We start from the raw sequence: 288358 nt of genomic DNA on the forward strand, positions 1-288358 counted from the left end.
GGGGGGGGGAGTTTTTTGTGGACAGGTGCCTGCCTATGGGCTGTTCCCTGTCCTGCGCGTATTTTGAGGCGTTTAGCTCATTTTTGGAATGGGCGGTGGCGGACTCGGCGGGGTGTGAATCCATCATTCATTACCTAGATGATTTCCTATGTATTGGTCCGTCGGGTTCTAGGGTGTGCGCTTTATTGTTGCATACTTTAGAGTCGTTGTTTGGGGTCTTTGGGGTCCCGTTGGCTACGGATAAGACGGTAGGGCCGGTTACAGAGTTGAGTTTTTTAGGGATAGTGATTGACTCGGGTAGGATGGAATGTAGGTTGCCCCTAGATAAGTTGGAGGATTTGAGGGGAGAGGTGGCAAGGGCGTCTCGTTTAAAGAAATTGCAGTTGCGGGAACTGCAGTCGCTGCTCGGGAAACTCAATTTTGCTTGCCGGATCATGCCTATGGGGAGGGTGTTCTGTAGGAGGTTGGCTATGGCAATGGGGGGGGTGATTTCGCCACATCATTATGTGCGTTTAGGTAAGGAATTGCGAGCGGACTTGAGGGTGTGGAGTTCCTTTCTGGAGCGTTATAACGGTCGCTCGTTGTTTATGGGTGATGTGGTGAATTCTTTCGATTTCGAGTTGTTTTCGGATGCAGCGGGTAGCAAGGGCTTTGGGGTTTATTGCCGGGGGCAGTGGTGTGCGGGTCAATGGCCTGACAGTTGGGTGGAGCGAGGTTGGGTGAAGAATGTGGCTTTGTTGGAGTTGTTTCCTATTGTAGTGGCGGTGGTTTTGTGGGGTGACAAGTTCCAAGATAGGAAGGTTCGGTTCCACTGTGATAACCTAGGGGTGGTGCAGGCGATTAATGGGTTGTCGGCTTCGTCGGAGTTGGTGGTGAGGTTGTTGCAACGGTTGGTGTTGGAGTGTCTGTTGATCAATGCCTGGGTGGTGGCGGTTCATGTGCCGGGAGTGGATAACGGGGTTGCTGACGCTCTTTCTCGTTCACAGTGGGACCGTTTCCGGCAGTTGGCTCCAGAGGCGGAAGAGTTTGGGAGGGAATGCCCGAGTTGTCTATGGGAGGTACTGGACGAACGGTAGCAAAGCTTATTCAGGCATCGCTGGCACCAAGGACGTGGGAGTTATATCGGAAATCTTGGCAGTACTGGGAGGATTGGTGCAGTAAGTTGGATGTGGGGGATGGGGAGTTAGAGGTCCCAATGTTGTTGTTTGTGGGGCACTGTAGGGAAGAGGGGTGGTCGGTGTCTAGGATGAATAATTGCATGGCCGGTTTGGCATTCGGTTTTAAGTGTAGGCAGCGGCCGGATGTAACTAAGTCATTTTTGGTAATGCGGGCGATGAAAGGGTGGCGAAGGGCGAGTACGGGAGGGGATAACAGGAGACCGGTGTCCTTCGGGTTATTGTTGAAGTTGGGGGAGCAGCTGGGGGGGGTGTGTTTTTCCGCCTCAGAGGTTCGGTTGTTCCGGTTGGCATTTTCCTTGGCGTTCTTTGGGGCGTTAAGGGTGGGGGAGTTGGTGAGTCCGTCAGTGCGTAAGGCTGGGGGGTTACAGATGGCGGATGTGGAGTTGTTCCATGACAGATTGGAATTCGTTATTCGCCGGTCCAAGACGGATGCGGAAGGTCGAGGTCGGAGAGTGGTATTGTTTGGGGTCCCGGATTGCACCATGTGCCCAGTGAGGAGTTTACGGGATTACTGGGGGGACAGGAGGAGTGGGATGTCGCCACTGTTGGTGCATGAGGATAATTCTTTTTTGTCGCGTTTTCAGTTTGCGGCGGTTTTTTCAAAATGCCTGGTTCGTTTGGGCTTGGGGCCGGAGGGGTACTCGAGTCATTCTTTTAGGATAGGGGCGGCAACGGAGGCAGCGAGGTGGGGGTTGGGCGACGAAATTATAAAAAGGATTGGTCGTTGGGAGTCTGTGCGGTTTAGATCATACATTAGATTGCATAGTCTGTGAGGGAGCGGCCGGGGGGGGGTCAGGGTAGGATAGGTGGATGGTGTTTTGCAATGTCATTATTGTTTGTTCTTGGGTTTGTTTCTCGTTGCAGATGCAGTGACGGCCCTAGTTTGGATCCTCGGGCATTCGTATGTCTTTTGGGGGGCCGTCCGGGCAGCGGTTCGGCCGGACGGTCAGCAACTAGGGTTCTCGAGGTCCGTGGCGGTGGTGAGGTGGATAGGGCGACGAGGTATGGTTTGGGCTGGGGTGTTGCCGGAGGTTCACAGGTTTGCAAGGCAAGACAGGGCACCCGAGGTTTTAGTTCTGCACGTGGGAGGTAACGACCTGGTGGCGCGGCCGTTCCGGGAGTTGTTGCAAGGGATAAAATTTGACTTGCTGCGGTTGTGGGTATTGTTCCCGCGGATGGTGACGGTATGGTCCGATATTGTCCCTAGGAAGGTGTGGAGGGATGCTCGTTCAGTGGTAGGTGTTAATAGGGCGCGGGTTAAGGTGAACCGGGCGATGGGACGGTTCATGGCCAGGAATGGTGCTGTGGCAGTGAGGCATTTGGAGCTTGAGAAGGGTGTAGGGGGGTTTTGGCGGGCGGACGGGGTGCATTTGAATGCGGTTGGCTTGGACATGTGGAGCCTTGCAATCCAGGAGGGGATTGAAGTGGCCTTGCGGTTGTGGAGGAACGCGCAGACTTAAGGCGGTCAAGTCTGTGCGTCGGTGGCGGGGGGAGGTCCTTGAAGTTGGTCATATTCACAGAGGAGGATGCTGGGAGGGCTCCATGGTTGGGGCTGGACTCCCAGTGGTGACGGATTTTAAAGGGGCCATTCAGTGGTGCTTCTGAGCTGGAGGACAACGGCTGGAAGCAAGATGGCTAACCCACTGGGGTATTTGCGGTTGTTTGGGGGCTTCAAGGACTTCCCCTCGGGGGGGTGGAGAATTGTTATTTATTATATGTTATGTTATATGTTAATAAAAGACGGCTGCTGTGGCCGATTTATTCCAACCAAGGTGTCCGTGTGTCATTTTGGGGGGCATGTTGGGATGTGATAGATGTGAGGGTTGGTGATGGGGTTTGGAGTGAATAGAGGGGAGAATGGTTAGGGGTCGAACGGTGGATAACCAATACCACCGTCAAGTCATGGCCGGACTGGGGGCGCAGCCTTAGGGGAGGGCAGCATGACGGGGGTTTGGTTTAGGGAGACCCCAGTGTGTAGGTTAGGTGGAGTTAGTGGGGATGGGAGGAGGATCGTTGGAAATGGGGGGATTGGGTGGTTTAAGCTTAGGGGTGTGGCTATAGGGTTAAATAGGGTAGCTGAGGTGAGACCGGGGGCCATTTTGTCAGGATCCAAAAGAGCTCCCGCCCACCCTCCCTTGTTTTATGGGGGTGCGGTGGTGGTAAAAAAGGGGGAATGGGGCAGGTTATGGTAGTTTTGGTGTCACGGTGGCTGTGGCGGGGGGAGGTCCTTGAAGTTGGTCATATTCACAGAGGAGGATGCTGGGAGGGCTCCATGGTTGGGGCTGGACTCCCAGTGGTGACGGATTTTAAAGGGGCCATTCAGTGGTGCTTCTGAGCTGGAGGACAACGGCTGGAAGCAAGATGGCTAACCCACTGGGGTATTTGCGGTTGTTTGGGGGCTTCAAGGACTTCCCCTCGGGGGGGTGGAGAATTGTTATTTATTATATGTTATGTTATATGTTAATAAAAGACGGCTGCTGTGGCCGATTTATTCCAACCAAGGTGTCCGTGTGTCATTTTGGGGGGCATGTTGGGATGTGATAGATGTGAGGGTTGGTGATGGGGTTTGGAGTGAATAGAGGGGAGAATGGTTAGGGGTCGAACGGTGGATAACCAATACCACCGTCATGTTTAACTCTATTTGATAATAATGCTGTTTCCATACAGCATTAAAATGTTTTGGCTCCGTGGAGCAAAAGATTTTTTCGTCCAAGTTGCACCAGACTTTGGTGAATTCCTATTGTATTTATCTATTCTAAGCATAGGCCATCAATATCAGATCAGCGGGGGTCTGACTCCTGGCACCTCCGCAATCAGCTGTTTGAAGAGAAGGCAGCGTTCATACGAGCACTGCTTTCTCTGCTCTGTTTACCTGCTTGATGCATTATGTGCAGTGGTGAACAGTGTAATTACAATTATGTCCTCCCCATTTACTTCTATGAGACAGCTCTATCTGTTCAAGTGAATACTACAGAGCCATCCCATAGAAGTGAATGGGGAGGACATAATTGTAATTACACCTGCCTCCACTGTAATTACTATGGCGAGCAGGCAAAGAGAGTAGAGATGTCAGTGCTCATATTAGCGCTGCATTCTCTTCAAACAGCTGATCGGCCGGGGTGCTGGAAGTTGGACTCCCACTGATCTGCTATTGATGACCTATCATGAGGACAGGTAATTAGTGATGGACGAACATCTGCCCGGACAGTTCGCGAACACGTTCAAATGTTCTCGAACAGCAAGTTCGCGGCGGGTCCCATTAATTTTAATGGCAGGCGAACCTGAAAAACTTTCAGCTCATATTTGCAGCTAAGAAATAATTACTAGAAGTGCACAAATAGTCCCACAACATGGACAGTGACATACCAGATGTATTATTCGAATTTGCAATCTCCAATTAATTATTTTTTTCAATGTGAAATATCGGCAATATAATTTTTGCGTATGCGCAAATGCACTATAAAGAAAGTATATTGGTATATAACACTCTGCTTCAATCAGTTTTTTTGGGGGACGACTGGTATATCACACCAGTAGAAATTATTTGTTCCAATAACGTTTGTCCCTCTATATACCTGCGGTATCGCAGCAGAACCGCACACAACTGCCGCACAATACAAATGCACTATAATATACTTTCTAACATAGAAAGTATATTATAACATTGTACAAGGAAGGCAATCCATTAGAATATACATGAAGATAAAACGTAACCTTTAATAACGTTACTATGAGGGTCCATTCACACGTCCATAAGTGTTTTGCGCCATAAGTGTTTTGCGGAAACGCAAAACACGGACACCGGCAATGTGCATTCCGCAATTAGCGGACCGCACATCGCCGACACTATAATAGAAAATGCCTAATCTTGTCTGCAATTGCGGACAAGAATAGGACATGTTCTATTTTTTGGCGGAAACGGAAGCACAGATGCGGAAGTGTGGACAGCACATTCCGGCCTCATTGAAAATAAATGGGTCTGCACCCGTTCCGCAAAATTGCGGAACCGATGCGGACCCATTTTACGGAGGTGTGAATGGAAAAGATATCCCTCAAAATGAAAATAAATTTAATTATTAAAGTTAAGCAAAAAGCATAGATGTGGTAGGCAATAACAAGTGCTCGGCGGCACTAAATCAGAGACCATATGTCCTACCACAATCCAGGGGGTTCCAGATGATGATGTGGTATTGAAGGACAGGGTGGGCAAAGAACTGTCCCTGATATTGCCCTACAGGGGGTGCTATTCTGGCCCTGATAGCCTAACCACAGACCACCCGTCCTGATAAGAGCGACTCCATCCGGAACCTTACCCTATATAAAAATGGCCCTAGTAAGCCCCTAGCCCCTAGGCCCCTGACTTCCAGGTGATCACTATATAGATCTATGTGTTTTTGACTCATTATAAAAGTATATTATAAGTATATCGCGACCCTCTGTGTATCACACCTATCGATAGCACACCTATACTAGTGCTTAAAAAGACTTTTGTGGCCTTATTAGCTAGCGTTTGGTGTCCCTAACAGTCTGTCCCTGCCCCACACAGCAACCTCTCCCTACACTGGCAAAACACTTAATGTAAAATGGCGGCCAGATCGGGTCTATTTATAAGGTAGGGGGTATGTCCATGTGCTGAAATGTCTCAATTGGCTGTCCTGTACCACCTGATGGATGTGTCATGGGTCAAAGTTCTTCACAGTGTAAAAGAATATGGCGGGAGCGAATATCTCCATATGTTTGCATGTTCGGCGAATACGCAAAGTTCGCCGCAAAACGACCGCCAGGCGAACTTCAAGGCCATCTCTACAGGTCATCAATAGTAAAAAGCAGACAACCCCTTTAACGTGCAGCCTGATGGATGAGCAGAGACCAATCTGTGCCTACAGTCATCCAGTACTGGGAGCCGCTATAGGCACTATACCTGCACCATAAGGGAGCACTTTTAACCTCTAATAACTATGTTGCCAAATGTATTCCTATACCGTAAGTCAATGTTTTCTCTCCAGTTGTTGTGAAACCGCCACTCCCAGCATTCCCTGACAGCTTTCAGTCAGAGCTACAGGCTGGAAAACACTACTATAGGTAAAAAGTATTAGGCTACTTTCACACCTGCGTTCAGAGCGGGTCCGTCTGGTATCTGCACAGACGGATCCGCTCCTATAATGCAGACGTTTAGATCCGTTCAGAACGGATCCGTTTGCATTACCATGAACAAAAAAAAAAAAAAAAAAAAAAATATATATATATATATATATATATAATATATATTTTGTTCATGATAATGCAAATTGATCCGTTTTGACTTTACATTGAAAGTCAATGTGGGACGGATCCGTTTGAAAATTGAGCCATATAGTGTCATCTTCAAACGGATCCGTCCCCATTGACTTACATTGTAAGTCTGGAAGGATCCGTTTGCCTCCGCACGGCCAGGCGGACACCCGAACGCTGCAAGCTGCGTTCAGGTGTCCGCCTGCTGAGCGGAGCGGAGGACAAACGCTGCCAGACCGAGGCATTCTGAGCGGATCCGCATCCACTTAGAATGCATTAGGGCTGGACGGATGCGTTCGGGGCCGCTTGTGAGATCCTTCAAACGGAGCTCACAAGCGGAGCCCCGAACGCTAGTGTGAAAGTAGCCTAAGGCCTCATGCACACAACCGTTGTGTGCATCCGTGGCCGTTGTGCCATTTTCAGGTTTTTTTTTCGCGGACCCATTAACTTTCAATGGATCCGTGGAAAAATCGGAAAATGCACCGTTTGGCAGCCGCATCCGTGAGCCGTGTTTCCTGGCCGTTAAAAAAAATATGACCTGTCCTATTTTTTTCACGGCCAACGGTTCACGGACCCATTCAAGTCAATGGGTCCGTGAAAGAACACGGATGCACACAAGATTGGCATCCGTGTCCGTGATCCGTGGCCGTAGGTTAGTTTTTATACAGACGGATCCGAAGATCCGTCTGCATAAAAGCTTTTTCAGAGATGAGTTTTCACTTCGTGAAAACTCAAATCCGACAGTATATTCTAACACAAAGGCGTTCCCATGGTGATGGGGACGCTTCAGGTTAGAATATACTAACAGAACTGTGTACATGACTGCCCCCTGCTGCCTGGCAGGTGCTGCCAGGCAGCAGGGGGCAGCCCCTCCCCTGTAGTTAACTCATTGGTGGCCAGTGCGGCAGGCCCCCCCCTCCCCTGTAGTTAACTCATTGGTGGCCAGTGCGGCCCCTCCCCTCCCCTGTAGTTAACTCATTGGTGGCCAGTGGCCCCCCCCTGTAGTTAACTCATTGGTGGCCAGTGCGGCCGTCCCCCTCCCTCCCCTGTAGTTAACTCGTTGGTGGGCAGTGGGCCCCCCCCTCCCTTCCCATGTAGTTAACTCGTTGGTGGCCAGTGGGCCTTCTCCCCTCCCTCCCCCTCCTAATTAAAATCTCCCCCCTATCATTGGTGGCAGCGGAGTGTACCGATCGGAGTCCCAGTTTAATCGCTGGGGCTCCGATCGGTAACCATGGCAACCAGGACGCTACTGCAGTCCCGGTTGCCATGGTTACTTAGCAATTTGTAGAACCATTATACTTACCTGCGAGCTGCGATCTCTGCGTCCGGCCGGGAGCTCCTCCTACTGGTAAGTGACAGGTCTGTGCGGGAGCTCCTCCTACTGGTAAGTGACAGGTCATGTCACTTACCAGTAGGAGGAGCTCCCGGCCGGACGCAGAGGTCGCAGCTCGCAGGTAAGTATAATGGTTCCATAATTGCTAAGTAACCATGGCAACCGGGACTGCAGTAGCGTCCTGGTTGCCATGGTTACCGATCGGAGCCCCAGCGATTAAACTGGGACTCCGATCGGTACACTCCGCTGCCACCAATGATAGGGGGGAGATTTTAATTAGGAGGGGGAGGGAGGGGAGAAGGCCCACTGGCCACCAATGAGTTAACTACAGGGGAGGGAGGGGGGGGCCCACTGGCCACCAATGTGTTAACTACAGGGGAGGGGGGGGGCCACTGGCCACCAATGTGTTAACTACAGGGGGGGGGGGTGCTGCCAGGCAGCAGGGGGCAGTCATGTACACAGTTCTTTTAGTATATTCTAACCTGAAGCGTCCCCATCACCATGGGAACGCCTCTGTGTTAGAATATACTGTCGGATTTGAGTTTCACGATGTAACTCAAATCCGACAGTATATTCTAACATAGAGGCGTTCCCATGGTGATGGGGACGCTTCAAGTTAAAATATACCATCGGATTGGAGAAAACTCTGATCCGATGGTATATTAACTCCTGACTTTACATTGAAAGTCAATGGGGGACGGATCCGTTTGAAATTGCACCATATTGTGTCAACGTCAAACGGATCCGTCCCCATTGACTTGCATTGTAATTCAGGACGGATCCGTTTGGCTCCGCACGGCCAGGTGGACACCAAAGCGACTTTTTTTTCATGTCCGTGGATCCTCCACGAAAAAACGGTCACGGAAAAACGGAACCCTGTTTTGCGGACCGCAAAAAAATACGGTCGTGTGCATGAGGCCTAAAACACAAAAATATATTTTAAAATGGTCTAATATAAAAAAAAAGGTAATAAATGACAAGAAAAGCGCTGTGTCTTTTGCAAAATGTACTATTGATGCCAGGAGATGCAACAACTCAAAGGGTGGCCTGGGTGCCAAGGCAAGCGCATGATGAATAAAGCCATTCCTGTCTGTGGTACAGTGCAGCTGTGATATAGTAGTTCCTGCAGCACATAGGAGGCGGAGGTCCGTGGGGTGAGTCTGGTAGGTGTAGAGCAGATTGAGTTATACAAATGATCACAGGTAAAAGGTGAGCCGTGAATGTCTTCTAGAGGAAAGGTGACATGAGATATCGATCAGTAGAGGAGAGGTGAAGCATGCATGCTTTATTTACATGGAAAGTATATAGATGTTTCCACTGGTCATAATACTGATGACAATGCTTAACAGTCTTATATTTAAAGGAACACTCCACTGATAGACTGTAATGCCTAGTGCAGGGGGAGTATGATGCCTCGTCCACATTTCCGAGTCAGTGCCATGTCCGTGAAAAAAGCCGTACACGTTTCTTCCGTGAAGATGTCCGTGATGGATCCGTGTTTGGTCCGTGTGTCCGTTTTTTGCTGAAAATGTATTTCCAAAAAATGTCCTATCAGTCTTTAGTGAAAAACGGACGCACCATGGATGTCTGTGATTTTCATGGACCCATGGACTTCTATAGGAGTGCTGGGTCCACATCATGGATCAAAGTAGTGCATGTCTCCCTGATTTTTTTTTTTACTGACCCACGTTCAGTAAAAAAATACTGAAATGTGAACAGACACATTTAAATCAATGGGCACGTGTGCTGTCCGTGGAAAATGCGGACAGCACACGTCAGTGAAAAATGGAAATGTGGACGAGGTCTGACTACAATCTCTAACCTTTTGTGAATCCCTGTGCCATATTATGCTCCCTAAAGTTTTGCACTAAACATAAGGGCTACTTCATGCAACCATTTTCTTCTTTCAAGTGCTGTCAACTTTAAAACAAAAAGCACATGAACCCATACAACTCAATGGGGCTAGTCATAAAAAATATCAATTTTTTCACACATTCATGTGTCTGATCTGAGAAACTCAGTGCTTGTGCTATTCTTGTCTGTTTTTGTGGCTCGCACTAGCCAGTTCAAGTCTGTGGGAGTGAGAAAAAAATGGATGGAAACTAGCGATGAGCTTTGGATGCTACATCCGAAGTTGCTTCACTCAAAACCTTAGATTAATGCTGTACGGATATCCGTCTCCGTACAGCATTAAAATGTTCAGGCTCCGATGAGCCGAAGTCAGTTATTCATAAAGTTGCGCAAGACTTTGAGTGAATGGCGATTGGGACTCGCCGGTCTCATCTGGGACCGAGGGAGATGATAATACTGGTCGCAGACATGCAGCCTTACACAGGGCTCAACACCCCTCTGCACCTGGAGGGAAGGGCGGCCAGACCTCCACTCCCATAGGGGACCAGGACTCAGCATTAGCTAGCCCGCAGAAGCAGTGACAGCATATGCACGCTGCAGACCAGGGTATTGCCTCATCGCTAGGGATTATCGACTCGACTTCGGATGAAACATCCCATGTCGATTTGCATAAAACTTCATTCTAATACTGTACGGAGCAGGAGCGCAGTTAAGTATTAGAATGTATAGGCTCTGATGAGCCTCGTGAGACTTCGCGCAATAACTTCATAATTTAATTTGTACTGTAAAAAAGACTTTGCGAAGCAATAACTTCGGCTAATCGGAGCCAATGCATTCTAATACTGTACGGAGCTCCTGCTACGTACAGTATTAGAACAAAGTTTTATGCGAATTGACTTTGGATGTTCCATCCGAAGTCGATTCGCTCATCCCTACTCTTCACTCCCTATTACCCCTACAGAAGATACTGATATTTTCTCCTCTAAGTTCTAAACCTAAGATACCGTAACCACTGAAACAACATTAAATTCAGCAACATCCCAGAGACAATTCCAGGCTTGGAACTTCGGGCATACCTACAAAAGTTTACTACTCCCGACTTGTGCTGACTATGAACTCAGCATAGTTAAGGAGAAGCTTATGGAAATTGCACTTAAACGATGGCCCCTACCTGAGCCCTATGTCTCCTTTATTTATCGGCTGCTACCTTGCAGGCCCACAGACGCCTTACTCCACTCACAACTATACTGAGACAACACACTATACCATACTGTTGGGGATTCCCCTCAAAAATCCTCATCAACAGGAAAGGAACTTTCCATGCAGCTGCCTGGGTGGAAGAAAGCAAGGCCCTCCTGACCAAATGGCGCATCCCTATAGAAGAAAACCCTCCAACGACCAAGAGATCCTCCCCTGCAAGAATGGATGTGGAATGGCATGTGGTGCCCATACCCTGAACTAAGTCTTTTTCTTCCCAAATTATTTTTTTTTACCTTTTTTCTGCCGTTTTATGTTTTGGGCGAGGGAGACGGCGGAATCAATCTTGAAATAACTTTGTATGCTTTCTGTTTTCAACCCCAGTTTGACAGGTACCTATGGACCTATACGTAAGTTCACGGTCTGAGTACCGCTATTGTTTTACAGTGGATTGCTCCACGTTTATTTTCTTTGTTTTACCTTTGCTGCTATTTATGTAGATACGTGTCCAAGTGAGTGTCCTTACCATTCCATACCTGTTGATGTAGCTAGACAGCCCCCTCACACTGTGAGAACTTGTGCCAGCTCATATCTCTCTTTTTAACTAAAGATGATACTTAAGTGTCTCTTTAAATGTGAGGGGACTGAATAGCCCTGTAATGTGGCAGGAACTGAAATCTCAAAACTGTGATGTTGATTGTTTGCAGGAGACATATCTCATCCTCCAACCCACCCAAGCTCTACCATAGGGACTATACTCTCATCATTCACTCATCCTTCCCTAAGATAAAGAGAGGAGTGCTTATCGCCTTCAAAACGTCAGTGGCAGTCCAGATATACCAAAATTTGATTGATCCACATAGCAGATACATAATTGTACATTGTCTTATCAATAATACTGAATATACCCTAGTAAATGTCTACGCGCCCAACTCACACACGGAACGCTTCCCTCGGCGCCTGCTGTGTAAACTGCAAAAAGTGCAGAAGGGCAACGTGGTGATCTGTGGTGACTTTAATGTTATCTGTAACACCTCCCTATATTCTACTGCAGGCCCTTCGTCCCACAGGATCTTGGTGGCGAAATTGGCGTGGGCCTATGGTCTGTATGACATATGGCGTCTCCTGCATGTGAATGAAAAGGATTACACCTTCTACTCTGGGGTCCATAAAACCTACTCTCGCATAGACATGTTTTGGGTGAGTAGATCCCTTATAGACAGGACCTCTGCTGTGGAAATTGGTTCTATCCAGTGGTCAGACCATGTTCCAATAGTGTTGACATTATCTGAATCCCCCTCTAGAATTTTGGATTATGTATGGAGGCCCAATACTTACCTCCTATCCATGCCGTCTGTCAGCGGGGAAGTGGAGACTTCCATTAAGGAATTTTTTACTATGATTAACACCCCAGAGGTTCAGCACTTTACTTTATGAAACTGTCATAAGGCATACATGTGGGCAGTTCTTATTAAACAGAGTAGTATATGGCACAGGCAAAGGGATAAAGATATCCAGAACATTATGCAAACAGTCCAAAAGCTTGAGTCATTGAACAAACAGACCCTCTCTGAGGCTCACTTGACAGAGCTCTCTAGAGCAAGGTTGCATTTGAGAAACCTTCTCATGTATGCACAAGATAACAAATCTGGAGTGCTTTTAGCGGAATGGCTCAAGTCCCTAACATTAGAATCGAGGATCCAATGTCTCCATCACCCCACAACAGGGAGCCCAGTTTCTGCCCCTAGAGATATGCCAACACTTTTCAAGGCTACTATTCCCGCCTATACAATTTAGTTGAGGATCGGAATACTGCCCAGCCCACTAAACCGGATATAAACTCCTTCCTGAATAAGATTAACCTCCCCTGGCTGCTTCCAGATCAGTTGGAAGCCCTAAACAAGCCAATATCCCCTGAGGAAATAGTGCCCTAGATCCGCTAGCTCCCTCTTAATAAGGCTCTGGGTCCTGAAGGATTTTCTTCCCCATACTACAAAAAGTATATCCCTCTTCTAATTAACCATTAGAGAGAGCCTTGTGGTTCGCCCGGTGGTCATTTCGCTGTGAACTTTGCTCATGTGCGATTTGCCTAATATGCGAACATATGGCGATATTCGCACGTGCCATATTTTTTTGCATTGCGCCAAACTTTGACCCATGACACATCCATCAGGTGGGACATTTCAGCACATGGACATACCCCCTACCCTATAAATAAACCCAATCTAGGAGCCAGTTTACATTCTGTTTTTTTGCCACTGTAGGGAGAGGTTGCTGTGTGGAGCAGGGACAGACTGTTAGGGACACCAAACGCTAGCTAATAGGGCCACAAAAGTACTTTTAAGGACGGGTATAGGTCTGCTATCGATAGATGTGACATACAGAGTAATATACCTATAATATACCTTCTAACATAGAAAGTATATTATAGTCCATTTGTATTGTGCAGCAGTTGTGTGCGGTTCTGCTGAGATACCTCAGCTAGATAGAGGGACAAATGCTATTGGAATAACTAATTGCAACTGGCGTGATATACCTGTTGCCCCTGCAAAAAAACTGATTGAGGGGTGTGATATACCTATTATATACCTTTTAACATAGAAAGTATATTATAGTCCATTTGTATTGTGCAGCAGTTGTGTGCCGTTCTGCTGAGATACCGCAGCTATATAGAGGGGCAAAGGCTATTGGAATAAGTAATTGCAACAGGTGTGATATACCTGTTTCCCCAAAAAAAAATGATAGAGGGGTGTGACATACCTATACTATAACTGTAAACATATAAAGTATATTATAGTACATTTGTATTTTTCAGCAGTTGTGTGCGGTTTTGCTGAGTTACCTCAGCTAGATAGAGGAACAAACGCTATTGTAATAAGTAATTGCAACAGGTGTGATATACCTGTTGCCCCCCAAAAAACTGATAGAGGGGTGTGATATACTTATACTATACCTTCAAACATAGAAAGTATATTATAGTACATTTGTATTTTTCAGTAGTTGTGGGCGGTTATGCTAAGATATAGAGGGACAAATGCTTTTGGAATAACTAATTGCAACTGGTGTGATATAACTGTTGCCGCCCCCCCCCAAAACAAAGATTGAGGGGTGTGATATACCTATGATATACCTTTTAACATAGAAAGTATATTATAGTGCATTTGTATAGTGCAGCAGTTGTGTGCGGTTCTGCTGACATACCGCAGCTAGATAAAGGGACAAACGCTATTGGAATAAGTAATTGTAACAGTTGTGATATACCTGTTGCCCCCCCCAAAAAAAACGATAGAGGAGTGTGATTTATTTATAATATACCTTCTAACATAGAAAGTATATTATAGTGCATTTGTATTGTGCAGCAGTTGTGTGCGGTTCTGCTGATATACCGCAGCTATATAGAGGGACAAAGGCTATTCGAATAACTAATTGCAACTGGTGTGATATATCTGTTGCCCCCAAAAAAACTGATTAAGGTGTGCAATATACCTGCTTCCACAAAATACTGATTGAGGGGTGTGATACAACAGCTTCCAACAAATATAGATTGATAGATTGAGGCCTGCGATACACCAGCTTCCATCAAATATTGATTAAGGGGTTTGATATACCAGCTTCCAGCAAATACTCAGTATTGCGTTCTATATATCTGTTTCCACAAAATACTGATAGAGGGGATTGATATACCATCTTCCAGCAAATATTGATTGAGGCCTGCAATACACCGACTTCCACCAAATATTGATTAAGGGGTTTGATTTACCAGCTTCCAGCAAGTACTCATTAAGGGGTTCTATATACCTGTTTCCACAAAATACTGATAGAGTGGAATGATATACCAGCTTCCACAACATATTAATTGAGGCCTGCGATACACCAGCTTCCACCAATTATTGATTAAGGAGTTTGATTTACCAGCTTCCAGCAAGTACTCATTATTTGGTTCTATATACCTGTTTCCACAAAATACTGATAGAGGATATTGATATACCGGCTTCCACCAAATAATGATTGAGGCCTGCGATACACCGGCTTCCACCAAATATTGATTAAGGGGTTTGATTTACTAGCTTCCAGCAAATACTCATTATTAGGTTCTATATACCTGTTCCCAGAAAATACTGATAGAGGGTATTGATATACCGTCTTCCACCAAATATTGATTGAGGCCTTTGATACACCAGCTTCCACCAAATATTGATTAAGGGTACTTTCACACTAGCGTTTTTCTTTTCCGGCATAGAGTTCCGTCACAGGTGCTCTATACCAGAAAAGAACTGATCAGGCATATCCCCATGCATTCTGAATGGAGAGTAATCCGTTCAGTTTGCATCATGATGTCTTCAGTTCAGTCGTTTTGACTGATCAGGCAAAAGATTAAACGGTAGCATGCTACGGTTTTATCTCCGGCGGAAAAAACTGAAGACATGCCTGAATGCCGGATCCGGCATTTTTTACCATAGGAATGTATTCCGACGACGGAAATGCCCGCTGGATCACACTGCCGCAAGTGTGAAAGTAGCCTAAGGGGTTTTATTTACCAGCTTCCAGCAAATACTCATTATTGGGTTCTATATACCTGTTTCCAAGAAATACTGATAGAGTGGATTGATATCCTGACTTCCACAAAATATTGATTGAGGCCTGCGATATACCTGCTTCCACAAATGCTGCTTTTCTATAGGGACTTTGTCACAGGGTCATTTTGAAAAGGACAGGCAGAGGAAAAGGCAGGCCATTCCGCAGGGGTGGTAGGGGTCAGGCAGGTGCACCAAGCCGGAGCCTAAGTGGTAAGTTGGAGAAGGTGCGTGCGATTACGTCAAAAGACACACCAGAGTTGGTTGAGTGGCTCACGCAGCCTTCCGCTTCTGCACCCTCCGAATCCTCTGTATCAGCACCCTCCTCACTCTCTGCCATGTGCACCCCCAAAAATACCACCACCACCACCACCATAGCCCCTCCAATCGATTCAGAGGAATGATTTTCCATTCCATTCACAGGCCTTACTGATGCAAAGCCATTCTTGGCATCGGATGAGGAAGAGGAGGTAGCAACGGCTGCCACCCAGTGGTCTGACGACAGAACCCAGATCAGCCCAAGGTGGGTGGTCCCCACTGTTGTGGCCTACTCCGAGATCTCTTATGTCAGTGGTAGTGAAGGTGACGATGATGACGTGTCGATGGACATCACGTGGGTGCCCACAAGAGAGGAAGAGGAGGGGAGTTCAGAGGGAGAGATGGAGCAGCAGATAGGGAGGAGAAGGAGGAGAAGCAGGCAGAACCTGCAGTGCACAGGAGGCAAAAATCTGACTGCAAATGTATCTGGAGCGAGCCATTCACCATTCACGGTCACATCTGGCGCTCCCAGGATGCCGGCACATGGCTCCGCGGTGTGGGCTTTTTTTAATGTGTCTGCTGCTGACAATAGTGTTGCCATCTGCAGTCTGTGCTGTCAACGCATAAATCGCGGTAAGCCCAACACTCACCTAAGGACACCCACCTTAAGAAGGTGCCTGGCCTCCCATTACCGAGCCCAGTTGGAGCAGCACCATCAGAACCCACAAAGCCACACTCCTGTGCTCCACGTCCTGCCTCTTCTCCTTCTCCGCTCGCCTCCCATTTGTGTCCTCCACTCCACCTTCTGGCAAAAGGCAGGCTTCCGTGGCCCAAATGTTTGAACGTAAAAAGTTGATGACGCCGCATAACCCTCTTGCCCAAAGGCTTACCGCCGGCTTGTCTGAACTGCTAGCCCGCCAACTACTGCCATATAAACTGGTGGACTCGAAGGCCTTTATAAAATTTGTGGCCATTGGCACACCACAATGGAAGGTCCCCGGAAGGAAATATTTCTCCCAGAAGGGCATCCCAGAGCTATATGGCAATGTTCAGCGGCAAGTGAATGTATCTCTGTCACACAGTGTCAGTGCCAAGATACATCTGACCACAGACACGTGGTCTAGAAAACACGGGCAGGTAAGGTACATATTGTTTACTGCCCACTGGGTGAACCTTCTGACGGCTGTCAAGCATGCAACCAGTGGCACCCGTGCGGATTTGGTGTTACCGCCATGGATTGCATGCAGGCCTGTCTCTTCTTCTCCTCCTCCTACTCTATCCTCTGTCTCCTTCTCGGCTGACTCCTCCTTTTCCACTGCTACCGCCTCTTCCGCTGGACCCCCCCCCCCCCAGCTCCCCAGAACTTATTTCACGTGCCAGGTGAGACGTTGCCATGCTGTGCTGTGGCTGTTGTGCCTGGAAGCCAAGAACCACACCGGTCCTGCACTCCTTTCAGTTCTGCGTCACAGGCCGATCAGTGGCTAATCCCGCTAAATTTGACAGTTGGTAAAGTGGTGTGCAACAACGGTGCCAATCTGATGAGCACGCTGAAACAGGGCAAAATGACACACGTGCCGTGCATGGCACAAGTCCTGAACTTAGTCATGCAGCGATTCGTTGCCAAATACCCCGGGGTCCAGGATGTCTTGCGGCAGGCCAGGAAAATGTCTTCCCATTTTAGAAGAACTTAAACGGTCATGGCTAGCCATGCTGATGTTCAGCAGCGACACCACTTGCCCATCAGATGTCTGATTTGTGACTGATGACGCTCTGGAACTCCACCTAACATATGCCTAATAGGCTGCTCCAGCAGAAACGTGCCATTAATGACCGTACGAACTCTATGGCAGGACATGTTCTGGGGAGCTTGTTTTTTTTTTCACCATGCCAGTGGCTGCTCATGCGCGACACATGCAGACTTCTGCGGCCATTTGATGAGATCACCAAACTGGTCAGTCACAGCCAGGGCGCCATCAGTGACTTCGTACCTTACGCCTTCTTTCTGGAGCGTGCATTGTATCGTGTCATTGATCAAGTCATCGAGGAACAGGAACTGGAAGATGAGGAAGTCGCAATGCTGAATGAATTCCCAGAGGGGCTACTCCATCTGGGACAAGTCAACAGGAGTCTGAAGAGAAGTCAGAGGAGGAAGGTGCCTGGGGGGAGGAATAGGAGGAGGAGCAAGAAGACCAGGCTTTAAACTTTTCTGGGATCCCTGGTGCTGTCCGTGGATGGGGGAGGAGACCGAGGACAACATTCTCCTGGGCGATAAGCAGGAGCCAGGCTGCTCCAGCGCTTCCAATTTGGTGCAAATGAGGGCCTTCATGCTCCAGTGTTTGAAGAGGGACCTCCATATAAAAAGCATAAAGGGCAAGAACCAGTACTGGGTGGCAAAGTACTTAGACCCCCGGTACAAACACAAAATTGCAGAGGGCTGTCAGAATGCAGCATTTCCAGGCCTTGCTTCGAGAGATGCTGTATTCTGCTGTTGCAGGCACTGGCAGAGGAATTTTCACCCACAGAGAAACAGTTGCGGGTACCAATCCTTCAGCACATGCAAGAAGAGGGCGGTTTGAAGATGTGTTGGTCACTTCAGATATGAGATCATTCTTGCAGCCAACCCATCGATAGCCGCCCTCCGGATCCAGTCTCAGGGAACGCCTAGACCAACAGGTGTGGACGCTCTGAAAAGCTAGGAACCCCTTGACTACTGGGTGTGCAGGCTTGACCTGTGGCCAGAGCTGTCAAAATTTTCCATGGAACTCTTGGCTTGCCCCTCGTCGAGTGTCCTGTCCGAAAGGACATTCAGCGCAGCAGGGGGGATCTTGACCGATAAGCGCACTCGCCTAGCTCACATTTATAAAAATTAATGAGGTATGGATCTCAGAGGAATTCAACACCTGTGATGACCACGTTTAATTGAATTTCCTCATGCCAGCCCAAACATATCCGCCACCACCCAGAACAAATAATGGTCCCTGTCTTCTGTAAATACAGCGGTATAAAAGGTCTTTTCTTTCCGGTGAATGCCTAATGTTTGGGGCCTCAGAGGAATTTAACACCTGTGATGATCACGTGTTATCGAATTTCAACTATTATCATTTGGGGCTTTTTCAAGAGGGGGGATTTCGTTAGCCATGTTTTTAATCCAATTTTATATTTTTAGCTCTTTTAAACATATGTATTTGACATGTATTTGTACTGGCCTGCAGTAAAATTGATATCCAATGACCGTCTAATATAGCTCCAGCCACATATTCACTTGTTCTTTTCTGTACGGTGAATTAATAATTTTTGGGGCCTGTAGTCCACTGGCCTGCAGTAGAATTGATATCCATTGACCGTCTAATATGCCTCCAGCCACATAATCACTTGATCTTTTCTGTACGGTGAATGCCTAATTGTTGGGGCCTCGGAGGAATTCAACACCTGTGACGACCACGTGTTATCGAATTTTACCTATTATCATTTGGGGTTTATTCAAGAGGGGGGATTTCTTTAGCCATGTTTTTAATCTAATTTATATTTTTAGTTCTTTTAAACATATGTATTTGACATATATTTGTACTGGCCTGCAGTAAAATTGATATAAAATGACCGTCTAATATACCTTCAGCCACATAATTACTTGTTCTTTTCTGTAAGTTGAATAAAAATAATTTGGGGCCTGTACTCCACTGGCCTGAAGAAAAATTGATATAAAATGACCATCTAATATACCTCCAGCCACATAATCACTTGATCTTTTCTGTACAGTGAATGCCTAATGTTTGGGGCCTGTACTCCCGTGGCCTAAAATACAATTTTTCTAGGCTCCAGCAGGGCACATTTTTGACAGTTTCCCTTTAAGACGCAGAAAAAAATGGCCCCTGATTAAAATACATATTTTTTGTGGCAATTTTTGCCATTTATCCCCCTCTGGTATGTCACTGTCCATGTTGTGGGATGATTTGTGCACTTCTAGTAAGTATTTGGTGGCTGCAAATATGACCTGAAAAACCTGCCATTGAAGTGAATGGCGCCCGCCGCAAGCTTGCGGTTCGCAAACATTTGATCGCGTTCTCGCAATCGCGTTTGAAAATCGTCCCGGCCGATGTTCGTCCATCACTATTAACCATCTCCTTTCTGTATACTTTACAGCAATGGAATCAGGCTCCTTTCCGCCGGAAATGCTGGAAGCACTCATAGTGACTATCCCAAAGCCAGGTAAATCGCCCTTACAGACTACCAGCTACCAGCAATCTCACTGCTAAATTGTGATGTCAAGATCTATGCAAAGATTCTAGCGAGCAGGCTCCTGTCAATCATCCCCTCATTGATTTCGATAGATCAGACTGGTTTTGTATAGGGAAGACAGACTCCGGATAACACTTCACTTCTGAAACTTGCAGAAACTTTAAGTACCGACTACATTCCTGGAGCTGGACGCCGCAAAGGCGTTTGATTGAATTAACTCGCCCTATGCCTTCTCGGTGTTGCATAAATTTGGGTTCTCTGGCCCGATTTACTTGGCCATTTCTGCACTATATTCTAACCCCTGTGCTTTTACCAATGGAGCTCTATCTAGTGCCTTTCCCCTGACAAATGGCACCATACAAGGGTGCCCGCTGTCTCCCTTGTTCTTCGTGCTGTCTATTGAACCCCTGGCAGAATTAATCCGTCGGGAACCGGATATATAGGGCATCACAGTGGGATCTAAAGAGCACAAGCTTTCGCTCTTTGCGGATGACATTATTGTCATCTGTACCAACCCTAGGACCTCCTTTCAAAGAGTATTTAGCCTATTAGACACTTTTGGCCGAATCTCCTACTACAAACTGAATTTAGATAAGTCCCAAAGCCTACCGGTAAATATTCCCTCTGATCAGCTGTTGCAGCTCAAAGACCTGTTGCCTCTAGATTGGCAACGGAAGAGTATATAATACTTGGGAATCCAGCTATCCTACCCCACGTCACGGACGTTCCACACCAATTCCCCCCCCCCCCCCTCCCCTACTCAAGGGACTGCAGAAAGACATCAGAGACCTGAAGTCCTGTCTGGTCTTGTGGTTTGGCAGGGTGGCAGCATATAAAATGCTGCTCCTGCCCAAGCTCCTCTACCTTTTCAGAACCCTCCCTATCCAAGTCCAAGAATCTCTTTCTTTGGGAAAGACAGAAGACAAATGAAGGATTTTATTTGGGACTCTAAAAAACCTAGAGTGGCATACTCGACTCTAACCATGCATAAATCTAGGGGAGGACTGGGGGTACTGAACCTGAAACATTACTATACAGCCTGTCTACTAGACCAACTAGTCCACTGGTGGCAATACTCTGGAGACAAACACTGGATCTTGATAGAGAAGACCTTGCTTATCCTCTCTACCTTTCGCTCCTTGATGATAGGGGTGACCTGGGGGTTAGGTCTACATACGTCCCCTCTGTCCGCGGTACAGGTATCTGTAACAGCCTGTAAAAACTATTTAGATGTGTCAACTGACAAGAGAACCATAGCTGCCTCCACCATATCTACAGCTTGCTTGACAGACCATGTCCTGGGGCTAGATCTCCAGATCTGGACTACCTAGGGCATTAAAACAGTCCAGGATATGATGGGTCCAGACAATATGTTCTTCTCCTACATACATGAGACCTACCAGATTCCCCATAGGGAATTTTATAATTTCCTGCAGATTAGATCCTTGCTTAGAACCTCACTACACATCCCTAAAGTAGCCTGAGGGATTTCCAAGGAGGAGGTGTATCTCTCTCTCTTCTACAATCTCCTCGTCCAGGGAAAATAATGGGACAAGTCGTCTCTTTTGGTGAAGTGGGAAACCGACCTGCAAAAGACTTTCTCATTTGACCAATGGCATACTGCCTTTCGTACTATTACCACTGCTTTCCGCTGTGTAGTACACTAGTCTAAGATGGTACTACACACCCCCCAGACTCCATATAATGTTTCCTACCTTTCCCCCTGACTGCTGGAGGGGATGTAGCGGTAGGGGATCTCTCCTTCACATACTGTGGTCCTGCCCTAATATTTCCCCGCTGTGGAACCTTACTAATGCTCTGATAGCTGAATTTACCTCCCAAAGACTAGAAATAACACCAGAGATGGCACTTCTCTTCATCTATATCGACAGCACAGTTCGTCCTTATAGAATAGTGACAACTCCTATACTTATGGCAACTAAATTGGTCATCACCCGACATTGGAAGAGCCCCCAAACTCCCATGTTAACCGAGGTGGTTACTCTGGTGAATTCCACCTGTATGTATGAGAAAATATTTTCCACACAGCAATCCTCCATTTTAAAATTTCACTCTATATGGATTGCATGGATGTCAAGTCGCTGGTATGTGACCTAGCTAATCCATCACTAGTGGGAATACTCTAATTGTAACTGCTATATTGAAAAACAATTAAAAAATTGAAATTAAAACATATAAACAGTTATAAAGTAAGAAAGTAAAAGCTAAGCAAGAGTAAACAAATTTTTGAAATGTAACTTTATCCATTTTTCCCCTTTTTTTTTATTTAACTGCATTTAAAAAAATAAAATAAAGTTTAACACTAACATTAAAATTGGACCATGAAAAAGACATATCCCGCAACTCCTGCTATATCTATATCAGCGGGAAAACTAAAAATGATAACTGCCAGAATGCGAAGAAGCAAAAACAAAAAGGGTAAACCTATATAATAAAGGTCAAATATTACTGTAAATTCCCAACACATTTCTTTGTGTGTTTTGTGGAGTTTATTGTGGGGCGGAGGAGGTTCTCCACAAGTTAAGTATCTACTCATGTTGTAATCCTATGGTTTAAATATTGTCCAAGAGCTTAAAAGTCAAGGATTCAACCCCGAATGACAGAAGATTAGAGACTCCACCAGAGGATTGATCTTCTGAGCTGCACAGAGTAAGAGACAAAGTAGGAGATTTATCATCAGGGGAATTTTTTAAGTCAGGCTTGCATGGGTCTCCTTTGCTGTAATTAGGGTCAGATAAATCAAATTTACAGAATGTTTGATAAATTTGGTGCATGCAACGAGGGGCCTGCGACGCAGCCTGCGTCCTTATCTCCATGGCGGCTGCTCTCGTCTCCATGGCAGCAGGCGAGCAGCAGGAGAGCTGAACGCCGATAATGATGATCGGTGCTCGGCTGTGTTGGGCTGTGTATTGTGAGTCACGTGACGCTGGCCACGTCATGTGACTCACCAGCCAGGGCTATTTAAACAGGCAGCCTGATGCCACAGGTTGCCTGTGATTGGTCTTCCTTCCTTCACTAGCGTATTCTGTATTGTGAGCTTGTGTGTTTTGACCTCGGCTTTGCTTTCTGACCTCGACTTTGAATCCTCCCTGGTATTGACGTTACCTCCTGGCTTCTGACCTCGGCTTTGTTTGTGACCTCGACCTTGCGTCCTCCTTTTGTATTTATGTGACCACCTGGCTACTGACCTCGGCTCGTATTTACCTTGTTGTATTTTTTACCCCCCTGTGCCTGCCTGTCACTTTGTTTGTTGTTTTCTCCCGTATTGTATTATTACGTTTAAGGCCCTGCACGTACTCAGTTTAGGGACCGCCGTCTAGTTGTACCCCGTCGCCTAGGGCGGAATGTGCTAGTTGTCAGGGACAGAGGTGTGGGTGGAGCTTAGGGCTGCACACACTCCATCCCGCCGTGACAGTGCATCTTTAAAGGGGTTGTTCCCCTTTGTGGACCTTTTCTACAGAACACACAGCTTGGCTGGACCCGTGATGGTGACCATACATACCTGATCCCTGCTGCTGGGTTGCGGCTCTATCACTGCCTCCTTGGCTCTGCAGGTTCCAGGTATCATAGTCAAAATCTGGTTTGACATGTCATGTGACTGCTGCATTTAGTGAATGGCCGCAGAGGTGACATATCACCCATGTGTCATCACTGAGTCACATGATGCATGAGTGACACATGAGTGTTGTGGCCAGTCATTGGCTAAACATGTCCAGTGTCAAACTGGATGTTGATGCTGAGCCAGCGGAACAGCAATGGGGTCGGAACCCAGCAGCAGGAATGAGGTAAGTATGACTACCACTGTGGGGTCTGTAGAAAACATCCACAAAGTTAAACGACCCTATTAAGTCTAACACTTATACCTTGAGATGTTATTCCATTTTGTTTGCTTACTGGAGCAAGATTGCAACAATTTTTTGGGAGTTTTTTTTTTAAAGTTATAGTTGGTAAATCTGGCATAAATCAGTTTGACAGGCTAACCACATCCATTTTACCACCCACTTTTCAAAACTGGACTGAGAAAAGTAAATATGCTATATGTTTGAGCAAGTAAGCCCAAAACACATCAAAGTCCTATCTCGAGGTTTTTTTTAAAGCCTGACTTCTGGACTGCAGGACTTGATAAGTTTCCTCCAAATTCTTAGACTTAAAAATCAAACTTTGCTTTCATTGACTACATGATGTAGTAAAATACCAAATGTGCAGATGCACAGGGGCCCAGTAGGTAAGGGGCCCACTACAACCATGAAAGCGACTATAAACTTATTATCAAAATACACGGGTAGTGGTGAGCTAATGATTTACCTCCCAATTACAGGGGAATTTCTGGACCTATGAGGGTACTATATAATGAGCTACAATGTTTTTGCACAGGGGCCCTTTAATGTCTGTGTCTAGTATAATATTACAATACTTTAATAGAATTCAAGGCAGGGCACTACGTATAGGGAGTGCATCTGCAAAAAAAGGGGGTTAGTCAGCACCTCCCAGTGCGCAGGTGCACGCTGCCATGGCAAAGACCTAGAGGGAAAAAAAGACAATACAGCAACACTCTGCAAATCAGACAAAGTACAACAATGCCATAGTCACAAAAATAATGATTCCAAAAATGATGGTGCTAATGCTATGCTTATTTATAAAGTGAGATGCTTGTCCAATGCATTTTGTACAAAACCATTTAAGCCCGTCTGTCGAACGTCAAGGCAATCTCTGTTAGACGGGTCCTAACACTAAATACTACCTGTTATGCGCCATAATGGCCGCCATAAAATTCAGGGAGTGCTGGATCCACATGCATGTTGGATCCACTCTGCCTTTTTCCATTTTTTGTGTCATAATGGCCTCCATTACAAGGGATGCAGGTACCAACATGCATGCCGAGCCCACTCTATACCTTTCCTGGTGCTAGACAGCTTCCAATGAATGTAGTGAGAGCAGGCTACAGCTTTATACTGAAACTAATTAAAATCTGCCTATGGGGCAGACAGGCTAATCAGGAGTGCACGACTCGCTGGAGTGCCACATCTCCAGCATTGTAAATCTGCAAAAAAAGGGGGTTAGTCAGCACCTCCCAGAGTGCTGCTGCATTGTCTCTTTTTTTCCTCTAGGTCTTTGCCATGGCGGCGTGCACCTGCGCACTGGGAGGTGCTGACTAACCCTCTTTTTTTGCAGATTTACAATGCTGGAGATGTGGCACTCCAGCGAGTCGTGCACTCCTGATTAGCCAGTCTGCCCCATAGGCTGATTTTAATTACTTTCAGTATAAAGCTGTAGCCTGCTCTTACTACATTGATTGGAAGCTGTATGGCACTAAAAATTGAAAAAGGCAGAGTGGATCCAACATGCATGTGGATCCAACACTACCTGAATTTTATGGGGCCATTATGGCGCATAACAGGTAGTATTTAGTGTTAGGACCCGTCTAACAGAGATCGCCTTGTCGTCTGGCAGACGGGCTCAGATGGTTTTGTACAAAATGCATTGGCCAAGCATCTCACTTTATAAATAAGCGTAGCATTAGCACCATAATTTTTGTAATCATTATTTTGTGACTATGGCATTGTTGTACTTTATATGATTTGCAGAGTGCTGCTGCATTGTCTCTTTTTTTCCTATAGGGAGTGCAGACATAGCATTCCCACCCTGTTCTTGATGTCTGAAGGGGCCAATAGGTTCTTCTACCACTTAAAGGGGTTGTGCAGCCTATTAATATTGATAACCTATCATCAGGATTAGAGATGAGCGAATCGAAGCAGACATGCATTTGCAGCCAATCAGCAGCCAGCCCCTGTGATGTCACAGCCTTATAAATAGCCTCAGCCATCTTGGATTCTGCCATTTTCCAGTGTACTTAGTGCAGGGAAGAGATGTCAGCAGGCTCTAGCGAAAGCGCTAGGAAAGACTTGAAAACTTATATTTTGCTGAATAGAAATTCAGGGAAAGAGCTTTAGAAGTGTAGGGAAAGGATAGGGAAAGGATAGTGAGAAATTATTCCACAGTATTGAAGCAGAACAGGGTTCATTAGGGGTGTTTACAGCCTGGGTAATAGGAACAATCTTATTAAACCTTGACTGCGGATCCAAATTGCCATTATACTGCTGCTCATTTCAGGTTTGCAATAGATGATACCTCTGTAATTCCAGCAAACCGTTCTTGTTCTTGGGGTCTTATTAGCCCTTGTGTGGTGCAGTTATATATATATATATATATATATATATATGTTCTAAATCCTTTTTTTGTTGTGTATTAGTGGGGGGGAGGGGCTTATTAGCCGTTGTGTGGTGAAGTGAGAAAATTACAGCCCTTTTTGGCGTGTATTAGTGGCAAAAAAAATTATTTGCTGTTCACAGCCGCAGTTATATGTTCTAAAGCCTTTTTTGTTGTGTATTAGTGGGGGGGGGGGGGGGGTTGGAAGGGGCTTATTAGGAGTTGTGTGGTGAAGTGAGAAAATGACAGCCTTTTTTTTCGCGTGTAGTGATGAGGAGAGTGGCGTGGGAGCTGGTGTTACGAGCGGTCAGGCTCCTGGCTCAGAGACCATTGAGGAGGACATCAGCGATGTGCAGACAGTACTCGATGATGATGTAGCTGATCGCAATTGGGAGCCGGGTGATGAAGGGGCTTCATCATCATCGGGAGAAGAGGGTGGCAGTTTGTGCGTGATGCAGCGGCGGAGCCAGCAAGTCGGTAGCATGGACGGGAGTCAGCAGGGTGACAGCAGTGTGAGGTCAGGAGCCAAATGTGCCCGGGGTAGACCATCCACTTCCAAGGAGCCTACTGGCCCGGAAAATATTGGTGCAGGGGTTCACGGAGGCAGTGGCGGTAGCAGTCAGTCTGTGCAGAGTGTTAGGGGAAAATCACCTACTCGGCGGTGTAGCAGTTTTTTGTTAAGCGGCCGGGGGAGGTGAACATAGACATTTGTCGAATCTGTGGGCAGAAGGTGAAGCATGGCCAGGGTGACAATGTTAGCACCATGGCCCTGCGTCAACATGTGCAGCGCCACCATAAAATGATCTGGGAGAACCGTGGCTCCAATGTGGTGGTCCAGCCTGCCGCAGCAACTGCTGCATCACCCAGTGGCACGCACCCGATTTCAGGCAGTCAAGACTCCACCACCTCAGCTGATGGAAGCTGTCTGTCCTTCCCATCATCTGCTGGTCGTGATGCTCCTGCTCCTCCTTCTCCTAGTCAGTCATTCTGTCAGCAATCGATCACCGAAGCGATTGCCAAGAGACAAGAGTATGCGTGCACTCATCCAACGGTGCAGAAGCTGAATGTGCTCCTGGCCAAGTTGCTGGTACTGCAGTCCCTCCCTTTCCAAGTGGTGGACTCTGCACCTTTCAGAGAACTGATGGCTTGTGCCGAGCCGAGGTGGAGAGTCCCAAGCCGTCATTTCTTTGCCAAATGGGCAGTACCAGCCCTGCACACATATGTAGAACAGAAGGTGGGCCAGTCCTTGAGCCTGTCGGTGTCTTCCAAAGTGCACGGCAGCGCTGACGTGTGGAGCTGTAACTATGGTCCAGGACAATATATTTCCTTTACGCCCCACTGGGTGAATGTGGTTCCTGCCCAGCCAAACCAGCAACTTGGCCAGGTGACGCCACTTCCGCCTCCTTGTTCTCACACCGTTGGTCCTGAGACAATGTCCGCCTCTGCCTCCTCATCCTTCACCTTGTCTTCAGCCTCCACTGCAGGGACAATTCACAGTGCCCCTCCAGCATACCACATGTGCAGGGCAGTGTCACTTTGTTCTCCACCTAGTTTGCCTGGGCAAACGGAGTCACACAGGGGAGGAACTGTTCCGCGTCCTTCATCAAGAAATCGAATCCTGGCTTTCTCCTTGACAACTCAAAATTGGATTCATGGTGACTGACAACGGGAAGAACATGGTGTCGGCGCTGTGTCAAGGAGGGCTGAGCCATGTGCCCTGCATGGCGCACATGTTAAATCTGGTTGGAAAGCGGTTCCTGAAGTCTTCAACCCATCTGCAAGACATCCGAAAAATGGCCAGTAAACTTTGCATGCACTTCAGCCACTCGTACACTGCCAATCACACCCTCTTTGAGCTACAGTGGCAGAACGGTGTCCCCCAACATAGGCTGATATGCAACGTTTCCACCCATTGGAATTCCACCCTCCATATGTTGGACCGACTGTATGAACAGAGAAAGGCCATACACAATTTATTGATGATACAGGCAGATAGGAGTACTCTCCTATGTAACTTTGATGTTAGCCAGTGGCAGCTCATGCATGACACCTGCTGTTTCCTCGTGCCCTTTAAGGAGGCCACTTTATTTGTCAGCCGTCAGGACTACTGGATGAACAACGTCATTCCACTGATTTATATCCTGGAAAAGATGCTGGTAAATCTGGCTGGTCAGGGGACTGGACATGTGGCGCCTACATCTCATGGCCACATGAGCCCTCTGGGGGCTGATCTAGTGGAGGAGGAGGACATTGGAGCACAAGCATTGTGTAGCGAAATAGGTGGTTTTTCTACACAGGTGACAAAGGAGGAGCAGAAGCAGCCGGAGGAGCAAGAGGCAGGTGAGGAAGATGAAGCAGATGACCCAGACACACCATGGCAGTATGCAGTGGAGATGGAGGCAGGGAGTCCCTCCGAGTCGCTTGTGCAAATGGCCTAATGCATGCTCAAGGTACAAGAAATCATCGTGGATGATAGGTACGTGTCACCGAGGTTCCTGGCCTTGGTGGAGTAAGAGACGTTTTTTATGTGTCAGCAGCAGTTGCTGTTTGACATCTTAAAACTTAGTATGGCTGTAATAGCTGATCCGGAATGGCTCTTACTGGGAGTAGTCAAAGTGCTGGGTGGGTGACTATTCCCCATGTTCCAGGCTGGGTTTTGCCAGCCATAAAAAACAGTCAGCACTGCCAGGTGTAGAGGATTACCTCTGTCTGACAGTGGAGCTCATGAGGTCTGGATCTTAGGGCCGTGTTGGGATCCACGGCTTGAGCCGTGATGGATGGCTCAGACCCCTGTGAGAATGAACAGGCCGCCTAACGCCTGCCTATGGACTTGACAAAGCAGAACTTCCAACAGGGTGTGAAGTAACACCCAAGAGAAAAGTTGACTGTTTTGTATATGAACTTTTCATGTGTGTGAACGATCACCAAGCAACTTGCGTTTTTGCCTCTGTGCGGCACCTGCTAATCCTAACTACCAGAGCGAATCCCCACATTTGATGGAGGATGTGGACAAGTGCATTGAGGCTAGCGTGAACGCCAATATATATTTTTGGTTTGCATTTTTGGGCACGGTTGTATGTCGTGCATCAATCCAGCGGTATTACAACCCGTACCCCACGACAAAACGGATGCTGTTGTGAAGGCCCTCGGGGAAGCTAATCTACAGCAGCGACCAACCTGCACCAATGGGAGGATAATAAACAACAGCAGGAGACCAACCAGTTGCTGCTACAACATGTGATGGCTTTGCAGACAGCAGGAGCAACCCCAAGCATCCACGATGCCCGGAAAGCAGTCTGTGCAGCGATCCCTAAGATGACACCCGAGGACGACATCGAAACCTACCTGGCGATGTACGGTACAAGAAAGTGGCCACCAGGGAAAAGCTGCCCCAAGACCAGTGGGCTGAGGTCATCGCTCCTTTCCTGGCATCAGAGTCCCAGAGTGTATATTTAGACTTGCCGGATGATCAAGCGGCCAACTACCCGAAGAAAAAAGGTGAGATTTTGGCAAGACTGGGGGTAAATGTGTTGGTCTGGGCCCAGCGGGTACATCAGTGGGGGTTTTAGCTGGGTGAGCCTGCAAGACCCCAGTATTGTGACTTACTCCACGTTTTGCAAAAGTGGCTACAGCCTGATGTGCTGAGTCCCACGGCTATGCTGGATAGACTATTGGCTGACATATTTTGGAGGGCGCTGCCACCCCCTCTCAAGCTCTGGATCGGCCAGGTCTCTTCTGGAAATGCCCTGGAAATGGTGGACCTGGTGGAATGCTATGAGACCACTAGGAATCTTAAGGGGCGTTCTTTTGGGAGGGAGGCAGGTAAACCCCAGAACTCCCAGGCCCAACGGTATGAGCTGGTGAAACCCACCTGGGAGGTTCCCAATATGGGCCGGACCCAGGTAATCTGCTGGCAGTGTCAGTAACCTGGCCATATAAGGGCTGAGTGTCCCCATCAGGTTGAGCCCATGGTCACTAATTGTGGTTACCGTCAGTCACTGTATGCTATGAAACTGTGTGCCACAGGTAGCCCGGAGGCTCTACACCACTTGTGCCAAGTGGAAGTGGGAAACACTCAAGCTGAGGCGCTGCTGGACTCGGGGAGCTTGGAGACCCTAGTAAGGGCTACCCTAGTATACTGGCCGGAAAGTTGGGGTGATGTGCATTCACGGAGACTTAAATGACTACCCCACAGTGCTGGTGACTCTAACCACGGTAGCCGGCAGGTGGACCCACAAAGTTTCAGTCGTCGAAAACTTGCACTACGAACTCATAATAGGGAGAGACTTTCTGGGTTTCCCGGCCCTATGGCCGGTTGTGAGAGTGACTAGTACCCCTGAGTCAGGGGTGAGCACAGGAGATTAGCCTTGCTCAGGTGGACGGCCAGAACCCTGGGAACCTGAGGCCGAAGGGCCCAAAGCCGAGAATGTGGGAGAATGTGGTAATAGTTGATGGGGTACCCCAACAACCTGGGGCCGAGTCGATGTTTCACCGTTTTGTGGTCAATCAGAATATGCTATATTGGGTAAACAGCTACGGGGTGAACCCATTGAACAGTTGGTGGTGCCCCGGGCTTATCGAAAACTTGTGTGAGAGTTAGCCCACCAACATGTTCTCGGGGGTAATCTGGGACTGCAGAAGACACAGGACCGGATACTACAACGGTTTTACTGGCCCAGTGTGTTTAGAGAGGTGGATGCCTTTTGTAAGTCTTGCCTGACCTGCCAAACAACTAGCCCCCAGCACCTGTTCCGCAGTCCCTTAGTGCCTCTCCCGATTATCGAGACTGCATTTGAAAGAACCGCTATGGATCTCGTAGGCCCAGTACCGAAGTCCGCTAAAGGGCACCAACATATCTTGGTAGTCCTAGACTACGCGACTTGGTACTCGGATGCAGTGCCACTATGACATACATCGGCCAAACTCATAGCAAAGGAGTTAATGGAGATGTTCTCCAGAGTGGGGATACCTAAAGAGGTTCTGACTGACCAGGGGACCCCTTTTATTTCCAAGGTCATGCGGGAACTCTGTAAGTTGCTGAACATCAAGCAGATACGGACGTCCGTCTATCACCTAGAAACTGACGGCCTAGAAGAAAGATTTAATAAAACGTTAAAAACCATGTTAAAACGAGTAATGTCTAAGGATGGGAAGGACTGGAACCTACTTCTGCCCTATCTTATGTTTGCAGTGCGAGAAGTAGAGATGTCCCGAACTATTCGCCGGCGAACAGTTCCTGGCGAACATCGATTGTTCGCATTCGCCGCGGCGGGCGAACATATGCGATGTTCGGTCCGCCCCCTATACGTCATCATTGAGCAAACTTTGACCCTGTACCTCACAGTCAGCAGACACATTCCAGCCAATCAGAATACCCTCCCTCTCAGACCCTCCCACCTCCTATCAAAAAGCAAGGACAGAATCCATCTTAGATTCATTCTGAGGCTGCAGTGTTAGTGAGAGCAGGGAGAGTGCTGCTGCTGCTGAATTAATAGGGAAATCGTTAGCTAGGCCAGTGTTATGTGTCCACTCCAGTCCTCAAAGACTTATCTGATCTGCTGTAAGGACAGCGTTCTGACAGCACCCCAAAAAGCCCTTTTTAGGGCTAGTACATCAGTCTGCTTTTTTTCCCCTCTGTAATATAATTGCAGTTGCGTGCCAGTGTGTGTCAGGCCCACAGAGTGTACTGTGCCCACTGCCAGTGCCCACCACTCATATCTGGTGGCACAGTAGCTTGCAGATAAAAAAGGAATACAATTTTTTCTCTGTAATATAATTGCAGTTGCCTGGCAGTGTGTGTCAGGCCCACAGAGTGTACTGTGCCCACTGCCAGTGCCCACCACTCATGTTTGGTGGCACAGTAGCTTGCAGATAAAAAAAGAACACAATTTTTTCTCTGTAATATAATTGCAGTTGCCTGCCAGAGTGTGTCAGGCCCGCAGAGTGTACTGTGCCCACTGCCAGTGCCCACCACTCATATCTGGTGGCACAGTAGCTTGCAGATAAAAAAGGAATACAATTTTTTCTCTGTAATATAATTGCAGTTGCCTGCCAGTGTGTGTCAGGCCCGCAGAGTGTACTGTGCCCACTACTCATATCTGGTGGCACAGTAGCTTGCAGATAAAAAAGGAATACAATTTTTTTCTCTGTAATATAATTGCAGTTGCCTGCCAGTGTGTGTCAGGCCCACAGAGTGTACTGTGCCCACTTCCCACCACTAATATCGGGTGGCACAGTACCTTGCACGCATAGTAGCACTAATCTAAAAAAAATGACAGGCAAAGGCAGGCCAACCCGCAGGGGCCGTCGTGGTTGTGGTGCTGTGATTTCCTTTGGCCCTAGAATGCCGCCCAGTGTTCAGAGGCCACGTACCCTGAACTCGAAAAGTTCTGAGGACATAGTTGACTGGCTAACACAGGACACCCAATTATCTACAGCTTCCGCTCGGAACCTTGACGCACCATCCTCCTCCAGCTCAGCTTCGGGCACCTCTCAAGTTACCACTCGCCCACCTGCCGCCACCACCAACACTAGCACCACAGCCGCTTCACTTGATCTGTCAGAGGAGTTATTTACACATCAGTTGGAAGAAATGAGTGATGTGCAACCATTATTGCCAGAGGATGTAGATAACAGGGATATGTCTCAGTCAGGCAGCATTACACACATGGACGTACGGTGAGATGATGATGATGTTGTACCCGCTGCTGCTCCCTTTGCTGAGTTGTCAGATACAAGTGAAGCGGTTGATGATGACGATGTGTCCGTGGATGTCACGTGGGTGCCCGCTCGAAGATAATAAGAACAGGGGGAAAGTTCAGATGGGGAGACAGAGAGGAGGAGGAGACGAGTTGGAAGCAGGGGGAGGTCGTCGCAAGGAGCTAGTGGCACAGTCAAACAGCATTTATCGGCACCCGGGGTCAGCCAGACAGCACGCCAATCAACGCATGCTGTTGCCACCACCAGAATGCCGTCATTGCAAAGCTCAGCAGTGTGGCTTTTTTTTTTTGTGTGTCTGCCTCTGATAACAGCGATGCCATTTGCAACCTGTGCCAAAAGAAACTGAGTCGTGGGAAGTCCAACACCCACCTAGGTACAACTGCTTTGCAAAGGCACATGATCGCACATCACAGACGCCTATGGGATCAACACATGATGAGCACAAGCAGCACACAAACTCAAAGCCACCATCCTCCCCCTGGTCCAGCATCTTCAGCCACGTCAACCACTGCTGTCCTCCTTGCCCCCTCTCAACCACCCGCCACTCCGCCTCTCACCTTCAGCAGTTCCTGCCCATCTGCCCACAGTCAGGTGTCCTTCAAGCAAATGTTTGAGTGTAAGAAGCCAATGTCACAGAGTCACCCCCTTGCCCGGCGTCTCACAGCTGGCTTGTCGGAACTCTTAGCCTGCCAGCTTTTACCATACAAGCTGGTAAAGTCTGAGGCCTTCAAAAAATTTGTAGCTATTGGAACACCGCAGTGGAAGGTATCGGGCCAAATTTTTTTTTTCACAAAAGGCAATCCCCAACCTGTACTCTATTGTGGAAAAGGAAGTCATGGCATGTCTGGCACACAGTGTTGGGGCAAGGGTCCATCTGACCACTGATACCTGGTCTGCAAAGCACGGTCAGGGCAGGTATATCACGTACACTGCGCATTGGGTAAACCTGCTGAGGGCTGCCAAGCATGGAATGTGTGGCTCTGCAGAGGAGTTGGTAACACCGCCACGACTTGCAGGCAGGCCTGCTGCCACCTCCTCTACTCCTCCTACTCCATCCTCTTCGCTAACCTCCTCGGCTGAGTCCTCTTCTGCTGCTGCGTCTTGCTCCACATCAACTGCACCCCCTCAGGTCCCCAGGGGCTATTCCACATCCCGGATACGACAGTGTCACGCCGTCTTGGGGTTGACTTGCCTGAAAGCAGAGAGTCACACCGGACCAGCACTCCTGTCCGCCCTGAACGCATAGGTTGATGAGTGGCTGACCCCGCACCAATGGAGATCGGGCAAAGTGGAGTGTGACAACGGATGCAATTTGTTGGCGGCATTGAATTTGGGCAAGTTGACACGTGTGCTGTGCATGGCACATGTGTTGAATCTGATCATACTTGTGTTTTACATTGGTCATAGGACCATTGGTTGCCTGCTCTTGACGTGCACTTATTTATTTTTGTGTGTAATCTTAATTGTAGTAAAAATTAACTTTTATTTCGTTATATTTAATATTAACAACTAATAACTAGCCTACTTAAATAGTTAATTTAAAACTATCACTAGTGGGCCCTGACGGTGCTGCACTATATATATTTTAATCTGCTAACAGCCGTTTGGCAATTGGTAACTGTGGCTTTGTTCAGCTGGCTATTTGCCTCTTGGTATGCTGAAATGATTGCCAGTGTCCACTATTGCAACAGTTGTAACTCATTGCCAGCAGGCTTTGCAGTATTGGTGCTGTAGTGCACTGTATTGTGACATGGATAGCGATACAAGTGCTGCTGTAGCTGCCTGCTGCCTATCCTGTTACTGAAAACGGTTCAGTGGCGTTCTGATTACAGCACAATCACTCTTTGTGCTGTCCGGGCGGCGCAGTCACTTGATATGCTATATTCTGCTATTTCGTAGCTAGCACCTTCATAGTCGGCCCTACTGTGGTCTAAAATCTAAATGCTGCCTCCCGACATGTTTCGCCACAGATATGGCGTCCTCAGGGGATCGGGCAGTGTGTGAGGAGAGTGGCGTTCCCGGGTACATTTTCAAATGTACCCGGGAACGCCACTCTCCTCACACACTGCCCGATCCCCTGAGGACGCCATATCTGTGGCGAAACATGTCGGGAGGCAGCATTTAGATTTAGACCACAGTAGGGCCGACTATGAAGGTGCTAGCTACGAAATAGCAGAATATAGCATATCAAGTGACTGCGCCGCCCGGACAGCACAAAGAGTGATTGTGCTGTAATCAGAACGCCACTGAACCGTTTTCAGTAACAGGATAGGCAGCAGGCAGCTACAGCAGCACTTGTATCGCTATCCATGTCACAATACAGTGCACTACAGCACCAATACTGCAAAGCCTGCTGGCAATGAGTTACAACTGTTGCAAATAGTGGACACTGGCAATCATTTCAGCATACCAAGAGGCAAATAGCCAGCTGAACAAAGCCACAGTTACCAATGCCAAACGGCTGTTAGCAGATTAAAATATATATAGTGCAGCACCGTCAGGCCCACTAGTGATAGTTTTAAATTAACTATTTAAGTAGGCTAGTTATTAGTTGTTAATATTAAATATAACGAAATAAAAGTTAATTTTTACTACAATTAAGATTACACACAAAAATAAATAAGTGCACGTCAAGAGCAGGCAACCAATGGTCCTATGACCAAATGTAAAACACAATTATAAATGCCTCTACGTGCACTGGGTATACACCAATGTAAAATAGAATCTGATCATACAACGCTTTGTGCATAAGTACCCAGGCTTACAGGACGCCCTCAAGCAGGCCAGGAAGGTGTGTGGCCATTTTTTAGGCGTTCCTACAAGGCTATGGCGCACTTTTCCGATATTCAGCAGCGAAACAACATACCAGTGAGACGCTTGATTTGCGACAGCCCGACACGTTGGAATTCAACACTCCTAATGTTTGACCGCCTGCTCCAACAAGAAAAAGCCGTCAACGAGTATTTGTATGACCGGGGTGCTAGGACAGCCTTTGCGGAGCTGGGTATTTTTTTGCCACGTTACTGGACGCTCATGCGCAATGCCTGTAGGCTCATGCGTCCTTTTGAGGAAGTGACAAACCTAGTCAGTCGCACCGAAGGCACCATCAGCGACATCATCCCATTTGTTTTCTTCCTGGAGCGTGCCCTGCGAAGAGTGCTGGATCAGGCCGTAGATGAACGTAAAGAGGAAAAGTTGTGGTCACCATCACCACCAGAAACAGCCTTATCAGCAATGCTTGCTGGACCTGCGGCAACGCTGGAAGAGGAGTCTGAGGAAGAGGAGTCAAAGGAGGAATGTGGCTTTGAGGAGGAGGAAGACCAACCACAGCAGGCATCCCAGGGTGCTCGTTGTCACCTATCTGGTACCCGTGGTGTTGTACGTGGCTAGGTGGAAGAACAGACCTTCAAGGAGATCAGTGAGGATGAGGAACGGGACATGATTAGCTCGGCATCCAACTTTGTGCAAATGGGGTCTTTCGTGCTGTCATGCCTGTTGAGGGACCCTCGTATAAAAAGGCTGAAGGAGAATGACCTGTACTGGGTGGCCACGCTACTAGACCCCCGGGATAAGCAGAAAGTGGCTGAAATTTTACTGAATTACCGGAAGTCGGAAAGGATGCAGCAGTTCCAAAACAAGTTAAAAAATATGCTTTACACAGCGTATAAGGGTGATGTCACAGCACAATGGGAATCTAACAGGGGAAGAGGTGAAAGTAATCCTCCTCCTACCACGACCACGCCGGCAAGAGCTTTTTAAGTCCTACGCATCGCCACAGCCCTTCGGGGTCCACCCTCAGAGAACGACTCGACCGACAGGTAGCAGACTACCTCGCCTTAACTGCAGATATCGACACTCTGAGGAGCGATGAACCCCTTGACTACTGGGTGTGCAGGCTTGACCTGTGGCCTGAGCTATCCCAATTTGCGATAGAACTTCTGGCCTGCCCCGCTTCATGTGTCCTGTCAGAAAGGACCTTCAGCGCAGCAGGCAGTGGCGTACCTCTAATATAGGCAGACCACGCAGCTACTACGGGGCCCGTGGAAGGAGGGGGCCCGGAGAAGATGTAAAGCCCTGCCCCCTGATTATACTACAATAACAATAGAAACTGCTTGAGTCCCTATCTGGGGCTCTGGTGGGCCCTGCTTCCCCTGATCCAGACATCCCAACCTGCAAAACCTCATTTCAGGGAGGTGTACTTCTCATTTCAGGGAGGTTTTCTTTTTTTTTCTTTCACAAACTTTTTATTACATTTTCCAGACATATGCAGTATCTGCACACTTTGCTCTATGGTGTGGAGGACTGGGCTCATTACCCTGCCACAAATTATCCTATTTATGTATATGATTAAAGGGATTCTGTCACCACCTATAAGCCCTGTGAGCTAAACATCTGCTCATGTCCAGGGTAGCATTCTGATTTCTAAGGTGGCCTTATGAAAGCCATTTGTGGCTTTATTCTGTGGAAAAACAGGTTTTACTAACCTGTCAATCACTGAATTAAGGTGCCCAAGCAGGGGAGGTCTGTGGATTCATGGTGCCCAGCCGCACGCATCGCCGTTCGTGCCCAGCGCCGCCTTCTACTCCTCAGTGCCGCCTCTCCCTCCCTCCCCCTCCTCCCGCTTTGAGATCCCGCGCGTGCGCACAGGCTCAGCCTGATGCGCCGTTGCGGACTGCTGGCATCGGCTTCTTCTTGCACTGTGCGCACGCACCGAGAAGGGGACACTGCTACAGGTTGCCGGAAAGGTTTACTGCGAGTAAACTAGAGATGGGAAGTTCGGATCTTTTACATGAATCGGTTCATTCGCTGAGCCGACAAGAAGCAAGTGAACAGAAGCTTAGGTTGCGCAATGCGCATGCGCGGATGCTTCGATTCACTCGCTGAGTCGCTGAGTCGGCTCTTGGTCTGAGTCAGGAAGTTTATTCTTTAAAACCCTGTGTGTAATTATCTACCCCAGTGTAGGAAAAAAACAAGCATCCAGGAGGGTGTGAATTTAACACTGGGGTAAATAATATAATTAAAATGGAGGGTTAAATGTGTAAATGTATTTTAAAAAAATACATCTCTCTCAATAGTTCTATAGCTACTGAATGAGACAGAAGAAGGGATGCCTTTAACATATATATCTCCTTGAGAAGCCAATTTGACCCTAAAGGGTTAATTCAACCTGTAATGTAAACTCTGTGTCCTGTCACTTCTCTTATCTCTCTGCTCTGCTATCAGTGAACCTTTCCGGGATATATTGTTTCACATGCGGGTGTCAGGGAGCCGCTGTCTAATAGCGGGAGACTCCCTGAACCTCCGGGAGACTTGAGATCCCTGCCTGATCCCAGGGCCCCTACCCCCTTACAAACTTTGTGTATGTTTCTGTGGCTGCCGTAGATACAAACTGTCCCCGCTGTAAGCTGAGCTCTCTCTCTCTTCTGTCAGCCGACAGATACAGAAACAAGAGAGAGTGAGGACTGCTGCTCCCATGTGAGACACCACGCTGGCCCTGCCTATCTCAGTGAAGACTGACTGCCGGACAGGACCCTGTGAGTGACAAGAAGTTCGTGACCTGGTTGTTGGAGGGGGGCAGTGATTCTGCCTTCCTAAGCAGCAGAGACCAGAGTTGCTTGTTTTTTTGGGAGGGAAACACTTCTCTATATAAGCATCAGTAGCAGAGTTCATGGCAGGGGTCAACCCCTTGAAACTCTGCTTGCGGCTGTTTATATACAGTACATTGTGCCCTAGACAGAATCCCCCTCCCATGTACTCTGCCTGGTGCACACTAAGCATCACAAGCAAGCAGAGTTAATGGCTTAAAATATAAGGATTTGTGTGTTGTTTTTAAATATTTATAATTTAAGAATAGGGATGACCGAACTTCTGTTTTCAAGTTTGGTGTACAAGGTTCGGATTATCTAAGAATTCTGTTATGGATTCCGCTAACACAGACCATTAGTTATGGTAGCGGAATCCATGACGGAATTCTTAGATAACCCGAACCTTGTACACCAAACTTGAAGACACAAGTAGTTCACTCATCCCTATTTAGGAATTCATTGTAACCAGTTGGGAATAAAAAAAGAATATGCATATATACACATATATACACACACACTAGTTGAACCTGAACAATATACACGCACACACTGTCCTCAATATACAGTAATTATAATATATATATATGTATAGCGCCAATACAGAGAGGGGCATTATATGTACTGCACTGGGGGCCATTGTGTGTGTGTATGTATATATATATATATGTATATATATATATATATATATATATATATATATATATATATATACTTCAGGGGGCATTATATATATTATAGAAGGGGCACTGCAACAGGGTTTTATAAAATACTGGGGCCACTAGGGGCTTTAAAGGGGAGCCTTCTTACTGCTGGGGGCACTATAGGGGGGTATTATTATTAAGTACAGTTAGAGATGAGTGAATTTCCGCTTATGAAATTCGTTCACACTTTGTTTTGTGGTGAAAGGTGAATTGCATTATCGATTCCATTACCACGGACCATAACGCAATTCTATGACGGAATGCATAACGGAATGCCTTTAGAGGCATTCCATTATTCATTCCATCATAATAGAAGTCTATGGGCTGCAAAACGGATCCGTCCCGATTCCGTTATGCAGGAGAGGACTCTACCTCCACACTCTGTCATTGTGCCACTCTGTGGCCTCCTGATGCTGCTGCCACTTCCACTCATAATGGAAACGGAACGGATCCATTTTGCAGCCCATAGACTTCTATTATGATGGAATGAATAACGGAATGCCTCTAAAGGCTCCGTTATGCATTCCGTCATAGAATTGTGTTATGGTCCGTGGTAATGGAATCCATAATGCAATTCACCTTTCACCACAAAACAAAGTGTGAACGAATTTCATAAGCGGAAATTCGCTCATCTCTAAGCACAATATAGAGGACATTACAAATAAAGTGGTTGTTTTGTGTGGTACTGTAGGGCCACTATTAATATTCAGGGCAATCTAAGAGCACTATTATAATGGGGGGACTATCTTTATGGCAGTGTAATTTGTATAGTATTTGGGGACACTGGGGAGCACATAGTCCACAATATTGGGGATAGCAGCAGGATGACAATGTTCGGGCACAAGCAGGGGAAGGATGATAAGAAAAGTGAGGAACCTAAGATGTCTGTGTGCTGAACTCTGCAGAGACAGCAAGAACCATTATATATATATAAATATATATATATGTATATTTTACATAAATTGTTCTTTATATTTGTGGAGGGAGAGAGGGGCCCAATGCCAAGTTTTGCTATGGGGCCCCATGATTTCAATGTACGCCTCTGGCAGCAGGAGGTATTGTCACTGAGAAGAGAAGTCGCCTAGGTCAAAAAAGTCTATATTACCTCACCTTTATTAAGATGAATGAGGCATGGATCCCGAAGGGACTGACAGTGGGGGATGCATTTGACTAAAAAAGGCCTGATGAGATGCCTTGGGCTAAAAATGGTCCACACGCTGCTGTATTTAATCTCTGCATGCCGGATGACTTGCGTGACTTCTCCGCCACCAACTACAGTAGGGTTCAAGCCGCAATGTTTTAGTGCACTTTCTGCCTGGAAAACATCAATTTTTCTGGCCGCTGATACAGCAGCGGCTACAACAATACCTAATTTTACAGGCATGTGTACATGCCTAATTTTTCTGGCCTCTGGTGCTGCACTGTGGCTGAAAAAACAAAACAAAAAAAAAAGGCACATACATGTGTCAATTCCCCTTCGTGATCGTTACCTTGTTGTGGTGAAGGGGCTTGCGTATCACAATGAAGCGACCACCTCTATGAGTGTGTTGGCAATGGCAATGTTGGCACACCCCAGAAGATAAGGTCGTTGCTTCATTGTGAACAGACCAAAAGCGATCGGCTGGATAATTTTGCATAGAAAAAACATTAATTTTCTTTGTGATCATCTAAGGTGATCATTAAAACCTACTAGGCCAACAATGGGCCCACACTGCAGAATCATTGTTTTCTGGGTCACTTAACTGTCACTGAACGACCTCAGCACGACCATAGGCTTTGAAAAACCGCCATCGCCTGCAATCTCCCAAACGTGCGCACGAGCACAGTCATCACTACACCAAAATTTATGTCATGAGTGTGTCAACTATTGACAACTCTTTGCGGTTGTCTAAAATCTATTCCATACACGTCCCCTGATAGGGGACGTAACAGGGATTAAACTGATAAGAATAGTACTACTTAACACACCACTCATATAGGGTGGCATAGTACATTGCACGGCGTTCGCGCAGTGCCCCAAATTGTAAGTAAGAGGACCAACCAAGCATCTTTTTCCATGTCCCGGTTCCTAAAATCTATTCCATACACTGGCCCCTGATAGGGGACGTAACAGGGATTAAACTGATAGGAATAGTACTACTTAACAAACCACTCATATAGGGTGGCACAGTATATTCCACGGCGCACGCGCAGTGCCCCAAATTGGAAGTAAGAGGACCGACCAACCATCTTTTTCCATCTCCCGGTTCCTAAAATCTATTCCATACACCGGCCCCTGATAGGGGACAAAACAGAGATTAAACTGGTAAGAACAGATTTTTTTAATTTAAAAAAAAGAGGACAGCCTCTGCGGAGCTGGGTATTTTTTGTCCGCGTTACTGAACGCTCATGCACAATGGCTGTAGGCTCATGCGTCCTTTTGTGGAGGTGACAAACCTGGTCAGTCAAACCCAAGGCAACATCATCAACCTCATCCCATATGCGTTTTTTCTGGAGCGTGCCCTGCGAAGAGTGCTGGATCAGGCTGTAGATGAGCATGAAGAGGAAGAGTTGTGGTCACCATCACCACCAGAAGCAGCCTTGTCGTCATCGATTGCTGGACCTGCGGCAACGCAGAGAGAGGAGTCTGAAGAAGAGGAGTAAGAGGAGGAAGGTGGCTTTGAGGGGGTGGAAGACCAACCACAGCAGGTGTCCCAGGGGGCTTGTTGTCACCTTTCGGGGACCCTTGGTGTTGTACGTGGCTGGGTGGAGGAAGAGACCTTCAATGACGTCAGTGAGGACAAGGAACGGGACATGGCTAGCTTGGTATCCAACCTTGTGCAAATGGGGAGTTTGCGGTTGTGCAAATGGACTGTTTGCGGTTGTTTGCGGTGCGTTAAACGGGGAGTTTGGTCTGTCAGAGTTTGGTCTGTCACTGTGAAGCGGGCGTAACCCTTACACTACCTGATCGATACAACATCATACCTGATCGTATACACACACTGGATGTTTTAAAGCACGATATTCCAAACAATTTAGGAATGTTAGGTGATTTATGCCCTTTATGGATTAAAACCCGACTCTGCGTCAACTACGTAATTTTCCATGGGAGTTTTGCCATGGATCCCCCTCCGGCATGCCACAGTCCAGGTGTTAGTCCCCTTGAAACAACTTTTCCATCACTATTGTGGCCAGAAAGAGTCCCTGTGGGTTTTAAAATTCGCCTGCCTATTGAAGTCTATGGCGGTTTGCCTGGTTTGCCCGTTTGCAAACATTTGTGGAAATTCGCGTTCACCCGTTCGCGAACGGAAAATTTTATGTTTGCGACATCTCTAGCGAGAAGTGCCCCAGGCCTCTACTGGGTTCTCGCCCTTCGAACTTCTATATGGCAGACATCCACGTGGTCTGTTGGATATAGCCAAAGAGGCGTGGGAGCAACAACCCACACCATATAAATGCCTTATTGAATATGTTACCCAGATGCAGGAATGTATGGAAACCATGTTGCCGCTGGTAAAGAAACATATGGAGGCAGCTCAGTGAGCTCAAAGTCGGGTGTATAATCGGCAGGCTCAGGTCTGGATATTTAACCCGGGAGATCGGGTTTTGGTTCTGGTACCGACGGTGGACAGTAGGTTACTGGCTAGGTGGCAGTGACCCTACGAGGTACTCGAAAAGTTTGGAGAAGTAAACTACAAGGTACACCAGCCAGGGCGGCGGAAGCCAGAGCAGGTGTACTATGTGAATTTTCTCAAACGTTGGAAAGATAGGGAGACCAGTACTGACGATAGCCCGCGGCCGAGTTTTCTAGGAGGAGAGGTTCCAGTCCCTCAGTCTGATGTAAAGGAAGCGGTTGCAACAGTGAATATTCTGAAAGCCTCTCCTCCAAACAGACTCAGGAGGCCATGGAGTACGTCAGCAGGAACACAGACGTGTTCTCAAGCCTCCCTGGACGCACTTCCATAATCCAGCATGACATTGTCACTGAGCCTCAGGCCAAAATCCGGTTGAAACCATACCGGGTACCTGAGGCTCAGTGAAAAGCCATCTCAGAGGCAGTGCAGCTAATGCTGCAACTAGACGTCATTGAGGAGTCCATAAGTGAGTGGGCCAGTCCGATAGTCTTAATACCAAAGCCGGATGGGTCGTTACGATTCTGTAACGTTGTCCGGAAACTAAACAAAATCTCTGAGTTCGATGCGTATCCCATGCCCCGGGTAGACGAGCTGATTGAGAGGCTAGAACAAGCCCGGTATTTTTCTGTTTTGGACATCACCAAAGGGTACTGGCAGGTACCCTTAATAACGGAGGCTGCCAAAGAGAAAAGGGCCTTCATTACACCGGAGGGGCTATACCAGTATAATTTGTTACCCTTTGGTATGCATGGCGCCCGCCACTTTCCAAAGGCTAATGGACATTGTGCTGCGACCACATCGTCGGTACGCTTCGGCTTCCCTGGACGATATTGTCATCCACAGCACCGACTGGGAAAGTCACCTGGCCAAAGTGCAGGCTGTAGTAGACTACCTTCAAAAAGCTGGACTAACCGCTAACCCAAAAAATGCACGATAGGGTTAGAGGAAACTAAATACCTGGGGCATGTCATTGGGCGTAGAGTGATCAAACGCCAAGTAAACAAAATAGAGGCAATAATAAATTGTCCCCAACCTGTGACCACTAAACAAGTAAAGTCATTCCTAGGAATGATAGGCTATTGCTTTAAATTTATTCCCCACTTTGCTACTGTAGACGCGCCATTGACAGGGTTATTAAAGGGACGCAAGTCAGTGACGGTTCACTGGAATGACCGGGCGGTAGAGGCTTTCTCCTCTTTGAAGTCGGCCCTTTGTGGGTCCCCGGTTTTGGTGACGCCCGACTTCAAGCAGGAATTCATAGTACAGACAGACGCCTCCGAAGTAGGCCTTGGTGCTGTACGGTCTCAGGAAGTCAATGTGGAGGAGCATTCCTTTGTCTTCCTAAGTCGCAAGCTCACCCCAGCCGTGACCAGGCACAATATAGTGAAGAGGGTGCCTGGCTATCAAGTGGGCACTCGAGTTTCTCCGCTATTATTTGTTGGGGAGAACATTCCGCCTGGTGACTGACCACTCCTCTCTCAAGTGGATGAGCCAGGCCAAAGAGAGAAATGCTCGAATCACCAGGTGGTTCCTGTCCTTACAAAACTTTAAGTTCCCTGTAGAACACAGGACAGGCCGGTTGCTGGGAAACACAGATGCCCTGTCCCGAGAATACTGTATGGCATGTGTTCACCCCCTCAGGGTTTAACAAAGGGGGAGGTATGTAAGAAGGTACAAGGAATCATTGTGGATGATAGGTAAGTGTCACCGAGGTTCCTGGCCTCGTTGGAGTAAGAGCCGTTTTTTATGTGTCAGCAGCAGTAGCTGTTTGACACCTTGATACTTAGTATGGCTGTAATAGCTGATCCAGGACGGCTCTTACTGGGAGTAGTCAAATTGCTGGGTGGATGACTACTCCCCATGTTCCAGGCCGGGTTTTGCCAGGCATAAAAAACAGCCAGCACTGCCAGGTGGAGAGGATTATCTCCGTCTGACAGTGGAGCTCATAAGGTCTGTGTGTTGTGATCTGAGGGCTGTGTCGGGATCCGCGGCTTGAACCGGGCTGGAGGGCTCAGACCCCTGTGAGGGTGAACAGGCCACCTAGCGCCTGCATGTGGACTTGACAAAGCAGAACTTCCAACAGGGTGTGAAGTAACACCTAGGAGAAAAGGTGACTGTTTTGTATATGAAATTTTCATGTGTGTAAACGATCACCAAGCAACTTGCGTTTTTGTTTTTGCTTTTACGTGTGAATAAACACTGATGTTTTCAACAAGAACTTGTACTTTGTCTCTGTGCTGCACCCGCTAATCCTAACTACCAAAGCGAATCCCCACAGTACTGACAGCCTAATTGTCACTATTTGGCAGAGGGATGACTACTGGCTCACCACCATGTTAGACCCTCGCTACCGTTCCAAAATGGGGGCCTTTTTTACACCTGCTGAGAGGAAGGACAAACTGAACTACTATAGAGACATCCTATGTAGTCAGTTGGCCGCTGCCTATCTGCGCCATCATCCATCCTCTCGCACGTCTGACCTCTGACCGGGGTGGCTCTCTGCACTCACGTTCCACTGCCATGGCTGCTGAGGGAGGGGGGTTGGCAGGAGCAGTACCAGTTCCATCAGCAGCAGCCTGAGTCTAGAGTCGCTGATGGGCAGCTTTCTTCACTCACATAGTAAAGAAACTACTCACCAGCAGCTAGACATAGAGCAGAACCTGAACCAGCAGGTGGTGGCACACTTGGAGTGTACAGTACACTGCCAGCCATCATTGAAGATCTGCTGGACTACTGGGCAGCTAAACTGGATTTGTGGCTGCAACTGGCCAAGTTTGCCCTGGAAAAGCTGTTCTGTCTGGCCAGTAGTGTGGCATCAGAGTGGGTGTTTAGTGCGGCGGGGGCCATAGTTACCTCAAGGAGAACTCACCTGAACACCTAAAATGTGAAGAGACTGACCTTTGTCAAGATGAATCAGGCGTGGATCAGCCAGGATTTCCACCCACCATTGCCTGATGCATCAGATTAGATTATTCATGCTGCCTTACCCAAACCTACACAAAAGAGAACGGTTTCTTCTGACTACCTGCCTCAGCTACTATTCTAATGCTGCCACCCGCCTGATGCCACACATCTGATGCCAAGTGCTCCTTCTTACACCCACCATTGTCAGCAGGTACTGTTAGAGCCACCCAACACCCCATCCTGTCAGCGGGTTACTCTGTGGTCTCCTCATGCTACAGCTGCTGCCACCTCCTCACTATGTCACCTTGTCACTCTGTGTTCTCCTCATGCTGCAGCCACCTCCACACTATGTCACCTTGCCACTCTGTGGCCTCCTCATGCTGCTGCTACCACCTCACCACTATGTCACTGGGCCACTCTGTGGTCTCCTCAGGGCCGGCGCCACCTGTAAGGCGAAATAAGCAGCCGCCTAGGGCGAAATTTAGCAGGGGGCGCCGGCCCCGTGCGGTTTTAAAAAAAGGCGTTGGTTAAGTGGCGGTCCTGCCGCAAGTTTTTTTTTAAAGTACGGCGGCGGGCTCTCCCCGCACCGGGCGGCTGCCGCACTGCCCGGGCTGGCGTGTCTATGATTGTGCACTGCCTGGGCGCAGCCTGAAGAGAGGGACTGACAGGAGGGAAGCGCCTCTAATGTAGCGTGGCCGAGCTCTGTTTGGTCCGCGGTACAGGAGCTTTTGTTTCCTGTACCCGGCCGGACTGACAGGAAGTGCTCACTTAGTGTGCACTTCCTTTCAGTCCGGCCAGGTACAGGAAACAAATGCTCCTGTACCGCGGACCGAACAGAGCTCGGCCACGCTACACTAGAGGTGGGGGGGAATGAGAGTGACAAGGGAGGGGGGAAATGAGAGTGACAAGGGAGTGGGGGGAGGAAATGAGAGTGACAAGGGAGTGGGGGGTGAAATGAGAGTGACAAGGGAGGGGGGAAATGACAGTGACAAGGGAGGGGGGGAATGGGAGTGACAAGGAAGGGGGGGAAATGAGAGTGACAAGGGAGGGGGGAATGAGAGTGACAAGGGAGGGGGGAAATGAGAGTGACAAGGGAGGGGGGGGAATGAGAGTGACAAGGGAGGGGGGAATGAGAGTGACAAAAAGGGGAATGAGAGTGACAAAAAGGGGAATGAGAGTGACAAGGGGGGGGTGAGAGTGACAAGGGAGGGGGGGAAGAGAGTGACAAGGGAGGGGGGGAAAGAGAGTGACAAGGGAGGGGGGATAAGAGTGACAAGGGAGGGGGGAGAAGAGAGTGACAAGGGAGGGGGGAGAAGAGAGTGACAAGGGAGGGGGGAGAAGAGAGTGACAAGGGAGGGGGGAGAGAGTGACAAAGGAGGGAGGGGGGGGAGAGTGACAAAGGAGGGAGGGGGGACAAAGGAGGGAAGGGGGACAAAGGAGGGAGGGGGGGACAAGGGAGGGAGGGGGGAAGAGAGTGACAAGGGAGGGGGGGAGAAGAGAGTGACAAGGAGGGGGGGGGGGGAGAAGAGAGTGACAAGGGAGGGGGGAGAAGAGAGTGACAAGGGAGGGAGGGGGGAGAAGAGAGTGACAAGGGAGGGAGGGGGGAGAAGAGAGTGACAAGGGAGGGAGGGGGGAGAAGAGAGTGACAAGGGAGGGAGGGGGGAGAAGAGAGTGACAAGGGAAGGAGGGGGGGAGAAGAGAGTGACAAGGGAGGGAGGGGGAGAAGAGAGTGACAAGGGAGGGAGGGGGAGAAGAGAGTGACAAGGGAGGGAGGGGGGAGAAGAGAGTGACAAGGGAGGGAGGGGGGAGAAGAGAGTGACGAGGGAGGGGGGGGAGAAGAGAGTGACAAGGGAGTCCCCAGAGCCAGACCAAGAGCCAGACTTCAGCCAGAGACCAGATCATCTTATTGTGCTGGTGGTAAGTAGAAAATGCAATATGTTTATTATTTAATTGTTTAGTTATTAATACTACATTGGAAACTAATTTACCTCACATTAAAAGGACACTATAATCCCAGAACCAGTACAGTTTAATGTAGTGGTACTGGTGTCTATAGCCTGTTCCTGCAGAGAAAAGACACTGTGCAGTACTGGTGTTAAAGGAGCACTATAGTGCCAGGAAAAAAAACTCTTTTTCCTGGCACTATATAGTTATTAGGAGTGGGGCACCCTCGTGTCCCCCTCCCACTGGGCTGAAGGGGTTAAAACCCCTTCAGCCACTTACCTTTCTCCAGCGCCGTCACTGGGAACTCTTCTCCCCGATCCTCCTCTCAGCTGCGAATGCGCATGTGCATTCAAAACTATGTTCCGCGTCTTCCCACTGTAATTTTCACAGTTAGAATCGCGGAAGCACCTCTAGCGACTGTCAGGGAGACAGCTACAAGAAGCTTGGTTAACCCTAAGGGAAACATAGCAGTTCTTTTAATTGAAATGCTGAGAAAGGGGTGGAACATATGTGATGTCATGATATGAGCAGATCATCTGATAAGGGGGGGGAGGGGGGCAGCAATATTTATCTTGCCTAGGGCGGCAAAAATCCTTGCCCCGGCCCTGGGTCTCCTTATGCTGTTCTCCCACCCTCCCCACTCCATAGCTGGGTCACTATTTTGCCTTTTTAGCCTGGATGACATCACCATTTATTTGACCCTTCTTCTGATCTGTCAGAAGGAAGGAAAAATGAGACGCACAGTGGATCCTCTCTGTGTAGCAGCTGTAAGGCCTGTATGGTCCCCTCAGAATTGGACAGGATCAGGATCCATTTTTTGGGGGTTATTGTTCTGACAGATCAGAGGAAGGGCAAAATAATCAGTGATGTCAACACAAACTTACAAACTTACTGCTGACATCCTCTCCACTCTGTCGGGGGGGGGGGGGGGGTTCTCTACTTGTATAAGCAATAGAACAGGTTCTGACATCTATGTAGAATCAGCTGACGACAGTGTAAAAGGCGTGCGCTTCTTCTTGGCGCTAACATCGACCTGTAAGGCTGAGTTCATACTTGAGTTATTTGGTCAGTTTTGGCCCTGTGACTGCCCAAATAAGTGATGTGTGCAGTGATTCTAAGAGTGACACCTGTCATCTGCATGTCATACTGACTCACAGTATTGTTTCACTACCACAGCAGACTCCCTATGCGTGTTACTGCAAGGCACAGTGTTCTTCACCAGTATACAGGCTCTCTGCAGTCACGAAATAGTCGTTTTTAACGCAAATCGCCGCAAATAAATTTGCATCGAATCAAATAGTTTCGGAAAATTTGGCGAAACAGCCGAATGAAATTTTTCAAAAATTCGCTCATCTCTAATCAGGATAGGTCATCGATATCTGATCAGCGGTGGTCTGGCACCCCCACCGATCAGCTGTTTGAAGAAGAGGCGGAGCTCCATGCACGTGCTGCTTCCTGCTCATTACACTGCCCATCATCTCGGACGTTGCAGCATTGCAGTGTAATGACAACTACTCGCTCCGTTCACTTCAATGGAGCGAGTACTTGTAATTACACTACACCGTGACTCCACAGGAGACAATGAGTAGTGTAGTGAAGAGGAAGCAGTGCTCGCATGGAGCTCCACTTCCTCTTCAAATAGCTGATCAGCAGGGTGCCAGGTGTCGAACCCCGGTTGATCTGATATCGATTACCTATAGTGAGGATAGGTCATCAATAGTAAACAATGGACAACCCCAGTAATGTGCAGCCTGATGGATGAGCAGAAACCAGTCTGTGTCCTGAGGATAGGTCATCAACATTATTATTGCAAGATATCTAAAAACCTTTTGTCCTGTCTTTTTTTTTTTCTAGGATTTTCATAATTCCCATTCACCATGGACCTGATCACAGTTCTGCTCTGGATCACTGTCATCTTATTTTTGGTTGTTGCTTTTAAGAACCAGAATCAAGAAAAATACAAAAAATTCCCACCTGGACCAAAGCCTCTACCGATCATTGGAAATGTTCTCATGCTGAACATGTCAAAGCCTCATAAATCATTTCTGGAGGTAATACACAAATTATGAAATACAATGTGTCCTTCCTTACCTTTGTTCTTGGCTCAACATATCCATAACATGAGGTGACAAACTTTAAAAAAAAAAAATATTTTTATTATTTTAGATACTCTGTGACAAGCTGTCTATACTGTGTGTCGCCACCCATAATTCAATATTATTTATATTTTAAAAAAATTAGAATTAGGAGGAGTTTGCTCCAGGATTAAGAAAATATGACTGCTTTCTTGTAGACACTGTACCACAATTGTCGACAGCTGGGTGTGGCAGCATCACGGAGCTGTAATACCAGATACAACCCATGGTCAGGGTGGCACCCTTTCTAGAAGAAGGCAGTCATGTTTTTTTGATCCTGGACAACCCCCTTTAATCAGCACAGAATTTTTAGTCTATTTAGATAAAGGAGGGTATTCATTTGAGAATTATTCCTGATGTATTATTGTCTGCTGTATTTTTTTCCTTTGTGGGCCAGTTATGACCTCTACATCCTCCTATAGCTGGGTAAAGAACTACTTGTAGCAGCTATGAAGCTATTATTTAGTCACAGAGTCACCCAGGCATCATAGAATTGCATAATCTCTGCTTTCTCTGTGGCTGCTCATAGATTTTTTACTGACTAACAGACAACAAAAGAAGTATAAACAGATACAAAACTATAGTGCTTAATATACAATAGTATTATGAGATGCAATGTTTTTGTTATGGGCAATGGTTGTGGGACCACTGTGCCAATCAATGGATTTGAATTTAGGCTAAACCTTTAAGATCTTATCCTGGAGGCTCTCTAGTTTTCATCTTTAATCCTGTCACGTACAAGGAACGGGGCATCAAATTGTGCCGACCCAACTACTGTCCTGCACCATGACTAGAGCTTGACTCCAAGGGATAATGCCACTCCACAACTCAATCTCACCTACACTAAGGTGGCTATTTGAGCCAAGCATGTACCTCCATACAGTCCACACAGCCACAACACACACTGCCACATCCTACAGAATTTCAGGCCCAACACAAACATCCACTGCTCACAAGCAGGCACATGGTAACACCACCTACACTTAGGCCTCATGCACACAACCGTAGTTTGTTTCTGCGTCCATTCCATTTTTTTTTGCGGATAGGATACGGACCCATTAATTTCAATGGGGCCGCAAAAGATGCGGAAAGCACTCTGTGTGCTGTCCGCATCCGTTGCTCCGTTCAGTGATCCACAAAAAAAATATAACCTGTCCTATTCGTGCTTGCAAAAAAACGGTTTACGGACCCATTCAAGTCAATGGGTCCGCAAAAACAGCAGATGCACAAGCTGTCTGCAATTATCACAAGATGCCACGTTGGAATGTGGACAAGTTAATTACGTTGGTGCAGGAGCGTCCCGAGCTGTGGGACAGCCGCAACAATATGTACCACGATCGGGTGGATGCATCGTGGGAGCAAGTGGCCCGTTGCATGAGGCCTTCAGAATGGGAGAAAGCACATAGCAGAGGTCGGGTTGATTTAGGTAAGTGCAAGCTATGTCGTTGTTGTGTCCTGCCCCTGTGTTGTCCCTAATTATTTTACAACTACATAATTCAGGTCATAATCATGTCCCTTTTGTGGCCAGCGTTAATTATGTACTGGCCTGTGCCTATTTTGATCCTTCCAATTTTTTCAAACACCACCATGTTTTAATGGATGTCCTGACTTTAGCTACAGCACACATTAGTAATGTCTACCCAGCATTAACACTTTATCGTTTTGGTCACATATGGCCCTGTTGTAATTGTTATTCCAACATCTGTCTCCTTTCCATATAAAGTATTATTTGCAAAAGGTCTACAACAAATAATCTCCTCCTTTAATGCAATTATTGTACCTTGGATCCGCTGCTTCACATGAGTACCACAAAGTACTGTCCGACATTGGTCTGCTGTGTAATTATGTTTTCTTTGGATGCTCATGTACGTTTTTAAACACTGAAGATACCCACACCTGGCCTACTGTACCATGTGCTGTGCATTCTCACCTTTTAGAATTGTTTAGATATGTTTTTGGTTTGGTTGTCATATTTTATTATTATTTTTTTTACAGTTTTTTGTTATAATTGATGAAATGATACATTTTTAGGTCATGTTTGATGTTTTCACAGTCAAGAAGACAAAGACCCGGTGGAACAGCTGCCGGGACCAGTTTAGGCAGGAGCTCACAGAAAAGGGCCGCAGTGGGCTGGTGGTCTCCAGAAAAGGCCTTATATGTACACCGAGCAATTGCAGTTTCTCAGCCCCGTCATGGACTTGAGGCCGTAAATTATTTGTAAACATAAAATACTGTTTGTAACGGTATATGTCATTGGCCAGTACCATGATATAGCAGACCTTTCTTCCGGGTTTGGTGTGCAATATATGATGGCGTTGGCCAATTACAAATGTTTTATTTTAGTCACCAGATGCATAGTTCTCCCCTTTTGTAGGCGCTTTTTCATAATCAGGGTGACCGATTGTTGTCACTCCAGAAGTTTTTTTAGCACAGACTTGTGTTCACACATTTTTGTTAGTTATTTTCCAAAGGTGTAGCTGTTAAGACAGTTGAAGGGGACATTCGCTTGATGTGTGTCCAAGCTGGTGTAAACACATGCTATTTTAAGTAGCGCGTATTTTCACACTAGTTGATGCAAGAGATGCCTTTCTACAGTGCAAACTAGATGAAAAAAGCAGTTACATGGCCACTTTCTGGACTCCTTGGGGCAGAAAGAGATGGCTTAAACTTCCATTTGGGGTTTCCGTGGCACCACAGGTCTACCAGCGTAAACAACATGAACTATTGAGTGGGCTTCGTGGAATTGAGCCAATAGCTGATGACATTCTTATAGTTGGCTGTGGTAACACTGATGAAGAAGCTGAGCGGGACCATGACGAAAAGTTAATAGCGCTAATAAATCGTTGCAGACAGGTGATGCTGAGGCTTAGCGTGAAGAAATTGAAGTTCAAGGTGCAAGTAGACCTTTCCATGGGCATATCCTGTCTTCACAAGGCTTAAAAGCTGACCCGGACAAGATTAAAGCTTTTGTGGACATGCCACAGCCTGCTGATGCCAAAGCAGTACAGAGATTTATTGGCTTTGTTACATATATACCAAAATTCCTGCCACATTTATCTGAGGTGTGTGAGCCGTTAAGACGACTTGTAGACAGAGATGCGGTTTGGCCCTGGCTTCCCAAACATGACCAGGCGGTAGAGGATATCAAACGCTTGGTCACCTCTGCACCAGTGTGGAAATTCTATGATGTCACTAAACCTGTTGCCATACAAAGTGACTCTCGCAAAAATGGCCTGGTTTGTCTTTTGCAGGAAGGTCAACCAATTGAATATGCGTCCAGAGCTCTTTCACCAGCTGAGCGAAACTATGCTCAGATTGAGAAGGAATGTTTAAGTATTGTATGCCAACGCTTCCATCATTATCTCTATGGGTGGGACTCCATTACAGCTGAGACTGACCACAAACCTCTGTTAGCCATATTCAAGAAGCCCCTTTTGTGTGCTCCCAAGCGTTTGCAGCGCATGATGCTTACCTTCAGCATTACAACCTCAATGTTATCTAAAAGCCAGGAAGTGAAATGTATATTAGCGATGCTTTGAGCAGAGCTACGTGGGATAATGTGGCACCTGGAGGTGAGCACGAGCGTCAAACAATTTGTCAGCTGCAACAGGAACAAATTTTCTTTGCCGACATCAATCAAGCAGAACTATCTTAATGTCACTGCTCAGCGTCTGCGGCAACTCATACAACACACTGACGGTGATGCAACGTTACAAGCTCTGAAATACGTTGTCTTGAGTGGATGGCCAGATGATAAGTTAGTGCAATGAGCAGGATACGGGGTATGCACACTGACGCCAAATTATGCAATGACTGGGTCAGGTGTAGATGATAGTCTATGTTTTGTAGTTGTTGGTGACGCCAATTGCAGCGTGCACAGGGTACTATCACAGGGCCCTCCCAAGGTATTATAATGCAGGTCCCAGGTTAGGAATGCCAGAGTGGTGTGATTTCCTATAATGTCTCTGTATGGTGATGGTAATGGTGTCAACTGTCTCTCCTACCTGGGTACGGCCCGACTCCTGGCTCCTGGCTCACTTGCAATAAATTGAGTGTAGTGATAGTAGGAGTAATAGAGGGATTTTGCAGCAGAAATTGAGATCCAGACATTTGGTAAAGTTCAAACTCGTCTTTACTGAAGATAACTTTCATCCAAGAAATGTACAGCTTTGGTCTTAGGTCCCAGCAGGTTTTCAGCAATGGTTGGCAGGAATTTATCTTCTGCTCTATCAACCTGGATCTTGTAGGAAAGGACGTCTGCCTGTTAGCTCGAAAACTGTGGCAGGAATTTGGCTTCTGCACTTTCCTTATATCTTCTGCTTTATGGGGACTGACTAGCTGAGGAGGAATATGGCTTCTCCTGGGTCTCTGGACTTTACTCAGTTATATTCACAGGGAATGCTTTCTTCCTGGAACTGGAGGTTGTCTCCTTGCTTGTGTCATCCAGCTGAGGCTGCAGGACTCAGGCTGGGAGTTGTAATCAATGTCTCAGCCAAGAAAAGATCCTTGCTTTGTTCCCTATGCAGGGGAACTCCTGAAGACTAACACACAGCCTTCCCCAACAGGGGTGGCTGGCACACTCTGCCTCTAACTTCCTTCTTCACCCAAACTGCAGGATGTGGGCACATCCCACTCTGCTCACAGAGGGGAAGCTAAGCTGGAATGAAACATTCCAGCTTAGATATACTAAACTGTAACTAGCTCCTTACCAAGCCATTGCTGCCACCTGCTGGTGAACATGGAAAATGACAACAATAATTTACATTTAACAGGGTTTATGCACATTTGTGAATGACATAATGTAAAATCATATCGGATGACAAGGTGAAAGCTCTTAACAGATTGTAGCGGGGTAGAAGAGTTTCGTAACACAACTCTGGGGTGTTACAGTAGCAATTCCTGTAACTCTACGGGAATATTGGTCCTTCAGAGATGAGATCAGCGTACAAAATGGTATCTTATACAAAGGCCCAAGGGTTATAGTGCCTAAATCGCTAAAAGCAGAGATGTTATTACGAATACACTCTAGCCACATTGGAGATGAAGCATGCTACAGACAAGCTTGTAATACTCTTTACTGGCCTAACATGCAAGGTGAAATCAAAGATTTTGTCAGTAATTGTCCCATCTGCAATGAATATGCCCACTTCCAACAAAAGGAAACTATGATGTCGCACGAGATACCGACACGTCCATGGCAGATAATCAGTATGGACTTATTCAACTACGCAGGCAAAGAATACCTGATATTAGTTGACCACTATTCGGACTTTTAGGAAATCGACCTTCTTCCTGATTTGTCCACTGAAACCAGAATTAAGCGGTGCAAGGCTTAGTTTTCCCGTTATGGCCAACCAGATAAAGTGATCTCTGATAATGGCCCTCAGTTTTCAAGCTTGCAATTTAGAAGATTTGCAATGTAATGGGAGTTTGAGCATGTTACTTCCTCACCACGTCATCCATAGGCGAATGGCAAAGCTGAAGCAGCTGTAAAGATTGTTAAGAACTTATGCAAGAGAGCACACAGTGATGGTAAAGACTCATGGAAGGCCATTTTGCATTGGAGAAACACTCCAACCGAAGGCATGGATAGTAGTCCGGCACAAAGACTGATGTCAAGGAGGCTAAAGACTTCCTGACCGGCAGCGAATAAGCTTCTGGAACCTTGTGTGGTACAAGGTGTTACAGAAAAGTTAAAGTTTAAGAGACAAATGTCAAAGGCTCAATATGATACATCGGCCAGGGATCTGCCAGAGTTGATTATTTGAGAACAAATCCATATGAAACCCTTACCTGGGGATCGAACAGGTCGTTGGAGAATGGGTACTTGTTTGAAAAAAGTTGCACCACGCTCGTATCTAGTGGACGTTGCCGGAACTCTCTTTCGTCGCAATCGTGTGGATTTACGAGTGGCAGAAAAACCTAAGTCGCAATATCTCATTGATAAGCCAGTCTCGCTTGGTATAACAGGGACACATGTGCCCATTGACTGTGAGGAATGTACAGAGGTGGGGCCACAGACCAATGGTACTGGCAATCCTGAGCAAGCTAGTACATCTACCAGCAGCCACGCGCAGGACATGCCAGTAGGAGGTAATAAGAGCCCAGTAACTACCGAGAGGGCTAATAGACTCTGTCTACAAGGACCAGTCGTCACCCGTAGTGGCAGATGTTTAAAACCACCTACGTATGAGACTTAACCTATAGAGTATCAAATGCGTTATTGTTATCTCTCTTCAAAACTTACAATGTTCATTTATTAACACTAAAAAGGGGGAGATGTTATGAATGTAATGTTGGTGCACCACTTCCTGTTTCCTGTTTTCCGTTTGTGGCAGTTGCTCCTTTCTTTATGTTATGTTACCAACATGGCTCCTGTGCAGTAATCCCGCGTGCTGTGTTTATTTACATCACATGAAACATTAGGCTGAGAATGATGGGAGTTGGAGTTTAGCAATAGCTGGAGGGCCACAGGTTGGGCAGAGCAGATATAGAAGGTCAGAATATCAGCTATGGAATTTGTAAATTTGTTTTGGCCTATAACAAAGCAACAGTCCTTCAAAGGTTGGATTATGTAATGTGTCCTTAAATGTTTATGGAAAACCTGAAGATTTTTGAAACTTATGTGATCTATCTCGGCTCACCTTATTGTAGACATACAGCACTATGTTTCCAATAATGCTTTTGGTGTTTTGTAATGTTATTTTGCCATAATGTAATATATGTTTTCATATCATTTCTCTATACAGTACTGTGGACAGTCTGGATGACCCAGAGGATTCTGACTTGGGAGGGGGGGAAACACCAGCAGTCTTTTCACCAGCCTCATCTCCTGCACCGTAAATTTTAATCAATTTTTATCAGTAACAAAGCAAGGTTAACAGCCAAACAAAAGAAAGGAGCGCCATGAGGTTTTTGGAGGGCAGATTTCACTGGGATCATTTTAAGTTGCCATGTCCCATTTAAAGACCCTCTGATGCACCCCTAGAGTAGAAACTCCAAAAAAGTGACCCCATTTTGGAAACTACGGGATAAGGTGGCAGTTTTGTTGATACTATTTTAGGGTACATATGATTTTTGGTTGCTGTATATTATACTTTTTGTGAGGCAAGGTAACACAAATAGCTGTTTTGGCACAGTTTTTTTTTTTTTGTTATTTACAACATTCATCTGACAGGTTAGATAATGTGCTATTTTTTTAAGAGCAGGTTGTTACGGATGCGACAATACCAAATATGACTACTTTTTTTGGTTGTTTGTTTCAGTTTTACATAATAAAGTATTTTTGAAAGAAATATTTTTTTTAGTCTATCCATATTCTGAAAGCCATAGTTTATTTAATTTTTTTGGGCGATTGTCATATTTAGGTGCTCATTTTTTTTCAGGATGAGATGATGGTTTGATTTGTACTATTTTAGGGTGAGTATGACTTTTTGATCGCTTGCTATTACACTTTTTGTGATGTAAGGTGACAAAAAATAGCTTTTTTGACACCGTTTTCTTTGTTTTGTTTTTTACAGTGTTCACCTGAGGGGTTAGGTCATGTGGTATTATTTTTTAGAGCAGGTTGCTATGGACGTGCGATACCTAATATGTCTACTTTTTTATTTATTTAAGTTTTACACAATAAAATTTGTATTTTGAAACAAAAAAAAATCATGTTCTAGTGTCTCCATAGTCTGAGAGCCATAGTTTTTCTATTTTTCGGGCGATTGTCTTAGGTAGGGGCTCATTTTTTGCGGGACGAGGTGACGGTTAGATTGATACTATTTTGGGGGGCATATGCATTTTTGATCGCTTGGTGTTGTACTTTTAGTGATGTAAAGTGATGTTTTTTTAGCACAGTTTTTATTTTATTTTTTGGACGGTGTTTACCTGAGGGGTTAGATCATGTGATATTTTTAGAGTCAGTCGTTACGGACGCGGTGATACCAAATATGTCTGTTTTTCTATTTTTTTTTACAATTTTATGTGTTTTATATTGGAAAGGGGCGTTTTATTTTTTTTATTTTTATTATGGAAAACACATTTTTTTTTACCTTTTATTTTTGTCCCACTCTGGCACTTCAACTTCTGGGGGTCTGATCCCCTTTGAAATGCATTTGGAATAGAGATAAGCAAATCGAAGTTGACGAAGTGGAATTCGATCTGAATTTCATAAAAAATTCGATTCACACCGAAGCCGAATTTCCTCACGCTTTGTGGTAACGAATCTCATTTTTTCCTAAAATGGCTGCTGCACGTGTAAGGACATGGAAAAAGGAACGCAGGGAAGGCGGAATGACCCATAATGCCATGCATGAAGCCAATCAGCAGCCAGCCAGCCCTGTGATGTCACAGCCCTTTAAAATAGCGTCAGTCATCTTAGATTCTGCCATTTACCAGTATACTTAGTGCAGGGAGAGACGTCTGCAGGCGCTAGGGACAGTGCTAGAAAAAACTTTTTTGTGCCAAAAAAATCGATTTACAAGTGCAGGGCAAGATTATTCAAGGTGTAGGGAAAGGATAGGGAGGAATCATTCCACAGCGTTTATGTTGAACAGGGTTCAGTAGGCGAGGTTACAGCCTGGGTAATAGGAACAATCCTAGTACACCTTACTGACTGGGGATCCAAATTGCCATTATACAGCTCTGTAATTCCAGCAAACCGTTCTTATTAGGGTGCAAGTGCTGTTTGATACAGTCATTGACAGGGTTTATTACAAGAAAATATGTCCACATCTTATTTGCCCTTGTGCAGTGCAGTTATATGTTTTAAAGATTTTTTGGCTTGTATCAGTGGGAAAAAAAGGCTTATTAGTCGTTGTGTGGAGAAGTGCAAAATTACAACCCTTTTTGGCGTGTATCAGAGGCAAAAGTAAAATGTATTTGCCAGACAGTGGTGCAGTTATCTGTTTTACAGCCATTTTTGCCGTGTATTAGTGGCAAACCAAAAATATATTTGCCGTTCAGTTACTGTATATGTTTTAAAGCCTTTTGTGGCGTGTGTTACCATAAAAAGAAAAATATATTTGCCGGTCAGCGGTGCTGTTATCTGTTTTAAAGCCATTTTGGCCGTATATTAGTGGCAAGCCAAAAATATATTTGCCGATCAGCATTGCAGTTTTCCCTTATTGTCCTCGGCAGCACAGAATGGGTTAAATATTGGCCTCATTAGTCTGTAGGACCGCCCACCTAGATTAATAATTAAATAATCAACAGATTAGCATGGCTATAAATAGATGACAGATGCAACTGCTCCTTGTATTTTCTTTTGTCCTCATTCTGAGGAAGTTGCCCACCTTGTCAAGTGTTTGGCCACATATGCCGTGGGCTTCCCAGGCTCCAGGCCAAGTGTTCAGCTATGCCATGTGGTGTGTCCTTGGTGCTGACACTCCCCTGCATCATCGGTGTGCGGGCAGGCATGATCAGCGGTATCCCGAACTTCCGGCTTTTGAGACGCAGGTGTAACACAGACGCAGGAGCATCTGACATCATATCCATGTGCCGCAAGCTCTCCGCTTCTCCCAGCCACTCCGGCAATGCTGAAGGCCGCCACCGCACTCCCATTCCGGTCCTGGGATGCACATGCAATGCAGCCGCAGGAGGGTCTGGCGTCATCATCCTGGGCCGCACACTGTGCGTTTTTGGCGCCATTTTTCAGGTATTTGAATGTGGATGCAGGCTGGAGCAGGGTGCCTGGTGTGCCTGGCAGCCGAGCTCCTGCAATGTTAAGGTATTGTGTCAGGTGGCCCTGGCTTATTTGGGTCACCTTATTAAATTCTTATATTGCCTCTTGATTCTTCCAGATGTCCAGTCGGTTCAGCTCTGGGGGGAAGAAATCTAAAAAACAGACACAGATTTGGCCTATCCTGTGAGCAGCCCCTATCTGATGAACATCCAGATGACTATTGTAAAGCTGTAATGCTGCTGGTTCCATTCATTCTCAAACATCTTCTGCTGGATCAAAAAGACAAAAGAGGAAACAAACCTCTGCATTTCATGTATTCAGCCTTTGCCAGACGACTCGCGATCTAATATCTGTGCTTCCTGTACTCAGCCTGAAGAGGTATGTGACGTGGAAACTAAGAGGTTAATGGGACTTTTTAAGTCCTTTCTGACACAGACAAAAAGGAAAGGGAAAACGTCAAAAAGAAGGCAGGATCCTTCTCCCTCGTCCACCTCTGACGATTCACTGCGATCTGAAGGGGAACTCTCATCAGATTCTGACTGGGAAATTTCTAATATAGAAGAAAACGTCCTTTTTGACAAAAGAGACGCTAACTGCTTAATCAAGGAAGTTAAGAATATTATGGAAACTAAAAAAGATCCAGTTGCCGAGCAGGACAAAGAGAGTCTTTTTTACTTTCCAAGGAAAAAGGCCTGTGTACTCCCAAGCCACCCAGTCTTGGAATCCATATTCTTAAAAGAATGCAAGTGTCCTCTGAAGAAAATGGACCTTGGTTCCAGATTCCGTTCCGTCTATAAAATTGATCCCAATGAGTCTTCAAGCTGGGAATCTCCGGCTAGAGTGGATCCTGCGGTAACGAGGTTAGCTAAGAGGTCCTTCTTTCCCGTGGATGACTCCACACTGCTCAAAGACCATATGGATAAAAAAGCGGATAACCTGCTGAAAAGACTGCATACTTACCTAGCCGCCTTAAATAAGGCAGCAATGCCCGCAGTACCGGGAAGGGAAGACCTACTTCAAAAACTACCATCCCTTAAGCTGGCAGCTGAATTTTTATGTGACTTTCCGGTGGATTCACTGAGACTCCTTGCCAAGGACATGGCACTCTAGAATTCAATAAGAAGAACCTTGTGGCTGAAGTTATGGGCAGGAGATGCCTCTTCAAAAAAAAAATAATCTCTGTTCCTTGCCCTTTGAACCAGGGAAGCTGTTCGGTTCACAACTGGACAAGCTGTTGGAAACTAATTCAAAAGAGAAGACTTTGAATTTTCCTCAGTACAAGGCTAAGGATCGTGCCAAGTATTTTAGTCCCTATAGAAGACAATCAGCTTTCAGAGAAGGTTTTCGTGGACGATCCGCAGAGGCAGAACGGATAGAAGAGTCCGTCCCGGTTCTTCTGAAAAAGCAAAGGGGAAAGGAGACATCGATAAGAACCCCAAATCAGGCTTCTGACGTCAGAAGTCAGTCAGTAGGGGGGCGTCTGTCACACTTCCATGCAAATTGGGAAAAAATCACCACGGAGGAGTGGACTCTGGATCTCATAAGAGAAGGATATTCTCTAGAGTTTCAACATTACCCAAGAGACAGATTTCTTTATCAAAAAGAAGATCCTCGAATCAATCACCTCGTGGAACAGTTCTTGAAAAAAGGAGCCTTGGAACTAGTGCCAAGAGGTCAGGAAAAAAAGGGAGTCTACTCCAGATTGCTTCCGGTTCCAAAACCATGCGGAAAATGGCGCCTTATTATAGACCTCAGATACCTAAACCACTATCTAAAGAAAATCCATTTCAAGATGGAGTCCATAAGATCAGTCACATCTGCTCTCCAACAAAATCAGGTCATGGCCTCCTTGGATTTGGAAGATGCCTACCTACATGTGCCCATAAAAACTACCTCAAGATGGTTCCTGAGGGTGGCAGTCAGCAAAGCAGGAAAAATCATGCACCTACAATTCAGAGCTTTGCCCTTCGGGCTAATGTCCGCACCCAGGATATTTACCAATATCACTGTGGTGGCAGCAGTAAATCTACGTCTACAAGCCATTCAGGTATATCCGTATCTGGACGACTAGCTAATTGTGGCATCTACGCAGGAGCATCTGGAAGCTCATCTCCGCACAGTCATTTCTCTTCTCCAGTCCCCCAGATTTCTGGTAAATTGGGAAAAATCCCAACTCTCTCCGACGATGTAAAAACAATTCCTGAGGTTACTAATAGACACCTGTTGCATGAAGATTTTTCTTCCACCAGAGAAGATTCTGAGAAGAGAAGTAAGAACTTTAATATCTATACACAAGCCATCTGTCTGCAGAGTAATGAAGACTTTGGGCCATCTGACGTCTACCATAGATGCAGTTTCATGGGCGAAGAACCGTATCCGAGACCTCCAGTTAAGTATGATACAGGCAAAGGGTGCCAACCATCACAACCTGGAGGGAAGATTCAGCCTGAAGCCGACAGTAGTCCACAGTCTAAGCTGGTGGTTACAAACCAAAAACCTGACCAAAGGAATGTCATTCCAATATGTTTCTCCGATAATAATAACGACGGATGCTTCAGCCAGGGGCTGGGGGGCCCATGTGCAGAACAAATGGGTCCAAGGAAATTGGACGCACCAGGATCTACAGCAGTCTTCAAACTTCAAAGAAATGAAGACAATACTGAAGTCGCTGTTCCATTTCCAACCTCTCCTAGAAGGAAAATCTGTATTGATTCGGTCAGACAACCTCTCCACAGTTTTTTATATCAACAAACAAGGGGGAACGAGGAGCCTATCCCTGATAAGATTATTGCAAGCAGATATTCATCTGGGCAGAATCACATCTTGCGGAGTTGAGAGCGATTTATATAAGAGGTTGTTACAATACACAAGCGGATCTTCTGAGTCAGAGGACGATGAATCTAGCAGAATGGGGAATAAACCCACTCTACTTCGATCAAATTATAACCAGATGGGGCACTCCAACCTGGGATTTGATGGCCTCCAGACAAAACTGGAAGCTGCAGAAATTTTGTTCCCTGAGCAGATTCGACAGACCGACAGTGGTGGATGCATTTTCAATGTCTTGGAAGCACCAGTTTGTCTACATATTTGTCCACCAGTACCTTTTATCTTGAAGGTCCTACAGAAGATTATAGTAGAGAAGCCCAGAGCAATACTGATCGCACCACTCTGGCCCCGGAGGTCATGGTTTCCTCTTCTTCTCCAGCTATCCAGAGGGAATTTTTGGAAACTCCCGAAAGCTCCCGACTTACTCCTCCAGCAGGGGCTATATCATCAGAACCTGGACAGGCTTCATCTCACGGCCTGGATGTTGAGAGAGCCAGATTAGAAGGAAAGGGTCTTCCAGCTACAGTCATTGATACACTACTGAATTCCCGCAAGCACTCAACCAATTTAAAATATGCCAAAGTTTTAAGAAAATTTAGATCTTGGCTGTCTGAAAAAAGTTGAAGTAGATATCTCCATAATTCTTCAGTTCCTTCAAGAGGGGTTTGATAAGGGCTTGAAACCAAACTCCTTAAAGTCCCAGATGACTGCCATCAATATCATGACAGAAAACAAATTTGTCTCTCATCCCCTGATATTCAGGTTCTTCAAAGCCTTAAGAAGATTAAGACCTGTGGTGCACGAACTCTTTGCTGTATGGGATTTGTCCCTAGTGCTTAGAGGGCTCACCAAGCCACCCTTTGAACTATTGGAGCAAGTAGACATTAGGTGTCTCTCCTGCAAAGTCTTATTCCTTATATCTATAACTTCAGCAAAAAGATTAGGAGAACTGCAGGCCCTCTCATCCAGATATCCATATCTATGAATTCTTTCCGATGGAATACTGATTAGGACCATGCCATCTTTCTTACCAAAGGTCCCTTCCTTTACAAATATCAATAAGGAGACTTTTCTTCCAGTGTTTTTTCCGAATCCGATTAACGAAGAGCAAGACCAGTTACATACGCTTGATGTGAAAAGAGCAGTGGAAACCTATTTGCAAAGAACAGAGGAATTCCGAATAGCCGAGAATCTTTTCCTGATATATTCTGGACCAAGAAAGGGTCAAATGCCATCCAAGGATTCACTCGCCCGATGGATAAAAACTACAATCATTGAAACCTACTTGCTAGAGGGGGAGACTCCACCCCTGTCCATCAAGGCTCATTCCACGAGATCTACAGCAGCCTCCTGGGCAGAATACGCTCAAGTGTCCATACAAGAAATCTGCAACACGGCTTCTTGGTCCGTAGTTCGGTACTGGTCTAAATCACCCCCCCCCCCCCCCTTTTGGAATCTATAAAAATCCCATTCTGTGCTGCCGAAGGACGATAAGGGAAAGAAGAAAATTAGTACCTGGAATTTTACTTTCCTTGCGTCCGAAGGCAGCACAGGCTTACCCTCCCTAATAAATTTTTCATTGTTAATTGCTGCAACTGGGTGAATCAATTTTTTCAATACAAGGAGCAGTTGCATCTGTCATCTATTTATAGCCATGTTAATCTGTTGATTATTTAATTATTAATCTAGGTGGGCGGTCCTACAGACTAATGAGGCCAACATTTAACCCATTCTGTGCTGCCTTCGGACTCAAGGAAAGTAAAATTCCAGGTACTAATTTTCTTCTATCTGTTTTAAAGCAATTTTTGCTGTATATTAGTGGCAATCCAAAAATATATTTGCCGTTCAGCGGTGCAGTTACCGTATATCTTTTAAAGCCTTTTGTGGCGTGTATTACCATAAAAAGAAAAAATCTATTTGACGGCCAGCGGTGCTGTTATCTGTTTTAAAGCCATTTTTGGCATGTATTAGTGGCAAACCAAAAATATATTTGCCGTTCAGTGGTGTAGTTATCTGTTTGAAAGCCATTTTTGACGTGTATTAGTGGCAAAACCAAAATATATTTGCCGTTCAGCGATGCAGTTACCGTATATGTTTTAAAGCCTTTTGTGGCGTGTATTAGCGTAAAAAGAAAAAATATATTTGCCGGTCAGTGGTGCCATTATATGTTTTAAAGCCTTTTGTGGTGTGTATTAGTGGTAAAAAAAAGGGCTTATTAGGCGTTGTGTGCTGAAGTGAGAAAATTACTGAGTTTTTGGGGGTGTTTTAATTTTCTTTTTATTTATTTATTTGATTTAACAGTATGTCAGTCAGAGAAGTGCCAGGCCCTGCACAGGGGAGTGGCAGAGGCCTAAATGTTTCTGGTGCAGGCAGAGGTCGCAGCAGAGTAAGGGGGCGTGGCAGCAGGGGTCACTTCCAGAGGCCTGAGCTCCCAGTGTCAGCTAGCGGTCGTGTCTTGACCAGCAACCAAGCGGTTCTTAAATGGTTGACTATGTCATCCACTTCGTTCCAAGTGACATCAGACAACCCCAGACAAAAGTCAGTGGGTTCGTCAGACACAACCTTTAGTTGGCATGACCCAGGAGCAGGCCCTGTGCCCTCACCTGTCCTCAACCTGACTCTGTCCTTTTCTGTTCCCTCAGCAAGAGAAGTATTATATGCTGTGGGCTCAGCCCCACTATTCAGCGAGGACGAGCTACTAGAAGACAGTCAGCAGCTATTGGCCAGCCAAGATGTGGAGGAGACATCAGCCGCTTCCTCCGCTAGGCGGGCAAGTAGTGATGAGGGAGTGCCGTGGGAGCTGGTGTTGAGAGCAGTGAGACTCCTGACCCAGAGACAGTTGAGGAGGACATCAGTGATGTGCAGACAGTACTCGATGATGATGATGATGTAGATAATCGCACTTGGGAGCCGGGTGACAAAGGGGCATAATCATCGGGAGAAGGGTGGCAGCTTGCCTGTGAGGCAGCGGTGGAGCCAGCAAGTCGCTAGCGTGGCCGGGAGTCAGCAGGGTGGCAGCAGTGGGAGGTCGGTAGCCAAACGTGCCAGGGGTAGACCACCGACTTTGTGGGAGCCTACCTGCCCTGAAAGTAGTGGTGCACGGTTTCATGGAAGCAGTGGCGGTAGCAGTCAGTCAGTGCGTAGTGTTGGGGGTAAAATCAACCTACTCGGCAGTGTGGCAGATTTTTGTTTAACCGCCGGAGGAGGTGAACATGGCCATATGTAGAATCTGTGGGCAGAAGGTGAAGCATGGCCAGGGTGCCAATGTTGGCACCACGGCTCTACATCAACATATGCAGCTTCACCATAAAGTGGCCTGGGAGAACAGTGGCTCTGATGTGGTTGTCCAGCCTGCCACACCAAACGCTGCATCACCCAGAGGAATGCACCCGGTTTCAGGCAGTGAAGGCTCCCCCACCTCAGCCGAAGGGAGCTGTCTGTCCTTCCCATCATCTGCTGGTCCTAATGCTCTTGCTCCTCCTCCTCCTAATCCTCGTCAGTAATTCCGTCAGCAATCGATCACCAAAACGATTGCCAAGAGACAACAGTATGTGTGCACTCATCCAACGGCGCAGAAGCTGAATGTGCTCCTGTCCAAGTTGCTGGTGCTGCAGTCCCTCCCTTTCCAAGTGGTGGACTCTGCACCTTTCAGAGAACTGATGGCCTGAGCCGAGCCGAGGTGGAGAGTCCCAAGCCATCATTTCTTTGCCAAAAAGGCAGTAACAGCCCTGCACACAAATGTAGAACAGAAGGTGGGCCAGTCCTTGAGCTCTTCGGTGTCTGCCAAAGTGCACGGCAGCGCCGACGTGTGGAGCTGTAACTACGGTCATGGACAATACATGTCCTTTACGGTCTACTAGGTGAATGTGGTTCCTGCTTAGCCACACCAGCAACTTGGCCAGGTGACCCCGCTTCCACCTCCACGTTCTCACACCGTTGGTAAGGCGACAATGTCCACCTCTGCCTCCTCATCCTCCACTGTGTCCTCAGCCTCCACTGCAGGGACAATTCACAGTGCCCCTCCAGCATACCACATGTGCAGGGGACGGCGGTGTCACACTGTTCTGCTTTCCATTTTCCTGGGCGAACAGAATCACACAGGGGAGGAACTGCTCCTTGTCCTTCATGCTGACACCCTCTATACTCTGTCGGGGGGCTCTACTTGTATAAGCGTTTAATAGAACAGGTTCTGTAGACATCTATGTGGAATCATACTTGAGTTATTTGGTCAGTCACACACACCCTCCGCAAACCTTGTGCATGCTGCGGTCAGCTTTGACTACGGCATGCAAGGGTTTAATACGCTGGCATCGGTGTTTTCACCTATGCCGGTGTATGCAGCAGGGGTCTGGCTGTCAGTGACTGCCGGACCCCTGCCGTTGATCGGGCGGGCGCAGCACCTGCACCCACCCAATCAGCCCGCCATACATGTACAGCGCTGGTCCTTAAGTCACGTCCACTAGCGCCGTACATGTATGGCACGGGTCCTTAAGGGGTTAATTTCCCTGTCACATATGCAGTTCACGTGTATCTCACACCAAAAATGGGTATATGTCACCAGCCGAACTAACAGTCATATTAATTATATTAATTTCCCTGTCACGTATAAAGTGCACATGTATCTCACACCAAAAATAGGTGTATGTCACCCATCGAACTAACGGACAGATTAACTATTATATTTTCGTGTCAGGGGTACAAAAATGGTGTATTGCACCCACAAAACATCATTATAGGTCATCCACAAAACAAATAGCCAGATTCCTAACACTCTCCCTCGCTTCAGCTGCCTGCTTCCCATCCCTGCACTACTCAGATTTGATGGGTGGTGCTACCCGTGATCCATCTTGTATAGAGGCTGGGTCACATGATGCACCGGCCAATCACAGTCATGCCATTACTTGGCATGGCTGTGATGGCTTTTAAGTGGCCACAGCTTAAAAGCTTTGCTGATTGGCTGCACTGCAGCCTTTCAAAAGCTTTATTAAATGCCCGAACTTTTCCAGCAAAGTTTGGGTTTAGGTCCGGGTACCCGAACTCGCAAAGTTCAGTACGGACCCGGACTTTATAGTTCGGGTACGCTCAACACTAGTCAGAATCCTTGTTGCATCTTCCAATACCACTGTGCATGTATAAACACTGGCACACATATGGCCCAGAAAAGGGATAATATTTGGTCCATTTTTTTTCTTTATTTTAAAGGGCTTCTGTCACCCCCCAAACAGCAATTTTCAGTATTGGACTTAATATAATTGCTAATGTACGCAGAGTCCATATATATCCCTCTTACCTCTGGCTGTGCATTAAATTCTTTAAAAATAGTACTTTTGTGATATGCAAATTTCTTCACTACCAGCAAGTTGGGCGGTTACTTGCTGGTAGCCGCCACATCCTCGGTCTAAAAAAACGCTCCCTCCTCCACTTGATTGACAGGGCCAGCGAGCGCTCTCCTCCTCTCTCTGCCCATAAAATCCCTTGCCTGCACTGTACCGGTCCTCATTCGGCGCAGAATTTAAAGCACAGCCAGAGGTAAGAGGGGTATATATGGACTCTGCGTACATTAGCAATTATATTAAGTCCAATACTTAAAATTGCTGTTTGGGGGTGACAGAAGCCCTTTAAAAGCAAAAGAGTCAGACAGCGCAGTGTATTTTCAGACAGGCTGTTATTTACGATGACTACCATCCATTTACCCATAGCTGTACATGTCACTGTCTTGGTTTTAAAGAGCAAGAAAGGGGTTTAATAAAGCTCAATGAGATGCGATATATAACTTTTTAATTCAATTGGGACACTTTTGATTTGTGTCGAATTTATTCAGACTCCAATCAGACAGCTGAATTGTTTAAAGCGAACCTGTCACCATGATTTTGCGCATAGAGCTGGGGACATGGGCTGCTAGATGGCCACTAGCACATCTGCAGTACCCAGGTCCCACAGCTCTCTGTGCTTTTATTGTGTTAAAAAAACGTTTTGAGTGATATGCAAATTACCTGATATGAGTCCTGTATCCGGAGATGAGTCAAGCGGAAAGGAGCCCAGCACCGCCCCGCGTCCTCCGAATCTCCTCCTTGCCGGCTGACGTCACAGAGCTGGAGTGCCGAAATCTCGGGATGCGCGAGCTAGCGCATGCGCAGTGTCGGCATCATGTTCATTCCCTGTGCTGGCATCAGCACAGGGAGCGAACTACGCATGCGCTAGCTCGCGCATCGCGAGATTTCGGCGCTCCAGCTCTGTGACGTCAGCCGGCAAGGAGGAGATTCGGAGGACGCGGGGCGGTGCTGGGCTCCTTTCCGCTTGACTCATCTCCGGCTACAGGACTCATATCAGGTAATTTGCATATGGATCAAAACGTTTTTTTTAACACAATAAAAGCACAGAGAGCTATGGGACCTGGGTACTGCAGATGTGCTAGTGGCCATCTAGCAGCCCATGTCCCCAGCTCTATGCGCAAAATCATGGTGACAGGTTCGCTTTAAATAAGACCATGAACCAATTTTGGGAAATTTGGTCATTTCTATAGTGGAGGAAGGAGTCAACAGGAGCTGACTTCAATACACCCCTGGGAGTTGCAGGTGCCTTATGGTCACATGTGATGTGCTGCAGGCCATCTACAGGAACTAAGAGAACAGAAGAGAAGAGGGGTGAAGACTCTTGCTAAGTCTCCTAAGTGTCCCTTCTTGATTTAGCCTGTTTTTAACACCGAAACGTATACAGTATATGACAGAGCTTGGCTTCTCTCACTTTCTGTATCATATCCTGTACTCCGACAGGGCAACAGAATTCATCTGACAGAATTGATTTAAACTAATCTTCTATCCTCAACCACTGGGACTTCCGCCGATCACACGAATGGGGGTTCAGTTACACCCTCCCCCGTTCCCCATATGAATGGAGTAGTGATTGAGCATGTGTGGGACTGCTGGAGATAGCCCAGGGCTGTATTCTCCTATCTCGGGCAATCCCATAGAGAATGGGACTAGGGCAGTGTTCCTCAACTCCAGACCTCAGGGCCCACCTGCCAATCATGATTTAAGAATATCCCACAGATTGAAAATTGACACCAATTAGATCACCTGCTCAATACTTAGGAATTCCTGAAAACATGACCGACTGAGGACTGGAGTTGAGTAACACTGGTTTAGGGGATAAGTATAAACTCGAGAACAACCCCTTTAAGAAGATGTAAGTTACAGATACAGTTAAAGTTTATAACAACATATTTTGTGTTCACAGCTTACTAAGAAGTACGGCCCGGTCTTGAGTGTCCAGATTGGCATGACAAAAGCAGTTGTCCTTTGTGGCTATGAAGCTGTTAAGGATGCGCTCATCAATCACGCTGATGTATTTTCTAACAGACCTCATGTGCCTGTGTTTGCAAAAACACAGGGGAACAATGGTAACCAATTATTTTGAATGCTAACTGTAATAAAAGCTGGTTATCAGTTCATCATTGGTGGGACCTGTTCTGTATAGACTTGTCCACACTGGACTTCAGTAAGTCCCATGTCTTATGGATGAGTATAATGTGCATTCATTTTATTCAGGTATTGTCTTTTCCAATGGAGAGAACTGGAAAGTGATGAGAAGATTTACGCTCTCCACACTACGAGATTATGGAATGGGCAAGAAAACCATAGAAGACAAGATCATCGAGGAGGCCGAGTTTTTAGTTCAGAAGTTTAAATCATATAAAGGTGAGCAGTTAACTTGATGTGCAACGTGAGCCTCCCACCAGGGCCCTCTATATTGCGTCCCAGGTTTAGTAATGAATGCTGAGTGGTGTAGTGCGGCCTAAATGTCTATTTATGTGTGTCACGATGCTCCTACATGGATACAGCTGGACCCCAGGCTTTGGCTCCGAAGCAATAAAAAGGGGGAATAATTGAGGGATTTGGAAGAATAACTTGAGTCCAGACCTTGAGATGATGTTCAATGGCAGCTTTACTTGAATAAATGTTTCTTTAAATAGTTTTCAGGCTTTGTCTTGGTTCCAGCAGGCTTTAGCATGAACTGGCAGGCAAACTTTACTCTGCTTTATCTCTTTCTCTCTTCTGTACTGACCAGCTAGCTTAGTAACTTTGATTCCTTCTTTATGCTGCACTCCACTCTTTAGTCTGACTTAGTTTCAGCCAAGGAATAGGTTAGTGTCCTGTCAGCTCCAACATGGAGTCTGAACCGGAATCATCTAGAACTGCCCCACCTCCTTCTGGTAGCAAGCAGGACTCGCCCACTTCTGCCCAAAAGGGGGAAGAATGGAATGGTTAATTCCATTCTGTCTAAGGATAGATCTGCCATCTTTGCTGCCACCTGCTGGTGAACCAGGTAAATTACATTTATAACAGTTACATAACAATATTATAGATGCACATTGTGGTGAACCCGGAAGAGAATACATAGATGACATTGTGTGCAGGAGTGCTTCCCAACTCAAACCCGAACTTTGACCTGAAGTTCGTCCAAACCCGGCGAACCCGAACTTCCACAGGTTTGCTCATCCCTAATCCTGACCCATTCACTTCTATGGGTCTGTGCACATGAGCATAGTTTTTCATGTTCTGCGTTACGTGAAATTCGCAGCATGTTCTATATTCTGCGTTTTTCACGCAGCCCTGGCACATAGAAGTGAATGGGGCTTCCGTGAAAAACACATTGCATCCAGATGTAATGCGTTTCTCACCGATGGTTGCTAGGAGATATACATTGTTATTCTTTAGATTCTTTTTCACTGGCGTGAAAAATGCATCAAAAATTATTGCACCCGAACGGAAAAAACTGAAACACTGAACGCAGTGGCAGACAAAACTAACTGTACTTGCGTATTGTTCGTGTGAGGGCTCATACACACTGACGTCTGGCGGCCGGGCCCTTGCTGCGGACTGAAACTGCGCTCCGTTCTGTGCCTCCGTTCCTCACCAGACCTTCTGGATTGTGGACACATTCAAGTGCGTGGGTCCGCACCCGTGAAGCGGTGCACAGAAGACCAGTGTCCGTATATTGCAGACCCGCTGTTTTCGAGCTGCAATATGGGCACGGCCGTGTGCATGAGCCCTGAAAGGGGTTTAATACATGATACGCACACAACCTAACCAATTTCTATAGGCCTAAAGATAGAAAAACATTGTCATATCCATGCTCTTACTAATTCTCATCTGTACTGGTGTCCATGGGGAACAAAAACTGCTGTGAAAATTGGTGAGGAGTCTAAATTTTTTTTTGTTTTTGTTTGTGTTCAGAGCCTATTGAAACCATACTTTAATTTCCAACCTCCTTAGATAAAATGTAGTAATAGGAAAATGAGCGAGCACTCATACACTTGGCAACCAGATTGACATGTGCAGAAAATATTTATTAAATCCCCATAAAATACAAGTAATAAAATTTATAAGAACAATGTAGCAATAATATACAACATTACAGTCACATATATTGTGGTAGATATGATCGATACTATATTCAATAAAAATATATTCGATAGAAATATTCGATAAATTGAATGGTAGAAAATTTAATGTTGAAATATTCGATACCACTCAATAGTGTCGATAAATTCAATAATATATATCACACCAAAAAACTTCAAGTATATGCTGTTATTTGGGAAAGAGGGGGTATTATCTTCTAACGCTCTATCCCAATTTGGGAAACTGAAAATGTTGTAGGTGTATTCACTGGGAGCGCAATATGTTCATAAAGTGTCCACAGGAATCCTGATAATGTGAAAAGTCTCTTATAGCATATCCTTTTAAGGTCGATATGAGCTTTGAATTGAAGAAAACTTTAAATCGATATTTGGCTTACCGTCTAGCGTTTGCTGTCTCCCTATTGCTTCAATGGAGCTTTAAATATTTGCCGGCTTATTCAGTCGCTCCATACAGCAAGCTGGTTTAAATTTTGCGGGAGTTCCAAAGATCGCGGGAGTTGCCACTCTGTTCCGCAATTTCCTTTGGTGCAGCTTTCGACGATAAGAATAGTTAATCCTTTACTGTAGAAATTTTCTTCTGTATGGCCATACAGTATTATCGGAGGCTTTTCAATGCAGGTACATCACTTGTTTCACCATACGCGTTACAGGTAGATTCACTCTCCCTTCTTCAGTGGTCAAGTGTCACACCAATTGGGACATCTGGGCCAAAAAACGCATGTGTCCCCAAAAAAACGCATAAAAAACGCATGGAAACTGCAAGAAGAATAAAAATAAAAATCAAGGCTGTATAGAATTATCCCCTGATTATGTGGGAGGATTCCCTGGCCAACTGGGAGTAGCATGAACAACAGGTGTCCGAGATTTGGGAAGCAATTAAAGGAATGGATAAAAATGGAGGCAGAGCAGGCAGACACTTGACCACTGAGGAAGGGAGAGTGAATCTACCCGTAACGCGTATGGTGAAACAAGTGATGTACCTGCATTGAAAAGCCTCCGATAATACTGTATGGCCATACAGAAGAAAATCTCTACAGTAAAGGATTAACTATTCTTATCGTCGAAAGCTGCACCAAAGGAAATTGCGGAACAGAGTGGCAACTCCCGCGATCTTTGGAACTCCCGCAAAATTTAAACCAGCTTGCTGTATGGAGCGACTGAATAAGCCGGCAAATATTTAAAGCTCCATTGAAGCAATAGGGAGACAACAGACGCTAGACGGGAAGCCAAATATCGATTTGAAGTTTTCTTCAATTGAAAGCTCATATCGAGCTTAAAAGGATCAGCTATAAGAGACTTTTCACATTATCAGGATTCCTGTGGACACTTTATGAACATATTGCGCTCCCAGTGAATACACCTACAGCATTTTCAGTGACATTCAGTTTCCCAAATTGGGATAGAGCGCTAGAAGATAATACCCCCTCTTCCCAAATAACAGCATATACTTGAAGTTTTTGGGTGTGATATATATTATTGAATTTATCGACACTATTGAGTGGTATCGAATATTCTATCGAATATTTCAACATTGAATTTTCTACCATTCAATTTATCGAATATTTCTATCGAATATATTTTTATTGAATATAGTATCGATCATATCTACCACAATATATGTGACTGTAATGTTGCAAAAATTATTTTTTTTTTATTATTGTGCCTTTTACAAAAAAATTAATGTATAGAAATAGTTTACCTTTTATTTTTAAAAAACAAAAAAACTTTTTCTAATACTTTTTTAGGAAAGCCTTTTGATAATCTGACCAGTATTAATGCTGCTGTCGCCAATATAATTGTGACCATACTGCTCAGTAATAGATTTGACTATGAGGATCCGATCATACTGAAACTTATTGGTTTAATTAATGAAAATATACGACTTCTGGGAAGCCCATGGGTCAGGGTAAGTCAGATTTTTTTATTATTATTATTTCTTTAGTAGTGTTTTAAATTAAAATAATTGCTCAAAAATAAACCTGAACATTGGGAATTATACAAAATGACCATGATTTTCTGTAAAGGTCAGCTCAATTACTACTGCACCCTTGCATATATGGCGTTAACAGTGCCTATGCTAGTGCTGATTACTACTTTTTATGTGTTTCTTTAGCTGTATAACAGTTTTTCATTACTAATGGACTGGCTCCCTGGACCTCACAGAACTATTTTTGGGAACGCCAAGGAGTTTCAGAAATTTATAACAGCGACCTTTACGAAACAGAAGACAGAACTGGATGTAAATGACCAGAGGAACCTTATTGATGCCTTCCTAGCCAAGCAACAAGAGGTATGAAAAAAACTTTCACTTAAAAGGGTTATTCTATGAGCGATGTAAAAAATAAAAATCAGACATCATATAGTACATGACAATCTCTTTCTAACAAAGCTAGTACCAGCCCTGTACCTCACATGGATCCAAAGATCTCCCCATTCATTGCTCCAGTTATGCTAGATTTATTTCAGGCTGGAAGCTCAAGGGATGTGTCCTTCCTCAGGGTTTGTGTGCTTTGTGTTGCAGCTCTCTCTCTAGCACAGCTCAGGGGGTGCTTTCTTTCTTTTGTAGTACTTTAACTGTAACTTTCACAGCTTCTAACTGTAGATATGGTGGGTGGCAGTTAAAGATTTAAACTGAGCATGTGCGACCATCTCAGTGAGGTGGATGGAGAAGTAAGGAAAAGAACAAACAGCAGGTGGCGCTATACAGATACATTTTATTGAATAGCTCAGCAGCTATACTAAGTTTTTAATTACATGCAATTACAAAGTTATTCAGATACAGGTACTGGTTTGAAAAATGTAGAATGTTTTTCATGGCACAACCAGGTTAAAGGGAGTTGTCACCAAGGAAAACCACCCTAAACTATTGCTGAATAGCTCAAAAGTCATGGATTCAGAATATGCAGTTATCTTTCTACTCACTTGCATTCTCCAGAAGTAAGCACGAAAAGGGTCCATGGAATGTATGCTAATACATAATGAGGACTCTTAAAGGGGATGTATATTCAGAAAATGAACTATGGTTTGCATTCCGTTTTTTCTGATTATTGATGACCAATGTGTATATAAGATGATTATATGACACTTTCTAATATAGTTGCATAGTTCTTAAGGTTGGAAAAAGACAAAAGTCCATCAAGTCCAACCTGTAATAATAGTTATGGAGGCAGTGTGGTCAGTCCTTTTATGGAGGCACTGTAGTCAGTATTGTTATGAAGGTACTCTGATCTGCACTGTTGTGGAGACTCTGTGGTCAGTCCTGTTATGAAGCCACTGTGGTCAGTCCTGTTATGAAGCCACTGTGGTTAGTCCTGTTATGAAGCCACTGTGGTTAGTCCTGTTATGAAGCCACTGTGGTCAGTCCTGTTATGAAGCCACTGTGGTTAGTCCTGTTATGAAGCCACTGTGGTCAGTCCTGTTATTAAGCCACTGTGGTCAGTCCTGTTATGGAGTCTTTGTTGAAATTCTGCACTATTTTCGATAAGGTATACCTTCTTGTTTACAAAGTCTTTTGTCCTGCCCATAAAATGGCTGCTAATGGAGGGTCATGTGACCAGACAAATCACCTCCATGTGATGTCTCCTCCATTCCGATACACTGCCTCTGCAATCTGCACTTCTGTTCTGTTTGGAGTTTAGTGCAGGTGCAGTGTATTATTCTTATTATCAATTTTAACCCCTTCCCCCCCCCCCCCCCAATAAAAAATAAAAGAGAAAACCTTAAAAAATATATTTTTATTGAAAAAGTAAATTTTTTAAAGGAATATGCTATAGCTAGTATATATGGATTTCCTAGGACTACACTAGTGGGTTAAAGGGATTACATGAGATTAGAAAAACATGACATGAAATAGCGCTATACCAATCCAAGACTTGTGTCTGGTATTTGTTACGCTGCTGGCACAGTTGTGGATCCTCTAGGGTGTAATCCATTTGGCACAGGGGTATACAATAAGGGATTATGTGTTCTTCACTGTATGGCCACACTGAAGAGGGATTGACTTTCCTGCGCAGTTCCCCTGGTTAGCCCCTCGGAGTGGTCTTGGGTAGGTGGCGGTGCTGTAGCAGTAGCAAATGTTTTCCAGTAACAGGAGGTCAGCAACAGGAGGCCAGAGCAAGAACAAAGGCCAAAGCAAGCTAGGTCAGAGCCATAGAACCACAGGTACCATCAATCCAGGGCTAAATAGAGGCCTTGCCAACCCAGTTCCACAGTGCAGAAGAGCTGGGCAGGAGTCCAGTGTGGATGGTGGATGAGGAAAAGCTGGCTTTTTATCCTGAGTAACAATATTGCAACTGAGCTGCAGCTGAGGCTTACCTGCAATACCAATCACCACCTGTGGATAGGTGTGGCACTGTTTCTGGAAGATAGTAGTAATTTGTTTCCAACCGTGTATATAGTGTCAGACTGGGATTCCTTGTCCCACCAGAGGAAAGGCTCCAAAGTCAGCTTCCAATGGGATTTTTCTCCTGACAATTGAGGCCCACTATGGCTTCAGAGATTGGGCCTACCAGAGTATTCTCTAGTGGGACAGTCCGACCCTTGCTTGTAAAACCCCTCAAATTGACCATATGGATTATATCTGAAAGACAGTCACGGACTAAACAGCCTCCAGTACTGTACTCAATTTAGTTATTTTGTGCTTTTCAGGGCAAGCCTGAATCTACTGAGTATTTCCACAATGAAAACTTAACTGTACTGGTTGGAAACCTGTTTGCTGCTGGAATGGAGACAACATCGACCACACTGAGATGGGGACTTCTACTCATGATGAAATACCCAGAAATTCAACGTAAGAAAGCCTATAAAAATTTTCAGAATATCAAAGAATTAAAGGGACAGTATGGCCAAAAAAATGATCTACGGGTCACGAGTACATGGAATTTTTTTATGTTTTATTTAAAAAATGTTGGTCCGGATTTCTCATAGACCAGTATTTTTGCAATGGTCTATGATATCCCCTCCAGAAGATTTGTCTAATTTAAGAAGAAGCGCACTCCTCATCATAAATTAGACGTGTCTCCAGGAGTCTGTGCGCCTCTATCTTCATTTATTTTATTTGACACATTCTTTACTTCCTGGAGACATTCCTAATGGAGTTGCCCTTCCATCTTACAAAGGACAAAAATGTTTTATAGTATGGCCTCACGTATATAGCCATATTAGCCCATTCTGGTCTGGGGCATTTTGGATCTTCAGCACCAGACACTTTTATTTTTAACCCTATACTTTTCCTTACATCTAGCCTATTTCAGTGATGGCTGCCTGTGTTAGATCTAGTTAGACCAGGCAAAATCCTCTGGAATAAGCAGTTAACTGCATGAGAGGACTACATCTTCTTTCTGAGGTACCCACCAGGGACATGCCCCAAATTGGTAAAACCGAAACTACCCTTTATTGCAAACTAGTAATTCATTCATAACCTCTAGCTGGAATAATAAAGGAATGGTACATCATAGAGTCAGAAGAATAGATGCTTCAGACATGGTGAAGGTGACAGACCCACTACATAAAAAATATTGGCTAGGGTTCAAGGAACAGTAGTGCCTGTCCTTATGGTGTAGGTCAATAAAGGGGTATTTCAATTTTTATTTTTCATGTATTTGTTTATATAATAGGAAATCACACCATTTGCTAATATACATGTGTAACACCCCAGAGTGGTGTTACCACTCCTGCACCCTGCTACTATCTCTAATGGGCTAACAAAACGTAATCCTATGTATTTTGTTCAGGTCCTCCACACTGTGCATTCCTAATCTGTTTGCAACTGTTGTGTTCATGTAATGTACCTGGTTCACAAGCAGGTGGCGGAAAACACGGCAGAGCTGTACTTAGGTAGAATGGAGCTTTCCATTCCATTCTAACCCCCCTCTGGAGAGAAGTGGGCTTGTCCTATATCCTTCAGGAAGGGTGGGGACCAGTTAGTTCCAGTTTAGCTTACCCCCTGCTAGGGGAAGGGTGTGCAAAGGCACGTCTCCCTACGCTCTGCTGGCCATGGAGGCCAAAGCTTAAAGCCTCAGGAGCCAGGAGGAAAGTTCCCTGGCATAACCTAGAGTCAGACTACAGAGAAGAAGCTGGGTTATACAGCCTGTCAGTACAGCAGAGTCAGAGAGAAACAGATATAGCAGAGTTTAGTTTGCCTGCCAGTTTAATGCTAAAGCCTGCTGGAACCAAGACAAAGCCTGTAAACCGTTTTGTAGAATGTTTATGCAAAGTAAAGCAGCCATTGAACTTCATCTCAAGGTCTGGACTCCATTTATTCTTTTATCCCTCAATTATCCCCCCTATTTATTGCTTCGGAGCTAAAGCCTGTGGTCCAGCGGTATCCAGGTTGGAGCACCGTGACACACAATAAGAGACATTTTAGGCCGCACTATAACACTTGGCATTCCTACACCTGGGACGCGTTTTTTTAAATATATAGAGGGCCCTAGGGAAGGCCGCCCGTTGCACATGTATTTGACTCTGCATATATATGCAACGTACCGCCTCACAGGGCCGATCGTGTCCCAGGTTCTTAGAAGTGGGTTCGGCCCCAATAGTTTTCTGTGTGCTCCCACCTGGATAACGTTGATCCCCAGGATTAGGCTCCAGATAAAGGGAAGAGTTGTAGGAGGTGGAAAATAAGTCAAGTTCTCACATGGTGAAAGGTCAACAGCTTTACTTTAACCCCTTCAGGACCCTGCCATTTTTCACCTTAAGGACCAGGCCATTTTTTGCAAATCTGACATGTGTCACTTTATGTGGTGATAATGCTTTTACTTATCCAGGCTATTCTGAGAATGTTTTCTCTTCACATATTGTACTTCATGACAGTGGTAAAATTGAGTAAAATTTTTTATTTTTTATTTATAATAGATAGTAATACCTCAAAAAATAGTTATTACTTTACTTTCCCCATATGTCTACTTCATGTTTGGATCATTTTGTGAATGCCATTTTATTTTTTGGGGACATTAGAAGGCTTAGAAGCTTAAAAGCAAATCTTGACATTTTTCAGAAAATTTCTAAAATCCACTTTTTCAGGACCAGTTCAGGTCTGAAGTCACTTTCTGAGTCTTACATAATAAAAACCACCCAAATGACCCCATTTTACAAACTACACCACTTAAGGAATTCAAAACAGATTTTACAAACTTTGTTAACCCTTTAGTGGAAAATAGAGATAAAATGTCAAAACTTTACTTTTTTGGCAGATTTTCCATTTGAATCCATTTTGTCCAGTTACAAAGCAAGGGTTAACAGCCAAACAAAACTCAATATTTATGACCCTGATTCTGTAGTTTACAGAAACACCCCATATGTGGTCGTAAACTGCTGTACGGGCACACAGTATTGCGCAGAAGGAAAGGAATGCCATATGGCTTTTGAAAAGCAGATTTCACTGGGATAATTTTAAGCTGCCATGTCACATTTGAGGCCCCCCTGATGTACCCCTAGAGTGGAACCTCCAAAAAAGTGACCCTATTTTAGAAACTACACCCTTCAAGGTATACAAAACTGATTTTACAAACTTTGTTAACCCTTTAGGTGTCCTACAAGAATTTATGGAAAATAGAGATGAAATTTCAGAATTTCACTTTTGTCAGATTTTCCATTTTAATCCATTTTTCTCCTGTTACAAAGCAAGGATTAACAGCCAAACAAGACTCAATATTTATGGCCCTGAATCTGTAGTTTACAGAAACACCCCATATGTGGTCGTAAACTGCTATACGGGCACACGGCAGGGCGCAGAAGGAAAGGAATGCCATACGGTTTTTGGAGGGCAGATTTTGCTGGACTGTTTTTTTGACACCATGCCCTATTTGAAGCCCCCCTGATGCACCCCTAGAGTAGAAACTCAAAAAAAGTGACCCCATTTTGGAAACTACGGGATAAGGTGGCAGTTTTGTTGGTACTATTTTAGGGTACATATGATTTTTGGTTGCTCTATATTACACTTTTTGTGAGGCAAGGTAATAAGAAATAGCTGTTTTGGCACCGTTTTAATTTTTTGTTATTTACAACATTCATCTGACATGTTAGATTATGTGGTATTTTTATAGAGCAGGTTGTAACGGATGCGACAATACCAATATGACAATATGACATACACTTTTTGTGATGTAAGGTGGGGTTAGGTCATGTGATATTTTTATAAAGCAGGTTATTACAGACGCGGCGATACCTAATATGTCTACTTTTTTATTTATGTAGCTTTTACACAATGATTTCATTTTGGAAACAAAAAAAAAATAATCATGTTTTAGTGTCTCCATAGTCTGAGAGCTATAGTTTTTTTCAGTTTTTGGGCGAGATGACGGTTTGATTGGCACTATTTTGGGGTGCGTATGACTTTTTGATCGCTTGCTATTACACTTTTTGTGATGTAAGGTGACAAAAATATTGCTTTTTTACATCATTTTTATTTATTTTTTACGGTATTCACCTGAGGGGTTAGGTCATGTGATATTTTTTATAGAGCAGGTTATTACGGACGCGGATATACCTAATATGTCTACTTTTTTTATTTATGTAAGTTTTACACAATAATATAATTTTTGAAACAAAAAATAAATCATGTTTTAGTGTCTCCATAATCTGAGAGCCATAGTTTTTTCAGTTTTTGGGTGATTGTCTTAGGTAGGGTATGATTTTTGCGGGATGGGATGACGGTTTGATTGGCACTATTTTGGGGTGCATATGACTTTTTAATCACTTGCTATTGCACTTTTTGTGATATAAAGTAACCAAAAAAATTGCTTTTTGACACAGTTTTATTTTTTTATTTTTTTTGCAGTGGTCACCTGAGGGGTTAAGTCATGTGGTAATTTTATAGAGCAAGTTGTTGCAGATGCAGCAATACCTAATACGTATACTTTTTTTTATTTACCTAAGTTTTACACAATAACAGCATTTTTAAACCAATAAAACAATGTTTTAGTGTCTTCATATTCTGAGCCATTGTTTTTTTCATTTTTGAGGTGATTGTCTTAGGTAGGGGCTAATTTTTGGCGGAATAAGGTGACGGTTAGATTGGTACTATTTTGGGGGGTATGCGCCTATTTGATCGCTTGGTGTTGCACTTTTAGTGAATGTAAGGTAACCAAAAAATGGTTTATTTAGCACAGTTTTTATTTCATTTTTTTGACGGTGTTCAGCTGAGGGGTTAGGTCATGTGATAGTTTTATAGAGCCGGTCGATACGGACGGGGCGATACCTAATATGTGTATTTTTATTTTTCCCGCTATTTTTTACAATTTTTTCAAAAGGATATTTTATTTTATTTTTAATTTTTTTACTTTTTTTCACTTTATTTTTTGTATCACTCTGGGACTTCAAATTTTGGGGGTCTGATCCCATTTACAATGCATGATAATACTTCTGTATTGTCATGTATTGGCTGTAAGTGTATTACACACTGTTATACACTTCCAGCTTCCAGCCTGTGAGATCCAGGGGGCTGGATCTCACAGGCTTTCACGGAAGGCAGCCACGATGCCTAAGGAAGGCATGGTGCTGCCTTCCATGCCATCGGGTCCCTGTCACAGCAGCACGGGGACCCGATGGCAGCTCCGATACCCGCAAGGACATCGCATGTGCCGCGGTCAGCGCTGACCGCGGCACATCAAGGGTTAATGCTCCGGCATGCAGCAGGGGTCCTGCTATCAGTGACTGCCGGACCCCTGCCGTGGATCGGGCGGGCGCATCTCTTGCACCCGCCCGATCACAGCACCGTATATGTTCAGCGCTGGTCCTTAAGTCACATCTGTGTCGTACATGTACGGCGCGGGTCCTCTACGGGTTAATCAACTTGCATCCATACAAGAAGTGATCTCTCTCTTGGTTCCAGCAGATTTTGGGATAACCGGCAGGCAAACATGAATATTCTACTTTCTCATTCTCTGCTGTGCTAAACTCGGCTATAGCCTGGTAACTGGACTCTGCAGCGATTCTGGTACCTTTGGAGTGGGGTGCCCGTGGCTGTTGACCCTCTCGTGACACTCTGTCTGTAAATCTGTAAGGAGTCAGGGTACTTTATGAGCTGCTTTTCTCTGGAGAGACTCCTGCTGCAGGAGGGGGGGCCTTCCCCTCGCTGCTACATCTTGAGATTAGCCCACTTCTGCCCAAAAGGGGGAGAATGGAATGGTGAGTTCCATTCTATCTAGAGATCTCTCTCTCTCTGCCAGATACACACCGCCATCTGCTGGACAACCAGGCACATTACATAAAATACAGCGAATAACAGTTTCATAGCAATCCCGTTAACTATGCACACTATCAAAGGACCTGGGATAAATACACAGATGACATTATGGTTAGCCATTAGACACAGTAGCAGGGTATAAGAATAGCAATACCACTCTGGGGTATTACACGTACCTTTATTATTTTACCATTGACACAGTAAAATGGTATCAGCCCATCAGTCCTGTGTAATGTATCCATGATCTGAATTAAACATGATGTGAAGAATGTCACATGACTAATGTCATTTCTGACATTCAGTAAGCAGCAGTGTTACATGCCATAGATGTGCTGGGTCCACACACAGGGCACATTCATGTCATCATTAAATAGGACTAATGGTGGAATAATGATCTTTATTGTGGTGGTTACAGTAACTACACACAGTGGCGTAGCGTGGGAAGCCAGCACCCGGGGCAAGTCAAGTATTGCTCCCCCCCCCAACCTGTGACCTCGCCCCTTTTTTTTGCAAATAATGCAGTAGATGTCTCCTGCAGTCCCACGTAACCCACACAGATAACACGGTGATAGCTCTCTGAGGACAGGTAATCTAGTAGATGGGTGTAAGGCCCCAGAATTCAGAACATGAACAGTGTGACCTGAAGTCTGGGGCCAGCCTTCGGCAGTGTGGGCCAAATTCTATATCCACCCACCCAAAAACAGATATTTGGATGGACATAACATACATTGCTATGAAATATACAGGAGAATACAGCACCATACCTGTTACATCCAGTGACGTCTCCTGTGATGAAGACCTTCCTCAGCATATTCATTCGGAGATAGGACCGTCATGATACCTTCTTACAGCCGCGTCTCGTCTCTGTAGAGTTTCACAGAAAATGTTTTTGATTTCTCACTTTACTATCATCCTCAGATAACAGACGTCCCCTTCCCCCATAGTGCCCATAACTATAATGCCCTCTGTATAATTATAATATATACTGGCCCCTCTGTATTATTATTAATATTTCCCCCTCTGTATTATTATTATTATTATTATTATTATTATTATTATGGCCCCCTCTGTAGTATTATAGTAATAATTATGCCCCCCTTCAGCCCCTCCAGCATACAGTCCCATGTAAGATACAACTGTAGTGTACGGGAACTGTAATACCCGTCACTACCAAAGTGTCACTTGGTGTGCTGTCGTCCCTCCTTATTATGGAGAAGTTGGTATATGTCAGTTTTATAAAATGTCATGTAATGCAATGCTGTGTATTTCCCTGTCTGGTGTGACACTTGCATGTACAGGCCTGCTAGGGGTGTCATTCCAGCTTCTAGTCAATAGAGGGAGCTAGAGAGCCCTAGTTTATATAAAGCCCAGACAGGGAAGTAGAAGGCAGACGGAGTCTAGTGTCTGTAATCTACAGTTGGAGATTAGACAATGTCTGAGACAAGTCCAGGCCTGAAGCCTGCTGTCCAGGAGAAGATTCCCTCCTGAATTCCCATATGCAGAAACAGGAATATGGTAGCTCAAGAGTCTAGACCACAGCTCAGAAGTTTCTAGAGCCTGAAAAAGCTGAGAGAGACAGAGGCAAAGATCAGGAAAGCAAGAGGTACTCAGAAAGACAGAGGAGGTACTTATTAAAGCTATAGCCAAGGATATAAAGCCAGAATTAGATTAATGGGCCTTGGTGAAGATATGCTATGTTCCAGGATCAGACAGAATTAGAGTGCAAGCTCCTGTGCTGCAAGTCCTGTGTTCAACACTCTGTAATCACCTTGCTGTAACTGAATTGCCTGCATCGACCAAATTGCAAAATCAACTGTATGCCAAGGAACTGCGATTCCAATATTGTCTCTGCTTGAAAACTACTAAAGTTGGAGTTCTGTTTTAAGACTACGTTTCCTCAATTTATTCCTGCATCCGCAAACGGCGTGCCACCGTTTACTTGGCACTGGCGTCACAAACTATTTCTACCTATACCTGCCCTTGCAGAGAGTCAGCTGTACCAGGTTAGTGTATATTGCACTACATTACCCAGAAACACCTATTACACACAACTTGAGTACGCTGCACAACCTTCCCTCTGCCTTCAGCCCCTCCAGCATACAGTCCCAGGTAAGACACATCACTTCCCTGCCTTTAGCCCCACTAGCATACAGTCTCATATAAAATACATCACTTCCCTGCCTTCAGCCCCTCCAGCATACAGTCCCATGTAAAGTACATCACTCTACCTGCCATTTAGCTCCTCCAGCATACAGTCCCATGTAAGATGCATCACTCTCCTGCCTTCAGCCCCTCCAGCATACAGTCCCATGTAAAGTACATCACTCTACCTGCCTTCAGCTCCTCCAGCATACAGTCCCATGTAAGATGCATCACTCTCCTGCCTTCAGCCCCTCCAGCATACAGTCCCATGTAAAGTACATCACTCTACCTGCCTTCAGCTCCTCCAGCATACAGTCCCATGTAAGATGCATCACTCTCCTGCCTTCAGCCCCTCCAGCATACAGTCCCATGTAAAGTACATCACTCTACCTGCCTTCAGCTCCTCCAGCATACAGTCCCATGTAAGATGCATCACTCTCCTGCCTTCAGCCCCTCCAGCATACAGTCCCATGTAAAGTACTTCACTCCTCCTGCTTTCAGCTCTTCCAGCATACAGTCCCATGTAAGATGCATCACTCTCCTGCCTTCAGCCCCTCCAGCATACAGTCCCATGTAAAGTACATCACTCCCGCTGCTTTCAGCTCCTCCAGCATACAGTCCCATGTAAGATACAACCCCCCGCCTTCAGCCCCTGCAGCATACAGTCCCATGTAAGACGCATCACTTCCCTGCCTTAGCTCCTCCAACATACAATCCCATGTAAAATACAAAACTTCCCCTGCATTCAGCCCCTCCAGCATACAGTCCCATGAAAATAATATCACCCCCACTATCCTCTTCAGACCCCTCTAACATTCAGTCTCTAGTACAAAGATTATTCCACATCCCTTCAGCCCCTGCAAAAAGCCCCCCAAGTAAACCTGCCAGTCAATATTCTCCTCCACACACCGACCTGCAGCCTCTGCTCCTCTCTCCAACAACGTGCTCTGTAGAATCTCCTATTGAGGCCCTGCCCCCTGTATGATGAGACTCCGCCTCTTCCCCAACATCATATCTCCTAGGAGAGCAACTCCATTCTAGTCACTACAGTCGCTCTACTGCCTCATAGGCTTCAGGCCACTAGCCTAAAGCCTATGAGGAAGAACGGAGGGGACGGGAGCCATAGGCGCCCCCTGCAATTTTGCGCCCGGGGCAATGGCTCCCAAGGCCCTCCCCCACGCTATGCCACTGACTACACAGTTTTGTGTATTTACTGTACATGGCTGCCTGTCTGTAGGTGATGTTGTCACCTGGTAATAAAGTTAAGTGTTAAAAAAAAAAACAGACACAGATCTGTTTCTACACAAACACCGACATGATGAGATGCTCCTGCAGGTAGTAATACTATAGATACTGTACATGTTCTGCTCTTCAATAAACTGCTATCCATTTATCATTGCTAGATACTTGGGCAGTTAACGGAAAGCCAGGTCACATGATACTTGTGAGGGGTCATGTGATGACTCACTTGACGCACTCCATGTTTAGTCCTATCCAATTCTCCCAAGGATGCATTTTACAGGACTAAAGTGAACTGAACTCTCCACTAAGAGCATTATTCATTTTACATGGAAAAACCTAAAAATAAAAAAATATTTATTTTTAACATTTTTGTATTTAGATATATTTCAAATTTTCAAATTATGCTAGTAGTTCTCCTTTAAAGGGGTTATCCAATTCCCAATATAATGACCCCCAGAATGCCTGGGCCCTACCTCTAGAAGCATACTCCCTGGCACTCTCGTCCTTCCAGATTCCTGCATGGCCGCCGCTGCATTTCTCTATCACATAGATCAAAACATCTGGCGATGGGGGAGAGGGGGCTTTAGCCACTAGGAGGCTGTGACGAGGACCAGCCTCCCTAGCATCGCGAGTGTCGCGGCCTGCTATTGGCTGCTCCCCCCGTCGCCAGATGCTTTAATCCATGCGACGGGGAGATGCAGCGGAGGCTGCACGGGTGTCGGGGAGCAGGTAAGTATGCTGTAGGGGAAGGGCCTGAGGGTCATAATAGGGATTGGATTACCACTTTAAGCTTGTCAAGTTGTTTTGACACGTTCTGCTGGATTATCAGTAAGATTTATTTTGTGCCCATAGCTATGATCAGTACATTACATCTTTCTTATCCCTTTCCTGCCAGAAAAAGTGCAAGAAGAAATTGAAAGGGTGATTGGATCGACACAACCTCAAATGGAGCATAGGAAAGAAATGCCGTATACAGACGCCGTCATTCATGAAATTCAGAGATTTGGGGACATTGCACCGAATAGTGTCGCACATACAACTTCTGAAGATGTCACATTCAGAGGGTATTTTATACCAAAGGTAAGGCTGGGTGCATACGGGTGTTGCGGGAAAAGATGCGAGTGCGTTGCGGGAAAATGCGCAATTTTAATGTGTTTTGCACGCGCGTGAGAAAAATCGGCATGTTTGGTACTCACACTCGAACCCGGACTTCTTCGCAGAAGTTCAGGTTTGGGATCAGTGTTGTGTAGATTTTATTATTTTCCCTTATAACATGGTTATAAGGTAAAATAATAGCATTCTTAATACAGAATGCTAAGTAAATTAGGGATGGAGGGGTTAAAAAAATAATAATAATAATTAAACTCACCTCACCCACTTGTTCGCGCTGCCCGGCTTGTCTTCTTTCTTCAGGACCTGGCTAATGGACCTTTGATGACATCACCGCACTCATCACATGATCCATCACATGGTCGATCACCATGGTGATGGACCATGTGATGGATCATGTGATGAGCGCAGTGACATCATCAAAAGTCCTTTAGCCAGGTCCTGAAGAAAGAAGAGGAGATCCGCTACGCGACCAATTGGAAGGGGTGACTTAAATTTGTTTATTATTTTTAACCCCTCAATGGACATTTTACTAAGCATTCTGTATTAAGAATGCAATTATTTTCCTTTATAACCATGTTATAAGGGAAAATAATAACTATGGGGTCCCCATCTCTATCATCTCCTAGCAACCACTTGCTTGCGGATGCTTGCGATTTTCACGCAGCCCATTCACTTCTATAAGGCCTGCGTTGCGTGCATGCAGAGCACGCTGCGATTTTCACGCAACACACAAGTGATGCATGAAAATCACCGCTCATGTGCACAGCCCCATAGAAATGAATGGGTCCTGATTCAGTGCAGGTGCAATGCGTTCTCCTCACGCATTGCACCCGCGCAGAAAACTCGCCCGTGTGAAAGGGGCCTAAGAAACAATGCTCAGTTTTATATTGGACACCTTCAAGTTTGTGATTGATTAATCTGCCCTGCAGCTACTGTAAGCGGCACAATTAGATAAATGGCTAGGGTAGGAAACATTTTTGGCACAAGTGAAAGAAAGTCTTGTTACAACTCAAAAGTACTTTAAAGGTGTCACCCAGAGTAGGACTGTAACTTAAAGATCCTCTGTTATTCCTACTGAAAATGTATAAATAAATAAGCAAATGAGAGTTGCCATTTTTCCTGTGAAAAGTCTCCTCAAATTAAGACGTAGCGTTTATTGGACACTGTTAGAGTGTGTGGAGGCACACCTCTTTGATAAGGGGGAACAAGAATATTCAGTTTTGTAAAAGATTTTTTAGAATTATATTGAGAGAAATAGCAAAATTTACTAAAAAAGCTAACCAATATTCCAGCCTACACCACACAGGAGAGCTGACATCCTCTACAATACAGCACCCAGGAGAGCTGACAGATCCTCCATACTACACCACACAGGAGAGCCGACAGATCCTCTATACTACACCACACAGCAGAGCTGACAGATCCTCAATACTACACCACACAGGAGAGCCGACAGATCCTCCATACTACACCACACAGGAGAGCTGACAGATCCTCTATACTACACCACACAGGAGAGATGACAGATCCTCTATACCACACCACACAGGAGAGCTGACAGATCCTCTATACTACACCACACAGGAGAGCTGACAGATCCTCTATACTACACCACACAGGAGAGCTGACAGATCCTCTATACTACACCACACAGCAGAGCTGACAGATCCTCTATACTACACCACACAGGAGAGCTAACAGATCCTCAATACTACACCACACAGGAGAGCTGACAGATCCTCTATACTACACCACACAGCAGAGCCGACAGATCCTCTATACTACACCACACAGGAGAGCTAACAGATCCTCAATACTACACCACAGAGGAGAGCTGACAGATCCTCCATACTACACCACACAGGAGAGCCGACAGATCCTCCATACTACACCACACAGGAGAGCTGACAGATCCTCTATACTACACCACACAGGAGAGCTGACAGATCCTCTATACTACACCACACAGCAGAGCTGACAGATCCTCTATACTACACCACACAGGAGAGCTAACAGATCCTCAATACTACACCACACAGGAGAGCTGACAGATCCTCTATACTACACCACACCACACAGCAGAGCCGACAGATCCTCTATACTACACCACACAGGAGAGCCGACAGATCCTCTATACTACACCACACAGGAGAGCTGACAGATCCTCTATACTACACCACACAGGAGAGCTGACAGATCCTCTATACTACACCACACAAGAGAGCTGACAGATCCTCTATACTACACCACACAGGAGAGCTGACAGATCCTCTATACTACACCACAGAGGAGAGCTGACAGATCCTCTATACTACACCACAGAGGAGAGCTGACAGATCCTCTATACTACACCACACAGCAGAGCCGACAGATCCTCTATACTACACCACACAGGAGAGCTGACAGATCCTCTATACTACACCACACAGGAGAGCTGACAGATCCTCTATACTACACCACACAGGAGAGCTGACAGATCCTCTATACTACACCACACAGCAGAGCCGACAGATCCTCTATACTACACCACACAGGAGAGCCGACAGATCCTCTATACTACACCACACAGGAGAGCTGACAGATCCTCTATACTACACCACACAGGAGAGCTGTCAGAACCTCTATACTACACCACACAGGAGAGCTGACAGATCCTCTATACTACACAACACAGGAGAGCTGACAGATCCTCCATACTACACCACACAGGAGAGGCGACAGATCCTCTATACTACACCACACAGGAGAGCTGACAGATCCTCTATACTACACCACACAGGAGAGCCGACAGATCCTCTATACTACACCACACAGGAGAGCTGACAGATCCTCTATACTACACAACACAGGAGAGCTGACAGATCCTCCATACTACACAACACAGGAGAGCTGACAGATCCTCCATACTACACCACACAGGAGAGGCGACAGATCCTCTATACCACACCGCACAGGAGAGCTGACAGATCATCTATACTACACCACACAGGAGAGCTGACAGATCCTCCATACTACACCACACAGGAGAGCCGACAGATCCTCTATACTACACCACACAGGAGAGCTGACAGATCCTCCATACTACACCACACAGGAGAGCCGACAGATCCTCCATACTACACCACACAGGAGAGCTGACAGATCCTCTATACTACACCACACAGGAGAGCCGACAGATCCTCCATACTACACCACACAGGAGAGCTGACAGATCCTCTATACTACACCACACAGCAGAGCCGACAGATCCTCTATACTACACCACACAGGAGAGCCGACAGATCCTCTATACTACACCACACAGGAGAGCTGACAGATCCTCTATACTACACCACACAGGAGAGCCGACTGATCCTCTATACTACACCACACAAAAGAGCTGACAGATCTTCTATACTACACCACACAGGAGATCCGACTGATCCTCTATACTACACCACACAGGAGAGCCGACAGATCCTCTATACTACACCACACAGGAGAGCTGACAGATCCTCTATACTACACCACACAGGAGAGCTGACAGATCCTCTATACTACACCACACAGGAGAGCCGACTGATCCTCTATACTACACCACACAGGAGAGCCGACAGATCCTCTATAGTACACCACACAGGAGAGCTGACAGAACCTCTATACTACACCACACAGGAGAGCTGACTGATCCTCTATACTACACCACACAGGAGAGCTGACAGATCCTCTAAACTACACCACATAGGAGAGCCGACAGATCCTCTATACTACACCACATAGGAGAGCTGACAGATCCTCTATACTATACCACACGGGAGAGCTGACAGATCCTCTATACTACACCACACGGGAGAGCCGACAGATCCTCTATACTCCACCACACAAAAGAGCAGACAGATCCTCTATACTACACCACACGGGAGAGCTGACAGATCTTCTATACTACACCACACAGGAGAGCTGACAGATCCTCTATACTACACCACACAGGAGAGCCGACAGATCCTCTATACTCCACCACACAAAAGAGCTGACAGATCCTCTATACTACACCACACAGGAGAGCAGACAGATCCTCTATACTACACCACACAGGAGAGCTGACAGATCCTCTATACTACACCACAGAGGAGAGCTGACAGATCCTCTATACTACACCACACAGCAGAGCCGACAGATCCTCTATACTACACCACACAGGAGAGCTGACAGATCCTCTATACTACACCACACAGGAGAGCTGACAGATCCTCTATACTACACCACACAGGAGAGCTGACAGATCCTCTATACTACACCACACAGCAGAGCCGACAGATCCTCTATACTACACCACACAGGAGAGCCGACAGATCCTCTATACTACACCACACAGGAGAGCTGACAGATCCTCTATACTACACCACACAGGAGAGCTGTCAGAACCTCTATACTACACCACACAGGAGAGCTGACAGATCCTCTATACTACACAACACAGGAGAGCTGACAGATCATCTATACTACACCACACAGGAGAGCTGACAGATCCTCCATACTACACCACACAGGAGAGCCGACAGATCCTCTATACTACACCACACAGGAGAGCTGACAGATCCTCCATACTACACCACACAGGAGAGCCGACAGATCCTCCATACTACACCACACAGGAGAGCTGACAGATCCTCTATACTACACCACACAGGAGAGCCGACAGATCCTCCATACTACACCACACAGGAGAGCTGACAGATCCTCTATACTACACCACACAGCAGAGCCGACAGATCCTCTATACTACACCACACAGGAGAGCCGACAGATCCTCTATACTACACCACACAGGAGAGCTGACAGATCCTCTATACTACACCACACAGGAGAGCCGACTGATCCTCTATACTACACCACACAAAAGAGCTGACAGATCTTCTATACTACACCACACAGGAGAGCCGACTGATCCTCTATACTACACCACACAGGAGAGCCGACAGATCCTCTATACTACACCACACAGGAGAGCTGACAGATCCTCTATACTACACCACACAGGAGAGCTGACAGATCCTCTATACTACACCACACAGGAGAGCCGACTGATCCTCTATACTACACCACACAGGAGAGCTGACAGATCCTCTAAACTACACCACACAGGAGAGCTGACAGATCCTCTAAACTACACCACATAGGAGAGCCGACAGATCCTCTATACTATACCACACGGGAGAGCTGACAGATCCTCTATACTACACCACACGGGAGAGCTGACAGATCCTCTATACTACACCACACGGGAGAGCTGACAGATCCTCTATACTACACCACACGGGAGAGCCGACAGATCCTCTATACTCCACCACACGGGAGAGCTGACAGATCCTCTATACTACACCACACAGGAGAGCTGACAGATCTTCTATACTACACCACACAGGAGAGCCGACAGATCCTCTATACTACACCACACAGGAGAGATGACAGATCCTCTATACCACACCACACAGGAGAGCTGACAGATCCTCTATACTCCACCACACAAAAGAGCTGACAGATCCTCTATACTACACCACACAGGAGAGCCGACAGATCCTCTATACTACACCACACAGCAGAGCCGACAGATCCTCTATACTACACCACACAGGAGAGCTGACAGATCCTCTATACTACACCACACAGGAGAGCTGACAGATCCTCTATACTACACCACACAGGAGAGCTGACAGATCTTCTATACTACACCACACAGGAGAGCTGACAGATCCTCTATACTACACCACACAGGAGAGCTGACAGATCTTCTATACTACACCACACAGGAGAGCTGACAGATCCTCTATACTACACCACACAGGAGAGCTGACAGATCTTCTATACTACACCACACAGGAGAGCTGACAGATCCTCTATACTACAACGCACAGGAGAGCTGACAGATCCTCTATACTACACCACACAGGAGAGGCGACAGATCCTCTATACTACAAAACACAGGAGAGCTGACAGATCCTCTATACTACACCACACAGGACAGCCAACAGCTTATAATAAAGGCTCCAACACCAGTATCTGAATAGTTGTTCTAGGCTTACTTCAGTAAGCCAATGGGGGTCTGAGTGTTAAAGCTATAATCTGCAGTGGTAGGATGACCACTTGTAATACCCACAGATGTTTGTTTTAATTGCTAATGTTTCTATTTTTTACATAAAAAATCATGCATTTTTCCCTCCAGGGCACTATTGTTATTCCGCTGCTGCACTCGCTACTTAGAGAAAAAAAATACTTTGAGAAACCTGAAGAGTTTTTTCCAGAACACTTTCTTGACTCTAAAGGAAACTTTAAAAAGAACGAGGCCTTCCTACCCTTCTCAATAGGTAATTTTTATATATGATGGGTCACATCATGAAAGTGCAAGATGCCACCCTCTACGACCAAACGAGTAGTGATGTAGCCTTATTAGTTTTGTGTGTCACGGTGCTCCTACCTGAATACAGTCACTTCCCAGGATTAGGCTTCAGGGCAATAAATGGGAGAGTGATAGTTAGTGGAGTAAGAGTCCAGACTTGGTAAAATTTCAACAGCTTTGCTTCAATAAACTTGCATCCAGACAATGCTTGATTTTTCTCTTGGCTCCAGCAGGTTTTGGGGTACACCGGTGGGTGAACTTGAATACCTTGCTCTATCTTTCTTTGTTGTGCTAGACCCACACACAACACAGTGGACGGTTTTCAGGTCGATGACTGGGATGGGTCTCTCGGGCGCTGTGGACACATGGCCTTGAAGTGTCCTGGTTGCTTACACAGGTGGCAAAGTCGGGGTTCCCCCACCAACGTTGAAAGTGAAGCAGAAGCTGGTGCCCACTTGGGCCTAGGGGCAGGGGCAGCAGGGGCAGACTGTGTCTTACCCCCTCTCCAGCCGACAGGTTTCTGGGCCTCTAAAGTCCTGTTATTAGTGTACTCGTCGGCCAGGGCTGCTGTTGCAGAGGCCCCCTTTGGCTTCCGGTCACGGAGGAACTGCTGTAGGTCCTCCGGGCAATTCCACAAGAACTGCTCTGTGGCAATGAGCTCCTTCAGCTGTTGGACCGTGGAGAGCTCCAATCCCGTGGTCCATTGGTCGACCACTCTCAGCAGGGCCCGCATGTGATTGGCCCAGCTCTGGGTAGAACCCCGCTTCAAATTCCTGAACTCTTTCCGGTATGTCTCAGGGGTCAAGTTGTACTCCCGGACTAGAGCTTGCTTGATGTCCTCATAGCTCAGGATGGTCTTGCTGGGCAGGTACCCGAAGATTTCAAGGGCTTTTCCCCTGAGACGTGGCGTTAGGAATCTGACCCACTGGTTCTCCGGCAGCTGGTACTGATGGCAGGCCGTCTCAAACGCCAACAAGAAAGTGTCCAAGTCCCCATCTTTGTCCAGCAGGGGGAAGTCCTCCGCCCTCAGTTTTGGGATCCGGATCTCTGGAGTCTCACATCGAGCTCAGGAGGGCTGCTGGAGTTGGAGCTGGAGCACTTGGAGCTGGTGCTCACGCTCGGCTTTCTCGCGACATTCTGCAGCCTGCTCCCGATGTTCTGCAGCTTCTGCTTGCTCGCGACGTTCTCGCTCTGTTTTCTCCTGACTCTCTGCCGCCACCAGGAGGACCTCAGAGGCTGCCTGGTCTCCGGCCTGGAGATGGTCTAAGGCAGCTTGTAAAAGAGCAGCCGAGCCTGCCTGGCTGGGGGGATGGGTATTTGGAGTGAGGCCCACTGTGGACCTCACCTCCGGCAACTGGCTTCTTGGGGAGCTTTGGCTGTGCTCCCCCTCGCCTTGGGGAAAGTTTCCTTCCACCTCCTCTTGGCCCCTCAATCTGGACTGCGTCCTCCCCGCCACCATTCATAGCATCGGCCATCTCCTTAGCTTTGCTCCTTGTGATACTGGCCATCATTGCAACTGATGGTTACTGACACAGACTGCAACCTGATGCACACACACACCTTATGGTATTTGCACTCAGACTGTCTAGTGTTGAGCTGGTCTTAAGACTCCAGCAGCAAAAGATACTGCTTGTAGTCTTTAGTGTCTGGCTGTATGGGTCCCACACACTTACACACACTAATGCCTCAATCCCATTTTGTTGCCACCAATATGTGACGAATACCGTACCCCGACTGACATTGGACGTCAACTACGTAGAGTCAGTGAGATACGGTAAGGTCACGGGTTACCAAGGCGTGACGTTACGCCGTCCCTGAGGAGCAGGTAAGGTCAGCTTGGTACAGTGTTCACAGACTCCTCCTGTCCACACGGGCACAGAGAGGCAACAAGCTGAGAGAGCCTTTTCACTGCCCCAGTGAAACAGCGCGTTCTAAGCCCGGGTATACTGCCACAAGTTTCTTGTTTTGATATAAGCCCGGTCCACTATCAGGATTATATAGGGTAAGAAACTAACCCGCGGTAGCGTATTACTAGGCCGAAATATGGACGTGGGGATACGTGATCGAGATGCAAGACAGCACAAGATTAAATTATATATTTAATCGCCTTAAGGGCTCACTAGAAATAACACTATACACACAAAGAATATATACAGTGGTCTGAGGTTACACATACAGATGGCATGGTACAAACAGGGTTAAGCAGAACAAAAGTCAGTTTACCAGGTATAGGAGTCCTTTGGGTTGTGATGAGTTCTTAGCTGTGGTCACATGGGAAGCAGTGATGTCAGCTGGTTGCAGGTCCCTCTAAACACATGGCACGATGTGACCTCCCATCAGAGAAAGACATGCCCACTTGCTGGCACAATCCTTGTAATCTGTAGCCAGCCCACTCCCCCTCTGCTGGGCTGGCAGCACGTGAGCCACAAAACCGATTAGGGCTCCAGACCAGAATGTCGCAGGGAGGTGGTTCTGGGACCAATGGATCCACCTGGGTTCCGGCTACCAGTAGAGGCCAAGCATGGTACCGTTATTTGGTTTCTGTGGGAAGATATGTATATCTCCCCTCCCGGGCATCCCACCGTCCAACTATGGGCCTGTTCATTGCGGCCAAAGTGACCCAAATATGCATCTGGTTTATGTCTGTGATGGATGGGCGATTCATAATTCCTTATGAGTTGCCAGTTCCATGATGTCTGATAATGTTCATTGAACTGGGGAATGGCCCTGACCCACTGCAGAGAGGTTTTTCCTGTTCCATTAGCTGGGTTCCTGGCTGGCTGAATGGAGGTGAGAAATTGTAAACAAAGGTGGCCTGCAAGAAGTTCTCTGCCACTTGGCTTGGCTTTGAAGCAGGGCCCACCTGTGGTGTTCACTACCTCTGCTATCTGACAGCTGATGGCTGTGCGGAAACATGGCTGACCTTGAACAATAATCCATATTTCTCACAGTTCCCCTCTGAGTTCCTGCTGGTCCCCTTTCTTCGGAGTTAAGTGTCCTTTTCCCTATTTCTTGTTTGTTGTTTTCCCCTGTCTTTTGGTATTGGGCCTGAGGGAGTCTCCTGTTCCTTCAGTTGAGAAGGAACAGATCGTCTTTTGTCCTGACACTATTTCCAGGGCCCTTTAGGGTCAGATTGGGCCTGCATATGAGCATTCCTACACTCAAGGTCTGTTCATACTGATAGCAGTCAGGACTCAGTGTAGGGATTCACTAGGAGGTGACCTTTCCTCTTTCCCTAGTTTCCAGGCCTAGTACCACTTCCCTTCCCTCCTGTGTTCGTTGTGGAGTTTGCTACCCACACAGCGCCGTGACAGCTTATTCCTAATAGACATTCTCCTTTGGGTCATAAGTTACAAACTCTGGAGTGACTTGTCCCAATCACAACAGATCAAAGTCACAAAGTCTTATGTAAAAAAATAAAATTATAATAAATATATATATATATATATATATATATATAGAGAGAGAGCCTTATTTCTATCAGGTGGTAATCTCACATTTTCAATCACCATCTAGTAATGCTTTGTTTTCTTTTTTCAGGAAAACGTAGCTGTGCTGGGGAAACTTTGGCTAAAATGGAACTTTTCCTGTTTTTTACAACACTATTACAAAATTTCACTCTCCAACCTGTACCGGGAGCCAAACTGGACCTAACTCCTGCACTTGGGGCTACAAACTCCCCCAAACCATTTGAGATCTGTGCCATATCTCGCAGATAGATTACATTTTCAGTCAACGTTGGCATGAGATATGTTGTATGACAGTTTGACCTGTTAATGCTCAGTGACATAATAATAGTACGTTGAGGTGATGGCTCAGGGGCAACTTGTCGTTGTATAAGGCAAGTGATCACAAGACTGCAAATTCAAGTCCCCTAAGCGGACTAAAAAAATGCAAAAAAAAGTTCATTAATGTCTTCAAGTATAACAAAAGTGTAAACTTAAAAATAAACCGTTTCATATACAGTATATACATACATAATTGGTAGAGATTAGTGATGTTTTAAAAATTTGGTTCAATAACTTTGCTGAAGTTTGCCAAGAAATTTGATTAATTCTAAATTAATTTGTCACAAATCGCTATAAATCAGGTATACCCAGGCCAATCTGCCTTAGGGTATGGCCACACAGAGCGGCCGTGCTGCGGGCGGGTAGCGACCATGTTGTGATAAAGAACTGCGCAGCCAATTATTCCACAGCTGCTTTTTATTTAACAATGAAGACCGCACTGTATAGTCCTTCTTCATTGTTAATGGCTGCACGGCACCTTTACTGTAAACGGGGGCGCACCCACGTCTCCAACTCCAGCGCTCTCCTACCCTACAGGTCGGAGCCCTTATTCTGCCATCTGCTTTTCCTCCTTTTCCACATCATCTAATATCAATGAGAATATGTAATCAGGAACATCCAGCTCCTCCTCTCTCTGCATTTTGCTGAATTTTCTAGGACATGGAGACCAAGATAGATCATTTAGAAGAAGTAAGACCAGCAAAAGATGAGGATGTCCTTAATTTAGACCTGCCCCCCCTAAGGGGTGCAGACGGTATGGTACTGGTTGGCACACTAGCGTTGGAATAATAAAGGCTTCCATCTTATTGGTTTTGAATTACATATCTTAGTTTACAGCTGATGTAGGACTAAATAAATAAAACTGATGCAGAATAAGTCACCCTACACTTTCCCTGCACTCCCGCTTTCCAATTTTCTTCTATTAATCGTTTTCAGCAACACTGCCCTAGTGTATGAGAGCTTGCCATGTCTCTTCCTATAAAACAAAGCATTCAATACAATAGAGCGCTCACCAGAGCAAGGCTAAGCCCGCTATTCCACTCAATAGCTTCAATAAGGAAATATATAAAAGACAATGGCCAGCTGCTATACAAAAGTACAATAACAATTTAATACACCATATACAATTATAAAAAGCATTAAAATCAACTCGTTAAGGGTCCATTCACACGTCCGTTTTTTCTTTCCTGATCTGTTCCGTTTTTTCAGGAACAGATCTGGACCAGATCTGGACCCATTCATTTTCAATGGGTCCTGGAAAAAATCTGACATTGAGCTGTCCGTTTTTTTCCAGGACCCATTGAAAATGAATGGGTCCAGATCTGGTCCAGATCTGTTCCTGAAAAAACGGAACAGATCAGGAAAGATAAAACGGACGTGTGAATAGACCCTAATATTGCAAATATATATAGCACAGTCCCTCTATTCTTCTCTGGTGCAGAGCTCACGCACTGATAGTGAGGGTAATAAATGTCCTGTATGTCTTTAGATGTAAATTTCTCCATGTGATCTTTATGAATAATCACAGATCTACTCAACTTTGGAGTGTTCAGTGAGTGGGCCTCTTCATAACTTCAGCGCATCCAGCGCCTGTTCTTAATGTAAGGCTACTTTCACACCTGCGTTCAGGTGTCCGCTCGTGAGCTCTGTTTGAAGGGGCTCACGAGCGGCCCCGAAAGCAGCCGTCCGGCCATGATGCATTCTCAGTGGAGGCGGATCCGCTGAGAATGCATCAGTCTGGCGGCGTTCAGCCTCCGCTCCGCTCAGTGAGCAGACACCTGAACGCTGGTGTCCGCCTGGCCGTGCGGAGGCGAGCGGATCCGTCCAGACTTATAATGGAAGTCAATGGGGACGGATCCGTTTCAAGATGACACCATATGGCTCAATCTTTAAACGGATCCGCCCCCATTGACTTTCAATGTAAAGTCTGGACGGATCCGTTCAGGCTACTTTCACACTTAGCAATTTTTCTAAGTTATAATGCAGACGGATCCGTTCTGAACGGATGCGAACGTCTGCATTATAGTAGCGGATCCGTCTGATGAAACATCAGACGGACCCGCTCCGAACGCTAGTGTGAAAGTAGCCTTAGACAGCTTCCTTGCTGTCTTACATTTAGACCACTTTCTACACCTAAAACAGGAGTAGAAAATTATGAATGAAACGGCCTGCCGGCCCATCCCCTTCCCCGCCCACGCCACTCCCACAATTTTAGACCTGGCTTCAGCAGGGAGAAGTCACAGATAGCGCCTAATATAGGAGTATTTCAGTATAATAAATGACTCCCAAAGTTTTCCTAAACTTCGAACCGAATTCCGCTTTGGATACTTCGCTTCTCTCAACACTAATAATACCGGTGTACCCACATGGGGAATGCCATAAAAACATTGGCAGAATTAAATAAACAATCACATGAAACAAGCTCTCATTCAGCTATGTCAATGCATTTTCACCAGATTGTGGAGACCATCACTCAATATGAACCTCCTAAAATTATATAAATTGCCTGTATATCTTGTATATCTTTTTAATAATAAAAGTCGACTAACAGAGATTTCAAACATGCTTCTGGCCCATGTCTTGTCTTGTTTTTTTTCCTCCAAAGAAAAAAGAAGGAAGAACTCCTACAGTGCACAAAACAAGTGTAATCAACGGATTCCAAAGTCCATGTTTTAAATATCACAGATGTGCTGCCACTACGTTTCAAGGGTTTTCCCCTTCAGGCAACACCTCTTGGAATAGTCCCAGTGCAGTTGACCAATGGGGCTCAGAGATGCCGATGCAAAGAACCGAGAACAGGCAAAGCTCATAGTCAGGTGTCAGGCTGAGATAAGGGCAGGCAGAGTTTGTGCATATCTGTAAAAAAAAATCCAGGTCAGGGCAGGCATCAAAATTTCAATACAGTAAACAAGCAGAATTCGGGGCAAGCAGTGTAGGGTCAGAATCTGTAAACAGGCAGAGTGAGGAACACGGGCAGACAGACTAAAATGTATGCCTTCACTATGACTAGCAAGCTACAATACAGGTTCCTCAGCCACCTCTCCCTTGGGAAAGGCGCCTTAAATATCCTCAGGTGTAAAGCCATTGGAAGGAGAAGATGGTGTTCAGATGCACTGGCCCTTTAGGGGCAGGGGAGCTCTTGCATCCTACGGGAGAGAGGAAGAGGCCAAGCAGCCAGGCTGCGACCTCTAATGTCAGACACAGAACCCTCAAAGGACTCAGAAGGGCTGGGCCATTGAGCAAGTGCGTGATGCTATGTCTATGTCAGCCAAGAGTGGCAGAACGGCGGTGGGCATAAAGCACCGCCATAACAATATTGCATAACTTCTGGTTCCAGTTCTATCCACTAGGAGTGACGTAGTGGGTTGCTGCAATTACTTGCAGAAGTGTGGCAGTGGTTGGCAGCCATAATCCCTGGGTAATGACTAGAAGTAGAGAAAGCTGAAAGCGCCAATGTTGACCAATTAGGGATGAGAGAACTCGTGGAAGTTCGGGTTCGGACGAACTTCAGGTCAAAGTTCTGGTTCGAGTCCCGAACTTGACCCCGAATCCAGACCCCATTGAAGTCAATGGCGACCCGAACTTCACTATAATATTTTCCGTTATAACATGGTTATAGCGGAAAATAATTACATTCTTAAGAATGCGAAAGAATATGGCAATTTAGGGGTAAAAAAAAACCTCACCTCGTCCACTTGATCGCGATTCCACAGTGTCTTCTATCTTCTTTCAACAGCACCTGCAAAAGGACCTGCTATGACATCACAGCGCTCACCACGTGGTGAGCACGGTGACGTCATCGCAGGTCAGCACAATCAAGTGGATGAGCTGAGTTGTTTTTTGTTTTTTTTTACCCCTAAATGGCAGTACTCTTTTGCATACTGTCTTAAGATTGCTATTATTTTCCGCTATAACCATGTTATAATTGAAAATAATAAAATGATCCGAACACCGAAACTTGAAATTCAGTAATAAAATGTCCGGGTTTGCTTTGCAGTTCCAGTTCGCTCATCCCTACCAATTATCCCTTTAGATGATGTCATCACTAAACCACCTGTAGGGGCAAAAAAGGCAAAGGGCTGGTCGTTTTATTTGACACTCCCCAGGGCTGTCTAGTAAGAATGTCTGTTTGAGCTTGATCTTGAGGATTGCCTGAAGAGGTACTGCTTAGTTTTCCTTACCTTACACTCATTATAGCTCAATTCTTATTACACTGATAAGAATATTGTTTAAATACATGTTTTTGAGGTCAGCAGGTCACAGATAAGAGCTGTACATGAGCCATCAACTGACGAGATTCAAAGAAAACAGAACGTCACAGCTTGCCAACAGACTGATTAAAAAAAATATATTTTGAAGGCCTCGTTCACATCTCCGTTCGTAGATCTGGCAGGCTGTTCCAGCACAAAGCAGCCTGCCAGATCTCTTAGAATCCGGTGTCACCTGATCCTCTACTTCATCGATGGATCCCCCTTGACTGCATGGAAGTCTGGGGCAATCCGGACGTTTTCCGGCATAAGTGCTGGCTGTCGGCTGGACAAAAATCGTTGCATGCAACGTTTCTTGTCCAGCTAAAACCCGTCATTTATGACGGAAATCGTCCAGATCACCCCCAGACCTCATTGCAGTCAAGAGGGATCTGGCAGTGAGGTAGAGAATCCGGTAACACTGGATCCTGTGAGATCTGGCAGTCTGCTCTGTGCCGTAACAGCACACCAAACGGAGATGTGAACGATGTCTATTAAAGACCAAATGAAAAAAAAGATTTTTAGCCCAAAATTGGTAAACTGCAATCATAAACAAAAAAAAATTACCCAAAAGGTGTACATGGCCTTTAACCTAAAGCAAAGGAAAGTCGTAGCCCATAGAATAGAGGAGGTGCGAAAGGGAACCTGTCACCGGGATTTTGTGTATAGAGCTGAGGACATGGGTTGCTAGATGGCCGCTAGCACATCCGCAATACCCAGTCCCTATAGCTCTGTGTGCTTTTATTGTGTAAAAAAAATAAAAATTTGATGCATATGAAAATATGTCCCTGACTCATCTCAAGTACAGGACTCATCTCAGGTTAATTTGCATATGTATCAAATCGTTTTTTTCACGCAATAAAAGCACACAGAGCTATGGGGACTGGGTATTGCGGAAGTGCTAGCTCTATACACAAAATCCCGATGACAGGTTCCCTTTAAAACTAACGTGTCTATTGGAATCTGAAGTATTGTAATCTGTCTCCACTGCTGCTCTGCCCCTCCTCCTCTGCCCATGACTCTGATCTTGTCAGTGCACAGAGATCAGATTTCCATTACGGCAGGGAAGGACTGACTATTAACCGCAGACAGCAAAGCAATTAGTGAGAAGAAATAGGTAAGTAAATGCTGCACACGGAGTGTGGGGGGGGGGGGGGGGAGCCACATTTAGCGCTGAGACTAGAAATCTACTTCTATTAATACCACATATAATCATGTACCCGACATGTAACACATAATAAGCAAGTAACATATAACCTCCCTTAAGTAAGCATAAAATGCGTGTAGCACAAATATAGAACAGATAACCCTGTATGAAAAATCTGTGGTGAATCTTTCATAGAGACAGACTACATGACTGCTATGAGGTTGAGTCAAAGGGGGAGACCTTGTGCTGTCCCTAAAATGAAAACTCTGCATTTTCATGCAACTTCCACTAGGAGGAGCTTGGTGGATAGAGATTTTACACTTTCCATTGCAATCAATGGTAGCTGTATGAATTTCTATGCACCCAGCTCCCTCTAGTGGCGGCTTCAGGCAGCCAGTTTTTTAATACACTGTATGAGGGAAGTCACAGACATAGAAATGTAAGGGAGATTTATCAGTGTATTTATGCCAGTTATGGTGTTCAGCGCCATATTTATTCAGTATATAGTCGTAGAGGTCTGATAAAGAGAGTGAGGTGGAGGGTGACCTTTTTTGTTACAGTTTTTTTTAGTTTTATTAAAATATCTTCTGTTTATTAAAAAAAAAATAGCCAGAAATCTGGGGAGTCACAATTTACTATTGGGACTGTTTTTCATGCATGAGTAATAGGAAACTGAGTCAGGCAGGGGGCCCATAGTTTTGCTATGGGGCCCTATGAGACCTGTGCATGCCCCTGCAGGTAAGATACTGTAAGGGAGAGTAGACAAGCTATTCCTGCACCACACAACATATGTATCATACTTGTATGAAGTTTGGTTGTGTTGGTCTCTGTTACTTTTTGTTACTTTTTGGCATACACTACATTTATGCTTTAACTTATTAATAAGTGGAATTTACAGTAACGTCATTTTAGTTCTTATTGGAATCCAGTGAATAATGGATGTTTGCTTTCTGCAGACTCTACAGAAAAAGTGAGCGCCCAGCAGTAATACTGTACTATGAGCTGTGGGGTGTGGTAATGCAAATACATAGGCGACAGGTGAACCGAGTTCTTCTAAGGGAAAGGTGATATGAGATTTGTGTCTGGTAATAATAATAATAGTTCACTAGGTAAAGGTGAAACATTTATATAGAACACAACACCAGTGGCGTGGGTATAGATTTTGCAGCAACTGCACACAAAGCCCTAATCCAGGTGGCCTGTGGGATACAGGAAGAAGGTACATTCACAGACTTTTTGTAGAAAAAGTTTGTGACCTAATCGAGGTAGGTTTTACTTTATTGGAACATACATTCTCAGATGAAGAGGGGTTATTGCAGCACATTGGGTTTTTATGTTTAGTTGTGATTCCATTACGCCTTGTCTGTAGGCAGGGGAATAACTACCATGCGACTGCTATGGGGCCCAGGGCAAGAGGGGGCCCAGTCTTAGTTGGGATCATCTCCTCTTCTACTGGAGGTGAAAACTTGGTCAGAACTCTACCCTCTAAAGCAGTGGTTCTCAACCTTTCTAAAGCCGTGACCCCTTAATACAGTTCCCCATGTTGTGGTGACCCCCAACCGTTACATTTTCCCATATGAGCCGCTGACGCGGCTGGGTATGACATAGTTATGGGGGATCTGTGGATGGCGCTGTGTTGTGGGGGATCTGTGGATGGCGCTGTGTTGTGGGGGATCTGTGGATGGCGCTGTGTTGTGGGGGATCTGTGGAGGGCGCTGTGTTGTGGGGGATCTGTGGAGGGCGCTGTGTTGTGGGGGATATGTGGAGGGCGCTGTGTTGTGGGGGATCTGTGGAGGGCGCTGTGTTGTGGGGGATCTGTGGAGGGCTCTGTGTTGTGGGGGATCTGTGGAGGGCTCTGTGTTGTGGGGGATCTGTGGAGGGCGCTGTGTTGTGGGGGATCTGTGGAGGGCGCTGTGTTGTGGGGGATCTGTGGAGGGCGCTGTGTTTTGGGGGATCTGTGGAGGTTGAGAACCGCTGGTCTAGACTGAATACATTGTAACGAGCTCCCAGCAGTGAGAAGTAGGAAAAGTTTACACGTGTAATGGGTCAATCGTAAAAGCCAAGCATTTCAACCAGCTGCCTCCTATTTAGCAGGACCCTTCCCCTCACCTTGTGCTGCCCGGCAAGGCATGGACTCCGCAAAACCTGTGAGGAGTCCTGCGTTATCTGGTAGCGGATCCGGTAAGCTGCTCAGTGCGGCCTCCATGGATCGGACTTGTATTCCAGCACATGGTGATCTGGGAATCTGGAGAGGCCATCACTTGGGTCTGTCATGGAAAATCTCGGCGGAGTTCAGCTTTACACCGGGACACTGCGCATGCGCAGGAGAGCCTTAGTAGGGAAATATTACGGCCCAGTGCGCAAGTGCGGCTAGCTCCGGCCGGCGCATGCGCAGTGTCCCGGTGTGAAGCTGAACTCCGCTGAGATTTTCCATAAACTGTCGGTTTGCGCATGCGCAGATCGTCAAAACTCAGGAACGCCTCCTCACATTGCTGCGACCCCTAGGTTGAGAACCGCTGCTCTAAAGGAACAACTTTTAGCAAATGAGGCAGGGTTGTTGAAAAGGGTTTAGGTAGAAACCCTTCTGTCCTGTGTGGGGCGCCTGGTTTGATCCTTGCTACGGGGCCCTTACTTCTCTTCGTATGCCACTGTCTGTAGGTTTTCGTAAAAGTGAATCTGTTGGGTACATGGCACCACAACATAGAATTTGGTTCTTCTACAGGCACAGTATATTTTAGAGAGTATTCATAAGCAGTATGGAATTACTTTGCAATGTTAGAACTGCACGATGGACATGAAATTGTGCAGAATTTGCAGTAAAATAACGGTGAGTTGCACATAGTGTTGTAACTATCGCAAAGTGCCGACCATGCTAAAAGCCACAACTCTCTTTCCCATACAGAACAGTAGAAGTTGTGTTACAGCCACAATTTAACCATAATTTAACCACAATTAGCACATACTGGGGCAGATTTACTAATCCTTTTCAAAGCCCCCCCCCCCCCCCAAATATCAGTGTATTGTTAGCTAAACCTTCCAAGAATGGAGGGTTTGAACAACAGTTTAATGTATCTGGGGAACTCCTGACTCAGGGGAAAAAATGTCCTTTTGTCCTCCCATTTGTAAAGCCTCTATCAGAAGTATCTGACAGCATCCTTCTCCTCTCTTCTCATCAACAACATATGCACACTTGGCTGAACAAAATGTCTATGGGGAGGTCTGGAGGGAGTAGGGAGACATAGCGGCCGGGCAAACGATCGCTCAGCCAATAGCTATTGAATGTGTATGGCCAGCTGAAGACTCAGACAATGTAGACTAGACTAGACTAAAAGTGAGCCAAACTTATAACAGTGGCCGATTTTAGATCATAAATTTGGTGCATCTTCAGATACTTGTCTAAGTTTACACCACCGGTTATTCGGCTCACTGTGAGCCAAAATATTGGCAAGTGGGAACAAAAACTCTGGTCGGTCTGGCACGTGTCTCATGTTTCTTACATTTCAACATAGACTTAACCCAAAGACATGTAAAACTCCTAGATCTACTTCATAGCAGCACATACAGTACAGACCAAACGTTTGGACACACCTTCTCATTCAAAGAGTTTTCTTTATTTTCATGACTATGAAGGCATCAAAACTATGAATTAACACATGTGGAATTATATACATAAACAAGTGTGAAACAACTGAAAATATGTCATATTCTAGGTTCTTCAAAGTAGCCACCTTTTGCTTTGATTACTGCTTTGCACACTCTTGGCATTCTCTTGATGAGCTTCAAGAGGTAGTCCCCTGAAATGGTCTTCCAACAGTCTTGAAGGAGTTCCCAGAGATGCTTAGCACTTGTTGGCCCTTTTGCCTTCACTCTGCGGTCCAGATCACCCCAAACATCTCGATTGGGTTCAGGTCCGGTGACTGTGGAGGCCAGGTCATCTGGCGCAGCACCCCATCACTCTCCTTCATGGTCAAATAGCCCTTACTTTCAAAGTTTTCCCAATTTTTCGGCTGACTTACTGACCTTCATTTCTTAAAGTAATGATGGCCACTCGTTTTTCTTTACTTAGCTGCTTTTTTCTTGCCATAATACAAATTCTAACAGTCTATTCAGTAGGACTATCAGCTGTGTATCCACCTGACTTCTCCTCAACGCCACTGATGGTCCCAACCCCATTTATAAGGCAAGAAATCCCACTTATTAAACCTGACAGGGCACACCTGTGAAGTGAAAACCATTTCAGGTGACTACCTCTTGAAGCTCATCAAGAGAATGCCAAGAGTGTGCAAAGCAGTAATCAAAGCAAAAGGTGACTACTTTGAAGAACCTAGAATATGACATATTTTCCGTTGTTTCACACTTGTTTGTTATGTATATAATTCCACATGTGTTAATTCATAGTTTTGATGCCTTCAGTGTGAATCTACAATTTTCATAGTCATGAAAATAAAGAAAACTCTTTGAATGAGAAGGTGTGTCCAAACTTTTGGTCTATACTGTACTTCATGCAGCAGTCTAATTCTATGGTGTTAAAAGCAGCAGAGCATTCTCGTTAAGACTGGACTGACAATCACCCGCACAGAGCAGGTTCTGTGTAGACTTGTGTTATTTTGCAAATTGCGTCAATTCCACAACTAAAATGGGTTCAGGTCCTCTAGTGACATAACAGTCACATCACAAAGCTCAAGCATCAGCACCACAGAGGAAGAAGGGGACATAGCAAGATTGTAGAAGAGGTTTCCAGAACCATAGATATCATTCTGTGTAAGAAAAAGGATCACTATTGAGAACAGTTGTAAGAAGGGGAGAGATCATGGTGAACAATAGGTATGGGGAGCAGTATGTGTGAGAAATACAGAGGAAAGTAGGGTGGTGTGTAAAAAGAGGGGCATAGAGAGCAGTCTGTATTGTTAGTTATGTTGGGGGTGCACTGGAGTCACATGGGGAGCTGTGTGGTAGGTGGAATATGAGTATATATCTAATGTGAGGCAGAGTATTTGTGTGAGGTGTGAGACTGGTAAATGATGGGGTCTTGGATCAGATTTGAACTGATATGGGGTCTGAATTAGTTTAGGTCTGGTCTGAGATCTGGGTAGTTGGGAAAGTAAAACAAACTTTGCTGTAGCATGTGCTGCTTGTTGATATTTTTCGGTGATGTAAGACTGTGTTGAGGTAATATTTTATATGGCTATTGGGGTTCCAGGGCTGATTTTTAGTCCTAGTCCAGTCCTGATTACCCTAGACTATCTAATCAGTATGATTCAGACGCGGATGTCTTCCACAGCATTTGCCCAGTGTTAAGTGACATAGTAATATCCGATTCTATGCATGTGAGCACCATAAAAGCCAGTCATGGGGACCGCTATAAAGAGTGCTTGAAAATAAACTTCTGGTGCTGCACTGGATCTCTCAGAAGGAGACCAAGTACTACATGCATCTAAAGAACAGTGAAAGAAAGAAAGAAGAAGAAAAAAGTTTATGCTATAAAATACACTCACCGATAAATAAAATATTAAACAAATAACATAACTTGACAGATAGAAATACTGGATTGCTATAAAACCTGGCATTCAGTTATGTCTCGGGTAAATGATCACAAGTATGAAGTGATTGGACACTGGGTCTTGCCACAAGACGGCATAAAAGTGCTCCCACCCCTTGCTCTATAACAAGGATCTCAGAAGCTAATTTTGAGTAGTGCACCTCTTGGTGAGGGGGCGATGACTCCTACATAAGCTTCTACAACAATCTCAAATACATTTTGTCCACTTGAATTTAAGAGAAGTGGAATCATTGGACTGAGAGAAGTGGAATGGTCCTTTCAACAAATTGCCCGTGATCTAGACCATACTGATCTAGCTGTTAGGAGGTTTCTGAAGTAGTGTTTACATGAGGGCAATCACACATGGTGAACAGTATCTGGATGGTCCAGGTAGGCTGCCAGTAGGGAGCATCACTTGATCTGCTGACAAGCAGCTCTCACAGTTTTGTTACTTACCATCAATACAGAGGTGGCACCTTCACTACACACCCCTGCCGGGCAAATTCCAGGAGGTTGGCAGAAGGAAATTTGGTATCATAGCATCCATTACATGTTCTGCCACTGACAGCCAGCCACCGTCACATTCATTTGCAGTGGCTTTGTGAACGAGAAACCTGGACTGCTATGGACAGGAACTATATCGTCTTTAGCGATAAATCTAGGTTATGTTTGGGATCTGACAATGGTATGGTTCAAGTATGGAGGACTGGTGGTGAGAACTTCTATCCTGCCTTTGCTTTGGAGTGACACAGTGCCCCAACCTCGTGTGTGATAATCTGGGGAGCTATTGCATATGACAGTGGGTCATCCCTAGTAGTGATATGAAGGACACTAACAGCGTGCATGACATCCTGCGGCCACATGTGTTGCCTCTCGTGGCAGGACTTCCAACTGATATAATGCTCACCCACATAAAGCAAGGGTTTTCCAGGAATGTCTCTACCAGATTGCAATACTTTCTTGGTCGCCAGATTATTTATGTGACCAGCTGGTACACCAGCTTCTGCAGCCTATAAGCATGCAGGATCGACAGCCTACAGCTACAACATCTGTGGGAAAATGTGCTGCAGGATACCATAAGGAACCTGTATGCCTTCATGTCCAACTGTATTTCATCTTGTATCCAGGGTAGAGGTGCCCAACAGGATGCTGGAGCCTCCTTTAGACTGTACCGTTTTCCTAGTAAACTAATAAACTCTAATATTTTTATTACTAGGGATGAGCGAATCGCAAAAAAATTTGTTCTTCTACTGTACGGAGCAAGAGCTTCGTATAGTATTAGAATGTATTGGCTCCGATGAGCCAAAGTTACTGCTTAGCGAAGTCTTGCGAGACTACGCGCAATAACTTCCTAAATTAATTTGTACTGTAAAAAAACATTTCCCGAACTCGGGTTCAGTTCCAAGTGGTAATTAATTCATCATCAGACCCAATACATTCTAAGGCCTCATGCACACGGCCGTGTTCCGCGGCCGAGAGCGGTCCGTGATTACCCGGCCGGGATTCCTTCTGACAGCAGGAGCGCACGGCGTCATTGGTTGCTATGACGCCGTGCGCTTCATGCCGCCGCTGCTGTACAGTGATACACTCGTATAGATCATACCAGTGTATCACTGTACAGCAGCGGCGGCATGAAGCGCACGGCGTCATAGCAACCAATGACGCCGTGCGCTCCTGCTGTCAGAAGGAATCCCGGCCGGAACACGGAACACGGCCGTGTGCATGAGGCCTTATACTGTACAGAGCTCCTGCTCCATACACTATTAGAACAAGGTTTTATGCAAATCGACTTCGGATGTTTCATCCGAAGTCGATTCGCTCATCCCTAGTTATTACTTACAGTACATATATCATTATTACACTCATACACAGAAAGTTTCATTCCAACAACTCCTTCTTAGTAGTTTTTTTTTTCCTTTGTCAATAAGTGTATATTATCTATACATATGCAGTATATATTTCTTACCCTTATATCTTCTACATGCTGCGTTAAATATGTAGGTCTAGAAATTGTACAGTAGTGTTAGCAATTATACATTAAATTAGCCTAAGAAAAATCTATCCGTCTTCTAACGTTAAGTTGTTATTTTTACTGCATGGAAAATAAGAAAAAAAAATACTGGAACTGTTTGATTTTTTTCAATTTGTTCCACAAAAAAAAAAAAAAAATCTAAAATCAAAAAAAGTCATTATATGTAACCCAAAATGGTTTTATTGGAACATAGGACTAAATTAGCAGAAAACATAGCTAGAAATGGGGGAGGGGGTAGGACCTTCTAGGTGACCAGATGACAAAGAAGCAGTCATATGAGAGGTAATGGGGCTCACAGTGGTAACCTCCTGTTCTACTGTATATTCTAACTGCAGGAACCGTCCACTGGCGGCTTAGAAGAATAAGACTGAACAGTTATTACACATATGGACTCAAATTAGGTAACAGAGTTAGATGGGGTCAACTGTCAATCATTCTCTAAAACATTCATTTTACAGTTGCATGTGGCTCAGTGTACCCATATCACTTCATAAAATATGTTTTGCTCTCTTACAGAGGTTTGCTATGGACCTGGTTACCATTCTTCTGGCCGCTGCCATTATCCTGTTTTTTGTAATTGTCTTTAACAAGAGTCAAAAACAAGCCCGTTACAGTAATTTCCCTCCTGGACCAAAACCTCTACCAATCATTGGAAATGCACTGATGTTAGACCTTGCTAAGCCTCATAAAACATTATTGGAGGTAATGTAGAACTCATTCTAATTATGTTGAAGTAATACCACTTGTATTACAGTAAATATGGCAGCTACTATATGATGTGCTTCCTAATAACGCAGCACCACCTGTGGTGTCAAGATGAATATCATATGAGAGCTGAGCTTTTCTGTTCATTGTTCTTCTGAACACAGTTATAACTCAAGAGCATCACATAGGCACCATCCCAGCACACGACAAAGGTAAAGGTGTGCTCTCAACCTCCACTTGGCTTAAAATTGAGTATAATTCAGTGCCTCCCCCCCCCCCCCAATAAACACTTCTACCCTTCATCATTACGGCTCATAAGATGTCACACCAATAAGACACTAAGTCACACACTCTCAGGCATCAAAACAGGTCACACACTTTTACAAAGACTATGGATTCTTTTGTTGCACACAATGACTAAACATATTGTAAAGTTTTAAGCTGTATTACAGTGCTTACAATTAACAAAAAGACATGCAAAAAACAAACAAGCAGTTATAAAATACAAGGGTGAATATAATAGAATGCCTAAGACTAACAAGCTGTAGTTTATTTTGCTTCATTGAGGGTTGAGCAACCATCAAAATATATAAACCCCGCTTTATTGTTAATAGTGATACAAGAGAGAGATATTGACCTACAGTACAACATCCTACCTGGATGATATTCTCAGCAGAGTTCCAGTTACTTGTCTTTTTGCACAAAAGTTTATATCTTTCAGCCCCTCCACCTAAGGAGTGCAGCCTTCTCAGCACATGGATATGTCTAACTTTCCCTAACTCACTACATTGCAAAGAATATAGCAGGTGATATACTAATTAAAGGGGACAGAACCAATCAGTACTCAATTATGTAAAATTCCCTTGCAACACACCAGGCTGAGGTTTCAAGTCATACACTTTCTCATCTCTAAGAGAAATGCTCAGCTATTTTAAAGAATTTTTACAAATTTAATTTTTTACAATTGTAACCATGACAAATACATACCGTAGCCATGTAACCATTTTCCAAGGGGTATTTTAGTAATAATGACCTGGCTCTGGGAGCAAACAATGAAGGTTTATGGGCCATAGTCAGCACCAGGCAAACAAGGGCAGATACCAAGGCCCATTGGATGTGGGAAAACCAAGTGATCTTTATAAGCAAGCACTGCTCTTATCTAGTGAAGGGAGTATCAGATGTTGGTTCCACTCTAAGCGGTTGTAAGCCTCAACTGAGACTTTGCCGGTTTATATTTATGCTATTAATGTACTATCAATTCATGCCTTACTATCTGCAGGGCCCAATGAAAAACAGTGGGCCATATGCAATGATATTTGTATTATGAATCCATTTTTTGCAGGTGTATTCCATTATAACAATGGCAAAAAGTGTTTCCATAAAAAACGTATTACTTTCACCAGTATACCATACAAAGGCTTGTAGATTCACTATATTTACTATGGAACCCTATAGGAATCATGATGTTGATATTTTGGAACAGGCATTACTGCCTTAGAAATCTGGACTTTAGTAAATGAGCCAAATTGTTTTCTTCATATTTATCTATCTAATGGAATGGGATGTTGTTCTGATTGTTTTCGCAGCTATCTAAGAAGTACGGCACAGTCTTCAGTGTGCAGCTAGGCTTTGATAAATTTGTGGTTCTGTGTGGTTATGAAACCATTAAAGATGCTCTCGTCAACCATGGGGACCAGTTCTCTGACCGACCAAAATTAGAACTGTTTTCTAAGACAACAAAGGAGCATGGTAACTATAACTTCTTGATTCTATAGATAGATAATAGATAGATATGAGATAGATAGATAGATAGATAGATAGGAGATATATAGATAGATAGATAGAAGATAGATAGATATGAGTTAGATAGATCCATCCATCCTCACCTCTCCGGCTGACGTCTACCTCTGTGCAGCATACATAGCTCCACCAGAGTTTCCATACTTCAATCCCAACAGCTTTGAGATCCTACAGAGGGAAGCCGCCCATTTTCAGGCCTTGGGCAATGTTCTCATCTTTGGAGACCTCAATGCAAGAACAGGGAGGGAGAGAGACTACCTGACAACTGACAGAAATGTCTATATATTCGGAGCAGACACTGACTGACAGCTCAGTGCACACCGGGAGGAACAGCTATGACAGCACAGTAAACAAAAGTGGCAGAACATTACTGAACTTATGTTGAAGCCTCGGACTTCATATTCTCAATGGCCCCACCAAGGGAGACTCTCTTGGTAGATATACCCTAAACTCCCATGTAGGCAACAGTGTGGTAGACTATGCCATCACAGATATGGACCCCAAAAATGTTGGTGGCTTCATAGTCACCCCACAGACACACCTGTCAGACCACAACCAACTGCTCCTATACATTAAATCCACAAGTAAACTACCGGAACAAACATCTCAGCAAACCGGCCTCTTTAACCACTTCAGCCCCCCTAGCTTAAACACCCTTAATGAACAGGCCACTTTTTACACTTCTGCACTACACTACTTTCACCGTTTATTGCTCGGTCATGCAACTTACCACCCAAATGAATTTTACCTCCTTTTCTTCTCACTAATAGAGCTTTCATTTGGTGGTATTTCATTGCTGCTGACATTTTAACTTTTTTTGTTATTAATTGAAATTTAAAGATTTTTTTGCAAAAAAATGACATTTTTCACTTTCAGTTGTAAAATTTTGCAAAAAAAAACGACATCCATATATAAATTTTTCTCTATATTTATTGTTCTACATGTCTTTGATTAAAAAAAATGTTTGGGTAAAAAAAAAATGATTTGGGTAAAAGTTATAGCGTTTACAAACTATGGTACAAAAATGTGAATTTCCGCTTTTTGAAGCAGCTCTGACTTTCTGAGCACCTGTCATGTTTCCTGAGGTACTACAATGGCCAGACAGTACAAACACCCCACAAATGACCCCATTTCGGAAAGTAGACACCCTAAGGTATTAGCTGATGGGCACAGTGAGTTCCTAGAACTTTTTATTTTTTGTCACAAGTTAGCGGAAAATGATGATTTATTATTTTTTTTCTTACAAAGTCTCATATTCCACTAACTTGTGACAAAAAATAAAAAGTTCTATGAACTCACTATGCCCATCAGCGAATACCTTGGGATGTCTTCTTTCCAAAATGGGGTCACTTGTGGGGTAGTTATACTGCCCTGGCATTCTAGGGGCCCTAATGTGTGGTAAGTAGTTTGAAATCAAAATCTGTAAAAAATGTCCGGTGAAATCCGAAAGGTGCTCTTTGGAATGTGGGCCCCTTTGCCCACCTAGGCTGCAAAAAAGTGTCACACATGTGGTATTTCCGTACTCAGGAGAAGTTGGGCAATGTGTTTTGGGGTGTCATTTTACATATACCCATGCTGGGTGAGAGAAATATCTCGGCAAAAGACACCTTTTCCCATTTTTTTATACAAAGTTGGCATTTGACCAAGATATTTATCTCACCCAGCATGGGTATATGTAAAATGACACCCCAAAACACATTGCCCAACTTCTCCTGAGTACGGCAATACCACATGTGTGACACTTTTTTGCAGCCTAGATGTGCAAAGGGGCCCAAATTCCTTTTATGAGGGCATTTTTAGACATTTGGATCTCAGACTTCTTCTCACGCTTTAGGGCCCCTAAAATGCCAGGGCAGAATAAATACCCCACATGTGACCCCATTTTGGAAAGAAGACACCCCAAGGTATTCAATGACGGGCATGGCGAGTTCATAGAAATTTTTTCTTTTTGGCACAAGTTAGCGGAAATTGACTTTTTTTTTTTTTCTCACAAAGTCTCCCTTTCCGCTAACTTGGGACAAAAATTTAAATCTTTCATGGACTCAATATGCCCCTCACAGAATACCTTGGGGTGTCTTCTTTCCGAAATGGGGTCACATGTGGGGTATTTATACTGCCCTGGCATTTTAGGGGCCCTAAAGCGTGAGAAGAAGTCTGGAATATAAATGTCTAAAAAATTTTACGCATTTGGATTCCGTGAGGGGTATGGTGAATTCATGTGAGATTTTCTTTTTTGACACAAGTTAGTGGAATATGAGACTTTGTAAGAAAAAAAAAAATAACAATTTCCGCTAACTTGGGCCAAAAAAATGTCTGAATGGAGCCTTACAGGGGGTTGATCAATGACAAGGGGGTGATCAATGACAGGGGGGTGATCAGGGAGTCTATATGGGGTGATCACCCCCCTGTCATTGATCACCCTCCTGTAAGGCTCCATTCAGATGTCCATATGTGTTTTGCGGATCCGATCCATGTATCCGTGGATCCGTAAAAAACATACGGACGTCTGAATAGAGCCTTACAGGGGAGTGAGCAATGACAGGGGGGTGATCAATGACAGGGGGGTGATCAGGGAGTCTATATGGGGTCATCACCCCCTGTCATTGATCACCCCTTTGTAAGGCTCCATTCAGATGTCCTTATGTGTTTTGCGGATCCGATCCATATATCCGTGGATCCGTAAAAAACATACAGACGTCTGAATAGAGCCTTACAGGGGGGTAGGCAATGACAGGGGGGTGATCAATGACAGGGGGGGGATCAGGGAGTCTATATGGGGTGATCACCCCCCTGTCATTGATCACCCCCTGTAAGGCTCCATTCAGATGTCCGTATGTGTTTTGTGGATCCGATCCATGTATCCGTGGATCCGTAAAAAACATACGGACGTCTGAATAGAGCCTTACAGGGGGATGAGCAATGACAGGGGGGTGATCAGGGAGTCTATATGGGGTGATCACCCCCCTGTCATTGATCACCCCCCTGTAAGGCTCCATTCAGATGTCAGTATGTGTTTTGCGGATCCGATCCATGTATCCGTGGATCCGTAAAAAACATACGGACGTCTGAATAGAGCCTTACAGGGGGGTGAGCAATGACAGGGGGGTGATCAGGGAGTCTATATGGGGTGATCACCCCCCTGTCATTGATCACCCCCCTGTAAGGCTCCATTCAGACGTCCGTATGTGTTTTGCGGATCCGATCCATGTATCCGTGGATCCGTAAAAAACATACGGACGTCTGAATAGAGCCTTACAGGGGGGTGAGCAATGACAGGGGGGTGATCAATGACAGGGGGGGTGATCAAGGAGTCTATATGGGGTAATCAGGGGTGAATAAGGGGTTAATAAGTGACAGGGGGGGGGTGTAGTGTAGTTGTGTTTGTTGCTACTTATTACTGAGCTGCCTGTGTCCTCTGGTGGTCGATCCAAGCAAAAGGGACCACCAGAGGACCAGGTAGCAGGTATATTAGACCCTGTTATCAAAACAGCGTCTAATATACCTGTTAGGGGTTAAAAAAAATCGCATCTCCAGCCTGCCAGCGAACGATCGCCGCTGGCAGGCTGGAGATCCACTCGCTTGCCTTCCGATCCTGTGAACGAGCGCGCCTGTGTGCGCGCGTTCACAGGAAATCTCGCGTCTCGCGAGATGACGCATATATGCGTGACTCTGCGCAGGGCTGCCGCCTCCGGAACGCGATCCTGCGTTAGGCGGTCCGGAGGCGGTTAACCTACCTCCATCTTTTAAATGGTCCAAGATGTCAGCCCCAAAGTATATGGAGACCATAAACAGCGCAGAGATCCATAGGAAAGTGTATTAGCTGAGCCCAGAAGGAGTAAATCTCGCGGTAAGGGACTTTAATAATATACTTTGCACCATGGCGGAAATGTCTGACCTCTAAAGATGCAACAAAAGGCCAAAAAAGCAACAACCCAATAGTTGGTTCGACCGGGAGTGTAAAGATATAAGGAAGGCGCTAAGAATGGCCTCAAATAGGAAACACCAAGATCCGAACAACCCCAGTCTGAGGGAAGCCTACAACAGCATACAAAGGCAATACAAAAATACCCTCAGAAAGAAAAAGCAAGGCAACATCTCAACCAAGCTCCTCCAACTCCAAGATGCTCTCCAGGACAACTGCTTCTGGGAACTATGGAAGCAGATGGACAAAACTAGCAAGAACACCAACCTCCACATCCAAAACGGCAACATCTGGCTCCAGTACTTCAAGGATCTTTACATAATATGAATAAATCACGAAAAAGCTGAATGATATGGAGGAAAAAATCAAAGATTTCCAAAACCCTCTAGACACACCGATTACACTGCAGGAGATAAGAGAGAGGATCTCAAAGATAAAGAGTAAAAAAGCCAGCGGCGCAGATGGGATCCTTCCAGAAATGATCAAATACAGCCCGCCAGGTATCCAGGCCACATTAGTAAACCTCTACAATGTTGTGCCGAGTGCTGGCTACTTCCCCCAGAGCTGGAACCAGGTCCCCATACACCCCCATACACAAGGGCGGAGACAGGTACGACCCAGCCAACTATAAAGGGATATGCGTCAGCAGCAACCTGGGAAAACTCCTCAGCAGTATCCTAAATAAGAGGATCCTTAGCTTCCTCACCCAGCACAACATTGTCAGCAGAAGCCAAGCAGGCTTCATACCAAACCACCGCACCACGGACCACATCCACACCCTGCACAGCCTCACCAAGAGCCATGTCCACAATACAAAGCATGGAAAGATCTATGCCTGCTTTGTGGACTTTAAGAAGGCCTTTGACTCAGTGTGGCAACCAGGCCTATTCCTGAAACTTCTTGAAAACGGAATAGGAGGAAAAACATATGATGTCATCAGAAGTTCCTACACTGAGAACAGATGCAGTGTGAAGGTAAATGGGAGGAGAACGGCTTATTTCCTTATTTCCGGCAGAGCCGAGGAGTCAGACAGGGCTGCAGCCTCAGTCCAACCCTGTTTAACAACTACATCAATGAGCTGGCGGCGGCTCTGGAGTCCTCCACAGCACCTCGCCTCACCATCCATGACACTGAGGTGAAATTTCTCCTTTATGCAGATGATCTTCTGCTACTATCGCCAACTGAGAAAGGTCTCCAAGATAACCTGAAAACAAATGAAGTTCAGCAACACGTGGGCACTGCCCATCAATCCAAAGAAAACCAACATCATGGTATTCCAGAAAAGAAACCGAAAAGCAGCCGGGCGTCCTCCCTTCCTGCCAGTGGTTTACCGCCAATATAGGCAGACTATGCCGTTGCTATGGGGCCCGCAGCGCAGGGGGGCCCACAGCGCACAGAAGGCCCCGCCCCCTCCGTTTATTTTAGCTAAGTAAGCAAGCAGTACTACTACTAATACAATCAAACACACACTGTGGGCGGCGCAGGGCCCGCGGCACTTGCCTTTGATCGGCGGGCCCCCCCCTCCCCCTCCCCTATTAACCTGGCTGCTCATCATGCTGCCTCACTTGATTCTCCCGCCCGGCCAGCCTGCAGGTGTGTTCTAATTTTCACACTGGCCAATCAGCGCAAGTCAGCAGCACAAAGAGGCAGCTGCTGATTGGCCAGTGTTTGCGGGCAGCAGGGGCGGGCGCCGGACCGCCGGTCATACACTGTACTGTACACATTCAGTCTCTCTCTGAGTCTGTCTGACCTGAGCGACGAGTGAAGTAGGCAGCTGCCTGGCTGCACCCTGCATCGATCCCAGCCCCAGACTGAAGGACTGCCTGCCCGCTCCTGACCGGACACGGTTGGTGCCGGACTGCCGGTGGTTTGTTATATTGGGAAGGGTCCCCACTCCCCAGCCAGGAATGGGATGGATAGATAGGTTAATGCAGGCTGCAGCATTGCCAGGCAGCAGCAAGATAACTCATAGGGAGGGGGGGCCCATAGAGGACAGTCTGCTTTCCTCCTACTCTGTCTTGTATGGGCCTCCCCCCCCCCCGAATCCTCTATGAGCCCCCCTAATGCCCCCATTACCCCAAAATGTCCAGGGGGGAGGAGTAGGAGGAAAGCACACTGTCCTCTGAGCCTTTCCCCCCCGAGTCCTCTATGAGCCCCCAACCCCTAATGCCCCCCCAAATGCCAGGGGGAGAGGAGTAGAAGGAAAGCACACTGTCCTGAACTTTTTGGGGGGCATTAAGGGTTTGGGGGGCTCATAGAGGACAGTCTGCTTTCCTCTTACTCTGTCCTGTATGAGCCCCCCCCCCTGAATCCTCTATGAGCCCCCCTTATCCCAAAATGCCCAGGGGGGGAGGAGTAGGAGACAAACACACTGTTCTGAGTCTCCCCCCCCCCTGAGTCCTCTATGAGCCTCCTGCCTCCCAACCCCTAATGCCCCCATTACTCCAAAATGTCCAGGGGGGAGGAGTAGGAGGAAAGCACACTGTCTGTCCCCTATGAGCCAACCCCCCCCCCCCCCCCCGAGTCCTCTATGAGCGCCCAACCCCTAATGCCCCCCAAAATGCCAGGGGGGAGTAGAAGGAAAGCACACTGTCCTGAGCATTTTGGGGGGCATTAAGGGTTTTGGGGGCTCATAGTGGACAGTGTGCTCTCCTACTCCTCCCCCCCGGGCATTTTGGGGGGCATTAGGGGTTGGATAACCCCTCTAACTCCTTTCTGCTGATGCTGACAGTGCACATAGCCACCAATCATATTCCCCAAACCCCCCCACCCCCCAACACATCAGTCACCTTTGAAAGGGGGGGGGGGGGATATGATTGGTGGCTATGTGCACACTCAGCATCAGCAGCAAGGAGTTAAAGCGAGTCTTTTAAGTTACTTCAACAAAGTTGGTTAATAAAAAAAATCAATAAAAAGATTTATCCATAATGGTTTCAGTAGGTCATGTATACAATTCTATAATGGGGGTGTGGCATGGGAGGAGCCAGGACAGGAGGTGGGATGGGCCAGGGGTGGGGAGTGGGCGGGGTTAGGGGGCCCAATTCAGATTCTTGCTATGGGGCCCAGTGATTTCTATGTACACACCTGCTTCCTGCTAAACAACTGTCCACTTTCAGAAACTGACAGCTACACCTACCTGGGCCTAGAAATCAGCCAATCAGGGAGTTTTAAGAAAGCCATGGAAACACTGAAAGACAAGGCGAGCAAAACCTTCTATGCCATCAGAAGGCGTCTGTATCACCTTAAAGCACCAGTGACCGTCTGGCTTAAAATTCTTTACACCATCATAGCACCAATCCTCCTGTATGGCAGCGAAGTCTGGGGCCCAGACACATACCCAGACCAGGCAAAGTGGGACTCTGGGCCAACAGAACTATTCCACCTAGAACTCTGCAAACACTTTCTCCAGGTCCACAGGAGCACCTCAAACAGAGCCTGTCGAGCAGATTCCCACTCTACTTTGCTGTCCAGAAGAGGACACTATCATTCAGAGCCCATCTGCATAGCAGCAGTCCCAGCTCCTACCATCACAAAGCCTTGCTACACCAAGAAGCCCCAGAAAAACAAAGCACCCTGGAACAAGTCACCCAAACCCAGCCTGCCCAAGCCACCAACCAATATAGCCTGACAAAGGGCAAAATCCAGAGGACGATACAAATGTACAAAGAGGAGTATATTAGCGTCTTAAGGAACGACATAAGAACATCCCAGAAGCTGACAGTATACCAGAGCCTGCAGAGGGAGTACAAACTGGCCCCATATCTAGAGAAACTCCCCAATCCAAAAGACCGACAGATCCTGAGCTGGTTCAGACATAGCGTCCACAGCCTGCTCATTGAATCCGGGCGTCGACGACAGAGGTACATGCCCAGGGAGAGCAGACTGTGCCAGCAGTGCGTCCAGGAGGCCGTGGAGGATGAGGCTCATTTCCTGCTGCGGTGCCCCAAATACTCAGCAGTGAGGAAGACTCACTTCAGGAGACTGTCTGATCTCTGCCCAGACTTCATCTCCATGGAGGAGGAAGAGAGACTCTCCATACTGCTGGGGGAAGAGGAGAACACAGCGGCCACAGCAGCACAATATATTACTGCCTGCCATAGACTGAGAGGAGCCCGAGGAGCCCGATATACCATGGACTCCTATACCCCCACCCTGTATATGTCCCCATCCCCACCCATTTATTTCCCACTTGCTTTGGCAATGCTAAAATGTATTTAGTCCTGCCAATAAAGCTGATTTGATTTGATTTGATAGGAGATAGATAGATAGATAGATAGATAGATAGATAGATAGATAGATAGATAGATAGCAGATACTAATCTATATTTTTGACTTTCAGGAGTTATCTTTGCTAATGGTGAAAACTGGAAAGTGATGAGAAGATTTACTCTTTCAACCCTACGAGACTATGGAATGGGGAAGAAAGGCATAGAAAACAAGATTATCGATGAATCAAATTGTTTAGTTCAGGCATTTAAAGCACATAAAGGTGAGCGTCTAAGTCATCATGTTCTCATGAGCAGACAGAGCATAATGCTGATAGAATTATTGTTGTATTCTTTGCTCTCTTCTACCTTCTTGATATGACACCGAAGCTGAATCCTTTTTGAGTTTTGTTTTCAGCACTTTGCAGTCAGGGCTCAAATACACAACAGAGCCCTGTCCTCAGAGCCGGCATGGCCTCTCCTCTAGAAGCAATACCTAGTTATACCTGACACAACTTCACAAATATTCTTGATTAAAAATCTGCAGTGCCTGGAGCACTGCCATGGTGCGGCAGAATCTGTCACTTATTCCCCGCTAACGCCAGGTCTAAAAAGTTGGCGTGGACGGGGAAGGGGATAGGCCCATCTCATTCATCCTTTTCTAGGCCTAGTTTAGGCCTAGAAAATGGTCTAAATGTAAGACAGCAAGGAAGCTGTCTTACATTTAGAATTGGCGGTGGATACGCCGAAGTTATGTAGAGGCCAGCACTTCTTCATAATTTTGGCGATCCACAGCTAACTATAGAGCTTATTAAGACCGGCATCTAAAACGCCAGTCATAAAAAGTGTGCCCCATAGTGTCCTTTTGACCGTCTGGTTTAGCTATGTCAGACTGTTGTTTACAACTAAAAACTTTGACATGTATTGAGGCCCAACTCTTGTCTATGACATTCTTGAACTGCAACATTGTTTCTGTTATGCTGTGCTTCTCCAGATTCACCCCTTCCACTAGATCAGTTAGGAACTACAGTCAGGTCCATAAATATTGGGACATTGACACAATTCTAACATTTTGGGCTCTATACACCACCACAATGGATTTGAAATGAAACAAACCAGATGTGCTTTAACTGCAGACTGTCAGCTTTAATTTGAGGGTATTTACATCCAAATCAGGTGAACGGTGTAGGAATTACAAAACAGTTTGCATATGTGCCTCCCACTTGTTAAGGGACCAAAAGTAATGGGAAAAAAATAATAATCATAACTCAAACTTTCACTTTTTAATACTTGGTTGCAAATCCTTTGCAGTAAATTACAGCCTGAAGTCTGGAACGCATAGACATCACCAGACGCTAGGTTTCATCCCTAGTGATGCTCTGCCAGGCCTCTACTGCGACTGTCTTCAGTTCCTGCTTGTTCTTGGGGCATTTTCCCTTCAGTTTTGTCTTCAGCAAATGAAAGCATGCTCAATCGGATTCAGGTCAGGTGATTGACTTGGCCACTGCATAACATTCCACTCCTATCCCTTAAAAAACTCTTTGGTTGCTTTTGCAGTATGCTTTGGGTCATTGTCCATCTGCACTGTGAAGCCAATGAGTCCTGAAGCATTTGGCTGAATATGAACAGATAATATTGCCCGAAACACTTCAGAATTCATCCTGCTGCTTTTGTAAGCAGTCACATCATCAATAAATACAAGATAACCAGTTCCATTGGCAGCCATGCATGCCCACGCCATGACACTACCACCACCATGCTTCACTGATGAGGTGGTATACTTAGGATCATGAGCAGTTCCTTTCCTTCTCCATACTCTTCTCATCCCATCACTCTGGTACAAGTTGATCTTGGTCTCATCTGTCCATAGGATGTTGTTCCAGAACTGTGAAGGCTTTTTTAGATGTCGTTTGGCAAACTCTAATCTGGCCTTCCTGTTTTTGAGGCTCACCAATGGTTTACATCTTGTGGTGAGCCCTCTGCATTCACTCTGGTGAAGTCTTCTCTTGATTGTTGACTTTGACACACATACACCTACCTCCTGGAGAGTGTTCTTGATCTGGCCAACTGTTGTGAAGGGTGTTTTCTTCACCAGGGAAAGAATTCTTCGGTCATCAACCACAGTTGTTTATCGTGGTCTTCCAGGTTTTTTGGTGTTGCTGAGCTCACCGCTGCGTGCCTTCTTTTTAAGAATGTTCCAAACAGTTGTTTTGGCCACGCCTAATGTTTTTGCTATCTCTCTGATGGGTTTGTTGTGTTTTTTCAGCCTAATGATGGCTTGCTTCACTGATAGTGACAGCTCTTTGGATCTCATCTTGAGAGTTGGCAGCAACAGATTCCAAATGCAAATAGCACACTTGAAATGAACTCTGGACCTTTCATCTGCTCATTGTAATTGGGATAATGAGGAAATAACACACAGCTGGCCATGGAACAGCTGAGAAGCCAATTGTCCCATTACTTTTGGTTCCTTAACAAGTGGGAGGCACATATGCAAACTGTTGTAATTCCTACACCGTTCACCTGATTTGGATCTAAATACCCTCAAATTAAAGCTGACAGTCTGCAGTTAAAGTACATCTTGTTCGTTTCATTTCAAATCCATTGTGGTGGTGTATAGAGGCAAAAATATTTGAATTGTGTCGATGTCCCAATATTTATGGACCTGACTGTATATATAAGTAGAGCAGTCAGAGCCCCTAGTTGTCTGCAGATAGGGAGCAGTATTTAGTAGGAGATACTCTGCCAGACTTCAGGAGAGTCCAGAATAAGATGCTGAGAGGAGGATACTCTGCCACAGACCCTGGGTCACCAGTCGTTTTACCATGCTGCATGGACAGGCTCTTCCGGCTGAGAATATCCTGCCAGAATTGTCAAGATCCGGCACTGCCAGACGCAACGGAATGCACATTGGTCCCATTTAGTATAATGGGTCCAGCGAAGATTTGGCTGGGAATACCGGGAATTGCCCAATGCGTTCAGCGGTTTGTGTCCTGTTGATTCTCATCATTTTTGGCTGGATCTCTGTGCCGCAGATTTGAAATTAGCCTAAGACAGCTAACTCAGGCCTTTCCTCAGCACAGAGATTTCTGCTACCAAAGGAAAGAAGCTAGCTCAACGCCTTGCCTGTATTGTTTTGAAGCACACCAGTTTAATGTAAACCCAGACCCTCTGAACTTAATTCCCATTGTGGTGCACCATGACTTACCATTCCCTCTAGAGAGCAGCAACACGTGGTGACACTTTGATGGGGACTCAGCATAGTGTTTGTGGCCACCTCAAACTCGGCCACTGCTAATCTCCTGTGGTTTTGAGTATACAGCTCCTTGGCAGACCTATGTGTCTCCATGGTAACAGGCTATAAACAAACCCTGTGTGTAGTCTTATCCGTCAGTCATGTGTTACTCTCTTCCATTTAAGACTTCTTCTACTGTCAATAGGTTAGCAAGAGGAATAGCAAGTTGGAAAAGTACATGACTAAAGAATCAGACTTTGCCCTGATCATGAAGATGAAAAAAAAAATATATAATCTAAAAAAAAAAATTTAAAAAAATTTAAAAACGGAGACAGCACGACCAAACTTGTAGAATTTAATCCAGATGCAACGTTTCGGCTTAAGGAAGCCTTTGTCAAGCATTTGACAAAGGCTTCCTTAAGCCGAAATGTTGCATCTGGATTAAATTCCACAGGACTACCTTTGGGGGATTTTACCACCCCCTTGGAGACAAGCACCCACTACTCTTATACTAAGGAGTGCTGTTCATCCTCGATTTTTGTACCCTGATCATAGTCTGTAATCATTGAGACATACAGGTTGAGTTCATTTTCTTTTCATCTTAGACACATTAAATCAATAAATAATGAGTCAATCACCAATTGCTTCTGCTTTTTGTTGCTAGATACAAACATGAAATATTCCTTGGGTAGTCTGAATGTCTCCTTAATGGAGATAGTCGTGATGGCCATGGAGTTAATTGATAAAATGTTAGCTGCCTGCAGTCACCACTAGAGGGAGAATACTGTATACTGTCCATTCTTTATATTAAACTTAGTAATAACACTGTATATAGGATGCTCTAAAGATCCCACTAGTGGTGACTGCAGACAGACAGTATGTTATTATTTGACACTATAGGCAGAGGATAAGGAGCTGTGTAGTGGAAAATGGAGTTCAAATGTAAAAAATAAAAATCTAGAAATCAAAGTTGATTACAATTTCAGGAACTCTTTCTTTAGCACACAATCTCCAAAATTGTTTACTCTTATTGTGGCTCCATGCATATAATAACTGTTTACACGGATCTGTTTTATTAAAAAATTATTTCAGGAAAACCCTTCGATAACCTGCAAATAATCAACACGGCGGTGGCCAATATAATCGTGTCCACAGTGATTGGTGTTCGATATGATTATGAAGATCCCATCATAGTGAAGCTAGTCAATTTAATCAATGAAAATATCAGACTGCTAGGAAGTCGTCTGGTCAGGGTAAGTTATTTTCATGTAGACTAACTAGTTCCAGACCGGTCTTCTTTCCCCTGGTAATGACTGGGCAGTGTCACTTTTTATTATATGCTGGATTGAAAGCTACTGTATGTTGTTTTTTATTCTATTTTTTTTTCAAATAATTTTTGAATTCATTTCTGTGATATACACTCACCTAAAGAATTATTAGGAACACCTGTTCTATTTCTCATTAATGCAATTATCTAGTCAACCAATCACATGGCAGTTGCTTCAATGCATTTAGGGGGGTGGTCCTGGTCAAGACAATCTCCTGAACTCCAAACTGAATGTCAGAATGCGAAAGAAAGGTGATTTAAGCAATTTTGAGCGTGGCCTGGTTGTTGGTGCCAGACGGGCCGGTCTGAGTATTTCACAATCTGCTCAGTTACTGGGATTTTCACGCTCAACCATTTCTAGGGTTTACAAAGAATGGTGTGAAAAGGGAAAAACATCCAGTATGCGGCAGTCCTGTGGGCAAAAATGCCTTGTGGATGCTAGAGGTCAGAGGAGAATGGGCCAACTGATTCAAGCTGATAGAAGAGCAACGTTGACTGAAATAACCACTCGTTACAACCGAGGTATGCAGCAAAGCATTTGTGAAGCCACAACACGCACAACCTTGAGGCGGATGGGCTACAACAGCAGAAGACCCCATCGGGTACCACTCTTCTCCACTACAAATAGGAAAAAGAGGCTACAATTTGCACGAGCTCACCAAAATTGGACTGTTGAAGACTGGAAAAATGTTGCTTGGTCTGATGAGTCTCGATTTCTGTTGAGACATTCAAATGGTAGAGTCCGAATTTGGCGTAAACAGAATGAGAACATGTATCCATCCTCTGATAGCTACTTCCAGCAGGATAATGCACCATGTCACAAAGCTCGAATCATTTCAAATTGGTTTCTTGAACATGACAATGAGTTCACTGTACTAAAATGGCCTCCACAGTCACCAGATCTCAACCCAATAGAGCATCTTTGGGATGTGGTGGAACGGAAGCTTCGTGCCCTGGATGTGCATCCCTCAAATCTCCATCAACTGCAAGATGCTATCCTATCAATATGGGCCAACATTTCTAAAGAATGCTATCAGCACCTTGTTGAATCAATGTCACCTAGAATTAAGGCAGTTCTGAAGGCAAAAGGGGGTCCAACACCGTTTTAGTATGGTGTTCCTAATAATTCTTTAGGTGAGTGTATAAGGTTTTATTTTTATGGCATTTTATATTGATATTTGCTTTATGTAGATGGAAAATGTAAACACATCTTTTCTATATTTATTTTAGTAGCATAGTGTGCCACTAATTTACATTTTTAAAGTGGGTCCTCCTTTTAGTTATTGTCATTTTTATAGATGTAGCCATATTTATGTTATTGTTTTCGGTGGTCAGCTGCACTCTTTCTTTAAATTTTGAGGGCACTTTCCTACATGGCCATGAGAGACTGGGTATTCTCTTTACTGTCGTGTAAAATGGGAGCTGTAGTACATCCAGCTATAGCAGTCACAGTTCCATCTATACCAGTAAAGTTCTCTTTCAGATAGCAAAGTTAGAATTTACGTAAAAATGGGAGTTATTGTCCTCTTTGAGCACTTTCTTCCTAAAGTCTCTCTCAGTAGACTTTATGGCAGGCAATTGTACTTTTGCAATGGTGGCTGTACTGTGCACTGTGGGATACAGGTTTTTGAAGACATGTCTGGCCAGGGTGTTTGTAAGGGCTCATGCACATGGCCGTTCCGTGCGTTGGGGACCACAATTTGCGGTCCCCAATGCACGGGAAACATCTGAGCGGATTCCGCAGACGGATCCAGACTCAATCAACTTGAATGGGTCCGTGATCCGTCTGCAACGCAAAACATAGAATAAAAATGTACTATTTTTATGAAGGTGTGGAGGCACGAAGAGAAAACTACAGAGTGCTCTCGTGGGGTTCCGTCTCTCTGTTCAAGTAAATTGGTCGGCATCCGTGATTGCGGACCTGCTGTTTGCAGACCCCAATAAGGACACAGCCGGACAATGGCCATGTACATGAAGGATTTCTTCAGGCTAAATGCACACAACAGTAAAAAACAGACATATGACTGCTATTTTTTTGGATGGCCATCACAGTGCCAATTTCAGAACCAATGGGGCTATTCACATGGCTGTTTTTTTTTAACAGCCAATGGATAGCAGCCATTAAAAAATAGGGCATGTATATTCAATGGGACCATTTTTAACGGCCGCCTAGAAAGGAGTGCACCCATCTAAAGGCCGTTAAAAACAGGTAGACTAGTGCAATATGGCCTTTTAGAGATTTTAAAAAAATCAATCACCTCATCCACTTGCACACGCAGAGGCAGTTACTCCTCTCTTCACTGAAAAGTACCGGAGCTCAGCATGATGATATCACCACACGATCATGCTGGGAGCGCACGTTGACGTCATCACACCGACGGCAGGCCCTTTTTAATCAAAAGAGCAGCAACTGCCTCTGTGCGTGCAAGTAGATGAGGTCAATGATTTATTTTTATTTTTTTACTAAAAACAAACGTTACAGGTGGAAGCCACTATGGGAGACATTATGGGCCAACATAGGGGACATTATTACAGCGGGGGCCACCATGGGGGAAATCCGAAGTAGAAATTGACCTGCAGTTTTACTTCAATTTTCTTTACTTGACACATTGGATCCAAGGTGAACGAGAGTGGCATTGCTGCACTTTATATCCCTCTTGCCTATGTGCAGACATTACACTAAAAACTGCTTTTGCAGTCACTCTCATTCTATTGTGCATACTACATTTGTGCGCTAAACATTTTTAATTTCCCACCTAGCGATAAAATAAATGCAGTTTTATGGAGTTCTTTTTGTTGTTTTCTATCAAGCTTTACAACAGTTATCCATATCTGATCCACTGGATGCCTGGCCCGCACAGAAAAGTTTTTGAAAACATGAAAGAGCTGCATGAGTTCATACGAGCAACATTCACAAGACATAAAAAAGAGCTGGACATCAATGACCAGCGGAACCTTGTCGATGCTTATCTGGTGAAGCAACAAGAGGTAAAAACTATATTTTAAATGATGTAAATGGTAGAAACCTGTAATGCCCTCTACATAGCCCTCTGTCACCGCTAGATCTCCTAGGGATGGCGGCAAATAGACCAAATAAATATTAAATGCCTTGTATTTGCATTGTTCACAAAAATTGTTGCGAAAAGCTACGATCATTTCCACCTTCCATTAATTTTTTCACTGATGTGCAGCTTATCCGTTGTAAACCAACACATACTCTGACGTAATAATTAAAGCGGTTCTCAAGGATTAAAAAACCCAAGGCTACTTTCTCCCAAAACAGTGCCACACCTGTTCACACGTTGTCTGCGGTATTGAAACTTATATGGACAGAAGAGGCACAGTTCTTGGAAAAAAAAAAAATTCTAATTGTGTACAACTTCTTAAAGCTAGCCTTAGTCCTTTTGTCCAGTCACATGATTGTGTGTTTAATGCTCGTTACATCTGTAAATAATGTACATCTGCTAATCTCCTCACATAAATAGCCACTTTATTCAGCAGGTATGGCTTTCATTGTTCACTTTTCAAAGTACGGAAATGGTTCAAAAATGAAAATGTTTTTGTCACTTAATGTCTATGGAGAAGGCTACATTTGGGTAAAAGGGAGCTTGTCATCAGTTCTGACCCTGCTAAACTGCTGACAGCACTAGGTAGGGCCTTGGGAGAACAGGAAAAACATGTCTTTTGTGGAGCTTTTCTCATCAGGAGTAATGTGAATATAAAGTTATATTCTGCCTTCACTTCACAGTGAAGCCCCTCCCTGGGCACTTGCCAGAGGGGAATCTGGCAGAATTAAACTTCATATTCACACTATTCCTGATGAGAACAGCTCCAAAAAAGACATGTTTGTTCTGCTTTCTCCAGGTCCCTGTCTAGTGCTGTCAGTAGTTTAGCATAGTCAAAGAAACAGTAAATGTAGAAATAAATACATGGTAGTATAATGCCCAGTGTTTGTCAGTCTGCAGAATATTCTACAAACCATTTAGAGAGGTTGTGATTGAGTCCGATTTTGGCATGTCCCGACAGAGATGTGTATGTGTATGTGTATGCGTGTGTGTGTGTGTGTGCGTGCGTGTGTGTGTGTGGGGGGGGGGGGAGGGGTTGCTTAATACAGTTGCCTTACAGCCAAGTCTTATCTGACATTTGCGAGATGGAGAGGTGGTGGCTGATGTTGTATGACAGGACAGAGCTTTGTGCATCGACAGGTATCACACAGGTCGAGCCACCACCAATTTAAAATTGATGGTTTGTCATAAGGATAGCCCATCAATGTTATGGTCCTGGAGAAGCCCTTTATATGCCATATTTTATCTTAAAAATTGTTACATACTTTGTTTAATTTGTTTTGTAGGGAAAACCAGAATCTACTATGTATTTCCATGATGAGAACCTGATTGCACTTGTAGAAAATCTGTTTACTGCTGGAATGGAGACCACGTCCACCACATTGAGATGGGGGCTTCTGCTCATGATGAAATATCCAGAAATGCAAAGTAAGAGCTATAGAGCAATACTTTATGTTTTTTTTTTTTTAATGAAATAGTCAATGTACTGTTTGGCTTCTTGTATCAACAGGGTGATTTAAGCATTTATCACTGAAAATGTGATTCACTGGTTGACCGATTTGATACGGGTCCAAATTTTAGCAACCCAAATCAAAAGTGTTCCAATTGAAACATAACACCCTGAGGTCTCCTATTTTTCTGTCTTGTTCTCTTGTTTATTTCTCTCTCTCTTTCTTTCACCCTCCATGAGTTTGCGAAAATGAAATCACAAAAAATTGGGATTCAGATCCACCTCTAAATGAAATAAAATAAAAATTGAATTGATTCTAAACTTCTATACAGTCATTACTATTAATGACCTACCCTCATGATTAGAGATGAGTGAATCGAAGTTGAACTGGAATTCGATCCGAATTTCAGGAAAAATTTGATTTGCACTGAATCCGAACTTCCTCACGCTTCATGGTAACTAATCGCATTTTTTCTAAAATGGCTGCGGCATGTGTTTGGACATGGAACTAAGCAGTCTGGGAATGAGGGATCACCCACAATGCCATGCATGCAGCCAATCAGCAGCCAGCCAGCCCCTGTGATGTCACAGCCGTATAAATAGCCTCAGCCATTTTGAATTCTGCCATATCCAGTGTACTCAGTGCAGGGAGAGACATCAGCAGGCGCTAGGGACAGTGCTAGAAAAGAATTAAAACTTTAGTTTGCTGTATAGAAGTTCAGGGAAAGGACAGGGAGGAATCATTCCACAGCATTTATGTTGAACAGGGTTCAGTAGGGGAGGTTACAACCTGGGTAATAGGAACAATCCTATTACACTTTGCTGCACTGAATGTGGATCCAAATTGCCATTATACAGCTCTGTAATTCCAGCAAACCGTTTTTGTTATTGGGGTGTAATAGCCATTAACAGAGTTTATTACAAGGAAATATTTCTACGTCTTATTTGCCCTTGTGCGGTGCAGTTATATGTTCTAAAGCATTTTTTGGCTTGTATTAGTGGGGAAAAAAGTGCTTATTAGTAGTAGTGTGGTGAAGTGAGAAAAATACAGCCCTTTTTGGCGTGTATCAGTGGCAAAAAAATAAATATTTGCCTTTCAGCGGTGCAGTTATATGTAGGGATGAGTGAACCCGTGGATATCCGGGTTTATCGGGTTCGGCTGAACTTCGGGTAAAAGTTTGGGTTCGGGACCCCAACTTGACCCGAACTCGAACACGAACACAATTCAAGTCAATGGTGCACTAAAATGGCTCTCAAATAGTCATAGTAAAGGCTAGAGGGCTGCAAAAGGAAGCAAAATGGAGGTAAGAGCAGGACAATTGCCCTACAAATAAATGTGGATAGGGAAATCACTTAAAATACCATAGAATAGAAAGAAATAAAAAATAATAATCTTGAAGTAGGAGGCGGAGGTCAAAGTGGAGTAGGAGGTTGAGGAGGCGGTGGACGTGGACGTGGCGGTGTAGGTGGACGCGGTGGTGGAGGAGGAGGAGGTAGCCAACACAGTTTTTTTTTCCTTTATTTATTTATTTTTTAGTTTTTTTTATAAATTTGGGAAGGCCCCAAAACATTGGGAAATAGAAAAGACAATGCAAAGAGAAAGTGCGCTGGAGTATAACAATGGCTGAGTGCGGCCGGTACTCAAGCCTACCAGCACAAGGTACGGACAAGTTCTGTGGGATCCATGCATGGTTCATTTTAATTAATGTGAGCTTACCCCCCTTGCTGTGCTAAACACACGTTCGGACAATACACTTGCTGCAGGGCAGGCTAGCACCTCCAAGGCGAAAAGGTAAGCTCAGGCCATGTGCCCAATTTGGAGACCCAGAAGTTGAAGGGGGCAGACCCATCAGTCAATACATGTAGACCTGTGCACATGTACTGTTCCACGATGTTGCTGAAATGCTGCCTCCTGCTAAGACTTTCCATATCAGCTAGTGGTGCTGGTTGTTGTGGCGTGCTGACAAAGCTTTTTCACATTTCGGCCATACTAGCTCTCCCTTCTGAGGTGCTGGCGGTGCCCCAGCTGCATTGGTGACTTCTTCCTCCTCCTCCTCTGCCTTCGTCTTGTGCTTCCACTGAGCCCCCGCTGTCGTGTGTGAATGCATGGGTGTAGGAACCCCCAAAAATCTGGGGGGGACAGCATTTTTGCTCACCGGGTATAAACTTACAGTTCTGAAGACTCAGGGGTGCTGGCTTGGCCGAGCAGAAGGAGTGTGGGAGACTGGGAGGCCTTTTTCTCCAAGCTGCTCCGGATCAGTGCTCTGGGCAGCTGGGCTCCGGGCTGGAAGTGGGCACAATAAGAAAAAAATATTTTTCATTACACCTCAGGTCAGACCACCAATCAGACCCCCAATGTTAATCAGACCTCACCTAACAGCCCCAATAAGATCCCCAATGTTAATAAGACCTCAGATCACACCTCAGCTCAGACCCCAATATGAATGACCCCCAATCAGACCTCAGATAAGAGCCCCATGCCTCATAGCAGCCCCCAGTGCCTCTCCAGTAGCCCCCAGTGCCTCTCATCAGCCCCCCAGCGCCTCTCATCAGCCCCCCAGCACCTCTCATCAGCCAGTAATAACAGCCCCCCCTCAATCATGTGCCAGTAATAACAGGGCCCCCCCAATCATGTGCCAGTAATAACAGGGCCCCCCAATCATGTGCCAGTAATAACAGCACCCCCCTAATCATGTGCCAGTAATAACAGGGCCCCCCCCCCAATCATGTGCCAGCAATACCAGGGCCCCCCTCCATTATGTGCCAGTAATAACAGGCCCCCCCCCAATCATGTGTCAGCAATAACAGGGCCCCCCCCCATTATGTGCAAGTAATAACCAGGCCCCCCCCATTATGTGCCAGTAATAACCAGGCCCCCCCATTATGTGCCAGTAATAACAGGCCGCCCCCCCCCCAATCATGTGCCAGTAATAGGGCCCCCCCCATTATGTGCCAGTAAAAAAATAATTAACACTTATACTTACCTCTTTGGAGCGATGCGATGCAGGACTCTTCTGGCCTGTGTCCCGACGCCAGCGCTGTACGGCCTGCGCGGGCCTCTGATAGGCTGCCGGCCTAGTAGTGCCGGCAGCCTATCAGAGGAACAGGAAAGGGACACACCTCCCTGCCCTGCTCCTCTGCAGCCTTCTGTTTGTATCGCTGTCCTGAGGACGGCAATACAAACAGTCAGATCACTATGGAGATGAGCGCTTCGTTTCCACAATGGAAGCGCTCATCTCAGTACCTGCCCCGCCGCCGCTGCACACACTGCCGCTGGGGGGGATTTGACCAAACCTGTCCCCCCGCATTATTTCCTGGGGGGGATCCGTCCCCCCCGTCCCCTCAGCTTCCTACGCCCATGTGTGAATGCCATCAGCAGCACGTCTACTAGCGTGCGCTTGTACTCGCACATCTTCCGATCACGCTCCAGTCACGGAATTAAGGACGGCACATTGTCCTTGTAGCGTGGATCCAGGAGGGTGGCAATCAGCACTGGTTAGAATGTGGGAAACTCGGTGGTCGTTGCGCAGGCACTGCAGCATGTAGTCGCTCATGTGTGCCAGGCTGCCCAGAGGCAACAACAAGCTGTCCTCAGTGGGAGGTGTATCCTCTGTGTCCTCTGTATCCCCCCAGCCACGCTCCATTGATGCCCATAGGCTGCTTTGGGTGCCACCCTGCTGTGAACACGGTTCCTCCTCATCATCATCCTCCTCCTCCTCATCCTGCAGAAATGTGCCCTGGCTTGACAGTTATGTTCCTGGCCTCTGTTGGTACAGGAACCCACCCTGAGAGCCACTTGTGAATGACTGGCCTGATAACCGTGGAAATGATCCCTCTTCCTCCCCCCCATCCTCATCACCGCAGTGTTTTTTCAAGGAGACATAGAAGTGGGATAGTAAAGCTGAGGACTGCGTCATTGGCATTGGCCATGTTGGTGGAGTACTCAAAATAGCGCAACACGGCACACACATCCCGCATGGAGGCTCAGTCATTGGTGGTGAAGTGGTATTGTTCCGTAGAGAGACTCACGCGTGTGTGTTGCAGCTGAAACTCCACTATTGCCTGCTGCTGCTCACACAGTCTCTCTAGCATGTGCAAGGTGGAGTTCAAACTTGTGAATATGTCACTCATGAGGCGGTGAGCGGGAAGGCCAAAGTTACGCTGCAATGCATACAGGTGAGCAGCAGCAGGGTGAGAACTCCGAAAAGCGCGCACAGACAGCCCGCACTTTCTGCAGCAGCTCTGACATTTCGGGGAAATTTTTGAGGGACCACCAAATTCAGCACATGTGCCAGGCAAGGGATGTGCGTTAAATCAGCTATCCCCAGAGCTTCTACGAGATTTTGCCCGTTATTGCACACTACCAGTCCAGGCTTGAGGCTCAGCGGCACCAACCAAACAGATGAGTTTCAAAAGAGCCTGCTGTCATTTCCACATGGCTGTGCTGAAGTTGGTGGTCAAGGTGTTACGCTGACAGGATGAGGAGGCGGTAGAGGATGAAGTGGAGTAGGAGGCAACAGGAGGCAACGAGAAATGTCCTGCAATCCTCGGTGGCAGTAGGACATGCGCCAAACTGTTATATGCCTAAGGCCCAGCCGCCACTGCATTTACCCAGTGTGCAGTTAGGGACATATAACGTCCCTGCCCGTGCTTACTGGTTCACGTATCGGTAGTTATGTGGATCTTGCCACAGATGGCATTGTGCAGTGCACACCTGATTTTGTCTGCCACTTGGTTGTGCAGGGCAGGGATGGCTCGTCTAGAAAAGTATTGGTGACTGGGAACAATGTACTGTGGGACAGTTACCGCCATAAGGTTTTTAAAAGTCTCTGTCTCTACCAGATGGAATGGCAGCATTTCAAAGGACAGGAATTTTGAAATGCTGGCATTCAGGGCCAGGGATCGTGGGTGGGTAGGGGGGTACTTCCTCTTTCTCTCCAGTTTTTGGGGGATGGACAGCTGAACGCTTCCATGGGACAGTATGGACATGCTGGGTGACTGTGGTGGAGGTGGTGGTGTTGCTGCCACATCCTCTGTTTGCGGGGTGGCAGGTTCCACTGTCACTCCAGAGGGGGAGGAGGAGGCCGAGACCACAGCAGAATAGGGAGCAAGAGGAGTCTGAGATCTTTTGTGTTTTTTTCAGGTATGTACTCCACCGCAGCTCGTGCTTTGCATTTAGATGCCTGGTCATGCAGGTTGGGCTCAGGTTTAGAACATTTATGCCTCGCTTCAGGCTTTGATTGTACAGCGTGCAAACCACTCGCGTCTTGTCCTCAGCACATTGTCTGAAGAACTGCCACTCCAGGGAACTGCTTGGAACTGGCTTTGGCGTTCTCAGTCCCTGGGTGCAGTGGGAAGTAGCAGGCATACTGGCTAGGGTACAGCCACTCTTCTTTTGCACCCTGATCCCTCTTTTGCTGTGCAGCTGGCGCTGTGTAACCTCTACCTCTTTCTCCGAACTGCACACGTCACTCACATGACCTTAATTCCATGTGGGGTCTAGGAACTCATCATCCTCCACATCATCTTTCACCCACTCTTCACCCCTGCCCTCCTTGCCGGTCTGCACATGGCAGAAAGCCACAGCAGTTGGCACCTGTGTTTCGTCATCATCATCAGAGACGTGCTGCGGTGGTCCTCTCATGTCCACATCCTGAAACATAAGTGGCTGGGCATCAGTGCAGTGAATCTCTTCCACTTCTGGGGCAGGGTTAGGTGGATGGCCCACGGAAACCCCACCAACAGAGTCAATTAAAAGCATAAGAGACTGCTGCATGACTTGGGGCTCAGACTGCTTGGCTGATTTGAAAGGGGGTGAGGTGAAAGACAGATGCCCATGGACTACAGGTGCCAACTTTACAGCTTCAGAAGGGGACCGGGTGGGAGACAATGTGAAGGAACTGGAGGCACTGTCAGCCATCCAATCTGCTACCGCCTATACTTGTTCTGCCCTCACCATTCGTACACCGGTATTCGGGCCTACAAACTAAAGCCGAACGTCCTGTCGTCCAAGTGCACCGGAGGAAGGTGTTTTATTTGGGCGTTTAGCTGGCACAGATCGACCACATACTTTTCTTGCCACAGGAGCTCCACCAGCACCAGCAGTACCACGACTAGAGCCACGTCCCTTATTTGATGCTCTCCTTATTCTTTGAGGTCACCCACCGAACTAACAGACAGATTAACTATATTAATTTCCCTGTCACGTATGCAGTGCAGGTGCACCTTACAGCAAAAATAGGTATATATCACCCACTGAACTAACAGACGGATTACCTATATTAATTTCCCTGTCACATATGCAGTGCACGTGTATCTCACACTAAAATTGGGCATATGTCACCAGTCGAACTAACAGTCAGATTAACTAGATTAATTTCACTGTCATGTATAAAGTAGACATGTATCTCACACCAAAAATGAGAATATGACACCCACTGAACTAACAGATGGATTAACAATATTAATTTCCCTGTCACGTATCCAGTGCAGGTGGACCTCACACCAAAAATGGGAATATGTCACTGATCGAACTAACAGTCAGATGAACTAGATTAATTTCACTGTCATGTATAAAGTAGACATGTATCTCACACCAAAAATGGGAATATAACACCCACTGAACTAACAGACGGATTAACTATATTAATTCCCCTGTCACATATGCAGTGCACGTGTATCTCACACCAAAAATTGTGGAGATTAACTATATTAATTTCCCTGTCACATATAAAGTGCACGTGTATCTCACACAAAAAATGTGTATGTCACCCATCGAACTAACGGACGGATTAATTATTATATTTTTTGTCAGGGATACAAAAATGGTGCATTGCACCCACAAAAATCGCTATAGATCACCCACAGAATTAACAGCAAGATTTATTATTATATTTCTGTGTAAGGGGTGCAAAGGTGGTGTATTGCACCCACAAAAAATCATTATAGGTCACCCACAAAACAAATAGCCAGATTCCTAACACTGTCCCTCATTTCAGCTGCCTGCTTCCCGTCCCTGCACTACTCAGAGCTGATGGGCGGTGCTACACGTGATCCATCTTGTATAGAGGCTGGGTCACATGATGCATCGGCCAATCACACCCATGTCATTACTAGGCATGGCTGTAATGGCTTCTAAAGTGCCCACAGCTTAAAGTTTGTTGATTGGTTGCCCTGTAGCCTTTCAAAAGCTTTAATAAATGCCCGGACACCGAACTCGAACCCAAACGTTTCTGGGAAATTTTGTGTTCTAGTCCGCAAAGTTCGGTACGGACACAAACTTTACAGTTTGGGTTCGCTCAACACTAGTTATATGTTATAAAGCCTTTTGTGGCGTATATAAGTGGAAAGAATTAGGGCCTATTTGCCGTTCAGCGGTGCAGTTATATGTTCTAAAGTCATTTTTGGCATGTATTAGTGGCAAACAATAAATATTATTTGCCATTCAGCGGTGCAATTATATGTTCTAAAGCCTTTTGTGGCGTGTATAAGTGGAACAAACAAAGGGCCTATTTGCCATTCAGCAGTGCAGTTATATGTTCTAAATCCCTTTTCGGCGTGTATTAGTGGCAAAAAATATATATTATATGCCGTTCAGCGGTGCAGTCATATGTTCTAAAGCCTCTTTGGCGTGTATAAGTGGCGTGTATAAGTGGAAATAAATAAGAGCTTATTTGCCGTTCAGTTGTGCAGTTATATGTTCTAAAGCCCTTTTTGGTGTGTATTATTTGGAAAAAATAAGGGACTATTTGCTGTTCAGCGGAGCAGTTATATGTTCTAAAGCCCTTTTTGACGTGTATTATTGGGGGGAAAAAAAGTTGTGTGGGGAAGTGAGAAAATCATACTTTTTTGGGGTGTTTTAATTTCCTTTTTATTTATTTATTTGATCTAACGGTATGTCAGACAGAGAAGTGCCAGGTCCTGCACAGGGGAGTGGAAGATGCCTAAATGTTTCTGGCGCAGGCACAGGTCACAGCAGAGTAAAGGGGTGTGGCAGTATGAGTCACAGCGACAGGCCTGATCTCCCTGTGTCATCTAGCGGTCGTGTCTTGACCAGCAACCCAGCGGTTCTTGAATGGTTGACTACTTCATCCACTTCGTCCCAAGTGACATCAGACACCCCCAGCCAAGAGTCGGTGGGTTCATCAGACACAACCCTTAGTTGGCATGGCCTGGCAGGCCCTGTTCCCTAACCTGTCCTCAACCTGCCTCTGTCCTTTTCTGTTCCCTCAGCTACAGAAGTATTATATGCTATGGGCTCAGCTCCACTATAAAGCGAGTACGATCTACTAGAGGACAGTCATCAGCTACTGGCCAGCCAAGATGTGGAAGAGACATCTATTGCTTCCTTCGGTAGGTGGGCAAGTAGTGATGAGGAGAGTGGCGTGGGAGCTGGTGTTGCGAGCGGTGAGGCTCCTGACCCAGAGACCGTTGAGGAGGACATCAGTGACATGCAAACAGTACTCGATGATGATGATGTAGCTGATCGCACTTGGGAGATGGGTGAATTGGGGGCTTCATCATCATCAGGAAAAGAGGGTGGCAGCTTGCCCATGAGGCAGCGGCGGAGCCAGCAAGTTGCCAGGAGTCAGCAGGGTGGCAGCACTGGGAGGTCTACCTACCTGCTCATAAAGTAGTGGTGCAGGGGTTCACAAAAGCAGGGGAGGTAGCAGTCAGTCAGTGCGGAGTGTTGGGGGTCAAATCACCTACTCGGCGGTGTGGCAGTTTTTTGTTAAGCCGCCGGAGGAGGTGAAAATGGCCATTTGTAGAATCTGTGGGCAGAAGGTTAAGCACTGCCAGGGAGTCAACCCTATCCAGCGTCACCATAAAGTGCCCTGAGAGAACCGTGGCTCCTATGTGGTGGTTCAGCCTGCCACAGCAAGCGCTGCATTACCCAATGGTACGCACCCAATTTCGGAAAATGAAGGCTCCACCACCTCGGCCAAAGGGAGCTGTCTGTCTTCTTCCCATCATCTGCTGGTCCTGATGCTCCTGCTCCTCTTCCTACTCCTGGCTAGTCATTCCATCAGCAATCGATCACCGAAGCGATTGCCAAGAGACAACAGTATGCGTGCATTCATCCAACGGCACAGAAGCTGAATGTGATGCTGGCCAAGTTGCTGGTGCTGCAGTCCCTCCCTTTCCAAGTGGTGGACTCTGCACCTTTCAGAGAACTGATGGCTTGTGCCGAGCCGATGTGGAGAGTCCCAAGCTGTCATTTCTTTGCCAAAAAGGCAGTACCAGCCCTGCACAAGTATGTAGAACAGAAGATGGGCCATTCCTTGACCATGTCGGAGTCTACCATAGTGCACGGCAGCGCAGACGTGTGGAGCTGTAACTATGGTCGGGGACAATACATGTCCTTTACGGCCCACTAGGTGAATGTGGTTCCTGCACAGCTACACCATCAACTTGGCCAGGTGACGCCGCTTCCGCCTCCACGTTCTCACGCCGTTGGTCCTGCGAAAATGTCCGCCTCCACTGCAGGGACAATTCACAGTGCCCCTCCAGCATACCATATGTGCAAGGCACGGCGGTGTCACACTGTTCTGCACCTCGTTTGCCTGGGCGAACAAAGTCACACAGGAGAGGAACTGCTCCGTGTCCTTCATCAAGAAATCGAATCCTGGCTTTCTCCGCGACAACTCAAAATCGCAACCATTGTGCCTAAAATTGGCCAGGAAACTTTTCATGCACTTCAGCCACTCGTACACTGCAAATTATACTCTCATTGAGCTGCAGCGGTAGAACGGCATCCCCCAACATAGGCTGATATGCGACGTTTCCACCCTTTGGAATTCCACGCTCAATATGTTGGACCGACTATACGAACAGAGAAAGGCCATAAACGATTTCTTGATGATTCAAGCGGAGAGTCGTGCTCCCCTATGTCACTTCGATGTCAGCCAGTGGCAGCTCATGCGTGACACCTGTCGTTTGCTCAGGCCCTTTGAGGAGGCCACGTTATTTGTCATTCCCCAGAACTACAGGATGAACAAAGGCATTCCACTGCTTCATGTCCTGAAACAGATGCTGGTAAATATGGCTGGTCAGTGGACTGGAGACGTGGCACCTAGATCTCACGGCCACATGAGCCCTGTGGGGGCTGAACTGGAGGAGGAGGAGAAGGAAGATATTGGAGCACAAGCAATGTGTAGCGAAATGTTTTTTTTTTCTAAATAGGTGACAGAAGAGGAGGAGCAGGAGCAGCCACAGGAGCTACAGGGCAATGAGGAAGAAGACACACAGTGGCAGTATGCAGTGGAGAAGGAGGCAGGGAGTCCCTCTGAGTCACTTGCACAAATAGCCCGATGCATGGTCATTTGCATGAGTAGTGACAGCCGAATTGTCACCATTCGGCAGAGGGATGATTTCTGGCTCTCCGCCTTGTTGGACCCTCGCTACTGGTCCAAAATGGGGGCCTTTTTTACACCTGCTGAGAGGGAGGACAAACTGACCTACTATAGAGACATCCTATGTAGTGAGTTGGCCGCTGCCTATCTGCACCATCGTCCATCCTCTGACCGGTGGGAGCCCTCTGCGCTCACGTTCCTCTCCCATGACTGCTGTGGCACGGTGGGGGGTTGGAGCAGTTCCAGCTCCACCAACAGCAACTTGAGTCTAGAGTCACTGATGAGCAGCTTTCTTCACCCGCCTAGTTAAGAAACTACTCACCAGCAGCTGCAGCAGCTAGACCTGAACTAGCAGGTGGTGGCATACTTGGACAACACTCTGCCACTTCACATTAAAGATCAGCCGGACTACTGGGCAGCCAAACTGGATTTGTGGCCGCAACTGGCAGAGTTTGCCCTGAGAAAGCTGTTCTGCCCGGCCAGTAGTGTGTCATCAAAGCGGGTGTTTAGTGCGGCGGGGGCCATAGGTTATCCCAAGAAAAACTTGCCTGTCCACCCAAAATGTGGAGAGACTGACCTTTGTCAAGATGAATCAGGCGTGGATCAGCCAGGATTTCCACCCACCAATGCCTGATGCATCAGACTAGATCATCCATGGTGCCACACCAACACTTTGACAAAAGCAACCGTTCTTTTCTGGCTACCTGCCTTAGCTACTATTCTGATGTTGCCACCCGCCTGATGCCACACATCTGATGCCGACCGCTTTTTTCTGGCTACCTGCCTCAGCTACTATTCTGATGTTGCCACCCACCTGATGCCACACATCTGATGCCAAGTGCTCCTTATTTCACCCACCATCTTCATCTGGTACTGGTATTGCCACCCACCTCCCCACTATATCACTGGGTCACTCTGTGGTCTCCTGATGCTACTGCCACCTCCACACTATGTCACCTTGCCACTCTGTGGTCTCCTGATGCTGCTGCAACCTCCACACTATGTCACCTTGCCACTCTGTGGTCTCCTGATGCTGCTGCCACCTCCACACTATGTCACCTTGCTACTCTGTGGTCTCCTGATGCTGCTGCCACCTACACACTATGTCACATTGCCTCTCTTTGGTCTCCTGATTCTGCTGCTACCTTAACAATATGTCACTTTGCCACTCAGTGGCCTCTTCCTGATACTGCTGCTGCTGCCACCTCCACATTATGTCATTGTGCCACCCTGTGGCCTCCTCCTGATGCTGCTGTCGTGGTCATACCTGCTCATGCAGCTCAGCTCCCTTGCAAACAACTTTTTATATCTCTACTTATTGATTTTTACTAAATACAGAAATGTAGGCTAGTTTCACATTAGCGCTTAATATCTGCTTATTAACTATAATGGGAACTGTATGGTGACACTTAAGCCTCCGGCAAAGCCGGAACGCAGAGAGATCCGACAGACTGCTCCCCTAGTGTGAAACTATCTTAACTTGTTACAAGATATGTAATGTAATATTATCATATAGTTTTTCTGGATTTTTACGTTTTAAGCTGGATATAGACTTTTATTCTAAAGTTCTCAATTTCCTCAATTTTTCATGAAATTTAAAAATGGAGAATATGGACATTAAGGAAGAAACTTTTTCCCACAGGAAAAGTTCATAATGAAATTGATGCAGTGATTGGATCAGCTCAGCCTCAGACAGATCATAGAAAACAAATGCCATATACAGATGCTGTCATTCATGAAATTCAGAGGTTTGGTGACATTGTACCAGGAAGTGCCCCACATTTAACCTCTCAGGATGTTACTTTCAGACGTTACTCTATTCCAAAGGTGAGAATCAGATATATTAATGGGCTCATTCCAAATGACAAAATTCCAGCCTTAAAATCATCTGTTGTTTTTCTGTATTTTGTAACCCTTGTTAATTAGTAGTTGATCACAAGTTTAGATGAGTAAGTGACCATGTATGGTTGCAATATGTCCACCAGAGTGAAGGTGTAATGACAATGGAGTGAACAGAAGGTGGCATTGAATTACAGGTTGATAATTGATGAATATCAGTGAACTGAAACAAACTATATGGAATTGATCCTGCTGTGAGTATAACCATGCAAGATAGACAGGACAAGCAAAAACTCAGTTAAGACAAACTTCAAGACACAGCAAGGGAATGCCATAGGACTACAGAGCTCAAGATACACAGATATAACACACTATGCTAGAAAAAGATACTAAGAATCTGGAAACAAAAGCACATAGAATATGCTACCCCAAACACAGAATATCAAAAGGTTTGGACATATGAAGGCTAAGTAGTCAACAGTTCCACTTAAAGTTAACCAGAACAAGCTAACATAATCCAGATTGAGATGCAATGCACTTGCATAGCAGTTTCCCCAATAATGCTAGTAAATAGATGAACATGAAGCAAAAGGGAAATTCCTGTTGCTTGTAACCAAAGAGTTTTCCTAGCAGCTGGCTAATAAAGTGGGGCCTTGAGCAGGGAACCTCTTTTATGAAATGCATATGTCCTAATAGGCATTTTAACTGCAGCACAGTTTTTTATATATACCTCCAAACATCTTTATTCCCATTCACAGGATAATTTTAACACCCACAGAACCTCCCAGAAACCTTGCCTGTTTCTTATATGACTAAGTGAGGTGGAGGAAGATCAATTTTCATGATTCTCAGTTTGGTATTTTAGGTCACACACAGATGATATAAGATAGTATAAGATGACATTTTGGAGGAATTATATACATTATACACAATTACACACCCTAAAAGAAGGCCCAACTTTGGGAGTTCATATGAAGCCTTCTATTTTTTTTGGTGCACCTTTTAGGCATTCATTTGAAGATTACAGATCCTACGCTGCATTTTACTGATTTACCATAATCATCTTAAAATATACTGTACAGCTGTGAATCTTCTTTTGGCTCAACATATCCTGAGATATGTGGTGCAAGATGAGCCGCTTTAAATTTTATGATACTTTGTCATGAGATGTAGACGGTAGGAGTTTCTATATGTGGCCATCCAGTGGTTGTGCTATGTTTTGCAACCCATCAAGAGTTTCACTGTCATGTAAAAATAATGTGCTAACCTTGTTTTGAAAGAAAATGGAGTCATTGATGGGGAAGGTTTGGTTGAAAGCCTTGTTGATCATCTTTATAATCTTATTGTTCTATAATTGGGATTTTTAGATCTTGACAAAAACATGAAATGTAAAATTTGCCATTCTAGATGAATGAATAGGACGTCTTAACCTCTGAATGTGTACCCTGTATAATACGTAGCTCTTTGACCCCCCCAGGGCACAGTTGTAATCCCATTACTGCACTCAGCGCTAAGAGATGAAACTTACTTTGAGAAACCCAATGAGTTTTACCCTGAACACTTTCTTGACTCAGAAGGAAAACTAAAGAAGATTGAGGCCTTCATACCATTCTCTATAGGTAAAAATATTATGCTTCATTATAATCATCAAGGTTTTTCCACTCTTCAGAGGTTGTCTTATCACAGACATCACTAAAAAAGGGAAATACATTCACATAAAATATGACTTTTAATAAATATAATTAAAAAACTGTACTAAATAGAACACCTGTAAATCGCCTTAGACATTGGCAGTGTGTATCTCCAGTTCACGTGGTCATAGTGTTGCTACTAATTACATATACTCAAAGCCCAGTTATAATACAAATGGGGTAAAATATATCATATGGCACCGAAAAGCATATGTGCACCGTGATACACAAACTGTAACCGTATTTAGATAATACAACTCACTACCCACAAATATTCACTGTTGCAGGCTTCACAGATTGATCTTGAAATGATCTCTGGTAACACACTGTACACAGTGGCTGGTGGTGAGGTTTCATCAATGCAATGGTCAAGGAATTGTCCGAAGGGCAAGAAAAACATAGTTAACACTATCCCTGGGGGATAACCTATCACTTGCCCTTAGTGGAGATGGAGAACCATGCTCTAAAATGAGCAACCCATAGAATGAACCCTACCTATACCCTAAGATTTTCCTAGGTCCACCCACATGTGTTTCTACTGGAGTTAGTACATGGGTCCACAACAGGTCTCAGATAAGACAGGTATCCTACATGGTAGCTAGTAAGAGGGTTCTGTGTCCAAAACACATTGGATATATAGACCACAAACCCAACCCACATCATGTCATTCTCCAATAGTGTTATGGGATATTCATGCCCAGTTAGATTTATACAACCAGCATCAAATGCATAGAAGGAGAAACACTGCACTACAAATAAAAATTTCACAACAAAATAAATCTCTTGGCCCCATGCCTCTGGGCTGCTATGGCTATAGTTTGACTCCTGGCAACCCCTCCGATCAGATGCTTAAATAGGAATGTTGTGGGCTCTTTCTAGATCAGTGAGGTCATGGTCATTAGTCACATGGCCTAGATGCAGCTCAGTCCCATTCAAGTAAATAGAGCTAAGCTGCAATAACAAGCACAGTCACTATCCAATGGGTGGCGCTATGCTTGGTAAGCTCTGAGGAGATTGCTGCGTTCACAGGAGTGTCATGACCTCCTCAAGCAGATGATCATCATGGGTCCTGGATGTTGAACCCCCACTGATCATCTACTTGTGGTCCCTCTGATATCCATGACTTATCCTGAGCATAATTCATCAATATGAAAATCTTAGAAAACCCCTTTAATGTTAATTTCACACTCTCTCAATTTCCACTTACATGTATCATTTTTCTAATAAAATTAAATGATAGATGTAAGGCTAACTTTGTGTTAGCTCAGTATCTAATGTTTATGTTTTTGTACCTTTTTTTTTACTGCCAGGTAAGAGAAGTTGTGCAGGTGAGAACTTGGCCAAAATGGAGCTCTTTCTCTTCTTCACCACTTTGCTACAGAACTTCACATTCCAGCCCCAACCTGGAGCTATACTGGACTTGAACCCCGCACTTTCCTCAACAAATGGTCCTAAATCTTATGAAATGTGTGCTATACCCCGCTCCTAGAACATGTTTTTAGTTGAGTTTTGCATGCAAGCTTTGTCTAACATCTTCCTGTGCCCCGATTAATAAGGCAATAAGGCAATGCCACCACAAAACTCACTGAAATCTTGTTTGCGGGACAGTTTTTATAAGTCCTCCAGTTGCACATTATGATCTTTTTTGTGGACAACAGCAAATGTGCTAGGCAGGTTACAAATGTGATATTTCAATGGACTCAAGATGAGTCTTGTGATGTCAGAAGTACTGGTGCTGTCACTCAGGCCATGGGGGAGATGTTAGACAAGGCATACAAACAAGAACTAAAGCATTGCCAGAAAGGGGATTGTCCTTCTGCCACATCCAACTGAATTTGCATAATGGATAAATCTTGATTTTCTCAGAAATAAAGATGCCATGAACATGTTGCTAAATGTCCTACTAAATGTGGACTGTGGTTTGGTAGGGCTAAATTATCTGACAGACTCCCTTTAATTTCAATCAAGAAAAATGTGCAAAGTCCCCTTTAACTTCCATAGGAATAAGAAGAATATGCAAAGTTCCTGCATGTCAAAAATTAAGGACATCCAGTTTAATTGTACAGAGCTGAAATCTCTCCTCAGTTGTCTCATGGTCAATGAGAAACCATTGAGAACATTACCACACTGCCGTTTATAGCCACGACCATAAACTGTATCTCCCCCATATCAAAATTACCATAACAGAAAGTGTACACAATTAAAAATATATTTTAGTTGCACTTTGTGCTACTAAAATATGAAAAGAATTTGAAAAACAAACAATTTTAATTTTTTGGGGTATAAAAAACTAAAATTACCAAACAAAATGAAGTAAGAAAAAAAGCACCGTAAAACATTTTCAATAAAACTGCTATGGCTTTTAAAGCCATGTGAACGAAAAAGACAAAAGATATGTGTGGACAATGGAACAGTCTTGAACTGGTTAACCTATATACTGTGATATACTTCAGATAATGTTCAGTAAAGTGTATACACAAGCAATGCAACAAATGTGTGGTTGTTTCTGCTTATTGATCTCTTTCCATGCACCTTCACAATTCACTGCTTATGAAGGGGTATTTCAGTCTGAACAAAGATTGAAGAGATAAACAACAGCACTCAGTAAAGAACTTTTGTTCTGGTTATTTATTTTATGGCAACTTCACCAAATTGTGACGTTTCAGTCGTAGGACCTTTATCAAACACTGTGTGACAATAAGAAAATATTCCTTAAGTACATATAAAAGTGGCAACATCAATTAATTATATATGCATTACCCCTAACACCGTCAGATAATAATAAAAATAAAACCTTACATACATAGTATTAATCAAATAAAGTTACAGAAAATTTCTGAAAAAATTGTGGTACATAAAGTTCATGTACATAGCTCCTGCTCTATACACCCTGTACAGAATTATTAGGCAAATGAGTATTTTGACCACATCATCCTCTTTATGCATGTTGTCTTACTCCAAGCTGTATAGGCTCGAAAGCCTACTACCAATTAAGCATATTAGGTGATGTGCATCTCTGTAATGAGAAGGGGTGTGGTCTAATGACATCAACACCCTATATCAGGTGTGCATAATTATTAGGCAACTTCCTTTCCTTTGGCAAAATGGGTCAAAAGAAGGACTTGACAGGCTCAGAAAAGTCAAAAATAGTGAGATATCTTGCAGAGGGATGCAGCACTCTTAAAATTGCAAAGCTTCTGAAGCGTGATCATCGAACAATCAAGCGTTTCATTCAAAATAGTCAACAGGGTCGCAAGAAGCGTGTGGAAAAACCAAGGCGCAAAATAACTGCCCATGAACTGCGAAAAGTCAAGCGTGCAGCTGCCAAGATGCCACTTGCCACCAGTTTGGCCATATTTCAGAGCTGCAACATCACTGGAGTGCCCAAAAGCACAAGGTGTGCAATACTCAGAGACATGGCCAAGGTAAGAAAGGCTGAAAGACGACCACCACTGAACAAGACACACAAGCTGAAACGTCAAGAAATATCTCAAGACTGATTTTTCTAAGGTTTTATGGACTGATGAAATGAGAGTGAGTCTTGATGGGCCAGATGGATGGGCCCGTGGCTGGATTGGTAAAGGGCAGAGAGCTCCAGACCGACTCAGACGCCAGCAAGGTGGAGGTGGAGTACTGGTTTGGGCTGGTATCATCAAAGATGAGCTTGTGGGGCCTTTTCGGGTTGAGGATGGAGTCAAGCTCAACTCCCAGTCCTACTGCCAGTTTCTGGAAGACACCTTCTTCAAGCAGTGGTACAGGAAGAAGTCTGCATCCTTCAAGAAAAACATGATTTTCATGCAGGACAATGCTCCATCACACGCGTCCAAGTACTCCACAGCGTGGCTGGCAAGAAAGGGTATAAAATAAGAAAATCTAATGACATGGCCTCCTTGTTCACCTGATCTGAACCCCATTGAGAACCTGTGGTCCATCATCAAATGTGAGATTTACAAGGAGGGAAAACAGTACACCTCTCTGAACAGTGTCTGGGAGGCTGTGGTTGCTGCTGCACGCAATGTTGATGGTGAACAGTTCAAAACACTGACAGAATCCATGGATGGCATGCTTTTGAGTGTCCTTGCAAAGAAAGGTGGCTATATTGGTCACTGATTTGTTTTTGTTTTGTTTTTGACTGTCAGAAATGTATATTTGTGAATGTTGAGATGTTATATTGGTTTCACTGGTAAAAATAAATAATTGAAATGGGTATATATTTGTTTTTTGTTAAGTTGCCTAATAATTATGCACAGTAATAGTCACCTGCACACACAGATATCCCCCTAAAATAGCTAAAACTAAAAACAAACTAAAAACTACTTCCAAAAATATTCAGCTTTGATATTAATGAGTTTTTTGGGTTCATTGAGAACATGGTTGTTGTTCAATAATAAAATGAATCCTCAAAAATACAACTTGCCTAATAATTCTGCACTCTCTGTATATACTTTCAGGGGCGGACATTGGCAGCAGAGGGCCCCTGTGCAAAGAATGTGCCTGGGCCCCCCAACCATACATATAGAAATAAACATAGGCCATAGGTAAAGATTAATACAATGAGGTGTGGCAGCAGAAGGGACCCCAATTTGTCATCTTCCCCTTATCCTACAGGGAGAGGAAGGGGTGATCAGTCGCATCAAAGATAGGGGAAACCCTTCAGATACTGTGGTGCGTATTAATGTCCTCTTAATGCTCCTACATAGTAATTTTTACCCCTTTGTGCCAGCACACAGTAGTAATATCCACATTGTGCCCCCTCCACAGTAGCTATGGACAGATATGTACCCCCTCACAGTAGTTATGCCAGATATCTGCCCCCTCACAGTAATTATGCCCAGATATGTGCCCCTCACAGTAGTTATGCCCAGATACATGCCCACCACAGTAGTTATGCCCAGATACATGCCCATCACAGTAGTTATGCTAGATTATGTGTCCTTCACAGTAGTTATGCCAGATATGTGCCCCCTCACAGTAGTTATGCCAGATTATGGGCCCCCTCAAAGTAATTGTGACAGATTATGTGCCCCCTCACAGTATTTATGCCCAGATATGTGCCAACTTCACAGTAGTTATGCCAGATTATGTGCCCCCTAACAGTAGTTATGCCAGATATGTGCCCCTCACAGTAGTTATGGCCAGATATATGCCCCCTCACAGTAGTTATGGCCAGATATGTGCCCCCTCACAGTAATGGCCAGATATGTGCCTCCTTTACAGTAGCTATGCCCAGATATTGTCCCCCCTTCACAGTAGTTATGTCCAGATATGTGCCCCCCTCACAGTAGTTATGTCCAGATATGTGCCCCCCTCACAGTAGTTATGCCCAGATATGTGCCTCCTCACAGTAGTTATGCCAGATTATGTGCCCCTTCACAGTAGCTATGCCCTGATATTGTCCCCCCCTTCACAGTAGTTATGCCCAGATATGTGCCTCCTCACAGTAGTTATGCCAGATTGTGCCCCTTCACAGTAGCTATGCCCAGATATTATCCCCCTCACAGTAGTTATGTCCAGAAATGTGCCCCCTCACAGAAGTTATGTCCAGATATGTGCCTCCTTCACAGTAGTTATGGCCAGATATTGCCCCCCCTTCACAGCAGTTATGGCCAGATATGCGCCCCATCACATTAGCTATGGCCAGATATGCGCCCCTCACAGTAGTTATGTCCAGATATGTGCCCCCTCACAGTAGTTATGTCCAGTTATGTGCCTCCTTTACAGTAGCTATGCCCAGATATTGTCTCCCCTTCACAGTAGTTATGGCCAGATATGCACCCCCTCACATTTGCTATGGCCAGATATGCGCCCCTCACAGTAGTTATTGCCAGACATATGCCTCCTCACACAGACCTATTGAAATGAACAGGTCAGGATTCAGTCTGGATGAAATGCATTTACACTGGCGCTGGATGCGCTGAAGTTATGGAGAGGCCGGCGCCTCTTCATAACATCAGCAGAACCACTTCCAGTTTAGGGGTTATTAAGACCGGTGTCTAAAACGCCGGTCTTAACAAATGACCCCCTGCATGTCTGGGCAACACTTTTAACCCATTTACATGACACGGACCATATGTATTTTATGATCTGCAAATTACGGATGACGCTCATGTGCCATCTGCATTTTTTTGCAGACCTATTACCTAGCCTGCATGTTGCGGACCAGTATAGGACATGTCACATTTTCTATCCTTTGCGGAACAGACATACGGATGCGGAAAGCAAATGACTTCCATGTGCTTTCTGCATCTGTTTGTGCGTTCTGCACAAGATGGAAAATGTGACATGTCCTATATTTCTCTACAAAATGCGGACTGCAGACCCATTTAAGTTAATGGGTTTGCAAAGATATACAGATCGCATATGGACGGCATACATATCTTGCCGATCCGCGGACCGCAAAATACATTGTTAATGTAGCCTCACCATATGTGGGTAAGGGACAGTCACAGGAGGGCCAGAGGGGGACAGGTGGGATGGGTGGGGTAAAAAAAAATAACAACATACCAAGCCAAGTTCAGTGTCTGGCAGAGACAGTGGTCACTGGGGCAGCCTCTGGTCCTCACTCACTTCCTCCTAAGTTGCTGCAGGCCCCACACATTAAGCACCAGAAGCGCTAGGAGAGGACCGCATGTGGGCGGGGCTATCACAAGGGGGCTGAGCTACTGACATTACCAGATGGGAGGTGGAGCTTTACAGACCTGGCTGACGCTGCACCACTACACAGCAGGACTGAGCTGGGGGGGGGGGGGCGATCGCAGATGCAGCTCAGGATGTGCTGCCCTGGCCCTGCTCCTCAGAGCTGCGGACGCAGAACATCCTGAGATTGAAGTCAGATAGTAAGGTGGGCCCCTTCTACATGTGGGATGGTGTGATGATGAATGGTGAAGCGTGCGGCTCTCTGCTTCACCACTACAATCAGCTGTCTGTGCGTCCTGTAGATGCATAGAAAGCTTAATTGGAGGTCCCCCTCCCATGCTGGGCCCCTGTGCAGCTGAACCGTCTGCACAGGCGGTATGTCCGCCCCTGTATACTTTGTTGTCTTCAACTTATTATCAAAAAGAAAGAAAAAATTACAGCAGTCAGGTAAAACTCCATATCTGTTAGATAGACATTCAGGATAAATATTTTGAATTCATGAAATAGATATTAGATGCTGATGTATATAGGAGTATATAATCTACAATCTGCGATCCCTTGATACAAGCAACAGCCATTACAGCCTGGGGCGACATCAATCCCAGAGCAACATTGAAAAGTAGAACATTCAAATGCATGTATGGCTATAGGGTAGAATCTGGTGCCCCCATAAGGACAGAAAACACTTACCAAGTTGCCGTGGAGAAAATGTATGAAAGGTAGATAGAGCTGATGGTGTATCCACACCCATATAAACGCTGAGGATAAGAGGTGCATGTGGCTAGATATATCAGGCCCGGAAGGAAGTGGCCGAAACCGGAAGTGCCTATGCGTTCCAAGCTGAAACGCATCCACCTCTCATTTGCCCACAAGTAACTACTACTGCTCCGCACACTCAAGGGGTTATATGTAGGTCTCTATGTGTACTAGGAGTGAAAGGGGTATAGGGGACATATCTATGTATAATTTCAACTAAATCACAATAAGGAACGCAACCGGAAGTGCGTTCCAGCCGCGACCGAAAGTAGCTGGAACGCATCGGATCCGATCCTCCTATTCAGACTGACCACTGTGGATTATATGTAGTGAATTGGCTAGCAATATGAATCTAGGGACAATAATGAACAGATTACTATAAGGAAGGTATATAGATCTAAAAGTTTAAGTAAGCCAATTATCAACAATAAAGAAAAATTGGAAAATAAATAAAGAGAAAGAAAAAGAAAAAGAAAAAATACCCTCTATAGTGAAGCCCATTTGGTCTGCAGACAATAGGAATCAAAGGAAAAAAAGAGACCAACACCCAAAAGGATACAGAAAAAAGACGGCAAGCATGGTGGGGGTCTGGTTCTTAGTGCATCTGAAAAAAATAAATAAATATTAGTAGTTAGTAATAGTTTATACTATTTGACACATATACCAATAACATCACAGAAATTCAAATAAAAGAGGACAATTCATAGTCCCTATTGAGCCCCTTAGGTTCTAGGCTTTGTAGTCTATGTATCCAATAAGCCTCTCGCTTTTTGAGTATTTGTTGTCTATTACCACCTCTTCTTGGTAACTATTTTTTCTATTATTTGAAATTTCAGTTGGGATACACTATGCTTCATTTTATGAAAATGGTGAGGAACCGGAAGTAGCAGGTTCTCACATCGGATAGTAGACTTATGTTGAAAGATGCGATCCCTAACATTCTGGGTGGTCTCCCCCACATATATTAGGCCACATGGACATTTCAAGAGATAGACTACGTAATTAGATTGGCATGTATGGAACCCTTTGATTTGTATGGACTCCCCGGTCTGTGGGTGATAGATTGTCCGCTTTCATTACATTTGAGCACTGCGTGCAATGTAGACAGGAAAACGTGCCCTGTCTCACTTTTCCTAATAGGCGCTGATGTAAGATAGTACTACTCGAGCCAATATCTGCTCTGACAAGCCAATCCCTCCAATTTTTTGGTCTCCTACTACATGGTAGACACCGTGTCTGAAATTCCTCTATGTTGGGAAAGGAACGTGTAAGAAAAACTCTAGTGTGAAAGTACCCTAAGTATATTCCAGTGCTTATTGACGATGTTTACAATTTTATAGGAATATGGGTGATAACTGTGTACAAAGGGAATTCTCTTTTGGGTCCCATTTTTTTGTCGCGAACTAGAGTCTGACTTAGGTGAAATTATCGCCATGGGATATCCTCTTTGTTGGAATTTGTTGGTCATTTCTAAAACTCTTTTCTGTTTGTCCTCCTCTGATGTCACTATTCTCGTAATGCGTTCAAATTGTGATCTAGGTAGTGATTTTTTTGTAGAGGGTGCATGACAACTGTTGTAATGGAGTAAATTGTTTCGATCCGTTGGTTTACGATACAGATCTGTATGTAAAGAACCATCCTCTTGTTTGAGGACTAGAATGTCAAGGAAGCTAATACTATGCTGATCATAGCGTATTGTGAACTGCAATTCTGGATAGATGGAGTTCAGATAGGAATGGAAGCTGTGGAATGAATCCTCCAAGCCTTCCCATAGACAAAAAATATAATCTATGTATCTTTTCCATATTTTAGCATGTTGTAGGAATAGATACTGCGGATATACATGTTCAATTTCGAACCTTGTCATGTACCCATTAGCATAGGGTGGTGCTGCATGTGACCCCATTGCGGTCCCTTGTTTTTGTACATAAAAGGAGTCCTCAAACATAAAAAAAATTTTTTGCAGAACTATAGCAAGTAGATCTAAATAGAATTCCACAAGTTGAGGTGTTGTGTTAGCTTCCTCTAAAAGGAGTTTAGTGGCCCTAATGCCTTTTGTATGATGGATGTATAGAGGCCATTTACATCCCATGTTACAATATAGCATTGATTGGAAAGGGGACCTATGTGTCGAATGACATTCAGAAAGGCAGTTGTGTCTAACAGAAATGACTGAGTGGTTTTGATTAATGGGGTAAGGGCTTTTTCTATGAAGATGGAAAGAGGGGCCGGAATTGAATCCGTTGATGCAACGATGGGACGGCCTGGGGGTTTATTGAGAGTCTTGTGAATCTTGGGAAGTATGTAGAATAAAGGAGTATTGCTCACTGTAGAATGAAAAGATAAAAGTTGTGTGCAAACATTTCATTTATTGCTGCATTACATATACAGTAAAATGAGCAATAAAGCAGCTTTGCAGCAGGTCTTTATTAAAAATGCCCTACTGTTTTGTTTCTACAGATTCTATAGAGACCTATATTGTGCATCTCCGTGGTAACAGACAACAATCAAACCCAGTGTAGTCTGAAATTGCACTCACATATTTCCTTTAGTACTTCATAACATATCAAAAGTATGTTAAGCATAAAATAGGGGACACTTTGGAGGGAATGTATCTGCCAAATCAGACTGTACAGAGTTTGGTTGGCGTCTGTGACCAGAAGTAGAGATGAGCGAATTTTTCAAAAATTCGATTCACCGGTTCGCCAATTTATTTATTTTTTATTCGGTTCGATACAAATATATTTGCGGCGAATTGTGTTAAAAAACTGCTATTTCCTGGCTGCAGAGAACTTCTATAGTGGTGTAGAACGCTGTGCCTTTCAGTAACACACATGGGGAGTCTGCTTTGGTAGTGAAATAAAACTGAGTCCGTGTAACATGCAGATGACAGGCGTTGCTCTTAGAATCACTGCACACTTCACTTATTTGGGCAGTTAGCAGCATGAGGAGACCACAGAGTGTCAGAAAGACAGAGTATGCAGGTGGCGGCAGCATCAGGAGGCCGCAGAGTGGCACAATGACAGAGTCTGGAGGGCGCAGAAGCAGTACGAGGCCACAGAGTGGAAAGGTAACATAGTGTGGAGGTGGCAGCAGCATGAGGAGACCGCAGAGTGACACAATGACAGAGTCTGGAGGTGGCAGCAGCATTAGAAGGCCACAGGATGGCAAAATTACAGAGTGTGGAGGTGGCGGCAGCATGAGCAGACCACAGAGTGGCACAATGACAGAGTCTGGAGGTGGCAGCAGCATCAGGAGGCCACAGAGTGGCAAGGTGACATAGTGTGGAGGTGGCAGCAGCATGAGCAGACAACAGAGTGGCACAATGACAGAGTCTGGAGGTGGCTTCAGCATGGGGAGGCCGCAGAGTGGCACAATGACAGAGTCTGGAGGTGGCGACAGCATGAGGAGGCCACAGAGTGGCAAGGTGACATTGTGTGGAGGTGGCAGCAGCATCAGGAGGGCATAGAGTGGCAAGGTGACATAGTGTGGAGGTGGGTGGCAATACCAGTACCCTCTGAAGATGGTGGGTGACAGAAGGAGCACTTGGCATCAGATGTGTGGCATCAGGCAAGTGGGAGCATCAGAATAGTAGTGGTAGCCAGATAAAACCGGTCAAATGCCTGAGCAAACGGCAGGTGTCACGCATGAGCTGCCACTGGCTGACATCGAAGTTACACAGGGGAGTACTCCTGTCTGCTTGGATCATCAGGAAATCGTTTATGGCCTTTCTCTGTTCGTACAGTCGGTCCAACATATGGAGGGTGGAATTCAAACTGGTGGAAAATTTACATATCAGCCTATGTTGGGGGATGCCATTCTGCGGCTGCAGCTGAAGGAGGGTGTGCTTTGCGGTGTACGAGTTCCTGAAGTGCATGCAAAGTTTCCTGGCCATTTTCAGGATGTCTTGCAGATGGATGGAAGACTTCAGGAACCGCTTGACAACCAGATTGAACACATGTGCCATGCAGGGCGCATGGCTAAGCACTCCTTCACGCAGCGCCTACACAATGTTCTTCCCGTTGTTGGTCACCATGTTTCCGATTTTCAGTTGTCGCAGAGATAGCCAGGATTCGATTTCTTGCTGAAGGACACAGAGCAATTCATCCCCTGTGTGACTCAGTTCGCCCAGGCAAGCGAGGTGCAGAACAGAGTGACACCCCCGCACCCTGCACATGTGGTATGCTGGAGGGGCACTGTGAATTGTCCCTGCAGTGGAGGCTGAGAACACGGTGAAGGATGAGGAGGCAGAGGCGGACATTGTCGCTGGACCAACGGCTTGAGAACGTGGAGGCAGAAGTGGCGCCACTTGGCCAAGTTGCTGGTGTGGCTGTGTAGGAACCACATTCATCCAGTGGGCTGTAAAAGACATGTATTGTCCCTGACCGTAGTTACAGCTCCACATGTCGGCGATGCTGTGCACTTTGGCAGACACCAACAGGCTAAAGGATTGGCCCACCTTCTGTTCTACATGTGTGTGCAGGGCTGGTACTGCATTTTTGGCAAAAAAATGACGGCTTGGGACTCTCCACCTCAGCTCAGCACCATCCATTAGTTCTCTGAAAGGTGCAGAGTCCATCACTTGGAAAGGGAGGGACTATAGAACCAGCAACTTGGACAAGAGCACATTCACCTTCTGCTCTGTTGGATGAGGGCATGCATACTGTTGTCTCTTGGCAATCACTTCACTGATCGATTGCTGACGAAATGACTGAAGAGGAGTAGTAGGAGGATGAGCAGGAGCATCAGGACCAACAGATGATGGGAAGGACAGACCGTTCCCTTCGGCTGAGGTGGTGGAGCCTTGACTGCCTGAAAACGGACGTGTGCAACTGGGTGATGCAGCGGTTGCTGCGGCAGGCTGGACCACCACATCGGAGCCACGGTTTTCCCAGGCCACTTTATGGCAACGCTGCATATGTTGACGCAGGGCCGTAGTGTCAACATTGGCAGTCTGGCCACGCTTCACCTTCTGTCCACAGATTCTACATATGGCCACACCGCGGCTTTTCAAAAAACTGCCACACCGCCGAGTAGGTGATGTTACCCCCAACACTACACACAGACTGCTACTGCTGCTGCCTCCGTGAACCCGTGCACTGCTACTTCCCTGCAAGGTAGGCTCCCGCGAAGCAGGTGGTCTACCCCGGGCACATTTTGCTCATGACCTTCCACTGCTGCCACCCTGCTAACTCCCGGCCACGCTAGCGACTTGCCAGCTCCACTGCTGTCTCACGGGAAAGTTGCCACCCTCTTCTCCCAATGATGAAGCCCTTTCGTCAGCTGGCTCCCAGGTGCGATAAGCTAAATCATCATCATCGAGTACTGTTTGCACGTCACTGATGTCCTCCTCAACCGTCTCTGGGTCAGGAGCCTGACCGCTCGCAACACCTGCTCCCATGCCACTCTCCCCATCACTACTTTTCCGCCTAGTGGAGGAAGCGGCGGATGTCTCCTCCAGATCTTGGCTGGGCAGTAGCTGCTGACTGGCCTCTAGTAGCTCGTCCTCACTGTATAGTGGAGCTGAGCTCACAGCATACAATACTACTCTGGCTGAGGGAACATAAAAGGACAGAGGCAGGTTGAAGACACAGGGCCTGCTCCCCGGCCATGCCAACTAAGCGTCGTGTCAGAGGAACCCACTAACTCTTGGCTGGGGGTGTCTGATGTCACTTGGTTGGAAGTGGATGACCGAGTCAACCATTCAAGAACCGCTGGGTTGCTGATCAAGACACAACCACAAGATGACACCAGGAGCTCAGGCCTCTCGCTGCGACCCCTGCTGCCACGCCCCATAACTCTGCTGCGACCTGTGCCTCTGCTAGAAACATTTAGGCCTCTGCCACTCCCCTGTGCAGGGCCTGGCACTTGTCTGTCTGACATACTTTTAGATCAAAAAAATAAATAAAAAGGAAATTAAAACACCTAAAAAAACTCTGTAATTTTCAGCACACAACGGCTAATAAGCCCTTTTATTTTTACCACTAAAACAAGTCAAAAAGTGCTGTAATTTTCTCACTTCACCACACAAAGGAAAATATTTTTTTGTGCCAGTAACACACGGCACAAAGGGCAGTAATTTTGTAACTTTACCACACAACGGAAAATACTTTTTTGTGGCAGTAACACATGCTAAAAAGGGCTTTAGGACATATAACTGCAGCGCTGAGCAGCAAATATATTTTTGGTTTGCCAGTAATACACGGCAAAATTGGCTTTAAAACATAACTGCACCGCTGAACGGCAAATATATTTTTTCTTTTAACACTAATACATGTCACAAAAGGCTTTACAACAGATAATTGGACCGCTGAGCGACAAATATATTTTTTCTATATACGGTTATATACGTTATAGAAGGCTTCACCACAGATAACTGGACCGCTGAGTGGCAAATATATATTTTCTTTTTCCGCTAATACACACCACAAAAGGCTGTACCACAGATAACTGGACCGCTGAACAGCAAATATATTTTTTCTTTTTCCGATAATACACGTCACAAAAGGCTTTACCACAGATAACTGGACCGCTGAGTGGCAAATATTTTTTTTATTTTTCCGCTAATACACGGCACAAAAGGATTTAAAAGATATACGATAACTGCACCGCTAAACAGCAAATATATTTTGGTTTTGCCACTAATACACAGCAAAAATGGCTTTAGAACAGATAACTGCACCGCTGAGCGACAAATATACTTTTCTTTTTACGGCAATACATGCCACAAAAGGCTTTAAAACATATACGGTAACTGCACCGCTGACCAGCAAATATATTTTTGGTTTGCCACTAATACACAGCAAAAATGGCTTTAAAACAGATAACTGCACCGCTGAATGGAAAATATACACTGCTCAAAAAAATAAAGGGAACACTTAAACAACACAATGTAACTCCAAGTCAATCACACTTCTGTGAAATCAAACTGTCCACTTAGGAAGCAACACTGAGTGACAATCAATTTCACATACTGTTGTGCAAATGGGATAGACAACAAGTGGAAATTATAGGCAATTAGCAAGACACTGCCAATAAAGGAGTGGTTCTGCAGGTGGTGACCACAGATCACTTCTCAGTTCCTATGCTTCCTGGCTGATGTTTTGGTCACTTTTGAATGCTGGCGGTGCTTTCACTCTAGTGGTAGCATGAGACGGAGTCTACAACCCACACAAGTGGCTCAGGTAGTGCAGCTTATCCAGGATGGCACATCAATGCGAGCTGTGGCAAGAAGGTTTACTGTGTCAGCGTAGTGTCCAGAGCATGGAGGCGCTACCGGGAGACAGGTCAGTACATCAGGAGACGTGGAGGAGGCCGTAGGAGGGCAACAACCTAGCAGCAGGACCGCTACCTCCACCTTTGTGCAAGGAGGAACAGGAGGAGCACTGCCAGAGCCTTGCAAAATGACCTCCAGCAGGCCACAAATGTGCATGTGTCTGCTCAAACGGTCAGAAACAGACTCCATGAGGGTGATATGAGGGCCCAACGTCCACAGGTGGGGGTTGTGCTTACAGCCCAACACCGTGCAGGACGTTTGGCATTTGCCAGAGAACACCAAGATTGGCAAATTCGCCACTGGCGCCCTGTGCTCTTCACAGATGAAAGCAGGTTCACACTGAGCACGTGACAGATGTGACAGAGTCTGGAGATGCCGTGGAGAACGTTCTGCTGCCTGCAACATCCTCCAGCATGACCGGTTTGGCATTGGGTCATTAATGGTATGGGGTGGCATTTCTTTGGAGGGCCGCACAGCCCTCCATGTGCTCGCCAGAGGTAGCCTGACTGCCCTTAGGTACCGAGATGAGATCCTCAGACCCCTTGTGAGACCATATGCTGGTGCGGTTGGCCCTGGGTTCGTCCTAATGCAAGACAATGCTAGACCTCATGTGGCTGGAGTGTGTCAGCAGTTCCTGCAAGACGAAGGCATTGATGCTATGGACTGGCCCGCCCGTTCCCCAGACCTGAATCCAATTGAGCACATCTGGGACATCACGTCTTGCTCTATCCACCAACGTCACGTTGCACCACAGACTGTCCAGGAGTTGGCAGATGCTTTAGTCCAGGTCTGGGAGGAGATCCCTCAGGAGACCGTCCGCCACCTCATTCGGAGCATGCACAGGCATTGTAGGGAGGTCATACAGGCACGTGGAGGCCACACACACTACTGAGCCTCATTTTGACTTGTTTTAAGGACATTACATCAAAGTTGGATCAGCCTGTAGTGTGTTTTTCCACTTTAATTTTGAGTGTGACTCCAAATCCAGACCTCCATGGGTTGAAAAATTTGATTTCCATTTTTTTATTTTTGTGTGATTTTGTTGTCAGCACATTCAACTATGTAAAGAACAAAGTATTTCAGAAGAATATTTAATTCATTCAGATCTAGGATGTGTTATTTTTGTGTTCCCTTTATTTTTTTGAGCAGTGTATTTTACTTTTGCCACTAATGCACGACAAAAAGGGCTGTAATTTTAGCACTTCACCACTCAACAGCTAATAAGCCCCTTTTCTTCCCACTAATAAAAGCCCAAAAACTATTTAGAACATATAACTGCACTGCACAAGGGGAGATAAGATATAGAAATATTTCCTTGTAATAAACCCTGTTAATGGCTGTATCAAACATGCACCCCAATAACAAGAACAGTTTGCTGGAATTACAGAGCTGTATAATGGCAATTTGGATCCCCAGTCAGTGCAGCAAAGTGTACTAAACAATGATAGAAATGGCTGCAGCTCTCACCTCTGACTTTAATCCATGAAGCAAGGAAAAAAGGCCAGAACTGGGCCTAATATAATATCCAATAGAAAGAGAGAATCCAGCTTCTTGTGGAGTAAAAAATAGTTCTTTATTGGCTCATCGTATAAAATCCACCAAAATCACAGGAAACAGGTGTACAGTAACATGTTTCAGGCTACAGAATCCGGCCCTTCATCAAGACATAACACACATATTAAAACCATTCCTTTTTATGTAGCACAAGGTCCAACCCCCTCTCATCAGCAAAGTGTCCGCACCTGGAGCCTGGAATAGGAACCATTCAGCGGTCCAGGGGGGAGATCCAGCCTCACAGGTGACGCATACATACACATAATGAACATATCTTAGGCCACTTTCACACCTGCGTTAGGTGCGGATCCGTCTGCCATCCGCACAGACGGATCCGGACCTATAAATGCAAACGATGGCATCCGTTCAGAACGGATCCGTCCGCATTCTATGTAAAAAAGTCTAAGTCCAATTGTTAGTCAGACGGATCCGTTCCAACCCCACACCGAAAGTCAACAGGGGACGGATCCGCCCGCAATCGCACCCTATTGTGTCAACATCAAACGGATCCGTCCCCACCGACTCACACTGCAAGTCAGGATGGATCCGCCTGGCTCCGCACGGCCAGGCGGACACCAAAACATTGCAAGCAGCGCCCCGGTGTCCGCCTCCAGAGCGGAATAGAGGCGGAACGGAGCCAAACTGATGCACTCCGAACGTGTCCGCATCCATCCAGAATGCATTTGGGCCAAACCGATCCGCCCGGGGGCCCCCCGTGAGAGCCCCGAAACGGACCTCACAGGCGGACACTGAAACGCTGGTGCGAAAGTAGCCCTAGCTGTATTGCAGAGTGAGGTCATGTTTTCTATTTAACCCCTTTGGCATGCAGGTATCAAGTGAAAACATCCAAAAGGTTTCCCTGCTAAGGAGTTTTTGTCTGCGATCCCCTCCTCTTATGGGCAATGAAACCACTTCAATCCCCTGTGCGCAAAACGCAGATGCGTCACCTCTGTGAACAGTGGCGAAGTGGAAAGTCGCTGCCGATACATTGCGAGTCTGAAAATGAGGAATATCACTGAGATGTTTTATGATACGTATTTTCAGCTCATTTACAGTGCATCCAACATATTGGACTTTACAGATTCTGCATGTAATAACGTACACAACAAACTCCGTATTACAGTTGATATATTGTTTTAGAGTGTATCTGTTGTTATTCACTGTAGATGTGACCTCCTTAGTGACACACATGTATCGGCAGCAAATGCATTTCTTACTTCCACATTAATAATTGCCAGTAGCTTTTGGCCAGGAACATGCCCGAGGGATGGTATCAGTAAACAGGCTGGGGCTGAGTTTTTTCCCACCGTAGGTGCTTTCTTGGATATACACCTGATACCCGCAGACACCACATCTCTCCACTCCTCACCGTAATTGAGGACAGGGAGATGTTTACGGATAATTCTGCATATGTGTGGATATTCTCTACTGTAGTTAGTAATAAAAACTGTAGATTTTTGTCCTCCTCAGCAAGGTCTTCACTTTTTTGACTTTTTTGACATCTATAGGATTTTTTCAGAAGCTGGATTCTCTCTTTCTATAGCAAGGTGTACTAGGATTGTTCCTATTACCCAGGCTGTCACCTCCCCTACAGAACCCTTTTCAACATAAAATCTGTGGAATAATTCCACCCTAACCTTTCCCTACACCTTGAATATCTTCTACCACAGTCCCTAGCGCCTGCAGACGTCTCTCCCTGCACTCAGTACACTGGTTAATGTGGCAGAATCTATGATGGCTGCCGCTATTTATGTAGTGTACGGGAGCTGTAATGCCCGTCACTACAGAAGGGTCACTTGTGTGCTGTCGTTTCCCCTTATTTATGGGGAGGTTGGTATAAGTCATCTTCATAAAATATAATGTAATGTAATGCTATGTACTTCCCTGTTACTGTGAAATGTGCATTTGCAGGCCTCCTAGGGGTGTCATTCCAGCTCTAGAGGGAGCTAGTTTATATAAGGCCCAGTCAGGGAGAGGAATAGCAGAGAGATTTTTAGACTGTGTAGGAGTTCAGACTATGTCTGAGTTAAGTCCAGGCCATGAGCCTGTGAAAGCAGAGCAGGCCTGGAGCTTGCAGACTAGGAGAGGGTATTGCAGTCCCTGTAACCGGGTTCCAGATCCAAGGAGAAGGTTCCCCTCCTGAGTCCATATTTGCAGAAGCAGGAACACCACGGTTAACCAGCCTGAGGAAACTGAGAGAGGCAGAGGCAAGTCTGGGAAAGCAAGAGGTACTAAAGACAGCAGAGGAGGTACTTGATAATTACAGACCCAAGGATATACGCCAGAGCTAGGGCATCGGGCCTTGGAGAATAGTTTCCATGTTCCAGGATCAGTCAGGAATAGAGTGCAAGCCGCCTGTACTGCAAGTCCTGTATTTAACCCTCTGAGATCACCTTGCTATATATTGCCTGCGTTAAATGTACCGAAATCAACTGTCTTCAAAGGAACTGCGCTTCCATCTATGTCCCTGTATGATGACTACAAAAAAGGTCCAGTAAAGCTCAAGTTCTGTTTTACCATTGCGTGGTTCCTCAGTTATTCCTGCTATCAGCAAACGGTGTGCCACCGTTACTTGGCACTGGCGTCACGAACATTACCTTTCACTACCTGCCCTTGCAGAGAGTCAGCTGTCTCAGGTTAGTGGTCACAATTGCACTACAACACCCAGGAACACTATTAACCCTAACTTGAGTACGCTGCATTTATACGGCTGTGACATCACAGGGCTGGCTGGCTGCTGATTTCTCCATGTCCTCACACGTGCAGCGGCCATTTTAGGAAAAGCGCAAATTTTTCCTGAAATTCTGATCAAATTCCACTGCGTCAGCTTTGATTCGCTCATCTCTAACCAGAAGCATTGTCTGCTTAGGATATGTAAAAACAAGGTAATATGAATTAATTAAGCTCTATTGCAAACTTGCTTCATTTAGAATTTAGAGACACTGAGATAATGAAAAAAAAATAATAGGGCTGAGAAAGACCTCTTGGAAGTTTGAGTAAATAATAAAGGTATGTAACTATCTTATCTCTAAAGAGATATTTGCATACCCTTTCCCAGGGAGCATTGCTTGAAAGAGTCCCTACAATAGTTGGTGTCTACACCATGAGAAGCAGCACCCCTATGTATAAAGGATTATTTTTTTTTGCAGTATAGTTCTACTTGTTTTTCTTAGAAGGATGCTTTACATCCTTTAAAGTGTGAAGATGGAGTCTTTGATCATTTGGACTCCATTGGGTCTGCTAAAAGTATCCTGACATATGTATAAATTAAAGACTTGTCTGACATGCTTGTGCGAGACTTTGTCCATTTTTGCCTGGTGGAATGAATAAAGAAACTTGTCTTGAATGTTTGCGGAAGACTTTGTCCACGTTATCTGCACATAGAAGACATGTCTGAAATATCTGTAGAAGGTATTTTCTCACTTATTTGATAGAAACCTGAAAATGAACAAAGAGACTTGTTTGACACGTTTGGGCAACATCGTTAACTATTGTCTGTCAAGGATATCTTGGGATTCAGGTTTATCGTGGATCTGGGAAGTGAATGCTCCAAGGTCCGAAATAATAACAGATAAACAAGACATACACAATGACCCTTATAGTTTGCCTAAGCTGGCTACATTCCAGGGGGTGAAGCTCTTTGGTTAAATCTGGAACTTTTCAGCTAAGCAGTTGAAGTTCTTTTTCGGAAGGATGAAAATGTTTTCCAGTTGAGACTAACTGCTTCTTTGTATATACTTAACTTGCCAAAAGAAGGACATCATATCTCAATATCTATATACTTACTATTATATTTAAAGAGGACCTTTTACCTGGAAAAACATTGTGAACTAAGTATGCTGACATGGAGAGCGTGGCCCGGGGATCTCACTGCACTTACTATTATCCCTGGGCGCCGCTCCGTTCTCCCGTTATGCCCTCCGGTATCTTCGCTCTGTAATTTATAGTAGGCGGAGTCTGCCCTTGTCCTGTGGGCGTCTCCTTCTCCTAGGCTGCAGCGCTGGCCAATCGCAGCGCACAGCTCACAGCCTGGGAGTGTAGTGGTGTAGTTGTCACCTTCATTTGAAGTTACGGTTCAGAGTCTCTCTTTAAAGAGTATCCGAACCTGAAGTCTTGCTTTTACCGTATTTGCAAAACATCCTTCTATCTACAAGTGGAAGGACAGTATCAGACTGCAAGCCATTTACAAATTTCCATTAGCTAGTCTGTGTCATGTCAATGTGAACTGACATCAGATTGCTTCTCCCATAGACTCTAATGTATTAGCATTGGTGTCTATGAGAATTTCACTGTGTTCCTATAGTATCCTGCCACTGGCAGGCTCTCCATAGAAACTTATGTGCGGCAGCCTCGGATCATTTGGGAGGACAAAGGCTGCCTCACACACCATATGGCTCCCCCGATCCTCGCTAGGGGAAACTGATGCATGACCAGGAGCACATAATCTTGTTTTTTTGACCTCTCAGATGCCAATCACATTTGACCACGGTATCTGAGGGGTTAAATGTGTGTGATCAACTTTATCATCGATCGCATACATTAGCCCTGGGCACCATTTTTAAATACCCAACCGTATATATACAGTTTATTAGGCGGTCAGGAACGGGTTAAAAATTTCATTTTTACAAAGAACAAACAATTTATCGCTCAAGTGAATGTGTTACAAAAAACTTTTATTTTTTCACATTAAAAGCAAAACCATTTGACATAGTTAAGAGATAAATGGGATAGACGCCTCTACTATTCAAACAAATGGTAGAGGTGCAGAGACTGCTAAGCCTGACTCACCCAGTCAGAAGAGTAACATTTAGAAATGGAAGGATAAGCAGGCACACTCCTATTTGGGTTAATATGTTTTGATTTATTTATAATATTAATAGGAAATTATATATTAAAATATTAAAATATAAGATGAGTGCTAGTAGTAAAAGTCATAGGATGAATGGTTCAAGGTTATGAGTCTAAGAAAAAATTTCCTTTTTAATGAATGATAAAAATGTAGAAAAAATGTAAAAATGTAAAACAATAGTAATAAATGGGCGATCGCCACTGGATAGAGGATAATTAATCGCCACTGGATAGAGGATACCGTAAATGATGCGCCTTTTATAGTGATGCCTCTGTTTGTGGAGTAGTCTTTCATAAATCAATAGCCACTGGATAGAGGATAAATGATGCGCCTTCTATAGTGGTGCCTCTATTTATGGAATAGTCTTTCATAAGTCAATAGCAATATACAGGGAGTGCAGAATTATTAGGCAAGTTGTATTTTTGAGGATTAATTTTATTATTGAACAACAACCATGTTCTCAATGAACCCAAAAAACTCATTAATATCAAAGCTGAATATTTTTGGAAGTAGTTTTTAGTTTGTTTTTAGTTTTAGCTATTTTAGGGGGATATCTGTGTGTGCAGGTGACTATTACTGTGCATAATTATTAGGCAACTTAACAAAAAACAAATATATACCCATTTCAATTATTTATTTTTACCAGTGAAACCAATATAACATCTCAACATTCACAAATATACATTTCTGACATTCAAAAACAAAACAAAAACAAATCAGTGACCAATATAGCCACCTTTCTTTGCAAGGACACTCAAAAGCCTGCCATCCATGGATTCTGTCAGTGTACACTTTGTTCACCATCAACATTGCGTGCAGCAGCAACCACAGCCTCCCATACACTGTTCAGAGAGGTGTACTGTTTTCCCTCCTTGTAAATCTCACATTTGATGATGGACCACAGGTTCTCAATGGGGTTCAGATCAGGTGAACAAGGAGGCCATGTCATTAGATTTTCTTCTTTTATACCCTTTCTTGCCAGCCACGCTGTGGAGTACTTGGACGCGTGTGATGGAGCATTGTCCTGCATGAAAATCATGTTTTTCTTGAAGGATGCAGACTTCTTCCTGTACCACTGCTTGAAGAAGGTGTCTTCCAGAAACTGGCAGTAGGACTGGGAGTTGAGCTTGACTCCATCCTCAACCCGAAAAGGCCCCACAAGCTCATCTTTGATGATACCAGCCCAAACCAGTACTCCACCTCCACCTTCCTGGCGTCTGAGTCGGACTGGAGCTCTCTGCCCTTTACCAATCCAGCCACGGGCCCATCCATCTGGCCCATCAAGACTCACTCTCATTTCATCAGTCCATAAAACCTTAGAAAAATCAGTCTTGAGATATTTCTTGGCCCAGTCATGACGTTTCAGCTTGTGTGTCTTGTTCAGTGGTGGTCGTCTTTCAGCCTTTCTTACCCTGGCCATGTCTCTGAGTATTGCACACCTTGTGCTTTTGGGCACTCCAGTGATGTTGCAGCTCTGAAATATGGCCAAACTGGTGGCAAGTGGCATCTTGGCAGCTGCACGCTTGACTTTTCTCAGTTCATGGGCAGTTATTTTGCGCCTTGGTTTTTCCACATGCTTCTTGCGACCCTGTTGACTATTTTGAATGAAACGCTTGATTGTTCGATGATCACGCTTCAGAAGCTTTGCAATTTTAAGAGTGCTGCATCCCTCTGCAAGATGTCTCACTATTTTTGACTTTTCTGAGCCTGTCAAGTCCTTCTTTTGACCCATTTTGCCATAGGAAAGGAAGTTGCCTAATAATTATGCACACCTAATATAGGGTGTTGATGTCATTAGACCACACCCCTTCTCATTACAGAGATGCACATCACCTAATATGCTTAATTGGTAGTAGGCTTTCGAGCCTATACAGCTTGGAGTAAGACAACATGCATAAAGAGGATGATGTGGTCAAAATACTCATTTGCCTAATAATTCTGCACGCAGTGTACATTGGAAATCTTCAAGGTATGTGACAATAGATATGTGGTACAAATCGCTGTATTCTTTGTACAATGCTGTGGGAAGAAGGGATGCTCTGCGCCTGAGTGCGGCGTCTCGCACTGTCTCTGGTTACAGAAGTCACTTACCCTTCACCCGGCGCTGGTGTATCAGGTCCTCCAATGACGGTCGGCTGTTCCTGGGAGAGTATCTGGAGTCCAGCGCAGTTTGGAGAAGTCGTTAGCGTGCCTCGTGTTGCCTGGGACGCCGGGGGGCTCATCATTTATCCTCTATCCAGTGGCGATTAATTATCCTCTATCCAGTGGCGATCACCCATTTATTACTATTGTTTTACATTTTTACATTTTTATCATCCATTAAAAAGGAAATTTTTATCATAGACTCATAACCTTGAACGATTGATCCTATGACTTTTACTACTAGCACTCATCTTATATTTTAATATTTATATATATAATTTCCTATTAAAAAAGACTCTACAACTACAAAAATTTTTTAATAATATAAATAAATCAAAACAGATTAACCCAAATAAGAGTGTGCCTGCTTATCCTTCCATTTCTACATTTGACATAGTTTTGGAATTAATCATAGTATAAAAATGAAGTGCCTGTCTGTCTATGCCTGCAGCTGAGTAGTAAGGAAGCCAAGGGCTGCAGAATTTCAAGCAAGAGGATTAAGGTACCAAACATCACAGAACACTTTAATTCACACTTTGAGGTACTGTAGGTTTAGACATCACAATATATTATTCAAAATTAGTGTTAAGTGAATCTAAGTTAACAAAGAGAATTCTATGAGAATTTCAGGAAAAATGTGATTCGTCACAAAGCTGAATTTCCGTGTGCTTTGTGGTAGCAAATACATTTTTCCTGAAATGGTGAGAAAAAAAACCTTCATCCATTTGATCACAGAGAGTTCGTCGAGACCATCTTGATTGAAGAAAAAGCTCTAAATCTTGCGCACGAGAGATAATTTGCGTGTTTTTTCTTCAGTGAAGATGGCTGCAACGGCCTCTCCACAATCAAATGGATTAGGTGAGTATATACTTTTTTTTTGACCACTGATTAACCCTTGAAAGGCCCTCAATGTGAACGTGGCATCTGAGGGGTTTTATGACAGGGATGGCGCAGTTGCTGTCCCCCGTCATTGCACCCGCTACATACAATGGAATGTGATTCGTGACACAGTAGTTTCTAGTTGAAGTTCGGTGAAGCAGCCGATTAAAATTTTTGAAAACTATGCTTACCATTATCAACAATGCATAAAATAATGTCAAAATATATATGAAAACAGCAATTATAATTTCTTGGTAAAGAGTATCCCGACCATAAACATATATCGTGTTTCAGTAGGATATGTCATAAATGTCTACTAGGTAGAAGTCCCACCCATGGGTCCAATACCATACCTATTGGGAGTACTGTAAGTGGGTCTTGTGAAATCCATCATTTCAATCAAAGGGACAGAGAATGGGAGAAGAAGAAAGCAGCAGGCCAAGCATGCACTTTCTCTATTGCAGTCTATATGAGTGTTATAATCATTTAAATTTTTTTACTTGACACAGTGAAAATAAACAGCATTTTCCATGAAAGAACTGTATATCAGTAGTAATAATTCAATAAGTGAGAGCAACTGGACAGCAAAAATAACAGAAGTGCCGTTCTGTATACTGTTTTCTACCAGACAAAAAAGTCCTGCATTCAGGAATTTTTGTATGGTCTTTGTGCCCAGAACGGAGCTTCCTGTGCAGATGTGAACAAGCCCTCATTTGTTTATCATAATCAATGCAAGTTCAAGGACCTCATGGTGGTATGATGTTGATTGCATTGTCATGCCTGAAGCTATTAGGTGTCATTAAACTTCCTAGGCAGAGGTGTTGAACATAATTGTAAGTGGCCAAAAATTGATGTTGCACCTGCGGTCCAAGCTTGGAGATGCCTTGCACAAGTTATTATGATAAAAAAAAAGCCAGATGGGTAACTGAAAAAAAAAAAAAAAGAAGTCCACTTGTTCTGACTTATTTCCACTGATATTCCATGACATGGATAAATGAGAACCTTCACAACTAGGGATGAGCAAATCAAAGTGCACGGAGTCAACTTTGATCCGAATTTCCAGATGTTTGGTCCGCCGCAAAGCCAAATTTCCTTGTGCTTCGCAGTAACAAATCGATTTAACCTGAAATAGTGTAAAAAAACCCGTACCTGCTCCATTTGATCCCGACAGGCCGCCTGCCGCCATCTTGCTGTAAGATCTCAGCCAATATCCAGTGCACGGTGACGTATGACATGCAAGATTTCGCACCAGACCTTCAAGCATAATGACGGCGGTAAACCTGTCGCGAGTAAAAGAAGCATGTAAGTATTATTATTATTATTTTTTTTTTTACACTCTTATTTATATCAGATGCCACGATCATGTATGATGGCGGCATCTGAGGGGTACAATGTTGGGGGGGTCGTAGGGGGAATGCAATCACCGTTCCCTGTCATTGCACCCACTAATTACAAAGAAATGCGCTTTGTGACAAAGTAATTCATCACAAAGCAGATTTTTTTTGTAAAATTCAGCAAAGCAGCCAATTAAAATTTTTTAATACTTCGGTCATCTCTATGCACAACCATAAACAAAATTAATTTCCACATCCTAGTTGCGAGGTAGGACACAAATTTCAAAAGGTTTAGGGGAATTTGTAGACCCCAATGCAGGTGTAAGGTCTAGTTTAGCTCCCGGGGGGGCCTTGAATGTGAGATGCTGCAAAAGTGATGTAATAAACAGGAATATCTCCATTTTAGCTAAGTTCTCGCCAGTACAACTTCTTCTACCTAAAAATAAAAAATATACACAATAAAAATCCATAATAATAATAAGAACATAAAATGCTATTCAGTAAAACATTTTAATACATTTCAGAAACGTTTGGGTATATATGATGTGTAAATTAACACTTTCCATCGTTTGGATCTTCATTTATACTGTACTTAACATCCCATAGAAGTACAGCACTTCTCTGCACCAGTTGCAGTAAAGATAGTTGTTACTTAAAAGTTTTTTTCAATGTTGACAATTACTGCTTATCTACATGATTGGAGATAAATTTCTCACCGCTGTTTTTGATTTCCATTGTTTGCAATTAGAAAGATTTGTACAAGGAGTCTTGGGGTCCCAACCTTTCAAATCCGCACCAATCATTAGGAAGTCATCAATTCCGCTTACTGTATGACCACAGCCACCATAAGTTGGAATGGAGCATTAGTTTTGTGCGAACATGAGTGCTCCCACTCTATGCGATGTTTATGAAGCTGATGGAGATAGGTGTGCAAAGTATTTGGTAAAAGTGGCCTATTGTACATGTTGGCCTTGGTCACAGAAGAAGCTCTGGCCAAGGCATCTAAATTTTTGGTAGCTAAATGGCCCAATGATGTTTTCTCTGACCTTGACATGGGGACATTTCCAAGGGTCTTTAAAGGGGTTCTCCTGGAAGGATAAGAATTAAAATACTGAAAAAACATTATTATAAATAAACTCCTGAATGCCATTAATTATTTATAATGGCTCATTTTTGTCTAGGGGAAAATCAGTGAAGGAGTTAAAATGGGCTCTCAGATTCTTGGACATGGAATCCGTCCTCCTAATGACACTGCAGGACGCCTGTGTGAGAAAACAGAGCAAAGATTAGAAGCCAGGGCCGTCTTTGCCGCAGGGCAAAAGGGGCAGCTGCCCCGGGCCCAGTTGCTCCTGGGGGCCCAAGGGAGCTCCATTTCCCGACTCCCATTCACTAGTCACTAGGTTAAAACATTCGGGGCCTGCTAGATACAACTGTATTGCCGTACACAGAACGGCAATACAATTGAATCTAATATACACTGTCTGGGAAGAGGTGAAGGACCTGTGGTGACATCACAGGTCATGTGATCAGCAAAACAGGCTGTGATAGGATGACCTGGATGATGTCACCATCATGTGACCAGTGCAGGATTGGACCAGAGTGAAAAGGAGAAGGAGCTGATGTCTGTACATGAGGAGAGGTAAGTTAAGAGCAATGCTGGGAGTTGTAGTTATTTAACTAGGATGTATGTTAGGGCTGAAGGGAGGGATGTTATTGACATGGAACTGTGTGCTTGAGGTGGCTGGGGGAGGGAGTGATGTTATTTACATGGGACTTAATGTTTAGGCTACGTTCACACTTGCGTTTGGGGATCCGCTTGTGAGATCCGTTTCAAGGCTCTCACAAGCAGCCCCAAATGCATCAGTTTAACCCCAATGCATTCTGAATGGATGCGGATCCATTCAGAATGCATTCGTTCGGCTCCGTACGGCCCCCCGTTCCGTTTTGGAGGCGGACCCCAAAATGCTGCAAGCAGCGTTTTTGTGTCCGCATGGCCTTGCGCAGCCAAACGGATCCGTCCTGACTTACAATGTAAGTCAATGGGAACGGATCCCTTTGCATTGACACAAAATGGTGCAATTGTAAACGGGTCCGTCCCCCATTGACTTTCAATGTAAGTCAGGACGGATCCGTATTGGGACTTAGAAATTCAAATCTAATACAAACGAATCGGTCCTGAACGGATGCATTCCTTTGTATTATCGGTGCGGATCCGTCCTGTACAAGTACAGGACAGATCCGCATGAACGCAAGTGTGAAAGAAGCCTTAGGGGGTGATGTTTACATGGGACTGTGCGTTGGAGGCGGCTAGGGAGGAAGTGATGTTATTTACATGGGACTGTATGGTGGAGGGAGGATTATAACTGCAGGGGGCACTGCAGATCCAGGGGACATTATAGGCGGTCTTATTACTACTGGGGGCTCTATAGGAGGGTCTTATAGATCTGCCTTTTTTCTACTAAGCGCACTATGGGGGCCTTATTACTACTGAGGGGTCTGTAGGGAGCTTTATTACCACTGGGGGAACAATAGGGGGCCTTATTTCTACTGGGGGGCTCTGTGAGGGTATTATTAATATGGGAGGGCTCTTCTAATAATGGGGGCATTGTTGAGGAGCATTATCACAGAGCATTATCAGGAGCATTATCACTAATGAGGGCATTCTAGAAGGGAATTACTATTGGTGGGACTATGAGGAGCACTATTACTATGGGGGGGCAGTCATGTTTCTTCAGGATAGTATTTGGGGGTATTCCCTCAGTGCTTTGTTTGTCTTCTTATGCGGCACAAGTGTCTTTGGGCCCCTTCAGGCTCCTGGGCCCGGTAGCGACTGCTACCTCTGCACCCCCTATAGCTACACCCCGGGGGGGGGGGGGGGGGGGTACAGCAAGCAGCAGGATAACACTGTGGGGACTCCAGTTGGGGGATAATGATAGAATGTGAGGAAGCTAAGATGTCTGTGTGTCACACTCTGCAGAGACGAGGCGGCTGAAAGAAGTTGTCCAGACCGAGTGGAGAAGATGATGAGAGAGAAGATCTACAGAGAGGATGATGACAGAGAGGAGACGTCACCTGGAGGCCCTGGACGTGACAGGTAAGTGCTGCTGTATAGCAAGTACAACAAAGTGCGGGGGGGAGGCGGGATCCAGGGGGCCCAAGTAAATTCTTGCCCAGGGTCCAATCAATATTAAAGACGGCCCTGTTAGAAGCCCTATGTAAACTCCAGTCTCTTCGTGCATCAGCACTCTGAAGCACAATATTATGTGCAGATGACAGCTGATACAAGTGCTCAACTGTCTCTGAGCTTCAGAACGCTCACCTCAACTCATACTCACAATCTGAAGTTTAAGAATGAGGACCAGGCGCATGCTGATGTTGTGGAGGAGTGTCATTAGAAAACTCTTCCACTTGCGTGTTCAAGGTGAGGTGACTTCAGCTCCCTTCTGATGCAGACAGAAAGATAAGCACTTATCTCAGCTGTGATCTGCTTCACAGTGCTCATACAGGCAGAGAACTGAGCCTGCAAAGAGATTCTGCTTTGTGCTCTGCATTCTCTCACAGTTTGTCCTGCAGTGTCATTAGGAGGACGGATTCCTTGCCCATAAATCTGACAGTGGCCATTTTAACTCCTTCACTGATTGTCCCCTAGACAAAATGAGCCATTATAAATATTTGAAGGTATTTAAGAGTTTGTAATAACATGTTTTTCAGTATTTTCATTTATTTTCCCTTTCCTGGAGAACCCCTTTTAAGGAACCTGACCATACCTCAACTACAGCTTCTGCCTGAAGCAGAGTTCTTTACAGTTGATCAGTATGAAACAAAATTTTGCACCCAGCATCAGAAATGGCTTGGACCAAGAGGATTTGGTGGCAGACTTGTATAGATGATTGTCAGATCATGCAATTGTGTTGAACAGCCCTGTCACAGAAGACAGAACTCTGCAGTTTAATTAAGGACCATTGGGGTCATTTTTCACATTGGTGTAAAGTAGAACTGGCTTAATTGCCCATAGCAACCATTCAGATTCCACCTATCATTTTTGACAGCTCCTTTGGAAAATGAAAGGTGAACCAATGGGCAACCAATCTAGTTCTACTTTACACCAGTTTTATAAATGACCCCATATGTCTCTTCTGTGAGCAAACAGGTCATCTGCATGCTATCCAGTTTGCCCTGTGAAATCAAGAAACTTCAAGATTTTATGTGAGAGTGGTAAGATCATCTTAGGTCTGGCACATCCTTTCCTTGATGAAAAATTGTTGGTTTCAAGTCACTCCTCAAATCCTGCCCTGCTTTTGTGAACTTAGAAGCTTTGGATAACTTCACAGAGCACTCCTTAGTGAGAAGTCCCTGTGTTACACACCAGGAATCCCTATGCCTCACCTGTGCCAATGGATCACCCTTCCCACATGCTCATTTCAGTCACTGTATGGTTCCAGTTTCGGAAAAGATTGTTCAGCACCGTGGTTTGCACGTGGTGCGTGCGTCCAGGGAAGAATCCCACTAGTATATAGCGGAGAAAGAACGGCACTCACTTTCTTGATGATATCTGTGAGTCACTGATGATGTGATTATGCTTTGAATAAAAGTTTCTTCATATCATTAAGAAAGTGAGTGCTGGTCCTTCTTTGCTATTTACTGTATGGTTTCAGTCTGTTTTCAAGTGCAAGTTTTTCAAATTGAGGTTGTTTTCTTTCTGATCCTCTATCATACCAAAAGTCTGGTGCTTTTGGAGCTTAGGCAACCTTCTTCATCTTTAGACTGGACCTCCAGTATGGGTCTCCTCTGCCTCCAGCACTGCTTTCAAGATGTACTTCTATTTTAAAAAAATGTTTTCAACTTTTTTGCCACTGTGTACAAAGACCAGTAAAATTTTTATTTTTCTGTCAATGGTGCTGTATAGTATCCTGTTTTTGGGGGACAACTTCTAGTTTTCATGAGAGCCATTTTGGGGTACATTTTTTGGTCATCATGACTTTTTGGTCACTTGTCATGAGGTTTTTTTTGGTTTTTTTTGGAGGGGGTAGACAGGTGAAATGAGGTGAAATGGGAGGTGAAATTATTTAGTATTTTTTATTTTTTTTTCCCATACAGCAAATGCCCCATCCAGGTCTTTTGTGCCATCTGATTAACTTCATGAGGATCCAGCACATATCAATGACATCAATGACGCAAAATGTACTAGCTGGTACTGACATCTCTCCTCAAGTTTCACTTAGAGAATGTTCTTACACCTACTACTCTCCACCAAAAGCTGTTGTATTTGGTGTTTCCTTGTTATTATCAGGACACCCTGTCATCAAAAATACAAGTTAACTTTCAATGATACTATTGGTAGTGTGAGGCAGTGACAGGCCTCATATATGAAGGACAGTATGTATCTCCGAGAATGGTGCAAGAAACCTATTAAGGAGATACATATTGTGGTTTGCTGTGGTGCACCTGAGACATGCCACCAAGGTACCTGGCCTTGGTGGAGTGGAAGCCAGAAGCTAGAGTGTCCACTAAGATAGATAGTAGACACTGCTGTTACCTAGTATAGCTGGTAACAGCTAATCTGGGCATGGCTTTTACTGGGAGTAAGCAAAGAGCTGGGTGGGTGCTTACTCCCCACGCTCCTGATCCACTCCGGGGTTTATACGTGGATCATGTCCACGATTGTGTTTTAAAAGTGAGCAGCAGGAAGCAGGGTGTGTCTGTTGAGTGAGAGGCTGCAGATCAATACTGGCCTGCGGACTGATTACCTGACCCGGCTGCAATTCAACTGTAGCTTAACTGTAAGTTGGCTGGAACAAGCAATAAACCATGTTGAAGAGACCTTGTTGTGTCCTTGCCTTTCTTCAAAACTGGTCAAAGGAGCCGACGGCATTACAGTAGACTAAGTGTAGAAAAGAAGCTAAAGAGTTTGTTGCCTCTACTACCTGTGTCCAACACAAACCACCCAGACCAGAACCAGTACCTGTGTCCAACCTTTGCCTATTCCAACCAAACCTATCAAGATCTTTATGCACTTCATCAGCAATCTTCCTCCTATTCAGAGACTCACTACTGTTTTGGTGGTGGCAGACTGTTTTTATAAAATGGCCCATTTTGTACAGTTGTTGGTGTTAACCCCAGCTCCTTAGTTGTCTGATACCTTCTTCAAGTCCTTGAGAGCAATATCTCCAAACTATGTGAATGTCCATCAGTATAATTGGTCCAAGATTTTACCTTAGACAGAATGCTCTGGAGAGTGAAGCCTGGGAATCCAACCAGAAAAACTGATACTTTCTTGTATTAGGCTTAAAGATAAGATTCCTCAGACTCTGTACCATAGCCAGCTCTAAGCGGATTCTGTCTTACAGAATTCAGATATCCAGTCAGATGTTAAATCAAGCTACAAATATATTTACAGAATAACAATAATGATTGTAGACCATTTTTTTTTTTGTATTGCCTTTATGCCACCTACTTAACCGCTAGGTTACAAATGGAAGGTCCATGGACATATTACATTTTCCAGCGTCTGAGCCCACTTAGTGGTCCTGTATGAAGGACTCTTCTGCTTAAGTTTAGAAATGTGTTGACCATTGATAGTTATATCCCTCCTACAATAGTTATTTAGTATAAATCTTACCTATTGAAAATGGTATGAAGACCTCACTCTTTTTGAAATTTCCTTCTGAATCAAGAAAGTGCTCTGGATAAAACTCATGTGGTTTCTCAAAATATTCTTTGTCTTTGTGTATAGAATGCAGTACTGGGAGGACAATAGTTCCCTGGGGGTGGGAGAAAGTGCACATAACACATTATTAAAATGAGTAGTAGTTGATATCCAATTTTTTTCTTTAGTTGCAAAAACAAGATGTCTGAAAAGCAATCTGTGTTACCAGAAATATTCTGAGGACAACACATGTCCATATGCACTATTACAGCAATTGGACATCATAGAGAATGTATTCCACTCGAACACCCTCCTTTGAGCTAGAGCTGTGTAACATCAGTCCCCAGAATGTTGGCCTTTGAACCATCGGCACATTTCATGGACTTCCATTGATTTGATGTATAACTAAAAATTCCCAGCAGTGGTCACTGTAGGAAATGCCTGTATGGCCATGACCTTGGTGATAAAGTCAGCTGGTCACCTCAACAATTCCAACTGAACGGGGCAGTCAGAAGTCAGAACGCAAGCTGACACTAATAGTGTTCTGCCGGTGCACTAATTATCATCATGTTTTTTCTGACGAACGTATTAAGTCCAATTATGGCAACGTTATATGAGTCTAAAGGTCTAGCAGAGTAAAGTTTATCACTGCAATAAGAAGAGTTTATGTTGTTCAGTCTGCTGTGATGTTAAAGTGTGCTATATAAATGGTTTTTTTTGTGTGTTTTTATTTCTGAAAATCCTCTTAACCTACTAAAAAAGTTATAAGATGTTGGAATAAAAGTTTTGTTTTTTTCCAGAAACACTTGAAACACTTACTGTACCAATTATGTCCATAGGCTGTGTCTGAGGTCTGGATCCTTGGTCCATGCATTTGGTTTCTTGACATGTTAAAGACTGAATTGCAGTACCAGGTGCAGCCACAAAAATAAGGAGCATGGTGCAGTGCCTATGTAAACAACTTAAGGAAATGTTGTGCTTACCTTTGGAATCAAATAGCCCATGAATGTAACATCTTGAGAAGCTGCATGAGGTACAGTAGTTGGTGCAATATCTCCAAATCGTTGAATTTCATGAATGACGGCATCTGTATACGGCATTTGTTTCCTATGCTCCATTTGAGGTTGTGCTGATCCAATCACTTTATTAATTTCATCTTGCACTTTTTCTGACAGGGCAGAGATAATGATTACAAATTAATAAGCCAAAATTTATAGCAAAAATCGAAACCTTAGGGGCTGTTTGAGAGTAGAAAGAAATGTCTGCCTTTTCGCTCAAAAATAGTGCCATTCTTATCCTTAGGCCATGTCTGCAGTTCAGCTACTTTTAATTGAAAAGTGATGCTATTTCTGGTGGAAAAACAGACGTATGAGACAGAAGTTTGGAGCAGAGGCTGCTTTTACAGTTGGGTAGTGAAGACAGGCAAGTTTTTCTGAAGAGGGCAGCTTGAATTTGGGAGCGAGTATAAGTAGACTCCCAAAGTAGTGGAAAAGCTGAGTCTGCCAATCAGGGGCGTTGCTAGGGTCTTAAAAGATCCGGGGCCCAAGTCCCAATGAATATGGCCCAATTCTCTAAGTCGACCCTCCCCCAGAGCTCCCCAGAGCCCCCAGTAGAAATAAGGCCCCCTATCGCCCCCCCCCAGTGGTAATAAAGCTCTCTACAGACCCCTCCGTAGTAATAAGGCCCCCCATAAGTGGATATATCAGTCACTCCTATACAGCCCCCAGTAGTAATGTCCCCTGGATTTAAAATGCCCCTACAGTGCTCCCAGTATTTATATTGCTCCCTAATGTTATAATTCTCGCCCTGAAGTGCCCCCAGTATTTGTAATGCCCCCCTGCAGTTATATTCCTCCCTCCACCATACAGTCCCATGTAAATAACATTACAGCCCTTCTTTCAGCCCCTCCAATCTACAGTCCCATGTAAATGACACTATTTCCCTCCACCGTAAAGTCCCATGTAAATAACATCCCTCTCTATCTACAGCCCCCTCCAAAATACAGTCCCATTTAAATAACATCACTTCCCTCCCTTCAGCCCCTCCAATATACAGTCCCATGTAAATAAAATCACCCTCTCCCCAGCCGCCTTCAACATACAGTCCCATATAAATAATATCACCCCTCCCCAGCCGCCTCCAAAATGTAATCCCATGTGAACAACATCACCCCCTCCCTCAGCCATGTTCAACATGGAGTCCCATGTAAATAACATCACACCATCTCTCCCGCCCCCTCCAATATACAGTCCCATGTAACTTACATCCCTCTCTATTTACAGCCCTCTCCAAAATACAGTCCCATGTAAACAACATCACTTCCCTCCCTTCAGCCCCTCCAATATACAGTGCCATGTAAATAACATCGCCCCCTCCCCAGTCGCCTCCAACACTCAGTCACATATAAATAACATCACTCCTGCATCCTCATGTAAATAACATCATCCCCTCAACATTCAGTCCCATGTAAATAACATCCCTCCCTTGAGCCCTAACATACAGTTCCAGTTAAATACCCACAACTCCCAGCATTGCTCTGCCTCTCCCTTCATTTACCTCTCCTCATGTAGCAGACCTCACCACAGCTTCTTCTCCTCTTTACTGGTCACATGATGGTGACACCATGGCAGGTCCTTCTTAACCACTGCCTGTTTTACTGGTCACATGACCTGTGATGTCACTACAGGTCCTTCAGCTCTTCCACTGCATTAGATGCAGTTGTATCTAGCTGGCAGGCAGGGCTTTCGGGGCCTGGGACAAAACATCAGAGGCCCAGGCCCCAAATGTTTTAACCTAGCAATGCCCCTGCTGCCTATACATTTTCACTGCAGCAGTCTAAATGTAGCCAACATGCTGATCAAATGAATGACCAACCATATAATAGATGCATGGGGAAGGTCCACCACAGTCAAGGCTGTAGCCCCCTACTACAGGGCATACGGTAAGTGTTGTCACCCTGGGACACCCTTTTAAGTGATTGTATTTTTAATTATATCTCACTTTGAATGTCTGGGTATTTTATCATTAACAGAAGACTCCATCTCAATGTGGTTGAAGTGGTCTCCATTCCAGCACCAAACAGGTCTCCCACGAGTACAGTCAGGTTCTCATCATGGTAATATTGAGCGGATTCTTGCTTTCCCTGAACAAATAAGTTACAGTATATATCAATACATAAAAATATGTCCAAAATATATGTCATCATTATAAAGATAATGCCAACATGAAAATGGTCCCTTATGTTGATTGCTCGAAACAGGTAAGCTATTTTCATACTGGCTGCTTATTTTCAATGTGAAATAATAAAGTACAGACGATTTTAGTCTGGAGTTCTGGACTTTTGCCTCTATGCATTTTGGATCTGTTCCCTGGTCACTAGTTCATGAGCGTAGGAGTACCCTCACCATATACCTGAATGTTTACACTGCCAAAAAAAATTCTATTTTCAGGTCAGCTGTGCCTTCTTGTTAAGTTTCTATGATGACCCATCTTTCATTCACACCCTGGAGGTTAATTCAGTCACAGTAATCCAACTCTCAAGGTTACCTAAATCTTATTTGGAAGTTGTTGTTAGGTTGTGATGTTTTATTAAAGTATAACCTCCTTAACTTTCTTAGGAAAATAATTTTTATAAAAAACTGTATTTAACTCCTTGAGGACCAGGCGATTTTTTGCAAATCTGACTAGTGTCACTTTAAGTGGTGATAACTTTAAAATGCTTTGACTTATCCTGGCCATTCTGAGATAGTTTTTTCGTCACATATTGTACTTCATGACACTGGTAAAATGAAGTTAAAAAAAATTCATTTTTATTTATAAAAAATACAAAATTTACCAAAAATTTGTAAAAAATTGCAAATTTCCAAGTTTCAATTTCTCTACTTCTATAATACATAATAATACCTACAAAAATAGTTATTACTTTACATTCCTCATATGTCTACTTCATATTTGGATCAATTTGGAAATGATATTTTATTTTGGGGGGATTTTACAAGGCTTAGAAGTTTAGAAGAAAATGACCCCATTCTAGAAACTACACCCCTCAAGATATTCAAAACTGATTTTACAAATGTCGTTAACCCTTTAGGTGTTCCACAAGAGTTATTGGCAAATGGTGATAAAATTTCCGAATTTAGATTTTTGGGCAAATTTTCTATTTTAATCAATTTTTTCCAGTAACAAAGCAAGGGTTAACAGCCAAATAAAATCCTATATTTATTGCCCCGATTCTGTAGTTTGCAGAAACACCCCATATATGGCCGTAAACTACTGTACAGGCACACAGTAGGGCGTAGAGGGAAAGGTGTGCCGTATGGTTTTTGGAAGGCAGATTTTGCTGGACTGGTTTATTTACACCATGTCCCATTTGAAGCCCCCCTGATGCACCCCTAGAGTAGAAACTCCATAAAAGTGACCCCATCTAAGAAACTACATTCCTCAAGGTATTCAAAACAGATTTTACAAACTTTGTTAACCCTTTAGGTGTTGCACAAGAGTTATTGGCAAATGGAGATGAAATTTGAGAATTTCGATTTTTTGGCAAATTTTCCATTTTAATCCATTTTTTACAGTAACAAAGCAAGGGCTAACAGCTAAACAAAATGCTATATTTATTTCTCCGATTCTGTAGTTTGCAGAAACACCCCATATGTGGCCGTAAACTACTGTACGGGCACACAGTGGGGCGTAGAGGGAAAGGTGCGCCGTCTGGTTTTTGGAAGGCAGATTTTGCTGGACTGGTTTATTTACACCATGTCCCATTTGAAGCCCCCCTGATGCACCCCTAGAGTAGAAAATCCATAAAAGTGACCCCATCTAAGAAACTACACCCCTCCAGGTATTCAAAACTGATTTTACAAACTTTGTTAACCCTTTAGGTGTTGCACAAGAGTTATTGGCAAATGGAGATGAAATTTGAGAATTTCAATTTTTGGGAAAAATTTCCATTTAATCAATTTTTTCCAGTAAGAAATCAAGGGTTAACAGCCAAATAAAATGCTATATTTATTGCACCGATTCTGTAGTTTGCAGAAACACCCCATATGTGGCTGTAAATTACTGTACAGGCACACGGTAGGGCGTAGAGGGAAAGGTGCGCCGTATGGTTTTTGGAAGGCAGATTTTGCTGGACTGGTTTATTTACACCATGTCCCATTTGAAGCCCCCCTGATGCACCCTTAGAGTAGAAACTCCATAAAAGGGACCCCATCTAAGAAACTACACCCCTCAAGGTATTTTACAAACTTTGTTAACTCTTTAGGTGTTCCACAAGAATTAATGGAAAATAGAGATACAATTTCAAAATTTCACTTTTTTGGCAGATTTTCTATTTTAATATTTTTTTTCCAGTTACAAAGCAAGGGTTAACAGCCAAACAAAACTCAATATTTATGGCTCTGATTCTGTAGTTTACAGAAACACCCCATATGTGGCCGTAAACTGCTGTACGGGCACACGGCAGGGCGCAGAAGGAAAGGAATGCCATACGTTTTTTGGAAGGCAGATTTTGCTGGACAGGTTTTTTGACACCATGTCCCATTTGAAGCCCTCCTGATGCACCCCTAGAGTAGAAACTCCAAAAAAGTGACCCCATTTTAGAAACTATGGGATAGGGTGGCAGTATTATTGGTACTAGTTTAGGGTACATATGATTTTTTGTTGCTCTATATTACACTTTTTTTGAGGCAAGGTAACAAGAAATAGCTGTTTTGGCACCGTTTATATTTTTTGTTATTTACAACATTCATCTGACAGGTTAGATCATGTGGTACTTTAATAGAGCAGGTTGTCACGGACGCGGCGATACCTAATATGTATACTATTTTTTTATTTATGTAAGTTTTATACAATGATTTCATTTTTGAAACAAAAAAAATCATGTTTTAGTGTCTCCATAGTCTGAGAACCATAGTTTTTTTATTTTTATTTTTTTTACGGTATTCACCTGAGGGGTTAATTCATGTGATATTTTTATAGAGCAGGTTATTACGAACGCGGCGATACCTAATATGTATACTTTTTTTATTTATGTAAGTTTTACACAATTATTTCATTTTTGAAACAAAAAAAAAATAATGTTTTAGTGTCTATATATTCTAAGAGTCATAGTTTTTTTTCAGTTTTTGGGCGATTATCTTAGCTAGGGTCTCATTTTCTGCAAGATGGGGTTACGGTTTGATTGGTACTATTTTGGCATACATACGATCACATTTATTACCTTTTTTGGGAAGTAAGGTGGGCAAAATGTAAATTTCATCATAGTTTTTTTTTTTTTTTTATGGCGTTCACCGTGCGGGTAAAGTAACATGACCGTTTTATAGATCAGGTCATTACGGATGCGGTGATATCAAACATGTGTAGGGAATTTTATTTTTTTCATTTTTAATCAGTGCTAATTGTGATTTTCACATTTTTTTATATTTTTTTTACCAAGACCCACTTGGTTCTTGAAGATCCAGTGGGTCTGATGTCTGTATAATACAGTACAGTACACTATATAGTGTACTGTACTGTATTTTCACTTTACAAAGTCTGATTAGATTTCTGCCTTTAGCAGAAGTCTAATCAGCACCATGGACAGCCTCTGATCAGTACCATGGACAGCCGGACGCCTGTGAAGGCGTCCGGTTGCCATGTTCACCATCACTCGCTGCCACAGCAGAGCAGTGGGTGATGGGGAGGAAGGGGGGCCCCCTCCCTCTCCCATCGGGGGCTGAAAAGGCACAGCAGCCCCCGATTGGAGAGGGAGGGAGCTCCCTCCCTCTTAACCTCTTCCATACAGCGGTCCCTACGGACCGCGGCATGGAAGGGGTTAAACGTCTGACATCTGTGCCAGCACAGATGTCAGGCGTTTCAAGCAGAGTGTCAGCAATGTGCTGACACTCTGCAAACCGCTCGGCTATCCTGAGAGAGGAGGCGGGCGGATGATCGCATGCCTGCCCGCCCCCCCAAGCACCGCCTGCCCTGCCGCACTCCTCGCACCCCCCCTCTGCGCCCGCCGGCAGATAACAAAGAGGGCAGCAGGGGGGGTTAAACATTAAAATAAAGGTTATTTGAAGTCACAGACCGCGGGTTTTAGAAACTTCCGAAACCGCTGCAAACCGCAGGTCTTAATTGACCTGCGGTTTGCTGTGATCGCCTACACATGGGGGGTCACAGGACCCCCCCTCGCATTTAGCCAAGGTGCCTGCTCAATGATTTGAGTAGGCACCGGGTTCTGATCACCGCCCGCCGAGCGGCTGTGATCGGAAATACATACGACGTACCGGTACGCCCTGTGTCCTTAACGATCGGGAAATCAGGGCGTACCAGTACGCGCTATGTCTGGAACAGGTTTAAGTCCCCACTCTCTAACTGAGAGCTGATAAGGAGAATCAATTTTCACAGTTCAGTAGAATGCTGAATAACTGGCCAACCTGCATTGCATTTGAGATACTGCACTAAGGCTGAGTTCACACGAGCGTGTCCGGAAAAGGTCCGGATGCGTTGCGGGGAAAGCCGCGCGAGTAGGTACGCAATTGCAGTCAGTTTTGACTGCGATTGCTTTCCGTTGTTCAGTTTTTATCTTTTTATCTTTAATACAGAATGCTTAGTAGGTGGTCAATTGAGGGTTAAAAAATAAAAAATCATTAACTCACCTTCTCCTCTTGATCGCATAGCTGCCGGTCTCTTCTAACTTCTTTAATCATGAGCTGCCGGCTCGCATAAGTGATGCGATAAAATCACAGCTCATGTGCACAGCCCCATAGAAATGAATGGGTCCAGATTCAGTGCGGGTGCAATGCGTTCACCTCCCGCATTGCACCCGCGCGGAAATCTCGCCCGTGTGAACTCAGCCTAAAACTGCCGTACACCTGCCACTGCAGCAGAATGTTGGTGGTACTTTACATGGCACCATTAATAATATCCTTATCCTAAAAGTGGCAAAATATATAAGACAGCTGCTGGCCAACTGAGCATTTGGCCAACAGATAGAGCTTTCAACTCTAACGCAAGAATCTACAAATGTATACATCTTAACCTTGGCTCGACTATGGTTAAGGACTCTAATATTTCATGACAGAAATTCAATACATTATCGGGACGTGCTAGCAAAATGTGACTGCACATAGAGAAATCTCATGACAGAATATGGAAATCTATGTTTAGTTAACAAGCTGGTCATCTCACACCACACAGCTCAGGATGTGTTGATCCAAGAACAAAGGTAAGGAATGACACATTTGTATGTTAAGCTGCTTCATAAAAGGACTAGGGAAACTTGAAAATCAGGGGTGAGACCTATTACAGGTCAGACAATAAGCCAAATCCACCAAAATGGGATGGTTCAGCTGTCATTTACCTAATGTGCATGGCCACCTTTCGCAGCAGATGCTTCTGGCAGCAGCTTACCTCCCATGGGTGGAGAGATCCTTCTTTCTCCTGACACATGCAACATACACCATGCACATTAGATAACTGTCCACACCGAATCATTTATCTAATGTGTATGGATGGGCACTGTTAGTACAGATATATATGATTATACTTTATATATTGTATATAGTTCCTGTATTATTGGACATAATATGGTAGCACATGTTGCCACAGCTTTGGTCCTTTTAAATGGGATTCGTGTGTAAGAGCAGAGACTAATTACTTTTTTCACGTTTCTTCCAAATCATACTCAGCTGTGTCCAGTATGTATTTCCTTCTATGAATCTAAATGCATTATTTTTCTGTTGTATCATGGTTATTGGGTACATTGAAAATACTCATATTTTAGATACCTAAGTCATAATGAGTGGTGAAATCTTAATCATACCTCTTGCTGCTTTGCTAAGAAGGCATCAATGAGGTTCCTCTGGTCATTCACGTCTAGTTCCTTCTTATATTTTGTAAATGTCGCTCTTATAAAGCTGTGAAACTCTCTAAGGTTTTTAAAAATAGTTTTGTGAGCTCCTGGCAGCCAGTTCATGAGCGTGGGAAAACTGTTGTACAGCTGAAAACAAAAATAAAAAATTGAAAGCATTGAACCCGCGGAACATAAAATACAGCTCGCAGAACTTACTGTACAGGACAATTTATCTAATCATTTTTTAAAACTTCAAAAACTGGACAAAATTAATAAAATTAAGTAAAAAAAACTCCTCCTGAAATAGAAAAACAATTTTGCATACCTTTTTCCAGGAACCAATGCCCTACCAACCAAAATTCAAAAATTGAATTCAATAATTCGGATTTCTAATAATACCAATGAATTTTAAAACTGGAAACCAGTAGTTTAGTATGGGAAATCCATGGGAGTCTCTCAAACTTTAACATTTATAAATGTAGAATTTTGGTTTTGGATATTTTGGGATATTGCAATTTTTGTATTAAACCTAATAATTTTGAATAATTAGTTAAATAATTAATTTGAATTCATGACCAATTTTGTTAACTTTATACAATTGATATTAAAAATGAAAAGGTTGATTGAGCACCGCTAATGGAGAAATAAGGAGTTTTTTTTTTTGAGGAACAGTTGCAACACATTTCAATCTGGGCATCACATCTTCATCACATCTTCAGGCCTTTCACCTAATTGTCTGACAGAAATGTAATGTCCACATCGAAAGATGTCATCATTGTTCCTCAAATAAACTCCTTATTTCTCCATGAGCGCTTCATTTTTATTGTCATACTCCAGTGGTGATCCTCTAGACTGCCTAGCTTGTTTGATTGACTCTACTATATGCCCAAACCAGGCTTTTCACAACATACAGTACCTGTGTATGCCTATGTACTGTATGCTCAATGAGTCAAGGTAAGCACCTCTACTGGGTCTACACTGCATGCAGAATTATTAGGCAAATGAGTATTTTGACCACATCATCCTCTTTATGCATGTTGTCTTACTCCAAGCTGTATAGGCTCGAAAGCCTACTACCAATTAAGCATATTAGGTGATGTGCATCTCTGTAATGAGAAGGGGTGTGGTCTAATGACATCAACACCCTATATTAGGTGTGCATAATTATTAGGCAACTTCCTTTCCTTTGGCAAAATGGGTCAAAAGAAGGACTTGACAGGCTCAGAAAAGTCAAAAATAGTGAGATATCTTGCAGAGGGATGCAGCACTCTTAAAATTGCAAAGCTTCTGAAGCGTGATCATCGAACAATCAAGCGTTTCATTCAAAATAGTCAACAGGGTCGCAAGAAGCGTGTGGAAAAACCAAGGCGCAAAATAACTGCCCATGAACTGAGAAAAGTCAAGCGTGCAGCTGCCAAGATGCCACTTGCCACCAGTTTGGCCATATTTCAGAGCTGCAACATCACTGGAGTGCCCAAAAGCACAAGGTGTGCAATACTCAGAGACATGGCCAACTGGTATCATGGAGTACTGGTTTGGGCTGGTATCATCAAAGATGAGCTTGTGGGGCCTTTTCGGGTTGAGGATGGAGTCAAGATCAACTCCCAGTCCTACTGCCAGTTTCTGGAAGACACCTTCTTCAAGCAGTGGTACAGGAAGAAGTCTGCATCCTTCAAGAAAAACATGATTTTCATGCAGGACAATGCTCCATCACACGCGTCCAAGTACTCCACAGCGTGGCTGGCAAGAAAGGGTATAAAAGAAGAAAATCTAATGACATGGCCTCCTTGTTCACCTGATCTGAACCCCATTGAGAACCTGTGGTCCATCATCAAATGTGAGATTTACAAGGAGGGAAAACAGTACACCTCTCTGAACAGTGTCTGAGAGGCTGTGGTTGCTGCTGCACGCAATGTTGATGGTGAACAGATCAAAACACTGACGGAATCCATGGATGGCAGGCTTTTGAGTGTCCTTGCAAAGAAAGGTGGCTATATTGGTCACTGATTTGTTTTTGTTTTGTTTTTGAATGTCAGAAATGTATATTTGTGAATGTTGAGATGTTATATTGGTTTCACTGGTAAAAATAAATAATTGAAATGGGTATATATTTGTTTTTTGTTAAGTTGCCTAATAATTATGCACAGTAATAGTCACCTGCACACACAGATATCCCCCTAAAATAGCTAAAACTAAAAACAAACTAAAAACTACTTCCAAAAATATTCAGCTTTGATATTAATGAGTTTTTTGGGTTCATTGAGAACATGGTTGTTGTTCAATAATAAAATTAATCCTCAAAAATACAACTTGCCTAATAATTCTGCACTCCCTGTATTGGGGCTTTTTTTACCTAGTAATTGCAGAATGGTGGTGTTGTGTTTTTTGTCTTCTGATTAGTATTTATATATTTGAGGTAGAGATCCATTTTTTATTCTAAAATTTGATTAAACACAAAAATATTTTGCAATAAAATTAATTAAAATAACGGGATCACTTAAAATGGGCAATCAGTAACTTGCAAGAAAGGCAACCGAGAGGTACCCTTACTACTCAGCTGATTGAATTGAAGGAAAGTGGTGCCATGGACCTTCACATAGTAACATAGTAATATAGTATATAAGGCTGTAAAAAGACATTTGTCCACCCAGTTTGGCCTGTTATCCTGCAAGTTGATCCAGAGGAAGGCAAAAAAAAAAACTGTGAGGTAGAAGCCAATTTTTCCTGACTCCATTCAGGCAATCAGAATAACTCCCTGGATCAACGACCCCTCTCTAGTAGCTATAGCCTGTAATATTATTACACTCCAGAAATGCATCCAGGCCCCTCTTGAATTCATTTATTGTACTCACCATCACCACCTCCTCAGGCAGAGAGCTCCATAGTCTCACTGCTCTTACCGTAAAGAATCCTCTTCTATGTTTGTGTATAAACCTTCTTTCCTCCAGACCCAGAGGATGTCCCCTCGTCACAGTCACAGTCCTGGGGATAAATAGATGATGGGATAGATCTCTGTACTGACCCTTGATATATTTATACATAGTAATTAGATCTCCCCTCAGTCATTTTTTTTCTAAAGTGAATAACCCTAATTTTGATAATCTTTCAGGGTACTGTAGTTACCCCATTCCAGTTATTACTTTAGTTGCCCTCCTCTGAACCCTCTGCTATGTCTGCCTTGTTCCCAGGAGCCCAGAACTGTACACAGTACTCCATGTGTGGTCTGACCAGTGATTTGTAAATTGGTAGGACTATGACATCACGGGCATCTATGCCCCTTTTGATGCAACCCAATGAAATGCAAATCAGTTGCTATCTTTTATTTAAAGTTATTTTTTCGATTTTCCTTTTGATGTGCTATCTGCCACTGTTACAATAAACCTACCATTGAAATGATACTGTTCTGAGACTTTTCATTTCTTTGTCATTGGACAAACTTACAAAATCAGTGAGGGGTCAAATAATTATTTCCGCCACTGTATGTGCCAGTTTCAAGTGCCTCATTTCTCCTCCTCCCCAATATGTGCCAGTATAAGGTGCCTCTTTCCACCCCTTCCCCCATATGTGCCAATTGCAGGTGCCTCTCTTCTCTAAAAAAAAATAAAAAATAACTTTTACTTACATCCAACGATGTGATGCAGGCCTCTTCCCGGCCTGTGTACCGTGCTGTATGGCTCAGGCGGCGTGATGACGTCATCGCGCCGCCTGCACCGGCCTCTGATAGGCTGCAGGCCTATGGCGGACGGCGATACAGATGACTATGGAGATGAGCGCTTCCACAATGGAAGCGCTCATCTCCCTGTGCCCTGCCGCCGCCATAATTCACAGCTGATCCTGTGCCCGGGTCTGAGAAAGGCTTGTACCCGGGCACAGGATTGCAATCCCAGACTGTCCGGGTCATTCCCGTACATACTAAATGGTAAAACACTCGGTAACACTGACTTTGAAAAGGATCTAGGAATTTTAATAAACAGCAAACTAAGCTGCAAAAACCAGTGTCAGGCAGCTGCTGCCAAGGCCAATAAGATAATGAGTTGCATCAAAAGGGGCATAGATGCCCGTGATGAGAACATAGTCCTACCAATTTACAAAACACTGGTCAGACCACACATGGAGTACTGTGTACAGTTCTGGGCTCCTGGGAACAAGGCAGACATAGCAGAGGGTTCAGAGGAGGGCAACTAAAGTAATAACTGGAATGGGGCAACTACAGTACCCTGAAAGATTATCAAAATTAGGGTTATTCACTTTAAAAAAAAAATGACTATGGGGAGATCTAATTACTATGTATAAATATATCAGGGGTCAGTACAGAGATCTATCCCATCATCTATTTATCCCCAGGACTGTGACTGTGACGAGGGGACATACTCTGCGTCTGGAGGAAAGAAGGTTTGTACACAAACATAGAAGAGGATTCTTTACGGTAAGAGCAGTGAGACTATGGAACTCTCTGCCTGAGGAGGCGGTGATGGTGAGTACAATAAAGGAATTCAAGAGGGGCCAGGATGTATTTCTGGAGCGTAATAATATTATAGGCTATAGCTACTAGAGAGGGGTCGTTGATCCAGGGAGTTATTCTGATTGCCTGATTGGAGTGGGGAAAGTTGGCTTCTACCTCACAGTTTTTTTTTTTCCTTCCTCTGGATCAACTTTGCAGGATGACAGGCCGAACTGAATGGACAAATGTCTTTTTTCGGCCTTATGTACTATGTTACTATGTTACTATGTAAGTGCTTTCGAGAAGTCCAGATATACGACATCCATTGTTTTGCCGCTGTCAAGTCTAGAACTTACCTCCTCATAGAAACTGATTAAATTAGTTTGACACGACCAATCCCTTATGAAGCCATGCTGATATGGCGTTATTTGCTTATTTTCATTGAGGTGCTCCAAGATAGCATCTCTTAGAAAGCTTTTAAACAGTTTTCCTATGATGGATGTTAAACTTACCGGCCTATAGTTTCCGGGCTCTGTTTTTAGACCCTTTTTGAATATTGGCACCACATTTGCCATGCGCCAATCCCTGTCAGTATAGAGTCCTTAAATATCATAAATAAGGGTCTGGCTATTACATTACTTAATTCTCTTAGGATACAGGGGTGTATGCCATCCGGTCCTGGCGATTTATCTATTTTAATCTTTTTAAGATGCCACTGTATTTCTTCCTGGGTGAGACAGGGCACTTTTAAAGGGGAATTTACTTTTACATTCTGCATTTTATTTGAATACAGTCAGTGAATACCGGGGAGAAAAAAATATTTAACAGCTTTGCTTTCTCCTCATCGCGCTCTGCAATTCCCCCCTCATCACTCTATAAAGGGCCGACGCCTTCAAATTTATACTTTTTACCATTTATATAATTGAAGAACATTTTAGGGTAAGTTTTTCTCTCTTTGGCAATTAATCTCTCGGTCTCTAGTTTGGCCACTTTTAATTGTTTTTTATATATTCTATTTTTTTTCCTTAGAGTTTTTCAGTGCTTTCTCACCACCCTCCTGTTTTAGTGATTTAAATGCTTTCTATTTGTCATTTATTGCTTTCTTTACAGTTCTATTTATCCACATTAGTTTCTTCTTGTTCCTTAACCTTTTAGTCCCGTAAGGTATGTACCTCTCACAATGAGATTTTAGGATGCTTTTAAAAATATCCTATTTTGTGGCTGTATTTTTCTTTTTGAGGACTTTGTCCCAGTTAGTTAGGCCTATGGCCTCTCTTAGTTGGCTAAATTTAGCTTTTTTGAAGTTTGGTATTTTTGTTCCTCCCTGAAGAACACTATTTTAATGATAATTGGAAGGTTATTACTTTATGGTCACTATTTCCCAGGTGTCCCCCAACCTGCACGTCTGTTATTCTGTCAGGTGACATGCCTGACATTACAGCTCAGTCCCATTCAAGAGAATGGGACTGAGCTGTAATATCAATCACAGGGCTTTGGAGTCAGAGAAGTTGAGGAGTTGGTGTCAGTTTTGGGTTGTGTTGGAGCTGGAGATGGCAGAAAAGTACCAACTTCAACTCTGGCTTCAAAATAAGCATATCAAATACTGTATACTAATAATATTGTATGATTCATTTATTAACTGTACCTTGTTGCATATTTATTTTTATAAAAATTTAGGGAAGTGTGAAAAAATTTAATCATGATATGTGTTGGAGCCTAATTTGTCGGCTTTAGATTTAGAAGTTTGGCTTACTGACTCCACAGCCCTGCTTGTAGACAATGAAGTAGACAAGGAACCCCCCATTGTTCTGATATTTAATGTCTAGCCTAAAGGCGCATTTAGATGTAAAGCCGCAGCAAATTGTCGGGAAGGAAGCATTCCTTCTCGACAGTCGGATGCTCGTTCAGTGGAGGAGACCTCCTCCACAGTATAAGAACAAGGTATGGTGTTTCACTCATTCATCGGGTGATCGGCGGCACATTTAGGGCTCGTTCACACAAAAAAAATTTGTGTTCCGTATACGGTCCGTATACGGAGCCATTCATTTCAATGGTTCCACAAAAAAAACAGAATGTACTCCGTATGCATTCCGTTTCCCCATTCCGTTGAAAGATAGAACATGTCCTATTATTGCCCGCAAATCATGTTCCGTGACTCTATTGAAATCAATGGGTCCGCAAAAAAAAGGAACACATACGTAATGTACTCCGTATGTCTACTGTATCCGTTCCATTTTTGCAGAACCATCTATTGAAAATGTTATGCCCAGGCCAATTGTATACTGTATATGCCATACGGAAAAACGGAACGGAAACACTACTGAAAAAAAAAAACAGAATAACGGATATGGGAAAAACGGCCTGCAAAACACTGAAAAAGACATATGGTCATGTGAACGAGCCCTTAGACAGGCAGATTGTCAGAAACAAGCGTTTGCAGAAACATTTGTCCATGATAATCTGCCCGATTATTGCCCTGTGCAAATCCACCTTAGGCCTCATGCACACGGCCGTTGGTTGGCCGTTCTCTGCGGATTCCGCAGACAGATACAGACCTATTCAACTTAAATGGGCCCGTAAACCGTCCGCACAGCAAAAAAATATAGAATATATTTTTTTGCGGTGCGGAGGCACAGAGAGAAACCCCATGGAAGTACTTTGTTCTGTGAATGGGTCCGCATCCGTGATGCGGGGTGCACACCGCCGGTGCCCGTGTATTGCAGACCCGCTGTTTGCTGCCCTCAATACGGGCATGGCCGGGCAACGTCCGTGTTCATGAGCCCTTAAGGAAAGTCTATCACCATCTGACTGATAAGGGTCTAATGAAATTTGCAGTTCCAAATAAATAACTTAATATTTACATAGGCATTAAAATTCGGACTTACCCTGACCCCTGGGCTTCCTAGGAGTCTTATATTCTCATTAACTAAACCAATAAGCCTCAGTATGGTCGGATCTTCATAGTCAAATCTTTTATTTAGCAATATGGCCACAATTATATTGGTTACAGCAGCATTTATGCTGGTGAAATTACCAAAGGGTTTTCCTATAAAAAAATAAAATTTAAAAGAAAAATGTAGCCATGTGTTTGACATATTTGATCAAATGGAAAAGTAATTAGTATTTGACTGTGCAGTTAGTTCGGATTGATTGGTCATCGACACATTTTAGGATCACCTATTACGACACTTTTTGTCAGCATGTTAAAAGAAATAACTATAAAATGGGTAGTTTGAATTAAATCCTTTCTTTGTGAATTTAACTCTGGTGGAAGTGTAGAAAGTTCCAGATCCGGGTAACATGATGAGGAGGGCCATTTTTTAGAGATTGCTATAAACATTTTGAGACTTTGACACAGGAGTTAGGAACTAATATATGTTCACCGAGTTATACACAGTACATATCCGGGTACACATCACTGTTTATTTTTCCACTCTTCTGATCTGTCAATACAGAAAATAAAGGAAAAAAAAAACAAAAATTTGTATTTTAACCCCTTAAGTACCGGACCAATTTTTGTTTTTGCATTTTTATTTTTTCCTTCCCACGTTCCAGTATCCATAAGTTTTTAATTTTCTGTTCACATAGCCATATAAGGGTGTTTTTTTGAGGGATAAGTTGTATTTTTTAAAGGCACAATTTACTTTGCCATGTCTGTTATTGGAAAATGGGAAAAAATTCAGTGTGGGGTTAAATTGAAAAAAACAAAAGACAAAAAACAAAAAATCTGCCAAGGTTTTTGGGGTTTTGACATCATGGCATTCACTGTGCGCTAAAAATGACATAATGTCCTTATTCTGCGGCTCAATATGAACACGGCAATACTAAAAAAAAAAAAAATTGTTTTACTAAAAAAATAAAAAGCTTTGAAATAACAAAATCTAAATTTTCTTTGCATCACTATTCTCTGACAGCCATAACGTTTTATAATAATTCCATCCACAGAGCCGTGTATGTGTGGTACATTTTTGTGGTACATATGACTTCACTGTTATTCAATGTTTGGGGGGGAGAAATGCGCGTCGGGGTAGCGCCATCCTGGTTGGTACTGCACACTGTCATCATTAGGTGAGTCTCTGCCTTTTATTCCCATTGTCATTGGGTAAAGGTGACCTCTTATATCTGGTGATCACTGTGAATTTACTCCAGTCTATGCACTTTAGCATATGCATGTGGTTTCTAACATCTTAGGCATCAACGTTATTAAGACTCATCCTGTATATCCTTTATATGCATAATTTATTGTAAATGTTCGGTAATTTCATTACATTTAAATACACTTGTTACCTCCTTTGTCACGTGTGCAGCGCCAGGATGGCGTTTTTTTTGTCACTCTCCTTCATTTTTAATGGCTTATTATATACATTTTAATCATGTTACAATAAAATTATATATGTTTTATAATGGTACTGTGTGAGCTCTGTTTTCTGTTTGTTTATAATTATAATGGAGGAAGGACCAATGGGCTTAGTGATAAAATATTCCTTATAGCCAGACTAATAATATTTAGGAACTTGGCAGCCAAGGAAATACCTACCTTGTGGAAATGGTCATTGGAGGTAGAAAGATATGAAAAAGTGGCCCTTAGACTTTGCACCCCAGTCTAGCCCACGCCAAACAGATTACAGCTTAGACAATCAACATCTCGGGTCATGACCACAGCAAGGAAGCCCAGAGATATGTGCTGCTGCTGATGTGTTTACTTTGAGAAGTCCTCACTTTATGTAGAAAAAAAAGACATACTTTTGTTTTCTCCTCTGTTTTTTCCTATAATTTTTATCATTTGACAAGGGTCGTTGTATATCCCCCAAACCCTTCAAGGTCTCCTTCTTTATAGTGACTGTATTGCATGCGGGAAACAATGTAATCTAGTGTTTGGTAATTACTAATAGCAGGGGTACATCAATTGACTAAGAAGTCAAAATTGTTTAGACAAAACAAGGCTAAAAGTATCGTGCCCAAAAGGTTCAACGCAGAAGACATTTCACCACTTACCTTCATATGATTTCAACTTCTGTACTAAACATTTAGCCTCCTCAATGATCTTGTCTTCTATGGTTTTCTTGCCCATTCCATAATCTCGTAAGGTTGAAAGAGTAAATCTTCTCATCACTTTCCAGTTCTCTCCATTGGAAAAAACAATACCTAAGTCATAGAAGCAATACTTGTTATGCAAAAGAGAAAATATACACTGCTTTAGACTTATCGTGATGAACTATATGTGAAGGAATGCACACTACATGGCCAATAGTATGTGGACATACTTTATTGACTTCTGGAACCCATTGCAAACAAGTGCATAAAATCAAGAACACGACCATTCAGTCTCCATAGACACATACTGGTAGTGGGTCATACAGAAGAGCTCAGTGACTGTAAATGTAGCATTATCATAGAAGTCTACCTTTCAGTTTGCTCATGAAATTTCTGATCTGCATCGGTCACCTATAAGCACTATTATTGAGAAGTGGAAGCATCTAGGAGCAACAGACATGCAAACTCACAGAGAAGGGCTGCCAAGTGCTGAAGCACATGAAATGTAAAACGTATCTATCCTGTGTTGGATCACTCAGATTTTCAAACTGTCTCTGAAAGTGATATCAACATAAGACAGCTGCACACACGCCTAAGATTACCATGCCACGCATCAGGTGAGGTTGTGTAAAGCACTTTTTCAGTGGACTCTGAAGCAGCGGAGATATTTTCTCTCGAGGGATGAATCACCTCTCACTGGTGGTTTGATAGATGAATCTTGGTTGGGCAAATGCCTGGAAAGCACTAATTTCCTACAAATTTAGTGGAAGAAGGATAATGATATGTGTCACGTGCCGTAGGCCCAAGGCAGACCTCCAGGACGCCTTGCAACTGGGACACAGGCAAGATTCAGACCAGGGACCAACAGAGTACTTTATTGCACATGTAATAAAGTAACATGACAGTAACAGCAGACTAAGCAATAGTGATAGCACTACCACAGAACCAAGTGCACCGGCAGACCAGAGGTAAAAACCAGAGGGCGGAGAGCCAGTGAGCCCCATTCTTCACAGAGCCCCTAGTGGTGGGGACGAACTGGGGTGAGGGCTCACTGGTCGCACCTCCAGGAAGGTCCCGGTACACTTGGCCACTACCAGCAGAGAACCACACTGGTGCACGCACTAGCAGAAACAGACAGAACTGGAACCCAAGCAAACACAGGACATGGAACAGACAACAAGACGAGCGGGAACCAGCACAGAAGCAGATATCTGGACCCCAAGCGGAATGGAAGCATGGCAGTCTCAGGCAGAGCTGCACACAGACTAGAGATTCTCCCTCCGGAGAACCCAGGGGCCCTCTCATGAAGGCAGGACAAACATAGGAACAGAAGCAGTGAGGCACTGCAGGACAGACAAGGAACGGACTAGATCAGAAGCAGTAGGCACTGCAAGGCTATCAGACGTAGTTAGAGCACTGCTAGGCTAGACATGGAACAGAGTGGATCCAGACACAGAACAGGAACAGAAGAACAGGCAAGGCATGGACAAGGATAACAACATCAACACAAAACAGGTACAGAACATCAGAAATGGTGTAGGGACCAATTTGTATAACCTAGCATTTTTAGCCGTTGGGTCAGTATTTCTGCCTCCTTCTCATATTGGGTAGGATCAGACCATTTAAACAGAAATGACTATAATCTGATGTTCACCTACCATCAAGATCCACACACTGTTTCCTTTCTCAATTTAACACTGTATGGAATAGAGGAGGAACTAATAGTCACTTCCACTCATAGAAAAGCCACAGAAGGTAACACAATCTTACATGCTGCCAGATCACACCCAAAACACTCCATTAAAGCAATCCCCATAGGCGAATTAACGCGTGTCAAGCGCAACTGCTCTGATACTACCCAATACGAGAAGGAGGCCGAAATATTGACCCAATGGCTAAAAATTTGTCAGCCTTGTTAATAAAAATAGCAATAAAAAAGCAAAGTTGCAAACAACAAGATTTAAAAGTAAACCGTTGCTCCAATATAGCAATTAGTTCAATCAGATTAAAGATATTGTTCATAAATACTTGCCTATCTTAGAAGATGATGCTACGGTAAAGGGACTGATACAACAGGGATGTGATGTTATTTATAGGAGACCCCATCGATAGGACAAATCTTATCACCCAGTTTATTCCAGTCCAAAAAAACACACAAGGCTACTTGGCTACAAGGCTTTTATAGATGTGGTTCACATCCTTGTCGTACATGCGGACATGTACTGTAGTATTAAGTAAACAGTTTTCAAACGCAGATGACACTGCATCTTTCATAATTAGGAATTATATCAATTGCAATACTACATATGTCACTTACACGATCCTGTGCTCTCTTTGTAATAAAAAATATATAGGTTGCACATCACGAAAACTAAAAACCTGTATTTTAGAACATCTTAATGACATCACTAATCCAAAAACAGGTAGGAAAATATCAAGGGTATCCAAATTTTTTTTACAGGCACATAAAGGTTCACTAATGCAGTCCGCAAATCACGGATCCGCAAAACACGGATGGCGTCCGTGTGCGTTCCGCAATTTGCAGAACAGCGCGGACAGCCATTGATATAACTGCCTAATCTTGTCCACAAAACGCGGACAAGAATAGGACAGGTTATATTTTTTTAGCAGACCACGGAACGGAGCAACGGATGCGGACAGCACACAAAGTGCTGTCCGCGTCTTTCGCAGCCCCATTGAAGTGAATGGGTCCGCATCCGAGACGCCAAAACTGCGGTTCGGACGCGGACCAAAACGGCCATGTGCATGAGGCCTAATAGGGAGGCATATTGGATATTCCAATGCAATACAATAGCCCCTAACGGTCTAAATATGAAGCGTGAAATAATGTATCACTACTAACCCGATTGGCCTACAAAAATAAAATATAATATTTAAAACACTCTGAGGTCATTCGCCATTGTACACGACACACAATTTAATTTTGGAACGTATCTTGTGAAAAATGTATGGGGTATAGATGAATTACTGTACAATGTCATGGAATTCAATATAGTGGTCCTGATATGCTTATGTGCCTCAGTGGACCCTGCCCGAGTCAGAGAAATAATGTCAATATTCCCGTTTATAATGGGCAATTTCCTTTTTTACTGATTTGTGGATGTTTGGATTCGCTTCACCAAAGTTTAACTGGGTGTCAGATGTTCTGTTGCACATTTATTTTATTTTATATGACATTGTTTTTATGTGCAATTGTGAACAGCAGGGGTTAAATGCAAGGAATGGCTGATATCATAACCACCTGTGTGGTAATGGCAATTCCAACCTGGTTGGTGGAGCCATTTTCATTCCAGGTATGTAAGAGTATATCTATATATACTTGCATTTGACCCATACCATGATTAAGATCTGATAGATCGAAACATGTTGGAGGCGTTACCGCAGTCAATGTGAAAAATTGTATTCTTTTAAATTTATGGACTAAAGATTGAAGACTTTTATTTATCTCAGTGCTGGACATTTTTCGTTGTTTTCCTGGATTATACTACGGACTGGACCGGGTCCTTGCACGAGAGGTTATATTGGGGAGTGCTGGCTTACTTTTTTTGACCTTCATAATGTTAATACTGCAGCAGTGCATAAATCAAGGTGCATAAAGACGTGGGTTGAGGAGTTTGCTATGGAGGAACTCAAGTCGTTGCATAGAGCCATCATGTCATCCCAATTCAACACCCTGTGGATGAAATAGAAAGCAGATTGACAGCCAGGTCATCTCTTCTACCATCAGGGTCTGACCTCACAAATTCTCACCTGAATGGACAAAAATTCCCACAGACACACTCAAAAATATTGTGAAAATCCTTACAAAAAGTGTGTAGGCAACTACAGCTACAAAAGATGGACCCTCCATGCTCAGGATTGCTGGGGTCCCAGTGGACAGACCCCCTGTGATGCTATGTTTATCATCTATCCTGTGATCCTGTCTTTATAACGTACCCTGTGAAGAGGTGATATATCTTTTTTTGTAGGATGGCCTCTTTTAATAAAACAACCATGCTCACTGCTCACTATAGGTCTCCTTTACCAAGGGGCTGGATTTATCAGTATAATAAGATAGAGTAATTAATAAAGCGGTTACCATGGTCCTTTGATGAGTTAGTGAATAAAGGATTCTGTGGTCTATCAGAGAACACTTCAGCGTTGTTGATCAGAGCATCTTTAATGGTTTCGTAACCACATAAGATAACAAATTTTGTCCTGCCCATCTGGACACTGAAGACTGTGCCGTATTCCTTAGATAGCTGTGGACACAAAAATGACAGTGGAATCAATCTGGATCGTTACATTGTTTTGAACGATTAGTGTGAATTACACCTCCCTTCTCAATGCAACTTTAGATAGGGTTTTGACACCCTGCTGGTCTTAAGACTTAAAGGGGTATTCTAGTAATTTGAAGTTATTCACAAGATAATGAAATAACTATTAGATAGGTGGGGGTCCCATTGGTAGGGGCCCCCTTACCATAAGAAGGGGGGCCCACTACCCGATATGGCCCCTTAAAAATGAACAGAGCAATAGACTGGGCATGTGCACGGCCACTCCATTAGGACATGGGACCTGCCAGAAATATCAGACTCTACTTGGCTATCTCCAGCTGTCTCTTTGAGATGCAGTGCACATACCCAACCTGACACTTTGTTCATTTCAGGGAGGGTCTGTTTTTGTGATTGTGGGGACCCCAGTGTTGGACCCCCACTGATCTTATAGTTATTCCCTTATAGATCTTTAGAAATGTTGTTTAGGATTTGAAAAAATACTGTGACTTTCTTTCAAGCAGGGTCACAATTGTCGACAGGTTGTGTGTAGTATTGCAGTCTAGCTCTATACACTTCCATACAGCTGAGCTGCAATACGAGACACCACCCATGGGCAGGTTGGGAGATGTTTGTGGAATAAAGCAGCCATGTTTATCAACTGGACAACTCATTTAAGTGTACTTGCCTACCCATTAACTGAGTCTTTGGATAACTTAGGTGGACAAGAGTAGGAAGAACATACAAAAGAATGATAGTAGCAATATGGATCAAGATATGTGGTACAGAACCAAAGAATATAGGAAATATGTTGTCAAAAATTATCTGTGAACAGCATGGAATGGTACAGGAGCCAAAAGGCTGTAAAGAAGGGGCACAAACTATGACCAACCTTGGAACTTACCATGGCTGGTAAAAAAAAAAAGATATAAATCTAGCTTTCTGATGACGTTCAATTTAATATTTTCATTACCTGCACAAATGTTTTATAGGGTTTCCACATGTCCATCATGAGGATATTTCCAAGGATCGGCAAAGGTTTTGGCCCAGGGGGGAAATTTTTGTATTTCCCTTGTTTTCGATTGCTGAAAACATTGACCAAGAAGAAGATGACAACAATGGACAGGAGAACTGTGACAAACTCCATGGAGGATTTGAGATCTGTATAATACAGAAAAAGATGACAAATGTATATAAAAGTAGATAAACATATTTACAGGGTGTGTGGACTTTTTCAACCATTTATTTAAAGGTGTTTTCTAGGAGTTCAATATTGATGCCCGATCCTCAGGATAGTTCACCGATATCTCATCAGTGGAGGTCTGACTCAGATGTTTGAAGAAGCCACTGAGCTCCAGTGAGGGCAGAGGAATGATAGGCCACTGACATCACATTCATTGGTCACATGGCCTATTTAAGTGAATAGGCCTGGGCTACAATACCATGCACAGCTACAATACAATGTACAGTCATGGCCAAAAGTTTTGAGAATGACACAAATATTCGTCTTCACAAAGTTTGCTGCTAAACTGCTTTTAGATCTTTGTTTCAATTGTTTCTGTGATGTAGTGAAATATAATTACACGCACTTTATACGTTTCAAAGGCTTTTATCGACAATTACATGACATTTATGCAAAGAGTCAGTATTTGCAGTGTTGGCCCTTCTTTTTCAGGACCTCTGCAATTCGACTGGGCATGCTCTCAATCAACTTCTGGGGCAATTCCTGACTGATAGCAACCCATTATTTCATAATCACTTCTTGGAGTTTGTCAGAATTAGTGGGTTTTTGTTTGTCCACCCACCTCTTAAGGATTGACCACAAGTTCTCAATGAAATTAAGATCTGGGGAGTTTTCAGGCCATGGACCCAAAATGTCAACGTTTTGGTCCCCGAGACACTTAGTTATCACTTTTTCCTTATGGCACGGTGCTCTATCTTGCTGGAAAATGCATTGTTCTTCACCAAACTGTTGTTGGATTGTTGGAAGAAGTTGCTGTTGGAGGGTGTTTTGGTACCATTCTTTATTCATGGCTGTGTTTTTGGGAAAAATTGTGAGTGAGCCCACTCCCTTGGATGAGAAGCAACCCCACACATGAATGGTCTCAGGATGCTTTACTGTTGGCATGACACAGGACTGATGGTAGCGCTCACCTTTTCTTCTCCGGACAAGCCTTTTTCCTGATGCCCCAAACAATCGGAAAGAGGCTTCATCGGAGACTATGACTTTGCCCCAGTCCTCAGCAGTCCATTCACCATATTTTCTTCAGAAGATCAATCTATCCCTGATGTTTTTTTTTTAGAGAGAAGTGGCTTCTTTGCTGCCCTTCTTGACACCAGGCCATCTTCCAAAAGTCTTTGCCTCACTGTGCGTGCAGATGCGCTCACACCTGCCTGCTGCCATTCCTGAGCAAGCTCTGCACTGGTGGCACTCCGACCCCGCAGCTGAATCCACTTTAGGAGACGATCCTGGCGCTTCCTGGACTTTCTTGGACGCCCTGAAGCCTTCTTAACAAGAATTGAACCTCTTTACTTGAAGTTCTTGATGATCCTATAAATTGTTGATTGAGGTGCAATCTTAGTAGCCACAATATCCTTGCCTGTGAAACCATTTTTATGCAACGCAATGATGGCTGCACGCGTTTCTTTGCAGGTCACCATGGTTAACAATGGAAGAACAATGATTTCAAGCATCACCCTCCTTTTAACAGGTCAAGTCTGCCATTTTAACCCAATCAGCCTGACATAATGATCTCCAGCCTTGTGCTCGTCAACATTCTCACCTGAGTTAACAAGACGATTACTGAAATGATCTCAGCAGGTCCTTTAATGACAGCAATGAAATGCAGTGAAAAGGTTTTTTGGGGATTAAATTAATTTTCATGGCAAAGAAGGACTATGCAATTCATCTGATCACTCTTCATAACATTCTGGAGTATATGCAAATTGCTATTATAAAAACTTAAGCAGCAACTTTTCCAATTTCCAATATTTATGTACAGTAGGTGAACCCGATTTTGTGTCAATCTCGCTGTATTTCTCGGCGAGATTGAGCACATACGAGCCCCATCGCGGGAGCCAGCGCCGAGCTGGCTTGCCGCGATGGAGAGCAAGCGCGTCATAGAAGCGACGGGAGATCCGACTTGGATTCCCGCCAATTCTACACGTGTGCGGCGTTTGTTATGAATCCTGAGGGGGAAGTCCCCGCCGGATTTTAAATAAAAATCCGGCCTGGGTCCCGCCCTCAGGAGCATACCGGGCCCTTAGGTCTGTTATGGGTTGTAAGGAGAGCCCCCCCTACGCCGAAAAAAACGGCGTAGGGGTCCCCCTACAATCCATACCAGACCCGTATCCAAAGCACGCTACCCGGCCAGCCAGGAAGGGAGTGGGGACGAGCGAGCGCCCCCCCCCCCCCCCCCTCCTGAGCCGTACCAGGCTGCATGCCCTCAACATGGGGGGTTGGGTGCTCTGGGGCAGGGGGCGCACTGCGGCCCCCCCACCTCAGAGCACCCTGTCCCCATGTTGATGAGGACAGGGCCCCTTCCCGACAACCCTGGCCGTTGGTTGTCGGGGTATGCGGGCGGGAGGCTTATCGGAATCTGGGAGCCCCCTTTAATAAGGGGGCCCCCAGATACCGGCCCCCCACCCTAAGTGAATGAGTATGGGGTACATCGTACCCCTACCCATTCACCTGCAAGAAAAGTGGTAAAAACACAAATAAACCACACAGTGTATTAAAATATTTTATTTTTCTGCTCCGGAGGCCGCCCCCTGTCTTCTTTATTAGCTCTTTTACCAGGGGGGGGCTCTTCTTCTTCCGATATCCCGACGGGTCTTCTCCGCTATCCGGGGGGGTCTTCTCAACTCTCCGGGGTTCTCCTTCTGTCTTCTCCTTCTGTCTTGTTGTCTCCTTCTGTCTTCTGTCTCCGGGGGGGGCTCTTCTTCTTCCGATATCCCGACGGGTCTTCTCCGCTATCCGGGGGGGTCTTCTCAACTCTCCGGGGTTCTCCTTCTGTCTTCTCCTTCTGTCTTCTCCTTCTGTCTTCTCCTTCTGTCTTCTCCTTCTGTCTTGTTGTCTCGGCGCACCCCGATTCTTCGTCTTCTCTTCTTGTTTTCGCCTCTCTCTGTTGTTGACTCGGCGCACCCCGGTTCTTCGTCTCGCGAGACTCGGCGCACCCCGATTCTTCGTCTCGCGAGACTCGGCGCACCCCGATTCTTCGTCTCGCGAGACGAAGAACCGGGGTGCGCCGAGTCAACAACAGAGAGAGGCGAAAACAAGAAGAGAAGACGAAGAATCGGGGTGCGCCGAGACAACAAGACAGAAGGAGAAGACAGAAGGAGAAGACAGAAGGAGAACCCCGGAGAGTTGAGAAGACCCCCCCGGATAGCGGAGAAGACCCGTCGGGATATCGGAAGAAGAAGAGCCCCCCCCGGAGACAGAAGACAGAAGGAGACAACAAGACAGAAGGAGAAGACAGAAGGAGAACCCCGGAGAGTTGAGAAGACCCCCCCGGATAGCGGAGAAGACCCGTCGGGATATCGGAAGAAGAAGAGCCCCCCCCGGAGACAGAAGACAGAAGGAGACAACAAGACAGAAGGAGAAGACAGAAGGAGAACCCCGGAGAGTTGAGAAGACCCCCCCGGATAGCGGAGAAGACCCGTCGGGATATCGGAAGAAGAAGAGCCCCCCCCTGGTAAAAGAGCTAATAAAGAAGACAGGGGGCGGCCTCCGGAGCAGAAAAATAAAATATTTTAATACACTGTGTGGTTTATTTGTGTTTTTACCACTTTTCTTGCAGGTGAATGGGTAGGGGTACGATGTACCCCATACTCATTCACTTAGGGTGGGGGGCCGGTATCTGGGGGCCCCCTTATTAAAGGGGGCTCCCAGATTCCGATAAGCCTCCCGCCCGCATACCCCGACAACCAACGGCCAGGGTTGTCGGGAAGGGGCCCTGTCCTCATCAACATGGGGACAGGGTGCTCTGAGGTGGGGGGGCCGCAGTGCGCCCCCTGCCCCAGAGCACCCAACCCCCCATGTTGAGGGCATGCAGCCTGGTACGGCTCAGGGGGGGGGGGGGGGGGCGCTCGCTCGTCCCCACTCCCTTCCTGGCTGGCCGGGTAGCGTGCTTTGGATACGGGTCTGGTATGGATTGTAGGGGGACCCCTACGCCGTTTTTTTAGGCGTAGGGGGGGCTCTCCTTACAACCCATAACAGACCTAAGGGCCCGGTATGCTCCTGAGGGCGGGACCCAGGCCGGATTTTTATTTAAAATCCGGCGGGGACTTCCCCCTCAGGATTCATAACAAACGCCGCACACGTGTAGAATTGGCGTGAATCCAAGTCGGATCTCCCGTCGCTTCTATGACGCGCTTGCTGGGATGTGCTGTCGCTATCCCAGTGAGTGCGAGATCTCGGCACCACGTCGCCGAGTATCAGCGCGACGCTGTCGTGCTGAAAACACAATCTCACAAACACCTACTGTAATTCTCAAAACTTTTGGCCACGACTGTACAGTATGGCGCTGTGCTTGGTATACTGTGCCTTTTCAATAAGTAGAAAAATTATTTTCTATGACATAAACATTAGATTGTGATCCCCAGTTACAATGGATTTTGAGTTCCTTCTACAGGTAAATGCATACTGTATCACCAAACATATAAATCCTCAATCATGGGACAATGTAAATCCGTGGCCCCCAACACGCACAGGAATGCCCACAAAACCTCTCAAATTGGGCACATTTGCAAACCCAATTTTTTCACATTTCTCATGTTACAAAGCTTATTAGTACCAAATAGAAATACCTAATGAAATAACATGTCGAGCAGGTAAAGATAAGTCTTTTTGGATGAAAAACACATGACTAAAAAGAGCAAAGAGATTTGGGTAAAAAACAGAGCCTGTCCCTTTAAAATGAAGAAACCTTGGGAAATATACAACAAAAGCTATATCAAAATGCATTCAACTATATGTATCATGAACCTGTATTGGACTGTAGAAGAGTACCTGGGCCCATCAGAGGGACTTTTACCGAGGGTTCTCAAGCTGGAGAGAACAGTAGCAGCAAAGTATTGTACTGAAAACAAATAGGGTAAGATCTCATCATCTATGGAACCATGGGGAGATTGATTTCTCCACCCCATGGGCCAAGTTTGTGCTGGACCAGATGTCAGCCCCTGGTCCTCTGGTGGACCAGTACAACCCTGCAGATGCCTATCTGAGTATTTATATGGCAGAGTGCTATCAGACCTCTTCTTCCACCAGGGCCATGGTGCAACTGCCACCTCAAGCCCCATATTCTTAGACCTCAGCAGTCTGCAGGGTGCTGTAACAAGAAAAGGTCAAGACGTTTGTTCTTACTTGAGGTTCTTTTGCTTGGGGAGTACCGAGAATACAATGCCCTGATCCTGTCCTCTCTTCTCTCTGTTTTTAGTGAATGCTGTATTTCTACTGTAACACAAGGTAATATATAACCTTCCTGGGGCAGTCTGCTCCACCCCACAGTTAATCTTTACATAAACCTATGAACGTATTGCTAACACCTCACAGTAAATGTCTGATTCTTTGCTATAATGAATATGAATTACATACTGGCTGCAGAATGGCCAGGTGCATGAACGGATTGTCTGGAGCATACAAGCTTCTAATCTGTACAGAGTCTGCAATTGTGCAATTCTATCCAGTTTAGACAATTCTCTGTGATCAGTCTTGCATCTAGACAAACTATTAGAAATATATGTGCTGGCAAAATCAGGGAAACATAAAGGGCCAGATTTATCATTTCACTTATATCTTACTCCACTTTTAGATATGTCCAAAGTCACTTTTGGCTAAGTCAGATTTATTAATGGTTCTTTAATACTGTGATAAACGTGGTTTGACGGTAGCAGTTTATCATTCAGTAAGCGGCTTTATAAAAGTCGCATGTCTTTACCAAAAAGTCGCATAAGATAAGCATGGTCCTCACTGGAGTGAAATTGCGCCTTTATTGCGACTTTTTAAATTGTCGCAATAGTAAATCTGTCTACAGATTCATTTACACAAGAAAACACGCCCATTTTAAGAAAACTGGCGCAGAGCCAATAAAAGTTGCAAATTTGTGCGCTGTTTTAGCGATTGCGCAATTTTTTTTTACTTTTTCACTCCATTATTTTGACTTGAGCTAATGATAAATCTGGCCCAAAATGTGCTACTGTTACTTAGTTTAAAGAGTTTTATTGGGCACTAGTCAGTTCCTAGGCTGGACAACCCCTTTAACTTATTATCCCATTGCTTTTTATGGTTCTTAAAGGGCTTCTGTCACGCCACTAAACAGATTTTTTTTTTTTGTGTACTTATAATCCCTATCATGCGATATTGCTATACCTTATGTTATTAATAATTTCCGTTCAGTAGATTTTGCAAAAAACTTACTTTTATGATATGCTAATTACCTTTCTACCAGCAAGTAGGGCGTCTACTTGCTGGTAGCAGCCGCAGAAAACCGCCCCCTCCTCTTGTTGATTGACAGGGCCAGCCGCGATCTCCTCCTCCGGCCAGCCCTGTCAGCATTTCAAAAATCGCGCGCAGGCGCTTTGAGATAAGGAGGCTCGCCTCCTCAGCACTCCCTCAGTGCGCCTGCGCCGATGACGTCTTCTCTTTCGGTGACGTCTTCGGCGCAGGCGCACTGAGGGAGTGCTGAGGAGGCGAGCCTCCTTATCTCAGAGCGCCTGCGCCGAATCAACACAGGCGCGCGATTTTTGAAATGCTGACAGGGCTGGCCGGAGGAGGAGATCGCGGCTGGCCCTGTCAATCAACAAGAGGAGGGGGCGGTTTTCTGCGGCTGCTACCAGCAAGTAGACGCCCTACTTGCTGGTAGACAGGTAATTAGCATATCATAAAAGTAAGTTTTTTTCAAAATCTACTGAACGGAAATTATTAATAACATAAGGTATAGCAATATCGCATGATAGTGATTATAAGTACACAAAAAAAAAAAACTGTTTAGTGGGGTGACAGAAGCCCTTTAATTGCTCTTTTTTTCGCACATACAGACTATTCATAGAAAGGATCAGTCTTTTATCACTATTGATCGAACGGCTATGATGTTCAAAGTCAAACTTGACGTCACTATCTAAAGAATAAAAGTGAGCTCAACTCCCTGTACTATGTACTGTCTCTCCCACCCTGAAACTCATCTAACTGGTTCCCCTTCCCCCTGCTGTGAATATAGCAGCGTCACTTATGGAGTCTCATATTTCTTACATCATCCTGCACAAATGCGGAGCAGCATAAAACAATGGAGTAAACGGTGGCCAGGAGGAGTGTGCTTGGAGTGGCGGTCAGGCACATGCCCTGCCGCTCTATTCAAAGTCTATGGCACTGATGAACATAGCTGAACACTATGCCTGGAGTGGCTTTGGTCTTGCAGACAGTGTCACTGTGAGGCCTCTAACATCATCATGACTCATCTACAGGACACTCACATGGTTGTTCCAAAAACTCCATATTCTTTTGCTCAGTGCTTCTGGAGATCCTCCAGACTGTAAAGTCACTACACTACCTGCATGGTAATACTCCCAACCATCCTTGGTAGCAAGCGTTTAAATGTGCAGAACTTCAAATCCTCGACCGCTATGTGGTCTCACAATCATGTGTATATCTCAGCAAAGGTCACCACTAGAGATGAGCAAAGTTTTTAAAAATTCAATTTGGATGCTTAGCCGAACTTTTTTCCCAAAAATTGACTTGTTCCGAATTAATTTGTCACGAAGCGCGTTCAATCAGCTATATCCCAGCCTGCAGAGAGAGTGCATCTCGATGTACATCACTGTGCACAAAGTATAATGGAGGTAATTTACGATCAGAAATACGCCTATATTCGGCGAATTCCTGGTACAGATTGCAGCACACAGGTTATTTGCGCTATAATCTGCGACTTTTCCTGCTCACGTCAGGTCAAAAAAAGTGGTCGTGGTGTGGGCGGTCCAGCAGGTCCGACTCATTCATCATTTTCTACACCTGTTTTAGGTGTGGAAAATGGTCTAAATGTAAGCCAGCAAGAAAGCTGTCTTACGTTTAGACCAGAGCTGGAAAAGTCAAAGTTATTTAGAGGCCCGAGCCTGAACGTAACTTTGGCGGATCCAACGCCAGTGCAGTAGCCTATTAAGACCGGAATCTAAAATGACAGTCTTAATAAATGACCCTCAAGGGATTCTGTCACCTCGTTTTAGCTTATAGAGCTGCGGACATGCACGGCTAGATCGCCGCTAGCATGTCCGCAATATACCTGTCCCATAGCGCTGTGTGCTTTTATTGTGTTTAAAAAATGATTTTATAGATATGTAAATGACCCTGGTAAGGAGCCCAAGGGGCTGTACGAACCTTCTTGGAGCCCAGCCACGCCCCCTGTCAAGGAGCCCAGCACCGCCTGCGCCCTCCGAATCTCCTTGCTCACAAAGTTAGATCGCCGTAATCTCGGAATGCGCAAGCTCACACATGCACAGTTCCTTCCCTGAGGCTGATGCCAGCACAGGGAAGGAACACTATGCCAGCACTGCGCATGCGCAAGCTCGTGCATCGCGAGATTACGGCGATCTAACTGTGAGCAAGGAGGAGATTCGGAGGACGCAGGCGGTGCTGGGCTCCTTCACAGGGGGGGGGGGGGGGGCGAGGCTGGGCTCCTTCACAGGGGGGGGGGGGGCGAGGCTGGGCTCCAAGAAGGTTAGTATAGCCCCTTGGGCTCCTTACAAGGCTCATTTACATATCTATAAAATCATTTTTTAAACACAATAAAAGGACACCTCTTTATGGGACAGGTATATTGCGGACATGCTAGTGGCGATCTAGCCGTGCATGTCCGCAGCTCTATAGGCTAAAACGAGGTGACAGAATCCCTTTTACCATGTAGCAGTCAAAGATTCTACTGTAAAGTGAAAAAGCTGTCTCATTTTATACTGTCTGCTGTTGCCACATAGATTGATAGATAGCCTGTTCTGTTAATCATATATTCTACTAAAGTGGGAAAAAGCTGTCACATTTTACTGTTTGTGTGGTGTCCACATTGATTGATAGATAACCTGTTTTCAGTGGCGTAACTAGAGTGTTATGGTCCCCAGTGCAAACTTTGGATTGGGCTTCCCCCCAATTCATACAAAGAGGCGGCAATTTTTTTTTTACACTAAGCCTAATGCATGGCTACACTCACCCAGAACAATAGCAAAGACAGGTGCACTCTGCGGTCTTACTAAACCCTCAAACTGATTTTAAAATTGAGAGATTAGCCAACATGTCCTACGGTGTAAGACATGTCTGAGCCCGAGCATCGCGCCAAGGTTTCTCAAGTAGCTCGGGACCTAACACTCACCTACCTGTGCCATGTGGGCAATACCATGGGCCAGTGGGCAAATTACAGGAGCATGCGGCCGACTCACAAACAACTCACCAGTTACCTCCAGCATGTGACCATGCTAGCAATGGGAGGAGGGAGGAGTCTGTGAGTCCCACTCAAGACTGGCTGATATGTCCCAGGCCTCACAGGTGCACCTAAATTTAGCCTGTAGATGGAAAGCAGGCACATTTAAATTGGAGTTTATACACCTCCAGGCATTTCTATATATACAAACTGAAAAGAATAGCGTGGTATTAAACAGGCAGGAAATGCTCAAACCCACATGCAGTTGTGCATATATACAGGGGAGCAAATCCTGCACTTGTGGCCCGTTGCTAATGACGATCCCCAGCAAAAATGCATACAGTGGAGGATGCCCGCAGCAAACCACAAGTACCACAATAGACATCCTACACAAGAAGCAATTATGTGGATGTGATAATCAGTATAACAATATAACAAAATAATAGCAAAGACAGGTGCACTCTGCGGTCTTACTAAACCCTCAAACTGATTTTAAAATTGAGAGATTAGTCAACATATCCTACGGTGTAGAACATGTCTAAGCCCGGGCACCGCGCCAAGGTTTCTCAAGTAGCTTGGGACCTAACACTCACCTACCTGTGCCATGTGGGCAATACCAGGGCCCAGTGGGCAAATTACAGGAGCATGAGGCCGACTCACAAACAACTCATCAGTTACCTCCAGCATGTAACCATGCTAGCAATGGGAGGAGAGAGGAGTCTGCGAGTCCCATTCAAGACTGGCTGACATGGCCCAGGCCAGGCAGGTAAACCTAAATGTAGCCTGTAGATGGAAAGCAGGCACATTTAAATGGGAGTTTATAGCAACGGGCCAAAAGTGCAGGTATTGCTCCCCTATATATATGCACAACTGCATGTGGGTTTGAGCACTTCCTGCTTGTTTAATACCACGCCATTCTTTTCAGTTTGTATATCTAGAGATTCCTGGAGGTGTATAAACTCCAATTTAAATGTGCCTGTTTTCCATCTACAGGCTACATTTAGGTGCACCTGTGAGGCCTGGGCCATATCAGCCAGTCTTGAGTGGGACTCTCAGGCCCCTTGTGTGTTGAAAGGCAAGTTCCTTGTGGGGTTACTATGCCCCCACTAAACACCCGCTCTGATGCCACACCACTGGCGAGGAAGGAAAGCTTGTCCAGGGCAAACTTGGCCAGTTGCAGCCACAATTTAAGTTTGGTTGCCCAGTATTCCAGGGGATCTTGGATCTGGGGAACAGGGTACACTCCAAGTATGCCACCACCTGGTGTATCAGGTTTTGATCCATGTCCTGCTGTTGCTGGCTGGTTTCTTCAGTAGGCAGGTGAAGAAGTGTGCTCATCAGAGACTCGAGACTCAAGTTGTTGCTGATGGAGCTGGTGCTGCTCCTGCTCCCCACCCCCACCACTAGTTATCGCAATGGCGGTGAGCACAGAGGGTCCCCCAAGTCAGACCTTCATGAGGATGGGTGATGGCGAACATAGGCAGCGACCAACCGACTACATAGGATATCTGGATAGTAGTTGAGGTTATGATCCCTCTGAGAAGGAGGAAAAAAGGCCACCATTTTGGACCTGTAGAGATGGTCGAATATCATGGAAACAAGATATGCCTACACTAAATGTGAAGGGTGAATGTGTGTTTAAAACATAACTTTTAATTTGTTTCCAATAAAAATATAACCAACACCAACACCACCCCCTTGCTGATAGAAATGTCACCATATGAGGAATAGATGTCAATAGAGAGAAGTAGTGACGTCTTGGGACTCTCCACAACCTATCAGTTCTCTGAAATTTTCAACTTGGAAAGAGAGGGACTGTAGTACCAGCAACTTGGTCAGGAGCATGTTCAGCTTCTGCACTGTTGGTTCAGCTTCTGCACTGTTGGATGCTGCATACTGTTGTTTCTTTGCAATTGTCTTGGTGATCGATTGCTGGCAAAACATGTGACAATGAGTAGGAGGAGCATCAGGACCAGTAGACTATGGGCAGGAAACACGACTCCCTACTGCTGAGGTGGTGGAGCCTTGACTGCTGGAAAAGGGGTGCAGGCCGCTGACGTCCTTAAGCGACTTACCGAAAAATTCCCACACAGGCGAGTATGCCATTTTACCCCCACGACTCCGTGCTGTCTGCCTACCGCTGCCTCTATGAAGCCGTGCACTGCTAGTATCATTCCCTTAATACTTTAGTTTTTTTTTGGGCTAACACAGTACTATGCAATTCTTGCCACACACCAGGTGATTAGCAGGAAGAAACTTGGTGATACGGAGCCCATTATATGTTCTACTATTAACAGCTTGCCACAATAGCCTTTGGACTAGAATCATTTAATCTTTAGAGACAAATTCAGGTTCTGCTTAGGATCCCACGACAATTGGGTTTGAGTATGGAGGCTTTGTGGTGACTGCTTCAATTCTCCCATTGCTATGGAGTAACACACTGCCTTAATTGTTGGTGTGATGATCTGAGGAGTCTTCGCATATGACGGTCGGTCAACCCTAATATGAATACAAGCCACAAACAGCTCAGGTCACCCTGCAGCCACATATGTTACCTCTCATGGCTGGGCTTCCAACTGACATTTTTCATCAGGGTAATGCTCGCACACACATCAGAAAGGTTTCCTAGGAATTTCTCCACCAGATTACATTTCCTTGGCCTGAAAGGTAGCCGTATTTATTGTCAATTGAGCAACCCTAGATCCAGCTGGGATATCAGCTTCAGCAACTTTTAAGTGTGCAGGATGTAGCTGGCAAGCTAACACCTGACCTAGGTTATAGCTTATATGTTTATACAGATAGACCTGCCAATAACCTTAATATAGTTAATATGTTTGTGTGTTAAAGACAAAACCAGAGTTATTTACAGTGACTTCATGTTTGGATGTCATATAGCTGTTATATATATTGTGTTCACAGAAGCAGAAAAGATAATATGCCTTTAAGATTCATTATATGGATGTGAGGTAAGCTCAATGACACAGCAGAAACAACAGAAAGCATAGAGTTAAATTGTTGTTGCTGGGCAGGAGTCTAGACCAATCACAGCCAGCCTCACACACAGCAGGAGTCTTGGCCAATCACAGCCAGCCTCACACAGAGCCTGTGTGGGAAATTCCCAAGCAGGAGCTGCTAAAAAAGTATTATTCACCAGAGAGAGAAGCTGAACAGACATTCACTCCACTAAGAGCTGTGTTTTATGGAAGCAGAGAGGCCAAAATAGGTATTTCAAACAGTTATATAATGTTTCTACTGTTAATATAGTGATTAGAACTGTATACTGAACCAGTTATATGTGTGTTTACTTACAGTTCCACTAATTGCAAACTAAAAAGTTCACAATCCAAATTGCAATCAAATTCCATACAAATTCCAAACAATCAGACAAATTGCATACAAATGTGAACTGCTCATACCAGACCATAAGCAATTGTATAGAGCAAACTGCAAACCAAGTAGAGCAAGTGAACTATTAGTTAGACCTCAGATATACCTCTCAGAGAGATCATCAAGTGCTTAAATAACTTAAAGTGAGAGTGCAGATACTCAAGAGACAAGTATATTCACCATTTTATGTTGAATGACAAGATTGAACAGTTGAACCACCATCTTATGCATACCGCCATTTTTTTATATATTTTCAACATGTGTTTAGGGATGAGCGAACCCGAACTGTATAGTTCGGGTTCGTACCGAATTTTGGGGTGTCCGTGACACAGACCCGAACCCGAACATTTTCGTAAAAGTCCGGGTTCGGTGTTCGGCGCTTTCTTGGCGCTTTTTGAAAGGCTGCAAAGCAGCCAATCAACAAGCGTCATACTACTTGCCCCAAGAGGCCGTCACAGCCATGCCTACTATTGGCATGGCTGTGATTGGCCAGTGCAGCATGTGACCCAGCCTCTATATAAGCTTGCTGTTACAAGTGTAGGGAGAGGTTGAAGCTGCGACGTTAGGGCGAGATTAGGCAGTGATTAACTCCTCCAAAAGACTTCATTCAGTGATCGATCTACAGCTGTGGATCATTGAACTGCTGCTATTCAATTGCTCACTGTTTTTAGGCTGCCCAGAGCGTTTTTCATTCACTTTTTTCTGGGTTGATCGGTGGCCATTTTGTGACTTGTGGTGCGCCAGCACAAGCTGCCACCAAGTACATTTAACCATCAATAGTGTGGTTATTTTTTGGCTATATCCTACATCAGGGTCAAGCTGAGCCTGTCACCAAGTGCATTTAACCATCAATAGTGTGGTTATTTTTTGGCCATATACTACATCAGGGGCAAGCTGAGCCTGTAACAGGTGCATTTAACCATCAATAGTGTGGTTATTTTTTGGCCATATACTACATCAGGGGCAAGCTGAGCCTGTCACGAAGTGCATTTAACCATCAATAGTGTGGTTGTTTTTTGGCCATATACTACATCAGGGGCAAGCTGAGCCTGTCACCAAGTGCATTTAACCATCAATAGTGTGGTTATTTTTTGGCTATATCCTACATCAGGGTCAAGCTGTCATCAAGTGCATTTAACCATCAATAGTGTGGTTATTTTTTGGCCATATACTACATCAGGGGCAAGCTGAGCCTGTCACAAGTGCATTTAACCTTCAATAGTGTGGTTATTTTTTGGCCATATACTACATCAGGGGCAAGCTGAGCCTGTCACAAAGTGCATTTAACCATCAATAGTGTGGTTGTTTTTTGGCCATATACTACATCAGGGGCAAGCTGAGCCTGTCACAAGTGCATTTAACCTTCAATAGTGTGGTTATTTTTTGGCCATATACTACATCAGGGGCAAGCTGAGCCTGTCACAAAGTGCATTTAACCATCAATAGTGTGGTTATTTTTTGGCTATATCCTACATCAGGGTCAAGCTGTCATCAAGTGCATTTAACCATCAATAGTGTGGTTATTTTTTGACCATATACTACATCAGGGGCAAGCTGAGCCTGTCACGAAGTGCATTTAACCATCAATAGTGTGGTTATTTTTTGGCTATATCCTACATCAGGGTCAAGCTGAGCCTGTCAAAAAGTTATTTTCAATAACTTCACACACACGCTACTGTGCAATTCCAAGTCTAATTCTGTGTGTAAACGTATACCTGTCACCCAGCGCCTAAAAAATAGGCCTCCAATTTATATTCATCCAAATCTGTCATTATTGCTTTAGCTGGTCAAGTTATTTAGTGTCCGTCAAAGCACAGTTTTTGTTCTGGGTTGAAATACAATTCCCAATTTTGCAATTCTCAAAATTAGTGGTTTCTGCTGTATCAGGCCTACTTTAAATCTATCCCTAAAAAGGTATATAAGATTCAAGGTGCAGATAGGGTTATTCTCAATAACTTCACACACACGCTACTGTTCAATTCCAAGTCTAATTCTGTGTGTAAACGTATACCTGTCACCCAGCGCCTAAAAAATAGGCCTCCAATTTATATTCATCCAAATCTGTCATTATTGCTTTAGCTGGTCAAGTTATTTAGTGTCCGTCAAAGCACAGTTTTTGTTCTGGGTTGAAATACAATTCCCAATTTTGCAATTCTCTAAATTAGTGGTTTCTGCTGTATCAGGCCTACTTTAAATCTATCCCTAAAAAGGTATATAAGATTCAAGGTGCAGATAGGGTTATTCTCAATAACTTCACACACACGCTACAGTGCAATTCCAAGTCTAATTCTGTGTGTAAACGTATACCTGTCACCCAGCGCCTAAAAAATAGGCCTCAAATTTATTTTCATCCAAATCTGTCATTATTGCTTTAGCTGGTCAAGTTATTTAGTGTCCGTCAAAGCACAGTTTTTGTTCTGGGTTGAAATACAATTCCCAATTTTGCAATTCTCTAAATTAGTGGTTTCTGCTGTATCAGGCCTAGGGTATATTAGATTCAAGGTGCTGATAGGGTAATTCTCAATAACTTCACACACACGCTACTGTGCAGATCCAAGTCTAATTCTGTCCGTAAACGTATACCTGTCATCCAGCGCCTAAATAATAGGCCTCAAATTTATATTCAGCTAAATCTGTCATTACTGCTGTGCCGGTATTAGTGTAATACGGTACCTAAATAGATAGCCAGATAGTGTTAGGTGTCTGTAAAAAAAAGGCCTGAATTTCAATTCAATACATTGGGCCAAATAATATTTTTCTTATTGTGGTGAACGGTAACAATGAGGAAAACATCTAGTAAGGGACGCGGAAGCGGACATGGTCGTGGTGGTGTTAGTGGACCCTCTGGTGCTGGGAGAGGACGTGTACCGACTACCTCAGGTCCCAGTAGCAGCCAGAATTTACAGCCATATTTGGTGGGGCCCAATGCCGTTCTAAGGATGGTAAGGCCTGAGCAGGTACAGACATTAGTCAATTAAGTTGCCGACAGTGGATCCAGCACGTTCACATTATCTCCCACCCAGTCTTCTGAAGAAAGCGCACAGATGGCGCATGAAAACTAAGCCCATCAGTCTGTCATATCACCCCCATGCATATCAGGGAAACTGTCTGAGCCTCAAGTTATGCAGCAGTCTCTTATGCTGTTTGAAGACTCTGCTGGCAGGGTTTTTCAAGGGCATCCACCTAGACCTTCCCTAGCGGTGGAAGACATAGAATGCACTAACGCACAACCACTTATGTTTCCTGATGATGAGGACATGGGAATACCACCTCAGCACGTCTCTGATGATGACGAAACACAGGTTCCAACTGCTGCGTCTTTCAGCAGTGTGCAGACTGAACAGGAGGTCAGGGATGAAGACGATGCAGGGGACGATGAGGTCCTAGACCCCACATGGAATGAAGGTCGTGCCACTGACTTTCACAGTTCGGAGGAAGAGGCAGTGGTGACACAGAGCCAACAGCGTTGCAAAAGACAAAGAGGGAGCAGTGGGCAAAAGCAGAACACCCGCCGCCAAGAGACTCCGCCTGCTACTGACCGCCGCCATCTGGGACCGAGCACCCCAAAGGCAGCTTCAAGGAGTTCCCTGGCATGGCACTTCTTCAAACAATGTGCTGACAACAAGACCCGAGTGGTTTGCACGCTGTGCCATCAGAGCCTGAAGCGAGGCATTAACGTTCTGAACCTTAGCATAACCTGCATGACCAGGCACCTGCATGCAAAGCATGAACTGCAGTGGAGTAAACACCTTAAAAACAAGGAAGTCACTCAGGCTCCCCCTGCTACCTCTTCTGCTGCTGCCGCCTCGGCCTCTTCTGCTGCTGCCGCCTCCGCCTCTTCCTCCGCCTCTGGAGGAACGTTGGCACCTGCCGCCCAGCAAACATGGGATGTACCACCAACAACACCACCTGCGTCACCAAGCATCTCAACCATGTCACACGGGAGAGTTCAGCTCTCCATCTCACAAACATTTGAGAGAAAGCGTAAATTCCCACCTAGCCACCCTCGATCCCTGGCCCTGAATGCCAGCATTTCTAAACTACTGGCCTATGAAATGCTGTCATTTAGGCTGGTGGACACAGACAGCTTCAAACAGCTCATGTCGCTTGCTGTCCCACAGTATGTTGTTCCCAGCCGGCATTACTTCTCCAAGAGAGCCGTGCCTTCCCTGCACAACCAAGTATCCGATAAAATCAAGTGTGCACTGCGCAACGCCATCTGTGGCAAGGTCCACCTAACCACAGATACGTGGACCAGTAAGCACTGCCAGGGATGCTATATCTCCCTAACTGCACACTGGGTAAATGTAGTGGCGGCTGGGCCCCAGGCGGAGAGCTGTTTGGCGCACGTCCTTCCGCCGCCAAGGATCGCAGGGCAACATTCTTTGCCTCCTGTCTCCTCCTCCTCCTACTCAGCTTCCTCCTCCTCTTCTTCCACCTGCTCATCCAGTCAGCCACACACCTTCACCACCAACTTCAGCACAGCCCGGGGTAAACGTCAGCAGGCCATTCTGATACTCATATGTTTGGGGGACAGGCCCCACACCGCACGGAAGTTGTGGCGGGGTATAGAACAACAGACCGACGAGTGGTTGCTGCCGGTGAGCCTCAAGCCTGGCCTGTTGGTGTGCGATAATGGGCGAAATCTCGTTGCAGCTCTGGGACTAGCTGATTTGACGCACATCCCTTGCCTGGCGCATGTGCTGAATTTGGTGGTGCAGAAATTCATTCACAACTACCCCGACATGTCAGAGCTGCTGCATAAAGTGCGGGCCGTCTGTTCGCGCTTCCGGCGTTCACATCCTGCCGCTGCTCGCCTGTCTGCGCTACAGCGTAACTTCGGCCTTCCCGCTCACCGCCTCATATGCAACGTGCCCAACTGGTGGAACTCCACCTTGCACATGCTGGACAGACTGTGCGAGCAGCAGCAGGCCATAGTGGAGTTTCAGCTGCAGCACGCACGGGTCAGTCGCACTGCGGAACAGCACCACTTCACCACCAATGACTGGGCCTCCATGCGAGACCTGTGTGCCCTGTTGCGCTGTTTCGAGTACTCCACCAACATGGCCAGTGGAGATGACGCCGTTATCAGCGTTACAATACCACTTCTATGTCTCCTTGAGAAAACACTTAGGGCGATGATGGAAGAGGAGGTGGCCCAGGAGGAGGAGGAGGAAGAGGGGTCATTTTTAGCACTTTCAGGCCAGTCTCTTCGAAGTGACTCAGAGGGAGGTTTTTTGCAACAGCAGAGGTCAGGTACAAATGTGGCCAGACAGGGCCCACTACTGGAGGACGAGGAGGACGAGGATGAGGAGGAGGTGGAGGAGGATGAGGATGAAGCATGTTCACAGCGGGGTGGCACCCAACGCAGCTCGGGCCCATCACTGGTGCGTGGCTGGGGGAAAACGCAGGACGATACGCCTCCCACAGAGGACAGCTTGTCCTTACCTCTGGGCAGCCTGGCACACATGAGCGACTACATGCTGCAGTGCCTGCGCAACGACAGCAGAGTTGCCCACATTTTAACGTGTGCGGAGTACTGGGTTGCCACCCTGCTGGATCCACGGTACAAAGACAATGTGCCCACCTTACTTCCTGCACTGGAGCGTGATAGGAAGATGCGCGAGTACAAGCGCACGTTGGTAGACGCGCTACTGAGAGCATTCCCAAATGTCACAGGGGAACAAGTGGAAGCCCAAGCCGAAGGCAGAGGAGGAGCAAGAGGTCGCCAACGCAGCTGTGTCACGGCCACCTCCTCTGAGGGCAGGGTTAGCATGGCAGAGATGTGGAAAAGTTTTGTCACCACGACACAGCTAACTGCACCACCACCTGATACGGAACGTGTTAGCAGGAGGTAACATTTCACTAACATGGTGGAACAGTACCTGTACACACCCCTCCACGTACTGACTGATGGTTCGGCCCCATTCAACTTCTGGGTCTCCAAATTGTCCACGTGGCCAGAGCTAGCCTTTTAAGCCTTGGAGGTGCTGGCCTGCCCGGCGGCCAGCGTTTTGTCTGAACGTGTATTCAGCACGGCAGGGGGCGTCATTACAGACAAACGCAGCCGCCTGTCTACAGCCAATGTGGACAAGCTGATGTTCATAAAAATGAACCAGTCATGGATCCCACAGGACCTGTCCATCCCTTGTGCAGATTAGACATTAACTACCTCCCCTTAACCATATATTATTGTACTCCAGGGCACTTCCTCATTCAATCCTATTTTTATTTTCATTTTACCATTATATTGCGGGGCAACCCAAAGTTGAATGAACCTCTCCTCTGTCTGGGTGCCGGGGCCTAAAAATATCTGACAGTGGCCTGTTCCAGTGGTGGGTGACATGAAGTCTGATTCTCTGCTATGACATGAAGACTGATTCTCTGCTGACATGAAGCCAGATTCTCTGCTATGGGACCTCTCTCCTCTGCCTGGGTGCCTGGGCCTAAATATGTGACAATGGACTGTTCCAGTGGTGGGTGACGTGAAGCCTGATTCTCTGCTATGACATGAAGACTGATTCTCTGCTGACATGAAGCCTGAATCTCTGTTATGGGACCTCTCTCCTCTGTCTGGGTGCCGGGGCCTAAAAATATCTGACAGTGGCCTGTTCCAGTGGTGGGCGACATGAAGCCTGATTCTCTGCTATGACATGAAGACTAATTCTCTGCTGAGTCGCTGACATGAAGCCAGATTCTATGTTATGGGACCTCTCTCCTCTGTCTGGGTGCCGGGGCCTAAATTATATGACAATAAACTGTTCCAATGTTGGGTGACGTGAAGCATGATTCTCTGCTATGACATGAAAACTGATTCTCTGCTGACATAAAGCCAGATTCTATGTTATGGGACCTCTCTCCTCTGTCTGGGTGCCGGGGCCTAAATTATATGACAATGGACTGTTCCAATGTTGGGTGACGTGAAGCATGATTCTCTGCTATGACATGAAGACTGAATCTCTGCTGACATGAAGCCAGATTCTATGTTATGGGACCTCTCTCCTCTGTCTGGGTGCCGGGGCCTAAATTATATGACAATGGACTTTTCCAATGTTGGGTGACGTGAAGCATGATTCTCTGCTATGACATGAAGACTGATTCTCTGCTGACATGAAGCCAGATTCTATGTTATGGGACCTCTCTCCTCTGTCTGGGTGCCGGGGCCTAAAAATATCTGACAGTGGCCTGTTCCAGTGGTGGGTGACATGAATCCTGATTCTCTGCTATGACATGAAGACTGATTCTCTGCTGACATGAAGCCAGATTCTATGTTATGGGACCTCTCTCCTCTGTCTGGGTGCCGGGCCCTAAATTATATGACAATGGACTGTTCCAATGTTGGGTGACGTGAAGCATGATTCTCTGCTATGACATGAAGACTGATTCTCTGCTGACATGAAGCCAGATTCTATGTTATGGGACCTCTCTCCTCTGCCTGGGTGCAGGGGGCCTAAATTATATGACAATGGACTGTTCCAATGTTGGGTGACGTGAAGCATGATTCTCTGCTATGACATGAAGACTGATTCTCTGCTGACATGAAGCCAGATTCTATGTTATGGGACCTCTCTCTTCTGTCTGGGTGCCGGGGCCTAAAAAAATCTGACTGTGGCCTGTTCCAGTGGTGTGTGACATGAAACCTGATTCTCTGCTATGACATGAAGACTGATTCTCTGCTGACATGAAGCCAGATTCTATGTTATGGGACCTCTCTCCTCTGTCTGGGTGCCGGGGCCTAAATTATATGACAATGGACTGTTCCAATGTTGTTTGACGTGAAGCATGATTCTCTGCTATGACATGAAGACTGATTCTCTGCTGACATGAAGCCTGAATCTCTGCTATGGGACCTCTCTCCTCTGCCTGGGTGCCTGGGCCTAAATATCTGACAATGAACTGTTCCAGTGGTGGGTGACGTGAAGCCTGATTCTCTGCTATGACATGAAGCCTGATTCTCTGCTATGACATGAAGACTGATTCTCTGCTGACATGAAGCCAGATTCTATGTTATGGGACCTCTCTCCTCTGCCTGGGTGCCGGGGCCTAAATATCTGACAATGGACTGTTCCAGTTTTGGGTGACGTGAAGCCTGATTCTCTGCTATGACATGAAGACTGATTCTCTGCTGACATGAAGCCTGATTCTCTGCTATGGGACCTCTCTCCAATTGATATTGGTTAATTTTTATTTATTTTATTTTTATTTTAATTCATTTCCCTATCCACATTTGTTTGCAGGGGATTTAACTACATTTTGCTGCCTTTTGCAGCCGTCTAGCCCTTTCCTGGGCTGTTTTACAGCCTTTTTAGTGCCGAAAAGTTTGTGTCCCCATTGACTTCAATGGGGTTCGGGACGAAGTTCGGGTCAGGTTCGGATCCCGAACCCGAACATTTCCGGGAAGTTCGGCCGAACTTCTCGAACCCGAACATCCAGGTGTTCGCTCAACTCTACATGTGTTATGTACATGGACTATCTGCTGCGGAGGCGGAAGTGTTATATATGAAGAAAAGTTGAAGTTAATAAAGAAGTTATTTGAAGCATTTGGTGTGCTCTTTAAACCTACTATTTCCATAGAACGGCGCTAAAGGAATTACAGAGTAATAGATAGTCTGGTTAGACCAAAATGTCAGAGATATCAAAATTATTCTAATGTTACAGCACAAAAGGCACTTCATAGTGCTGCGCCTGTCAGACAGGATGTTGAGGCCCAGCTGCATCTTTTGGAAAATGTTCTGCAGGGTACCATATAGAACCTGTATAACTACATGCTCTACCGTATCTCATCTTGTATCCAGGCTAGCGGTGGCTCAACAGTGCACTAGAACCTCCTTTCAATGGTACAGTTTTTCCTGAATAAACCTCTACTTTCACTCTAATGTCATTAGTACCATATATCATCAATACTTTCACACATACAAAGTTTAATTTCATTCTAACAAATCATTTTAGTGTGTTTTTTTTTTGTCATTAAGTGTATTTTACTGTTAGGTCCAGTTAGGCTACTTTCACACTTGCGGCAGGACGGATCCGACATGCTGTTCACCATGTCGGATCCGTCCTGCGGCTATTTCGCCGTGCCGCCGGACCGCCGCTCCGTCCCCATTGACTATAATGGGGGCGGAGCTCCGGCTCAGCACGGCGGTGCACGGTGAAAGCCGCCGGACTAAAAAGCCTGACATGCAGTAATTTTAGTCCGGCGCCCTTTCGCCGTGCACCGCCGTGCTGCGCCAGAGCTCTGCCCCCGTCCCCATTATAGTCAATGGGGACGGAGCGGCGGAGCGGCCGTCCGGCGGCACGGCGAAATAGCCGCAGGACGGATCCAACATGGTGAACAGCATGTCGGATCCGTCCTGCCGCAAGTGTGAAAGTACCCTTACACAGTGCTTTTGGGGAGCACCCAAGTATTGCAGTGTAGTAAAGCAGCCATAGCTGTAACACTGCTGTTTTTTTGCAAGTCAGTTGTCGCAGTCGCAGCAAATTTATGAGTCACGCATGACCCCATTCATTCTTATGGTTGCTCTGCTACACTGCAATACTTGGGTTTTTGACATGTGTTGAGTACAAAATTGCCATGTAGCCAAACCCCAATTCAGCTTAGCTACTATTCTCTTTTTTCTTCCTATATCAGGAATGTCGGAATATTAGAGACTCTAGATTCTTGGATGCCAAATTAAAGGGATTTTACATTATTTTAACATAGGCTAATCTAACATAATTTACTATGAAGACAGCTATATATTACCTGACATGGGAAAGATCAATGTATCCTGTTTACTGATAGAAAAGGTATAATCTTCAAAGTCAAACATTGCGTCACCTTCTAAAGAAGAAAACTCAGCTCACCTCCCCGTATTATGAACCTTTCGTTTCACCATTAGGCTTATCTAAGTGGTTCCCCTTTGCCCGGCTGTGAATATTGCAGTGTCACTGCCAGATTCTCACTTTTCTTACACCATTCATGGAGCAGCATGAAACAATGCAGCAAAGGCAAGCTATATGGGAGAGATGGTGGTTTTGGGGAGTTTGCCAAAACTATTCAAACTCTCTGATAAACACAGCCAAGCGCTGTGCTTGATGTGGCTCTTGCCTGGACTACAACTCCGCTATGAATCCGCAGGAGGGCTACCCACTACTTTAATAATGGCTCATCTAGGTATTACTCGCAGGTTGGCACTATCAATTATATGGGGATTCTGTACAATTAACCTACAGTGGAGATAAAAAGTCTACACACCCCCATTAAAATGTCAGGTTTCTGTGCTGTAAAAAAAAATAGACAAAGATAAATCATTTCAGAACTTTTTCCACGTTTAATGTGACCTATAAACTGTACAACTCAATTGAAAAACAAACGGAAATTTTTTAGGTGGAGGGAAGAAAACCAAAAAAAAAACTAAAATAATGTGGTTGCATAGGTGTGCATACCCCCTTATAACTGGGGATGTAGCTGTGTTCAGAATTAAGCAATCACAATTAAAATCATGTTAAATAGGAGTCAGCATACAGCTGCCATCATGTAAAGTGCCTCTGATTAACCCAAAATAACGTTCAGCTGCTCTAGTTGGTCTTTCCTGAAGTCACATCCCACATCAAAAGCCAAGGTCCACAGAGAGTTTACAAAGCATCAGAGGGATCTCATTGTTAAAATGCATCAGTCAGGAGAAGGGTACAAAAGAATTTACAAGGCATTAGATATACCATGGAACACAGTGAAGACAGTCATCATCAAGTGGAGAAAATATGGCACAGCAGTGACATTATCAAGAACCGGACGTCCCTCCAAAATTTATGAAAAGACGAGAAGAAAACTGGTCTGGGAGGCTACCAAGAGGCCTACAGCAACATTAAAGGAGCTGCAGGAATATCTGGGAAGTACTGGTTGTGTGGTACATGTGACAACAATCTCCCGTATTCTTCATATGTCTGGGCTATGGAGTAGCGTGGATAGACAAATGCCTTTTCTTACGAAGAAAAACATCCAAGCCAGGCTACATTTTGCAAAAACACATCTGAAGTCTCCCAAAAGCATGTGGGAAAAGGTGTTATGGTCTGATGGTGAAGGTTGAACTTTTTGGCCATAATTCCAAAAGATATGTTTGGCACAAAAACAACACTGCACATCACCAAAAGAACACCATACCCACAGTAAAGCATGGTGGTAGCAGCATCATGCCAAGGGGCTGTTTTTCTTCAGCTGGAACTGGGGCCTTAGTTAAGCTAGAGGGAATTATGAACATTTCCAAATACCAGTCAATATTGGCACAAAACCTTCAGGCTTCAGCTAGAAAGCTGAACATGAAGAGGAACGTCATCTTTCAGCATGACAACGACCCAAAACATACATCCAAATCAACAAACGAATGGCTTCACCAGAAGAAGATTAAAGTTTTGGAATGGCCCAGTCAGAGCTCAGACCTGAATCCGGTTGAAAATCTGTGGGGTGATCTGAAGAGGGCTGTGCACAGGAGATGCCCTCGCAATCTGACAGATTTGGAGTGTTTTTGCAAAGAAGAGTGGGCAAATCTTGCCAAGTCAAAATGTGCCATACTAATGACTCATACCCAAAAAGACTGAGTGCAGTAATAAAATCAAAAGGTGCTTCAACAAAGTATTATTTTAAGGGTGTGCACACCTATGCAACCATATTATTTTATTTTTATATTTTTTCTTCCCTCTACCTAAAAGATTTCAGTTTGTTTTTCAATTGAGTTGTACAGTTTATAGGTCACATTAAAGGTGGAAAAATTTTGAAATGATTTATCTTTGTCTAATTTCTTTACAGCACAGAAACCTGACATTTTAACAGGGGTGTGTAGACTTTTTCTACCCACTTGCAGTGTCCCACTACCCTTGTGGGTACTGCAAAGTTGTTGTGTTATGCTTTGTATGCTTTATATAACCTGTCTAATCCTGCAGTGCATATTTATGCATAATCCTTGCCAACAGGTGTATTAGATTGCTTTACACTGAGCCTACCACTAGGGGGAGATAACTCCTCCCATATATATAGCCCAGCTCAGGGCTAGTTAGTCAGTCTAGAGTGGGTGTGGAGTCTAGAGTGAGATTCCAGTTCAGTCCGAGTCTGCAGTCTTTATCTCTCAGCCAGTCTTCAGCCCAGAGCCGAAGTGGGCCACATAGTCAGCAGTAGATTAATTCAGAAAACACTAAAGAAGCAGACCCCCAAAGGGTTACGGCCAATTCTATATGTGCCTTAGGAGCTTTGGAGTCAAAAGTGAAGGATTTACCAGCCTCCGGCAGCCTCACTAATCTGCACTGGGATAACCAGGACCAGCTTAGAAGTCCTCTACCAGTAAGCATAAAATCTATATCATTAATGAGAGACATCACACCTGTAAGCAGTGGACCTGTTGCAGCTTTACCTCTGTCCATCTTAAAGAGACTGTTTTCTATATGGATGTAACTGTTACTAGTAGTAACGTTCAATAAAAGTTATAAGTTGGATTGCACCATCCTTGCCTCAGTCTCCAGTTCCTCAGGTAACATTACAGTAAATGATTGTACCACCACAAAAGGTACTGGCATCACAACTACAAGGGACCTTGCCATAGGCACATTATTACAGACAATCAAGGTCACCTCAAACCACCATCTGGCCTGTGTCCCTTACACCAGAGTGTGCCCCAGAGAATCCCTGTGCTATTCTCATCATTTGTGCAGGCCTGCCCAGGGACGACATAACCGTGAGTAACCAGAACTGTATTTACCTCGGCCCACCTAATGCTCACACCGTGACCTCACGTGTAATTCCTCTGTCGGTCTGGCATACCGCACACTGTATATCAGAAACTGTCTTTAAAAAAAAGTTGCAAACCTTAGCCATTGCACCTTAATTTTGCATTTCTACGCACCCTCATCACTTTCCAAAAAGTTGGGCATGTCAGGGAAATTCGCCCAGGCTCATTTATCTTCATGTACACCATTTTTCATGCATACGTGATGATTTGAAATCTACGCCAACTACGAGACGGCATAGAATGCTATTAGAGATGAGCGAATCGAAGCTGACGAAGTGGAATTCGATCCAAATTTCAGTAAAAATTTGATTTGCAACAAATTTTCTCGCGCTTTGTAGTAACGAATCACAATTTTTCCTAAAATGGCGGCTACACGTGTGAGGACATGGGGCAAGGAACTCTGGGAAGGTGGGATCACCTATAATGCCATGCTTGCAGCCAATCAGCAGCCAGCCAGCCCTGTGATGTTGCAGCCCTAAAAATACCCACTGCCATCTTGGATTCAGACATTTTCCAGCGTTCAAAGTGCAGGGACAGATGTGAGAAGGCAATAGGGACAGCAATTGGAAAAACCTCATTGTAAAAAAAAAAACCTGAAAATAATGATTTATAAGTGCAGGGAAAGGATAGGGAGGAATCATTTTACAGCATCTTAGTGCAGGGAGAGACGTCAGAAGGCGCTAGGGACAGTGATAGGAAAAAACCTCAATGTAAAAAAAAGCGATTTACAAAGCGTTTAGTGTCCTATTTCAGTACAAAATGAGAAATATATCCGCAATTCACTTTTGCAGTTATTTGTGCTGAAAGCATTTAGTGTCCTATTTCAGTGCAAAAAGAGAACTATATACGCAGTTTTATTTTGCAGTTATTTGCGCTAAAAGCATTTTCAGGCCTATTTCAGTGCAATAAGATAAATACTGTATATATGCAGTTCACTTTTGTAGTTATTTGCACTTAAAGCGTTTACTGGCCTATTTCAGTACAAAAAGAGAAATATATATGCAGTTCACTTTTGCAGTTATTTGCGCTGAAAGCATTTAGTGTCCTATTTCAGTACAAAAAGAGAAATATATACTCAGCTCACTTTTGCAGTTATTTGTAGAGATGTCCCGAACTATTCGCCGGCGAATAGTTCCCGGCGAACATAGCTTGTTCGCGTTCGCCGGCGCGGGCGAACATATGCGATGTTTGGTCCGCCACCCCATAACGTCATCATTGAGAAAACTTTGACCCTGTACCTCACAGTCAGCAGACACATTCCAGCCAATCAGCATACCCTCCCTCCCAGACCCTCCCACCTCCTATCAAATAGCAAGGACAGCATCCATTTTAGGGACAGCATCCATCTTAGATTCATTCTGAAGCTGCAGTGTCACAAATTTGACTAAGTTGTAATCGCAATGCGATTAATACGGGTTATATTAATCGCATTGCGAATTCAACTTAGAGCTGGGTTCCTAATGGTTGTTGTATTGCTAGAATATAACGAAGATTGAGAATATAGTGCTATATCCGTTATAGTCGTCAATTCTAGCAATACAACCATTAGGAACTCAGATCTAAGTTGTAATCGCAATGCGATTAATACAGGTTATATTAATCGCATTGCGAATTCAACTTAGAGCTGGGTTCCTAATGATTACAGTGGCGTTGCTATGGCTGGTGTCACCCGGTGCGGTAGAAAATGGTGTCACCCCTGCCCCTGCCCCCCCGAAGCCATAATAAAGAGATAAAAAGAGAAAAAAAGAAGTCACTAAGTCAGCTCCAATCAGATATATGCATTGACCCAGAGTCTTGGTCTATGTGCAGATATCTGATTGGAGCTGACTTCTTATTTTCTCTTTTGCACATAAACGTTTAAACTATATTCCTTAGTAAAAATGACCAGTCCACACCATGTGGGTCTATATTTATGAGGGCCCCCCTGAGCAAAGATTAGTAAATGTGGCCGGGTAGCCCCAGCCCAACCCCTTATGTCTCCTGGCCTGGGGCCGTCTCTATAATAATCCACAGTAATTTATGAATGGGGTTAGGTTATTAACTTATTATTATTGGGGTATTATTAAAATAATTTGGTCTATAAAGTCAGAGCCGCTCTACCTACCTCCTCCTCCCGGCACCAGAGACTCCTGCAGGGCAGCTGCCGCGGTGCACCACCACTCACCAGGCTGCAGTGAGTCACACCCCCGTCCCCCTTTACCACGTGACGGCGCAACCAATACAACCATTATGAACTCAGACCTAAGTTGTAATCGCAATGCGATTAATACAGGTTATATTAATCGCATTGTGAATTCAACTTAGAGCTGGGTTCCTAATGGTTGTATTGCTAGAATATAATGAAGATTGAGAATATAGTGCTATATTCGTTATATTCGTCAATTCTAGCAATATAACCATTAGGATCTCAGATCTAAGTTGTAATCGCAATGCGATTAATGCCGGTTGTATTAATCGCATTGCGAATTCAACTTACCACACTCTGCGTCAACTAGGTAATTTTCCATGGGAGTTTTGCCATGGATCCCCCTCCGGCATGCCACAGTCCAGGTGTTAGTCCCCTTGAAACAACTTTTCCATCACTATTGTGGCCAGAAAGAGTCCCTGTGGGTTTTAAAATTCGCCTGTCTATTGAAGTCTATGGCGGTTCGCCCGTTCGCGAACATTTGCGGAAATTCGCAAAATTTTATGTTCGCACACTGGTGGTGCCGTATCAAATGATAAAAAAAAAACACTGGTGGTATCCCTCGATCATATAGGGATAAATGTGTATACAATTTTCATATGTAATCCACAGGGGGTAAATCCTCAGGGGGTAAATCCTTCAAGGTAGCAGTATTTTGAACAAGTCACTTCTTAGGATATGACAATATTTTCCCGGGAATAATCCCCTTAGTATGGACAATCGTTCATCTGGATATAGGCACTTTGCACAAACAGTGAATAAGTCCAATAAGAGGGGACCTGTTAGTCCGGCTGGTGTTGGTAAATATATATATACACAGGTGGTGAGTAAGGCATAAATGTATATCTTACCCATCTGGGGTCGGGAACGATAGTTGAGGATTGTATCTCTCAAGTCACTACTCATCACCCTGTGCCGACTCCTTCTTTTGCCGTTTGGCGTCCTCGTCCGAGACTTCCGTATCACGTGGTGGTTGTCTCGCGGGGATCGCCTGTTTGTTCCTGTTATCTTCGGAATATTACTGAGTAGAAAGTTATGGAGCGCTCCAATGATCACAGAATTTTCGATCTTTCGTAGTTAATCCGGATCTTTCTTTATGAGGGTGAACTCCGCCAAACGCTTTTCGGGACTTCTCTCCCCTTCCTCATTTGATACGGCACCACCAGTGTGCGTTTATCCTGCGGACTTGATTTTTAACCATTTTTAATTGTTATTGTGTGAGATTGTTTTACATTGTACATCTTTTTATCCCTGATTATGTGCTGATTTTACCATAATTGTTACAATAAATTGCCACTTTTCATGTGACCCACATATTTGAGTACCAGTCTTATACCATTTGCTTCTACAAAAAGAGAAATATATACACAGTTAACTTATGCAGTTATTTGCGCTAAAAGCGTTGAGTGTCCTATTTCAGTAGAAAAAGAGAAATATATATGCATTTCACTTTTGCAGCTATTTGCGCTGAAAGCGTTTAGTGTCCTATTTCAGTACAAAATGAGAAATATATACACAGTTCACTTTTGCAGTTATTTGCGCTGAAAGCATTTAGTGTCCTATTTTAGAGCAAAAAGAGAAATATATACGCAGTTCACTTTTGCAGTTATTTACGCTAAAAGCGTTTAATGGCCTATTTCAGTACAAAAAGAGAAATATATGTGCAGTTCACTTTTGCAGTTATTTGCGCTAAAAGCATTTACTGGCCTATTTCAGTACAAAAAGAAAAATATATATGCGGTTCACTTTTGCAGTTACATCTGGTGAAAGCATTCATTGGCGTACGGGGTATTTCAGTAGAAAAAAAAAATGTATTCTCAGTTCGCTTCTGCAGTTATATGTGGTGAAAATGTTTAGTGGCCTATTTCAGTACAAAAAGAAAAATATATTCGGCACTTTTAAGGGTGTTTAAATGTTATTTTTATTTATTTAGTTTAGCTAACAGTATGTCAGACAGAGAAGTGCCAGGCCCTGCACAGGGGAGTGGCAGAGGCCTAAATGTTTCTGACGCAGGCACAGGTCACAGCAGAGTAAGGGGGCGTGGCAGTAGTAGTCGCAGTGAGAGGCCTGAGCTCCCTGTGTCATCTAGCGGTCGTGTCTTGACCAGCAACTCAGCAGTTCTTCATTGGTTGACTCGGTAATCCACTTCATCCCAAGTGACATCAGACACCCCCAGCCAAGAGTCGGTGGGTTCGTCAGACACAACCCTTAGCTGGCATGCCTCTGGAGCAGGCCCTGTGCCCTCACCTGTCCTCAACCTGCCTCTGTCCTATTCTGTTCCCTCAGCCAGAGAAGTATTATATGATATGGGCTCAGCTCCACTATATAGCGAGGACGAGCTGCTTTAGGACAGTCAGCAACTACTGCCCAGCCAAGATCTGGAGGAGACATTTGCCGCTTCCTCCTCCTACTCCTCGTCAGTCATTCCGTCAGCAATCGATCACCGAAGTGATTGCCAAGAACCAACAGTATGTGTGCACGCATCCAGCGGCTCAGAAGCTGAACGTGCTCCTGTCCAAGTTTCTGGTGCTGCAGTCCCTCCCTTTCCAAGTGGTGGACTCTGCACCTTTCAGAGAACTGATGGCTTGTGCTGAGCCGAGTTGGAGAGTCACAAACCTTTAGTGACATATTTCGGTAGGTAAACTAAATTGATTCAGCATTCAGAGCTGCAGTAATATTTGTGGTAAAATCTTTAGTGACGTATTTCGGTCGAAAAACTAAATTTTTTCAGCGTTTAGCCCTGCAGTTATATGTGGTAAAATCTTTAGTAAGGTATTTCGGTAGAAAAAATACATTTATTCAGTGTTCAGTGCTGCAGTAATATTTGTGGTAAAATCTTTAGTGACTTATCTTGGCAGCAAAACAAAATATATTCAGCGTTCTGCGTTGCAGTAATATTTGAGTAAAATCTTTAGTGACGTATTTTGGTAGAAAAACAAAATTTATTCAGCGTTCTGCGTTCCAGTAATATATGTGGTAAAACCTTTAGTGACGTATTTTGGTAGAAAAACAAAATTTATTCAGCGTTCAGCGCTGCAGTAATATTTGTGGTAAAATCTTTAGTGACGTATTTCGGTAGAAAAACAAAATATATTCAGCGTTCTACATTGCAGAAAAATTAGTGGTAAAATCTTTAGTGACGTATTTTGGTAGAAAACAAAAAATTTATTCCCGGTTCAACGCCGCAGTTATATGTGGTAAAATCTTTAGTGGCGTACTTCAATAGAAAATGAAAATTGTATTCGGCGTGAATGATATCATTCCACTGCTTCATGTCCTGGAACAGATGTTGGTAAATCTGGCCGGTCAGGGCACTGGAGACGTGGTGCCTAGATCTCACGGCCACATGAGCCCTGTGGGGGCTGAACTGGAAGAGGAGGAGCAGAACATTGGAGCACAGGCATTGTGTAGGGAAATGGGTGGTTTTTCTACTCAGGTGACAGGAGAGGAGTAGCAGGAGCAGCCAGAGGTGTGACAGGGCGATGAGGAAGATGAGGCAGAGGACCCACACACCGTGGCAGTATGCTGTGGAGATGGAAGCAGGGAGTCCCTCCCGGTCACTTGCACAAATGGCCCGCTGCATGCTTACTTGCTTGAGTAGTGAGAGCAGAATTTTTACCATTCGGCAGAGGGATGACTTCTGGCTCTCCACCTTGTTGGACCCTCGCTACCGGTCCAAAATGGGGGCCTTTTTTAAACCCACTGAGAGGGAGGACAAACTAGCCTACTACAGAGACATCCTATGTAGTAAGTTAGCCGATGCCTATCTGTGCCATCATCCATCTTCTCGCAGATGTGACCGGGGGGGCCCTCTGCGCTCACGTTCCTCTGCCATGGCTGCAAGGTGGGGGGGAAGGAGCAGTTCCAGCTCCATCAGCAGCAACTTGAGTCACTAATGAGCAGCTTTCTTCACCCGCATAGTGAAGAAACTACTTACCAGCAGCTAGACATAGAGCAGAACCTGAACCAGCAGTTAGTGGCATACCTGGAGTGCAACCTGCCAGCCGTCATTGAAGATTCGCTGGACTACTGGGCAGCCAAACTGAATTTGTGGCCGCAACTGGCCGAGTTTGCCCTGGAAAAGCTGTTCTGCCCGGCCAGTAGTGTGGCATCAGTGCTGGTGTTTATTGTGGCGGGTGCCATAGTTACCCCAAGAAGAACTTGCCTGTCCACCCAAAATGTAGAGAGACTGACCTCTGTCCAGGTGAATCAGCCATGGATCAGCCGGTATTTCCCCCCACCATTGCCTGATTTCTCTGATTTGATCACCCATGCTGCATCACCCAAACCTTGAAAAAAGAGACCGGTCTCTTCTGGCTACCTGCCTCAGCTACTACTCTGATGCTGCCACCCGCCTGATGCCACACATCTGATGTCAAGTGCTCCTTCTTTCACCCACCTTTGTCAGTGGGTACTAGTATTGCCACCCACCTCCCCACTCTGTCACCGGGTCACTTTGTGGTCTCTTCCTGATGCTGCTGCTGCCACCACCTCAGGGCTCTGTCATTGTGCCACTTGGTGGCCTCCTCATACTGCTCCCACCTCCAGACTCTGTCATTGTGCCACTCGCTGTCCTTCTCCTGATACTGCTGCTGCATCCACCAACTCCAGACTCTGTCATTGTGCCACTTGGTGGCCTCCTCATACTGCTGCCACCTCCAGACTCTGTCATTGTGCCACTCGGTGGCCTTCTCCTGATGCTGCTGCTGCATCTGCCACCTGCAGACTTTGTCATTGTGCCACTCGGTGGCCTCCTCATACTACTGCCACCTCCAGACCCTGTCATTGTGCCACTAGGTGGCCTCCTCATACTGCTGCCACCTCCAGACTCTGTCATTGTGCCACTCGCTATCTTTCTCCTGATGCTAAAGCTGCATCTGCACCTCCAGACTCTGTCAATGTGCTATTCGGTGCCCTTCTCCTGATGCTGCATCAGCCAACTCCAGACTCTTTCATTGTGCCACTTGGTGGCTTCCTCATACTGTTGCCACCTCCAGACTCTGCCATTGGGTCACTCGGTGGCCTTCTCCTGACGCTGTTGCTGCATCCGCCACCTGCAGACTTTGTCATTGTGCCACTAGGTGGCCTCCTCATACTGCTGCAACCTCCAGACTCTGTCATTGTGCCACTAGGTGGCCTCTTCATACTGCTGCCTTCTCCAGACTCTGTCATTGTGCCACTCGGTGGCCTTCTCCTGATGCTGCTGCTGCATCTGCCACCTCCAGACTCTGTCATTGTGCTACTCGGTGGCCTTCTCATACTGCTGCCACCTCCAGACTCTGTCATTGTGCTACTTGGTGGCCTCCTCATACTGCTGCCTCCTCCAGACTCTGTCATTGTGCCACTCAGTGGTATTCTCCTGATGCTGAAGCTGCATCTGCACCTCCAGACTGTCATTGTGCCACTCGGTGGCCTCCTCATACTGCTGCCACCTCCAGACTCTGTCATTGTGCCACTAGGTGGCCTACTCATACTGCTGCCACCTCCAGACTCTGTCATTGTGCCACTAGGTGGCCTCTTCATACTGCTGCCACCTCCTGACTCTGTCATTGTGCCACTAGGTGGCCTACTCATACTGCTGCCACCTCCAGACTCTGTCATTGTGCCACTAGGTGGCCTCTTCATACTGCTGCCACCTCCATACTTTGAAATTGTACCACTCAGTGGCCTCCTCATACTCTGTCATTGTGCTACTTGGTGGCCTCCTCATACTGCTGCTTCCTCCAGACTTTGTCATTGTGCAACTTGCTGTGCTTCTCCTGATGTTGAAGCTGCATCTGCACCTCCAGACTCTGTCATTGTGCCATTTGGTGGCCTTCTCCTGATGCTGCATCCGCCAACTCCAGACTCTTTCATTGTGCCACTTGGTGGCCTCCTCATACTGTTGCCACCTCCAAACTCTGCCATTGTGCCACTCGGTGGCCTTCTCCTGACGATGTTGCTGCATCCGCCACCTGCAGACTTTGTCATTGTGCCACTCGGTGGCCTCCTCATACTGCTGCCACCTCCAGACTCTGTCATTGTGCCACTAGGTGGCCTCCTCATGCTGCTGCCACCTCCAGACTCTGAAATTGTACCACTCGGTGGCCTCCTCATACTGCTGCTTCCTCCAGACTCTGTCATTGTGCCACTTGGTGGCCTTCTCCTGATGCTGCTGCTGCATCTGCCACCTCCAGACTCTGTCATTGTACTACTCGCTGTCCTCCTCATACTGCTGCCACCTCCAGACCCTGTCATTGTGCCACTCAGTGGCCTTCTCCTAATACAGCTGCTGTCTCCTCCAGACTCTCTCATTGTGCCACTCGGTCACCTTCTCCTGATGCTGCATCCACCACCTCCAGACTCTGTCATTGTGCCACTCGGTGGCCTCATTATACTGCTGCCACCTCCAGACTCTGCCATTGTGCCACTAGGTGTCCTTCTCCTGAAGCTGCTGCTGCATCCGCCACCTCCAGACTCTTTCATTGTGCCACTCAGTGGCCTCCTTATACTGCTGCCACCTCCAGACTTTGTCATTGTGCCACTCGCTGTCCTTCTCCGGAAGCTGCTGCTGCATCCACCACCTCCGGACTCTTTCATTGTGCCACTCAGTGGCCTCCTCATACTGCTGCTACCTCCAGACTCTGCCATTGTGCCACTCGCTGTCCTTCTCCTGATGCTGTTGCTGCATCTGCACCTCCAGACTCTGTCATTGTGCCATTTGGTGGCCTTCTCCTGATGCTGCTTCCGCCACCTCCAGACTCTGTCATCGTGCCACTTGGTGGCCTCCTCATACTGCTGCCACCTCCAGACTCTGTCTTTGTGCCACTCGCTGTCCTTCTCCGGAAGCTGCTGCTGCATCCGCCACCTCCAGACTCTTTCATTGTTCCACTCAGTGGCCTCCTCATACTGCTGCCACCTCCAGACTCTGTCATTGTGCCACTCGCTGTCCTTCTCCTGATGCTGTTGCTGCATCTGCACCTCCAGACTCTGTCATTGTGCCATTTGGTGGCCTTCTCCTGATGCTGCTTCCGCCCCCTCCAGACTCTGTCATCGTGCCACTTGGTGGCCTCCTCATACTGCTGCCACCTCCAGACTCTGTCATTGTGCCACTCGGTGGCCTTCTCCTGATGCTGTTGCTGCATCCGACACCTCCAGACTCTGTCATTGTACTACTCGCTGTCCTCCTCATACTGCTGCCACCTCTAGACCCTGTCATTGTGCCACTCAGTGGCCTTCTCCTAATACAGCTGACGTCTTCTCCAGGCTCTCTCATTGTGCCACTCGGTCACCTTCTCCTGATGCTGCTGCTGCATCCACCACCTCCAGACTCTGTCATTGTGCCATTTGGTGGCCTTTTCCTGATGCTGCTTCCGCCACCTCCAGACTCTGTCATCGTGCCACTTGGTGGCCTCCTCATACTGCTGCCACCTCCAGACTCTGTCTTTGTGCCACTCGGTGGCCTTCTCCTGATGCTGCTGCTGCATTTGCCACCTGCAGACTTTGTCATTGTGCCACTCGGTGGCCTCCTCATACTGCTGCCACCTCCAGACTCTTTCATTGTGCCACTCAGTGGCCTCCTCATACTGCTGCCACCTCCAGACTCTGTCATCGTGCCACTTGGTGGCCTCCTCATACTGCTGCCACCTCCAGACTCTGTCTTTGTGCCACTCGGTGGCCTTCTCCTGATGCTGCTGCTGCATTTGCCACCTGCAGACTTTGTCATTGTGCCACTCGGTGGCCTCCTTATACTGCTGCTACCTCCAGACTCTGTCATTGTGCCACTCGGTGGCCTCCTCATACTGCTGCCACCTCCAGACTCTTTCATTGTGCCACTCGGTGGCCTCCTCATACTGCTGCCTCCTCCAGACTCTGTCATTGTTCTACTCGCTGTCCTTCTCCTAATACTGCTGCCATCACCTCTAGACTCTCTCATTGTGCCACTCGGTCACCTTCTCCTGATGTTGCTGCCGCCACCTCCAGACTTTGTCATTGGGCCACTTTGTGGTCTTCTCATTCTGCTTCCACCCTACCCACTTTATGACTGAGCCACTATTTTGCCATTCGGCCTTGCTGACAACATCATTTATTTTAACTTTCTTCTGATTTGTTAGCAAGAAGGAAAAATGAGACGCACAACGGATCCTGTCTGTGTAGCAGCTGTAAAGCCTGTATGGTCCCATCAGAATTGGCTTATGATTTGGTAGCCAAAATCAGGAGTGGGTACAAAACACAGAAGACATGCAAATATTCCATTCACGTGTTACCTCTGTTTTATAACCACTTCAGTTTTTTTTGGCATTAGCAATTCTGAGGGATTATTGAGCAAATGCTGACCGAGTGAAGGCGGATGCTCCACAGACAGGATAGTTTTTTTGTGGGTTATTGTTCTGACGGATCAGAGGAAGGGTAAATGAATCAGTGATGTCAACACAAACTTACTGCTGACACCCTCTCCACTCTGTCCGGGGGGGCTCTACTTGTATAAGCATGTAATAGAACAGGTTCTGTAGACATTTACATGGAATCAGCTGGCAAGGGTGTAAAAGGAGTGCACTTCTTCTTGTACCTAATATCTAATACTTGAGTTATTTGGTCAGTTTTGGCCCCGTGACTGCTCAAATAAGTGAAGTGTGCAGTGATTCTAAGAGCGACGCCTGTCATCTGCATGTCATACTGACTCACAGTATTATTTCACTACCACAGCACACTTTCTATGCATGTTGCTGCAAGGCACAGTGTTCTACACCCCTATAAAGGGTCTCTGCAGCCCGGAGATACCCGTTTTGTAACCTAATTCGCCACAATTAAATCCGGATCGAAACAAATCTTTTTGAAAAATTCGGCGAACCGGCCGAATCAAATTTTTGAGAAATTCGCTCATCTCTAGAGTTTATATATACCTTTTTCGTGGTGTCCCTTATTCAATGCTGCCAAATACCCCTGATGGTGAAACATGTCGGGGGCAGTTTTTATGTTTTAGTTTCTGTGACCTGTGAATTTTCAGTCTAGGCAATCAGTGTAGTGATGTGAGCAAGTGTGCGACTATATTAGGGAGGGTGCACATCCCTTCAAATAAAAAGAAAAATAGAATGCAGGTGGCACAGCTCTCATCCCAAACACAGCAACAAAAAGTGAACTTCCCCACACATGTAAAGCCAAGCAGTTAATGCGGTGCACAAGCCTCCAAGGCAGCAAATCCAAACGAACATAGAAGAGTAAACAGGCGGCACTCACCACTGCAAAAATCGAAGTCCTTTATTTTCTTCAAAGGTAAAAATGACATGGCTGGGGCGCGAACGCTTCATGCATAGTGTACACAAGTCTTCATTCTTGTGTACACTGTGCATGAAGCTGTCGCACCCCAGCCTTGTGATTTTTACCTTTGAAGAAAATAAACTTTTTTGCAGTGGTGAGTGCCGCCTGTTTACTCCTCTATGTTCGTTTGAAGGTGCACATCCCTGTTTATAGAAATAAAACACAAACACGGTGGACATGAATCACAGGAAACAGTTTATTTTAATACCTATGTCTTTAGCTCACTTTGGAGTTTCCAGGCTTCTTGTCTATTTTGAAAAATATATACAGTACCTATACCCAGATAGGGTCCTTTTGTTTGTTTGCTTGTTTGTTTGTACGTACGTGGTGACTAATAGGGTGTAAGACACTCTCCTGTTTCGCAGTCCACTGAAGCCCCCAGGAATTCTCGTGGGGCTCGGCCTGCGGGAGACACCATTGGAGTAGTGGGACAGGTCACCCATGTGCCTGTGGAATATTCGGTTCCGACTCCTTTGCAGGCGGATTCGGTTCCGGCGTACGTGCCGACGCGATTGCGTATCCATGCTGGGCTGCTTGAGCATCGGCGTGCACGCTTGAGAGGAGGTTCGCAAAGGGTTACGCGGCCGAACGTAGGCGCATCTTATTCGCTACATCGGCCGCTGACGGGGAATATACCTGTACATAAACTCTGGTAGATTAAAGGGCAGGCGGGGTTAATTGATCAATGACCAGTCAAGGTCGCACAAGTGTCAGGGATTAGCATAATCATATGGCCTATGAGGAATAGACACATGGCACTCTGTGATTGGCTAGCAGGTGTTTAAATGGTGATCTCCCAGGCTGGTCAGTGCCCACTGTTGTTTTGACAACCTCGGTGTATGTTGCTGTTCACATTCTTCCAGACTACCTCCCTGTGCATGACCTCTGCCTTCCTCAATCCATCTCTAGAGACTGCCTGTGGGAAACTTCTATGCGGAAACAGTTGTCTTGTGTTGGACCTTGGATCGGACCCTGGAAATGTCTCTTCCCTAGGTATTACGTTACACAGACTATTATGTGCATATGAACTTTGGCCTGGTCTGGCTGTCCCTTGTGAGTTTTTCTGCACAAGTTATTATTTGGATTGATTACCTGCATATGATTTCTGGTCTAGACTGTACAGCCGTCATTTAATAAATCCACCATTGTTTAAACTCTGTCTGGTTGTTTGGGGTTCTGCACCATTACATAGGACATATTAGCCCAGGACGTTTACTGACCTACTATAATTCATCAGTGTGCTAAATCTATGGCAGAGTTTTCGTCCAAACAAACCCACCCCTGTTTTTTTCACTGCTGAAGCTAAGCAGGTTTTTTCTACTGGTAGTCTACCTATCAATAAATGTGATATTCAAACGGCATTCAAAGAAATTAATAGAACTTATAAACAATATGTTAGATCTCTTTGGGAAATCACAAGTTTAGAGACATATGTTCAGCAGAACAATGGCTGATCTTAGGGAGACCAGCTACAGAAAACACTGTGGAGCCTCATTTAAGAGTCTTGAAACTCTTTTACAAGCTTTAAAGATGTGACAGGGAAGACCTAAGCCAGTTATCCAGTTAGCCAGATGGATAACTGGCTTAGGTCTTCCCCGTCACATCCTTAAAGCTTGTAAAAGAGCGGGATCTTGACATAGGGGCCACTTAATAGGGTGGATTTGGTGATCTCTGTAATGGGGACACCCCTTTGCTCGGTTTTCCTTCCTTTGAGGATATCTGTCTTTCACTGTGTTGAAGACCCATAACTGGGGCTCCACAATTATTTTGCATATTACTGTTTCCCAGGGAGCTGTGACCCCAATCCTGTTTTGGGGTTACAAAACTCATCTCAACAAATTCATGTACCACAACCAGCTTCTTTGTCATTATCGTCAGCATCTTTTACCTCACCATCTCAAAATTCTATTATGACAACACCTGGGATCCCAACACCAATAGTAACCAATTCCTCTTTTTTTGCCCAAGGTGTCCAATTAAGGGACAGAGCCAAATTGGCATACAATGCGAAAACGTAAACACTCTGGATAATAATCTTTAAATTATTAATCCTTCTAATTTCCATCTAGAAGAAAGACATTATAGATTACTGAGTAAGGGTTTGTCATTTACACCTACACCGGATTTTGAGTGTTTTACATGGGTTAAGGACATTAATCTATATTTTCCCGCAAACTTGCTTTTCAAAAAAATAACAAACAACAGCAAAGAGATTATAATTACTTACAAGAGCAAGAAAAGATAGCTCTGGCTATATTGGAGTCTCTGGACACTGACAATGTGGTAGAGACTGACATTGTAGAGCCCGCTTTGTCCTCCCTAAAACCCAGGTCCAAATTCACTCCTCCCTTCTCACAGTTAGGTAATATTGAAACTTTTGTCCAATTGGTGACTAGGGATCCTAAATGTATCAAAAAGACTAACAGGTCCTCTATTAATAATTTAGATATGGAAGAGGTGAAAGCATTACATGAACTGTCAAATGATAAGGAAGTGGTTATTAAACCCTGAGACAAGGGTGGAATTATTGTCCTGATGGGCAGATCAATGTACCAAGATATGGTGATGGATTTGTTGAATGAGACCCATACCTATAAAGAGCTATATACAGTCCTGATCAAAAGTTTAAGACCACTTGAAAAATGGCAAAAAATCAGATTTAGCATGGCTGGATCTTAACAAGGTTCCAAGTAGAGCTTCAACATGCAACAAGAAGAAATGGGAGTGAGACAAAACATTTTTTGAGCATTCAATTTAATGAAAACAATGATTAAACTAAAACAGGCTGTTTTTCCACTGATCAAAAGTTTAGTGAACCCCCCCAAAACAGAAATCCAACTTCCAAACATGAACTCAGTAATGAGTAGCTCCGCCGTTATTGTTTATCACTTCCAAAATTCGTTTCGGCATGCTTAATGCAAGCGTTTCCATGAGGTAAGTGGGAACATTTCTCCAAGTGGTGAAGACGGCCGGACGAAGGCCATCTACTGTCTGGAACTGTTGTCCCTTTTTGTAAACTTCCCTTGCCATCCAACCCCAAAGGTTCTCAATTGGATTTAGATCAAGGGAACACGCAGGATGGGCCAAAAGAGTGATGTTATTCTCCTGAAAGAAGTCCCTTGTCCTGCGGGCATTGTGTACTGTAGCGTTGTCCTGTTGAAAAACCCAGTCATTACCACACAGACGAGGGCCCTCAGTTATGAGGATTGCTCTCTGCAACATCTGGACCTAGCCAGCGGTCGTTTAACACCGCTTTTTTGCCTTTGCCATCACAACGTGTGACTACCTGACAGAAAATGACAATGAATCCACATCTTTGCACAGATTTGGCCTTTTAAAGGCATGTGGTCCTAAAATTTGTATCAGCTGAAAAACAGCCTGTTTCAGTTTAATCATTATTTTCAATTAATTGAATGCTCAAAAAATGTTTTGTCTCACTCTCATTTCTTCTTGTTGCATGTTGAAGCTCTACTTGGAACCTTGTTAAGATCCAACAATGTAAAATATGATTTTTTGCCATTTTTCAAGTGGTCTTAAACTTTTGATCAGGACTGTAATAAGCCGCAGAAGGTTTTCAGTTTTTTTTTAGAGCTTAAAGAAATATTATGGCCAGAGATGACAATCTCATCTCGAAAGATGAGTTCAACTATATTTTCAATACACACCCTACGATTGCAAAACTTTACGCCATTCCAAAAGGTACATAAACAAAGACAACCGATTCCTGGTAGATCGATCGTGTCTGGTAATAACAGTATCACAGAAAACATCAGCCAAATATGTACTGTAGATGAATTTATTTCTCCTTTCGTCCCCAGTTTGCCATATTTTATCAAAGACATTAAAGAGGACCTTTCACTACTGTGCAAACTAAAAACTAACTGTATCAGTGGGCAGAGCGGCGCCCAGACATACTAGTAAGTGCAGGGGGACCCCTGGGCGCCGCTCTGCCCACTGATATAGTTAGTTTTTAGTTTGTACAGTAGTGAAAGGTCCTCTTTAAGGATGCGGTCACCAGACTACAAGAGATCCAGGTCACAGCGAACACAAAATTGGCCAGTTTAGACATTGAAGCATTGTACACGAATATCAGACATGATTTGGGAATTTTTGCTACGTCTTACTCTTCCTCTTTGTTCACAAAGGGGATACAATTTCACTCACTTAATAAATTTGTTCAGACACTTCTACAGTTCTTATTAACTCACAATTATTTTTTATTCAATGGTCACTATTATTTGCAATTAAATGCCACTGCAATGGGAAGTAAATGTGCACCAAATTATGCTAATTTATTTTTGAGGTGGTGGAAGAACACAATTGTATTCACAGAAAAATTTCAATCATTCACTAGTCACATTTTATTTTGGGGTAGGTATATAGATGATTAATTAATTTTGTGGGATGGCACTGTAGAACTCTTCAGTGATTTTGTTAAGCTTCTTAATCAAAATGACATAGGTATGAAATTTACCTCTGAAATAGATGATCATATGTTGACTAGTGTTGAGCACGAATATTCGAAAAGCAAATTTTTATTGCGAATATCAGCACTTTGAAAATTCGCAAATATTTAGAATATATTCGTAATGACGAATATATATATATTTTTTTTAACTCAGTGTACATCAGGTGATCATCCCTCCCTTCTTCTATCTTGTGGGGCAATGAGAAGGCTTTGTCACAGCTTAGCAACATCCCTAGCAACCAATAGAAAAGTTGCCTACCCCTTACTATACAAGTTGCGCGTATTGCGAAAAAATATGCGCATCATTAATTGCCACAAATTTGCAAGCACAAATATATTGGAGTACTCTATCTGCATATAAAGCTATTCTAATGTTCTGCCATGTCAACCATTTTCTCCACTCTCAGGAAACTTATACCAGCTTGAAAAATGTGGCATAAGTGACCCACGCCGGTATTTTGTGCGCATTACGCGAATATTACATTGCCGATTTTCGCAATCAAGAATATAATCTCGAATTTGCGAATATATGACAAATATTCCACTAAATATTCGCAAAATATTGCAAATTCTAATATTGCCCCTGCCGTTCATCACTATAAATGATTCTTTTATGATCTATTGTTTAACAATTGGAGTCATGAGTATACCATAAATGGGTTAATATTTAAGATTTAAGTTTAGATAGTAAGGCTCATTCCTTGAATTTGCTCCCTTTTCTCTCTCTGGGATAGAAATCTGTATGATTAAAGTATTGTCACACAAAGGGGAGGGGAAGAGTGCATGACTAACTCAACCCACACCTCTGTCCCGGCCTACTTTCACTTACCCGTCCTAGTTAACGGGTAAGTGCGAGGGGAACACACAAGACAAACAACATAAAGATGTCAAACTAGCAATGACTATATCAGGAGATAACCGCGGTACCAGGAGGGTAGTGGAAGCCAAACCATACAAGCAAGGGTCAAAACCAAGAGAAGCAAACACGACTAGAGAACAGGCGAAGACGAGTCAAAATATGAAGCAGGGGTCATTTCTAGAAGATGCAAACACGACTAGGGAGCAGGCAAAAACGAGGAAGGAGCCGGGAATCCAAAACCAATACCAGGCATGTCTCAGGAAAGATACACCAAGTAATGGACCTAAATCACAGGCAACCTGTGGCCAGCAGGTTGTCTGTTTAAATAGAGGAGGAAAGTGGTGATGTGACGTGTCCAGCGTCACATGACCTATCCTCCTGCCTACTGCTGGCGCCGAGTGATTAGCTCGGCGCTCAGACCTACAATGGGAGCGGAGGATGCTGGCCACGCTGAGAGGAAGTGTGCGGCCGGGTCCTCCCCACTCCCCGTTGTCCTGGAGATGAGGACGCAGTGCGCGTCCTCGCTCTGAACTATTCACAGGGCGCCGGCAGCACATCGGAAGCGGATCACATGGTCGGCGCTCCGTGACAAGTATCCTGTTCCTTCTCCTGACACATGGATCTAAGTTCAAGCGCATCCATTATTGGTGCAGGGCATGCAGGGCCGGTGCAAGGATTTTTGCCGCCCTAGGCAAGATAAAAATTTCCGCCCCCCCCCCTCTTTATCAGATGATCTGCCCATATCATGACATCACATATGTTCCACCCCTTTCTCAGCATTTAAATTAAAAGAACTGCTATGTTTTCCTTAGGGTTAATCAAGCTTCTTGTAGCTGTCTCCCTGACAGCCGCTAGAGGTGCTTCCGCGATTCTCACGGAGAAAATTACAGTGGGAAAACGCGGAACATAGTTTTGAATGCGTGCGCATGCGCATTCGCAGCTGAGAGGAGGATCGGGGAGAAGAGTTCCCAGTGTTGGCGCTGGAGAAAGGTAAGTGGCTGAAGGGGTTTTAACCCCTTCAGCCCAGTGGGAGGGGGACACGGGGGTGCCCCACTCCTAACAACTATATACTGTAGTGCCTATAGTGCTTTCAGAACTTTTAATTATCCCCTGTAATGCCCCCAGTAGTTTTAATGTTCCTCTATAGTGACCTCAGTAGTTTGAATGGTCCCCTGTAGTGCCCCCAGTTGCTATAATGGTCACCTATAGTGTCCTAATGGTTGGTGGTGTGACAAAATAACAAAATAAAAAAACTTTCTCTGCCCATGATGCAGACCACAGGCCTCTGTCAACCGGAGACCTGAAGTGCTTCTCTCTCGGTGCAGGCTGCATGACACAGGCGCCCGCACAGTATGACGCCTGCATCGGGACAGGGGCAACTCAGGCTGTAGGCTGGAAGAGGCACAGTATCTCCATGGTATTCACAGCACATGCCGTGAAACACGGATGAAACTTGGATGGCATCCGTGGTTTTCATGGACCCAAAATGGGCATGACGGATCCGTGAACGCTGACAAAATAGAGCATGCTTCCCTGCTAAAACAAAGGACCGTGGTACACACATTAAAGTGAATGGGTATGTGTGCGGTCCGTGGAGAACACGTACAGCACACATACGTGGAACACTGAAGTATGAATGAGGCTTTACGTAGCACTGACATATTCCACAGCGCTGTACAGACACTATTATCGTTTGCTGTCTCCAATAGATCTCAAAATATAAGGGGCCGTTAACATGGCTGTTTTTATAATGGCCATCAAAAAATAGAACATGTCCTATTTTTGGCCGTTTTCATGGCCAGACACATTCCATTGAAATCAATGGGACCGTTTTTAACGGTCGCTTAGACAGGAGTGCACCCATCTAACAGTCGTTAAAAATGGGTACACTGGTTCAATATGGCCTATTAGGGGTTAAATAAAAAATCACTCACGTCATCCACTTGCACACGCAGAGGCAGTCGCGCGTGGTGACGTTATCACGCTTGAGCACAGGTCCTTCGGCAGGTCCTTCAGTATCAAGAGAGGAGCGACTGCCTCTACGTGTCCAGGTGGATGAGATGCAGGGGCATATTGGTCATAGACCTTACAGGGAAATTTCCCGGTGGGCCGATGCCCGGCCAGTCGAAGTTTTTGAGGATGTATTTTGTGCTGCTGGCAGCAGTATTTTGTGAGGGACTGTGGTATTTGGCTCTGTTGGGGTGGTATAACGTGCCGCAATACGGTTGGCCCTGCCTTACATCAATTTGGACCCGACCACAAAACGGGGTCACATTTTGTATTTTTTCCAGGGCCACTTTAAGTCCCAGTCCACCCATGATGAGGTGAGTGATTTTTTTTTTTTCTTTTTAAAATCTTTTTATTGATTTTATAAACATGAAACAAGTGTACAAACAAGGAATGCAGAACCATACTTGTACAAAGCACATATATTGACATCTTATGACATAGTTTAATATAACCGCCTTTGAGAGATCTGGCTAAGAGCGGTATCTATCGTCTCAGTCCAAGAGGTACCATTATAAGGTGTGCCATAAAAGCATTAGGGAGGGATCCATATCATTGGATTCACCTGCAGCAGAACTCCAGGACATCTATACCTTCAATCTGCACACCGAACGAACACCAAATGGAAACAGATGAACTCGAGCTTAGTTTAAAGGTGAGAAAGTGCCGTAAATAGTTGGACAGACAAATTGCTGGTGATTGCGTTCCGGAATTCCAACATAGAAACCGTAAACAAGTAACAACCCACGTAAAGGAACAGTAGGAAATTAACAAGAAGGGGGAGGGGGAATAAGGGTAATGGCAGCGGGTGGGAAGAGTATAGAGGAAGGTGAGGGTAGGAGTGTGAACCAGACTGTGCGAAGATTTTGGGCCAGCAAATCCAAGGGAAGTATACCAAGCATTATTATTTAGGGTATTCTTTTATGACGAAAAGTTTTTCCTCTAAGGTCAACCGACTTGCAGGGTATTGAGATCAAGGTGACCAATACCCTCTAAAAATTGTAGGAAAGAAATGTAAGAAAGAAATGTAAGAAAGAAATGAAAAGAGATCTTATGAGCACTGCTGCTCAAGGAGATGCGTGTGTCAGCTCCCCAAGCTGGTGAGGAGAAATGATGTTTTTCCTAGACGTCCATGGAGACCATATTTTAATATATTTATGACGGGATCTGAGTTCCCAGTGTGAGAGTTCCTCCATTCTGGCTATTGCTTCTATTTTACCTCTCCATTGCGATATTGAAGGGGGAACCTCTGATTTCCATTTAGATGCTATCAATAATCTAGCTGCAGCCAGCATTATCTTTAAGAGATATGTTTTTGAGACTGAGATGGAACTAGGTACCAACGACAGCAGAGCTATTTCTGGGCAACAGGAAAGCACATCCCCCTTCAAATCCATGATTTCCCTCACCAGCCTAAAAACCAATTCCCAAAAGGCTTTTATTTTAGGGCACGTCCACCATATATGTAGGAAGGAACCCTTTTCAGACAGACATCTCCAGCATCCGTTGGATGTGTCTCCATACATCTGACTCAATCTTACTGGGGTTAAATACCACCTTGTGAGAATTTTGTATGCGTTCTCTTGTATGGTTACACATCTTGAGATGTTTTTCGGAGCATTTAAAATAGTCTGTAACTCTCTGTCAGAGAATTTCTTGCCTAGGTCATTTTCCCAATCTCTAATGAAATATAGAGAAGGAGGGACCTCTAATAGTAGCAGATTCCTCATCACCTGGGAGGTAATCTTTGATGGGTATTGCGTTTGTGAGGCCAATTTTTCAAACCAATTTAGTGAGGGACTGTTTTGGTACTTTTTAAGAATAGGGCCGAATATAGTTTTCAAACATAAAAATTGCATCTGATTGAGGTTAGGTAAATTAAACTTACTCCTTAGGGTGGGGAGGTCAAGGAAGGTGCCTTCCTCATCTAGTAGCTCTTGTAATGACTGATCAGAGTTTCGAAAATGAGGAGGTAAGGTAGTGGCACTGTCTTTATAAATGTTGATGCAATCCCCTATGTTGATAATTGATGATGGGTATTTAAGACAGGTATCTTTTATACTTTTGTTCTTCCAAAGTGCTAGCGTTACCGACGCCAGTGGACCACCTGAGTTTGCACGAGGGGGCTTCTCATAATCTGATAATAATAAAGGTCTAATGGGACAGCCCACCAGATCATTTTCCAGCGGGATCCATAATTTATGATGTGGTTTCCTGATCAGATCAATGACTCTGTTAAGGTGCACCGCTCTGTGGTATCTTTTAATAGATGGTAATCCTATACCACCCTTTGTGAAGGGAAGGAGCAAAATTTTGTTGGAAATTCTGGGCTTTGCATTCCCCCAGATATAAGAGGAGCACATTTTTCTAAAAGATACATAGAAGCTGTTTGGCAGTTTTACTGGGAGGGCTTGTAATAAGTAGGTGAATTTAGGGACTATTATGGAATTAAATATATTACGTCTGCCTATCCATGAGATAAAGGAGGGCGACCAGGAGTTTAGTATTGCTGGGATGGATTTTAAAAGGGGAGGGAAGTTAGCTTCATATAAACTATTGAGGTCCGGTGTGATATTTATTCCTAGGAATTTTATATGTGAGTTAGTCCATTCGAATGGGGAATTTTCTTTGAGTGACTGTAGGAGTTTGGGGGGAAGGTTTATGTTCATCGCTTCAGATTTGGCTAGATTTATTTTAAAATTTGAAATGAAGCCGAAGGTTTTAAAAATCTCGATTATCGCAGGGAAAGCTTGTGTTGGATTTGAGATCATTAAGAGTAGATCGTCGGCGTATGCGGCTTGCTTGATCTCCAATTGACCACATGTCAAGCCTTTTATCTCTTTGGATTGTCTAATGCATTGGAGAAGAGGTTCAATCGTTAGAATGAAGAGAATCGGAGACAAGGGACAACCCTGTCTGGTTCCGTTGTTTATCAAAACTGACTGAGAGAGGGTATCATTAACTTTAATATTGGCACTCGGAGATGTGTACATAGATAAAATCGCGTCTATAAAAGGAGTGGGGAAACCAAACTGTACTAAGGAGCTTTTGACAAAGGCCCATGCCACCCTGTCAAATGCTTTTTCAGCATCCGTCCCCAATACCACAAAAGGAGTCCCAGTCTTTTTTGCAAGCGCTATAGCGTTGATAACTTTATACGTGTTATCTTTACCTTCACGTCCAGGTACGAATCCTGTCTGGTCCGGGTGTAAAAGATTTTTTAATAAAGGTTTTATTCTGTTAGCCAGAATTTTGGCATATATTTTGATATCTAAGTTCAGCAACGATATAGGTCTATAACTGGAGCACAAGGTAGGGTCCTTTTGTGGCTTGGGGATCAGAGTGATATGTGCACCAACCGACTGAGGTGGGAATGCCCTACCCTTAAAGGCTTCATTAAAGGAATTGAGTAAGTGAGGCTTTAAAGTCTCTTTAAAAGAGAGGTAATACAGCATTGGGAGACCATCCGGTCCGGGAGACTTTCCTTTAGCCATCTTATTAAAAGTGTCTGATAGTTCGGAAGGTTTGATCAGTACGCATAAGCTATCCGCTTGTTCTTGATTCAGATTAGGGAGCTGAATTTTACTAAGAAATTCTTTTGTGATGGTTCTTTTTTCTTCTATGAGGGTGTCGGTGTTAGACTTCTCTATATTGTATAAATCTGAGTAGAAAATATGGAAGGCCTTTGCTATTTCCTGATCTTTATTAACTACTGTGTTCCCATCTATCTGAATCGCTGAAATCCTAGATTTCCTTTTGCGCTGCTTTATTACTGCCATCATAAATTTGGTAGGTTTGTTTCCATGGGCGTAAAATTTATGATTGGTGGCTAGGTATATCTTAGCTGAGTATTTATTAAGGAGTTCTCTGAGTTCTTCTCTAATGGCGGAAAGTTCTAGTAATAGTTGCTTGTTTAGGGATTTTTTGTGCATGGATTCAAGCTTAGAAATTTTCTTGTAAAGATCCTCTGTTTTAGCTCGTCTCAGTTTATTTTCGTGGGAGGCAATTGAGATGATTTCTCCTCTAATAACTGTTTTATGCGCCTCCCATAACATCAAAGGAGATATTGATCCTACATTATTCAATAAGAAGTATTCTTTAAGCTTTGCTTCGATTTTGTCTCTGACCTGTGAACTATCTAAAAGAGTCTCATTGAGCCTCCAATTGAATGTCCTGGGAGTCGCGTCAGGTAATTTGAAGGAGAGGAATGTGGGTGCGTGATCGGAGTGTATTATATTTCCAATACGTGTCTCTGTACAACAATGTAACAAAGCTACAGGGATTAGAATATAGTCGATTCTATGATATGTGTTATGCGGGTGAGAGTAAAAGGAAAAATCCTTTGTATTTGGATTATTGGCTCTCCAGACGTCTATAAGGCTACTTTTATTGATTAACCTCTTAATAGTATTGAGCTTATTTATCGAGACTGATGACTTGCCCATAGAGGTATCTATTTGAGGATTAAGTGCAACGTTAAAATCTCCTGCTACAATGGCTGTTCCTTCCCTGAATTCCTCGAACTGCTGCCAAATGTTTTTGAACCAGGTTATTTGGGTAATATTTGGGGCGTAAAGGTTGGCAAATGTGTAGGTTTGGGAGTTTATAGTCCCTTTTACAAACAAAAATCTTCCATTGGGATCTGTTATTAAATCTTTCATATTAAAGTCTATGTGTTTGTGAAAGCCAATACTTACACCTAGTTTATTGGAATGTTCGGAAGAACTATGGAACCAAAGGTTATAATGTGATCTAGTTAAGTTAGGGATCTTTTTGTTTTTAAAGTGTGTTTCCTGTAGGAGTATCACATTATTCTTTTCTTTGTGCAGGAAATGAAGAATCTGACTTCTTTTTGCGGGAGATTTAAGGCCTCTTACATTGTATGTAGCTAGATGTATTTCCGTCATTTTAAGTGTGAGGATAATGCGATCCAGTACTTACATAACCCCGGGTGCAATAATTTGATGTTGAGACTGCTGGACCTCGAAAGTGTAGAAGATTCGTTAGTTCACAAATAGTAAGGACATATAGGGATGGTAGGGGGCTGAAAGGTAAGAAAAATAACATAAATAACATAAATAACGAGAAAGGAGCGAACAGTAACGTCCCTCTGCATACAATGATGACCAGGGAAAACATTGTCCCTTTAACGGACCCAATTAGGTCAGAACCTCCGTTGAGGTCAGAGAAAGCAGAGGTATTATACACATAAACCTGTCTATGACTTGCAAATATATAAATCTAAAGATTGTAATGATATGAGTTAAACATAAGAAGTGATGAATTAAACATAAGAAGTGATGAATTAAACATAAGAAGTGATGAAGCAGTGAGTGTCATAGATAGCAGAAATTAGGTTGATACTCTCACAGATACTTGCTGGTGTGTGAGCCAGAGAGGGTACCACAGAGCCTCTTCTAAACTATCTATGACCTATGCCGCTGGCCACCCAGGTCCCCCACCTCAGACTCGCAAAAGCTAGCTCTGATACCAAGAAAGCGCAACGGATGACCCAGGGGGCCCACATGGCCAGCAACACCCAATCTCACTCAGCTCACCGAACATGTTAACATATCCAAATAAACATTGCATTACAGTAGAAATGACATTCTATAAAGATGTGCTTAATCCTCTTCAGTCAGGATGCGTCTTGGGGTGAGTTTCCCTTGTTTCTTCTTGGATCTCTGTGGCTTACTACACCCAACTGTTTCCCAAGATGAAGGAGGTATAATCTCCTGTGGGATTAGAATGTCATTGGTGACCGACCAATCCGGAATGTCCACATCTTGTATATCTAGAGCTGTAAGAATATCCGGAAGATCCTTTGGAGCTCTCAGGACATATTTTTTTTCTCTGTGTGTGATCAACATTCCGAATGGGAATAACCACCTAAAAGGAATGCGTTTTTGTCTGAGGTGTTCTGTGAGAGGCTTTAGTGCACGTCTTTTATTAAGGGTGGCTGGGGCCAGATCTTGGAACAGGAAGATTTGTGATCCTTCATATACGATATTTCCTTTTTCTCTTGCTCTTCTCATTATTAGGTCCTTCTGCGCGAAATTTAAGAGCTTACAGATGATGTCTCTTGGTGGATCACCTTGTTTAGGTTTAGGACGGAGGGCACGATGTGCTCTTTCTATTATCATAGGGTCAGTGTAATCTTCACCTAGTAATGCTAGGCATATTTCTTTTGTTGCAGAAGGAATCGCTTCCATGGCGACAGATTCTGGGACGCCTCTAATACGAATGTTATTCCTCCTACCCCTGTTATCCTGGTCCTCCAGGTAATCATATAAATGGTCTATATGTTGTTGGTAGACCGAAAGAGCAGCAGAGTTCTTACTAGTGTAATCAGCTACGGCTGACTGGTTTGACTCCAGTGCTTCAACCCTGTGACCTATTTGTCTCACTTCTCTTTTTATCTCAGAAAGCTCTTCTAACACCGGGTTTAAAGCCCTGGATAAAGCTTGTGATATGAAGGACCTTGAAATTGGAAGATCAGGAGTGGCATCCATTTGTTCTTCTTCCTCACTATCTCTATCTAGCTGAGGACAGTGCTGTTTTTGTGAGGCATTTTTGGGGGTTGACTGAGAGGCCCCTTGTATATTTGGATTTTTTTTCATCATGAACCTATCAAGGTCTGTTTGTGCAAGAGATGGACCTTTTGGTTGTTTCTGAGAGTCTTGATCAGTCCCCTTGTATCTGCCGATTTTCACCATAAGTGCTAATGATCTGGCCCAACCAGCACTTTACTCACTGCTTCATAGACCTGCTAAATAAATTGTCACATCACTCAATATGTGTGTACATCTGTTAATTTTTTCTTCTCACTGACCCCATGAGGAGGATCTAAGCAACAATGACCATGTTGTTCTGTGCTTTCAAATGTGGTACTACCCCTTTAAGAAGAATGAATGAAACAGACTTTGGACTTCAAAAGTTCACCTATTTAACCCTCAATCTTCAATCATCGGGGGAACTTGGTCGGCACAGGAGCTACCAAACCTGCTTTAATTACTTAAACTGTTGGATGGATAAGTTGCCGACTGTAAAGGGTGCACGTGGCAAGAAGCGATCCACCGAACTAATTGAGTTGACTACACTGTAATCCTCTGTACTATCAAATACAGTAACCCCGTTTCAAGGTTCTGAGAGGGAGCTTCGGCCAGTATTATGGAAGTTCAGGATAACATTGCACACCCTGGCTGGGCTAAAGATGGTGCCTGTATTTATATGCAGTAGTCAGCAGAGTGGCGCTGGTTCACAGGGATCAGCCTAATACAGGTAGATACTGAGGAGCAGCTGTACTTTACCCCATCTGTTGGCGATTATTGTAGCCTTCTTTTTTTTTTTTTTTTTGTAGGTGGAAAGCTGGGAGGACTAATTCAACTCTACCTCCGGTGAGTAGCTGGGCAGTGAAATTGAAAATCCAGCCTATGGTCTCAGGCCCGGACCAGGCCGCAACTTCCGGCACCCCTGCAGAGGCCTGCCTCGCCTTTATTGTGGCTGTGTTGCTGACTGGGATGACCCACTCTGGGTCCGATTTCTGCCGTTGATCTTCCTCTTTGCCCCTGTGCTGCTTGGTGGCCGCTTGGGGCTCTACTTTAGTCCGCGGTTTGGGGCCTGGACTAGGCCGCAACCTCCGGCGGCGAGACTGGGGCCTAAATCACAACGGGAGCGGCAGCAGAGGAGACCGGACGCTACCCTCCGTCCACCGGATCCCCCACTTATGCTTTGGGAGCCCCCCCGGGGTGTCGCTGTGGGCTTACCGCTCCTGAATGTATGTCGTCCTCCTCGGTTTTAGTAGGCCGCTTCTCTTCCTCCGCTTCAGGACCGCCGGCAGCGATTTTATGCTGGTATCTTCTTCTGGGCCTCCGTTCCTCTTACTTTATGGCTGATGCACCACAAGGCCGTTGTATGACGGGGTGGCGCGCTTGATAGCCGGCCGTCCGGTCCACTCCCCTCCTAGGAGTCAGCAGGCCGGTCCACGCTTCACTTGTTTCAGTAGGCCGCGACTTCTTATTTTCGTCTCAGGCCGCCCCAAACGGCACCTCCGGCGTCGATCTTGTTGTAGAGGGTCGCTCTTGTAGAGGGTCTTCTCCAAGATGATGTTTGGGGAGAGATGATTCTTGTCAGCCGGCCGGCCGTCCGACTCGATTCAGGCCTCAGTAGGCCGCAGCCATTTCTATCCTTCCGGATCGTTTTTTTTGCTAAATAAACTGAAATATTTGTACAGAAGTGTTGGATAACTGTGGTGTAGCGTTTAAAAACACTTTTGGTTAATTTTGATGGCTAGATGCCTTTAGATTATCTATATGCAGCAGGAGCTGTGGTTCAAAGCGTCCTCTCTCCTCTACGGCTAGCTCCGCCCCCCCGTGATTTTTTTTTTTTAAGTAGTAGGTAGAAACCCATGCAGACACAGGAAGAACATACAAACTCCATGCAGATGTTGTCTTTGGTTGAATTCAAACCAAAAGACATGCTAACCACTGAGCCACCCTGCTGCCCATACCCTTTGCATTGCAAACCTGCACTGAAAATCCACATTGCAGGTCAATTTCAACACCATGTAGATGAGATTTTGAAAATAATACATTTTTTGCATGAAAATCTGCATGTAATATACACGGTGTGCATGTAGCCTTAATGTTAATGCGAAGCACATGGGGTTATGTACCTCACATTAACCCCTTCCCGACTTGTGACGTACTATTACGTCGAAGCGGGAAGTGACTTCCCACAAATTGGCGTAATAATACTTCATGCTGATCGGTCGGGCACAGGAGCTGTCTGCGGCAGATCACCGCAGGGGCAAAGCTGAAAAAGCTGATGCTGATGGATTAACCCCTTATATGCCACTTTCTTTGCTGACTGGGGTACATAGGAGGTGTGCAGAAGGAGGAGGCTCCCTCTGTCTCACCACCAGCCCCCTGCACTGCGTTGACAGGGGGTTGGTGGCTACCATGGCAATTCCAGGCCTTACGTCGAATCTGGAAGTGACTTCCCGCAAATTGACATAATAATACGTCATGCTGACCGGGCGGGCACAGGAGCTGTCTGCGGCAGAGCACCGGAGGGGCATCGCTGAAAAAGCTGATGCTGGTGGATTAACCCCTTATATGCCGCTTACTTTGCTGACTGGGGTACGTAGGAGGTATGCAGAAGGAGGAGGCTACCTCTTTCTCTCCATCAGCCCCCTGCACTGTGTTCACAGGGGGTTGATGGCTACCATGGAAATTCCAGGTCTTGCAAAAATCTTGGGGCCTTCCCGCTACTGAAGCGTATGAAGCCAAGCCCACAGGCTGGGTCTCCTACGCAACTGTCAGTATGAAACTGACAGTTTCAATGCCGTATAATACAGTACGTATTATACTGCATGGAAAAAGGGATCAGGCAACCAAAAGTTTAAGTCCCACAGTGGGGCAAATTTTCTTTTTTTTTTGAGTTAAAAAATAAAAATTTCCAGTAAAAAAAGGGCCCTTTTCCCCTCATGAAGCCATTTTTAATAAAAAAATAAAAAGATAGACATATTATGTATTGTCCCATCCATTGACCGGCTGTATAAAAATATCACATGATCTACCCCATCAAATGCAAGCCTTAAGAAAAAAAATGTACATGTTGCCAAAACAGCCTTTTGTGGTCACCTTGCCTCACAAAAAGTGTAATATCAAGTGATCAAAAAATCATATTTATTACAAAATGATGCCAATAAAAACGTAAAAAAATTAGCCCAAACACAGCCCTCTAACAGGTGCTCCACATGTAGATGATAGTGGGCATCTTGCCATACAGTGACAATTCTAAGGAGTGGCCCATGTTCTCTGCCATCCTCCCACCCTCCTTACAACGATTATCTTAATATTTCCCCTTATACCTGCATTATGGGTAGTAATTTATTAAACAGAAATACGCCTAAACTAGACGTATTTCTGGTGTAGATTGAGGCGCAAAGGTCCTTTGGGACGCAATTTGTGACATCTCTCTGCTCATGCCAGGTCTTAAAAAGTGGGCATGGTGTGGGCCGGCAGGCACGTCTCATTTACCATTTTCTTCGTCTGTTTTAGGCATACTTGCTGTCTTACATTTAGAAGTGGGAGCCTCTACCTAACTGCGGTGCAGGGCTTTATTAAGATTGGTGTCTAAAAAGCCGGTGTTAAAGGGGTTATCCAACCCATATAATGACCTCCCATAATGCTTGTGCCCCTGATATCGATTATACTTACCCCGTTCCCCGGCACCTGCACCACTTCTGATCCCCGCATGGCCGCTCCTTGTCGCGCTGATCAAAACATCCGGTGATGGAGGGAGTAGCCAATAGCAGCCAATAGCACCAGCCTCCCTAGCATCACCTGGAGATGCAGCGGCGGTTGTGCGGGGATAAAAGAAACATAACTTGATACGTTATGAGACTATGTAAGTTTGGTTGCTCAAACGAGTTGTCCACTAAAATAAATGACAATTTGCTAAAGGGACACACACCTAACAAGATCTGCAGATTCCACCACTCAGGGTGGATTGGCCATAGGCCCTACAGGGAAATTTTCTGGTGGGCTGATGTCCTGGGGGCCATCTAATGCTCTCTACAACATGGGACCTCTTCTTTTTTTTTTCCAGAGCCATTTTAAGTTCCCAGTCAGCCACTGCCACCACTATCCACCCTTCCTCTGATGTTATTGAGAGGCTTATGTGTATTCTAATGGCTTTTTGTGGGCAAGTTTTATGAGTTCTGCTCATCAAAGCTTTTGATTCAAAATCTTTCCATTAAGATATATTTTCTTGTAGGCATCATAGCAACTTCATACTACCTTCATTCAACCCATCATAATGTTTAGCATACATGTACAGTTGTGTTCAAAATTATTCAACCCCCACTGAAATTGAGTGTTTTGGCCAGTTTGACATTGATTTTGATCATTTCAGTCATCTTGTTTACAATTAAATCAAAGAGGCACTTGTAAGTCAGACAAATATAACATAACATTTATAATGAAATAACCACAAATGTATTTTCTGTGCTCACATCATTATCAGTTTTATTCAACCCCCAAGTGACATTCAATCTTAGTACTTAGTACAACATCCTTTTCCAGTTATAACAGCTTTTAAACGTGAAGCATAGCTTGACACAAGTGTCTTGCTGTGATCTACAGGTATCTTCGCCCATTCTTCATGGGCAAAAGCCTCCAGTTCAGTCACATTCTTAGGCTTGCGCGCTGCAACTGCTTTCTTTAAGTCCCACCAGAGGTTCTCAATCAGATTTAAGTCTGGTGACTGCGATGGCCACTTCAAAATGTTCCAGCCTTTAATCTGCAACCATGCTCTAGTGGACTTGGAGGTATGCTTGGGATCATTGTCCTGTTGAAAGGTCCAACGTCTCCCAAGCCTCAGGTTTGTGACGGACTGCATCACATTTTCATCCAATATCTCCTGGTACTGAAGAGCATTCATGGTACCTTGCACACGCTGAAGCTTCCCTGTACCTGTAGAAGCGAAACAGCCCCAAAGCATGATTGACCCCCCGCCATGCTTCACAGTAGGCAAGGTGTTCTTTTCTTCATAGGCCTTGTTCTTCCTCCTCCAAACATAGCGTTGATCCATGGGCCCAAACAGTTCTAATTTTGTTTCATCAGTCCACAGAACACTATCCCAAAATGTTTGTGGTTTGTCCACATGACATTTGGCATACTGCAGTAGACTCTTCTTATTCTTTGGAGACAGCAAGGGGGTGCGCCTGGGAGTTCTGGCATGGAGGCCTTCATTATGCAGTGTGCGCCTTATTGTCTGAGCTGAAACTTCAGTACCCACATCTGACAAATCTTTTTTCAGTTCCTCAGCAGTCACACGGAGACTTTTCTCCACTTTGCGCTTCAGGTAGCGCACAGCAGTCAAAGTCAGCATCTTCTTTCTGCCACGACCAGGTAGCGTTTCAACAGTGCCCTTTGCCTTGAATTTGCGAATGATGCTTCCTATGGTGTCTCTTGGTATGTTTAACATCTTTGCAATCTTCTTATAGCCATTGCCCTTCCTGTGAAGAGAAATCACCTCTTCTCTTGTCTTCCTGGACCATTCTCTTGACTTCACCATGTTTGTAAACACACCAGTAAATGTCTAGAAGGAGCTGAGTATCACAGTCCTTTTAAATCTGCCTAATTGGTGCTTATTATGCTTGATTGCTGCTCCTTGACATCCACAGGTGTTTTCAATACCTGATCGAAAACACTTGAATGAACCTCTGTTCTTAAAAGTGGTAGTCTTTAAGGGGTTGAATAATTGTGTCAATGAAGAAATCACAAAAAAAAAACATTTAATACTGTATTACAAAAACAATTGATGTCATTTTAGTTGCATTTGGTTCTTTAAAAAGTCCTTGTAAGATTAAATTCTGAACACAATTACAAATGTACACTAAATTCCCTAAAACCCTTTACAGCATTGGGGGTTGAATAATTTTGAACACAACTGTATATCAAACATGGAGCGATTAGAGGCAGTATTTGATGAATTCCTTAATTACTACATCTTACAGAGCCCTGATTGTGGTGACAATAACACAAGTGGTGCCATTACTTGTCCTGAGTCCATAATGAGAGAGCACACTTCCTAAATATGGGTGAGGCCAAATATTTATTTGATGAATATTCATCTGTATGACCCTTTTTGCAGGTGACAGTATTCTCAGCTTGACATTTTGAACAGCTCTACCAGGTCTAGGGGGGTTCATAAGCCAGCGCTGGGTTTTATGGGGGAGGATCTCATTGTGTGAAGTCGTTTTATATCCCTGTTTTTGTTTAGGCAAACCTTATGTTCTTGTTTTAGGGATAAGACAGTGACGATTTTATGGCCAGCTACAAGAACGTCAGGGGGGAATTCTACTATTCTCCTATCTAAAAACTGTTTTATTATCTATACCAGCACACCCCTTATTATTTTTAAGGTTGTTCTATTATCCAGAATGTGGCTATGCCTTTTAGGGTGGTGCCTTGTTGTCTTAGTGCATGGTTAGTCGGGGCATTGGCCGCTTCATCTTTGAGCAACTCTGCAAGCCTAGAGACAGGATATATTTTAGATCATATTATCATTAAAAGTTACATTTTATTTGCCACTACTTTTGTGTTTGTTGTTGGATTTCATAGGGGATCCCTCCATTTTGTCTTTGTGTATTAATGTGATGAGTGAGACATTTTCTCATCATTGAGGGTTCACTGTGGCAGCTGGTTGAATTCAAGTCTGAACGCTTAGAGGGCGTCAATTTTGTTTCTGTTGATACAGGTCCATGTCACAGCGACATCCTCAGCAAAATCTCGGTAATCAGCAAAGGATTGCTTTGTGACCTGTAGCTGGTGTCTAGAGGAGGCTAAGATGCAGTGGTCCTGGAATCCTGGACTGCAGAAAAGACAGTTCCTCACCAGTATGTAGAGCCTGCAGGAAAGTGAAATATCTGGACACCAGATGGCCACAATGGCCCAATGCAGGTACAGGTGAGGGCCAGAGAAAGAGCTCTTAGTAGAGGCTTCCTTGAGCTGTGAACCCTTCACTTGGTGTAGCAAATGTGTTCCTAGGAAGCCCAACACCCTGAGGGTATCGTTTGGGGAACCTATTGGGCCAGGGTTGGATGTACTGTAATTGAATATTCAGTGATCAAGGGTTGGCTGTTAGCAGAGACCAGAGTGTAAGTTTTAGTCATGGTGGCTCTGTAGCCATGTCTTCTGCAATGAGCTGACTGGCTGTGCTGCCAGGTGTGGCTGCTAATGTAGACGGGTATGCTTTTGTGAAGTAGACTATGTAGAAGCTCAGAATAAATATATAGAAACATACAACAGGCACTGGTTACCTCATGGAACACTTTGTGGGGACTGATGGGGCCCTTTGGGCAAATCTTACCTTATGCTTAAAACTATGCTTGCACAGCGTCTAGACCACATCCTTATATTTGAATATTAAAGAGAACTACACCAGTTAGTTCCAATCAACACCTTTATTAGGCATAACATAAAAAATTTGTAGATGCACAGTATAAAACTTTGAAATAACTCAATCAAGGAGCTAAACTAATTAAGACATACAAAAGACATACAATGTAAATATACATGTTCACAATTATTACAAATCAAACGGTGTGTTTATTCTGTATCTACCATCCAGTGACCGTTTCCTACATGGCTCTGTTGTGTTCCTGTGTTGCTTTCCTCCATTCTTCATTAAAATTTTTATCATTTACTATAATGTGTCCTGACCTGAGTCATATCATAGGTAGAGATGAGCATATTGATTTAAAAATTCAGGAAAACAATCAGAAAGCTCCAAAAAGCTGTTCATCGTGCTAGCGATCATCTTGCAGTGTAATACTGTCGCCGATTGCATGATGAACGAGCTCGTTCACTGGGCAATCCAGATCTTTCAGCAGGTTTAAAAATCCTAATTTGGTGGTGGCAGATTGTGCTGTCTAATTATGATCTGCCACCGTCAAACCACTGTTCAGCATGGGGAAGAGTGATGCATTAGTGATCGTTCCTCCTCATGCTGCTGAGGATATTGCTGCATGTAATAGCAGTGCCCACCAATTATAAACACCGGGTAATGATAGCGTAAAGAGAGCCTTCACTATACAAAAGTTGATACCCAAACAATAGCACTAAAGCTCCATCTCAAAGTAAGAAAAAATCTTTATTAAATACCTATAATCAATCCCTGGAAGAAGCCAGGTTGCTGGCGAAACGGCGTCGGGAGAAGGAGACTGAGGGATCGGCGCGCCTACCTTGGGTATTTTTCTGAACTTCTTGAATTCCACATTGCCCACTGATGCCCCTATTTGATATTTTGTCCAGGGTTCTCTTGTCTTTTTGGCCTTTATGTGGCGTTCCCCACTACTTTTTGTATGCCCATGTGTGTTGATCCACCAGTCCCCTTCGGGTTTTTTCCTCGCTGAAATATACCTGTTCACTGGTGTTTTTATACTTATATGTGATTATATGTATTTAATAAAGATTTTTTCTTACTATGAGATGGAGCTTTAGTTCTATTGTTTGGGTATCATGTAATAGCATTGGTCTCCTCAGCAAGCGATCAGGAGAACGCTTCCCCCCGACAATCGTCTATGTGATCAGGTGTCTATACACCCTATAGGTTGAAGGGTGGATGACTCAATTAGACTAGAATATCATACGTTACACTGATAAATGCATTGTTCTTCTGTAGCCATTTTTATATTACTAGCAGATAACATCTTCCCCTCACAGCAGCAGTAAAGTAAGAATGGAATCACCAGACGAGTTTTATCTCTCTATGCTACAGAAGGAAAATATTTTGCATTTAACTTTCAGTGGATAAGTACTGTCCAAGTGAAACAGGAAAATGTTTATGAGTGTTTTATGAATATTGAGTTATTTTTGTTTAATTCCCTTTCTGACAGAAGTGTCAATTTAAAGTATCAGACAAAACAAAACACCTGCATTTTGACACTGAGGTAAATATTCTAAAAGGGTAATCATTGGCTATATGCTTTAAGGTTTTTTTTTACCCCAGGGGCTTTTGGGGGGAGACACCCCCTCATGGCACTGGACCTGCAGAGGAAAGCATATCTCACAGCTGGATTCTGGCTCTTTCCTCCCTTCAGTCTCCGCTTGTGAATATCCTGTTTTACACAGCGCTCAGCCAATGACTGGCCATAGCAATGACATGTCTTACATGCGTCACTTGACCCAGTGACATCATGCATGGGGGACACATCACCACTTGGTCACAAACAGGAAGATGACATGCAAAGACCAGAGGGAGTCAATGGTGGCAGGGGAGCAAAAGAGCCTGTGCCAAGAGTAAGGGAGCATGTAAATATGCTTCCCTCTGCAGGTCAAGCACCATGGGGGAGGGGGTTCAGGGCATCTGTCCTAAATGCCCCCAGGTTTAGACGACAATGTATAATATCATCAATGCATAACAAAGTTAAAAAAAATATATATACAAACAGAGCAATTGAAATATATTGGTAAATTTTAAAAAGACTATTCTGACCATAGACACTTATGGTGTACAGACATCTTTGTCTTTACTTTATGTTGAATTTGGTTAAGGAGTCCAGCTTCTAATGAAACATTCAACACAATATTGTGACATGCTAGGAAAGTCATTGACAAGCTGTAATTCACATCACAACCACTGGATGGTCACACACAAACACATGTAGGATAGACATCTTGTGACAGAATATCATAAAATCACAATTTTAAAAAGCTGGTTATCTCACGCCAAACATCTCAGGATATGTTGAGCCAGGATGTAAGTTAAGGAAGCACACATCTGTAGAAGTAGTATGCATCTGATAGCTGGGGGTCTGTTTTTTAGAACCTATAGCTACCGGGAATATAGGACAGTAAGTAGTGCTTGAGACACCAATTGTGTCAATCAAAGTTGCAATGAGAGGAGAAGAAGGAGATAGTGGGTCAACCATGCTCTTCGCTCTTTCAATTGCAGTTTATTTGAGTGATATCATGATTTTACTTTTTACCTTTTTTAACCCAGGAAAAAAATAAACAACATTTTCCATTCAAGAATCAACAGATCTTATGGACTAGTTGCGAGATATGGCACAGATTTCAAAAGGTCTGGGGGAATTTGTAGTCCCTAATGCAGGTGTAAGGTCTAGTTTAGCTCCTGGTGAGGCCTTGAGTGTGAAATTTTGCAAAATTGATGTGAAAAACAGAAATAGCTCCATTTTAACCAAGTTTTCGCCAGGGCAACTTCTTTTGCCTATGAAAATAATAAAGAAACAATAATAATATAAATACTTACAAGTAATAATATTAACATAATATGTAGTAGTGCTTCTACTGTGTGAACATTCAGCAATATTTGGGTATGTAGAGGTGTAAAATGATTTTTTTTTTTACATTTAACAACCCCTAGAAGTACTAAATTAAAGTAGTATAACCTGAGGCTCCTGGGCCTCTCATATAGTACTGGCATCCTCAGGTTCCGACTGGCCCACAGGGGAACAGATGAATCCCTGGTGGGCATCTGAGCAAGAGTGGGCCCCCAGTCCCCCACCCCTTGCACAAGAGGCACAACGCACTGTAGACTAATTGCACTACATATGATATGAATAGGCAGCTTACAGCATCTCAACCAGCCTATGCGTTCATTAAAAAAAAATTGTGTGGCAGAGAAGACTTCCAGGCAGAGAGGAATACCAGCCAGTATTTTCTTTTTCCAGGGTCCTGCCTTCTCGAAGTCACTGAGGGGACCCCCATAATCAATAATTTTGAGTATATTACTGCTGTCTAAGCAGGTAGTATTTGCTTGTAGCTATACATCGGGCTCCTAGAAGGAATTTTACTGGTGGGTCCTAAGCACCCCAACACTGGGTCTCCTCATATGGAGAAGAGGGACCTTTTGAGCCCCCTCAGGCTCTGGGGTATGTCTACTTACATTGACGATCGTAATCATCTGGCCAGGTCTGAGCAACAGCTTAAAATATTCCATAAGCATTTCCATCAGTTTCCTCTCACTATTAGCTTAGATAATTAAAAATCTAAGACAACCCGTACAATGTCAATGAGAAGGGTTCGAGCACCAAGGCTGAAGCCCTTAGAGCACTGCGTTAGTAATGCATTTCTGCTCTGGGCACTCCCGCCTCTCCCATAATTGTCAGGATTGATGCTGCAGTACAAAACTACATCTGGAAGAGGAGTTGTGAGCTTCAGTTCCTACGTTTCCAGGTGTAGTCTTGTATCTCCTGCACATGAACAGCCTGAATCCGAGCTGCTCAGGAAAGAGAAGCAGATCTACTGTGCAAGCAGCAAGTCACAAAGCAGCGTAGGCACAAAAATGCAGGGTCTAGACGAGTTGCCAAGTCCTGTCAATCAAGGGGGAGGTGGAATGCTCAGAGCAGAGTGTGTTACAAAAGCAGTGCTCCAAGGGCTCTGTCCAGCTCTTGGTGCTCAAATCAGCACATTTACATAACACAAAACAACCCAGATATCTCGAGAACCATTCTACCGACAGAGATAACAATTATAATTTTAATCAGTATGATCAACCCTACCAGGCAACATGCCTGGTTTAATAGGGTTGATCATGTGACAGATGCCTTTTAAAATAAAAAAGCTTTGCATACTCAACCATTTCTCCAGCATCATTGTAGATGCTGGTCCAATACTCCCACTACTGTTTGGTTACAAATATTAGTGGAGATGTGCTTTCATATGGCAATGACTGCTACAGCATATTGTTCTCATTGGTCTACAGATGATTGGCTGCAGCGGTGATCAATCCAGGCACATTACTGTACATATCTCTGACTACTGTTAGCACCCAGTGATCACATTGTGTGGGGAGAGGGTTAGGTGATGGGGTGACAGAGGAAGCTCCCTCTTTCTGTCTAACCAACTAGGTGCCATCTATGCTACAGGCTGCAGCATCTAAGGCTTTAAAGGCTGGAATCAGCATTCTTTCCAATCCGGGTGGCTCCTGTAGAATGTTGTCTGTAATACTGTAATATACAGCTTGGATCTACTGCGTATGGATATATACTGTATACTGTACGGGAGCTCCGTACAGTATTAGAATGTATTGGCTCCGATGAGCCGAAGTTGTTACTTCGTGAAGTCTCACGATACTTTGTGTAATAACTTTGTGAATTAATTCTTACAGTAAAAAACTCTGGTTCGGTTTCAAGTGGTATCAAGGTTCGGTATCAAGGTTTTTTACAGAAATAATTATTACACAAAGTCTCGTGAAACTTTGCAAAGTAATAACTTCGGCTCATCGGAGCCCATACAGTCTAATAATGTACAGAGCTCCCGCTCTGTACAGTATTACAATGAAGTTTTATGTGAATCGACTTCAGATGAAGCATCCGAAGTCGATTCGCTCAGCCTTAGTCCTCATCTTAAAGGTATCAGTGAATGAGGACTCTCAAATCTTCTCTAGTGAGTAACAGCAGTGCAATGATAGGCCTTTGTTATGGTGGCTCAACTCTCTGCTGACAGATAAAGTTCTTTATAGTGGCCTCTTCTCTAGTATTGCCCATTTATAACCTGATCCATCCTACAATAATTTCTCCCAGTATGAATGTTACCTGTTGAGAACGGTATAAAGGTTTCACTCATTTTGAAATTTCCTTGTGAGTCAAGAAAGTGCTCTGGATAAAACTCATGTGGTTTCTCAAAGTATTCTTTGTCTTTGTGTATAGAATGCAGCACCGGGATGATTCGAGTTCCCTGGAGGTGGGAGAAAATACATATTATAGCTAACAAATAGTAAATTTTATTGTAGAAAGTTTGTATACGTTTTTGACCTAGATTTCTGACTTTCTGTGATAAGTGGATATGTTCTTTAAATGGCATCTGTCAGCAGATTTATACCTATGAAACTGTATGACCTGTTACGCTTGGCAGCTGAAGGCATCTGTGTTGGTCCCATGTTCATATGTGCCCTCATTGATGAGAAAAATAATGTTTTATATATGTAAATGAGCGTCTAGGAGCAACGAGGGCGTTGCTGTTACACCTAGAGGCTCTGCTCTCTCTGCAACTGTCACACCCTCTGCACTTTGATTGGGAGTGGTATCATGGCTTATCCCATGAATTAAAAAAAAGAAAAAATTATATATATATATATATATATATATATATATAAAATTAGAGATGGCCTTGCGGTTTGCCCGGCGGTCGTTTCGCAACGAACTTTGCTCGGTTGCGATTTACCGAACATGCGGCAAAGTTCGCATACGCCATTTTCTTTTGCATTGCGCTGAACTTTGACACATGACACATCCATCAGGTGGGACAGGACAGCCAATTGAGACGTTTTAGAAAATGAACACACCCCAACCCTATAACAGAACCCGATCTGGCAGCCATTTTACATAGTGTTTTACTGTGTTTTGCCAGTGTAGGGAGAGGTTGCTTTGTGGAGCAGGGACATATTGTTAGGGACACCAAATGCTAGCTTATAGGGCCACAAAAGTCATAGGTGTGATATACTGAGGGGTGTGATATACTTATAATCTAACATAGAAAGTATATTACAGTACATTTGTATTGTGCAGCAGTTGTGTGCGGTTCTGCTGCAATACCACAGCTAGATAGAGGGACAAACGCTATTGGAATAACTAATTGAAACTGGTGTGATATGCCTGTTGCCCCCAAAAAACTGATTAAGGGGTGTGATATACCTATTATATACTTTCTAACATGGAAAGTATATAGTGCATTTGTATTGTGTAGCAGTTGTGTACGATTCAGCTGCGATACCGCAGGTATATAGAGGGACAAGCGCTATTGGAACAACTATTTGCAACGGGTGTTATATACCCGTTGCCCAAAAAATAACTGATTGAGGGGTGCAATATACCTGCTTCCACAGAATACTGATTAAGGGGTTTGATATACCTGCTTCCACAAAATACTGATTGAGGGGTGCAATATACCTGCTTCCACCAAATATTGATTTAGGGGTTCTATATACCTGCTTCCACAAAATACTGATTAAGGGGATTGATTTACCTGCTCTCACAAAAAACTGATTGAGGGGTGCGATATACCTGCTTTCACAAAATATTGATTAAGAGGAGTGATATACCTGCTTCCACCAAATATTAATTGAGGCCTGCGATACACCTGCTTCCACAAAATACTGATTAAGGGGTTTGATATATCTGCTTCCACAAAATACTGATTAAGGGGTTTGATATATCTGCTTCCACCAAATATTGATTTAGGCCTGTGATATACCTGCTTCCACAAATACTGCTCTTCTCTAGAGACTTTGGCACAGGGTCATTTTGAAAATGACAGGCAGAGGAAGAGGCAGGTCGTTCTGCAGGGGTGGTAGGGGTCGGGCAGGTGTACCAGGCTGGAGCCTAAGTGCGAAGTTGGAGAATGTGCGTGCGATTACGTCACCAGAGCTGGTTGAGTGGCTCACTCAGCCTTCCGCTTCTGCACCCTCCTCATCCTCTGTATCTGCACCCTCCTCAATCTCTGCTGTGTGCACCCGCAAAGACACCACCATAGCCCCTCCACTCGAGTCAGAGGAAATATTTTCCCATCCATTCCCAGACCTTACCGATGCGCAGCCATTCTTGGCATCAGATGAGAAAGAGGAGGTAGCAACGGCCGCCACCCAGCAGTCTGATGACAGTACCCAGATCAGCTCAAGGAGGGTGGTCCCTGCTGTTGCTGCCTTCTCCGAGATCTCTAATTTCAGTGGTAGTGAAGGTGACTATGATGACTTGTCGATGGACGTCACGTGGGTGCCCACAAGAAAGAAAGAGGAGGGGAGGTCAGAGGAAGAGACGAAGCAGCAGATAGGGAGGAGAAGGAGGAGAAGCAGGCAGAACTCGCAGTGCACCAAAGGAAAATAGCAAACTGCAAATGTATCTGAAACTAGCCATCTATCATGCGCGGTCACATCTTGCGCTCCCAGGACGCCGGCACATGCCTCCACAGTGTGGGATTTTTTTTTACATGTCAGCTGCTGACAATAGTGTTGCCATCTCCAGCCTGTGCTGTCAACGCAAAAGTCATGGTCAGCCCAACACTCACCTAGGGATGACCGCCTTAAGAAGGCACCTAGCCTCCTATCACTGAGCCCAGTGGGAGCAATGCCGTCAGAACCCACAAAGCCACACTCCTGCGCTCCACGTCCTGCCTCTTCTCCTTCTCCTCTCTCTTCCCATTTGTCCGCCACTCCAACTTCCACCGTGCCGTCGTCGCTTTTATCTGGCAGAAGGCAGGCTTACGTGTCCCAAATGTTTGAGCATAAAAAGTTGATGACGCCGGATAACCCTCTTGCACAACGGCTGACAGCTGGCTTGTCGGAGCTGCTAGCCCGCCAACTACTGCCATATAAACTGGTGGACTCAGAGGCCTTTCTAAAATTTGTGGCCATTGGCACACCGCAATGGAAAGTCCCTGGAAGAAAATATTTCTCCCAGAACGGCATCCCAGAGCTATATGGCTACGTTCAGCGGAAAGTGAATATATCTATGGCACACAGTGTCGGTGCCAAGATACATCTGACCATAGACACGTGGTCTAGCAAACACGGGCAGGAAGGTACATAACTTTTACTGACCACTCTGTGAACTTTCTGACGGCCGTCAAAGATGTAACCCGTGGCACCCGTGTGGATTTGGTGTTACCGCCACGGATTGAATGCAGGCCTGCCTCTTCTTCTCCTCTTCCTACTCCATTCTCCGTATCCTCCTCGGCTGACTCCTCCTTTTCCACTGCTACTGCCTCTTCCGCTGCGCCCCCCAAGGTCCCCAGAACCTATTTGACGTGCCAGGTGAGACATTACCACATTGGTCCTGCACTGCTTTCAGCTCTGCGGACACAGGTCGATCAGTGGCTAACCCCGCTCAATTTGACAGATGGTAAAGTGGTGTGCAACAACGGTGCCAATCTGCTGAGCGTGCTGAAACAGGGCAAAATGACACACGTGTCATGCATGGCACATGTACTGAACCTAGTCATGCAGCGATTCGCTGCCAAATACCCCGGGGTCAAAGACGTCTTGCGGCAGGCCATTTTAGAAGATCTTACACGGCCATGGCTCGCCTAGCTGGCGTTCAGCGGCGACACCACCTGCCCGTCAGACGTCTGATTTGTGACAGCCCGACGCGCTGGAACTCCCCCTTGTATATGCTTGATAGGCTGCACCAGCAGTAACGTACCGTTAAAGGGAACCTGTCACCGGGATTTTGGGTATAGAGCGGAGGACATGGGTTGCTAGATGGCCACTAGCACATCTGCAATATCCAGCCCCCATAGCTCTCTGTGGTTTTATTGTGTAAAAAAACCTGATTTGATACATATGCAAATTAACCTGAGATGAGTCAGAGCTTGAAAATATGACTCATCTCTGGTTACACAAGTAAGATATGACTCTTATGTTAATTTGCATATGGATCAAATCGTTTTTTTTTACACAATAAAAGCACACAGAGCTATGGGGACTGGGTATTGTGGATGTGGTAGCGGCCATCTAGCAACCCATGTCCTCAGCTCCATACACAAAATCCAGGTGACAGGTTCCCTTTAACGACTACCTGTACAAACTCTGCAGCAGGACAGGTTCTGAGGAGCTTGGTTTCTTTTTACCGCACTAGTGGCTGCTCATGCGCGACGCATGCAGACTTCTGCAGCCATTTGATGAGATAACCAAACTGGTCAGTCGCAGCCAGGGCGCCATCAGTGGCATCATACCTTACGCCTTCTTTCTGGAGCATGCATTACGTTGTGTCATTGATCAAGCTGTCGATGAGCAGTAGTTGGAAGATGTTGAAGTCTTAATACTGAATGAATTCCCAGGGGGGCTACTTCATCTGAGACACGTCAGCAGGAGTGTGAAGAGGAGGAGGGGAGGAGAATGATGGCTGGGGGGAGGAGGAAGAGAAGGAGCAAGAAGAGCAGGCTTTGACGGGGACTTTGAACTTTTCGGAGATCCCTGATGTTGTCCGTGGCTGGGGGGAGGAGACTGAGGACGACATTATCCTGGGCGGAAAGCAGGAGCCAGGCCACTTCTCCGCTTCCAATTTAGTGCAAATGGGGGCCTTCGTGCTCCAGTGTTTGAAGAGGGACTCCCGTATAAAAAGCATAAAGGGCAAGGACCAGTACTGGGTGGCAACGTACTTAGACCTCCGGTACAAACACAAAATGGCGGACATGTTACCAGCATCACAGAGAACTGGCATAATGCAGCATTTCCAGGCCTTGCTGAGAGAGATGCTGCATTCTGCTGTTGCGGGCGCTGGCAGAGGAATTTCCACCCACAGCGAAACATGTGCGGGTACCAATCTTACCGCGCCTGCAAGAAGAGGGCAGTTTGAAGATGTGTTGGTCACTTTGGATATGAGATCATTCTTGCAGCCAGCCCATTGAGAGCTGCCCTCCGGATCCAGCCTAGACCGACAGGTGTCCAACTAACCCGTTAACCCGATGTGGAAGCTCTGAGAAGCGAGGAACCCCTGAACTACTGGATGTGCAGGCTTGATCTGTGGCTAGAGCTGGCACAATTTGCCATGGAACTCTTGGATTGCCCCTCTTCGAGTGTCCTGTCCGAAAGGACGTTCAGCGCAGTAGGGGGATCGTGACCGATAAGCGCACTCGCCTACCTCACGACAGTGTGGACTAAATCACATTTCTAAAAATGAATGAGGCATGGATCTCAGAGGAATTAAACACCTGTGATGACCACGTGTAATTGAATTTTCTCATGCCTGCCCACACAAATCCGCCACCACCCAGAACAAAGAATTGTCCTTGTCTTATGTATATACAGCAGCATAAAAGGCCTTTTCTGTCATGTGAATGCCTAATTTTGGGGGCCTGTACTTCACTGGCCTACAGTAAAATTGTTACAGTGACCGCCTCATGTACCTCCAGCCACATAATCACTTGTTCTTTTCTGTCAAGTGAATGCCTAATTTTTGGGGCCTGTACTGGTGTTATGGACTATTGAAACAGAATGGATACTTGTATATATATATATATATATATTTTTTTTTTTATACTTATGTGTCATACATATAACTAAGATGGACCCAATCCCCAGCCAGCACTTAGTAGAAACATTCTGCCTCCTGGCTGGCAGTACGCCCAAGTAGGCAGACAGCTTTCCCACTATCTTAAAGATGGGGGAAAGGAGCACAATCCTAAAGCCCTAGCAGTGAGGGGGGCTGCAGAGCTGTGAGCTGGTTTCTTAAGTCAGCCTGTTACACAGCACTTGAGAAAGGAGAAGAAGGGGGGCATGGAGCTGCGGGCTTAAAGGGGTATTCCCAACACGCTGTTTCATACTTACCTGCTCCCGGCGCGCTGTCACTTCCTGGTTTCGGCAGGGGGCGGGCTCCATCTTGATTGAAGTATTCTGGAACGCGCATGCCGCCGGGAGAAGATTTAACAGTGATCATTAAGATGGGAATACCCCTTTAATACATTTTCACTTCACCTCTGCCTAGAGTGTTATCTCCTATCTCTTCTTAACCAATAAAAATGCACCACATTTAGTTACCTCCCACTAGGAGGGTATATTCTGTATGAACACCTTATAAACTATAGAGATTTTGCTTTGACCCCAGCGTGTGTGTTTTTGCTTAATTTCTCAGTGCACGTAATGACAATATCTACTAATTTGGAGCAGTACATTAACCTACCTGGTATCTTGACCAGATCCAAAACACTGGCCTACAGTAAAATTGTTATCCACTGTCCATCTAATATACCTCCAGCCACATAATCACTTGATGTTTTTACTCCCGTGTCCTAAAATAAAATTTTTCAAGGCTCCAGCAGGGCACATTTTTGAGAGTTTCCCTTTAAGACGCATAAAAATGGCCCCTGATTAAAATACATATATTTTGTGGGAATTTTTGCCATTGATCCCACTCTGGTATGTCACTGTCCATGTTGTGGGACTATTTGGCACTTCTAGTAAGTATTTGGTGGCTGCAAATATGAGCTGAAGGTTTTTCAGGTTTGCCTGTCATTAAAGTGAATGGGGCTCGCTGCGAACGCGCACTGCGCGAACATTTGATGTTTGTCCATCACTATATATAATGCACACCATTATTTTATCTACTGTATTGTAAGGAAGGGTTAATGTTTGCTCTGTTGTCATCTAATAACCCTTATCTGTAAATTACTAAAAGGTTATAAACATTTATTTAACCCCTTAAGGACCTAGGACGTACCGGTACGCCCTATTTCCCGAGTCCTTAAGGACCGAGGACGTACCGGTACGTCCTGACTTAAAATCGAAACTCCGGCGCCGCAGGGGTTAATCGGAACGGGATTTCGGCTGAAATCATTCAGCCGGCATCCCGTAACAATGCAGGGGGGGGTCATTTGACCCCCCCGTATCGGCGATCGCAGAAAACCGCAGGTCTGAATTGCGTTTCCGGTCCATTCGGGTGTCCTGTGACCCGATGAACCGGAAAAAGACTGCGATCGGTGGCGTAATTATACACCACCTATCACAGTCCGAGGATTTGGAGAGGCGGTGCTGGCCCTGGTGCTGAATGCCGCTGTCCAGGGTGCTGATTGGTGCAGGGGAGAGAGGCGCGAGATTCAAACTTCCTGCGCTCCTCTCTCCCCTCCTCTTCCTGTCCAGCACCCTGACCGTGCAGCATCATCCAGCACCAGCTCCTGTGTCCCCCTAATCGGAATCCATCACCCTCCTGCACCCATCGCCACCCAGGTAGGTTAGGGTCAGTGAGGGAGAGGCACCGTTAGGCAGGGAAAGAAGGGAAAAGTAAGTTAGAAAAAAAAAAAAAAAAAAGTACTTTTATTCCAAACTTCCAAACTTCCATCTAACCCTAACCCAGACCCCCCCTGCCACTTGCCCCCCCCTCCAGCCCCCCCTCCCCACCAGCCCCCCCCCACCAGCCTCCCCCCCTCACCACCACTTTTTTTTTTCTGCGTGCGCTGACTGGCCGGCACTTTTTAGCGTCCGTCCACTGTTAGCGCATTGCCCGCCCCACCACCCCACCACCCCACCGACCGCTGATCAGCGTTGTACCGCTGATCAGCAAGTTTTAACTTTTTTTTTTCCTAACACTTGCCCATTTTTTTGCCTGGACTTTTTAGTAAGCGAACACCCGTTGCCCCCACACACACGCACATATAATAAAGTTTGCCACACACGCACACCTACACGCACACACACCCATGGCCCGCCGGATGTTCTCGGCCGAGTAGGCATACGCCCAGATTGCCTCCGACTCTGAGAGCCCCAGTGAGGATGAGGATGACCCCACATTCCTTTTATCATCCGCATCCTCCTCATCATCATCTGATGACGATGAGCCACCAAGGCGGCGGAGACGCCGCCAGGCGGAGCCAGGGGCCCCACATGCCAGGGATCCTGTGGCCCACCCTAGTACGAGCCGCCCTGGGGTTCGTACTGGTTTCCCGGCCCACCAAATAAGTCCACCGGAGCCCCCTGCCGATGAACTTAGCTGGTGTCCCCCAGTGGACTTTGAGCCTGAGATTCCGGATTTTGCTGGCAATCCTGGAATCCAGATTCCCACAGTGGGGTTTACTGAAATAGACTATTTTAGTTTTTTTTTCAGTAACTCACTGGTGAATTTGATGGTGGAGCAGACGAATCTGTACGCCCAACAGTTCGTCGCTCAAAACCCAGGCTCAGTTTTGGCTAGACCCGGTGGCTGGACGCCGGTCAGTGCAGCCGAAATGAGGACATTTTGGGGCCTCGTGCTGCATATGGGTCTAGTCCAAAAACCCAGTGTCAGGCAATACTGGAGTGGGGACGTCCTATACCAGACCCCACTGTACAGTATGGTCATGATACGTCACCGGTTTGAGGCCATCCGGAAATGTCTGCATTATTCCGATAATGCAGCATGTCCACCCCGAGGTGATCCTGCCTATGACCGGCTGTATAAGATACGGCCGGTCATCGATCACTTTGGGGCCACATTTCAGCAGGCCTACGTACCTGGAAGGGAGGTCGCGGTTGATGAGTCTCTCGTTGCGTTCAAGGGGAGACTCAGTTTCCGCCAATATATTCCCACAAAGCGGGCGAGGTATGGCGTGAAGCTATACAAAATTTGTGAGAGTGCCTCAGGGTACACTTACAAATTTCGTGTGTACGAGGGGCGAGATTCCTGTATTGAACCCCCAGAATGTCCCCCCACTCTGGGTGTTAGCGGGAAACTCGTGTGGGACCTTATGTACCCACTGCTGGATAATGGTTACCACTTGTACGTGGATAACTTTTATACCAGCATTCCCTTGTTCAGGTCCCTTGCCGCCAGATCCACGTTCGCTTGTGGGACCGTGCGGAAAAATCAACGCGGCCTCCCTGCCTACCCCCTCCAGGTACCTATCCCCAGGGGTGAGACCCGTGCACTTACCAGTGGAAACCTGTTGCTGGTCAGGTATAAGGACAAGAGGGATGTCCTTATGCTGTCCACAATCCACGGTAACGGCATCACCCCTGTCCCTGTGCGAGGTACCGCGGCAACGGTCCTCAAGCCCGATTGTATCGTCTACTACAATCGGTATATGGGAGGAGTTGATCTCTCTGATCAAGTCCTCACGCCATATAATGCCATGCGCAAAACCCGGGCATGGTACAAAAAAGTTGCGGTCTACTTGGTACAGGTTGCCATGTACAACTCTTTTGTACTATCCCGAAGCGCTGGCAGCACAGGGACATTCCTCCAGTTCTATGAGGCAGTCCTCAAGGACCTGATCTTTTCGGACCGGGAAAGAGCAGGCCGGAGTACCTCGGGAATTGGAGGCGCCCGGATCGTCCCTGGCCAACACTTTCCAGGTGTGGTCCCCCATACTGGAAAGAAGGGACGAACCCAAAAAAAGTGCAGAGTGTGTCACAAGAGGGGGATACGGAAGGACACCACTACTCAATGTGACACTTGCCCCGATCATCCGGGCCTCTGCATTATCAATTGCTTCAGGGAGTATCACACTTCCATGGAGTACTAAATTTTTATAATCCTCAACAGTCCACTAGAGAACATAAAACACAATGGCTCTCAGACTTTGGAGACACGGAAACAATTTTTCTTTCCCCAAAAAATATTAGTTTTAGAGCAGGCATCCTCAAACTGCGGCCCTCCAGATGTTGTAAAACTATAACTCCCAGCATGCCCAGACAACCTACAGCCATCAGCAGGGCATGGTGGGAATTGTAGTTTTACAATATCTGGACGGCCGCAGTTTTAGGATGCCTGCTTAGTGTCTCCAAAGAATAAGAGCCATACATATTGGGCATCGTCGCGTGCGTAAAAGTCGTCGCTATAAAAATAACTTTTGACCAAACGCCTCGGATGAACGGTGTTAAAAATATAAAATAAAAACTGTGCCAAAACACCCATTTTTGGGCAAAATTTCAATTTGAATCCATTTTGCCGGTAATAAAGCAAGGGTTAACAGCCAAACAAAACTAAATATTTATTGCCCCGATTCTGTAGTTTGCAGAAACACCCCATACTGTATGTGGTCGTAAATGGTTATATAGCAGCACGGCAGGGCATAGAACGAAGGGAACTCCATATGGTTTCTGGAAGGCAGATTTTGATGGACAGTTTTTTTTTTTGACACCATGTCCCATTAGAAGCCCCCCCTGATGTAGCCTAGACTAGAAACTCCAAAAAAGTGACCCCATCTAAGAAACTACACCCCTCAAGGTATTCAAAAGTTACTTTACAAACTATGTTAACCCTTTAGGTGTTCCACAAAACCAAATAGTGAATGTAGAAACAATTTTTGAATTAATTTTTTTTGTTACATTGCCTCTAAAAAGAGTAATATAGAGCAACCAAAAATCAAATTTACCCCAAAAATAGTCCCAAAACAACAACCACCTTATCCCGTAGTTTCCTAGATGGGGTCACTTTTATGGAGTTTCTACTCTAGGGGTGCATCAGGGGGCTTGAAAGGGTACATGGTGTCAATAAACCAGTCCAGCAAAATCTGCCTTCCAAAAACCATATGACGTTCCCCTTCTTCTATGTCCTGCCGTTTAGCCAAATAGTAGTTTACGACCACATATGGGGTGTTTTTGCAAACTACAGAATCAGGGCAACCCATTTTGAGTGTTGTTTGGCAGTTAACCCTTGTTTTACTCCTGGAAAAAATTGATTATATTGGAAAATTTTCCAAAAAATAGAAATTTCAAAATTGTTTCTCCATCTGCCATTAACTCTTGTGGAACACCTAAAGGGTTAACAAAGTTTGTAAACCCAGTTTTGAATACCTTGAGGGGTGTACTTTCTTAGATGGAGTCACTTTTTTAAAATTTCTATTCTAGGGGTGCAACAGGGGGCTTCAAATGGGACATGGTATAAACAAAACCAGTCCTGCCAAATCTGCCTTCCAAAACCCATATGGTGTTCCCCTCCTTCTATGTGCTACCGTTCGGCCAAACAGTAGTTTACGACCACATATGGGGTGTTTATGCAAACTACAGAATCAGGGCAACCCATTTTGAGTGTTGTTTGGCAGTTAACCCTTGTTTTACTCCTGGAAAAAATTGATTATATTGGAAAGTTTTCCAAAAAATTGAAATTTCAAAATTGTTTTTCCATCTGCCATTAACTCTTGTGGAACACCTAAAGGGTTAACAAAGTTTGTAAACCCAGTTTTGAATACCTTGAGGGGTGTACTTTCTTAGATGGAGTCACTTTTTTGAAATTTCTATTCTAGGGGTGCAACAGGGGGCTTCAAATGGGACATGGTATAAACAAAACCAGTCCTGCCAAATCTGCCTTCCAAAACCCATATGGTGTTCCCCTCCTTCTATGTGCTACCGTTCGGCCAAACAGTAGTTTACGACTACATATGGGGTGTTTCTGCAAACTACAGAATCAGGGCAACCCATTTTGAGTGTTGTTTGGCAGTTAACCTTTGTTTTACTCCTGGAAAAAATTGATTATATTGGAAAATTTTCCAAAAAATAGAAATTTAAAAATTGTTTCTCCATCTGCCATTAACTCTTGTGGAACACCTAAAGGGTTAACAAAGTTTGTAAACCCAGTTTTGAATACCTTGAGGGGTGTACTTTCTTAGATGGAGTCACTTTTTTGAAATTTCTATTCTAGGGGTGCAACAGGGGGCTTCAAATGGGACATGGTATAAACAAAACCAGTCCTGCCAAATCTGCCTTCCAAAACCCATATGGTGTTCCCCTCCTTCTATGTGCTACCGTTTGGCCAAACAGTAGTTTACGACCACATATGGGGTGTTTTTGCAAACTACAGAATCAGGGCAACCCATTTTGAGTGTTGTTTGGCAGTTAACCTTTGTTTTGCTCCTGGAAAAAATGGATTATATTGAAAAATTTTCCAAAAAATATAAATTTCAAAATTGTTTCTCCATCTGCCATTAACTCTTGTGGAAGACCTAAAGGGTTAATAAAGTTTGAAAAAACAGTTTTGAATACCTTGAGGGGTGTAGTTTCTAGAATGGGGTCATTTTTGGGAGGTTTCTATTATCTAAGCCTCACAATATGACTTCAAACCTGAACTGGTCCATAAAAAGTGGGATTTTGAAGATTTCTGAAAATTTCAAAATTTGCTTCTAAACTTCTAAGCCTTGTAACATCCCCAAAAAATAAAATATCATTCCCAAAATGCTGCAAACATGAAGTAGACATATAGGGAATGTAAAGTCATCACAATTTTTGGGGGTATAACTATGTATTACAGAGGTAGAGAAACTGAAAATTTGAAATTTGCTACTTTTTCAAAATTTACGGTAAAAATTGTATTTTTTTATGCAAAAAAATTAACTTTTTTGACCCAATTTTAGCAGTGTCATGAAGTACAATATGTGACGAAAAAACAATCTTAGAACGGCCTGGGTAAGTCAAAGCGTTTTAAAGTTATGAGCACTTAAAGTGACACTGGTCAGATTTGCAAAAAATGGCCTGGTCCTTAAGGTGAAAATGAGCCCGATCCTTAAGGGGTTAAGTCACAATCTTATCAGTAAGATAAGGATTGAGCTGTAAGGATTGTTTATAAGGTCAGAGATCGGAAATAAGGAGCCCATCAGCCCACTGCCTGACGGAGCAGAGAGAAAATTCAGAACCAGCTACTAGATAAACTAAAAGCTGTGCAGGAAAAATGGCTCAATATTTTTAATAAAGACCAAATGAAAAGATTTTTAGCTCAAAAGGAGTACGATGCAATAATAAATAAAAATTGCCACCAAAGCTATACATAGCCTTTAAGTTCAGCTTCAAAGCCACATTACAGATGTATTTGCCAGTGTGACATTTGTGCACAACACACATGTTAAGCAATATTCTGGGACCATTTTGGTCAATCTAGGTCTTTTTGGAACATTATAGGGGTCATTTACTATACTGAAATACGCCTAAATTAGGCGTATTTCAGGCACAGATGGCGCAATGGTTAATTGCGGCACTATGTGCGACTTCGACCCGCTCACGTCCGGTCTAAAATTGTGAGCATGGCATGGGCGGGGAATGGTACAGGCAGGTAGGCCCGTCTCATTCATCATTTTCTAGGCCTGTTTCAGGTGTAGAAAATTCTCTAAATGTTAGACAGCTCGGAAGCTGTCTTAAATTTAGAACTGGTGCTGGATGTGCCGAAGTTATGGAGAGGCCTGCGCCTCATAACTTCAGCCTTTATTAACCACCTCCGGACCGCCTAACGCAGATTCGCGTTCCAGAGGTGGCAGCCCCAGGCACAGTCACGCATCTACGCGTCATCTCGCGAGACGCGAGATTTCCTGTGAACGCGCGCACACAGGCGCGCGCGTTCACAGGATCGGAAGGTAAGCGAGTGGATCTCCAGTCTGCCAGCGGCGATCGTTCGCTGGCAGGCTGGAGATGTGATTTTTTTAACCCCTAACAGGTATATTAGACGCTGTTTTGATAACAGCGTCTAATATACCTGCTACCTGGTCCTCTGGTGGTCCCCTTTGTTTGGATCGACCACCAGAGGACACAGATAGCTCAGTAATATGTTGCACCAAGCACCACTACACTACACCCCCCCCTGTCACTTATTAACCCCTTATTCACCCTTGATCACCCTTGATCACCCCTGATCACCCCATATAGACTCCCTGATCACCCCCCTGTCATTGATTACCCCCCTGTCATTGATCACCCCCCTGTAAAGCTCCATTCAGATGTCCGCATGATTTTTACGGATCCACTGATAGATGGATCGGATCCGCAAAACGCATACGGACGTCTGAATGGAACCTTACAGGGGCGTGATCAATGACTGTGGTGATCACCCCATATAGACTCCCTGATCACCCCCCTGTCATTGATCACCCCCCTGCAAAGCTCCATTCAGATGTCCGCATGATTTTTACGGATCCACTGATAAATGGATCGGATCCGCAAAACGCATACGGACGTCTGAATGGAGCCTTACAGGGGCGTGATCAATGACTGTGGTGATCACCCCATATAGACTCCCTGATCACCCCCCTGTTATTGATTACCCCCCTGTCATTGATCACCCCCCTGTAAAGCTCCATTCAGATGTCCGCATGATTTTTACGGATCCACTGATAGATGGATCGGATCCGCAAAACGCATACGGACGTCTGAATGGAGCCTTACAGGGGCGTGATCAATGACTGTGGTGATCACCCCATATAGACTCCCTGATCACCCCCCTGTCATTGATCACCCCCCTGTAAAGCTCCATTCAGATGTCCGCATAATTTTTACGGATCCACTGATAGATGGATCGGATCCGCAAAACGCATACGGACGTCTGAATGGAGCCTTACAGGGGCGTGATCAATGACTGTGGTGATCACCCCATATAGACTCCCTGATCACCCCCCTGTCATTGATTACCCCCCTGTCATTGATCACCCCCCTGTAAAGCTCCATTCAGATGTCCGCATGATTTTTACGGATCCACGGATACATGGATCGGATCAGCAAAACACATACGGACATCTGAATGGAGCCTTACAGGGGCGTGATCAATGACTGTGGTGATCACCCCATATAGACTCCCTGATCACCCCCCTGTCATTGATCACCCCCCTGTAAAGCTCCATTCAGATGTCCGCATGATTTTTACGGATCCACTGATAAATGGATCGGATCCGCAAAACGCATACGGACGTCTGAATGGAGCCTTACAGGGGCGTGATCAATGACTGTGTGATCACCCCATATAGACTCCCTGATCACCCCCCTGTTATTGATTACCCCCCTGTCATTGATCACCCCCCTGTAAAGCTCCATTCAGATGTCCGCATGATTTTTACGGATCCACTGATAGATGGATCGGATCCGCAAAACGCATACGGACGTCTGAATGGAGCCTTACAGGGGCGTGATCAATGACTGTGGTGATCACCCCATATAGACTCCCATTGATCACCCCCTGTAAAGCTCCATTCAGATGTCCGCATGATTTTTACGGATCCAGTGATAGATGGATCGGATCCCCAAAACGCATACGGACGTCTGAATGGAGCCTTACAGGGGCGTGATCAATGACTGTGGTGATCACCCCATATAGACTGATCCACTGATAGATGGATCCGAATACCTTGGGGTCTCTTATTTCCAAAATGGGGTCACTTGTGGGGTAGTTATACTGCCCTGGCATTCTAGGTGCCCAAATGTGTGGTAAGGAGTTTGAAAACAAACTCCACTGATAGATGGATAGGATCCGCAAAACGCATACGGACGTCTGAATGGAGCCTTACAGGGGCGTGATCAATGACTGTGGTGATCACCCCATATAGACTCCCTGATCACCCCCCTGTCATTGATCACCCCCCTGTAAAGCTCCATTCAGATGTCCGCATGATTTTTACGGATCCACTGATAGATGGATCGGATCCGCAAAACGCATACGGACGTCTGAATGGAGCCTTACAGGGGCGTGATCAATGACTGTGGTGATCACCCCATATAGACTCTCTGATCACCCCCCTGTCATTGATTACCCCCCTGTCATTGATCACCCCCCTGTAAAGCTCCATTCAGATGTCCGCATGATTTTTACGGATCCACGGATACATGGATCGGATCAGCAAAACACATACTGTACAGACATCTGAATGGAGCCTTACAGGGGGTGATCAATGACAGGGGGGTGATCACCCCATATAGACTCCCTGATCACCCCCCTGTCATTGATCACCCCCCTGTCATTGATCCCCCCCCCCCTGTAAGGCTCCATTCAGACATTTTTTTGGCCCAAGTTAGCGGATACCCCTCACGGAATCCAAATGCGTAAAAATGTTTAGACATTTATATTCCAGACTTCTTCTCACGCTTTAGGGCCCCTAGAATGCCAGGGCAGTATAAATACCCCACATGTGACCCCATTTTGGAAAGAAGACACCCCAAGGTATTCCGTGAGGGGCATATTGAGTCCATGAAAGATTGAAATTTTTGTCCCAAGTTAGCGGAAAGGGAGACTTTGTGAGAACAAAATAAAAAAAAATCAATTTCCGCTAACTTGTGCCAAAATTATTTTTTTTCTATGAACTCGCCATGCCCCTCATTGAATACCTTGGGGTGTCTTCTTTCCAAAATGGGGTCACATGTGGGGTATTTATACTGCCCTGGCATTTTAGGGTCCCCAAAGCGTGAGAAGAAGTCTGGTATCCAAATGTCTAAAAATGCCCTCCTAAAAGGAATTTGGGCACCTTTGCCCACCTAGGCTGCAAAAAAGTGTCACACGTGTGGTATCTCCGTATTCAGGAGAAGTTGGGGAATGTGTTTTGGGGTGTTACATATACCCATGCTGGGTGAGATAAATATCTTGGTCAAATGCCAACTTTGTATAAAAAAATGGGAAAAGTTGTCTTTTGCCAAGATATTTATCTCACCCAGCATGGGTATATGTAAAATGACACCGCAAAACACATTCCCCAACTTCTCCTGAATACGGCGATACCACATGTGTGACACTTTTTTGCAGCCTAGGTGGGCAAAGGTGCCCAAATTCCAAAGAGCACCTTTAGGATTTCACAGGTCATTTACCTACTTACCACACATTAGGGCCCCTGGAAAATGCCAGGGCAGTATAACTACCCCACAAGTGACCCCATTTTGGAAAGAAGACACCCCAAGGTATTCCGTGAGGGGCATGGCGAGTTCCTAGAATTTTTTATTTTTTGTCACAAGTTAGTGGAAAATGATGTTTTTTTTTTCATGCAAAGTCTCATATTCCACTAACTTGTGACAAAAAATAAAAACTTCCATGAACTCACTATGCCCATCAGCGAATACCTTGGGGTCTCTTATTTCCAAAATGGGGTCACTTGTGGGGTAGTTATACTGCCCTGGCATTCTAGGTGCCCAAATGTGTGGTAAGGAGTTTGAAATCAAATTCTGTAAAAAATGACCAGTGAAATCCGAAAGGTGCTCTTTGGAATATGGGCCCCTTTGCCCACCTAGGCTGCAAAAAAGTGTCACACATCTGGTATCTCCGTACTCAGGAGAAGTTGGGGAATGTGTTTTGGGGTGTCATTTTACATATACCCATGCTGGGTGAGAGAAATATCTTGGCAAAAGACAACTTTTCCCATTTTTTTATACAAAGTTGGCATTTGACCAAGATATTTATCTCACCCAGCATGGGTATATGTAAAAAGACACCCCAAAACACATTCCTCAACTTCTCCTGAATACAGAGATACCAGATGTGTGACACTTTTTTGCAGCCTAGGTGGGCAAAGGGGCCCATATTCCAAAGAGCACCTTTCGGATTTCACTGGTCATTTTTTACTGAATTTGATTTCAAACTCCTTACCACACATTTGGGCCCCTAGAATGCCAGGGCAGTATAACTACCCCACAAGTGACCCCATTTTGGAAAGAAGACACCCCAAGGTATTCCGTGAGGGGCATGGCGAGTTCATAGAATTTTTTATTTTTTGTCACAAGTTAGTGGAAAATGATGATTTTTTTTTATTTATTTTTTTCATACAAAGTCTCATATTCCACTAACTTGTGACAAAAAATAAAAACTTCCATGAACTCACTATGCCCATCAGCGAATACCTTGGGGTCTCTTCTTTCCAAAATGGGGTCACTTGTGGGGTAGTTATACTGCCCTGGCATTTTCCAGGGGCCCTAATGTGTGGTAAGGTATTTCGTGATGGGCATAGTGAGTTCATAGAACTTTTTATTTTTTGTCACAAGTTAGTGGAATATGAGACTTTGTAAGAAAAAAAAAAAAAAATCATCATTTTCCGCTAACTTGTGACAAAAAATAAAAAGTTCTATGAACTCACTATGCCCATCAGCGAATACCTTAGGGTGTCTACTTTCAGAAATGGGGTCATTTGTGGGGTGTTTGTACTGTCTGGCCATTGTAGAACCTCAGGAAACATGACAGGTGCTCAGAAAGTCAGAGCTGCTTCAAAAAGCGTAAATTCACATTTTTGTACCATAGTTTGTAAACGCTATAACTTTTACCCAAACCATTTTTTTTTTACCCAAACATTTTTTTTTTATCAAAGACATGTAGAACAATAAATTTAGAGCAAAATTTATATATGGATCTCGTTTTTTTTGCAAAATTTTACAACTGAAAGTGAAAAATGTCATTTTTTTGCAAAAAAATCGTTAAATTTCGATTAATAACAAAAAAAGTAAAAATGTCAGCAGCAATGAAATACCACCAAATGAAAGCTCTATTAGTGAGAAGAAAAGGAGGTAAAATTCATTTGGGTGGTAAGTTGCATGACCGAGCAATAAACGGTGAAAGTAGTGTAGGTCAGAAGTGTAAAAAGTGGCCTGGTCTTTCAGGGTGTTTAAGCACTGGGGGCTGAGGTGGTTAAGACCGGCACCTAAATGCGAGTCTTAGGGTACTTTCACACTTGCAGCAGAGAATTTCGTCAGGCTGTTCCATCGCCAGAACTGCCTGCCAGATCCATCAAAACGTATGCAAACTGATGGCATTTGTCAGACAGATTAGGATCCTGATCCCTCTGACAAATGCATTGAAATGCTGGTTCCGTCTCTCCGGTGTCATCCAGAAAAATGGATCTGGCATTTATCTTTTCAAATTTTTTTGCGGTCTGAGCATGCACAAACCGCAAAAAGGGATCCATTTTGCTGGAACCATCGGGGCCGGATCCTGCATTAATGCATTTCAATGGGAAAAAATGCCGGATCTGGCATTCCGGCAAGTGTTCCGGAATTTTGGACAGAGATAAATCTGCTGCGGTATTATCTCCATCCTGAAAAGGCAAAAAGACTGAACTGAAGACATCCTGATGCATCCTGAACGGATTGCTCTCCATTCAGAATGCATTAGGATAAAACTAATTAGTTCTTTTCCGGTATTGAGCCCCTAGGACGGAACTCAATGTCGGAAAAGAATAGTGTGAAAGTACCCTTAATAAATGTGCCCTATGTGTATATTTTAGTGTGCAGTGTCTCACTCCGTGCTAGAAGTGGGTCCCTAAATCTTTGATAATGTCATGTCATGCTAATGTCTATTTTGTCTGTATTAGGCTGCACATTCCCAACCCGCAAAAAAATTTGAAAAGATAAATGCCAGATCCGTTTTTCTGGATGACACCGGAGAGACGGAACCAGCATTTCAATGCATTTGTCAGAGGCATCAGGATCCTGATCCGTCTGACAAATGCCATCAGTTTGCATACCTTTTGATGGATCAACGTACTACAATTTAGTCACCACTAAGTGGTGCCATAACATCAGATATATAGTGGGTATAAAAAGTCTACACACCCCTGCTAAAATGTCAGGTTTCTGGGATGTAAAAAAATTAGACAAAGATAAATCATTTCAAAACTTTTAATGTGACCTATAAACTATACAACTCATTTGAAAAACAAACTGAAATCCTTTAGGTAGAGGGAAGAAAAAATATAAAAATAAAATAATATGGTTAGATAAATGTGCACCTTTTGATTTTATTACAGCACTCAGTCTTTTTGGGTATGAGTCTATCAGCATAGCACATTTTGACTTGGCAAGATTTGCCCACTCTTCTTTGTAAAAACACTCCAAATCTGTCAGATTGCGAGAACATCTCCTATGCACAGCCCTCTTCAGATCACCCCACAGATTTTCAATCGGATTCAGGTCTGGGCTCTGGCTGGGCCATTCCAAAACTTTTATCTTCTTCTAGTGAAGCCATTCCTTTGTATATTTGGATATATGCTTTGGGTCATTGTCATGCTGAAAGGTGAAGTTCCTCTTCATGTTCAGCTTTCTAGCAGAAGCCTGAAGGTTTTGTGCCAATATTGACTGGTATTTGGAAATGTTCATAATTCCCTCTAGCTTAACTAAGGCCCCAGTTCCAGCTGAAGAAAAACAGCCACAAAGCATGATGCTGCCACCACCATACTTCACTGTGGGTATGGTGTTCTTTTGGTGATATGCAGTGTTGTTTTTGCGCCAAACATATCTTTTGGAATTATGGCCAAAAAGTTCAACCTTGGTTTCATCAGACCATAACACCTTTTCCCACATGCTTTTTGGAGACTTCAGATATGTTTTTGAAAAATGTAGCCTGGCTTGGATGTTTTTCTTCGTAAGAATGGGCTTTCGTCTTGCCACTCTACCCCATAGGGCAGACAGATGAAGAATACGGGAGATTGTTGCCACATGTACCACACAGCCAGTACTTCCCAGATATTCCTGCAGCTCCTTTAATGTTGCTGTAGACCTCTTGGTAGCCTCCCAGACCAGTTTTCTTCTCGTCTTTTCATCAGTTTTGGAGGGACGTCCAGTTCTTGGTAATGTCACCGTTGTGCCATATTTTCTCCACTTGATGATGACTGTCTTCACTGTGTTCCATGGTATATCTAATGCCTTGGAAATTCTTTTGTACCCTTCTTCTGACTGATACCTTTTAACAATGAGATCCCTTTGAAGGCTCTCTGTGGACCATGTAAGTACACAGACAGGATCCGTTGTGCGTCTCATTTTTCCTTCCTTCTAAAAGATCAGAAGAAGTGTCAAATAAATGATGATGATGTCAGCCAGGCCGAAAGCCAAAATAGTGGACCAGTCATGAAGTGGTGAGGGTGGGAACAGCACGAGAAGTTCACAGAGTGGACCTATGACATAGTAGTGAGGTGGAAGCAGCATGAGGAGACCACAGAGTGGCCCAATGACAGGGTCTGGAGGTGGAAGCAGTATCAGGAGGCCAATGAGTGGCACAATGACCGAGTCTGGAGTTGGCAGCAGTATGGGGAAGCCACAGAGTGGCACAATGACAGAGTGCAAAGGTGGCAGCAGCATGAGTAGGCCACAAAGTGGCACAATGACAGAGTCTGGAGGATTCAGAAGCAGCATCATTAGGAAGCCACAGAGTGGCACAATGACAGAGTGTGGAGGTGGCATCAGCAGCAGCATCAGGAGAAGGCCACCGAGTGGCACAATGACAGAGTATGGAGTTGGCAGCAGTATGAGGAGACCACAGACTGCCACAATGACAGAGTATAGAAGTGTTGGCAGCAGCAGCATCAGGAGGAGGCCACAGAGTGGCAAGGTGATATAGTGTGGATAAGGCAGCAGCAGCATCAGGAGGAGGCCGCAGAGTGGCAAGGTGATATAGTGTGGATAAGGCAACAGCAGCATCAGGTACCACAGAGTGGCAAGGTGACATAGTGTGGGGATGGAAGAAGCATCAGGATACCATACAGTAGCAAGGTCACATAGTGTGGATAAGGCAGCAGCAGCATCAGGATACCACAGAGTGTAAAGGTGACATAGTGTGGAGATGGCAGCAGCAGCATCAGGATACCACAGAGTGTAAAGGTGACATAGTGTGGAGATGGCAGCAGCAGCATCAGGATACCAGAGAGTGGCAAGGTGACATAGTATGGATACGGCAGCAGCAGCATCAGGATACTACAGAGTGGAAAGGTGACATAGTGGGGAGATGGCAACAGCAGCAGCATCAGGATACCATACAGTGGCAAGGTGAAATAGTGTGGATAAGGCAGCAGCAGCATCAGAATACCACAGAATGGCAAGGTGACATAATGTGTAGATGGCAGCAGCAGCATGAGGAAACCACAAAGTGTCCCGGTGACAGAGTGGTGCGGTAGGTGACATTACAATTACACGTTGACGGAGGTGGGTGAAATAAGGAGCACTTGGCATCAGATGTGTGGCATCAGGCAGGTGGCAGCACCAGAGTAGTGGCAGGTAGCCAGAAAAAAACTGTCTCTTTTGTCAAATTGTTGGTGTGGCACCATGGATGATCTAGTCTAAGCATTTGGAATTGGTGGGTGGAAATCCTGGCTGATCCACGCCTGATTCATTCTGACAAAGGTCAGTCTCTCCACATTTTGGGTGGACAGACGAGTTTTCCTTGGGGTAATTATGGCCCCCGCCGCACTAAACACCCTCTCTGATGCCACACTACTGGCCGTGCAGGACAGCTTTTCCAAGGCAAACTCGGCTAGTTGCGGCCACAAATCCAGTTTGGCTTCCCAGTAGTCCAGCGGATCCTCAATGTGGGGTGGCAGGGTGCTGTCCAAGTATGCCACCACCTGCTGGTTCAGGTCCTGCTCCAGGTCTACCTGCTGCTGGTGACTAGTTTCTTCACTTTGTGGGTAAAGAAAGCTACTCATCAGCGACTGTAGACTCAGGCTGCTGCTGATGGAGCTGGTACTTCTCCTGCCTCCCCACCCCTCCCTAGCAGAGGAAGTGGCGGATGTCTCCTCCAGATCTTGGCTGGCTAGTAGATGCTGACTGTCCTCTAGTAGCTCGTCCTCGCTGTATAGTGGAGCTGACCCCACAGCATACAAGACTTCTGTGGGTGATGGAACAGCAAAGGGGCAGGTTGAGGACAGAGGAGGGCACAGGGCCTGCTCCCGGGCCATGCCAACTAAGGTTTGTGTCTGACGAACCCAACGACTGTTGGCTGGGGGTGTCTGAGGTCACTTGGGATGACGTGGATGACTGAGTTAACCAATCAAGAACCGCTGGGTTGCTGGTCAAGGCACGACCGCTAGATGACACCGGGAGCTCAGACCTCTCGGGACTCCTGCTGCCACGACCCATTAGTCTGTTGCGACCTCTGCCTGTGCCAGAAACATTTAGGCTTCTGCCACTCCTCTCTGCATGGCCTGGCACTTCTCTTCCTGACATACTTTTAGCAGAACTAACTAAATTTAACGCAAATTAAAACACCCCTAAAAGCAACAAATATATTTTTTTTGTAGTACTGAAAATGGCCCCTATGAGCTTTAACCAGGAAAAAATTAAGCAGTGAAGTTTGTATAGATTTTTCTTGTTGTTAATTAAATACGCCTCTATAAGCTTTAACCAGGAATAAATTAAGCATTAAAGTGCATATATATTTTTCTTCTTGTTACTGAAATAGGCCTACAAACGCTTTCACCGGGAAAAAATTAAGCAGTGAAGTGTGTATAGATTTTTATTTTTGTTACATTAAAATGCCCCTATACGCTTTCAACAGGTAAAAATTAAGCAGTGAGGTGCGTATATATTTTTCTTTTGGTTACAGAAAAATGCCCTTATACAATTTCACCAGGAAAAATTGAGCACTGAAGTGTGTATAGATTTTTCTTTTTGCTACAGAAAGATGCCCCTAAACGCTTTCACCAGAAAAAATTAAGCAGTGAAGTGTGTATAGATTTTTCTTGTTGTTAATGAAATACAACCCTTTACAATTTCACCAGAAATCACTGCAACAGTTCAGTGCGTATATATTATTCTTTTTTAAATTAAATACGCCCCTATACGCTTTCACCTGAAAAAACTTTTTTTTAAACACTTTTATTAGTCATCCAACAATAAACGTTATATAAAAATATCATTACTAACATTTATCATCATATTTTTCTTTAACCCCCCCCCCCCCCTGCTATGCCTCTTCATTCACCACCACTCCTCGGTTCTAAGACCGAGGAGTATGGTGATGAGTGAGGGTCGGAAGTTCTATGAATTCCAGTCTCCCCAAATTCCAATCCATTTTTTCTCCGTATTTCTCTGCTTGTACAACATATATTCATATCTCTTAGTAGTGTTCATCAGATTTAACCATATATTCATAGTGGGACTGTTTCGCGAAAACCAAGAGCGTGCTATCAAAAGACGTGCCAAAAACATTATCTTGAATAAAAGATTTTTTTATGTTGCTGACAGCTCACCCAGTACCCAACATTCAGCGGAAAGAGGGATCCGCACCTTCAGTTTTCCCTCAATGAATAACTCCCCAATAATGTTTCAGCTCTGCACAGGACCAAAACATGTGGAGATAGTCCGCTTCGGGGACATCACACCTGGGACAGTTAGAGTCTTTCCTAATCCCACATCTATTAAGCCAGAGAGGTGTAACATAAAGTCTATGTAGAATATTAAACTGCACCACTACGTGATTAAAATTATGTGAGACCAATTTTAAATTCAGAGTTACCTTCTCCTGGTCATCCAAATAAATAATTGGACACTCATTTTTCCAAGTCTTCATTTTCTGACCCAAATTCCCTATCCACTCATTAAATTGTGTTGAAGTGTATATTTGAAGCCTATTTTTTTCCTGTATACTCAAAAGTGCCGATCTTAACTGTAAATACCGAAACCATAATAATTTCTGTGCTTTCTCTCTGTGATAATTCTACAAAAGAAATAATATCTCCATTACTTACTACCTGTGTCAAATATATAATATTACTTTTTTGCCAGTTTTGTTCCTTAGCTAGTGCATCTAAAGTTTTGAAATGCTGATTATACCATAAAGGAGTGCATCCTAGTGAGCCTTTCACTCCATACCATAGTCTAATAGCCTGCCATGACTTCACAAAAAGATTCCTGGCTGATCTAAATTTCCTATCGGGGTTGGTCAATTGATCAGACTCCAGAAGGGTAAAAAATGTATCATATGGAGATTTGTTAACTAAGTCCCTACAAAGTGGGCTATCTTTCCATTCACAGAGAAAACAAAACTGTGCAGCTAAAAAAATATCCCTCGAAGCAGGGGAGGTAAGCTCCTCCACTCTCAAGGGGCTTTTACCAATGCTCTAACTTAAGTCTAAACTGTTTCCTCCCCCAGAGTAGATCATTAATAATCCTTTCAATCACCTTAAAATACCTATCCAGGATCCAAACTGGAGAATTCCTAAAAAGATAGAGTAACTGAGGGAGAATCACCATCTTAACTAGAGATATTCTATCAGGCTTTGATAAAGATAAACAAAGCCACGTTGTTATTGTTAATCTTAACTTATTTATCAATGGCGTCAAGTTAAGCGGAATAAAATCGTCCACCCTAGGGGAGACTGTGATACCAAGATACTCAAAGGAGTCAGCAATTTTCAGGGTGTTCAGATGATTATCATTGGGGAATGCAAATTTATCTAAGGGCATAGTTGTTATATCTAGTGGCATAAGCATGGTTTTATCCCAATTTACATCCAGACCTGAGGCTTCCCCAAAAGAGTTTATCGTTTGCATAATAGTTAACAAAGTAGAGTTTGTCTGTTGGACATAAAATAAAATATCATCAGCGTATAAAGAGACGCGATCTTCCATTCCCAATACCCCAAATCCTAGTATCCCAGGGTCCCGTCTGACCCTGGCAGCCAAAGGTTCAATATAGATATCAAACAGAAGAGGAGAGAGTGGAGATCCCTGGCGGGTGCCTCTAGTCATGGAAAAAACTATTGTAAGGTGTCAATTTATGTCGAGTCTTGCGGTAGGAGATCTTTAAAGAAGTTTAACCATATTAATAAACCTAGGGCCAAAGCCCATCCTATGAAGCACTCTCCATAGAAATCTCCACTCAACTCTATCAAAAGCCTTAGACGCATCTATAGACAAAATAAATTGTGAAGGCCCTCCAGAGGTCTGTATATTAGAAAAATATACCAGAAAAAACTTGAACTGTGAAGTGGGTATCTAATTTTTTTTGTAAGACTGAAATACGCCCCTATATGCTTTCAACAGAAATCACTGCAACAGTGCAGTGCGTATATAGTATTTTATTTATTTTTTCGGAAATACGCCGCTATACGCTTTCATCAGAAATAGCGTAAACAGTGTAGTGCATATATATATTTTTCTTGTAGGACAGAAATACGCCCCTATACGCTTTTAACAGAAATAACTGCAACAGTGCAGTGAGTATATATTTTTCTTTTTTCAATGAAATTCTTTACTATACGCTTTAACTGGAAAAAACATAAACAGTGAAGTGAGTATATATTTATCTTTTTTTTACCGAAATACGCCCCTATATGCTTTCAAAAGAAATCACTGCAACAGTGCAGTGCCTATATATTTTTTTTAACTGAAATACGCCCCTATAAGCTTTTACAACAAAAACCTTCAGCAGTGAAGTGCGTATATATTTTAGTTTTTCCACAGAGATAAGCCACTAAAGGCTTTTCAACATAGCACTTGCACCCCAACAACAAATAGCTGGAATGAAAGAGCTGTTTAACCACCTCAGCCCCGCTAGCTTAAACACCCTTAATGACCAGGCCACTTTTTACACTTATGACCTACAGTACTTTCACCGTTTATTGCTCGGTCATGCAACTTACCACCCAAATAAATTTTACCTCCTTTTCTTCTCACTAATAGAGATTTCATTTGGTGGTATTTCATTGCTGCTGACATTTTTACTTTTTTTGTTATTAATCGAAATTTAACGATTTTTTTGCAAAAAAATGAAATTTTTCACTTTCAGTTGTAAAATTTTGCAAAAAAAACGACATCCATATATAAATTTTTCTCTAAATTTATTGTTCTGCATGTCTTTGATAAAAAAAAAAATGTTTGGGTAAAAAAAAATGGTTTGGGTAAAAGTTATAGCGTTTACAA

General features: G+C 44.7%; 4 protein-coding genes and 1 long non-coding RNA gene across 7 annotated transcripts in view; 3 read left to right on the forward strand and 2 right to left on the reverse strand.

Annotated features, from left to right (window-relative positions):
- The first annotated feature begins 22513 nt into the window (after positions 1–22513).
- On the forward strand, positions 22514–97289 carry LOC120997238 (cytochrome P450 2K4-like). Of its 3 annotated transcripts, XM_040427241.1 has the most exons (11): positions 31565–31576; positions 38507–38510; positions 49449–49645; positions 69465–69627; positions 69776–69925; positions 73398–73558; positions 73766–73942; positions 76300–76441; positions 86121–86305; positions 92541–92682; positions 96255–97289. In XM_040427241.1, the coding sequence occupies exons 3-11, from the start codon at positions 49472–49474 to the stop codon at positions 96431–96433; spliced, it is 1473 nt and encodes a 490-aa protein (XP_040283175.1). In that variant the 5' UTR covers positions 31565–31576; positions 38507–38510; positions 49449–49471; the 3' UTR covers positions 96434–97289. The 3 variants fall into 3 exon arrangements, with proteins under 3 accessions (XP_040283173.1, XP_040283174.1, XP_040283175.1); XM_040427239.1 differs by lacking the exons at positions 31565–31576; positions 38507–38510 and adding an exon at positions 22514–22568; XM_040427240.1 differs by lacking the exons at positions 31565–31576; positions 38507–38510 and adding an exon at positions 22562–22580.
- A 4474-nt stretch (positions 97290–101763) lies between these two features.
- On the forward strand, positions 101764–145624 carry LOC120997242 (cytochrome P450 2K1-like). Its single transcript, XM_040427245.1, has 10 exons — positions 101764–101866; positions 109984–110169; positions 111759–111921; positions 120234–120383; positions 124427–124587; positions 127473–127649; positions 129013–129154; positions 141171–141355; positions 142845–142986; positions 144369–145624. Exons 2-10 carry the CDS (start codon positions 109993–109995, stop codon positions 144545–144547), a joined length of 1476 nt encoding a protein of 491 aa, XP_040283179.1. The 5' UTR covers positions 101764–101866; positions 109984–109992; the 3' UTR covers positions 144548–145624.
- An 18316-nt stretch (positions 145625–163940) lies between these two features.
- LOC120999911 lies at positions 163941–166879 on the forward strand. Its single transcript, XR_005778680.1, has 2 exons — positions 163941–163990; positions 166669–166879. It is a non-coding gene; the product is annotated as an uncharacterized LOC120999911 (long non-coding RNA).
- Positions 166880–168617: 1738 nt separating this feature from the next.
- LOC120999912 (cytochrome P450 2K4-like) lies at positions 168618–204146 on the reverse strand. Its single transcript, XM_040430960.1, has 10 exons — positions 204080–204146; positions 198689–198876; positions 197541–197703; positions 193403–193552; positions 191293–191453; positions 183937–184113; positions 178131–178272; positions 176114–176298; positions 175104–175245; positions 168618–168920 (listed from the first exon to the last, which is right to left on the reverse strand). Exons 2-10 carry the CDS (start codon positions 198860–198862, stop codon positions 168742–168744), a joined length of 1473 nt encoding a protein of 490 aa, XP_040286894.1. The 5' UTR covers positions 198863–198876; positions 204080–204146; the 3' UTR covers positions 168618–168741.
- Positions 204147–259417: 55271 nt separating this feature from the next.
- Positions 259418–288358, reverse strand: part of LOC120997243 (cytochrome P450 2K4-like) — a 113345-nt gene continuing 84404 nt past the window's right edge. Inside the window, exons 9-10 of the mRNA XM_040427247.1 lie at positions 262143–262284; positions 259418–259813 (exon numbers count right to left, since the gene is read on the reverse strand). Of these exons, the coding sequence (XP_040283181.1) occupies positions 259635–259813; positions 262143–262284 (321 nt within the window). The 3' untranslated portion in view covers positions 259418–259634. The remainder of the gene's footprint in view (positions 259814–262142; positions 262285–288358) is intronic.

Source organism: Bufo bufo, chromosome 4 (assembly GCF_905171765.1).
Source record: "Bufo bufo chromosome 4, aBufBuf1.1, whole genome shotgun sequence".
In the NCBI taxonomy this organism is placed as follows: Eukaryota; Metazoa; Chordata; class Amphibia; order Anura; family Bufonidae; genus Bufo; species Bufo bufo.

Bases quoted from the DNA above. Each gene is read 5' to 3' on its own strand.
- LOC120997238 (XM_040427239.1), top strand. From the start codon at position 49,472: ATGGACCTGATCACAGTTCTGCTCTGGATCACTGTCATCTTATTTTTG. The intron at 69,926-73,397 runs GTGAGCAGTTAA...ATACTTTTTTAG, and splicing joins GAAGTTTAAATCATATAAAG to GAAAGCCTTTTGATAATCTG. The intron at 76,442-86,120 runs GTAAGAAAGCCT...CTTTCCTGCCAG, and splicing joins GAAATACCCAGAAATTCAAC to AAAAAGTGCAAGAAGAAATT.
- LOC120997242 (XM_040427245.1), top strand. From the start codon at position 109,993: ATGGACCTGGTTACCATTCTTCTGGCCGCTGCCATTATCCTGTTTTTT. The intron at 124,588-127,472 runs GTAAGTTATTTT...TTTTCTATCAAG, and splicing joins TAGGAAGTCGTCTGGTCAGG to CTTTACAACAGTTATCCATA. The intron at 142,987-144,368 runs GTAAAAATATTA...TTTTACTGCCAG, and splicing joins CTTCATACCATTCTCTATAG to GTAAGAGAAGTTGTGCAGGT.
- LOC120999912 (XM_040430960.1), bottom strand. From the start codon at position 198,862: ATGGAGTTTGTCACAGTTCTCCTGTCCATTGTTGTCATCTTCTTCTTG. The intron at 184,114-191,292 runs GTAAGTCCGAAT...TTTTGTTTTCAG, and splicing joins TAGGAAGCCCAGGGGTCAGG to CTGTACAACAGTTTTCCCAC. The intron at 176,299-178,130 runs GTGAGATATAAT...CTGCCCTGTCAG, and splicing joins AAAATACCCAGACATTCAAA to AAAAAGTGCAAGATGAAATT.